General features: G+C 46.1%; 4 protein-coding genes and 1 long non-coding RNA gene across 12 annotated transcripts; all 5 read left to right on the top strand.

The window, feature by feature from the left end:
• The first annotated feature begins 14,807 nt into the window (after positions 1-14,807).
• Positions 14,808-177,968, top strand: TNIK (TRAF2 and NCK interacting kinase). Of its 6 annotated transcripts, XM_062603143.1 has the most exons (34): positions 14,808-15,106; positions 43,059-43,124; positions 99,861-99,917; positions 103,577-103,702; positions 111,905-112,015; positions 114,274-114,364; positions 115,691-115,821; positions 121,053-121,107; positions 121,912-121,990; positions 126,019-126,194; positions 126,618-126,662; positions 127,742-127,808; positions 128,631-128,835; positions 138,642-138,752; positions 139,220-139,306; positions 140,499-140,699; positions 145,745-145,909; positions 147,740-147,979; positions 149,861-149,967; positions 152,688-152,851; positions 154,154-154,251; positions 154,953-154,976; positions 158,516-158,700; positions 161,942-162,068; positions 163,823-163,987; positions 167,455-167,569; positions 168,155-168,325; positions 168,613-168,756; positions 170,209-170,343; positions 170,561-170,661; positions 172,119-172,268; positions 173,413-173,572; positions 174,168-174,307; positions 176,415-177,968. In XM_062603143.1, the coding sequence occupies exons 1-34, from the start codon at positions 15,050-15,052 to the stop codon at positions 176,496-176,498; spliced, it is 4,140 nt and encodes a 1,379-aa protein (XP_062459127.1). In that variant the 5' UTR covers positions 14,808-15,049; the 3' UTR covers positions 176,499-177,968. The 6 variants fall into 6 exon arrangements, with proteins under 6 accessions (XP_062459127.1, XP_062459130.1, XP_062459129.1 ...); XM_062603146.1 differs by lacking the exon at positions 126,618-126,662; XM_062603145.1 differs by lacking the exon at positions 154,953-154,976 and having other exon boundaries at positions 14,809-15,106.
• Positions 177,969-183,479: 5,511 nt separating this feature from the next.
• Positions 183,480-195,493, top strand: SLC2A2 (solute carrier family 2 member 2). The gene is made up of 11 exons (XM_062603502.1): positions 183,480-183,636; positions 184,264-184,359; positions 184,884-185,152; positions 185,676-185,800; positions 186,579-186,694; positions 187,834-187,996; positions 188,835-189,022; positions 189,988-190,092; positions 191,901-192,002; positions 192,860-193,063; positions 193,266-195,493. Exons 1-11 carry the CDS (start codon positions 183,604-183,606, stop codon positions 193,455-193,457), a joined length of 1,593 nt encoding a protein of 530 aa, XP_062459486.1. The 5' UTR covers positions 183,480-183,603; the 3' UTR covers positions 193,458-195,493.
• Positions 195,494-200,887: 5,394 nt separating this feature from the next.
• Positions 200,888-209,455, top strand: EIF5A2 (eukaryotic translation initiation factor 5A2). Of its 3 annotated transcripts, XM_062603306.1 has the most exons (5): positions 200,895-201,045; positions 201,400-201,592; positions 203,038-203,142; positions 204,710-204,841; positions 205,501-209,455. In XM_062603306.1, exons 2-5 carry the CDS (start codon positions 201,428-201,430, stop codon positions 205,558-205,560), a joined length of 462 nt encoding a protein of 153 aa, XP_062459290.1. In that variant the 5' UTR covers positions 200,895-201,045; positions 201,400-201,427; the 3' UTR covers positions 205,561-209,455. The 3 variants fall into 3 exon arrangements, with proteins under 3 accessions (XP_062459289.1, XP_062459290.1, XP_062459288.1); XM_062603305.1 differs by having other exon boundaries at positions 200,888-201,045; positions 201,403-201,592; positions 204,710-209,455; XM_062603304.1 differs by having other exon boundaries at positions 204,710-209,455.
• A 241-nt stretch (positions 209,456-209,696) lies between these two features.
• On the top strand, positions 209,697-211,934 carry RPL22L1 (ribosomal protein L22 like 1). Its single transcript, XM_062603308.1, has 4 exons — positions 209,697-209,839; positions 210,252-210,344; positions 210,733-210,854; positions 211,623-211,934. The coding sequence occupies exons 1-4, from the start codon at positions 209,747-209,749 to the stop codon at positions 211,765-211,767; spliced, it is 453 nt and encodes a 150-aa protein (XP_062459292.1). The 5' UTR covers positions 209,697-209,746; the 3' UTR covers positions 211,768-211,934.
• Positions 211,935-213,865: 1,931 nt separating this feature from the next.
• LOC134155717 (uncharacterized) lies at positions 213,866-214,451 on the top strand. Its single transcript, XR_009961695.1, has 2 exons — positions 213,866-214,129; positions 214,179-214,451. It is a non-coding gene; the product is annotated as an uncharacterized LOC134155717 (long non-coding RNA).
• The last annotated feature ends 5,031 nt before the right edge of the window (positions 214,452-219,482 follow it).

The raw sequence follows: 219,482 nt of genomic DNA, 5'->3' as shown, positions 1-219,482 counted from the left end.
TGATGGCCTGGCCATATAGTATGTTTAGAATCACAGAATGGTCTGGGTCAGAAAGGACCTTAAAACTCATCTAGTTCCATCCCCCTGCCATGGGCAGGGACACCTTCCACTAGACCAGGTTGCTCAAAGCCCTGTCCAATCTGGCCTTGAACAATGCCAGGAAAGGGCAGCCACAGCTTCTCTGGACAACCTGTGCCAGTGCTTCATCATCCTCACAGTAAAGAGCTTTTTCCTAATATCTGATCTAAATCTATGCTCTTTCAACCTGCCCTGGGCCAAAGGTTGTGCATTTAATGAGGTAGAAGAGCACTGGAGTCTTGCTGGGGCAGATGTGCTGGAAGTCACCCATTGGGGATGGAAGGTGAAGGATGCTGAGACACTGAAGATAGTGTGGGCACAAGAGAATTTCAGAGCTGGACCCATCTCTTCAGCTGGAGAAACCACCAGTCCAAGCTATACAGTGGTTACACCTGGGCTTTGATGCCCCTGGGTGCACCACTCTGTCCAGGCAGATGCCATCCCACCACCTTGGTCTGCACTTTCTTTTACCCTTGCCAGGTCTTTGTACACTCCCTTAAATTCCTGCAAAGGCACAGCTTAAAAGCAGACATATCATACGGATGAACCAGTGTCTCCAGACGGACAGCTGCTCTCTCACCCCAGGCTCTTCCTGTGATGGGAGAACCAGGACCAGCAGGGAAAGAGGGGACAGGCAGGCTAGGCTGTAACTCAGGGAGACATCGACTTTCCCGGCTCCCTCCTGCCCACAGCTTTGGAGGTCTGTCCTGCTCCTGGTGTGCTGCAATTGGCATTTATATGATTCCTCCAGCTTATCCCACAAAACAGGCAGAAAAGCATATTCTGTTCTCTTGGTTGCTTCCTTATTTCACTCTTTACCAACCAAACCTACAGTGAAGAACCCCCCAACCAAGTCCTTGCAAACTCACAGGCTGGAAAGGTCACATTGCACGTGCAAGACAGAAACAGAAAATGTGTCTTTCTGGAGAGGACTTGGGGTCTATTTGCCCAGCAGTTCTAGATTTTGACTCGACAGATGGGTTTGAGACTTCAGATTTGGGGCTTTTTTTTACATTTTAGGTTTTCATGTTTCAGATGTGCTTTCTCTTAAAATGGATACATGGTTTAGGAAATAAAACATAAAACACTGTAACTTCACAAATATAAACTAGATTCTGTATACGGACTTAATTTTAGGCATGTTTGAGGCTTTCTTTATACAGAAAAGACCCTTTTTGGCCAGTAGCAGATGTGGACCTGAGAAACTCCAGAAAGGAAGGCAGCTGTAGCCACAAGGTACAGACCAACACAGTACAGCCGTTGGAGGGTGTTTGTCCTCAGGTGTCTCATCTTCTATATAGCAAATCCCAGATGGACCCCATATATCTGTTGACTGTGTGTTGACCAGCACATACTGACTGGAAAGAGTATAGCAGATACTGGTAATAGAATTATGTTGCCTGAATGTAACCTGTGAATTTAATTACAGAAAGGAATTTAAGCTATGTTTCCTTGGGGCAACACTAAAGAGTGATTTCAATGATGGGTCACTTTTAGGTAACATTCAGCCTGATTCCTCTTGAGTCTGCCACAGCCAGAGGGAAAGTTGTTGCCCTGCCATGGTGAATCTAAGGATGTTGTGCCCAGGTGAGTGGAGGGATGTTGTGCCAGGGGCTGAGTGGTGTTAGGCTAAACTGAACTGCAGCCTATAGCCCACTAGGGACTGCGTGATGGGAGCGAAGTGTCCATCTCCACACATGCTAGGACTCCACTTCCAATTTGGGCTGAACCTGCCATCGTGACAACGTTGGCTGCAGCTGGAGATCCACTGGGGCCACGGAACCCTGCAAGGCAGGAGCTTGGAGGCCTTTTCGCTGGGCGCTGCTCCCTGGCTTTGTGGGAAGTCCCTGCTCCGCTTCTCTCTCCATCCAGCCTTTGCCTTCAGCACTGCCCATCTCCATCCCCTCCAGCACCAGGAGGGACAAGCTGGACGCCTGATGCCATTCGGCAGAGATGCACAAGGCTCAGCAGTGACACATCGCCAAGACGAGCTGGTGCACAGAGGTGGATTAAACTCCCCTGGGAAATCACTGCCGACGAGGTGCCTTTCACCTCACCCAAATCCTCCCTGAAACGAGGCAGGGCGGCTGTGGTCCTCTAGAGGGTGCTGCGGGCTCGACGTGCTCCCACACTGGCGATGAGTGCCCTCTTTATCGGGTGGCTACGAGCCTCACCCTGAGGTGCCGGGTTCTGCTGGGACCCGACGGCCACAGCACGTAGGGGCAGCACGTAATCCCATAGGGCTCCCTCCTCCACGGTGCTCCGACTCCAGCGGGAGCCTGGCCCATCCTGTCTCCGTGGGATGTAACCCCCGTGGGTTGCACCCCGAATTTCCCCTTGCTGGCTGCATCAAAGATGGGCTGCTGTGGGTGCTTGCAGGTCAGCACCTTCCCGTTTCCTCTGAACATGGTCATGCTGAGCCGTTTTAAAAATAAATACTATGTGTACCTTTCCTGTTTAGGCTTAAACACATTCACTGCCTAAATTGTTACTCCTAGAAGGCTGTATTAGCTCTCAATTGACTTGCTGCAATATATATCTCCACTTTGTTTCCTTGCAGACCATATCTGTATGACATCAATTGTACTGGCTAAGAATGCTTACAAACCTATTTCCTGCTGCAGGATGATCACATTATACACAGTTACACACTCTAGGAATTTCTCCTGAGATCCAGCTGGGTGCAGGCTAGAGTGGCGGAGGAACCGGAGCGTGTGTGGAATAGTGAATCATTCATTCAAACCTCCGCACTGACTTCAAGCTCTTGGGTTGTGCGAGCATGTGGTGAGCTGCACCAGCTTCTTATTATCCTAAAAAAAAAAAAAAGAAAGCCTGAATCATCTAAATCGTTCCAAATTCAGTTTCCACTGGGTCTACACGCTTTCTGTGTCTTGCCTTTTCATTACTATTATTTTTACCGTATCAGAAAGGCTTATGCAGAATTTATTCAAAATGTCTCAGCAGGAGAAGTCTTCCTGAGCAGTTTCAAACAGACTTTCTCAGCAGGAGCAAAATCCAGTTGTCTCTGTCCACCAGGTTACTGTCCTCAGAACAGACCAGTATTGCTTGTCCTGCATTACTGGTGGTGATGGCAGCAGTGGCAGCACTATTATGCATTTGCATTGCAGCACTGTGGTTCACCTTCCCAGGATCCTGTGATGCAAAGGGACCTAAAACCACAGCATCTCCCTGCCCTGGAAATCTAACAGCCTGATATAGAACAGAGCTGACTGGAAAGATGCAGATGCTATTTGTTCTTGTGATAGGTAGGGGCCTCACACGCAGGTTATTTTGCTCCAAATACATAAAATAATGCTTTTCTTTGACCCACTATTGGATTGTGCTAGCAAAAACATGTGTTGTAGCGTCATGGGAGGGACACGGGGACAAGGCACATTGAAACCTCCCTGGTGAACAGCACAAAGCCCATCTGGCCATGCTGACGGTCCCAGAGTGCAGGATGCTGGCGCAGCTGTGGTGCCAGGGCTGCAGTGTGGCACATTGCAACACTCCATGAAACAACCACCATCTTCCTCTTCCACTTCCTGACCAACTCACACCAGAAGCAGCTGTCCTGCTCCACACCACTCACTGTGGCTTGGTGGACCAGCCCCCTGCATGGCACCATGTCAACTGCTTCCCTGAAGTCCAGCTACGTTTTATTCACTGTTTCATCATTATCTGCCAGTGCAAAAAGGCTGGAGCATATTTGTTAGCTAAAGATTTCCTTTTAGGGAGCTTGCAGCAGATTATCCTGGCTGTTTCCAACTATGTGTAATCTAAGCTGTCACCCACGTTTCCAATGCTTTACTCCTGGTAAGGCTACAGCAAAGCAGGAATGGAGCTGAGGTGCCGGAGAGTCCTCCTCACACAGAATGGGATGGTGTCAGACCCGAGACCTCACAGATCACATCACCTCCACCCTCACGTCATCTGGACTTACCTTTATTTGCTTTAACCCTCTCTAGGATCATACTGCATTCCTAAAGGTACAACTTTCAGTTGTTACTACTTTTTAAATAAGACTAAAAGTCACTTGTGGACATGCGGTTCCATCAACTGCAAAAGTGCTGAATATGGTGAGAGTTGGGACAAAAATCAAGCAAATCCATCCCTTCCCCATGGTAACACCCAGACCAGCCACTTGGAAAACCCACCCTTTCTGAACAGACTTGTGCACTCCCCTTTTGTTCATTATATGTTCATTATACAAAATGAACATATATTATACAAAAAAGAATTTAATGGGGGGATTCACTGATGCACAGGCTATTAGCCAGTTTGCTGATTTTGCACATTTCACCATCCGGGTGTGCTTAGCTGGTGCCCAGCGTCTTCTCTTGTTGATAAAACTGATGTGAACATTTTCCAATGCTACACGAGATAATGTAATTTTGACCCCATATGCTTCTTTCTTTCTGATTAAACAGCTACGGCTGTTGGTGGTTTTACAGTGTTTAATCTGAACTCAGTATTAGGCTGACGTGCTCATTACTTGCCCAAATTGCTCAATCCACAACGCCAGGGCTTGAAACAAAACACAGGCAATCCTGGGAAGGGCAAACACGGCTGTTCTGCATACCTGGGAGACACTGTTGCCTTACAATTGTCTTGCAAGTTTTTTCAGTATTTTTAATGGGTAATTTCAGGTCAGCTGCATCCCAGCTCTTGCACTAGCTCAAGTTAGCAACAGAAAAGAAAGGAAAAACTGGGCTGAAAATGTGCCTGAACAATTCCGGAGCTGAAATCCTATTTTCCAAAAGCAATGTAGGCTTTCCAAATGGCAATGTAGCAGCCTAATTACCATTTACTAGCAGTCAGACTAGCTCTTAATGCCCAGTTTTGCAGAGGAAAAAGCTAATTCTCTTTCAGCACACAGCCTGTGTCAGCTGTGACACTTTCAAACCTCATACTTTGCTGTATGTGTCATTTGGTGCTTCTGAAAGCGTGATTGCTCATAAAGTGCTAAATCCACCACCTGCCTGTATGGACGATAGTGGATTTTCTGTTAGGATATGGCTAACTTGCTTCTTAAGATATTGTGTAAAGCACTGAAATCTTCTTTAACAACTAAATAATCCAGATAAATTTTGCAGAGAGGTCTCTTGCAGGCCTATCAGCACCTACCCTCCATCCACTTTGGTGAGATGCTGTGGTACAGAGGAGGTTTATCCTGCTGGAGATAAGTCTGCAGCCTGCTGTTGTCTTAAGGCTTGAGGATATCACTAATGAGCTTCAGCAATGAGTGTCTTTGGTTAGGTCCCTGATGACCAGCTGAAATCAGTGCAAGCACTGCTTGTAAGAAATAAGCTTTAGTATTTAATCCTGTGAGTATTTCTTTCCAGATGACACTCAGCTCCTATTGATGTCTCTCCCAGCGGAAATCTTGAGATGAATACCTATTTATTCACCTCCATTTGGGATCTGGAGGTGGTGGAGGGTATGCAGGGTATGTGAGACAGGGAGCAAGGCATGGGATGGATGTGGCAGGATAGTCAGGTCTTGCAAAGGGAGAGGGCTGGGCAGCACTGACCCATCATGTGTTAAACGACCTTCTCAGTGAAGAGTACAGCTCAGTATCTTCAAAATACCTCCACTTGCACATCACTCCAGTTTATTATCCTTGCCTGGCTTGTCTCACTGCATCAGCCATATCTGTGTCCCGTTTACCTCTCATTGCTGTGACAGCCCAAAACTACGCCTTCGCAGTCATTCTGCACTTCTTCGGAGCAGACTCAGGGCATTCCCTCCCTCCAGTCAAGGCATATATGCAGATTGTTCCCTCTATTTTAACAATGCATTGGCTATTTTACAGAAACAACTTGTGACTTTACTTCAGGCCATTACTGGGCTGTCATTTATCCCAGGTGACAGAAATTGCATGTTTTCAGCACCTGGGACTCTTTCTCTTCCTTTTATTCTCTCCTGTGCTCAGTGCATGGTGCATATGTTATTAAAGTCAAGGGGCCTAGAATGGATGGCAATAAATGAATCAGTTTGGGAAGTATTTTCAGTTTCCTTCAAGCTGCGGCTGGACCCTTCTCAACAGCCTTTCTTTCATGCCATAAAACCATGGATGTCTCCCACTGAGATGTGCAGAAGATAGCCAGGGCAGGAGAACATGGGACAGCACCAGTAGGTGAAGTGTCAAGTGCAGGACAGACTTCCCACCACTGTGGCACTGCAAAGCCCATCTTGCAGCCCAGTTGTGCCTCCCCTCCATCCACACAGACGGCAGAATGTGACAACAGAACACAGCTCAGTGCAATTTGCACCAGGGATGAGGACACATATGGTCAGAACAGGTTTGAGCTCATCCAGTAGACAAGGGCACAAAAGTATCTTCTGCATGTGCCACTGCCTCTTCTTTCAGCTGGCTTGTCGGCAGAGGCTGCTTTAGAAAGTATCAGAAACAGTGACATGTATGGACAAACATTGTGTTGCTACAATAGCATCAAAGAAGTGGTTCTACCTCCAAACTAAACTATAAGACAGAAATGTCGGTGCCAGGAGCCACAAACTGAGAATCACAAACTTCTGAAACCCCGAGATAAATTAAATATATAATGTCACTTTTGGAAGTCTCTCTAACACACTGGCTGCTTTGAGACTCTAGGGGCCAGAATTTCAAAGGAAATTTTCCAGTTCATCCTTCCCACTCAGCACCGGTGCTCAGGGGAAGTGGGGCTGTGGTCACATCTTTGTCACTTGGGGTTGATCTACCTTTCTTGCCAAGGTTTTTCTGAGTATCCAATTTAGTTCCCAGCTGATGGCTTCCTTGTGAGAAGCTACTCATGAGAGCCCAGACTGAAGTCTCAGATGTGGGCAGGGTTTCCTCCTGCACGGAGGATCAGCCCACTCTTTTCTGCTTTCTTAACTAAAGATGGAGTCATTCAACACGCAGCATGCTTTTCATAGATATTTTCAAAACCACCTAGTTTCCTGCCTACTGTTTTGGTAGTTTCTCAGAAACCACGTGTTAACATTAAATTCATCAACTTGCTTAAACATACCCATTGTTTGGTTGCGGGTTTGGGTTTTTTTTTGTCCTGTATATACTTGAGTTGAACGAAGTGTTGGCCGTGCTTTTCCCATCCTGGGTCTCACTTCATTTCCGCATGTCTACTGAACAGTGGCATGCTGCACAGCTAGGTGAATCCTTGTGCCTTCTTCACAGACTTTCTTCCTAGTACTTCCTGACACTTGTGTTTCAAGGACTTTTCCCCTGCTATAATTTCTCAGAGTCTGCTTATCTGTCTTTGTGGGTTTCTGGAGGTATTTCTTGGTGTCATGGTATAATCTTGAGAGGTTAGCCATCCTTTTGTGCTACGTTTGCAGTTGCACCAACAGCATTAGATATTAGGCCAAATGGCAATGGCAGGGACGTGGCTGTATAAGCCAGGGTTCTTCTCTGGCTCCTCACTCTTTTGGAGGCTTTTCCACCTGTATGTGATGTTAATGACTTTAGCTGGGATTTGTAGCAATGAAGGTTCTTCTATATTGCAGGCTGAAAAACACCTTCTGAGGGTTGCAAAACCAATGTTGAAGGAAGTCTGATGTTCTGCAGAGTTTTCTCATATGATCTGTAAATCAGAGTATGCAAACACTACAGGACTTCCTGGGCCTGATGCCAGCCTCCATCCACATCCCTGCCATGCAGCAGCATGCTGCAGAAGGCCTTCCATACATAAAATCCAGACTCAAGTGGCTCCTTTCTGAGATAGTGAAGTGATATTTTGAGGTACTCTGGTGATGAGATGATGAGTTTCTCTTTCAGCTAGTCTGAAAGTCCTATGCCTTTGAAATTTTCCATCCATTTCATGAAAGTACAGCATGTCTTGCCTTCATTGAACATCTGGGTTAGCTTTTTTAAGCTTTCCCCTGTTATGACAGGACCTAGAACCTTCCCATCTTCTACACCCTCCCCCCAGTTTTGGGGTTTTTCCAAACCATTTTCATCTAATTCCAGGAGGAATACTTTCATAGACTGCCACATTTCCATGAAAGCATGAGGAAGTAAAACACCTCTGAGTGAAGCCTCCACAGAAAGGCAACAGCAGTTGGCTCAAACCCTGTTTCCCTCTTCATACACCAACGCTTTAAGCACTACTCAGTGACTTTAAGTTGCTTTAAGTACCTTCAGTTGTTTTCTGACTCTCTTCTGCTTTGGTCATTGGTGATGAGAGCAAAGCTTGAAATATCAGACTTGGAAAGCATGTTCTGTGGTTTAACCTTTCTTTTTGTTTTCCACATTAAAGACTTTTGCCTTTTGCAGGATGAAATGGTAAGTATTCAACATGCTTCCGAGAAGGTGGAAGCATACTGGCCTTTGTGGCTCTATCTTCTTTGCAGAACAACACATCTCACAAGCTATGGCGAAGACATCAGTCGTTAAACTAAAATCTGGAAAAATACATATGCCAAGGAGGTGCTGGACTGGGATTGCCTCCAGTCGCACAGGTCTCTGAACACCCTGTATGCCTGGCCACTGCTAAAGCCCTGCGGGACCCTCTTTATCAGCACCTTTGCTAACTACAGTGCGCAGTTCCAGTTTTGTAACCTCTTTCCCGAGGAAAGATGTCGAACCCTACCCACACCTCAGGACAGATGATAATTTAAAACAACCACCTCACTGCTCCTGAAATGTGTCTTAATTAACTCTCAGCAATTTGCATTTGACAAAAGACGGAGCCTGTTTCTCTTGTTCTACTGACCTGCGCTTAATGCCGGATGGGGGTGGCTTCAGGTCAGGTGTTTCCCAGGCCTGGGGCTGTCTTTTGTTTACAAGGCAAGCCAAGAAAGACGAGGGAGAGAAAGAGTATAAATACTGGTTGTCTTTGGGTAGCTCAGCTCCAGACTGATCAGCATAAAAAACATCTTGGGATGCTAAATAATTCTGATAAAAGGCACTTGAAAAACAGAGCAGCTATTCCACCCCATGGACAGGGCTGTAAAGCAGGTATTTATGGGTAGAGGCCTCCAGAGGACTTTCCTGCTGTGGCAGGTGGGTTCTGGAGAACGTCCCTGATCCAGCAGCTCCAGCGTTCTGGACACTACATATAATGATGTTATCCTGGGGATCTCAGCAAAGAAAGCAGAAATTAGTATTCTTCTGCAGCGCTGTGGAACACAGTTTGCTGGGGGAAAGGCTGCATTAGGTTTTCTGCAAGCAGTGCAAAAATGGGATTTTGATTGGTTTCTAAACAGTCACAATTGGCACATTTTAAATTACTATAAAAGACTTGACACCCTCCTGAAGAGCAGGGTTGCCCTCTGATGATGTTTTTTTCTTTGCAGAATAAGCACAAAGAAAAGAGGTTAATTGGCAACAGAAAATCCTACATCACTAGTGTGGCATGTTCCCAAATAGCAACATGGATACATATCATCCAAACCATCAATATTTTAGGCCTCAGATGTTATAGCCGGGCTGATGGGAAACCAACAAAGGCACCAGTGCCTGCTTGCATCTGCTGGGGAGACCAGTGCATTATTACACGCAATTCTGCTTTACCTAAAAATTATACTCAAATTTTGGTTTTACGGTAAATAATACATCGGCATTTCAAAGGGTGCGAGTGCTTGCTACCCTGGAAAAGCCTCCTTTAACTCATGCAAGGCAGATAGCGAGCCTGATCTACATAAACCAGGGGAGGGCACAGCAAGCAGTTCTGCTTCTTTTAGCACCTCGCTGGCCTTGCTGGGGAAGGCTTTGAGGCTGTTATCTCCTGGGTGACTTTGGTCCATGGTGGCAGCCCTCAAGTGCAGTGCAACTGCAGTGGAACGGACATAAAGGAAACTGTGCTGGGCCTCGGTGCCAAATATTTTGGGGAAGAACACAGCTTGGAGGGGTGCTGTGGGCAAGTTAAGTGCCTGGAAGTGTATCATCTACCATCTCTTTCCCTGCAGTGCCCCAGGACTTTGCTATTTAAATGCACTGTGCTGTTCCCTGGGTATGAATCTGTGGTGGTAGGTTGTTTTCCAAAGAGCCCTTGCTGATTTTCCATTTACTCCCCCATTGCAGTGATTACAGGGTTTTGTAGTTGAACAATGCTCAAGCGATGGAGCAATTAACTATTTATAGACTCATAGAATCATAGAATAGTTAGGGTTGGAAAGGACCTTAAGATCATCTAATTCCAACCCCCCTGACATGGGCAGGGACACCTCACACTAAACCATGTCACCCAAGGCTCTGTCCAACCTGGCGCTGAACACCACCAGGGATTGAGCATTCACAGCTTCCCTGGGCAACCCATTCCAGTGCCTCAGCACCCTCACAGTAAAGAACTTCTTCCTTATATCCAATCTAAACTTCCCCTGTCTAAGTTTTAACCCGTTACCCCTTGTCCTATCACTACAGTCCCTAATGAAGAGTCCCTCTCCAGCATCCTTGTAGGCCCCTTTCAGATACTGGAAGGCTGCTATGAGGTCTCCATGTAGCCTTCTCTTCTCCAGGCTGAACAGCCCCAACTTCCTCAGCCTGTCTTCATACGGGAGGTGCTCCAGTCCCCTGATCACCTTCATGGCCCTCCTATGGACTTGTTCCAACAGTTCCATGTCCTTTTTATGTTGAGGACACCAAAACTGCACACAATACTCCAGGTGAGGTCTCACAAGAGCAGAGTAGAGGGGCAGGATCACCTCCTTCGACCTGCTGGTCACACTCCTTTTGATGCAGCCCAGGATACGGTTGGCTTTCTGGGCTGTGAGCGCACACTGAAGCCGGCCCATGTTCATTTTCTCATCGACCAACACCCCCAAGTCCTTCTCCGCAGGGCTGCTCTGAATCTCTTCTCTGCCCAACCTGTAGCTGTGCCTGGGATTGCTCCGTCCCACGTGTAGGACCTTGCACTTGGCATGATTAAACCTCATGAGGTTGGCATCATCCCACCTCAGAAGCATGTCAAGGTCCCTCTGGGTGGCATTCCTTCTCTCCAGCATATCAACCAAACCACACAGCTTGGTGTCATTGGCAAACTTGCTGAGGGCGCACTCAATCCCACTGTCCATGTCGCCGACAAAGATGTTGATTTACAATGATTTACAGGTTTATTTTTTTATATATAGCTATAGGAAAAATCCTGGCAACTGGGTTCACACCTGTAGTCTTGCTCAGCTCCAAGGATGCAATGGAAAAACACTTCTTTCCTTGGAGAGGAAGCTGTATATGCAGAAGGCTGAGCAATCAGTAAGGGATAATGAATCAGTTAAAGTGCATTTGAGAAGATCAATAGATACAGGTTAGGACACATGTAGCCATTCATTTCCAAGTGTTTTTTAACAAAGCTGCATGTTGTCATGCTAGCCTGAACCCCAATTATTATGCATTTAACAAGAGTATTCATTTCTAGAGTCCTTTAAGTACTGCATTACATGGGCAAACCTGGGGTACAGAAAAATTATGCTGATGCCAGCCATGGGGTTGAATGATCACAGAATTACTGGGAAACAGTGAATCAAATGTACTGGTAAAATAAATCAAGAGTCCCAAAATCGGGCCCAAATGTGCTCTCTTGTTTGCTTCATTCCTTTTCTTGCTAATCTTCTGGAGAATGATCCAGAGCCTGAAGCACCTAGATAGGTACTTCCTGGCTAATCGGTGCACCTTGCTAATCGGACAAGGTCTTATGTGTCATTTAGATTTACTCATTCTACATATACTCCCTCATGATATAATTAACAGCGGTGGCACTGTTAGATAATTAAATTTAATTTTATTCAGAGGTCAAATTACCTGTATAGTTTATATGTGAACTGATGAGCTTCTAGGAATAAATCAAAAATACTGACCCCTACATTAGTCCCCCACTGCCAGCAGCAGAGCTTTGGCTCATTAAGGTGCTTGCTGCTCATTGGGGCTGATCAAGGCGGGGGACTGACACTCTGTGAGAAAAAACTGATTTTCACATTTCCCCACTTTCTGAATGGTGATGAAATGACAAAACTGACTGGCCACAAAATGGTCCCAGCTTCCACAGCAGCAGAAATGCAAGGTATGGAGCTACTGAGAGACGTGGGAAGCAGAGCTAGGAGGGGCTGTACTCCTCTTCCATGGCTCTTGCTTCATGAAGGATGGGATTTGGCAGCTTCATACCTTCGTTTGGCTCGGCAGCACTCGCCCTTGCTGTGGCTCACGTATAGCCATGCCAGTGCTGCATTGCAGCCAGGCTGGCTGGAGCACAGGAACCACACAGCAAGAGAGACCACGATGAGACACAACAGGGTCCAGAGCCATTCCCAGCAGGGGCCCACTAGGTGGAAACACAATTTCATGCTGGACTGACTCACAGCAAAATATTTCGGGCCAATTCAGCAGCGTACTCTGTTTTGAGTCACAGTGACTCCCACTGCAAGATTGTGTTTAGATGCTCCTGGAAGAAAAAAAAGTATACAGAGACACACACACAAAAAACCAACCCAAAACAAAACACAAAGAAAAAAAGCAATGTCTCAGAAAACTCATTTTCCACAGAAAAAGCTTCCTGCAGAAAAGGACTGACTAGCTCTTCCTGCAGCCTGGCCAGACACTGGTACAGCCCATGCAGCAGCCCTGGCATCTCAGGTCACAGGGGGCACACCTCCACATTAAGGCCAGTCCTTTCCCCCAGCAGCCTGGAAACAGCAGCCCTCACCAGGATCTTACTTTCACCTCCTGCTATCCCTTTGTGCATTTCTGATGTCAGTAATAACAGAAAGGTCCTCTACATTTTTACCATCTTGATAGACAGCAGGAAGATTATAATTAAATCACAGCTTAGCTTGGGTTTTTGCATTCATGCTGAGGAGCAGGGCAATCTGTTTATTTGCAAGACTAGGCATGTATATATATCATAAGGGTCATAAATATATATATGTATATAGTTAATCCTTATGAGTTTCACAAATAATCCCATATATTCCTGGATGGAAAACACATTAGAGCAAGCCAGCATCCTCTCTCATCCTTTTTGTTCCTCCCTTCTCTCCCTGAGAACAATGAAAGCAGGAGGAAGTCATGCATTGGTTTGTTGCTAGTTTCCAGGCAGTTTTGCCTCCAGCTTCACAACTATAAGCAAAACATCGCAATACCTAGGTTTGAACAAACAGGCAACATCTGGTTTGAAAAAAACACCCCATCAAAGATTCAGGAGAGTGCTCAGACGGTCCCTGGTGTTTATTTCATTGAGTTTAGCATTTTGATCAAATTTGCCTCCTTAAATGCAAGTGAGGACTAATGACTGTGCAAGGTATCAAGGAGTGATGATTTGTAGCTTGGAAAAGGGGATCTATCCAGGCAGGCTGCTGCTGCTGTGCAGCCCTGTGTGCCTCACCACAGTAGGCAGCTTCCGCTACCTGCCACTTCAGCAGTTCATTACCAAAAAAAATCACATTTCTGCTGCACCCGAGCAACCCTGCAAGCTGGAACACTGGCGCCGCCATCCTCAGCCCCTGCGAGCCCTGCTGCCATCAGGACTAATAACGCTAATAAGCCGCTGATGCAGTCCCTCCGCTGCGGGCTATCCAGCAAGCGGAAGGCAGAGGCACTGGTGGCACCCACTTCTTCTGCAGCTCCCTCGGCAGATCCTGTCGCTCCTGGGGAGGTTTCGTCAGCCCCTTCTGGCCTTTTATCCGCCTGTCCCTCCTGGCCCAGCCCAGAGGCTGCACCCCTGGCATCCGCTGCAGCACGCAGCCTCCTTGCAACTGCACCACTGCTTGTAATGCAATTGATTGTTTTTGAAGCACATCTCCAATCAGAAAGTGTAAGAAAATCCCATCCGCCTGCCAATTGACTCATGTGTAGGGTTTCCGCTTCCCAGATCTGCATATTGTAAGCTCCTGACACAAGTTGATATTGTAAGTACAGCTTCCTCTCAAAGGCAACAGATTTATATATATATATATATATATATATATATATGGCACCTGGTTTGGCAGAAACCACATCTGAAAAAGGGAAATAGGGAAAATAGTAAAAGCTTGATCTACCTAGCTATTGCTGGCTTTGGAGGGGTTTGGGGCAATTGCAAAGATAGTATAAATATTTCATTCTGACTCAGAAACAGCATGAGAGTCGATAGGGCTAGGCTGACTCCCGAGCATAGGGGCGACAGGTCATAAACCTGGGTCCGACACCTGGATTCACCCGGAGAAGGGGCATTTCCTGACCGGAGCATCCCGAGGTGCGTTAAGGGGCCGTTCTTTTCACACCAAGCAGGCCAGGCCCTGGCACTGACACTCCAGCCTGGTAGGGTTCGGGTTCAGCACCTGAGATTTGGCAGCTTTTCCCACCAGATTTGGCAGGCACAACTGCTCTGGTATGGGGCAGGGGTCCGGCTGTTTCTGCCCGCAATCTGTCAGGGGAGCCTGCACGCAGAACAAACCCCGCTGTGGGGCCCTGCGAAGCGGCGCGCCGGGGCTGGAAGCCTGCAGGACGCGCAGGACGGCTCTCGCAGGCGTTGTCCTCGGCGCACCCGCGCATCACCCCGGCGGCTGCGGCGGCCGCTCTCCCCCGGCCCAGACCCTCCTCACCCGGCGGGCGCAGGTGGGGCCGGGCCCGGTGCCCCTCGCCCACCCGCAGGGAGGGAGCCAGGACGGGGCTGGGGGGGGCGGCGATCGCTCACCGCGGGGCTCTGCCCGCCCCCTGCCCGCCCCCGCCCCCTGCCGGCGGGGCCCGGCACCGCCCCCACCCCGTGCCACCGCCCCCTCCCCGCGCCGTGACAGACAGCTCCGGCGGCGCGCTCGGCCGGGGAGGCGGCGAGGCGATGCGCCGCCGCCGCCGCCGCCATCCCGGCGCAGCCCGCGGCGTGCCCTGCCTGCCGGTAGCCCGCGGCCGCCCCTAGCCGCGCTGCAGGCGGAAGGGCAGGGGCGGTGGCTTCTCCTTCCCGGCGCCCCGCATGAGGAGAGGCGTTAAATAGCGCCAGCGCCGCGGCGGCCGCCACCACTGCCCGCTCAGTGGCGGCGGGGCCGCCTGGCCGGCGGCGGCGGAAACATGGCGAGTGACTCTCCGGCGCGGAGCCTGGACGAGATCGACCTCTCGGCACTGCGGGTGAGGGGCCGGTCTGGGCCCGGGAGGATGCGGGAGTCGTGTCGTCCCCGTCCCCCCCCCCCAATCCATCCATCCATCCATCCGTCCGTCTGTTCATTCCCCGGTGGGGGGAAGCTGAGGCTAAAGCGGGGGGGGGGGAGAGGCGCGGGGCTGTGCATGTCAGTGCACCGGCACGTATGTACATACCGAGGTACATAGGTTGCGCGCGTGCCTGTGCGCGCGGGCAGCCGCGTGTACGCATGTGTGTGCATGGGCACAGGTACATGTGTGTGTGCGCCCGCGTGCGTGAACCGGCACGCGCACCCGTGCGGGGCGGGCGGGGGTGCGCAGGTGCGTGTGTGCGCACACACATGCACATACACGCACACACATGCACATACACGCACACACATGCACATACACGCACACACATGCACATACACGCACACACATGCACATGCACGCACATGCACATACACGCACACACACGCGCGCGGAGGAGAGGGTGCACGCGCGTGTGTGTGTGCGGGCGCGCTGCTGCGACAGTCCCCCTCCCCCCTCCCGCCCCGCCCGTGCTCTCTGCGGGGCCGCCGGGCACGGGCCCCGGGAGGGGCGACGTCGTCCCCGCAGGCTGGGCAGTGCCTGCGCGCTGCTCCTGCGCGCCGCAGCATGCACGGGCACACGGGCTGTGGAGACCTTAACCTCCGGTGTGCGGGGCTGCCCCCCAGACCCGGCTTTCCCGCACCGGCGCGGTCCCCGCAGCCTCCCCATCCATCTCCCGGTGTGCCCCTTCGCGCTGTCTCCTCCTCACCCCCCTCTGAAAATGAAGCTCGTCGTGTACCCTTGAAATGTCGGGCTCGAATGTCGGGCTCGTCAGACGTGTCAGCCTCTGCGTGGGCTGTGGCCTGATGTTCTCCCCCCCCCCCCCCGGTCTATTTTTCCTGTAACTTTCTTCCTTTTCGCCCGTTCTTCATCTTTCTGGTTGTAAGAAGAGCAGGTTGATAGCGAGCATGGGGAGTCATTTAGAGAAGCAGCGTTTATTCGGGAGGTGACTGCAAGGCTGCTTCGTTCAACCTGCAGGCACAGATAAATAAAATTGAGCAGAATCCCCTGAAGACCTGCACAAGTGTTTTTTTAGAAATATTATTTGCTTCAGTGCAAGAAGGAAAAAAATGTGTATTCACTTGCCCTACTTTCGTCCTGGTGAGTGTCTGGTTGATTAATGGTGTAAATGATTGCTTAGCAATACATGGTGTAGATGGGAATGGAAGGGGGAAAACATCACCTTAAAAACAGACCCGGAGCTTGTTTCTCCAGTAGGTGCCTTGGGAGTAAGGTTGCTGAGGCTGGTGGAGTTAATCCAGGAAAACATTATCATAGGGTTTGGGGGGGGGAAGGGAGAAAGGGAGAGGGGCAGGAAGGGCCCCTCTCCTTCTCCCTTGCCCTCTGAAACCTGAAAATCAGATTTTTGTATTTCTTTTTAACATCTGTGTTGGGAAGTTTATTTGAAGTAGGGCACCATTTCTTCTTAAAACTGTATCCATACATCCTTAGTGGTTTGGGTTTTTTTTTTTCTGTGTATTTGCGGCTTTTTAAATAGCAGTCTGCTCCAGATACAGTCAGGAGTTTATTTTCACTGTAGGAGGAAATGTATATTCCTTCCCCCCCTCCCCCTGAGACCCACTGGCAGCTCCTGGTCTGCAATCAGAGCAGTGTTGGTGTTGCAGGGTAACCAGAGACGGGGGGGACCTGAAATCCCGACTGACGTCGGGGTGGGAGTGCAAAGCCGTGTCCCCTGCCCAGCTGTGTCTGCCCTGGTAGGACCCTGGGGATACCACGGTGCCTCTGCCACTTGGACCTCAGCCCCTCTCAACGGGAGAGACCTGCTACAGCGCTTTCCTGTAAATGATGAGAGATGTGTTGGTTTGTAAGCGAGACAAGAATAGGAGCTTAATTTGCCAAAGAGTAGATCTTCTTCTGAACTGAGCTCTTTTAGCACTTAGAATAATTGTTAAAGGTCATAAATTCAGCAGATAGGGCAAGAAGCGTGAATCATTCTGTGGGGTCTGAATCAGAAATCAATAGTAAATTTGCTGCCTGAGCGTAAAACATGGCAGGGAGGAGTAATTCCCCAAGCCGTGCAAAATTCCATTTATTTAGAAGTGTCACGGCTGCAGGTTTGTAGATGGGTCTGGATGGAGGAGATGCTGCTCTTGTGCCTATGTCTTTGGAGGGGTGAGGGATGGCTAAGTGAAATGCTGGGAGCCAGGTGATGACTCAAAATCTGGCTGAGGAGATGATTTGTTCTCAGCAGCAGGGAAAGGAAACGCTTGGGCCACTTATCTCCAAGTTTGAGTCACTGAAATGTTCCAGGAGGCTGGGTTTTATGAACAACAAGCAAATGCGTATAAAAAAGGTGGACCTTTGACTGCCAGTTCGCCCTGTCCTTTGCTTTGGCTTCCCTGCTCCTCTTACAAGGGGAGAAGGTGGGTTTGCAGGACCAGACTGTGCTCTGCTTTTCAAGGCTGAGTGTGGCTTGGCACAAGTACAGCCCTGCACACCATCATTCGTCTGGCTTGCCTCTACCCACTAGTTTACAGGGTAGGGTTTGTAGAGCTGGGATTAAAGGTAACATAGGAGGTAGTAGAAGCTTCTGTTCTTCCCACCCCAGAGTTTATCTTGACCACACAGTCAGGCTCCACCATAGCAGTGCATCTATTTGACATGCTGGTGGCTGGGACAGGAACAAAGCACTGAATTCTGATTAAAATGCACGGCCTGGTGCATCGAGTAAGCGCACTTGGGGCTGGTTCCTGCCTTCTTTGCGACATGTTTCTATCCATCATTGTTCACCGTGCGTGCTGCCATGGTACCCAAATGTCCCTGTGTCAGTGCAGAGGGCTAAGAGGAAGGGATAGGGTGAAACCTTCGACATCAGAGGATTCTTGAAATGGAGATCTGCTGGTGGTGGTGCTGGTAATGAGTACTGTTAATGTTGCAGAAAACTGTAATTTAAAATGATGAGGCCATTGAACAGGTAGTGCTGCATATTATACTGACAAGGGGATAAGATAAACTACATTGTAATGTTCTTTTGTGTGGGCAAGGACATATTTTTCCTAGTCCACTCAGCACGTTTAATAGCCGGGTGACCTGGCAGTGCTATTAGTAGAATAGTGATTAACAGGGGGATTCACACAGGCTGTTGACAGCCGTGTTTGAGGAGCAGATTTTTGCAATAAAATAAGAGCAAGCGAATGTGAGGAGGGATGCAGTGGGCCGTGCTCTCTGGTAAATGCACAGCTGATCTCTGTAGGAGAATAAACAGAAAGATGGGGCTGGGTTTGGGATGGGTTTTTTTTTTGTCTCGATAAATGCAAGAGCCTGTCAGCTCTTGCTGAAGGCAGTGGCCTTGATCCTTGATTCTAAAATATTCAGGTCAATAGCTTTTCCTCTGCTGTATCCATCTGCAGGGCTGGGCCTCTGGCTGATGTTCCAGCAGTGGCAGCAGGCTCTTCTGCAGTAACTAGTACAGCTGGGTGCTTTGGGGTGCTTTGCAAGGTGTATGTAGGGTGACGAAAGCTCTCTGGGAGGAAAGCCTTTCTCAAGGGAATGATAGCCCCTGGGGTGGGGCCAGTGTGGGGCAAGCAACTCCCCCTGCTCACAAGCCTGGCAAGGCTTGTGTTAGTTGTATGGCTTGACTGAGGGTTTCCTGCAAGCCTGGGAGTTTAAAAGCAGCCTTTTTTAGGGAAGGAGCAATTGTTTTCGTGTACCTGAATGTTGCTTTTGTTTTGAGCTCATTAACAAAACCCAAGCTTTTGTTATTTACTTTAGGAAAGTGCTGACCTTGCACTCTGTGGGACCTGAATCCTAAAATTGTTAGTTGTTTTGGAGTCTTTAACGCTCAGGCTTGGAGAGGAGACAGCACAGAATTAAGGAGCCGGTGGGTATTAGCTGTTGCTGGGAAGAACTGGATGAAACCCAAAAATGTCACTACTCTTCCTTTAGCTTTGCTTTGTATAGAAGTGAAGTTTCAGTGGCCATTTGTTTGCATTCGTTGATCACTGTCAATGAAGATAAAAGCTCTCCTATTAAAAAACCCCACAAAACTCAAACATGCTGGCATTGTCTTGTTTCCAGAACTTCATCAGTTTATGGCATATTTCAGCATCATTAAAGATTTAGGAGAAGTTCTAATGGGGGGATAAGCACTGAAAGCCTCCACTCAGGAGCATTATCCTGATAGCATTATGTCAGATTTCTTCTTCCAGCACCTTTTAAAAAACTCTTTAGCCCAACATAAATTGGGCAGCTTTTGCAAAGGTCGCCTTCTTCCTAGATAGAAAGAGGAACTAGAGATAACTTCTGAAGATTAAAAAAAGGCATTAAAAGGTTATTTATGCTGTGTTTTACATGATCTGCTACCGTGCAACATTTGGGACATATCTTCAACATATATAGCCATAATTCCTGAGGATAGAGACTCTTGGGGGTTTCCATCAGGGAATTCATCTGCCCTTTTCCAGTGTGATTCAGTGCATGTGTAAACTATGGACCATGACTTTGTCCGTGTATATTTTTGAGCCTTTTTTTTCACTGTAAAACCTTGGCAGCACAAATCTGTCTCTGAATCATCCCAAAGGGATAACACTGCTCCACTCTAACCCTCTTTGTTTTTTTTCCCAGCATTTCACTTCCATTCCTTGAGTGGGGAGTGCTGGTACCGGTGCATACATTTACCTTTTACATGTGTGTGTATTCTGTGTGTGTGCTCATGAAAGGAAACAAGGCTGTCTTCTGTCTAAGCCTTTTGCATGGTTGATTTTAATTGTTGTTTTTTTTTTTTCCCACCTTTTGGAGGCATGCAGTCTAGATGCTGCTCTTCTGCAGTTTTCTATGTGTCCTTCAGCACTGGTGCTGTGGTTACTCTTCCTCATCTTTGGAGATCTTCCACAACATGGAAGCATAGGGTGTTTTTAAATCCACAGAATGTTCTTACTGGTGTTCCTGTGCTGGGCAGCCATAAAAATTAGTAATTTGGGGTGAATTTGTACAAACCATGTTCTTGAGCAGGCTGAAGTTTTAGCATGAGCGTTTCACTGAGGTTTGAAGCAAAAGAGTATTTCATTGGTGTGCATATTTAAAATAAAGCGGCTGATTTCTAAGCTATGCAAGAAGGAGTAGTTAGAGGAAGCTTTTATCCTTGCTACATACTTTTTATCTGCCAGGCTCTAGTAGAGGTACTGGTACTGTTTGTATGGGGTGAGGGGGAAAAGTTTCCATTTGATCTGCATGTAAATCTTCACAAATGAATCTCCAGCTAAGGAATAGGTGTCCTTGGAAGTCATCATTCATGTAGGGCCAGATCACGTGAAAGCAGGTATCACCTCCTGGGCTCAGGCTCTGAGCTGCTCTCTGCAAACCCGTGCCTGGCTCCTAATGCACCCCCAGTCACTTTGTAAGAGTACTTAGAGGCATCAGCGGGAGTTCTCTGCCTCTGACCTGCAGACCAAGCACAGAGTATTGATCCCTGTCTCCTTTCTTCATGCCTCAAATATAAATGGGGAAAATCCTGTTAGATTTCTCATGCTTCCCCTCAGTAAAAAGCTACCCACAGGCAAAAGGATGGACTGCACGGAGGAGCAGCATTGCTAAAAGCTATTGTGTCTTGGGGTGGGGAGGATGGAGCTGGGATGGGTTCAGGACCTACCTCCTGAAGGCAGCTTCTCATCCAAGGGTATCTGGGGAGCGTATGTGCCCTGTTCCACATGTTAGCTGCAGAAGAGACAAGGAGCATTGTGGGGTGAAGGACAGACACACGGCAGAGCTGTGCTGGGAGGGGCTTTGGCTGACTCTTCCCACCAGCGACTGTTTCGGCTCTGGCTGCTCTGCAGGTGTCCTGCTCTCCTGTGGGAAGCATAGAGCCTCTATCACATGAGATTTTCATTTACTGATGCTCAGGCATCTTCTTCGTTAACCTTTCACGCAGCCATTAGAGCAGGCTGTGGGTTTAAAACCACTAGTCTAAGTCATTGATAGCTCCATTAAATGGGAGGTTGTATTTCCCACTAATAAAGCCAATAGCTTTGATTTCCTTCCCCACCATGTCCTCTCCTTCTGTTCCCTTTTGTCACTTTGAACTGTGGCTGCACATTGAGATCGATGGGCTGTCTGCTCTGGACTCAGGAAAACAATTTATATAAGTGACGTGTGATGTTCTTTGTGTAAATTGCTTTAGATTTCTAAGGAGGGTTGTCTAAGAAACATGGTCCTTGGGAACCAGAGACTCACCTTCTCTGTTCCCCCTCCATAGTGGTTTCCCTGCGAGGGGCCAATCATCCCTTTCCCACAGAGGGACGAGGATGCTCAGCATGTAGGGCCTCAGCCCTTGGTTGCTCCTGCAATGGCATGCTAGTGGAAAGAGAGGAAAACCCACCAAGGTTGGAAAACACTGATAAGAAGTTGGAACTTGGTTATGTCTCTCTGCACGCCTGATTTTGTTTTGTAATGGCAAACCAGAGAACCTTCCTCCCCTTTGATCAAGAATGTTGCTTTTCCGTGTTAATTTTCTGCAGTGCTTGCCAGAAGGTCAAGGTTGTGTGTTCATGGTAAATAATGGATGACTGTAATCAGGCAGGCAGCACTGAAGTATCCAAATGCACCTTGCGTGGCTGAGAACTGACATTTCCTCCTTCCATACTAAGTGAGCGAACTGTGCGTACTGCCCTGTGCTCAGCTGCAGAGTTACCCCAAGTGCAGCAGAAGGCATGCACTTTGCTCTGCTGCAGATAAACAACCCTCCTCTGCTACAGAAACCCCATTAGATGATAATGGCTTCGTGCAAACACCACTCTCTTGCGAGTAAGTGAGACCTGAGCGGTTGGTGTGCTCCCATCCTTCCTATGTACATGCTCAGGCTGAAAACAGCTGTGGCCTCTGGCAAGCGCAGTAGCTGCTTAGTTTGTGCAGTGGGCTGTGAACAGTGAGTTGTGCTTCTGAGTAAAGCTTTTGCAGTAAGAGTTTAATATCCTCTTGGTTTTAAGCACTGTTGCTGCAGCGAGGGTGGGTGGATGGGTTTCTGTTCACGTGAGTGAATGTGTGGTTTTCAGCTTCAGAGTGCATGAAGCCTTTTGTTACAGTTTTTGCTTGCTTCCTCCAGCAATGGCATTTTGCAGTGTAAAAAAGAAGTTAATTGTTCTGAAAGCAACGCTTCTTAGAAGCCAGGGATGTTGCCTAGGATGTATATTCCTCCATAAAGTAACAGGGAATCAAATTTAATTTAGGTGGCTGACACTTCTTCCCCCCTTCCTTATAAATATTCTCTTTGCTCCTAATTTTGTAACTCAGCAGGAAAAAGCCTACTGCCAGCTGAGTCATGTGTTTGGTCCATGGCAGAAGTGACTGTTTGGGACCATGACCTTAATCTGCAGGATGGTTACTTTAGGATGCATTGGAGGTGGCAGTGTCTTTCCCGAGGAAGAGATTGCACAGCTTGAATCTAACAAAATGTGCCTAATAATTGCTGTAGCATGCTACAGAAAGACAAGAGATCAAAGCTTTGGAGGCTTTTATTTTCGTAATTTGTGGGTCACATCCTTGCAGGACTAATTGGGTACTGTTTGATGTCCAGGCAACAATAGAAATCTCCCTGTAAATCAGCATATATTTGCCTCTTCCTTCTTGTCTCGTGCACAAGCATAAAAGCTTAGTGTGATTTTGAGATAAACTAGCAGAAGTGGAGGCACAGATTTCCTCCCTACCTCACTGCAGTCTTTCTTAGGTGTATTTCTCTTTGGGCCATATAGATGATACAGTACCCACAACAACTGCATTTACCTGGTAGCTGGTGGTCCTTCTAATGCTGGTGGTCCAGGAGCACTAGGCCTGCTGATTATTGCCTGCCATGCTTCTGCTCCCCAAAGCATGAACTGAGATGAGACTGGAGAACAAACTTTGGTGCAGTCTGTAGGATCTCCTCAGTTGTGGCTCACTAGTCATGATACCCAAGTGGTGTCTCAGCTTTGCAGGTGGTCACCCCCAAAACGCAGCAAGTCAGATACGCTGTGTTTTGTGAAGGCACTTAAAAAGTTCTTTTATTATATATATATATAAAATATACATAACACATATATAAAAATGTATATTAAAAATAAGTGTGGATCTAACCATTCCCTCTTGAGTGGAGTAGGACAGCATGTGGGCTGAACGTGTGCCCATGAAAGGCACAGCCTGTATTGCTATACCTGGCACGCAGACCTTCAAAACACAGGACAAAATTTTCTGAGCTCCTTACTTATGTGGGAGATGCTGAATTACCTATAGACCTTTTAATGTACATGAAATTTGGCTGAAAAGAAAGGGGCATTGCCCTTAAACTTGTGGGTTTTGTGTTAAATCCTCCCACTGAATATTTGTGGTAGGTATTTGTGGGGATCTTCTCTCTCATGTCTGCAGATACCACCATTTAGGGGGGAAAGAAAGATGGGTGAAAGAAAGATGGGTGTGCAAGGAAACGGTGTTTTTGGAGCAAAACCAGAGGCCAGGCAATAAAATTAAACAGGATTTAAATATATTTTCTGGCGATGCAGACAGGCTGTCTTCATTGCAATAAATCTCCAGGCTTTATGTATTGATTGGCTTCAGTAAATAGTGCAGTGACTCTCTTCTTCCTATTGCTAATCTGTGGGGATCAGTGTGTTAGTATGGCTGAAGAGTCTGTAATGGCTAAATGGGATTCCAGTAGTGAGAGCAGTTCACTGATGCTCTCCAAAGTGAACCTTACAGCCAGCATGACTGTGCTTGACTGCTATAAATACAAACACAGAGTGCTCCACTGTGATCAGGCTGGTAATGCCTGTGTTTTCTAATGGGCAGAACTGTGTTCCGTGAGCCAGGTGCCCTGCAGTGACAGTGCTGGGCCCTGACAGGGATGCTGTCTTCTCCTGGGTCACTGGGTAGGAGCTGTGGTGGGTACATTGTGTGTGGGGGTTGGTGAAGGGAGCAGGAATCAGGGGACCTGATCAGGAACCTGGAGTCCTCTTAAAATGTAGGACTGCTTGGCTAGAAAATGGCTGGAAAAGCCTCTTCTTTTAGCTGCCTTGCTCATGGTTTGTAATAGTTTCTTTAATGTCCATGTGTCGCTGGGCATAGTTTGAATGGATTTCGTTTGTTAGGCGTTGTACCTGCTCTTGGAGGTGATGGTGTGGTTTGGCAGACTGAAGGTGGTTGTGTTTGATCACTGGGCAGGCTCCAGATCCTTGGAAGGTTGTTATGATAAAGTGTGAAGAGAGCAGGCAGGTGGCAGGGAAAGCTTTTTGTTGTCCCTGTGGAGCAGCGCTGGGAGGACAGGTGGAGAGGTGCTTTACCTATTAGATGCCATAGCTGAAAACCAGTTCAGAAGGCTTCCCATTGCCATCCCCATGTTTTGAGACAACCTGTAACTACACCACAGTGGAAGAGTTCTTTCCAGAGGTAGTTTGGGCCATAAGGTGAAATGCCAGGTTGCTCTGGAGACAGTGGATGGAAAGATAAGATGGAGCAGATGTAGAATTAGCATAACAATATACCTTTAATTCAACTTGAAGGAAATAATTGAAGACTAATTGTCACTTATGATGGTGACCTCTGCCAAGATGACTCATGCTGCAGTATAATATGAGTTACTTGTTAATGATGACCTGTTACGGAGAAAGTGCCGAACCCTTGTAACTTCTTCATTGTGTGATATAAAAGCGAGGATGAAGAAGGGTGTTCAGGGTATTGTTGCCTAAAAATAGGTGATACATAAGAGTGCTGAAGCACCTTTACTTGGCTCCAGCATGAAAAGGCAAGGGCCCTGAACAGAAGTACTACTTCTTCTTTGGCCTTGATTTAAAGCTGCCACATGACGCACCTTGTACCTCTCCTTTCCAGCCTTCTGCACTGATGTGGTGCTGCCGGAGCATGGGGACATTGGTACCTCTTCTTCCTGCCAGACGACACAGCTGCCTGCAGAGTGCTGGTGGGAGGGAGGTGGGTAGGTGTGAAGTTGAGTGTGGAAAGCCATGGCCATCTTTGCAAAGGCTGCCTGGCAAGGGCGTAGCGTGGGGAGGGAGGTCTTGGGGATCAGCCTTGCTGATGGGAGAACCCAGAGGTAGCAACAAGATCCTCGTTGGGAAGGTCCCTACATGCCACTGATGGGGAGACCTGGGCTGGAGACCTGCAGTTAGGGGTCTGTGGCTGTGTCTTCTGCAATGATGGCTCTGCCAGGCACAATCTCTCCATGAACTCCTCACCTCTGATATCTGCAGGTGAGGTGCAGGATGAGGTTTTTATGGCTATAAGGAACCTGTGGTGCTCCTGTAGCAACTGACTTGAGCACTCACTTGTTAATCATCTACTTGCTGTCTTAAATGCTTCCGTATATTGAACTAGTGTTTTTCCTTAATAAATGAGGTTTCGCAATCCGCAGAAAGCAAGAATCTGGTGTGAAGGTGCTTGTGACCAGGGGCAGGAGCTCACCAAGAAGGGATAGGTAGACTAGCTCCTGGGGTCAGCCTGGGTGTTGGTGCCCTAGGCATGCTCTTCTCTGCCCTTTCGCGCAGCAGAGAGATAAGAGGAAGGTACGGCAGAGGGACATCTTGCTCCTGGGAAAGGGTTTCTAACTTGTCAAAAGCCTGATGATTTTGTCTGTGATCGTGAATTCCTGTGAAGTTCAGAAGTTGAGTGGGGAATATTTTGTTCCTAGATCTCATCACTGTAGAGAAGTAGGGGAGAGGAAAAGAAAAAATGCCTTTCTGAAAAATTATAATCCAAAGGGCAAGTAGACTCCAAGTATCTTACTGAAATTTCAGAAGAAAAAGTGGTGATAAATCACGCAGAATCATAGAATGGGTTAGGTTGGAAGGGGCCTTAAAGCTCATCCAGTTCCAATCCCCTGCCGTAGGCAGGGACAGCTTCCCCTAGAGCAGGTTGCTCAAAGCCCTGTCCAGCCTGGCCTTGAACACTGCCAGGGATGGGGCAGCCGCAGCTTCTCTGGGCAACCTGTGCCAGGGCCTCACCACCCTCACAGGGAAGAACTTAGTATCTAATCCAAACCTGCCCTCTTCCAGCTTAAAGCCATTCCCCCTTGTCCTGTCACTACAGGCCCTTGTAGAAAGTCCCTCTCCAGATTTCTTGTTGGCCCCCTTAGGCACTGGAAGGCTGTCCTAAGGTCTCTCCAGAGCCTTCACTTCTCCAGGCTGAGCAATATGTGAGGCCTCACCTTCTTTCTTCCCCAAGTGATGCAGCACAGCAGCTGGAGATACCCAGGCTGCTTCTGCCACACTTTCATTTTTTGGGCAAGAAGCTGTCTACCTCCACTGTTGCTCACTTCTGCCATCTGCTTGTACAAGGTGTGTTTTGCCCTCTGGACCTTGCCTGTTTGTAGTCCAGACTGAACTACCAGATCCTGCTGCCTTGTGCAGCACTGGGAAGGTCCTCAAGGAAATAGGAAGGTGGTGATGAAGGACTATGGAGGGTTGGGGCTTGAAGGAGTGGAACTGAAGGAGGAAAGCTTTGCACACAGATGTTGCTGTCAAGGCGATCTGAAGCAGCTAGAGGACAATGAACGTTCAAGTGGTTGCATTGCAGGAAATTGATGTGTAGAACCTTAGGAGTAGATCTCTGAGGGGTGGAGGAGCATCTCTTCCTGAAAAGAAACTGCCAGCATGGTGGAACCCCAATCTTCTATGCTTCCTCGGTGCCATCTGCTCCTGGGGTGGTCTCCTGACTGGCCCTTAGACCTGGCAGTGCCCTGAGAGGACCGTAGTCTCTTTGCCATGAGTGAAGTTGTGGTTTTTGTGCTGGGGTAGAGTACTACAAAGATGGCTGGGCTGCCCCTCCATCACGTCTTCCACACGTTCAGACCTGGGAAGGCCAAATGTTCTTTCCATGGGGACCTGTGTTTCCAAGGTGTACCAGCTGACATCCTTTGATGTGGATGCTTTTACATCAGTGGATGGAGTAAAAGCATTACACTAGATAGATCATTACACTAGGTAGATCATGTGGTTCAAAGGGAGGGATGCCCTGTAGGGCGACAGACCATCCTCCCCCAGAACCCCCGAACCAGTGTGATTGACAAGGGAGATGAGGCATAAGTTCAAAGCTGGAGTTGCTTTCTCTGAATACCCTTTCACAACAAGTTGTGGTTTTGCTTTTGCCGGTTGATGTGACCTCTTCCATGCTGCTGGCGTAAAGCAAAGTGCCTGCGCAGAGGAAATGTCCTCGAGAGAAGATGCAAGAGCCCTGCTCATTATCAGAAATGAATAAAACTGCTCCAAGCTAATCTGGCTGCCTAAAAATAGAAGTGGTGGTAGGGGGAGGGGAGGGACGGTCTTCTATGTTCGTTTGCCCTTGATTTTCATGACATTTTGCTGCTCTGTATTATGTGTGTTGTAGGGAGACTGGGTGTCCTGGTCACACTGGAGCAGTTCAGAAGAGCACGTGCTTGTATCAAAAACCACTGGGAGGAAGGCTCAGAAGTTTGTTCAGGGGTTAGGAGTTAATTTGCAAAGTGCAGTTATTCAGGTTTATTCCCTCATTCCCTGCTCCTCGCAGGTTCAGAGCCTCTCCCTTGATGTGATCTTGAAGCCTCCTTAGGGTAGGTCTGAAGAAGCGATGTGACTCGTGATGAGGCTGTGGGATGGGATGGATCCTTGGTGCTGTGAGGCGGTGGGAGCAGGGTCATCTGCCAGTGTGCACCTTGCCAGAGTCACACCTTAGTGGAAGGTTGCAGCACCTACTCTGCAGCTGTGGGGGGGGATAATTTATGAGGGTTAATTACTGTGTTACTGTTATTCAGCATTTAAAACCCAAGTTTCATAACTGCCTTGTGATATCAGCATTTATGTTCTTTGTCAGTATTATGCAAGCAGCTTACCTTGTGATCATGAAATGCTGAAATGTGCTTTCTAATTCTCACCCTCTGTTTCTCAATGAGTCCATAAAACCTCTTTTGCTTTCCATTAATTACAGAACAACAGGACATTTTTCTCTTCTCTTTTTAAAAGAAGTGAGCTTTTCTTCTCTCCTTTTTTTCAAGTTCTTGAGCCAGCTGCTCCTCTGAGACCTTTCTGTTCCATGTGGCCGGACTAGGGTGGATATGTCTTCTGTCTTTCTCTGCGCTGGGAGGAAGCAGGAGGTTTATGGACCCATCTTGGGAGCAAAGGTCTTGCTGCCATACTGGTACAGTAACTGCTGCTGGAACTGGTACAGTTGATGTGACCTACTTACAGGGCTAGCTGAGGCAACTGAGAAAGATGGGGAACAGGTCCAGATGGGGTGAGTTTCCTTCCTTCTCGAAAGAGCTAAAATATTACCTTGGTTGTTTATATTCAGTTGTTTTCCAACAGGAAGTTTCTGTTTAACACCAGAAGCAGCCCTTTCTGCACCCCTGCTTAGAGTGCCGCCCCTGTCAAAGGACGCATTGCCAGGGCAGAGCCAAGCAGGAATCATGTTGTAAGCAAGGCTCCATGAGCTGGGATCTGGTCTTATCTGTGGGAGCATCTGTGCTGGGTCTGGATTTTCCCCACCTCCAAAATCCAGTTTTTGCAGGACAGTAAGAGTAGACTTCTAGTTTTCTTTCTGATTGGTCTGGTTCTGCCACTCAGTGACATCCAGAGCAAGGGGGGGAAAGGAAGGTTGTTTGGTTTTGTGGTGGTGTTGCCTGTGGGGTAATCCTGCAGGTGACTAGCTAGAGGTGGTGGGGTCTCTTGGTACTTGTTAGAAGAATCTTGCATGATTTTTCTTGACTTAAAGGCCTGGAATTTGATCTTTGCTCTGAGCCGTCTCAAGAATAAATTGTTGGATTTCTTTCTTCCCTGCACAGTGAAAGTATTAAAATGTTTCTTCAAGCACAGATGTGGAGTGTGATGCAGTTCAGTTTGCCTGAATACACTGAAGAGGATGTGTCTTCAAGCTCCCTGGCCAGTGCTGCTTCCCCACTCTTTCATGCTTTCCTTTACATACACATCCGGAGATGCGTAACTCTCTTCAGATGCTAATGAAGAGTTTATAGATAAGATCCCCTGTGAGGAATGGAATGCTAGGGTAGTCTCATAGCAGGGGAAATTAAGGTGAGGAGGGGTCAAGCATCTTCCCTAGATTCACTTACAAGTGATGCAGTCCTGGCAGAGTTGAGAGTAGAAGTCAGACCTGCTGGCCTCTCATCCTGTGCTGTAGCCATTAAACTGTGCTCCTCTAAGATTAGATAACCTGTGGTTTTGGTGTCTGCAAGACTTGATGAGTAAATTCCTTTGAGTAAATGCTTTTCGTGTATACTTGCCAACGTAGAGTGAGGTTTGGGACATGAAGGAAGGGAAATAACTTGCAGGTGTCAATTTTAGGAGGTAAATCAGATGTCAAGATAATAATAACAATACCCAATGGGTTAGAGTTCTTAGAAGGACTCAGGGGTGAGGATCACATCTTGTATCTCTGTTTTAGAGTAAGTAATATAGGGAATGCAGCCTGAAACTGTGCATCCTGCTGTGGGTTTCAATATGGAGTATGAACAGTCTAGATTTCTGGCAACGGTGAGACATGGCACTAGAGTGTTTGGGCCCTGGAATAGATGCTGAAGGTAACAAGGTTAACTTTAGGCCTGAATGTTGGAATTCTTGGTGGATCCAATTGCAGAATTCTGAATTTTCTCACAGTGTGAATTGTAGTAGCATAGTATTTTATGTCACCTCAACCGAAAAGTCTGTCCTGGCTTTTAGAGTGTTTGCAGATCTGTTTTCCCAGGGTAATGAGAGATTCCTTCCCAATGCATTAGGTCTTCAGAGGAGGAAAGGATTACAAAAGCATCTTGGTCTCATAGTAATTTGTCTTCCTTGCTGTAGCCTGGGGCTGTAAGGAGCTCAGCTGAGCACACACCACAGTTGGCTTACAATAAAACTGCTGCAGCTGCCCTCCTTTCTGAGCAGAAGAGGTCCAGTCAGGTCTGCTGGGTGGAACGAGGTGATGCTGCATGCTGCACACAGCTCTCTGAGGATTTAGGGTGTCTTGGCAGTTTGTTGTGCTATGTATTTTACTTTCTGAGACAGCGTGTTGTTGCTGAAACTCTTGCATGGATTTGATTTCTGGTTATGAGCACCCTTATCTGCTTCTGTAGCCATTAGCTCTTTGTCTTTCCCACACTGGAAGCTGTAGGTTACTTCATCTGATAAGGTTTTTCTTATCAGGTCTGACATTTGTGTAGAATTCAGATTATTCTGGGAACTTTAAAAAAGGGGATGAAGTCTGGGAATTATGGCTGAAAAGTTGAGTTCCTCTTCCCTGTACAGGCCAGCAAGATGTCAATGTAAAGTATGCATCTCTTCTTGTGTCAAGCCGGGGCTGAGTTCTTGGTTGTGTATTGTGTCTAGAAAGAAGCACATATCCTGAGATTTCTTTTTCTTTCCTTCCTTACTTTATGCAGCATCATCAGAACTCTCCTTTTGGCCTTTTAAACTTATCAGCTTGCTTGTGAAATATTCAGGAAAGCTTGGGCTGAGTTTGCATTGCTGCCAGTGGGTTGCATCCTTTTGGAGAGGCTTTGATGTTGCTTACTCCACGCTGAGTAATATACACTCCTCCCACATGAGCAGCAGCTCAGTGGATATGCTTTCCTCTGAGAGTGTGGCCCTTGCAAGCTCTCTCAGTTTCTCCTAATGGTAAGCATTTAAATGGCATTAAAGCTGCTTATCTGAGTCTTGTGCTTTGGAGTCATTAACACCTCTGCAAAGACAGTGTAGAACTGGTGTCAGCTGGTGGCACTTCACAGTGGTTTGAATGGTTACCCGGGGTGCTGGGAACGGAGGGCTGGGCTTCCTGTGCTGGTGAGGGTGTTTAGGAAGGGTGCTGGTGGTGGCTGCAGTGCCCATGGGTGGGGAGCTGATGCTCCCATGCGTGGCAGGGATCACCCGGGGAGGTGACATTCTCCTTCAGCCGGGGGTCAGGGCTCCCTTCTGCCATCAGGCACCTCAGGTTTTTGTTGTTCTTCCCCTGTCATTCCCCAGGGGTCATAAATGTCCATCTCTTCATCTCTGATGGATCTAGTTTAATGGCACATTTCATAGGATGTTAGCAATTTTCTTTTAAGGGATCTGTGCTAATCTATTACCTTTACAAGGTGATACGGATGTTCAGAGGTGATCCTGCCATGAAGTCGTCCAAAAAAGTGAAGCTGGCTTTGTTGAACATCGTCCCGTGCAGCAACAGTGCCACAGTGGTTTGATCTTCCTCATGGCCACTGACAGATCCCACTCTTGCTCTTGTTGCTTCGTCTGTTGAGCCAGTTGTGCTCTGCACTAAATAACAGGAAACTATCATTATTAATGTTAGAAAAAATAATAGGGGTAAATAATAGCACAAGATACATGGAAATCAGTGTTTTTCTCCTTTGAGGCTGTGGATGTAATCCACTTAATATTCTGTGGAACACAAGATTAATTTTCTTTAGTATAATATATGCAAGGGCTTTTCTTTTTAGTTTGCTGGCAGAGGCATTGCTGTGTTGCTGAAGCTGAGGGAAGGGTGTTAGGAGGGAAGAAGGATGCTGACCCAAATTCCAGAGGATTCAAAACCAGTGAAAACTGGCTAGAGATGAAATTTCTCCCTTGCTTGCAGGACTTTTCTGCAAGCATTGTGGCTGGGACTAGGTGTCTTGCACTGGAGTGGCCCCTGTTGTTTGCTCATCAGGCTTTGCTGTGTGGTAGGGTATCTTTCAACTCTCTGGATGTCTGAGATGTCGGGGAATAGATCTAATTTGCTTGGACTGTGTGATGAGACTTGGTGGGCTCCCAGCACAGAGCCGGTGTCTGCAGCACGTGGAAATGAGCTCCAGCCTTGTACTTGTCCTCCTTTACAGCATACCTTTGCCATGATTTCACCTTGCACTACTCATAAGCTTTGTAGAGATTCCTTTAAAATAACAATAAAGCAAAACCCCAGTTCTTTTTCTTTCACAGGATGGAAAGAATGCAGTGACTTGCCAGGCTTAAAGAGGAGTAGATACAGCAAAAATAAATAAATCAAGCCCATTTATTTTAAGTTGATTAATTTGATATGTTCATAGTTTTCTAAAATAAAACCTAGCCCCAGAGACTTTAGAAATCATGTAACAATAACAGCAATTAATTTAGAAGTAGTTATGAATGTTTCCCATCCCCTTTTCACATCCTTACACCCACATGATTGATCTCAGCACTTATGACTGCGGGCCAAATCCTGCCTGGGGATGTGCAGTTGTCTCTCTTGGGTTGGAGAAAGTGCACCTGAAGAGCTGCCCCGTGCCTGAGATGGGGAAGGACCACGGGAAGGGGTGAGATGGACAAGCAATGGATGCTGGGTTCCTGGGGCACTTTGTGCCTGCTGGAGAGCTTGGTCTGCTGCTGGGTGGAATATCTCTGTTGAAAATATAGGTATTATGGATTTCACTGCCTGTTTTGTTTTCCTGTTTCGTAATGGCCCCCAGCAGTCTGGTACCTGTGGTCTCACAGGGCTTGGTTTGCTGCTGCATTCATGCTGTGTTGATGTTTCCATCCTGCTTGTGTGAGCTAATGAAAAAATGGAGCTCTAGCTAGGCAGAGGCCACAGTCTGTCACGGCTGGCTGCAGGGACCAGAGCCAGCAGAGAGCTCCCAAGGCAGGGAGGTGTCACGGGGCTGTAATTTGACAGGGAGCTCGAGTGATCCCATAAAGCAAAAGGTGGTGGTTGGATTTATGGGGCATCACAGTGACGTGCAAAGCAAAAGCAGCTTTGCATCTTGCTAGGATGCCTGTGTGAGAGAGGTGCCTCCCCTTTGTCTTAGCTGTAGTGCTGTTGTAATGCATGTGTCAAATGAACTAAACTAAATAATCTGTGCCATATCGCTTCACTGTTTGTAATTTGGGACATTGGGATTTGAAATAAAAAGCATCTCCCTGAATTTACAGGAGTGATTCACAGTGTAAGAAGCCACCAAGAAATGCTGAAGTCTGGCTATGGGAAATACTTTATGATCTGGCAAAAAAATCTTGCAAATCCTTCCAGCAACTTTGGATTGTCCCTGACTTTCAGGCCTTTTGAAATTTATTTTTGGCACACATTAGGCAGGAGCTTGCTTTCTGCTGTGGGACCGTGTTTTGTGGGACCAGCTTAAGTGAGTGTCTGTCAAGACCAAACTTTCAGACTCCCCGCAGTTTGTCATTAATGGAAGCAGCCTGTGAAATGTAGGAAAAAGGTGAGAAGCCTTCCCTCCCCCTTCCCTGGAACTTGTTAACTCTTGGGTGAGAAAGGTCCAGATGTGAAACACACAAATCAACATAGTTGATATTATTTTAAATATTTTTGCTACTTTGTCAAGGCAATTCTATGTAAAAATGTGTTTTTAATGCATGGTTTTGGGAGCTTATTGAGTATAGTTGTGTTTTGGTTTTGTTACAGTCTGTCTTTCAGAGTTCTCAAAGTAGTTCAATGCTCAATAATTTGATGTGATTTTCTCCCCATTTTGTCTTGAAACTATTGGTACCAGAGAGTTGTGATTCTCTTCTGCTAACCAACCCCTACAGAGCCAAGCGTAAGAAGCTGATGGCAAGTGACGGGCTGTGGGTAAACTCTTTGAGAAGCACTAAACCATCAGATAATTCCATCTCCAGGTGATCTGTGAAAATTGGATTGGTGTGAGAAACTCACCTGACTCCAGCATGGAGGTGATGTTTCTCCAGGCATGTTTGTAGGGATTGTGCCTTGTTTTCCTCAAAACATTAAAAAGTAGTGTCAATCACTTTAAACCAGGATGTACTGATTCCTGATGGGCAAAAGCTCTCCACCCATATTGTCTCTCTTAAGACCTGTTAACTCCTGCTGTGTTCAGATGTCATGAAGGGTTCCTGGCTGCTCCACAAGACAAAACCCTCCCAGTATCTTTGGCCATGATGCTCATCTGGTGCTGTTGGGTGAATGTGAGTGGTCACAGCTTTGGCCCAGATGACTTCTCATCTCTCCCTTGACTTTAAGTCTCCTTGGCATGCATGCATGCATACCTGCTGAACCTGCATGATGGTTGTTGCACAGGTCTCTGCAGTTGTTGCACATATCTTTGCTGTCGAAGGCTGTAGACTATAGGTTGCTGGTGCCACAATGACACTAGGTTTTTATCCCTGTCAACTTTTCCCTGGTTGTCTCAGCCCATGTCCTCAACCGTGAGTTAAAAGCATAGAGGTGCAAAGCCACCCTGCTTTTAAAAAGCGAAGGGTGTTAAAATAGATTTGCTTTTTCTTGCTCTTAAATTCATGTGGAAGTACGGCGTTCTCCCATTTTAAGGCATTGCTCTGGTCACAGCTCTCGCTACAAGTTTGGAGCAAGGCTTTATTTTCTTGACAAAAGCAATCTCAGATGGCAGACCTTAGCGTCTCCGGAGAGGGCTTCAGAAGCAGAGGTCCAGTCTGCAGTGACATGTAAAGGTGCAAACTGGCTTGTGAGCTGTCACCCCTACACACATCCATAGATGAAACCACAAATGTGACCTGCTGTTGGGAGGCTGGTTTTTGTTTTCTCCTGGATGCGAGGGAAGGCTCTCTCCTTTTGGTGTGAGCTTGGCAGCAACCTTGCTTTTCAGAGTGTAACTCTAGGAGTGGTATGTTAAGAAGCTGTAGCTCCTGAAACAGCTGCTTTGGTAAGTAATTAAACCAGCTCCTCTGAGACCCCATAACCCTTAGACAGCATTTGCTAGTAGATAGCAGTTTCAGCTTGATGCAAACATTTGCTGGCCAAGGTGAAACTCTTAATTTCTCAGAGGGATGAGATCGAAACATTTAGGAATAATACCTTATTGGTCTGAAACTGCAGATAACTGACTTCAGTGAGGAGAGTGTCCAGCTGCTGTGCTCTAATTGATGCCTGCATCCGAAGAAGTGTGGTACAATACTAGTAGTGGCTTTAGATCTTCTGGGACTATAGGTATGATTTATAATTGGCACTGTTGCTTTTTAGAGACACTGAACTTTACCAGGCCTTTTATATATTGTCCTGTTGAAGTTGTGTGCTTGAATTAGGCATATGTTGAAGTGGCTGATTGTACTGAGGCTGCATTCATCTAACGCTGCATGGAAAACCTCAGAGTTCACTTAGCAGTAGTGCTTTTGCTGGTGCTTCTGGGCTGATTGACTTCCAGCTCTTCTAGAGGAACAGTCTTCTGTGAACTGGAAAGAGGGCTTATCATACAACTGCAAACAATTAGTGGAGTCTGTCCTGGGGATCTACAGGATGTGCTGTAGAGCTTTAGAAATGAGAGGATTGTCTGATTTGGAGGAAGTCCAACTTCAGATGACGAATAAGTAGAATTGTATTGTCTTAAGGGTTATTGAATATTTCAGTCAGCATCATTTTACCATGGTGAGACTCATGGGCGCCAGATGTTGATCTCCATTAGCTTCAAGTTAAAGCTCATTGCTTGGGTGACATCGGAATGAGATGGAGTCACCTTGTTGCTAACAATGCTTAGGTCAGGCTTTTGAAGCATGTAGGGGTGGCTTGGACCCTTGTTTTGATTAGTGTATGTGGCTGGTGGATGGCTTTTCCTTAGACTGGACTGCTCCAGTGGGCCCTGTTAGGCGAAGGTTAGCTTTGTATATGTCTGTGTAAGTCATTGTTACCCTGCATCAGTGCTGCATCTTGGGCTTTGGGACCCACTGTTTGCAGTGTACAAATATATCACCTTGTTTTGGAAAAAATCTTTGTTCCAAGCCTGTATGTGTTCCTTACTGTCTTGGAGCTCCTGTGTTTTTTATTTGTGGATGATGTACAGAATGTCTGCTTTTTCCATTGACATGATAGGAAGGAGAAACTAGGTCAGATGAACTCTAATTCAGTGTGTGCAAATGCTAATCCATGAGCAGGAAATTTGGAATGGTCAGTATATTGTAGTGTTAGTGGTTTGGCCTCAGCAGGACCAAGTGGGACTAGACTGCATATGTACATGGGGAATTTCTTGCTTCCTTCAGTGGTGGTGTTGGTTATACCTTTGCTGGCTGATGGCTACAAATCCACACTTAGTTCTTAAATTGAACTGGTAATGGTAGAAGAAGTAATCCAGCTTTATTGACTGAAAAGCCCAGCATGGTGATTAGTTCTCATTTAATTTTGCTGCTGCCAACTATTGGCAGGTCTTAACATTTTGGGAAGAAAAGAGGTGCACATGTGGTAATTGAAGTTTTACTGCCGTGCAAAGCTAGAGAGACCCGGGAGAGCTGATGTATGGTTTCGGAAAAGGAGATGGCTCTCAGCAGGGGCTGGAGGGGCGGCTCCTCAAGAGCTGCTGAAGAGGATTGGTTCAAATAGATTTGTAAACAGGCTTCTCTCAGCTGTCAAGTGGAGAATTTTTTCTCCTGTTAATAACTTAGTCTTGACAACAGTTTCTCTTATGCTATCTAGGAGTGTTGTTTCTTGACTAACATCTTCGTTTCAGATACAGAGCTGGGTGTTTGGGGGTGAGGGAGGACAAACTGCTTCTTCAAAATGAAAACAAAACCCTTGGCAAGTTCCTTATTACTCTTCCAAGTAGAGCAGCTTGTATTGCTTGAGTAGGCAGGAGGTGCAGTGGTAGATGGCATTGATGATAGCTTGTCTTGTGAGTCTCTGGATGGGTGGGCGAAGGAGGGGAAGAGTACAAAGCTAGGAGGAGAAGACATGAAATGAAGCAATCTCTGTGAGGACTGAATAACACCTAGTAGTCCAGCATGGTTCTGCGTCATTTCTTGGCTGAAGCAAAATATATCAAAAATACCTGTGCAGCCTGTTGAGTGTTATTCTGCACTGCTTTAATTAATGGGCAGGCTTAGGGTGATGTCTGTGTGATGGGAAGGCGGTGTTTGAAGCAAAAAAAGTAATGTCCCCATTCTCTTTCTGGAAGTTTCTGGTAACTGGATCAATATTTTATTGCTTTAGCCTCTGCTTTCCTGCTTTGCATCTATATTAGCAATCCTTTCTTGGTCTGTGCAGTCCATCTTCATGTTACAGGACTGTTAATCAGAAGTACCTTGAAGATGGAGACAACTAGTTGATAACTAAAAAGCAACTACATCATCAAGTACCCTTCAAACCCCTCAGATTTTCTCTGAACTACATCCTGTTATTGGATAGCTATTGGAGATCTGGACTTCATTTTTTCAAATCATACAAATGCTTAAATTCCTGCTGTAGAAACCACTGTAAAAAGTATGGCAGAATGAGTGAGTTGATGTGTCTTCAAAAAGAACAGCAGTTGAATTGATAGGGCTTGAGGTTGCTTGGGTCCTGATACTTGGGAGATACACATGGCTGTGAGGTTTTTGACTTTGCCTACATGAAGGATGGCTTCCTAGAGCATGGCCTAGCTTGGGCATTTGGCCTTGGGAGACAGAACCTGGACAAGTATGTAGTATGAGAACGAAAGGCTTGATCATTATACTTGGTCTCAGAATGATGTTTTGCATAATTAGAAATACATTGCCCCAATGACAGTTTTATGTATCGAACTGTACTGCTGAAGGGCTTTTGTCTCCTCTGCATTTCTTGCAAAGCCTTTCTCACATTCCTGTGATCTTCCTCTCCTGTGTGGAGCTTGGGGGGTTAGAAGACTTGACTTCTCCAGGCAGTTGTGTACGTACACCTGATCTCAAGACACTGCTTGTATGGAGGGTGCTGCCCATTGCCGTCCTGCCAAGCTCTGTGATGCTGGGTGGGATTTCAGCTCTCCTGCGCTGTCATTAATTTACAAGAGCCAGCTCTTTGGGTAGAATGACCCCTCGGTGCTTCCCAATGCCAGAATCTCTCCTTTTGACCACCAGGACTTGTCTAAGCAGAGGCACCTGCACACAGATGGAGCTAACTGGGTCTAGTATTGAGGGTCACAAGTTAAATGGCTTTGTAAGCCTGCTTTGGTTCTTGAGGATGCCTGATCAGTTTAATGGGGTCTCCTGTTGAGGCTGCTTTATTACAGAGCTGTAAGGCAGAGGCTTGTAAAATCCTTATGTTTGGGAACATTAGTTCACAGGCTTTATTCTTAGTGAAGATTAAAAAAACCTTTCTAGTGCCATGGAGTTGCTTCAGCTAACTAGTGCCTAGGGATGCTACTCTGTTACTGACCCATAACTGCGTGCTTCCTCCAGTTAACAGTGCATTTTCCTTCTCTAGGGTTATAACATTTGCTTAATGACTGGTTATCTCCATGATTTTTGGCTGGAAGTTGTCATTAGCTGCTCAGAATTGGGGGACTAAGTGCACAATGATTATAGAGCCTCTGATCTCTCATTTCCCCTCCAATGCATTCACAGCAATCGTGGTTTAATTGGTGTGCCCCTCAGTTCCCTCCGAGCATCTCTCTGCTGTCCCCTCATGTAACCCTTTCTGTTACATACGTTTTGTGTGGGCTAGAAGGGCGAAAAATGAGGCTTCTTCAAGGAAAACAAGCAAATTTGATGTACAGACTGTGTATAAATGCACCTTTTGTTTGTGGACATCTGCATGGCTATATTTAAGAACTATTTAAGGACATCCAACTGGTGGTCTGTGAACTGGTGATCGACTAACTCAGTGGTCACCATAGCCAACACTGGTAAGACACCTGCAGCCCTCAAACCTCAGCTGACTTAGCCCTGGATATGGCTATTACTCTCTAAATGGTCTCCTCAAGCAAAGTGTTGGCTTTTTTGTGCCTTGGACTTGTTGAGATGTCACAGTGTAGGCAAGGAAGTCCTTCAGCTGTAGTTCTGCTGGGGTCTGGGTTAGACAGAGAGAGTGGTTTTAACCGGGAGCGTCCTACTGCTAGGAGCCCCGCTGCTGTGTGCTCCATGCCGATAAGCCCTTCAAAAAGGATGTGTGTTTTGTTGCTGAAATTTGGATGCATCCTGCTTTATCATCCACGTACAGAAGTCCCTTTTCTGATAATGCAGCGGTTTTAAATATACTGTTTATTGAAATAAAGTGGACTCCCTCTTTCCCTTTCCCCAAGATATTGCTGGAAAAGATGACGCTCTTGCCTTGTTCTGCATCTCAGACTGGTTGTAGCTACCAAGACTTTAGTACCACTGATTTTCCTGGGAGGTGGGTGAGGAGCATAACAATTTCCTTCTTGAATTTGAGCCTCTTCTAGCTGCAGCTGGTCAGATCCCAGCATGGGAGAGCTTGGGTGCCAGCCTGTTCCTGGTTGCAGGACCACTGGGTCTGCGCAGCCCTTTCCTTGGGTGCCACTATAAAACATTTCCCATCCCATGAGCAACTGAAAGATGCTCTTGTTGACTGTTCTGTTGCTTTGTGAAGAGCCCCATGCCTCAGTTTGCTCTTATGTCTTCTGGCACAAATCCTGAGTAACTCCTTCTCAATGGGCCTTTGTGTGCCAGGGTGGGCAAGTGGCTGTGCTGGGGCCAGTGGCACCTTCCTATGGAGAAAGCTGCAGCTGGGCTCTTCTGGGATCAGGGTGCTGAGCCTGCAAAGCTTACTTTTTAAACTAAAAATAAACTCCTTTCCTTAGCAGGAAATGGCCTAGCTGTGCATTGCTGGAGGTCTAAAACAGGAGTAGCTGGTAGCGGGTGATGTGCAAATGTCCCTTGGCATCCCTGCGGCTCTACAGCCCCTTCCTGGGTTTGGGGGCTGCCCCTCCTGAACCTGTCATGGGGGCAAATGGTGCTGCTGGCCCCTATGGACCCAGGATGAGGTTTCAGTTTCTAGTGCTTGGAGCTAATGTGTTCTGAAGTCAGCCCTGCCTTGCTGAGGTGAATGGAGGTCAGGGTCTCCTGAACACAGCCCCAGCTGGTGCTGAATTTTACCTGTGTTCTCACTCCTGCCTGCTTTTCTGGTCACCTCCTTTGTTTGGGCAGGGAGGAGGGAAGGACCGTACCTTGGTATAAGGGCTCTTCACAGAGCCCTGTGCTACTACAACTGTACAAATCCTTTTCTGTGTGAAGCTAATAGACAGCTGAAAATCATTGTGGGTTTGTCTTAAATACTGGTTCTTTCACCCTGTTTTAAACAGTGCGTCTTCTTTTCCTCATTTTTTCCTTTTATTTATGCCCTTCCTATTTAGTTCAGATGTTTTCATTAAAAAAATTGAAATCAGTAGTATTTCTGAAGGCAGTCTGGGTGTGGAAAGAGGAGCCTGCTGTGGCAGGAGGGTTGCAGCCTCACCGACTGTGTGTCCTTCTTTGATGGGGAACAGGGCATCAGCAGAAGTTGATAGCACTAGGCTGGAAGCAGCTGTGTTTAATGAACTTTGAGGCCACCCCCAGCCAAGTGCAATGCAGTACGCTGCTGTGAGCCCTGATCTGCAGCACAGGCTATATTTGGTCTGAGATTACTCCCTGCTTGGCCTGGATTGGTCCCTGGTCAGAGCTGTGCAGGGTGGGTTTCTTTTTCCCTGGCTAACAGAAGAGCTTCCATGCAGCGTGCCTCCATGTTTTCCGCTCTTGCTGCTCACTCCAGCCTGCTCAAGCTGCTGTCACTTCTCTCTGGTACCCTCCTGAAGCACCTGAGCTGGGGCTTTGAGGGGCACAAGGTACCAGGGACAGCTTGTTCCCTACTCCCCATCAGCTATTGAAATGCAAAGCTCTTATCTGTAGGAACTGGTCCAAGGGAGACTAGTGGAAAGAGGGTTATCCCCCGCTTCCCGCCCACCCCATCCTCTGCTGTGTATCTTCTGGAAGAGCCATTAATGACACATTACTCCTGGGCACTAACAGTAGCTGTTGGGAACAAGCATTGTCCCTTCAGCTGCCTGCTGCATGGGAAGGAGCAAGGCCGAGGAGGGCAGTATGGCTTTGCTCGCTGACAGCGTGTTGCTGGCATTCCCAGTGTGTTGCCATGGCTGTGGTGAGATTGGGCTGCTCGTGCCAACAGTCAAGGGAGAAGTGTCACTCAGCACTGTGCCGATGCCCAGTTACCTTGGCGATGCTTCTGGAAAAATGTGCAGCAGAGAAATTGCTCCACAGGTGGGAGCTGGAGCAGGAGCTGTGGATGGTGGGAGCCATGGGGAAAGCTTTCCTTGTGCGTGAGCTGCCCTTGGCCAGCACAGAGCTGCCCTGGCCAAAGCGAGATGGTGGCAGGGGAGACAGGCATGAGGCTGGCAGGTGATGGATGAACTCAGATAAACCTAATAGAGCCACACCACATCTGACGCATGTTAGAGGAGTGAGAAGTGGCCTGGAATGGTGGGAGGGTGTTCTCTTTGGTTTGAGGATTTGTGGAAGGAGGTTGGAAACACATTGCAAAGAGGAGTTCTTTTTATCAAAAATGGCCAGCTGCATCCCTGGATGTTTCTCCAAACCCGCTGATCATCTGCCCTAGGCACAGCTTTCTTCTCCCTTAATCTCCTAATAAATATTCAAAAATAGATATACTTGTAGCACTGGAAAAGCCTCTTTCAGAGTTGTTTCAGCACTGCAGAGAACAACCCTTAAGAAAGAAGCTCAAGGAATATACAGCAGCTGCTGCCATGTTCTCCCTTCCTACCATTCTCGCCCAGCATGGAAGCCCAGTGTACCACCAGTTCTCTTTCCCATCCATTCACGGCATTTTGCTGCCTGGTACCAAATCAGTAAAGCCACCACATGGATGTTGCATGCTAGAAACCTGTTGTGCCCCAGCTTCACCTGTGGTGCCAAGTGCCTGCCTGAAGGTTAGTTGGGGAATTGCATCCCACTGCACCAGGGCAGATGTGTCCTTAGTGGTTTCCAAACCTTTTTCAGCACCGCTTTCCTGCCCTCTGCTACAGTTGGTCCCACCAGAGACTGAGCTGATGCTCTTACCCTTGGAGCTCTCTGGGGGTTCCCACATGGCAGCCTGGGGAAGCTGCTCAAGTGATGGAGGAACAGGCAGAAATGGGATGTGGCATTTCTAAACACAGGATGATCAGAGGGGTTGCAGTGACCCTGCTGTGGAGGTGTGCTGAACCCAGGCAGGTATGTGGCAGTACGTGTTCTGGGCTGGGCAGAAAGCTGCCTCAGTCGCGTCAAGACTTGGATTAATTTACGTGCGATCTTATTAGTACGTTGAAGCTTGCTCCTCAGCTGCTCACAAAGAGCCAGTGTTTGACTTTTGACCCCAGAAGCCCTCTTAAGCTGATGTGGGCTCTGTAATGAATGATGCCTCTATGTCATGTGGTGATGGGTGTCCCTCTCCTGTCTTCTAAGGGGTGCTGTTGGCTGATCCTCCTTTGCCTGTTGGAGCCATTACTTGATCCTCCTGCACTCTCTCGAATTGCAGCTGGCAGTCTTTTGCTCATGGCATGCCAAGTCATTCAACAGCTCAAGGGACTAAAACTCCACTAGGGATGATGGGTGGATGGTGGGAGCCAGGTTCACCAGTGCTGTGGGTGGTGGGTGCACAGACCCCCGAGTGCTGTCATGCCTCTGTATCTGCCAGCTTCCAGGGGGATTGCGCTATCTGAAATTGGAGTGATGAATATAGGAGGAGGAACAGAAGAGTATAAATAAGCTTTTGGAAGGGGAAACCCACCTAGAGGAGAAAATAGCAGCACTGGTTTATTCTGTCCCCACCCTTCCTTGTGCCTCTCTGCTTGTACCGTCATTTTAACTGTGCTGGTGGCTGTGCTCCAGCTTTCACACGTGTATGCACTTGTGTGCGACTGCCCTTCCCCAGCAGGACACACACTGGGTGGAGGGAGGTCTGGGGATAGGTTTTGGTGCTTCAGTGCTACCTTCCAAATCACTGTGCACTCATGTAGTGCTGCCCTAAATCTGCTTGTCTCAGTTGATAAACCAGAATGTCAAAGGCCAGAATGCACCAAACCAAAAATGATGCTTAGGCCAAATAACTCTAATGCTGCTGACCTCAGGAATATACCTGGAAAACACTGTTTTGAAGTCAGAAATTGCATCCTGCCTGTTAGCTTGTTTTATTCCAAGCATAAGAAAACATAAGTTTTAATAGCAGATAATTCCTATTACATTTAAAACATACTGATCATTTATTTTCTTTTCCCTTCCTTTTCCTTTAGGATCCTGCAGGAATCTTTGAACTGGTGGAGCTTGTTGGCAATGGTACCTACGGGCAGGTATATAAGGTAAGGGCTTCACCTGAAGTCATCCCATTTGCCTTAGTTACATGTTGAATGTGGAGCATCCTAACACATCGTCTTGGCTGGGTTTGACCTGTTTCAGGCCTGACAAGAAGCTTTGCTGAACTCCAGCTTTTTGGTCTTCTGTGCAAGCACCGTGTAGCACACAGAGCTCTTTTAGAATAAGCAATTCATAATAGTTCTGAAACTGTCACAAAAAATAAATAGCTTTTTCTTTTTTCTCCCTCCCCCCTTCCCCCATGCTTTTTATTGATTGCATGATGAGGAGGGAGTGAAAAGTCTGTGCTTTAATAGATAAATCTTGATCTCTTCTAAAAGCTGAGTTTTACAGCTGCAATAGGCTGCCAAATGAATTTGCTACAGTCTGGTGCTCTGCTCACACGTGGGCTGGCTGCCACCCTTTCCACCCGCAGAAACCTGCTGCAGGATTAAATACACAATAGTCAGTAGGCTTGCTTTAAATTTCTATAAACACCTGGAAGCAGATCTCCCAATGAGAACAGCGAGGACACCATGGATAGCAGAATTTCAAACCCATGAACTTCTTTACAAGAATATTTAAAATGTCCAGACTTTAAGGATCTGTTTTCTTGGTGGGGTCTTTTTGTGGATGACTCCTGTCGAGCTGGGGAGGGATTGAATTATTTCAAAGTCTGGGTTTATTTACACTTAATATATGGTGAGGAAATGGTTCTCAGCACAGCTGCATGAGGAATTTGCCAAATATTTGAGTCTGCTGGGAGACAGTAGCTCCCCAAAAACTTCTGTACACATGGGCACAAGTTCTGTGTATATGTGTATGCATGCACACAGAGAGCCTGTTTATCTGTCGTGCCTTTATTATCATTTGACTATAGAGAAGAGTATATTCACATGCTCTTACTGTTGCTTTGGAGCCACAGCTCTTCCCTGTCATGTAGCAAAAGGCAGTGAGCTGCCCCTCTGAAGAGGAGAAGGGTGCTTAGAAAGCTACTTGTCAGTAAATATTTATTCTGGATTCTGGTTTCCTCATCCTCCTGCTGTGGTAGGCCAATCCCGTCAGTATGAGGACAGAGGGACTGAAGTGAACTGAAGATGAACTGGAACTTCTGGAGTTTTAAATATGTGAATATTTGAACTGGAATATGTTTAAAAAACAAGAAACAAACCCAACTGAAAACAAAAGAGAAAAACCCCAACCAACCAACCAAAAAACTCCAAGCAAACAAACAAAAACCAGACCAAGCCCTGGAAAACCAAACCACCTAAAACTGTTCTTATCAAGCTTATATTCCAGGGAACTTCCCCCTCGGGTACTTGTTTTTCCATGGTATGCTCCCTGCCATGAGAGCTCCCTTCTGAACTGCTTCTTTTCTCAGCTGCTAGAATAATGGTAGAGGGTGACCTAATTTTAACTGGTGCATATTTCTAACAATCCGTGGAAACTATGCGCCTTTAACAGCCTTTTGAAAGCATCATGTTTTTGTGGAGAGCAGAAAAGGGAAATAAGCTAGCTGGTGCTGGCACTAGTGGTCGCATGGCTCTGCTGATCGGGTTTCATCTTGCCCTGTTTGATTCTTCTGGTGTGTCTGTGTGTTACCTCAAAGTGGGGAAAAACCACCCAGAAATACCCCAAGTACAGGCATTCTGGGAGGTGAGCACTTCTGTGTTCCACTTTTCTCCTGCTGTATAGGAAAAAAATGTTTCTCTTAACTGTTTTTAACTTGCTGGAGCAATCAGATTGTCTTTGATGTGATTCACTTGGTCCTGGTGCCAGACGGGATGGTGATGGGGGTGGAGGGGGAAATGCTTCTGTCCAAACCAAATTAGTAAGTACTGAGGTATGAGTTCAGGCTAAGACTGACTTCAGAGCTCCCTTAAGTTGAATTCTTGAAGTAGCACCCGCTCTATAAACAAAAGGAGACTTTGATATAAAGCATACATAACTGTTTATGGTGTCCCACCCTAAACCCAGGGTGAAAATAAGATCTCTGTGATTCTTTTCTTCCAGATACCATCACTGTATTTATCTCTTGCAGTAAAACAAATGGATCAGCTTTCAGGACACACAAACCTGCTTCTACAACAGCCTTTAAAAGTGGTCCATACCTAGGGACAGTGTCCTCTATAGTTAGATGATTGTTCCACTGCTGTTTCAAGCCCATCTCAGTTGGGGCTGGGGTATTCATAGAATTGTTTAGGTTGGAAAAGGCCTTTAAGATCATCAAGTCCATCATGAGCCTTTAATCCAGCACTGCCAAGTCCACCACTAAACCATGTCCCTAAGTGCCACATCTACACGTCTTTTAAATACCTTCAGGAATGGTGACCCACTCCTCTGTGCTTGTGCTATCTGAGGTGCACTGTTGCTGTCCTCTTAGAACCTGTGTGTGCCTCTAGTTGTATTTTCAGATGTGGGAAGCATAATTTGTTGTGGTGCGTGTTCTGGTGCTGGCTTCTTAGCCCAAGCTTTGAAGGTCCAACCTCTGCCCTCTCTGCCAGGTCTGGTCACTGGATGAGCATCACCACCCCTTTGCATGGCTGGTGCTTCTCTGAAGCAAGAGGATCGACTCTTCTGTTGGAAAGAGGCAGAAGTGAGATGCTTATTCCAGGCAGAGGAGAGCATCCTGTTTGTGTGCTGCAAGACTGCCAAAACAGGGCTGCAGCCCTGATTTTTCCCTCAGAAAACCTGACTTAGCAGCCAGCTCTGTTACTGCTGCATGGTCATATTTGTGTTAGAGACTACAGGTTTTCTTGGTGGTAACCTGGCCTGCCCAGAACCTGGAGGGACGTGTGAAGCACAAACCTCCCATTGATCCCATGGGATAAAGTCTTGATGATTGAATGATACCGCAGCCCAGCAGCGTGGGAAGCCTGGAAAATGTCTGATAGTACTGCAGTAATAGAAGCAATCAGAGAGCAGTGGTTCGTGGAGTCAGCCTTAGGACCCACTGTGTTGGAGAGGGTTGAAGCCCTGCCACAGCACGTGCCTGCTCCTTGCTTGCAGGTGGAAAGACATTGGCCAAGTCTGGGGCACATTAAGAGCTCCCAAAGGGAGCACCATCTTCTGCTGAAGCACAGACGCTGGGATGAAGCTTGTTGCACAAGTTTCTTTGATCCTGCTTTCTGGGCCATGATTTGAAGATCCCTTTCAAGGTGGTGCAGAGTGCTTCTGTAAATCAAAGCTTTGTTCTCTGAGGCTTGTGCTCCAGAGGCAGAGGTAGCTTGCTCAGCTTGATCTCTGTATTTTCAAGTAAAGGCTTTTCTTTGCTCAGGACAGCAGGTTAAAATGTAACTTTGGTGCTTCCAGCTCTGGCCATACCTCAGTGACACCTGAACACTGCAGGAGCCCTCAGCAGTGACCTGCTCTGCTGTCCCTCCTGTAACCCCAGACTCAAGCTCTTCACTGCAGATAAATGCAGAGAGAAATAACGTTCCTTGTTAGATGCCTAACACTCTCTTGTGAATAGCTTGATTTTTATTTTAATCAGGGCTGCACTGGTGATGGTTTGTCTCTCTAATTGAATCGGAAGCTTTTCTTTATTTTCTAATAATCCTGCGTCTCACGTTACAGATTGTAAACTGGTTTTGATAAAAGGCTGAGAGCTTGCTAGCTCCTGTGCCAGACGTTGCTGCAGTAGTGGATTTTTGTGTCCTTGGAAAAAAGTGTTTAAAGAAATGACTAACAGGAAGACAGTGAGTTGGACCTGGGGAATTGAGCCATTGCCTCTTTGATTTTTTGGCAGGTAGCTGATGGCTGAAAGCAAAACTGTAAACACAAAAATCCCTAAGACCTTTTAGAGCATTGTCTGTGAGGAAATGCTGGTTTATGTTACAGAACATTATTGTTGCCGCTTATCTCTACTTTGCATTAGAAAGCAAGCAAGAAGTCCTTAAAATACTGTGTATGCTTAGGTTGCCTGGGTAAATCAGGGCCACGACTGCCAGTGTGTCAAACACCAGTAAATACAGGGGTAGAAAGTAAAAGGACATTAGGTTACTCAGAAATACCTTTCCAGCGGATAGTTACCAAGGTGGGGAAAGACATGCAGCATGCTGCTTATTGTGCGTTGAATATGTTAAAAACCAAAGCAGTCCCTTGGTGGTTTCGGACCTGCTTAGCCGTGGGCATTCACATGCCTGCCTGTGCACAGTGTCACCAAAGCAGAATGTTACTGCAAGACTTTATTTCACAGGTTACAAGATAGAGTACTGTGGGCTAACTCCATAACTGCACAATAACTATTGATTGTTTAATTAGCTGGTAAATGCCATATAATCGCTAAGTCATTACGCAGCAGCACTCTGCACTCTAAATTAGAGCGTGTGGGATCTTCAAACCGCAGGTCTCTCAGCTATCACTCCCCAGGGAGCCCGTCCACCATCATCGCAGAGCAGGGGGCACTTCCTATGAGACTCCTCTAAGCAGGCCACTGGTCACAAGCAGTCCCTGTCCCCTGCCGGCCATTGTTCTTTGCTGCACTGTGTCATGTTTGTCTGGGGTACAATACATGGGACATCCCAAGGTATTTTGTCAGGTTTTATTTAGTGATTACCCAGCCAATGTTTTCCAGAAGCCAGGATCAGTCCACCTGGAGGTAAGCCCCACCAGCTCCCCATCTCCAGGTCTGACCCAGTAGATGAAGATAATGAGGTGTGTGGATATGAGAAAGTGAATAAAACATTTGAAATCCAAGGTCGCCTGTTGCTGGGGAGCTGGGAGCATTAGGGCTGTTGGGACACTTTGATCCCTAAATCAAACCCCTGAGAACATCCCAGGCACAAGTCTATTCTCACTAATATTGTCCTGGAGTTTGCAGGTGTCAAATGAGGATGGTAATGCATGTCCTGCCCTCCTGGGTGCTGTTTGTGCACTGCCCTGCACAGTGGCATCCTTCCTCATGGCACCCTTGGGCATTCCACCACTATAGGCTGGTGAGGTAGCAGATGAATATGCTAAAGAAAGGCCTTTAGGAGATTTTTTTTGTTTTCTTTTACCTTTTTTTTTTTTTGAGGGAAGGAATGAGAAAATAAATAATACACAGTCTGTGCCGTGCTTAGCCTGCCTGAGGTCTGGCTCAGCCCCATTGCCGCTTATCAAGGGCTGGGCCCTTGCATTAGCCCTGGTGAGAACAGAGACTCTGCAGGTTCCTGGGTCATTATTAGCAGTTCAGATAATTAGCCTGAGTCAAGAATGACATTAATAATCACTTGTTTTATTGTCTCCCTTTCTGAAAGGCTGATGGTCAATGGTTTGATAATTAATGACTGTTGCTTTTAGCTGTGTGGAAGAAGTTACCACACTGCACACAATATTTCCTGGGGATTGTTGCTGTAAAGAATTAATTTTGGTTTACATACACAGCTTTTATAGCTAAGGACTGACTGCTGAGCCTTGCTTGAGAGACCAGGCTGAATGCACACAAACCGTGTATGCAGACTGCAGACGGGGCCATTCTGCTGCCCACCCATCTTCCAAACACCATCCTGCGGTGGTGGCTGCTGTGTAGTGGTCCTGACCATACTGAAGGCACCTGAAGCTCACTTTCATGAGCCACTAAAGGAATTCAGAGCTCCATCATCTTGCAGTCTAAACAAACACCTCTAATACTAGACAGTCAGCTATTGCATTTGAAGATGTATTGTAAGCATTTCTCTTTTCCCACCCCCTTGTTGTTTATAAAATGAAATGTGGTGTAGTGGGGTTGGGTCTGACTTGAGCTAGATAGGTTTTTTTTTTTCAGTGTTGTGTCGTTGGCTTTGGGTACTTAATCTTGTTTTCAGCCTCTTCAGAGATTGCTTTTGCTGCATGGTAGGGCAGACTGAGTGTAACTGAATGTGCGGGTATGCATCCATCCATCCTCGTTGTGGTTTGATGGTCACTGCAGACTAAGGCAAGCACGTGAGGGTATGGTCCCCTCTGATTTGGTAGCTCCTGGGCTTTTCCCCTGGTTTGGTGCTGCACAAAGAGCCTGTTTCATGGGGCTGGGACAAGAAAGAACCCCGGGCAGCAGAGCAGTTAGCTAGAGCTGAGCTGGCATGCCTCATCCAGGGCTTTTCTTTCTGCTGGAATGTTTTTTATGATAGCTGGGCCCGCTCACATCCATATCCAGGTACAGCCCCGCGTGGGCAGGCAGTGACCATTTGGCATCTTCAAGGTCACATAAGGGCCATGCCAGTGTGAATGGATTTGCAAGATTTACAAGCTGCCTTATAATCCTTCCTTATTACAAGATCAATATTAAATATTAAGCTGTTGTTTCTGGTGGGTTGGCTCCCTATGCCAGCAGGGAGGATATAGTGGTGCTGCTGTGTGTGGATGCTCACTGGGGCTGGGGAGGTCTTTGCTGCTCCCATACACACCAGCTTGTGCATGGTGCTGGGATTTTATCAGCTCTTACTGGGTCATGGGAAGTGGCTGGGCTAGCCTGGCATGCTGGTGTGTGATAACGTGTGCCAGCGTTATCAGAAGGAAAATGGGCAAATTTAATTTATCAGCTTCCCTACAATGTTAAAATACCTCTAGAAGGGAAGGTCCTTTCTTTGCTGACTGCAATGGGGTGTGTGTATTTCTGAAACGGGAAGCTGTTTTTGCCATGCGGGCAGGGAAGTCTGAACTGGAAAATGCTTAAAATGATGAAATGATGTTGCACTCTTCCTTTCTTTTTTCTTTTTTCTTTTTTCTTTTTTTTTCTCTTTGAAAAAAAGAGAAAGCTTTGTTACCAGAGCAACTGGTACATCTTGTGCTGCTTCATTTCTCTGAAACACAGAGAGCCCTCAGCATTCCCTCCCTCCCCCCAAGAAACCAGCCCACACACACCTACACACCAATATGTCACATTAGCTTCGCTGTTAAAGGTGCTTTTTACATTTCAATCCTATAGAACACGGGTTATAAAAGGTGATTAAAAATGTTCCTGTATTGCCTTCCTTTTAATCTCTATTCCCTTCTGCCTGCCTCCAAAGTTTGTGATGGGGAAGGGCAGGGTGAAGGTCAGGAGCAGGCCAATGCATCTGTGAAGTGACATGTGTCTGCTGTCCCTTGCATTACTGGATGCTCTGCTTCTGTAAATACTGCACAATTTTGCAGGACAAAAAATATCTACAATGACATAGGGTTGGGGGGGGAAAGCGAACTTCAGAGGTGCTAAGTGAAGTCAACAGTTCACTGTAAAGCATGGGGAACACGGTGGTGGGTCTTACAATGCTGTTTGTGTGTGTGCCAGACATGGATGGGGTTGGAGGGAGAGCCCTCTCCTTCCATTCTGGGCATTGGAAGATGATCCGTACAAGCACCTGCTGTGCAGAGGATGTGAGGAAGTGCAGTGTCCAGTACCAACTTTTCCTATCCCGTAAGAGTGACTGGACTGGGAACTCAGACCTGTCTTTTCTCTTGTATTCTATGAGGACACCTAAAGTGGGCCAATTCACAGGTTGGCTGTAGAATCCCAGTATCCGGTTGAGGACCAGTACTGCTGGATGAGGGTCCTGTTTTATGCAAGCAGAGGTGCAGCAGAACAGTCTGGGAAGGCGAGGATGTGGATGCACATAGGTATATTTAATACTAAGGTGTCGTGGTTTAAACCCAGTCAGGTAACTTGTTCACTCACTCCCCCCCTTCTTGCCCTCCCCCTACTCCCGGAGGGACGGAGAGGAGAATCAAAAAGAATGCAACTCCCACAGGTTGAGATAAGAACAGTTTAGTAACTAAGGTATAACACAAATCACTACTGCTACCACCAATGATAATAATGATAAAGGAAATAACAAGGGAAGAGAATACATCATCTCACCACCAGCCGACCGATAACTCGCCCCCCCCAGCCCGACCAAGCTCTGACCGATACCTCCTCCAACCCTGCAGTCTCCCGGCCCTTCCGGCTAACTCCCAGTTGCATCCTCGGCATGACGTGCTGTGGTATGGAATACTTCTTTGGTCAGTTTGGGTCAGGTGTCCTGTCTCTACTTCCTCCTGGCTTCCCCTCCTCCCTGGCAGAGCATGAGGCTCACAAAGTCCTTGGCCAAACCAAAACATCGCTTGTTATCAGCTCTGTTCCCGAGCTGAAAGTCAAAACATTGCACTGCACCAGCTACCAAGAAGGGGAAAAATGACTGCTATTGCTGAACCCAGGACATAAGGTCTGAGAAGACTCACTGTCTAGAGGTCTTCAACCTCTCTAGGAGAAATTGGTTCATGTGACTTGGCAGGCTGCTCTGTGCTTGTGTGGCTGCTCTTGAGGCTGCTCAAAGTCGCTTGACTTGGTCAGGCTGTTTGGGTCTGCTCATGGTGATGCACTTGGGTACCCAGCTACCCTCTGCATTGCTGAACCCTGGGGGATAGGGGTTTGTGGAGAGCTGTTTAGAAGATAGCCAACTTTCAGAGCTGGAGTTACTACATGTGAAAGCATCACTCTCCCTTTCAGGAGGTGCAGGTTTCATTGTTTTGCTCACTAATATCTTACAGTGATGGTATGTAGTAGCTTATAAGGCCAAACTCATAGCCAGTAGGTAAAGTATGGATGCTGTAAGGCTCAGGTGGATTAAAAAAAGCATTTGCTGTCGGGATAGATTGATTTAATGGTAGCCCTGGGCAGCAGATGAGGAGCATCTTGCTCTAAGTGGAAGCTGGTACCTGCTGATTTTTGTTGTTGTTAACTCGTTCATTGTGTCGAACAATTACCAGGTTAGTCAAGTGAGTTGGAGCCTAGAGCAATGTATAGGAAACCTAGGGCCAAGTCCCTGGTGCTGCAGACCTCTCCACTAACCTTTGCTAAATGACTTCTTTTCCCGTCCCTGTCCTCTGCCCTCTTCCTGTAAAATCAGAAACAGGGCCATGCCAGGGTGGTCTGGGAGAGCAGAGCTGGGAGCTGCTTCGTGGTACCAGCGCTGGAAAGCCATCTGTGAGGAAGTGTTGTGCTAGGAGCCCCTTATTTTGTTTGAAGACAAAAGGTGAGGAGAGGCTGGAAGGTGCTCCCAAATGAGCGAAGTACAGTAGCTCCTAGCCATGAGTAGGCCAGCTGAGAGGAGCAGTCTAAAGAAGCACTGAAAAGTAGGTTTTGGAGCTGGGAGGTGTTTTGTCCTTTCTACCTCTGAAGGTGCCACTCTCAACTAAGAAGGCAGGAGAGGACTTTTTGGAAGGTTTACAGAAGGTAATGGGGGAAGCGGTGCCTGTAAATGTTGGTCCAAGCTGTGTATTTGAGGTGTTCACAGATGCTGGAGTGTTTGTCTTCAGAGGCTTTTCTTGCTTGTCATTTTTTATATATCTTTTCAAATTCTGATGCAGCTTGACTTGCGGCTGACCCTCAAGACTTGAAGGCATGTAGTGCCGACAGGGAGCCAGTTGGAGCTATGCTTTTTCTCCTGGTTATGCTTTGAAGCCTTGCTGTGGAGAGAAGTGTGTTTCTCTTGAAATCTGCAGTTTATTCTTAGGTTTACCTGGGAAGCCCTTTACACTAATTACCTAAAGATGGAAAGTGCCAAGCAAACACAGCCTGCTTCCAAATGTTGTGGTTTTTTTTCTTTCCCTAAGAATGGCAGATTGGTCTAACGTTTTTTTCTTTTTCTTGTTTAAGTCTTTATTTGTGTGTGTGTGTGTTTAGGTCTCAAAATTCTTGTGTTTGAATGTGCTCATGGAAATGTGTGGCTGGGAGCCCAACTCCATCCCCACGTCCTCACTGTGCTGCACTTTTCCCCAGCATGTGCTTCCCTTGACTCCCTGCATAGGTGGCCGAGAAGGAGGTCATTTAGGCCTTCAGACAGCACTGAAATCAGCTGGTGATGGATGTGGGGCTCCTGTGGTACCTGAAGCAAGGTGAGGTGCCATGGCCACCCCTCTTCCTGTGCCCCGGTGGGGATGTGGAGCTTAGTGTTTGTCCGTAGGTACAGAGCATTCCTGTCTGTGTGCTCAGTGCTGCCCCAAGGCTCAGTGGTCCCTGCCGCTGATCATCTCGCTGGGGCTACGCTGTGCTACAGACCTGTGTGTTGATGTCCCAGGGCTTACTTGTATTCTCAAACCTCCCCTCCCCCCCCCCCCATTCCCCAAATTTTCTGCTCTTCATTGAGGCAGAGCAGTGCTGTTAAAGAAGTGTTGGTACCTGTTCCTTTTTCATGCATCACCTTAGTTTTCCCAGCAGAGAGGGTGTGAAGTATGGGGTTCATCCAGTGGACTCAGCTATGGCCCACAGGTCTGCAAGAGGATGAGAAATCTAGGTGCTGGACAGGCTTTCTCTTGGTGTGAATCTCTGCTTAAAAGTGTGGCAATTGGACTTGGGTAGGAACCTCTGGGGTCATTAGGTTAAACTAGTTGCATGGCTGAGGTTGCTCACCAAGGGCAGCAGCAGTATCGACAGCAGGAGCTCCTGGAGTGGAGGGATGCAGCTGTGCCTCAGTTTCTTCTGTTCTATAGGGGTTCTTGCAACCTGTGGCAGTGAGGTCCCACAATTAATAGCATTCTGCAGGCCTTTTTTTTTAATCCACTGTAAATCTGAACCTGACAGCAAATGATACTTGAAACAACCTGGGTGTGTAGGGGCAAAGAGGGGCAGGGAGTTAATCGAGCCCAGTGTGTTTAAAAATGGGAGCCATAGAGGGGAGAGAGCTGCATAAAGGACAGGATTTGATTTCAGATGTCCATAATTAATATTGCAGAGCAGCCCACAGGGCCAGTCTGGAAGCTGTGCTGGCTTTGTTAGCTCTCCATGGGCACTAAAGAACAAGAGGCAGAAGCACCTTAGCTGGGCGAGACCCATCAGCGCTAAATGCCTCTTGTGCTGGAGGTGATGCTGCACCTCGGCTGCAGGGAACGGGCAATGCACTGCTCTCCTGTCTGATCACATTTCAGTGGCTGTTATCTTAGCTTGATGCAACTTTTATATATATATTTATATGTATGTATCATATATATATATAGGTTTTTTTCCCAGTTAGTGCTGGGTGGGGATATGTTTTCAATAAGTCTAGCTATTGAGTTCCAAATAAATAAACAGTGTCAGCTCGTTGGAGGTGTTCTACTGCCTTGAGAAATAGTTATTAACAGGGTCAGCCTGAAGAAATGTATTTTATGTTTGTCTGCATGGGATGTACATCAGATGAGATCAGGCTTATGCAGTAAAACAGCTACATTTAAAAAAAAAATTAACTTGTGGATGCCTCCTTGTGTCGCTCATTCCTCACAGGTTGGCATTGTGCTTTCCTTGCAATAGCTGTTGGTGTGTGAACTTCAGAGTGATTCCTTCATCCGGGCAAGCAACCCTGGGGTGTCTGCAGGGATTTCTGGTAGGGGTCTCAATATGATGGAATGGGAGCTCCTTCTCCAGAAATCCCGCTGTGTAAGAAGTGGAAAGTGTGCCAGGCACAGGGTTGGAAAGGAAAACTTGACCTTGTTCCAAGGCCTCTCCTTCGCCTTGTCCATTTATCCTTGATTTCCCCAGTGAGGGTGTAATGGGCAGGGTGCAGGGCTGGTGGGGGTCTGTGCCTGCAGCAGGATCAGCATCTTGTGTGGCAGTGCTGGTTTTCATTTAAAACAAGATAAAACTTGTAGGTGACTTGCTGGGGAAGGGTTGAACATGTTAACCTCGGTGACATTAAACAGACTGAAGCAGACTTTTCTTTCAAAATTTTTCTCCTTTTAAATGATGGATCTTTCCTGGGAGAGCCAGAGCTGAGATATGGCTGTGGAGAGCAATCCCGCATGTATCTCTGCTGTGAATTAAGCTGCGTTGCTTCACGCCAAGGAGCAGAAAGAAAAGCAAGTCATTGCAGTGAGATGTTCATGGTGGCAGTCCCATTTTTCATTAATTGCTCAGGTCTCTGCCCACATTTCCCAACACCATTGTATCCACATTCAGACCTACTAGGTTTAATACTAATATTTCACTGTTTTTTACATGACAAAGAAAAGAATCCCTACAAAATGCTTTGCGTTGAGACTTCAGTTTGTGGTGTGGTTCCAAGTGCTGAGCAGCTGGTGGCATCCGTGGGAGTCAGCAACACAGTGTGCCATCCCCGGGCTGCGGCACCAGCATCCCTGGGCTCCTGCCTGGTGTTGGTGCTGAGGTCCATTGAGCGGAGGGGATGTGCTGGGAGAGACCATCATCTCTTCTGCTAGGGTCTCTGATGCCAGCCCCGTGTTGGCAGCGGTGAGATGCAGATAGAGACACATTTCATCCTTCCAACTCTGACTTTTTTCTTGCTTTGCATTCTCTTTTGAAAAGATGGGATGTTTCTGCTTCAGCACATCTTGCAGTCAATAAATGTTTATGATAATACTTTCTTTGGTGTTGAAGTTTGTCCCTGAGCAAAGCCATTAATTGGGAATATGATGCCTTATTAAGTGTCTAACTTGAGCATTCAGAAGTCTCCATCCAACCTCCCTCTTCCCTGTTCACTACGTAAAAACCTCTTTAGAGTTTGAAGCTCTTGGGGACAACATGAAAGCCTGGAAATGCGTCTTTATGTTTTACAGTGATAGAAATACATATGTAAATAGTGATCAGGGCTTAGGAAAAATTGCAGATACCACTGGACTGGCCATTAGTCTCTTGTTTTCTTAGCACTATTACGGTTATAGCTGAAGTGGGCAGCACTGGTGGTGTGCGGTGGAAATTCCTTCATGTTCCTGTGCTGCTGAGATTTTTCTCTTTCATGCTTTAATTAAACAGGTCCAGGATCGAGGCCAAAGCTTATCTTCTCTATATAACTAATAGAAAGACAGCCAATTCAGCAGAATTTCTGTAAATAGACTGTTCCAGATGAATTGCCAATTGTTTATCTGAGTGCCAGTAGGGCTAAAACGAGGGGTAGATTGCAAAAGAAAATGGAAATCTCGTGTTGGAAGAGCAAGCTTCTGAAATACAGTGTAAAACTGCGCTTTTGGACTCTGTGAAAATAGTGTTCGCTGTAGTCATGAAACTGCCCAAAATGCAGGAAAGTCTCGATCCCTGGTGCTGAAGAGCAGCATCCAGTGGGTGAGTCCTCCTGACCACACAGAACATTCTCAGCATCTGCTTAAAATCTGTGGCCTCTCAAAGGTTTACTGAAAGAGCTCCTCCAGTACTTTATGTTATTTTCTTTTTAATTGACCAAGATCAGCATCTGTTGGGGTAGAAGAGTCACAGCGGTTGTGGCAGGTTTTGGGTACTCTACCTTCAGCATCTCGCAGAATCGGGTGCAGTGAGTGCTGCAGGGCAGCGGCTTGCCTGGGGCATGGCCCCCCTGCAGCGGTATCCGCTGCTCGCGGGGTTCAGCCCCCATGGGAGCAGTTGGATGTGAGGCCCGTCGCTGCCTCGGCTTTAAAAGCCAGCACGGACAGGGAGGGTTCTGTCACTGGCTGCCGTGTAACTCCTCAGGCTGTAGATGGATTTTGCTCACAAGCTGCTGTGTTGGCATGCTGGGTTGTGCAGGGCACAGAGATTCAGGTTACAGCCTTCTGCTTGAGGAAGGGCACTGGGGGCAGGGAGAGGCTTGCTCTGGAGCTGTCTTCAGCCTGGGTTGACTTGGGCTCTGTGAATCATTTGCATGTAGCTTTGCTGCAGAGCATGCCCAGTGTATTTGTTTGCCCAGGTTAATCACTACAGCGCTGCTCCAGGGCTGCACTTCTATCTTGCAGCCTTTTTCTCACACCTAACTTGGGTTTTTGGTTCGTGGGATTCTTGGGTGGTTTGGAGGGAGGGTGGTGGTATGGTTGCTTTTGGTTCATGTATTTATTTATTGTTATTTTTTATCTTTTGTGCTTTCATCTTTCTGTATTGGCTAAAACTTGGCATGGCCAAAGAAAATTGCTGCTTTTCCCATGCTGCTCTACTGCAGATACAGTTTTGCATGCAGGGCAGTGCCAGCAGCCAGTGAGGGCATGTAGCACGGGACATGGATTAGCTCAAGGGCTGATGCAAGAGTACAATTTTGGGCTAGCCCATGTGACAAAGACAAGCCTTCTTCCTCCAAATCTCTCACCTTTCTTCTCAGAAAAGCCCTAAGTCTGTGATACAGTGCCTGGGGTTGCGTTTAGCCAGGACTAAACGTGTCACCGATAGGATTTAAATCAAGGGGAAGAGGCTGGCACAAGGGCAGCGTGTGAGCCTCATTCCTCTGCTGGCTGAGCCCCCCAGCGTGGGGAAGAGGGTCTGGGAAGCCCCATGTGGGCTGCAAGGGCAGCCCACATCCCTGGGGAGGAGATGTGGCTCCTGGCATAACTACTACAGCATGTGCATCAGCTTCTGCTAGTCACTACCTTCAGCCCCATTCCAGTACCAGGGAATATTGCTTGTGTAGATGAGTTAGCCTGTAGATGAATTTGCATGGGGAGAAATCCAAAGATGGACAAGGGTACATGCTTTTGAGAGCTCCAGCATGCACTCTAAGCATTTGGGGTTTTTTGTTCTCTCATTGGTGACTATTTGGGAAAGCACTTGAGGAGAAATAAGTTAATTACATAATTTAATAAAAGATGTGAGAGCACCAATCTAAGCACACCAGCATTGTGGAGGAGCAGAATGTGACTCTTCTTGCACGGGAGAGATTAATCGTGTTGACTCCCTGGAGACAGGTCTGCTAGAAGGGTGCTTGTGTTGGATCCACTGTTCGTATTATTAAAACGAGGCTGCGTACAAAAACTAATGAAAAAAGAAGAAAAGGTTTCTAGCAGAAGGGATTGATAACTTTGAAGCATTTTAATTCAAAATTAAAAAAAAATGAGAACAGTTATGGGCAAGGAGAGTGTATTAATAAAAGAAAATGAGTATTTGTTACTGCTGATGTGAAAATGAGGTAATTTAAGAGAAATGCTCTAAGTGCCTTTTGTCACAGTTAATGCCTTTTGTTAGGTTTCCAAACAAAATGGAGCCTGTGACTTTCAATTTCAGGGTTCTCAGATGATCAAAATACCGTGGGGCAGTCTGATCATCTCATACTTTACTGGAATGAGGTCATCAATAACTTTTGCTGGCGTATGATTTACACAGTTGTCAGTGCCTGAATTGCCGTAATATGTCTCTGCCTGGGAAAAATGCTGCATTCAGAGGGGAAATAAAACCCAGCCTCAAACTAAAGCAGGATTTCTCTGGGTAGATGGTTCACTGCTAATAATGGATACAGAAAAGTGATTACTTGTGATCCATTCAAATAGAAAGGCTCAGCCTCTAAAGCTGGAGGCATGGAAGCTGTTACAAGGTCAAGCAGTGTCCTTTAAGGAGAGATAGGTTGCGGGTACTGTCAGCTGTAGATAACACACCTGCAACATCATGAAAAGTACATCTGAAATTAAGATTAAAGGTGCCTTGCACTCATACGGGGGAGAGAAGACAGAGGTGAAATCAGAAAAAAGAGGATTAGGTTTTGGTGGTGACAAGTGATAGCCTTGGCCAGGGAGAGATTTAAGCAGCAAAGTACTCAGTAACAGGAGGAATTACTAGAGGTTTCTACAGCTGCTTCCTACTGATGGTCTTCAACAGCCTGAAATTCTTTGTGTTTTAACCTCTCTGTCACCCCATGCCCATGTGTGTATATGCAAAATCTCACCTGCAGCCTCGTATGTCAGGCTGCGAATCGAAAACCAGAGGCCTTAGTCATCTGCACTTGCAGAAGTTGGCTTTAAGTTTAGGTGCCTTAGTTTCCATTGAGGCAAAAAGGGACTTAACCTTCAGCTATGCTGATAGATCTCTTCCTCATGTTGACACACACTACGGGTCAGGGCACCCATAGCTTCTGAAAGTGAAGTCCTCATGTCTTAGCAGATGTTTTCAAGTTTCTGCTTTGGTAAATGGGGCCAGGAAGCTTTGCTGAAAGACCTGCAAGAGCAACTGGGCCTCTTTACTAATGGCTGTGAGCCACAATTAGCATTTCCTAATATGTTCAAGAGGTCGATACTGTAAGATTGATCAGTTCCACCATGCTGAGAAACACCAGTTTGTGAAAATAGGTTTTGGCTACAACCTCTCCAAGGAGCAGAAGGAATGAACCCTTTATAATCATGGCAGTGACTTCACAGGTAGGAAACTTGGGTTTGTGTTCCCAGCTTAGGGTGATCCCAAAGGAAAAGAGCTCCCCTGAAGCAGAAAAAGCAAGTAAGCAGGCTTCAAGGGGTCTAATGTGCTTTTTCCCCACCTTAGGAAAACAGCACAGCCAAGCAAAACCTATGGGCTTGCATTCAAACTGGACCCTTAGATGCATATCTCAATCTTGTAAAAACTTCAGAAAGGTTTGGGGTTTATTCCATAGTAGAAGAAAAGTGCATTTGCAAATTTGATGCATTTTTTTGGGAGCCAGCGTTGTGGTGTCTTGGGGTCAGCAGTACCCAGGACCACACATCTGCTTGGTTCCTCTGTGGCAGGATGTTTGCTGACACCCAACTCATTGGGTCCATAAATACCTGGGTCCATAAATACCTGTGTCCATAAATACCTTTTGTCTTACTGGTGCCTGGTCCATAGCTGTTGTATTTTACTAGCAGAAAACAAAGATTAACCTTGACAGCAGCAGAGTAGGGTGAAGATTGCACACCTGTTATATAGACAGACACAAAAAAAAGACACAGAAACTGGAAAGGGCAAATACTGTATTTGCTAAGATCATCTATGTGCCAGTGACCAGGCCTCATTCTGAGCTTGTAGAAGCTTTACCTGCATAAGAAAAATTAAGTTTGAAATATAACAACTTCACAGGTATGTGCTGCCCTTGTACATATGTGGACCTTGCCTTCTCCGTTTTCTCGTCTGCTGAAACTAGTCTCATCAAAGGAGCATAGTATTTCATGAAGCAAGCATCAGCAGAATAAACTACTATGTTTTTTAGTAGTCTGGTACAAAATTTTTTCTGCATTTCTTGGTGCTTAGTTATTAATGAGGCATTCGTTCTGTTTGCTTAAAAACCTTCCAGCAGCTAGCACGTGTGCCCTATGCAAATTATTTGTGGTCTGGTTAAATGCTGTTTTTCTAGAAAGGGGAATGACTGAATTTAGTAGAGGAAAAATAAGTAACATTAACCCTCTGAAGGTTGTTCTCTTGTTAAATTATTTTGGTTATTTGGCTCTTGTGGTAGAACTGAGCATGCTACTGTCATTAACAACTGTTTGGTACTTCAGCTTGAGTAGTCACGTACCTCTAAGTGCTTACTTTGGGTAGCAGCTGTCCAGAAAACTGCCAGCATCCTAACTGACACACTTTTTCAGTGGACAATATTAATATTCATACTATTATACTGTAAAATGAGTAATTTGAATAGACAGAATGTCTTGCACTCTCTTGATCTCTTGTGGATTAACCTACAAAAGGCCACTGGCACTCATTCTTTCAGGCCTTAATGGGTACAAAGGCTTCTAATAAAACTGCAGAGCAGAGGTACCTCAGAATGTGTAACAAATATAATGCATCTGATAGGGATATTAATATTTTTTGTTAGAGCAGTGAAGGAAAATGTGAAGGGAAATGTTTGTAATAGATGAACAGCTCCAAATGATGAAAGAGGAAGGCAGCTCTTTGGGGGTGACTGGTCCCACAACATCCATCTAAGTAATGTCAGCCCAGCAGTGGTGATGCAGAAGTCCCCCAGCTGAGCTAGAGAAAAATAGTACTCAAAGGGCGAAAGCAGATATATGTTTGACTGGAAAACAAAAGACTTGGGAGGCTAGTCATGTTTTATTGATGCCCATCATTAGGGGCTACCACAAGATATACTACCAATCTTAGCAGTAGGAATGGAAGTGTGGAAAATACTGTGAAAAAGAGAATTACCTAAAGCAAAGGTGCAACTGAAGTGGAAAACACTGGATTTAGTAAATAGGTTAAGAGGCATGAGGTTAGAGGATATGTTCAGGTAAGCACCAATTCATTTAATAAAGCACCCACATTACTCCATTCACCTGAGAGATGTGCCCTGTATATGCACAAGCCATTCTGTAGCAAATACCCTCGGCAGCTGCCAAGGTCTGAGTGACCTTGAGTCCTCAAGGAAGGAGAAAGCAGCTTTGGGATCATTATTGAGGGGAAACTGCTGCTGGAAAACAGTGAGTCTCAGCACATCTTCAGTTCAACATGCAGCATAGAGTAGGCTGTTAGCTGGAGGGCATGAGCTTTCTAGTTGCTTCATCCTCTAAAGAGCCTTTGCTGGTGCAAATAGTGCAAAGGAAGGAGGCCTTTTCTGTAGCTGCAGATTTCGTTGTGGTCCCTGCAGGACTTTGGATCCTGCAGAGATGTTGCTCTGTCTTCAGCAGCAGAGGAGAAAGCTTACAGAATTAATGCTAACGAATTGTATTTTGACTGGTTTGGCATAGGAGATCACACTTAACAGAATCAGGCAATGCTTTGAAGAATTGACAAAAGGGAGCTGAGTGAGAGGGCAGCTGTGGACACAGATTACCTGGACCCAGGATGGTTTCTGGTGGTGTCGCACACCATCTGTGCATTCACAGGGCCTGGCACTGGCTGTGGTCTCTTACAGAGGATCAAGCATGTCTTAGATCTCAACAAGCAGAAGGCATCTGTGAAGAGCAGCGTTTTTCTAAAGAGGAGGGTGACTGTGCAGTGCTTTGGGCTCACTTTAAACTGATTTAGTTCACTTTGTGTATGGGTAGCTTTGACTTCTGGATGAAAGCTTAACCATGGAAACTAGCTGCCAGGGGGAGCAGACCTCTTTCTGCAGAGCCTGGCCTGTCTGCTCTGCTGGTGGCATCTTTGTCTCCTTGGCGGTGGCCTGTATAAACTGTTGGAATGGGACAAATCTCTTTTTGAAAGTAGCTGGCCAACTCCTGTGCCAGTAGCTGAGATGGGGAGATGAGACTTCAGGTGCTGCCTTTCAGCTAGCAGGAGACCTAGAGCACTTGTGTGTCTGCCTAGGCAGCATCTGTCAGATGTTCAAAGGTGGGTGGCATCTGCTCTTTTCAAATAGCTTCAAATGCCTTTTTTTATGGTGTGTTCACAATGAACCCTTACCTTTGGTATCACCCATGAGCTCTTTCCATAAGCTGGGGCACGGTGGGTCCCATGCAGATACTGAACATGGATGATTTCCCTGCCTTTGCCCTTTCAAACCTCCCACATCCTTCTCCACTGTGGCTGTGGGGGGGCTGGCTGGGGCTAGGCCTGGCAGGTTCCCTCATCAGCCCTCACATTCACTCTCTGCAGCTTCCTCCTTTGAGCAGAAGATGCTTTAACTGGCAGTGAAACAGCCAGTGAGTCAAGGGGGGGGGGGAGGAGGATAAAGGAGAGAAGAATAATAATAATGAAAACAATACTCAAGGCAGTTGGTGGGGAGGGAAGCGGGCAGCGAGTGGTGCAGAGCTGTGACTCAGAGGCAGCTCCGCTCCCGACGTGTGCCGAGCCAAGTGAACGCAATACTGCAGCATCTCTGCTGACGGGCTTGGCAGCTCCCAGCAGCCGGGGAAGCAGCGAGGCCAGGGGGCTGTGCCGCTCTCCCTGTCCCCTTCATCTCTTCTCCTCTCGCTTCCAGCCCAGTGTCTCCGGCCTGTGGATGGTGCCTGGAGCAGCTCCTGCCTCCATGCGGAGGTTGCCCTTTGCTCTGGCCACAGAGAGTGGTGAGCTCGAGGAACAGTAATTGCAGTGCCGAAGCGAGATGCCTGGATCTGGGTGGCACGGATCCCCTCCTGCTGGGTTCATGCACATGATAAGTTGAACTGAGCTCCCTCGCTGCTGCTTCCATCTGCCTGTGTCTTTGCTGCCAGAGTTCATAGAAGTACTGAAATCTATTTCCCTGCAGACACTTGCTGTCCTTATGTGTCCTCCTTTGGTGAAGCACTTTATTTAATTATTTCTTGGAACTTTTGGGAAAAGTCCCAAAGAAGTCCTTAAAATAGAGAAATCCTGTAGGTTTAAACATTTCTGAGGAAGGCTGGAAGATGTTCTGCAGCCTGCTCCACAACCTTTTCATGTCTCCTAGGAGGCTGATAGCAACTAGTTTTTGAATAATCTCCCAATTGCACTCAGACTATGAAAAATACTCATTTGTATAGCTGTGTAGTTTGCTTCAAGGTGGCAGAAGTAAGTTCAGTCATAAATGAACAGGGCCGATGGCAGGCGGGTATTGGTGTCCATCAGAGCACCAAGGCACAGGGCATGATTTTTTCTTTAATCTCCTTTATGAACGGCTGGGGTTAGCCATGTCAGGCTTGAAGGTCAGTCTCAGCTCCACCTAAAAGCTCGCATGGTATTTTATTTGGCTGAGTTTTAGAGAGTTTATTGCTTCATTCTCTAGGCTCAACCCAGAAATTGCTTCCCCCTTTTTGCAGGAAGGCCATTTTCTCCCAGATGCTTTGCTTTGGTCATAGGGGAAGGAAACTTCTGAAAAAAAATATTCAAGTGGTGGTTTCTTGGTAGAAAAATGACTTTTTTTCTTATTTTTTTTCTTTTGGTCCCAAAATCTGTGTATAATGCAATACCTGTCTGGGAAACGTGCACCAGTTTTGAGCTTTGGTTCCCATTCTGGGGTTTTCCTTTGTTTTTAGTGTGCCTCTGCAGTGAAAGCTGCTGCTGTTCCAGCTGTCACTCCTCGCTCAACATGGAGACAGTTAATGAGAGGTCTTCCAAGGCTCCCCATTCTCAGCCACATGCCTTTTCCTGTCTGCGCCTTGGCCCGAGGTTAAGCATTTCTGCTCCTGGAGGAATGTGGGAGCGCCCTTTGCAGGAGCAGCTAATTGGCAGCGGCTGCGGAGGTGATGTGCTAACCTTCATGTGCTAGCTGGACCGAAGCTGTTAGCCGACAGCCCGAGAGCATGGAAATGAGCCCTTTATTTTCTAATTACTATTATTTGGGCAGCTTCTTCTGAAGGGTCTGTAACCGATCTCTGCTGCAGTGACTTGGGAGAGCGCAGCCTCGGTTGCAGAGCCACGTTCTCCCAGTACAGCATTCACAGCCGTTGTCAGGATAGTGTTTCTTGCTAGTTTTTTTGTAATGCTGTTGGAGGTGCTTGAAGCTGGGTCTGAGCAGCTGGTGAAAACTGCAGTGGAGGGATCCCAAGTGTTCATCCACTCTTCCATGCCCTGTGGGATCCCCAGCTGCCCTCGGCAGCACAGGGAATAGGGATGCTGTCCTGGAATAGCTACCTTGATGACAGGATTGGCCTGTGAAAAATGTCAAAACATGTATTACCTCGAACAGAATGAGGTATCTGCTTGCAAATCAAGCAACTTCTGTTGGTTCTTGACATGTTTACAAATTTTGGGCTGCATAGAGGTAAGGCACCTGGCTTGCTTGGTGTTACAGTAAGGAAAAGAGATCACCTCTCTGGTTATTTAACAACTGGATCGGTCTTGTCCGTATGAGTTCCTAATGTAGTTATTTAGATGCTCAGGACAGCATGTGAAAAGCCCTTTAGAAATCAAATGGGGCTGCATGGTTATCTAAAGGTGAATGTTTTGGGAGTGTTTTGTACCTATGAGCCTGATCTGTGTTAACCATGCTTCCCTTGATGTTACTGGTCAGGAGTTAAAATTGTGTTACACTTTTTTCCCTGGACTGTATGGGTATACAGACTAGGGACAGACAGGTGTAGATGTACCACAAAGGAGAAAGCATCCCTGCTCAGCAGAGGCCGTGGCAGAGGAGACCCTGCAAACACTCCAGCTGCAGCGCAGAGGTGAGAGGATGCTTGTGTCAAAATGGGCAATTACTTTCTGCAGCATTTTACCTAAGCTGCAGTCCTAGTTACTGCCCCAGGACTGGTGTAAGTGTGATGAAGAACCAGCGGATTATTTCAAATTCCCTTTTCAAATCAGGAGATGGGGGTGAGGGAAGTAACTTTTTAAGCTGTCAGGGCTGTGTCAATCATGAAAGAGTAAGGGGGCTGGAGGCAGCACTGCATGGAAGCCCAAGGGGGTTTGCTACTGCCAGGTGGTGTTGCAGGGAACCCAGCCCCATGCCCAGGATCACATCCTTGCCTGTCAGAACAAATGGGCACCGATGTTGTTGTCCCTTCTTAGGGCTGGCAGGGATCCACAGTGGCAGGGTGCCTTGCAAGGCAGGCAGCTGAGTCACAGCTGCAGCGAGGGGATGTGCAGGGAGCATGGACTGTCATCCTGCCCCCCCCCCGGGCATCCCTGCCCACCCTTCAGGCCTTCAGGTGGGACCCAGCAGGTGTTTGAGGATAGTGGAGGGGACATTATCTCCAGCAATAATTTTCTTCATTCCCGCATCTTTCAGTTCTGAAGCAGCATTTACATTCATACCTATTTTTAACCTGGGTGCTGCAAGATATGTGCTGAGGGGACCTTTTTGGTGAATGCCTCTGACAGAAATGTGTTTTGTTATCCCTTGAAAGCCATAAAGAAGAGAATGACATTAATGAACAGACCTTGCCGAATCACCACCTTGAAGCTCTAGCCAGTCATGTGAATCAAAACCTGCTGAAAGTAGGTCGTATAGTAAAAATGAATTAGGTTTACTTCACATTTTATTGACTCTCCCAGTTTTTCATTCATAGAGGCTTATAGTTAGGAATTTATCTTGTCTTTTTAAAGCTAGGCTGAGGTAAAAGGAGGAAATACTGTCCTTTATTCCTTCCCTTCTATCTTGCATGTTTGGGATGGTCGAGTATATATGATGGATGCACTTTCTCTTTTCCATGTTTGTTTATTCCTTTATTCTCCTGAACTGAAGAACTACTTAAGTGATGATCAAACTCCTGTGGTAATGTTCACAAGTAGGAATTCAGCCTGGTCCCAAAAGTTCAGGCAACACCTGAATTACCCTTAAAACTTCTATGAAGGGTGGTGTAGTGCTTGTCTGCAGGTGCATGGATTACACTGCATCTCCTCCTTAGTGCTCTACTGAACCAGGGAAGCACGCTTGGACCAAGGGTGTTTGGGGTCTCCAATACTATTTGTCTTGTAATATTGAGAACACCCTGGGTGGCTGCACTGAGGTGGGCTGCAGGGAACATTTGCAGGTCCAGAGGGTGCCAAGTTTTGTTCAAAAGGAAGTTTTGTTGTTGCCCCTCATTTATATGATTCACTTTAACTATCGCAGAAGAAGCACAGATGAAAATCACCATAGATGCTTGTTGTATAGAGCTGTGGTAGATGGTGCTGCGTACAAGGGAGGAAGAGGGACGCAGCTGTGTGGCCATGTTTATGAAGGTTTTATCACGAAGGCAATCCTGGGAGTTAACCTGGATTTTTTAATTCATATTTGGATTGCATTTATTATGCTATCACTAATTTAGCCTGCTTGTTTTGGCAGTGTGGGACTGCAGCAGCAGCATGCCACTTCCCAGAAGTCTCTGTGGACGGGGTTGGAGGGAGTTGGTGGTTTTGGGTACTGAATAGCGGAGCATTTGGGAATGTGAGGAACAACACTGTATTAATTTTGCTAAAATGTGGGACTTACAAGGCAGGTCTGTCTGGGCTTTGGGCTGAATGCCATCACTGTCCCCATGCTATTGGTAGGACAGACGTGGCCAGTGCAGGCTTGGTGTGGGAGGTGTGTGCCTGGTGGGTTTCAGGTAACCTCCATGCCCTCTGTGTCATAACCATGTCATCAGATGAACTGTCTTTTTTGTGTAATGTTAAATATCAGTCAGTGGCTGCCTTATAGCAGAGCAGTCCAAGGCCAGTGGGTAAAGTGGATGGGATAACCCAAAAGCGTGACTGGGACCAAGAAGTGAGTTACTGTACATCAGACCCCATTTAGATGAATTTGTAAGGACTTTCTACAAGGCCAGCTGGCAGGATATGTATATAAAATAATGACCCAACCGGCATAAAAATCCTTGAAACATCCAGATCTGTCATTTCTAAATGATCCAGCACCAATCTTTGGATTCCCAGATTCTGGAAACTTTGAACCTCATTCCCACAGCAGTGCACAGAGAAGGGAGGGATGGGAGTCAGAGAAACGGGGAATGCACTGGAGAGGATTTTCAGCATCCAGGCACTACAGCCGTGAATATTGGGCTTTGTTAGCATACTGCAGCTCAGGTGACTTATATTTGGGATGAACTGGTCAGATTCCTTCCCAGACAGCCCAGCTGGTTGCCATGGGGCTATTGTTCCTCAGGTGTGACTGGGTGGGAACATTCATAGACAGAGGCAGGATGTCTGGTGAGCCTCTTCAGGAGTGAATTGGGGTGTCTCTGGTATGTGCTGGGGGGTGGGGGGAAGTGAAAACCGCAGCGCAGTAACGTTCTCAAGGGACTCAGCCAGCAATCAAGGTGACATGCAATGCACCTTGGAGGACATGAGGGATAGATCTGAACAACCAAGGCTGTTTCTGAACAAAGGGCAGCAAGGGCAACTCAGTTCTTGATACCTGTTGCTGGCAGGGTTTGGGGCTGGTTATGTTGATTATTTCTGTCTCTCTATAGAAGGTTGGAATTAATTTCCATGTTTTAAGAATGATGATGCAGGGCTTTAATGAAGTGGTGGATGTTGTAGCCCTGAGATGTTGCAATGAAGATGAGGTTGGTCTCAGTCTTCAGTGCCTGTGTGGTGACAGAGTTAAAAAGCCCTCCTGGTCTTTTTAACTTTCCAATGCACTAACTAGGATTCAGGAATATAAACAAGGAGGTGCAGCTCCGTAAGTCTGACTGCTAGGTAACAGCTTGCAGCAGCTTCTTTCATCAGCACTTACTGCATGCAGGGAGGATGTTTTCCTGGTGAGAAACAAATAAAAGGCAACCGTAGGCTGGATGCTTACCTGTCATAAGCAAGGGCAGTTGTGATGTCTGCCATCCTGCATCAGGGGAGGGAGCTTGCTGCTTAAAACACGAAGACATGAGAGCTCGCTTAGATGCTTGTCCACCCTGGGCCAGGCAGCAGTGTGGCACTGTGTGGGCTGGCACAGGGAGGGGATGGTCCTCTGCTCCTGGCCTCTCCCCAGTGGAGCTTCTCCCTTTGAGACAGCTTTCTGGCTTTGAGAAATCCTGGATTTGAGGGCAATCAGACCTACCTTATCAGCTGGTAGGGACTCCACCTGTTAATTTCTGTACCATGGGCACAGCTGTAGGTTGGGTACCCTGTTCAGATCCAACTTTCAATTTTGGTGTAAAGCTCTCAAGCATCAGTGGTTCTGCTGCTCCTTCATCAATCTCTGCTGGTGATTAACTGCTCTCACTTAAAAATTACATGCTTTATTTCCCATTAGTCTTTGTCCTCCTTCAGTTTGTAGTCATTGAATCTTGTCGTTGCCATTTTCTGCCCATGTTTGGCACTGTGATTTCTCCTGAAGTTTCTGCTGGAGTTAAGCAATCTGGTCTTAGCTTTAGCAAGAATCTGAGAGGAAGAGGATGGAAAGAAGGCAGAAACATTGCAGCAGTGGTATCCTATGGTGTTCTATATGTAATGGTTTTCATTTAGAAGGTTTTTTTTTAAGGGAAACATAACACAGCACTGAAATTTTATGTTGTAGTTAGGATTTCTGTTGTAGCTAATGGCAAAACTGTGAATGAGGGCAGCTTCTCGTAATGATTGATGATTTTTTTTTTTTTCCTCTTACTTACTACCATTTCTGCCTTCTGTAGATGGTACATACTTTCAAGGGGATGAAAAATCTCTACTGATAAATCAGGGTTTGTTTTACAGCCTTCTCTCCGCAGTTATAGCCAACTGCTTTGATCTCAGCTGAAGACCTTTATTCAAGATACAAATCTTCTCTACCTGTGGTTTCATAACAAGAAGAAATACAGCCAGAAACCATCTTGAGCGGGAAGAGAGAGTCCCCACTGGTATCCCTGTACCAGGCTGCCTGGGGAGGGCACAGCAGAGAGTACAAGTGGCCTCTGTCCTTTTAATTATTGCTGGACAACCCACACATTACCTAAAATCACAGCTTGAAAAAGAATAAGCTATTTAATCCTGCGTAATACAATGTGACACACAGATGAAGGCCTGTAAGTAAACCGCTATTTGACTCCAGAAAAGACCTTCATTGACTATTATGTGAATAATAAATCTTTCATTTTCTCTTAAGAAACAGTAATTACAGAATTCTCAGCTGTGATGGGTATCTGCTTCGGCACATCATCAGCATCTTGGTGAGGGATGCTAGTGTGGACTACACTGTAGAGATAATATAAAATACTGTCTGTAGTACGTACTGTCAGCCTTTTTTTCCTTTAAGCCTTGCAAGTACAGATTGGGATGGTGCTCTGTGTATCCAGGAACACATCTTGTTTGTCACGCTTTCCTTTTTTAACAGTTCCAAGATATTTTTGCTGTCTGGCTCTTGGTTACTAGCAAGGAGCTCCAAGGAGATAAGCTCCACTCTTTGGTAGGAAGGAAGCTGCCTCAGCAGTCACAGCAGAGAGGGGTGACCTCTTTTGCTGCTTCACCAGCAAAATCAAAGCAGAAAACCAAGTGGATCAATGGCAGCTGTAATCCAGTTTTGCCACATGGAAGTGGGTCTCAGTGAAGCTCAGGCAGGCAGATTGGAGGCTTCACTGCTCCCTGCTACATAGAGTTGCCTGTGAGTTCAGCTCCAGCGTCTGGAGCCAGCTCAAGGTCATGTTTGACTGCTGTTTCCTGATGGGCACCAATTGTCCTACCACCAGGATTGGCATCTGTAGCGGATGAGGAGGTTAGAAAGGAATTGTCTTCAATTTATGACTTCATTAGGGCTAATGTGAATGTTGCTGGGATGCAAATGTGAAGTCTGTCTGGGATAGAACCTATAGCTGGAGGCTTCAACTCTGCTGCCCAGGCCATCCCAGGGAGGATGGCTCTGTTGTATGCTGGCATGTATTCAGTTGTTAGTTTCAGGAGCTCTTGACTCTAGGTGTCATGGACCTAGCAGGACAACTGAGTGTACCTGGAAGCAGCCAAGTGTCAGGGAATCATCCCAGTGTGACTGTTTCTCTATAGTCACAGGCAAGAGCTGAACTTGTGCATACACCTTAGAAGCGCTTCTGCTGCCGGGTGTCTGCAGTTTTAATACATGTTGGATGGGTTGTTTTAAAATCATTTATTCATGCAGGAGGTGTCCATGTGGTGAGCTGTGCTGAGCGATTCCCTCTCTCCTTGAGAGACAGCAGTTCTCCCATTGCACTGCTTGAGACTTCCAAAAGTAGTCTTCAGGGTTAGTTCCTGATAAGAGACTGCTGTGATGAGCTGCTCTTGAACAGAAATGGAAGAATAATTGTCACAAGGTCCAGACCAAAAAGGAAATGTTACCAAAACCTTGCAAAGTGCAGGTTTTAAAAACACTGCTCAGTGATACCTTTTTGACCACCAGGCTTCAGCCCTGATTCCAAACCATTCCAAACATACAACTCTCTGGCTCTAAACTGGATTCAATCTTTTGGAAGGAGAAAAAGAAAATAATATTTCTGGCCATAGAATGCACCTGATCTTTAACTCCTGAATGAACGTGCCTTTGAGACAAACATAAAACTGGAAAGGATTGGTGGAGAACCTCACTTCTCAAATATCCTTCTTAGGAAGCAGCAGCGAGTCCCTCTTGGGTGCTCAGCTGGGTGCCTTGAAATGCCTCTGTGGTGGGGTTGTTTCGGCTGGGTAGATGGGGCCAGCCTCAGTGACTGTTTGCCTTAGCTGGATTCTGGATTTAATGTTGAGAAGGATAAAAGAGTAAAGGGCTAGATGGAGCTGGAAGGACTCTGAATCTATATTTAACTCTCAGACTGGCTCTTGAGAAAATACTTCCAGAAAAGAATTGCAGCCATATTAAACGGCTGCAGATGTGAATTTACTGACAATTCTGGGATCCTTACTCCACCCCGGCTTAATGTTTTATAATCCCTTGAGGTTTGGTAACAGGAGAGAGGCTTGGCCCCTGTTTTGGAGAACACTCAGGTAGATCTGATTTTCTTGTCTCATCTTGAATCACCTAGAAATCAGAGCGAATTGGGGTCAGCGTATCAGGTTGTTGCCTGCTTTGGCTGTCACATCACAGCACATATTTTTTCGGTGTTCATGCGTTTGAGGCTTGAAACCATCTCAGTAAATACTGGGAGGTATTTGTCAGCCTCCATCAGTGCTGCTGGGGACTTTCGCCAAGTCCTGCCTGTGGTTCTGTAACTTTTAAAAAGATTGCAATGGGGCAAGCAGATGCTGTGCTTTGACCCTGGGATTTTCTCTCTTCACTTGCCTCTCTTCCAGGCTGCTTTTATACAGCTGTGCAGAGGGCACGTGAGGAACATGATACTGGTTTGAAGAGAGCCTCAAAATAGGCAAATAGCCAACTCTTGTCCTTAGTAGTAGCTGCATTTCTTGTTTCCCTTTCCTCTTGTAATGCATAGTTTCTCTGTTTTTTCTTTGTTTTTTCCTTTTTTTTAAAAAAAAAAGACTTTCCCTAACTGAAATTGCCCTAGTTACAGCTGTCAGATTCTAGCTTTGCAGTGGTCTGATGTGGCAGCCCTGTTCCCTCTTAAAACTTGCAGACAAATGATGTTTTGCTTGCAGCATCCTCTGGTTGCTCTAGACTGTCACAACAAGATTAGAGTAATTCACATGAAAGTAGAAAACCCAGCTGTCTTCTAAGAGCAAAGCCATACAGAATATGAAGATGGAGCAGGTTTTGCTGGAGAGATAGAGCTCTTCTAGTTGCATGCCTGTGTTCAAGCCATGTCAACGTGCATCCTCCAGTGTTAGTGGTGATTTCATGATGTGCTGTGTCTGTCCTATGCTGGTCTTCTGAAGGTGGAGCCAAGTGGGCACCATTTCATTGCTGCTGGTTTAAATCCTGGGTTGAGCTGTATTGTCCCTCAGAAATGAGTGGAAATAACTTGGTGAGATGACTGCCTAAGTAATTTACTCTCGGAGGAGCATTCTTTGTGCGCTCTCTGAAGCGGTGATGAGGAAGAAAGTAGGACACTTCTCCTACACAGCAGCACATTGAAAAACATCACTTCTTTCTCAGTGATACAAACAAATTTTGCATGCCATCATAATGTTCTGATACCTCATGTCCAGTGACTGATGTGGTCCGTTTCATATTATCCAGTGTTTTTCTTCCTGTCTGGAGCAAGAACTGGCCTTGCCTTCGTGGCTGGTGACAGAGGAGCTCCTGGCATTTCCTGAGGTGACTCATCTCTTGCCATGTTGATGCAGTTAGGATGACTTTGGGCTCTGCGGCGGTTTAGTAATTAACTAGGCATCTTTCTGAAAGGGCTTTCAGTAGTGATTCCTTGTGACTTTTTTGGCTGCTGAAGTCATTAAACTGTGCTGATATGAAACTTTTGTGGAAAAGGGCACTTTTGGGTTTTCCTTCCTGCAGGATTAGTCTGGTAATGCCCAGTGGTTTGCAGCTTGAAAAGGGGCAGAGGTATATGATTAAAGCACAGGACTAAGGCTGAAGAGCTCAATGTCTCTGCAGTGCCACGTGATTTTGGTATGATCTGGACTGTTGACTTTTCTGTGCCTCCCTTGGCTCATCAGTACTATCAGCCCAGTGGGGACATTGCTCACTTTATTACATTTCTTGTGTAATTGATGCCAAAACCGCACTTTCTAGTCTGTCCTCCTGTCTTCCTAGGAAGTTACTGAGCAGGCTTGTCAGCCTTGTGAAGTTCTAGGTGGGTCCTCGGTGTGGTATTTAGGGTCTACTTATGAAAGGGGACCTGAGAGACCCGGGTCCTCAGCTGCAGGAGGACTCCCCTGGCATCAGTCCCTGCCGATGTGCTTTGGTGCAGAGCAAAGTTCCTGCACCTGAGAGGGAGCCTCACAGCCTTTGCAGGGCTGTTGACAAATCTGAGCACTGGTGCTGGCTCTGCTTTCAGTAGCATTCAAGGGAGATCACATCCCTTATGGAGGAGACTATCGTGATCCATTTTTGGCTGTGCATGTGGAAGGGTCAGATCTAGTGAGTGTGTGTACTTGTTCTTGGGAGGAGGTTTCAAAACATGGGAGACATGACAGTTTGTTGTTTGGGGATACACTTGGTTACAGGAGCAGCCTTGTGCTTTTCTGTGGACCATCCCATAAAGGAAAGGGTAGGTGTCTGTGATAAAACACCTTGATCCGGGTACTGGTATTGCAGTAATTACAGTATGTAATACTCTATTTGGGACCATGTTACTCAGGCTCCCTGGTCCTGCAGGGGGAGCGCAGGAGAGGGTGAGCAGGTAAGAGATGACTGAGGTAGGAGTACAGTGAATTCAGCTGGAGGTGATCTGGAAAGCACCCTTTAAAACATACTGGTATGGCTAGAAAACCTTTGTGCTGGTTTTAAATGAAGTGGAGCAAGTGGAGTCTGAGTTATCCCTGTGCCTTCTAGAGTTTGTAGCACGTTTGTGTCTCCAGGCTGGATCCTGCTCTGTACCTGTTTGTGTCACGGGCTTCTTACTGTAAGAAAAACAAAGTTCTTTTCACGGCTTTGAAAGATGCTGTTTTTGTGACTGAATACCCAGGACTTAGCTGTGATCTTCGCAGACTGACTTCTGCGTGGATAGTTTGAGGTGAACCTTGGTTGTGCCACTATAAAAAAGGTATGATTTTTACAAAGGCTGGGCTTCATGGAGGTAATACAAAATTTCTATTTATTGTTAATACATGAAAACCCACGCTGCAGATGAAAACTCATCTTGCAAACTGCTCTTTAAATTACACCCATGTGGTGTTCCAAACATTCTGCTCAGCCCTCTTAATTAAAGACTACACTGTACAAAGCAACTGTGTTGCACTCCTCCTCTCATTCCCCCTTTTCTTCTTTGGCTGTTTGCTTAAGACACATTCCCTCTGTTGGGAGGAATGGCTGAATTCTGCTGCTTCTTCATCTCCCAAATGTCCCGGGCTATGTTAATTTCTGGAGAGAGCATATGTGGTAATATGGATTTGCTGTAGAAGCAGCAGGACTTCTGTTCCCTTTTCACCAGTGAGCAATGAAATCCAGTGGGGACCATGCCCTGACCCTGCACCATGTGTGGATGCAACTGTGGCCAGGTAAGGTGTCACCCAAAAAGCTTTGGTTATTACAGGCCCTGCTCTCCTGATTTTGCTGGCAAACTCGTTGCTTTGGGGCAAGGAAGTGACCTCAGGGAAGACCATCACAGCTTTGTAGTGCTCTTGTTGTACCAAAAGCATTCTTCCCTTTGGTAAGCATCACTCTGTGGGTTTTTTCCTTCTCATCTGTAACTGTAGGGTTGTTAGTAGCGTTGTACGTCATGGCGCTTCTCCAAGTGCTGTCAGCATCGCTGCGGCGGGGTCCTTGCTGTCAGTGCTTGGAAAGCAATCAAAGGCTTTCATGTGTCAAGTCAGCTGAGCTCAGCATAGCAAGAGGATTAGTTTGTGCCACCTAAATAAACGGCATTTTACCCAGTCAGCTTTGTTTTTCCTGCCTGCTTTGAGAACAGCTAGGGACGGTGTCTCTGAGAACAAAAAGGCAGCAATGATGTGAAGAGATGAATGAGTGACTTCTCTGATAGACAGGTGACCATCACAGAAGGACCTGGTGGTGGACCCTGCACATTGCTGATGCCTGTGCCCTTTGCAAGTAGCAAAACCCTGTCTATGGTGGCTTTTTGTCCTTAATCCATTAATGTCCATTTTCTTCTTAATACCTTGGGAAGGAATGGCATCAGTCCCAGGATCAAGGTTCAAACAAGAACCTCTTGCCAGATTGAGCCTATTTTCTTGTGCAGTCATTGGCTGTAAACAGTAATGGCTGTAGGAGTTGGGAAGCAAATGACACTTAATAAAAAATCACTCTGATGAACCACTCTGTTCTCACACACGCAGTTACAAGAAAATCCCAGGGTGTGTTCAATTGTGTATTTGCAAGTAATAGGTGGGCAGAAGGGACCGTAAGTGGGATGGGTGCTCTTATATCATGCCAAAGGAGACAGCAATCTCATGCCTGCTTTTCAGAGAGGCAGGGTGCACCTATATTACAGCAGCAATTTGAAAAGTTGTGGATAGAAGATTAGGTTTACTAGCCTGGAGAATGCCTCTTGGAACTCAGATACAGTTGTGCTGGTAATAGAGCATTAAAATTTGATAGCCCTTGGTTTTATTGGAAGTCTGAATTTACAGCTAGTTCCCAGAGTGTGCTGTTGACCTGGCTGAGGTGACAGAGGGTCACTGTAGTGGCTGGTGGAACATCCGCTGGCATCTCTATGCTGCAGCTCCCTCCCATGGGTCTGCTCCAGCACCCAGGCGGTCATGATCCATGATGTCTCTGCCTCAGGTGGGGATTGGACCTTCCAACCTGCACCCTTACATGTTAAAAAAGGAAGAAAGTGAGGGCACTGGTTTTGTCCATGAAGTCAGCGAGTGTGAGTTATTCTGAGTAGAGAAAGTCTTGTTTTAACTCTACTGCTTTCTGACCATCCCCATATCTGAGATGGGTTACCAGGTGACATCCCCACCAGCAGGCTCAGGGAGATGGTGAATCGGATGACCAGGTGAATGTCCCATTTCTGCACCATCAGTACCACTGTGTGGGGTGCATGTTCTCCTCATCACCCCTTCACCTGTGGACAGTTGCCAGCCACTGGGAAGCAAAGAGAAGATCTCCTTGTCACACTGAGCACCGTGACCTTTTTCTGGTAGCACTGGCCCCAGTTCAAGCTGCTGATGTTTCGCAGGCCAGGCTCGAGGTAGGAGCAGCAGAGCTGACCAGGCATGCTGCATGCCTGTGCTCAGCACAGATCAACCCAACCGCTCACTTCGGAGGGTTTATTATTTTTAGACGAAGCAGGAGATGGGAATGTGCTGAGCCAGCTCCTAAGACCTGCCAAAAAAAGAACATATTTCAGGACATGGTTTAACTTCCAACCTTGTCTTGACACAAGAGCAATCTACCTGGAATTGGTAAGTGATGTTATGTAGGGTTAATAAGGCTTTTGTTAACACATCCGTAAGGTATGAAATCTATTACGTGACTATTAGAGGAAATCTGTCAGGGCTTAAAAAAATAAAGCAGGCAGTTTACACCCAGAAGAATCCAAGTACTAGATACCTAAGCACTCTAAGGTGTTTCTCATCATTTAGGGGGAAATTATGGCAGCTGTATTTGCATTGAGATTGTCAGTGCTGACTGCATGGCTAGAAGACACACAGCCCTCCGGGTGGGAAGAGCAGTGGAAAAGCCAGAGTACAGGTGTTGCTGCTGGCTCTTATGTTCATGGGGTTGATTTCTTTTTTTCTCATCTGTGCTTCCCTCTCTTTCATGGGTTAAACTCATGAGCTGTTCAGTGACAGCCCTCAGCCTTCCGAGACCTGGCGATGCTTTGGAGTGGTCTCAGGTACCACCGAGTGGTGGGAGCTCTGGGGGAATGCACCAGCAGTGGGTGTTTGCTGCCTGTCCTGCCGTGTGCTACAGCCCAGCAGCAACTGCAGAGCAGTTTGTGTGACACAAGGAATGCAAGGCTTCCCCAGCAAGCAGGGCTGGGCATGACGTGCATCTTCAAATATGCCCTTTTATTCTTGGCCCTTGCAGCCAGAAAATAACCTTGTGACTTATAGGGTAAAGACAAACACCAGAAGCACACCCTTGAGTTATCTTGTGTGACATTACTGCTATGATGAAGTACCTTGCAAGGACATTATCACATCATTTTCCTCCATTATAAGGACAGAAGTAGAGGGCTTAGGAGCAATGTGGTATTACACAGTGAGCTTTATAGGGGTAGCTCATTTTTTTTACAAGCTGATAAGTTGCATTTAAAGTTTTGAAGGCTTATAAAATTAGAAGTAAGTTTTAAATGTCTGGAGTGGAGGTAGCTTTACTCTTATGTAAAACCTTTTGTGTACTTAATAAGCAAAGCATTCGTTGTAGCCATGTTGAACCAGGGACAGAAGAAAAACCAGGTTTATTAGAACAGCTGGTGGAGCTGGAGAAGGTGCCTGACCTTTAGGGCATGCTCAGTGCTTTACTCAGCCTGGAAAAGATGATGAAAATGTTTTAAGCAGACTGCTGATCATGTTAGGCAGGATCTAAATCAAGTGTCCCACAGCGGGGATTTAGCTGGGGTGGGAAAAGCCGGTCCATCTCCACACAGGATGGATGGGATTTATCTACCTCCATAAGGAGATCCTTCGGTCAGTGGCTGTTGTGAAACCCACGGAGATCAATTGGCAGGCACTCATATGATGGCCTGTGTTTGGGGACGCAGTGCAGGCAGCCTTATTTATGTCCCTGTCTGGCTGCTCCCACAGAAGACAGCTTGCAGGTGTCCCTGGGAGGGGGAGAGCTGGCTCAGTGAGCTTAGCATTTTCTCCTTGGCTATCAGTGCTTTGCTTCCATGACTGAATGTTTTCTGCCAGAGAAATGTTCCCAGCTATATTTTTTTTTCCACTGGCTTTATGGAAACACTGTGCCTTTCTTCTCCTGGCATCCCAGCTGGTGCCTGCCCTTCCTGCGCATACCAAGTCCTCCCTTGGCACTGATAGGGGCTGCTCCGCTCAGACGCTCACGGTCAGGATGGGTTTGCATTAGATAAAAATAATGAATACACTTTTATGCAAATCAAAAGTTGGTTTTTCAGGGAGAGACTTGGCTTTGACTTGGAAGGGAGGGTGGGAAGTGAGTATGCAGCTGAAGCCGAGAGCCCATAGGTGCTGTCCCGGTGGGACATGGCCCTCAGCTGCTCTGCCCGTGCCTCCATATTCAGAATATTCAGAATATCATTTAGTGCAATGTTCCAGGAGTTAAATTTTCTTGGGAAGTGACTCTGCAGGAATGTTTGGGGGAGGTTTGGGGTTTCTTTTTAATGTTTGGATCTTCTTTGAGTTGTTGGTTTTTTTTTTAGCTCTCTTTACTTGGTGCCAGGCTGGAGTTGAGCATGACAGCAATGATAGGCTTTTTAGCTGAATTTCCCAAAGAAATGAAGCTGCTGCAACTTGCATGGCTGTCAGTGAGACTCCTTTTCTGTCTCCGAGTCAGGGACTGACAAAGTGTAGAGGTCTCTGAGATGGACTGTTCCAGCAGCTTTCCCAAGGACGGGTAATCGGAATAAGCGAGACTCTTCATGCTGCTGAGGGAACAGCTGTGAACACTAAACTCAGATTATCAAACATGAAAGAATTTATGAGTGGCAGAAAATGGGTTTCATAAACTGTGGTGCTTGTTTCCCTTTACCTTTTTAATGAAAAGAATCACTCGTTTAGAAACGATGCTTAAAGGGCCCCGTGTGCACCACTTATTTAACGGCTTATAGTGAGCCTTGATGGGAAAGTGACCTAGTTCAAGTCCCCGGAGGCTACTGCAATAAAAATGATTATGAATAAAACTACTTTTATCACCATATGGCAGTTTCAGGCATTGCACACATACGTAGTCTGCAACTGTTTTGTCCAGAAATGGTGAGCTTTCTCTTAAATAAATCTATCTAGCAAAGGCAGAAGAGGAGGGGTTGCCATTATTAGTATTCTTCCCTGTGAACCAGCTGCAAAATCCTGGGTTGCTGGAAAGGGGAGGAGGGGTTTTGTTCTGCAGGCTGCCCTGGATAATGTGCTTTGGGGAGCTGAAATCCTCCGACGGAACAGAATCCGTTTTGCAGGTGCAGAGCACTTTACTTTTTCCTTATAAGCCCAAGCAGAGATTTAATTGCTGCTCTTCAGAAGTGCAAAACAAGAGAATGTAATAATTAGAGCTGTCAGGGTGTCCTTTCTTTTATGCTGATGCTGACATTAGCTGGTTTAAAGCCTATTTTTAACCTTTGCAGCATTGAAGAATTACTGTGTATTTTCAGTCTGGCTTTATTTGTTTCAAACTTTGTAAATTTTAAGTAATGTAAACTGGAGGGGGGGTAAGAGAAAGAGGAAAAACTGGATGGAAATAGAAATGAGGAAAAATGAATGAAATTAAATGAAAAATGTCAGTAAATTTTTTTGTTTTTTTTTTTTCCCTTTTTATGAGCCTGAAAAATTCCCTCTAATTGGAAACTAAAAGAAAAAAATCACGAAACTTAAAGTACCAAGTGCCTGGTAAGATAAATACTGTGTTTAACCTACCTTCAGACAGTGCCCTGGATACTGCACGCAGCAAGAGGACTGTTTTTCTGCTTAAATAGTCATGATTTTGTCAAACTTCACCCCTGACCCCTCTGGGGGTTATCCTGATGAGCCAGCAGCAATGATACAACTGATGGAAACCAGGCAGGACATGCTCTGCCCATTTAGCACTTTTTATATATTATATATTATATATACACACATAAATATACATTATATATTTATAAAAATATATATATTATATATATTTATATATATTATATACACATATATGTATGTGTATACGTAGGTGGATATGTATGTGTGTATATGCATGGTAAGTGTTGAGAGTGATCTGCTGCTCTCCTCCAGCTTTACTAGGCTAATGGGGAACCACTGTTTTCTGTGGGAGACTAGAGAAGGCCAAGCTGGTGAAGATGCACACATGCAGGACACTGAGGACTTTGCCATGATGCAGTGAAGGGTTCCTCCTTATCCTGGTTAGACAAACGTGAAGGGCACACTGAAGCTGGGACTTCTTGGGATGTTGGAAAAGTCAGTCCTTTGAGGCTGGTTAAGCACCTCATTTAAACTGAGGCAGGGATGGAAGAAAAACACTGCAGTTGTGTGGGCTTGGTCTTGCTAAATTAGTGACAGAATGGGATGCTCAGATAGTCTCACCGCATGAGACTCTGTTTGCATATATTGTTTTTTTCTCTATCTGGCATTTAAATATATTTTGGGGGTACCTTTGAGTGCAGTACCTGGAGGCTGCAGGGAGAGGTGGGGATGGATGGTTGGTGGAGGACTCCTCTTGAACACACCTGAAGATAGGGTGGATCCTGCCACATTGCTGAGTGGGCGCTCAGATCCTGTGTAGCTGCAGAATCCTGGTGAAGGCAGTGGGAGTGTTCACGGAGGTGTGTGTTAGCCCACCCATTCTTACAGGAGAGCACAGAAGGTGGTGTTTGCAGCAGATTTGTTTTATTTTCTTAGTTTCTTGGCATGGATGGCTCATTCTCTGCTTGCCCTGTCAGTTCCTCACAGATAGATTAGAACATCGTCATGCCACTGCTCCTGGCGCTTTTCTCACGCAAGGTATTGACATCCAAAATACAGATTTCTAATCCTAAAATTACAGCCTGCCCTTTCATAACACAAAATTGGTTAGTTAATCTCCAAAGAGTTCCCCAGCCCCTCGTTAGTCACTTTGTACTATTACGTTCTCAGCAAAACCTTCATCTGGCCATTAAAGCATGAATGTTAAATACATCCACTGCTTTGCTAAGCCGGCTTTGAACCTGCAAGACCCCAAGCGAGGATGAGATAGCCAAGGATGTAGTCTTCTGCAGGCGAAGTGAGCCCCAGAGGGCTCAGGGCTGCAGTGGGGAGTTGGTGGCTTCACCGCCTTCTTCTTGTTGTGTGTGTTTACACCTGGTGATCCTGACTTTCCTCTTACACGTGAGAAAGCGAGATACTGGGGTCACTGAGAAGCACTGATGTAAATCTGACCCGAGGACCGGGGTCAAAAGCTCCTTCCCATGACACTGGCCCAGCTGTAGTTTGTATTTTGTAACCATAGTTAAGCTAGAACCAGGCTTCCCCTATAATGGGCTCTGTTGCTTACCCATTGTGAGTGCTGTGTTTCTAGAATCTCTTGAGTTTTGGTTGGTTTCATTATTAACTTTTTTCTGAAAGAGCAAACTAGGCCTGTGCTATTAAGATTACTGATATTTATATCCCTCCCCCAGTAATCAGGAACGAATCAGTGGCATGGGCATTTCTGCAAGCACCAGAACTAATAAACCTGGTTTCCTTTGTATTTATGTCTCTTGGTTGATTGAGTACGTCCCTAATTAAATTAGGAGTCTATTATGTCTGCTTATACCTATAGTCTCTCCCTTCCATTACTTTTCTGGCAACATAGAGGCTGCTGTAATTGATTGGAGGAAAGGGGCTGATGGGATTAAAATCTGTTGGAGATAAACCTCGTGAATGGCTGCATCCAGCATCCTTCACCACCCAGCTGCCTGTTTCTATGAAGCTGGTAGAAAATGAGTATCTTTGATGTCTTTGAAGTTAGCTAATAGTGTTAAAACTCACAAGCGCACGCATGCATGCACCAGCCTGAGTCAGATCTCTGGGTCAGCTTGTTCCTGAGGAAGGTAGAGGGATGATATCTTTTTAGACCAAGCCATGCATTGAGGATTTTGGGTTGCATGCCTTGCTTCAGAAGGTAAAGAATGTGTGCAGTCAGCATGCTAGTGTGGTTTGGCAGTCGTAAAATGGCATGGTGCTTTATACACTTGTGCTGTAGTCATACTGTATGTAGGAGAAATCAACTTACAAATGACTGTGGGGGGATGTTTGTGTAAGCACCTGTTTTTCCAAGTGTGGTCAGTACCCAGAAAAATCAGGCTGTGACTTCATAATCAAGTGCCTGAGCACTGGGGTGTCTCTGTGCTCAACACTGTGAGGTCCTGATGTGCATTTCTGGAGCCCTTACTGTGAGGCGCAGTGCAGTAGCTTTCAGTAGAAGTGTGCCCAATATGAGACTACGGGAGCTCTGTCCTGTAATAGGGCTGAGAAAGTAAGTTGTTATGTTGAAGGGTGGCATGAGATCTCCCTTCATACGTTACGTAAATCCTGGCATATCTGCAGTTCTTGCTGGAGATCAACCTTCAGTCTGAAATGCTGGGTCAGGCTTGGTGGTTTAGAAAAGACAGGAAGTAAGACCTTGCATAGCAGATCTCCATGTGGGTATCTAGCTTAAGAGATGGCAGCAATGCTCAATTACAAATAAACAAACAAACCAACCTACAAGGGTGCAGAGACAACCTCAGGACTGCAGGAAAAAGTGAGTTACCTGGGAAATGTGACTCTTCATATTTGCATGTAGGTCAAGAGGGGGGAATTGCTTAGTTACCGGTGTGCTAGCACAGCCAGGTCCTACAAAAATAATTGCTTAAATGGAAAATGTTTTCAGCCCACATTTTTGCCCTTTGTTGAAAGAAAGTGTATATGTTCTTCCACAGGATGGAATAATTCTGCAGCCTCGAAATTGCCACTTGTTCATTTCTCATTGCCTATATTAGATATAATGTTGTTTGTCTGAATTGCTCAGTTTGATTCTGCATGCTTTTAAGTGCTTTTAGTTTTAATTTGTGTTGTGTCCCAATGCCACATTCAGAGAAGTATGGGTGGGGAAAGGAGAAATCCTCCCGTTAGTCCCATCCCCGCACCTAGCTTGAGACAAAACCATGGGGTGAATGCCTTTGACCAAGTCCTCCAGCATCCTTACTGGATGGATACTTGGTACTGGATGGATACCTTGCCATTCTTACCAGGACTGCAGTGGAAAATGAAATGGGGAAAAGTAGGATGTGAGAAAGAGAGGAAAATGGAAAGGATGAAAATAAAGGGGAGAGAGGAGGAAGGTGGTGAGGAGGCAGCAGGGGCTCGTGGGGCTTCGAAAGCCGGAGACAAGCAGCTGTCAGACAATGCTGCAGGAAGCCTGAACTTGTATTTTTAGGGATGCTTGGGTTTATACTTTACTGTAAATAATGGGTTTGGGGGAGGAGGATAGAAGTGACTGCTCTTCCTGCTGCCTGTTGCACTAGGCTTTGTTTCGCTTCTGTTTTCCTTCCTCCCAACCTCAGCATTTGCAGAGTGAGCTGTGTTAGCATCCTCCTGCCCCAGCACTCTGACACTTGTCCCCAGCATGGCAGAGTGTTTCCAGGTGGCACACAAGCCAGGAAGCCAGCATGTACTACATGGGGTGGGCAAAGACCCAGCCTGTCTCCTGGAAATCTAGTTTCAGACAGGTGTTTAATAGTGATCTACTGAATCGACAATCTCTTGACACCCAGGAGCAGGTTTGGTTTATGACAGAAAACTTTCCTTTACTTGTCTAGGTAAGTGTTTGCATTTCAAGAGTCTCTCAGCTCAGAGCAGAAGAGCAAGGGCTGGTTAATCCAATTTGTGTGAAATGGTTCAGGAAAACAGGGTTCTTGTGTTTGGAAGGGCAGCTGTATTTTTGACCTGTTCACTAAGCTTTCTGAACAAGAAACTACTTCAGATTTCCTCAAAGTGATTTGAAATTGCCCAGGAGATTCAGGGGAGACCAAAATCATCTTTTCTGTTGTCACATTGGGTGTTCCTCACTTCTTCTTTCTGACTTTTTTCTCTTTAGCGGAACGGGAATACATCTACATTATATCACAACATTGTGTGTTACTGGTACTTTTGCTAAGGCAGGTTTTAAGCGTAGTTGTAAAAGACTCATTCCCAATAAGCATGTAAGAAGGGCTACGAGGATGACTTTCATTTATCATCAGCATAAGCCTTCTCAGGAGGAAGAGGACCATTGTGTTGGAGCACATGAGGGGGCTGCTACAGGTGGATGTCCTGAACACGTATAAGGAGCTTTTCCCAGTCTCAAGTGCTGCTGAAATCTCTTGATCTTAACAACTATCTCTCACCACCACAAAATCCAGCTCTCTGTCAGCCTTTCCTGCAGGGGACAGCCTGGCTTGGCCATCAGGTCAACTCGATGGTGACTGATCTCTTCAGGTAACTACATCTGCACCAAGGCAGTTTTTCCCCTTGGTGTTGCCATTTATCTTCAGGGTAGGTTTTATTTGATGAGTCCCATTTCTTTCTGCTCCAGCACATGAATGCTTTGATAACCCAAGGAGGCAAGGAAAGCTATCGCAACAGAAATTTTAGGGGAGGAAACAGGGACTAGATACATTAAAATCTCTGGCACTTCTTGATCTGAAAGGTACTGGGAGCAGCAGCCTTCAGGGAATATTTGAGCACCTGTCTTTCAGAGATGGGTAGGAGTTTGGAAATCTCGATGAAGGAGACATAATGTAAAAAGCTTAAAAAAGGAAGAAACAAAAAGAGAGACTTGTAGCACAGGTACTAATCCAGCCCAGAGATTCGTGTTTCAGAAGTTCTGATGGAGGCTCATTCTTTTGTCTGAAATTACTCATCTTCCTTCTTTGTTTAAAGCGCTGGAGGCTCACAGCTTGTAGGCAGCGGTGATGAGTTGTGGCTTCTGCAGTCATCTCCCGTGCCGTTGCTGGTGCTTCTTGTGTTGCCAGTGACTTCAGTCTTGGTTTGCATCATGGCTGTGAGCGTTAACCACAATTATTCACTTGTAATGAAGTAGCCAGGATGGATTTGTAACGGTGTTGTGGGCTCTCTGGAGTGAGCTTGGTTGGAGGCAACATCTAGAGAAGTTATGCTGGGTCAGCAAGCCTTCCCAAGTGAAAGACAGGAGCAGGGAGCTGCAAAGGAGGGCCTGAATTAGGGGACATGTTTATACTAGGTGTGCTTTTTCCCAGCTAAAAGATTTCTCTCCACACTTTAATGTCTCATTTGCGAGGATTAATGTAAGCAAATTCTAAACCACCAAATAGTGGAAAGGGGAGGTAGGAGGTCACAAGCAAGTGTTAGGGAGTGCTCACATCTGTCTTGGAGGAGACTTTGAAAGCCATTTTGTTTAGGGACGTTGATGATGATACCAAAAACATCTGCAGGTTAGGAGACCACTACCTCACCCATGCAGAAAGTGGTCTAAAACTTTGTAGTGGTCTTAATCTAATCTGTACTGACCTGAGAGCTGTGTAGTATGAGGAACTGTTGTGAAAACCCAGTGCTCAGTAGGTAGCTGGACCCTGCATTCCATGTGCTTCCCATTTACTGTTACCTCCATTTCCATCAAGAATCACTTGCTTGAGAAGTCTTCTTCGTGATATCTTGCCTCTTGAAGGTGATGACCTAAATGCAGACAAGTTGGGCACCAGGAACAAAAATGATATTTCACGTGTATTGTCCACTGTCTAATTTTCATTTTTGCATGGTTGAGTGAATGGCAAACAGAATTCAGGGGTACCTGGGTGTTCTCTAGTCTGAACATGGGTTCTCTCTTGGAACTGATACTTGAATTGAAGTCAGACTATTTGAGCACAGCTTTGCAGTACTCTTAACGTGACAGAAATCTACCCGGTTTGCCTGTGCTGCACTTTGCATGTTAAAAACATGTATTCCTGTTGAGCATGGATTCATCTTTGTGATACAAAATAAGCCTTTCTTGGAGGAGCTGTTTCGTTCAAAGGGATCTGCATGCTCTTTTGTGAGGTAAGGGAAGGAACATCTTTCATTTCTCATGAGGACCCAGGTTGTACAAGTGCACCCTGGAGAAGGGGAGAATGACCTGATACAGAGACACACCCAGAGGTTTATGTTCACAGCCTCCCGGTGCCTGTGCTGTAAACATCCTCTGCTTCTCACAGCACTGCTGCTGTCTGAGCAAGTGCAGCCCTGGCATTTTATCCTCTTGAGTCTCTCAGGTGCCTGTGCCTGCACAGGAGTCCCTGTCTGAGGTTCACCTCTTGCAGCAGCCATCGCTGTGAGGAGCGCCAGGACACACCATCTCAAACAAAAACAGGAAAAAGGGACAGGCACATCTTGTAGCTCCCTCTGGGAAATGTGGTGACCGTGGAAATGCTGGAAATTAAATCTCAGGATGATATTTCTGTGTCCTGCTGAGCTGCAGCAGTGGGAGGGGTGAGAAGTACCAGGTGGTCTGACAAGTCAGTTTTCTGAAGGCAAGGGGACAGGTTACATTTATGATGGTATTTATACAGAAAAACATATGTGTCAATGGGCTGTGTGAATTTTATGGGCATTTTAATGCTGGTGTTAAAGGCTAACAGCACAGTTCAGATTCTGGTTGTTTTTAAGGGTGAGCTAGTCTGGTTACTGCTGAGAGGGTGCTTTAATGCCTTAAGACCAAGGAGAGCATGTGGAAAATAATCTGCCGCCTTTGGTTTAGAGGTGGACTTGTCAGTACTAAGGTAACGATTAGACTTGATCTTAAAAGTCTTTTCCAGCCTAAACTATTCTGTGATTCTGAGAGGTAACATGCAGTGCACAGCAGTAAAAACTTCTGTCTGCAGAGGACTTTATTGCAGGGATGTGGAGTGGTTCATCACTGCCTTGGGGTGCTGCTGTCTCCTGCCCTCCCCCATTTTGGTGCAGTGTACCCCCTGCCTCCTGACTTCCCCTGGGGCAGAACAGTAGTAAATGAATACCTTGGTTATCGGTTGGGTTGTGAGGAGGTAGCTCAGAGGAGGGGGGCTTTCCTTGGTCTCCATACGGCAGTGCTGCATTTGGTATGGTAGACAATCTCCTGTCATTTCCTGAGCCCTCTCTGCATCTCTGCCTGGGCTTGCTGCTGCACACCATGGTGCAGAGCATGGGGTGAATGGTGCAGCCCTCATATCTTCCTCAGCACCGGTGCCAGCACCAGACATCTCTGTTCATGTGGTAATGGTCAGGTGGAGGGTGAGGCCATCGAGATTCCTACAAGGCAGCATTTGTGCTGCTGTAAAGGATATGGAGAATTGGAGAGGAGAACCAGGTCCTCAGCAGAGGTTTGCTGATGGGTTGTAGGGTGGTTCCCATCTCTTCACACTTCTTGGAATTCGCTTGAGTTGATCCTGGGATTCCCTTGGATTTGGGAAAGGACCCTGGAAATTAAGGTGCACTGGATTACCCCTCCCCATGCTCCTGTCTGCCTCCAGCTCGGTGTTTCTGATCCCTTCCACCAGCAGGGGCCCTTTCTCAGTGGTTTCTTTGGAGATGCTGAAGCCAGCGGGTCCTTGTGTGTAAAGGGGGGAGAGCCAAGCCTCCTTCATTCAGCCAGCTCTGGCACCCTCACTGGGCTCGCTGGCTGTTTGCATTGAGGATTTTACTCTGACCCCTATCAGGTCCTGTGGGAAGATCCTTTCACCCTGTGAAAAAGCTTCTCTGATTAGCAAAAACTGCTTGCCTGTTTGCAGAGCCACCTCTTCCAACACTCAAGAGGGGTTTGGTCCTTTGCTCTCATGGGCTGCTCGTTTTCCCTCCAATACCACCCAGAAATTAGGTGATAATAGCTTCATTTTATCTTCTGCCCATCATATTTAAGCAAACATTCCCCTAATCTTCAATAAATTCTGTCAGTTCACAGTGTACCCTTAGGAAACCGTGCTCTCTGAGGCCAGCGCTGAAGCCTGCAGAAGCCTGAGTCATCTCGTAAAGAAGATCAGCTTTTAATTACAATCTCCAGCGCACACTTTAAGCAGTCTTGTGGAAATGCTGTGTAGGAGCATTTGAATTACAAATGTAAAGAATTTGTGCCTCCTTTTTTTAATTGTAAGTCTGCTGGGGAAACGCAAGCCCTCTGCTATAGAAAAAATAATTAAACATTTATACAATGCTGTTGTTTGAAGATGCAAATTGGGGCCCTAATGGAGAGTATGGCTGCATGAGAAACAACTTACATTGTCATACGTGTTTCTACATTTAGGCAATGCTTTGGAGGCTCTTCCACAGTATAGGATAGAGCATTGCATCATCTTTATGGAGTACCTGTGGTATCATTTTACCCCTCTTACTGCGGGACAAAGTTGAGTGGTGAAAAGCTTTGTCTATTGCCCAAGGTCAAGTGCAGTTAGTGGAGATCCAGGAATAGCACCCATCTGCTCAGCTTGGCTTTGGCCCTGCTTCCCAGCCCATGCCACGCATCACCTGTAACATCTCAGCATCTTTTAATGCTTAGCCAGCCTTGATCCTGCTGGGAAAGCGTTAAAAGCCTGCAGTGGCCCCAGAGAGGTGGAATGTTGCCCTGGCTGTAGGGGATGGGGAGAGTGGGTGGCTTGAGCTGCCTTTAGGTTGGAGCAGGAAGCAGCTGGTTCAGAGGGATGCTTATAAAGCAGTATCTTACTATTTTCTTTCTCTTAGTACAGCTGAAATTGCAGGTTCGTGGTGTGATTTGATGCAGTGCCTGGCCTTGGTTACTTCCTGATGTGCCTGCAGCATGGTAGGGTCTGTGTGGATTAGCTCTGGATGAGGCTTCATGCCGAGCCTTTCAGATTTCCACTAAGATCTTTATCCAGTGGAAAAAAGGCCATCACCCCCTGCCCATATGTGTTCTCCTTGCAAAGCTGCAGGCAGCCTCCGTGAGCTGCCCACATTCAGGCAGGCGCCCTGCTGCAGGCAGCTTTTTGGGCTGCTTTGAGAGCTTTTTTGTCTGCTTTGTTTCACTTTGTAAATAACAGTGAGTAAAATCCATAGCCTTCAGACAGTTTCTTTAAACTGTACAGCATCGATTTGTGTCTATACATGTTATTGCCCTGTAAATAGGAGACTTAATGGCTAGATAGCCCTCCTGCATAGATAACCACATCAGGTAGTGGCTCCAGTGGCTGGAGTCCCTTAATTACCAAATAGTGATGTGCTGTGAAGGTGCTGGGCTTGTCTCTTGTGTCCCCAGGTGCCAAACACAGTAGGGACACTTGGTCCTTTCTGCCCTCTTCCTCCTCATTCCTGAGCTGTATTGTTCCTGTGCAGTCCCTGGTACTGGTTTAACCTTCCCCTGCTAATCCCAAATCCTCCTCTCCTCGCTTTCAAATCTCTGTCCATAGCCCCCTCTCAGCTGTGCTGCCTGCTGTGAGGCTGAATGTGCAAGGGCTTGGGGGCTGTCTTTTGTTTTGTAGGGTCTTTTAGGGCTCCCTATTTCCTGGAGGAGACCTTGCACTCCTGTTTCTCTTATTTTGCAGGTAAATAACCGCTGAGCACTGGGTGTCCCAGGAGGAGGGTACTGTGCCATAAAGGGCAGCATAACATTGCTGTTGAGTGCGGTGGGGTCCACTTTGCAGGTCTGTCAGGAAAGGCAGTGATCTGGCTGCCTTACTTCTTAATAGAAGCTTTGTCTAGGCAGTACAAGGGTGGTAAATTCCTGCTTCAGAGAGGAGGCTTGGAAGTTCAGAAGATATAAAAGCAAAGTGGTTTTATTTGCTGATCAGCTCTGTTGATCCTAACCTGCAAGGCTGACTTAGGTGAGCCACAGTGGGGATATTCGGCAGCAGAGTCAGAAAACCCACGTTTATCCCAGACAGTAGTGAATGCACGTATGACATACGTAAAGCAAACATCAGGGTAAAGGGTCTAAGTGTCACTTCTTGGGCTCCCTTTTCCAGTAAGTGTTTCTAAAACGTTGCTATCCAATGCCTGTCTTATTTAAAGCAGCAGATGATGTGAAATCTTGATGTAGCCGTGTATAGATGAATTAGTATGTATATCACATGGTATTGCTCTAGGCATGGCTGGGTCTTCTAAATCAGTAGAACATAGGCACTGCAAAACATTTATTGACTACTGACAGTAAGTGACTTGTAGTAGGATAGGACGGACAGTAAGTTGTCAAGGCTGCTCAGGGCAGACAAAAGCCCTGGAGTCAACTCTGGATAAAAGAGTGTGATGCCCATCTGCCTTTAAGTATGTGGGGTCTAAAATTGGTATTTGAGCTGACACAGAAACGTGCAAAGTGGGATCTGCAGTATCTTGAGTTACAAAGTCATTGGGCTTATGGGAGCACCTCAGTCCTCAAGAGCACTAGATCTGGGGTTACTTACACTATTTTTAAATTTATTTTCTTTATGCTAAGACCTAAGTCACATCCTAAGCCCCATGAATGTAAGTACCTTTATCAGCTTGCTCTTGTTATTTCTACCACTCTGAGACAGGGACTTGGAGTCTTGCTTATGATTGGTGACTGTGTGAAGCCTGAATGTATGAATTAGCTCAGATGCCAGACAGTCTTGCCACATGGTCAGGAATCAAGTATGGCTCCAACTGTTAGCAGGACAGGAAAGGATCAAAGAGTGAGGCAGTGGAAGAATTGTAAGGATGCCTTGCTTAGAAATAGGTTCAAGGTAACTGGATAAATGTCCTGGCAGATTCAGCCATTGCTAGCAATAGGACTGGACCTCAGAAGTTCAGCTTGAATTCCTCTTGGATTTGAGGCGTTAGGGTTGGTGCAGAAACCTGGTGGGTTTGTGTTCAGGCTCCTTTCTGCAAACTGAGAGACATGGGGCAGGTGGAGGTGAAAAAGGTGAGAGCTCCATTTAACTGTCCTGATAACAACTGCTGAAGTGTCTGGTTATCAGATGTGGAGAGATCCAGTGCTGGACCCTAGCAGCTCATCCTGGGTCATCCTGTCTGCAGAGAAGCATAGGGCCATGGAGGGGATATGGAGCAGCATTCACAGCCTTACCATGCTGTGAGCTGAGATGAAAGAAATACAGCCTGCAGTTACATGGAGAGGCACAGAATGGGAAAAACTTGGGCTGGGAAAGAAGACTGGGCTGCTCAGTCAGGCTGGGTGACTCACCTGGACATGGACACGGCTGTTTTATGCCATTGGTAATTCAGTGGAATGCAATGGAAATCCTTCGTAAAAAAACATCAACAGCCATAGCATTAAATTTCCTAGTTTATATGGTACATGGTCAAGAAATCACAGAGAACAGTTTTGGACTTACCTCCATACTCAGTTTTACCTATACAGGGACAAAACAACCCCAAAACAAATCAAAACCCTCAGTCATCTCTGTGTTACCTGGCTCCCCATGGTTGTCCCCTGACACCAGTGCTCTCCGTCCCAGTTGCCAGAGAGGATGCTGAGCACTCAGATTCGCAGGAGATGGTTCTCTCTGTTTGTTGGTTGAACAACCACCTTGCACTTTACATGCCACCTCCAAAATTGGATCTTGCTACTATGAAGCTAGAGCAGGAGTCAAGCAGATGGCACTGAAGAGGTGTTCCAGGAAACTACATTTCCATCAGCATGTGCAGTGTTTTTTCTGCAAGGGCCATTTTTATTACTCGGCTGCAGTTTGCAAGGCAGTTGCTGATTTGGGGCATGGATTAAATAGCAGGTGAAGCTTTGCATGTTGAAATGCACCTGGTTTATGCATGGCACAGATAAATGGGGTACCAAAAGCCAGTGGAGACTGAGGAGTACCTACATCTCTTTGGTGTTCTGGGATGAATTACCATGGGTGGCAGCAGCACTCACTTGCAGGGAGCTCTGCAGCAGGGAGCATGTTAGGAGCAATCTGTTTTGAAGGGGTCATTTTTAATACAAACACAGAATCAGCAGCAGCCCTGCCAAAGCACAATACAAGGTAGAGACCTTGCTGGTGCCTCTGACACAGTGGCTTGTTCTCATCCTGAAGCATACAGTCTGAGGTCATGAGCAGTCCCAGGGATTACAGGGAAGGATTTAGAGAGCTCCCTGTTGCCCTGGGACATCTGTTCCTGTATCCCACACAGAGCTGGTTTCACCTATGGTGATGCCCTGAAGCTGGTAGGCTTATCCTGGAGTTTGGGTTTGAACATCAAAACCAGTGTGGCTGTGGCCGCGATAAAGCCAAGGTGCCCTGGGACCATGCAGAAATAGTGGGCTGCAGGGCAAACTGGGTTGCATACAGCAAAAACATAAGGAAGTCAGGGTCTGCCTGGTGCTTGCAGATGCAAAAGCTACCTGCTGCAGTCCAGACCTGAGCAGGTTTGTGGTGGTCCAGTGCCACATGTCAGCCAGAAGGGGCCTGGAGAAAGGTGTCAGATGATGGGATATCCTGGCCCATCAGAGGAGTCTGTGTCCTTCTTGAGCCATGCTCAAGAGCCAAGTCCTTTAGAAGACTGGGCAGCACTGTTCCCTGCACAGCCCTGCTTGCCACTGGAAGGAGCAACCTGGTGCTGCTATCAGAGACATGGCCTGTGTGAAAGGGTGCCTTGTGGGTCTCTGAAAGAGCGATGTAATTTTAGTTATGAATACTGCAGTGTTGAATAGGCAGTAGTGTGAAACAGAAGCACAGTGGGGGTGTTAAAGGGTGGTAATAACATGGCTGTCATGAACTAATGTTACTGGGAACAGACTGTACTGCCTTCTTTTAGCTGCAAAAATGTGCACTGACAGGGAGGCTGAGGGCAAATGGGCTGTGCAGGAGGGGAAGGAGCACCCTTGGGGACCAGACGCTGCCCTCCCTGCCCTGAGGGGCTGCAGATGATGGGCTGCTCCCCTTGGCAGACCTGCCATGTTGGACCTATGTGGGCTGGAGCAAAGAGCAAAGCTTGCAGAGGGCCTGGGAAGCTTCCAAGCAGTCCAGGAGTAACCAGCAGCATCCTTTTGCTTCTCCATCCCACTGGTCCTCTTTTGAATCCTGCTGCTTTCAGTGTGGGACCAGCTCCAGGAGTATTTTCCTAAGGCACTGTTCCTTCTCTTTTTTTATACAGTGCTCTTTGTCAGGAGCATCTCTCCTTATTCCTTTGGTGCCTCAGGTTTCTTTAAACTCACTTTTAGCGTGTTTGCTGTCTGTTCTTGATCTCAATCTCTGTCTGCTCCATGTTGTTATGCTCAGTCCACTCATCTTCCGGCCTAGACCTTCTCTTGTTGAGTTTTGACCTCCTTTTAGGAGAGCGATGCTGGTTCCTGTGTCCTGGGAAAGACCTGCTGAATGCAGAAACATCTTGAAATCTGGTGTGCCGCAAGGTTTCCTGTGACTGTAAAGTGCAGCTCTTCAAAACCCACATCTTCAAACACTTCTGGACAAAATCTGTGCACAATTCTTTGTGTGAGTGTGAAGCAGATCCACAACAGTTCTTTGGTGGTAAATGGTAGCAATGCCATAGAGAGGGGGAGGCGCTTTCTAACCAGTGATTTTCCCTGGATGGGAATTAGAAGGGGTGCAAACCACGTCTAGAGGATCTGTATACAGAAACTTCTTGAAGGATTTAGGTTTTCTGGTGCTGTTTTAGGACTTCTTACGCTGATGGTTTTATACATGGAAGAAGGAAACCTCTCAGTTCTTCCTGAGCTGGAGGAGGGCTGGTGTCTTCAGGCTCCTTTGAACTTCAGGAGGGATAGGGAATGGCATAAATGCAAGCATTGGTGTAGTGGATGTGTGTCCCTTTTATATATAAGGGAATATAAGATTATAGTCTTGCTCACCTGTATGCTATAGTGCATGTTATTTCTGGAGATGAATAGTATGCTAATTTAACAATTTAGCTTGTTAATCTGATAATCCTGCCTTCTTTACTTAACATCAGACCTGTTGTGGAGCTGCATTAATGGAATTGCAGCTCTTCCAGCTGCAGGGCCCCGATCAGAGCTTGGATTGATACAGAGGATTAGAAATACTTCAGTCCAAAGGTCAGCTTTGTTCAGTCAACACAGAACATTAGCTTGTCCCTGTGCAATTAGAGACGTCTGTGCTGGGAGAGGATTTATGCCTTTCTGAGGGGAAGCTTTGGTTGTTAATCCAAACTGAAGTATTAATAAAAATGCCCAGCTGAGGAGATCTGGGTGAAAAAAAAAATCCACATTATTTTTATTTCTCTTAGAGGTTTTTTTTTTATGTTTTCCAGGATTTTACAATTTAAAATGCCAGAAAAGATGACAAATGTAAGGGAGGATCAGCTATGGATGAAGTTTGTGCTTGGCCTCTCAGTGAAAGTCTTTTGTTCTCCATAAGCAGCCCAAGGGGTGGCAGCAAGTTGGCCAGAGATAAAGAGCACTGCCTTGAGCAAGCAAGCAGCTTTCTGCAGGAAAGCTCAGAAGGACAGAGGAGCAACTCTGGAAGCATCAGCTGGACAGCAAATGAGATGATGAGCATTGGATACACCTTTTTATCTGTTTCATAGATTTTTCCATTTCTGATGTCAAAGCATTGGCATTTCAGGCATGTTGTGTGTATGAGAGGATGTTGTTTGCAGAGTGTGTTGAAGCCTATGAGGACAGAGGGTGTTTTAGGTAGCTCTGTAAGCACGTGGAGTTTGCTCCGAGTAGAAGGGAACTGCATCAAGTCAGTCATGCCCTTTAGTGTCTTGGAGGAGTGGGGTTGCTCTGAAACTCTCACAAAGCTTTTTGTGAACCCAAGAAAAGATGGAGAGGTGGAGGTGTGTGCTGTAGAGGGAAACACACTGCTGTCATGGTCACACCATTTCTCTCAAAGGGGTAACACAGGCTGCTACTGCAAAGGGCAGGGGTTTTACTGCAATGTTTGGCTGAAAGGCAGTGAGATGGGGCCGAGTCCCTGTCCAGAGTGAGGACCTGGCCCCTAGTCTGCAGGATTGTCACAAGGCCCCACTGGTTTGAAATTCCCCTGCTAGTGGCTGGGGTTAAGCATAGGCAGGAACAATAAGGTTTGGCTCATGATCGCTCTGTTTTAATCAAACAGATATTTTACTTTCTGTTAAAATAAACATTTTTCCCATCCTGTTATATGACTCACTTTTTCTTACACTGACCTGATATTTAGAGTATCTGATGTTTTAATTGCCTTCTCAGAGACATGGGTTCATTTCAGATGTTTGAAGAGGTGTGTAAACCACAAGTGCAAAGCTGGAGTACATCATTTATAAAACAGCTTCTTTTGGAGATGTCTGAGTTTTCACACTAGGATAAGCCATTTTTCCCCCCCCATCAATAAGTATTTTAGTCCCTTAAACTAGTTGGGGGGGGGGGGGGGGATGATGTTTGCACCCTGAAGATTGTTTTCGGTGGAAATGAAATACAGAAATGTGCCTATATTCAGTAGAAGCGAAGAACAAATCACACCAGGTGCTATAAAATGGTCTAATTTACTGCAGGGTAGCAGTTTAGATGCATAGCCTCTGTTGGAAGGCTAAGTTCCTTCTCCCAGGAGAAATTGAACGCAGTTTTCAGTGCATTAGTGATAAAGTGCCTTCATGCTAAAAATCTTGGACTGAGTCCCTGACTTGCCTTGAACAACAGAAAAACAAGGAATTGACAGGACCTGGACCAGGGATCTGCATGAAGTTCTGGCCTATGCCAGGGGAGCTCTGCTGCAGAAGGTCTTGGATGCCGAAGCAGTTTGGAAGAGATGAGACTTATGAGTGAATACCTTGATGGTGCATCTGCAGAAGTATGGCTTGGCAAAGAGTTTGTCATAGCGAGCACTTGTAAAAAATGATACATTAACATAGAAAAATGATGTGGTGACTTCTCACCTGGCAAAATCTCCAGTGTTCCATGCCATTCCTATTGTAGGAAGATGATGGGTGTTGATAGTGTTGAGGATGTGCTGTCTGATGTCACAGTTTAGAAGCAGGAGCTGGCCAGTAGAAAGGGCAGTTGTTGGGTTGCTGGCAGGCTCCTGTCCTGCCCAAGTGGTAATATTCAGACTTTTATGAGACAGTTTGTTATTTGTCTCCATGTACAGAGGTTTCTGTATGAAACGGGCTGTTCCTTGGGTTGTATTTCTCAGCGATGAAATCTCTCAGCATTGTGGTCTGGTCCCAGCAAGGCTGTTGGTCTTGAAATTTCTGCAGTGCCTTGCAAGAGCACTCCACTTCTTTTAACACTTACATGTTACATGACTAAGGGCATTGCAAAATGTCTGGATCACAAATGTTTTGCTTTAAAGTATCAGACATGCAAGAGGATTACTCCTCTAAATGCCTGCTATGGGCATTATGTATGTATGGGGGCCTGGAGGCTGGGTGCCCTGGCTGGGTGGTTCAGGAGATGATGCTCTACCCAGCTGAAGGAAGCGGGAGCTCTGCTTTTCTCAAAATAGTGACAATTCTGGTTATGTGCCACTGTTTGCAGCAGGTGGTGGGTCATGTATTTTGTTGAAATAGGAGGAGACAGCAGAGGTTAATATGGTGGGATACATTTCTGTGTACAGAAATTGCAGTGTTTGCTGAAAGGTGAAATCCGTGCTTGTACAAGCAAACTTTTAAAAAGCAACAGTCAATCACCTTTCTTTCTTTGAAATGTGGACTTGAATTTTGGGCCAGGATATGCAGGTTTTGTGTACAAAAGCTGATACTGAGACCACAGTTTATTTATTTAGTAAATAAAATGCCTGAATGTATCAGCTGATATTTAAAAGTGTTTAGCCATTTTCCCGTTATGTGCCAGTCCATTACACTTTATGGAGCATGAGGACCACAACTTTTGAAGAAAAAGAATTGTGGTGTCTGCTTCATTTGCAGAAATTAGTCTTAATACTTAAAATTATCAGGTTAGTGATAGCTGATGTAACAGTTTGAGAGTAATTAGGAGCATGAATTTATGCTCAGATGGATGCTTAATTAAAAACCGGCAGCTTTGAAGTTCACGCTTGCATAATCTTGATGCTGAAATGTGGGTTTATACCCAAGTGAACCTTGGCAGCAAATCTGGAGAGGGGGGAAAAATGATTTAGTAGCCCTGTTTTCCTCCTGTTTGTTTTACACCATTGCAGCCATCATGGTGTCTGTAACAGTGGTGAATTTATGAAGATGAAGCAGATCAAGCAGTTCAGCCAGAACATCACATAGCCAGAACCTGCTTTAGGGAAAGGAGCAGGGAGATATTGGAAGATGCTTGTGTATTTGAGACCTCCAGGAGCTGTACTCCAGGTGATGCTGGCAATGGTCCTTCAAACCTTGCAGTGCTTACTGTGAACAGCCAACATGGGGTGGTGAAAGTGCTGCACTGTGTTGAGCGGAGAGAGAGGTGGATAAAACGTGCTTATGTCCAAAGCGAGGGTGAAGCCATGCGGGAGTTTGAGCCCTGAGGCAGGATGGGGCTGGTGGTGGGATGGTGGCATTTTGTGGCAGGTTGGGCTTTGGGAGGATGCCAGTCCTCTTGCATATCTCGCTCTCATATACAAGCAGCTGGAAGCAGCTCACCCACCACCACAAGCGGAAGAATTCAACAATGCCAGGAGACAAGGCAAGAAGACAAAATGTTACAGATTGCTAAAGAGCAGATCAGCTCATTTTCTGCAGGCAGACAGGGGGCAAGACAGGAGGCGAGGAGGGTGCAGGGAGCAAGGATGGCTGCGGTGATTGCTGCTCCCCTCCATCTTCTTTCTCTCTTGTCACTGAAAATGGTGGTGGCTGTGTGGTCTGAAGGCTCAGAAGTGACTGCCTGACCCTGGAAGGGTCCCATCCTCCTGAAGGCTGTGCCTAGGGGCAGCTGCATCCTCTCCAGCATCTCCAGGGTAAGCTCCCAAGCTCCAGACTCCAGTGAAGGCACCTGCAGTTTTGACCCACATCTATGCTGTGGGAACAGAGGCAACCCAGGTGCAGGAGTTGGGCTCAGTCATTGTGTGGTTTTCTAATGGAGGCTTCTGCTGACAGTTTAAAGGGAAAAGCCAACAAGTTTTGATGGGTGGAGGACATACAGGAGGTAAAAGCATTGCAACAGGGGCTTTATGGTACTTTTGTTGGTCTTGATACCCCAGTCCACATTTGTAGCTTCCTTCACAGCAGTGCCATATTCACACTGGACAGTGTAGCACTTGCCACTCATTAATTAGCAATTTCAGCTTGCCTTGGTTGGCTTGGGCAGAAATGGCTCCACTGCCTAGTCCAGCTGGATACTTTGAGAGACAGCAGGGACACAGATGCTTCTGGTCTTGCTTCCAGCCTTTGGGCACAGGCACTTGCTTCTGCGTGGCCAGCATGCAGGAGGTGGTTGGAGGCTGATGCTGTTGAAAGGGTTTATTGCTGCATTGCATCTGTCACTTTCGGTTCTCAGTATTTCTGCAAAACCAGGAATGTCTACGGTAGGGTGAAAATCAACTGGCTTTTCTCAACTATTATGGTGGTTTCACTGCAGATACTGATTTTGAGCACAAAGTTACACTGAATTAAAAAGGACAGCTAACTGGTGAGGAGATGCCTGGTTTCTCTGGACAGAGGTGGAAATCTGCCAGGATTAAGCTCAACAATGCATTGCTGTGAAAATCTGTACAAAAAGCAGATCTTTGTTAAAAGATCCTAGGCTAAATATTTATTGGTTAAACTTCATCAGATTTTTGCATGACTAAGTGTCCCTCACGGCTTACATTAACATGTCTATCAAAGCAGTTTGTTTTGTTTTGATAAATGCTTACACAATATGGAGGTCTTACTTTCACCTGTAGATATCTGGGAGGTGTATGAGGTGGTGGCACATCACTAGGAGAAGGATGTTGTGGGCATCTAGGGCTTCTTTTATCCTTGGCTGGTCCCAGAGGTAGGCAACAGCACTCCGCAGCAAGGCTAAGGCATATCCTTGAAATACAAAATGCAGTGGTGAATATCAGATGAAGGCGGGTATAACTAGCCAGATACATGGCTTGAAATGCCCCAGCTTGCTTCCCCATTTTCCTCCTCCATTCCATGGAAGATGCTGTGTGTTGTGGTTGTGTCTGAGCATATCCCCTGCTGATGTGCTCTTGGCTTTAACTAAAGAGCTGGAACATGTGGGTGCTTCCTGACCAAGCAAACAAGGATGAATTTAGGAAGGGGAGGATTTGTTTTTGCAGATCATGCAGTGTAGATAGCTGGTGCCTAGAGGTGCACCCCTCGTTCCTGGTGGCCTCATCCAGGCGATGCTTCAGCCGCAGCTGAGTGCTGCAGGGCTGCACTTTGTTTTTGTTATTTTTTATGTAGCACTTTTTAAAGTAAAGCTCTTTTTCTGCTGTTGGAATGTGTGATTGCTCTGGACATATAAATTGTGTGAATAAATGAGCATGGAGCCCTGGTGGGTGAATTGGCTTCCCGATAAAGCCATAAATTTGGAGGATGCTGCTTTACCCTGCAACCACAGTGTGGGGTTGCTCCTCAGTGCCATGCCTGAAAACACAAGGGGCCAGGGAGAGGTCCCTGTATCTGGTAGTTTGGGGTTCTTGCTGGAGGTGAGATAATGTGAAAGACCATCTGCAGCCTGCAGGAGGAAACCCAGGCACAAACCCCAGCTCATCAACAAGCACAATGGTGGAAAGGGTGGAGGAGCCTTCAATTTAGGGAAAAGCTCATATTTTTCCCGCTTTCTGCTATGCTGCAGTTTGACCCTGGTCAGCCTCTGCTCCTCATTGTGTCCTTGGTGCATTAATTACCAATGCTGCAGGGCAGGAGCTGCCATTCCTCTGTGTCCTCCATGCCCTGTCTCATGTGATAAGGCCTTTGGGGGCTCCTGTAGTAAGAAGTGTCTGGGAAATAGGGGTGCTTCCTTTTGCCTCCCACTTCTCCTGCTGGAATCAGTGTTCACTGGTTTTCCAAGAGAAATCAGCTTCTTTTCCTCTGACTCTGTCCTTTTTGTAAGCAGAGCACGTGCCCTGCACAAATGGAGGAAGGGGGGGAGTGATTTAATATGAGCAATTTTGATATGATGTTGCGTGATCTGTTTCTTTGGAGAGGAGGAAAGGCTGGGAATTGGCTTGCTTGGTAGCAGTTTTGTTGGTTTTAACACCCCATCAACAATTTGGGCTCTTCCGTAGTTTCCCTATCACTTCCAGGCATTTTTCCATTAGGATTGATAATAGTTGATCAACTATGCAACAAGCAGTTCATTGCAGTGACTTGCTCACTTTTTGGGTGCTGAAAACCGAGGGGGCTGTATGTGCTTCTCTTTCCATGCTGGCTCTTGAGCATCTCCTCTAGATGCATGCTCCCTGCTTATGCCAGCACTGAAGATGGAGTCACTTCCACAGCCAAGAAGTAAATCTGGTTTTAAAAACCTCTCCAGCTTGCTAACCAAGGCTTTTGCACAATAACTGAATTTGTGGATAGAAGAGTGTATAATGGTGCCCTGAAGGCTAGGATCCCTGTGGGTCCAAGGTCTGCGAGAGCTGGAGCTCACACATAAGCAGCCTGGAGCCAGTGCCATGTGGGTACCCCAGACAGCAGATTTCCATCATCACAGCTCCAGTAGACCACTTTCAGCCGAGTTGTGTTCTGTGCTCAGGAGAACCCCAGAGCTGTTTTTGTTTGTTTGTGGTTTTGCTTTTTTGGAGGTTTTTTGGTTTTATTGCTTTGCATGGCTGAGCTTTAAAGGATATTTCCAGCCCTTGTTTGCCAGGAAAATACAGCATTGAAGGCCCTTTACTAATTAATTGTAATGGCAGGAGGGAATTGCTTTCCCATCATGGCTGCTGTGAAGATGCTCTTGAAAAAGAAAAAAAACCCCAAACTGCAGATGCTGCCAGGACCAGGAGATTGTTTAAAGATACTGTGCACTGTGAGTAAAACATTGACAACAAGCAAAACAAAACTTTTCCTTTTTCTTTTGCAGGGTCGTCATGTTAAAACAGGCCAGCTTGCTGCTATTAAGGTTATGGACGTCACCGGGGTAATGTATCCTCTTGCATCCTTAAATTATAGAAAAGAGGGGAAATGGGATGGGGTTGTGATAATGTGAGTGTTGGTGGAAGGCTTCTGTTCCTGGGATGCAAATCCCCTGTGCCTTAGTGTGAAATGTGCCATTAAGAGGTTTTGGTTTTAATAAATGTGTGAGAGAAAAATAAATCTGGAAGAGCTTGGGAGATTAAGTAATTTTATGCTGAAACAAAGCAGCATCGAGTTCCAGCAGTGGCTCTTTTGAATGTGTTAATAAAATCTGACGAAAATCGTAGGAACAGGATCATGTATTCATAACACATTTCAGTTTCTTCAAATCCATATTTTTCACTGAGAAGCTTTTGTTCACCAAAATTACGTGCAGGTATTGTTATGAATAACTTTACCAGTCAAGTTAAATTACCCCTGTGCATCCTGCTGATAAAGAGGAAAAAACACACTACTCTGGCCTCAGAAGTGTGGCTCTTTTAAAACTTGTATCAGAATAAGGCAACCAAGATTTTACAAGTTACTAAGGTGTGTAACAAGATTTAGAGGAAAGAATAGTTTCACCGTTTCCCAGTGGCCACAAAATAAAACCAAAAAAAAGAGTGGAATTGCTATAATCCCTAAAAACCTAAACAGATACATGTAAGAGGGTGACATGAAAGTGCTTTTTCATGCATAATTGTAAGTGCAGTATTATACATCCCAAAGTTCCTGCCTACATAAATAATGCCATTAAAATCTGGGAGTAAGAATGTGTTTTGTTATGTGGGGTTTTTCTTTCTTTGTTCTTTTGCGGTTTTGGGTTTTTTTTTAGTGGAATAAGACAAAATTCAAGGCTCAATCACATCTACCCACTTTATTTTTCACAATTAGTGATTTTTCTTAATTGGCTTTCAGGATGTTCAGCATATGCAGAATTGACTTGCTGTGAAAGGCAGTCACCTGTCCTCAGGAGTGTGTTTTGAAATACTCTAGATGTTGTGTTTGGTGTTAATATCTGTAGGACCTTGAGGTTCTTTTTTGTGCTAATAGGTGACAAGATGTGTTGAACTAAATCTGTAAATGTGAATGAGATCTGTTTCTGTTTACTTGCAATAGTTGCAAGTGCCATTTATCTAGTTCTCATGGAAGCAGGCTCTAACGGAATGGGCAGACAGTGTGTCTTGGAATCCCGCAGAGAATAGAATTAGTGTGGTTATCACAGCCATAGCCATCTGCAGTTTCATGGAGGAAGTTTTTGGAATGTAAAGCCCCCATGTTTTAAGTGCGCTCCCAAGCCAGTGTCTCATTCCAACTACGTGCCTTGCACTAAGCCCCCAAAGGCTTCTGACAATCATGCTTTGTTTAACTCATCTGCGCTCTTGCTAATTATCTGTTAGGGAAGATTGCAGCATAGAGGCCCTCAAATTACACCACATGATTGTTTAGGGCAGGCACTATCTCTGAATTAAGAATTTGGATTCATTTTCCAGGGGCTGGTCCTGCTGTATGCCGCATGACCTACTTCCAGCAACAGATGTAACAGAATTGATTGGTGAAGGCAAAGTGTGGCAGCAAAACCTCGTCTGTGGGTTTTGTCAGTTTTGGGGTTGGAGTAGTACAGCAGTTCACTATGATAATTCCTTTTTCTTCCCTCCTTCACTGGATTTACTGGTGGTGATTGCTGGCAGTAGGCCCTCTTGGAGCAGGAGGTTGAGCTGGAGACCCTTAAGCCTGGCTGTACAGATGTGTCCTTGGGTGCCATCCACAGCTCTGATGCTTTGGAGGTTACATTTCCTCATTGTGAATACTTCAGCCTGAAGAAGGATTCAAGATAAAGCCTTAGATCAAGTGTCCCTTAAGTGCCTTATCTCCATTTTTCCTAGAGAGCCAGGAATGAGGTGGGGGATGACTGAAGAGCTGGCCAGTGGTACTCGGGGAGCTGGTGAGGTTTTGTGCTGACCACCCCTCCTTGCTCCCAGCATTGTTGAGCATCCACCTGTTTTTTTTTGTTGCAGAGGGCATGGGGCCTGATAACTTGTTCTTTTCCCTGGTTTCCTGGGCAAATGAAAGCAAGCAAAGTTGTGTTGACTGCTTGAAGGAAAGAGGTGCTAAAGGTCTTTTAGAATAATTCCCGGGTTTTCCTTGTAATGTTTGGGCCTGTTCCTTATCCTCTTTGGTGCTTACACTCTCCATGTTTTTGCCAAAGATGAAATTGGAGTTTGTTTATACAAGCTCCACCTAGCTACTACTTCTGTTTGTTCCTTCTGTCATCATCTTCACTGTTCTTTCCTGAATTCTCTCTGGAAGACTGTAGTCATCAAACCACTTTCTGTGGTAGTTTGGGAAGAAAGCCGTGTGTCTGTCTGTATTGCATGACACCCTGTCAGGAAGCACCGCTGTTTGCCAGGGTGTCTTGTCCTTTGTTTGTAAAACTGAAGTCTGGATGAAGCAGGTGAGGGACACAAAGGTAATAAAGAAGTAACAGTCCTTCTGGTCCTTTTATGATAAAGCTTATTGACATCAAGGCGCTAACTGCTGCTCCACAGCTTGCAAAATTAAAGTGGGCTGGAATTCAGTCAGCTTAAAATAAAACCAGGGCATGTTTGGTGGTCATGAAAGCAAAGAGCTAGGACATCAAAACAGGTATCAGTGCAGTTCCCCTGCCTTGACTGCTTCAACTCTTGCCGCGTTGAAGACAGGACAGAGAGAGGCTGTGGCAAACCACAAGAATAATGCTTGTCACCAGAGCCAAGTTAGTCTGGTGAAGAGTTTGTGCACAGGCAGCATCAGCCTCCTACCCGCATGGTGCCACCAACAGCACCTGGTGTCCTCAAACGTCTTGTGCTGCTTCCAGAGCAGGGTATTGGATGGCCAAGATACAAAGTGCAGAGCACTTCTGCCATGCAGTGGTTTCAGGAAAGCCATCTTCTTGGGCCTCTGGTGGATTCAGGACTGTGTATATCTGATGCATTATTTGGGTAACACAAGTATGGTTGAGCTTACGAGCAGCACAAGACTGATGTAAGTTGTGGTATGAATCATAAAGGAATTAGTGTAAAAAGATGGAGGAATGTCTAACCTGCTGAAAACATGCAAGTCTGGCATTGGTGCACCTCTGAATGGAGAACATGTCTCCATGTGAGAGCTCAGTTCCTGGCCAAACTTCCCTTTGCGTGGCCAGCTCCTCCTGGCATATACTTACAATTGCAGACATTCAGCTGCTCAGGAGCTTCCCAGGGCACTCTGCTCTGGCCTGTGCTGCAGTGTTTGAAGCAGCACACAGGGATGGTGGGTCATTAACCCATGTGTGAGGACTGCTGCCCCCTTAAGCTCTGCCAGCACCTTTGGGATCCTGCTCTGGAGGAAACGGAGGACCTGAGCCATTTGGAAACTACCTGATTTCCATGCTGCCTGAAGATCTGTCCAGTTCAGTGCTCAGAAATGAAGCAGATGCTTCAAAGCCTGTGTTTTCTCCTTATCTTTTTACTCAAGGAGCAGCCCATTAGTCTCCAGTCTGAGGGTTTGGCTGCAAAAAGTGGCTGTAAAAAGCAGTTCAAGAAAATTTGGGAGAGTTCGGTCGGAAATGGGGGGCTTGGAATTTCACCAACGTACACAGAGAACTGGGAGCCTGTGAAGTGCAGTCTTTTAGAGCCTCTGGTTTTTCTTTTTGCCTCATCCCAGGATGAAGAGGAAGAGATCAAACAAGAAATTAACATGCTGAAGAAGTATTCTCACCACCGAAATATTGCTACTTATTATGGTGCTTTTATTAAGAAGAACCCACCAGGAATGGATGATCAGCTCTGGGTAAGTTGCTTTCTTTTCTTTAAAACAACTGTTTTTTTTGATACAAATTATTTACTCCACGTTGTCCTCTTACCACCACCCATATTGCACAAAAATATCTTATTTTGCACGTCTTTGTCAGAGCCATGGCTTTGAAAAGGCTCTTCCTGCACTGCAAAATGCCATGAAATCTTTGCAAACTGATGATAAAACCATTTCTATTCTGAATCGTCACTGACATCTTTGTTACAATTTTCAACTGAAAATTATTCCATCCCATGAAAATAAATGCATCCAAAAAAAAAAACCCAAAGCAGTTGGAGGGAGCCGGGAGCATTGCTGGGAAGGTGGAGGCTGGAAGGAGGATACTGGGCAAGTGTGATTTGTGCTAGCTCTCAGCACTGCTTCTCATGCTTAATCTTGCATGGAGCCAGTGCATACGAATAAAGAGGAGAGGGACGGCAAAGGTTGAGCAGGAAGGTCTGTGGCTGTTCAGCTAATTCAGTGAGGATGCCTCATTTGCTGAAGGGCTGCAAGCTGCTTTGCCTGTCTGTAAATCCTTGGGTGCTTCCTCCACTTCTCCCCTTGTCGGTGGCTTGCTGGTTGTTGTTGGAGCATTGGAGCTCACCTCCTTGTGGGCAGCTGCCTGGTGCTCACCTTGGCTGGGCAGGGTGGCAGGCACCACAGGTTAGGGCTCTGGACACTGCCATAAGGGCATGGAGAATTATTTAAAGTTACTGTGCTGATCTGAGTCTGTGGAGCAACAGCCTGCAGCCCCCATAGGTGTCTGACCAGCAGTCTGAGACCCTACTTGCATTAGTACAGCATTAAAGAGAAAGCTGTGTTTGAGTTATCTTGAATATAATAACCTGGATGTTGTCATGTAGTCTAAATGGAGTTTATTTCCTCACAGTCTTTTAAATCCAGTCAGTTCTGACCTAACTGCAGGTGGTTTCCAAAGTTTTATGTACCTGAACAAGATTGCTAGAGTCTAATTTTTCAGGGGTAGCAAATATCCATGGTTCATCCACAAGACCATGGAGACGCTGAAGAGCAGCAGCATGCTCCTCCCTGGAGTTTCTGTGTAATCTAGGCTTTATTCTAGCTAAAGGTTCAGTGGCTTCAGCAGTTTTCCCCTGCATCCGCATGCCAGAGCATCAGGGACAGTGGCAGCTGGGGGGTTTTGGTGAACACTCGTTCTGGGACAGAAATGGAGCTGATGGGCTTCTGCATCATTTTGCTACCAGGACTTTCTGCTACACTGAATTATTGGAAGACTTGGGGTCTTGGACTCCAGGGACTTTTCTTACTTGGGTGTTGGGGTTATTTTTGGTGGGAACTCTTAAAAAACATGTTCTTTTCAGCTTGGCTGGGATTCAGTGAGGAGAAAGCTGTCAAGCTGAGAAATGCCTTTTCATCCTGTGAAATTCCATTTGGCTTTAGCGGGTTATAATCTCCTTTAAAAAAAGAGTAAAATAGAAAACCAACCCACAACATTTCCCCTGGTGCTGCTGAAGTGCCTGGGGGAAGAAAGAGCCCACCAACTGTGTGCCAGAGTCCTCAATAGCAACAGAAGCCCTCCCTCAAGCTGGGCTTTGCTCAGTGCCTTTATGCTGCTTGGGTTTAGGGTTAGCATGGTCTGAAGAGGATTTGTTGTGTTTGTTTTTTCTTCAGCTCTGGTGCAAAAAACTCTTGACATGTAAAAGTGATAATAAAATAATGGCTTTTTTTAAATGATTGTCCCATCCAGAGCACCCCAGACCTCCAAAAAGAAAAGCTCTGTAGAAAACTTCCGATTAAGAGAGGTACTTTCATCAATCCCCATCATCATGAAAGAGCAGAAGATGCTGTATGTGCTGTAACACCTTCAGATGCCCAAAGTCAGGAGGAGAACCTTGGTCTTCCCTGGTGGGTCACCCAGCCATGCAAGGGGAGAAGGTGTTCACCCAGCTGTGCTGCTTCTCTTACCGCTGGAAAAGGTGGACTATATAATCTGGATTCCCTTTCAGACAGCTAACTCTGCTCTCAATTCTGGGGCCTCTCTCATGGGCTTGCGATACAAGTTCTTGCAAAAACTGCTTTTCTTGCACTGAAGAGTGCTGGGGGGTGAGGTTTTTGTAAGTCCATGCCCAGTGCTGAGGCTGTTTGAGGTATTCACAGGAAAGCTCCCTGGCTGTGGAGGAGACCTGTGCTGGTGGCGTTGTGTTAAATAGCTGTTGTTGCAGGATCTGATTGAATTAGGACTTGCATGAACTCTATCAGTCTTGTTGCACAGATAAAGGCTTGTTTATTTTTCATTGTCCCTTTGTTGAAATAAAGCGGTTTCTGATAATGCCCAAGTAATTCTTTTTATCGACATTCAGGAGACTGATACGGAAATAAAAAACAGGGAGCTCTTTCAGTGGAGATTAAGATCTCTCGGAAAAGCAGCAAGCTTCTGATATGAAGTATTGTCATCGCTTCTGCCGCTGTGATGAGCAGGTGTTTTGGTGCTGCTGCTCCATTTGCCAGCAGCCACTTGCCTGAAAGACGAGTCTACGGAACAGCCGACTGTTCCTCAAATCAAAGAGGTGCACGGAGGATACCTTAGCAGATGACAATGGCGATGTACATCACAAATCCGATATGTTGAGAAAAAAAAGGAAGTAAAAGTCACAGTGGCAACCTTTTTGAAAAAAGAGGCAGGCTTATTCCTGTGTTGGATAAAGTGTTACTTTCTGGGGGGACTGTGGACCTTTAGGGGAGATTGTGCCTGTCTCTGACTGGGACAGAGGGGTCCTGTCCAGGGGGATCTGTGGTGCAAGGGGCGAAGAGAGGGAAGGCTGCAGAAGTTGGGGAAGTGACCCAGGGACTGGTGAGGACCCAGTTAATCAGTTAACTGCTGTTTCTTGGAGTTAAACTCATTAAATTCCCCGTGCTCATCTCAGATTTAAAGTATGGGTTACTAGGCTGCATGTAACCCAGGGGGGTTGTGTTGAGATATTTGGAGGGGGCGGGGGGAGGTTGGTAGTAGGAGATGGGGCATTCATTTGTGTGAACTTGCTGGGGTAGGTGACCCCTTCCCAAAGGACCTTCTCAGCATATCACCCACCCTCACAAGCTGCTGGAAGCTGCAGGCTCTCTACATCATTCCCATAATTTTAACACAGTGTATACATCTGCAGGTCAATAGAGGTGACATTTCAGCTGGATGTTTGTCATCTGCCCTTGCCACCCATGGTGCACTGAAACCATCAATGGAGAAGCCCTGGCATGCGTGGGCAGCAGGCAGAGCGTGGGGGCTGGCGGCATCCCAGGGCATAGCCTACCCTGTGTAGTCCCCAGGGACCAGCGGTGCTGGCTGCAGATGGATGGCTGCCGTGGCAACTCTGCCTGCACCTGGAGCCACATCTGTCACAAAAAGGGGGAAAATTGCTAATATTCAGGTTGCCAAATACCTGCTCATGAGGAGCATGTTGGTGTGGCCTCTGATGTGTCATCTGGGGCGATTCTGGGCAAGAAGGAATTAGAGTGATTTAGGACCAGTGGCTAAGTCAGGATGGCACTGCTGCAGCCATGCAGCACTCAGGGCTGTCACCGTGTAGTTGCAGTGGGTTTTTTCACTGTGTTGAGCTGTAGAGGCCTATTGAATCATGGCAGGGTGGTATGAACAGTCACAGTGAGGACCTGGAGAGCAAAAATGGGGGCAGGGAGGCTCCACTGAAAACGTTGCACAAGCCATCGAAGCACTGGGTGACACCTGTGCAGCTCGGAGCAGGATTGCTGTTAATCTGCTTATAGACACTGAAAAATATTTTTGGACAGTTGCTGATAACCTTACATCACAGGAATTAGATCATTAAACATTTGAGAGGGAATGTTTTTTGGCTGAGCTGTAATTCTCCCTAGTCCCTCCAAGCTTTGCAGTCCCAGGGGAGTGGGGCTGCTCCTCCAGCCCCTGACCGAGAGCCTGGGGTAAGCAGGAAAGGCTTTCGGCTGCTGTCTGGCTGAGTAAGCCAATGCTATTTCATTCTCACTCCACTTCAAAGCGGTGTCAGTTCTGTAAACATTGCAAGACTGGTAGCATGGCTCCTTTCACTGCCATCCCTACGCCCAAAGCTTTCAGCCTGCTCTGGACCTGTGGTGGCAGCTGCCCGCCAGCTCCCCAAGGGGCAGGAATTGCTTGGCTGGCCTCAAAGTGTGGGGAGGTACAGGCAGGGCACAGCCAGGCAAGTAATTTATTTATGAGAATATGCAAGAGCAGTTTGCTGCTGGTTTTGGAGAGGAGAACTCAGAGCAGCATTGGCCCCCACCCATGTGTGCTGCTGCAGCAGCATCGCAGCCTGCTCCCGCTGTAACACCAACACAGGCAATTAAAACCTGTGCTTATCTTCCTACAGAGCATTGCTGCATAATAGCAACTCCATGGCTATTTTTCTGTTTCTGAAATGGGCATCAGCTTTTCTGCTGATCCACCAAGTGAAAGTCTCTGCGTTGTTTTTTTTCAATGCTCTATCGCTGGCTCCATGTGCCACGATGTGTGTGATGAGGGAGTCTGTTGCGAGGGAGCCGGGCTGTGGGGTGAGATGGGAGGCTTGAGTGGCCTGGGTGTATGGGACTGCATCGCTCCTGTGTTCTGTTTACACACACAGCAGGACAAAGTATTTCCAGCATCATTCAATCATGGCATGTTGCATGTTTGTTTTCTGTAACTTAGAGAAGCCACTTTGTTCCTGGGGTGAGGAATAGAAACATGGAAGGATTTGGCTTACAGAACAGGGATTTGAATTATTTTGGGGGGTTTCTCTGAACAAGCTGGAGCAGTTCACCAGTTGCTGGACTGGGATTTCTATCCTGGAGATACTCAGGTTTGAGCCCTTCCATGGGGAAGGGATGGGAGCAGAGGTCTTACTGGCCATTCCCAAACTGGGGAAAGTGGTGGTTGATTTGAAAACTGCAAAGCCTCTTTAAACAAAAAAATCGTGAGACAACAGGGCACAGAATTTACAGCTGCTGCTTCTGAATTTGCCTTGCTTATGAAGTTTGCTGTCACTCTGATATGAAGAGCTAAGTAAATGCTAAATGAACTGTATTTAAAAATACTTCCTAGACAAATAGCCTTGCAAATTAAATTTCAGAAGATGATCTTACCTTTAGCCTATCTTGATAATTTTAATTATGGTTAATAAAAATTCAATCTGCATTTCAAGTTTGTTGTCCTACCACATCATGAGTTCATCCTTTAACTAAAGGTTGGTAATGCTACATGTGTGTGCAGGGCAAAGCACTCACCTAAAGCCTTGGGACTGGAAAGAAGGTGTCTTAGTATAAGTACCATTTGAAATCTTGCGTGAATATGCTAAGCTCTGCCCTAAAATCAGCTGAAACTTTTGTTCCCTTTTCTCCTATAAGACAGTTTGTTGGTTTCCAGCCTAAATATATCCATCAAGTGTTGATATTATGCCAGTACTTTGTTCTTCTCTCTCTCTGGTGCTTAATTGTCCACACTGTTGACAGTATACGCTCATACCGTGTAGTCATCCATTCCCTGGCTGCCTGAACAAGTCCTCAGGTCCTCTGAGAAGAGCTGATCATCCTCCTGCACCTGCTCCAGTATGCATTTATGGTTCATAAGCTCCATCATGCAGCAGGACACAGTGCTGTGGGTGAGAGCTCACCTGGCCTGTTGGCATGACTCCTTAGCCATCACCTGTGTTGCTGTTCTTTGGAGTGCCTTTCTGTTAGTAGCACATGCAAAATGCTGAGCCCCCTTGGCCCCTGCCCAGCTGGATCTGGAGCCTGCTGGTACTGCCAGAGATCTGCTGGTACTGGGTATTTTCCTATGGATGTCCCTGCCCATGGCAGGGGGGTTGGAACTAGATGATCTTAAGGTCCTTTCCAACCCTAACTGTCCTATGATTCTGTGATGTTACAGGACTGTGGAGCTCTTAAAAACCCGAGTTGTAAACACATCCCATGGAGGTTTCTCTTTCCCTCTCCCTCTCCCTTCCCTTCCCTTCCCTTCCCTTCCCCCTCCCCTTCCTCCTCTCCTCTCCTCTCCTCTCCTCTCCTCTCCTCTCCTCTCCTCTCCTCTCCTCTCCTCTCCTCTCCTCTCCTCTCCTCTCCTCTCCTCTCCTCTCCTCTCCTCTCCTCTCCTCTCCTCTCCTCTCCTCTCCATTTCTATTTCCCCTCCCATTCCCTTCCCTTCCCTTCTCCTTTCTTGATTTCTCTGTCCTCTTCTCCTCTCCTCTCCATCTCCTCAAGATTTCACAATTACAGATTAGGAATATATCAGCAGTTGGCCATATTCACTTCCTGGTGCAAAATTAATCTTTGCTGTGTGGAAATCAAGGACAGGGCAGAGGACTGCATGAACTGCCAGCTCCATAAAGATAATCTGGCAAGTTAACAGATACACTGTGTACTTTTAGTGGGATTTCTTCCACCTTCTTTTAAGCATTGTGATTGCTGTATACACAGCATAGCGTGCCCTTCCTCTTCATCCTGCTCCAAACCTTAGTGAGAGCCTGTGAATGAATTTCCATGGAAGGGGACTGGAGAGGGCAGCCTTTTGGGTTGGAAAGTGTTTGTGGCTAGCTCAGCTATCCAGGGTTTTCCTTTCAGAGCTTGCTGCCATGGTATCCCAAATGTTCATTTAATCAGAAACATGTGCAGACACTGATATTCCCCATGCGTCAATCATTCAAAGGGAAGAAAAAAAGGAAGAGTGGCTTTGGAACTGGCTGTTCCATTATTCCCTGTTGGTGAGCAGTAAGTAACCTGTGACTTAGGCTGTGTCCCAGTGACCCAGCTGGGTTGCTTGTCTCCTCTTGGGGTGGGAGAGCTGCAAGTTCTGAAGCAGCATCCCTTGTTCTTGCATAGGGCAGGCTTTGGCTAGTGACACATCTATTTTTGAAGCCAGTTTTCTGACACAACAGGGACATACAAATAATTTTTCAGCTGTCAGTTTAGGAAAGGAAGACAGACTTGATATCAAAACTGAAGATAGGAGCATTGTCAAACCCAGCTAAGGTATAGTCTGCTCAAGTATGGTGTTTAATGTGAAGGTTTATAGCAGTACTATATCTGTATTTTATGGTTGTTTATGATAGTCTTTTGAATTACTGCATTTGAGCCATTTGGTTAGCAGTAACTCTTTCACAGTTTATTTCTCTGCTCTTGGCCTATGCTTTTAATACAGTGATGTTACTTGCTTGTAGAACATCAAATGCCATGTAAGCTTCTCATGATAAGAAACTAAACGCACACATAGAAGAATATGGCAGGGCACAACTCATAAGGGAATATCTTTTAGTAGCAAGCTGATCTAATTAGAAAATGTGGTTTAACATCTGAGAGAAACACTTGCACAGGTTTTAGAGGATGCTTGTTGCATGCATGGGCTGTGCTCCCTTTCTGGAGCACACTGATGGCTCCTGTGTGCCTTAGGGTCCATGATGTCCCTGGGAGGCAGACACACCCTGTGTTGTTTTTATAACATTTATTTCACAGTTGCTGTATGATATTAAGTCTGGGCCTGGGTTAGATCACTGTACTTCTATATTTAATTTTGTGAAACTTTGAAAGTGGTACAACCGGTGATGCCCAGTCTTGTTTGTACCAACCTGAGCAGCAGGATGCCAGCTTTGTCCTGGACAGGCTGAAGCTACTTGGCAAGCTTTCCCTCAAAGAAGGTTTCCTGCCCAAAAAGGTGATAAAACCCAAAGACCTTCTGGTTAAAAAAATACAAAATAAAAATTGAAAAGTGTACCTGTTTTGTAAGGTTGTAGGAAGCTTTCAAATGTCTGTCTTGTTGCCTTCACACTTTCAGAGTTGAAGAACTTACATGCTAGAGTTTTGCTTGTATTACTGTTTATGCTAAAGATTGATTATAAGTATAAAGTAGGGTATGTAGTGGTGGGGTCTTTCAAGGTGGGGAGATTTCAAGGTTTCCACTTTCCTCTGATGATTTTCTGCATTGGACTGATCACTGTTTCTTGTTCCAAATCTTCTGGAGAGCAACAAGCCTTTCAAGCCTTCCAGCCTTCTACTGTTTCACTTTTACAACAGAACCTATGTGGTTTACAAGCTGATAGGCTCAAGATTATGTCCCAGTGGCTCTGCATAGCAGTGTGGTCGCCCCACAGTTGCATTGCCAGTGTCAGGGTCCTACCCTGAGGTCAGGCAGCCTGGAGGATCCTGTCACTGTAATTACAATAATTGCATTTTTGTTCCATTTGGCAGCTGGTGATGGAGTTCTGCGGTGCAGGCTCTGTCACTGACCTCATCAAGAACACGAAGGGGAACACCTTGAAGGAGGAGTGGATTGCGTACATCTGCAGAGAGATCTTACGGGTATGTGCTCAGAGGGAGCTGAATATTGGGTGTTGCTGGAGTGTTGCAGCTGGTGCTCAGGAGACATGGAATGACTGCCACGCTGCCATGGGCTGGAGCCTTTAGCTAAGAGAGCCCTTTAGCTCTCTTAGTTCCCTGACTTCTAATCCTCTTTATTCCTTCAACAAAAAAAATAATAATAAATCCTTAGTATTAATAAGGCAAAGATTTATTTACATTAGAATTATATTTTCAATTGACAGAAAGGTGAGCACTAATAAAGTCTGTGGGTAGAATCTTCTTTATTCAAACGCACCCTATGTTTTATTAAATCCACATATCTCTGTCTTTAATGAGGATGCTGCAACTGTTATACCCACAAGATAAATGTTTGACTGGAATGTCTTAAAATGGGCTGTGCCAGAGTCTTGTACTAGGAGACATCAGCTTCAGCAAAGGCTTGCTTGCATTTTGCACAGCTGAGGTTTTATGATGTGATAGGAATGGTTGCCCAAAATTAAAGCCTGTCATTCCATGAACAGAGGTTTTGTTCAAGAAGAAACAGAAATATTGAGCATGTGAAGAAAACCCTGAAGAAGAGCATTCTTCAAGTGATAGGATGAGAAAAAACAGCCTCAAGTTGTGCCTAGGAAGGTTTAGATTGGGTTCTAGGAAAAACTGCCTCACCGAAAGGGTTGTCAGCCATTAGAACAGGTTGCTCAGGGAAGTGGTGGAGTCACCATTCCTGGAGGTATTTAAAAGACATGTGGATGTGGTGCCTGGGGACATGGTTTAGTGGTGGATTTGACTTGGCACTGTTAGGTTTATGGTTGCACTTGATGATCTTTTCCCATCTAAACAAGTATGATTCTGTGGAAGAAAGTAAGGCAAGATGACTGCTCCAGAAGGAGGTGTCCAACACTGCCACTGAGGCTGCTGCTTGTGTCTAGAGGTGACACAGCACTTCCCTGTTGACCAATATGATGGGCAGATGTGGTGCTGTAGCTAATCATCTGTTGTGTGGACACTGCTTTCAGTGCCAGAAAGCCAGTTATGCAGGCTTATTTAAATGTATGAGCAATGTGAGCCTACTTTTTAAAATAGTTCCTGGCAGTGAGTCAGAACCCAGCCACTGAATCAGGTCCCAGGGCCACTGTTGAGTGTCATCACTATTATTTTGGCCATGCATTGGGCATTGGTTGGCAACCTCCATAGGGTTTCAGGTGATGAAAGGTTCCCAGTTTCCTGATGGAGAAGGTGGCTCGGACTTTGTTCAGACGTTGGCAGCCAATTGTAATTCTGACACAAAGCTCAATCTCATGTTGTTCAAGCATTTATTGAAATTCAGTGAGATTTTTGTTTTGTCTCCGATGCACAGAGGTGCCTCTAACATGACTAAAAAAGGGCTCCCCTACAGATTCCACAGTTGTATCCCAGGGTAACAAGCATAAAATGACTACTGACTACCAGTGGTGATAGCAGAAATTACTTTCTTCCTCAAATATGAATGTTTAATGTGAAATATAAACCTAATGCAAAATTAGGTTTTGAAGTAATCCATACTTTTCCTATGCTCGCGGTATAGATGGATGTTACTTTGAAATAATAAATTAATGAAATAAAAATGTAGGTTGCAAAAAGAAATTAATGAGTTAATAAAAAGAAGCAGAACAGAAAATCTAGTTTACTTTTGGCCTTTGCAGCAGGCTTTTATTTTGACCTATATCTCTATTACAAGGATGTGCAAGTTATAACATTTGCATTTGCATGGTAGCTTTTTTCATATAAGCTTTTCAGTGTATTAAAGACCAGTTTATTGAACCAATATAACAAGCAAATTGTTTTCTTCAGTTTCTGGATGATGGGAATACAGAAAGGAGACAAAAGCATTCTGTTATTTTTGTCACTGAAATGGCTCCCTAAGGCAAGGGACACATGGGGGAAAATACGTCTAGACTACAGAGGAATTTGGGTTAATATGAGTTACTGCAGAAACTGAAAGGTTGGGTTTAATCCCTATAGAATTGACGCTTCTCCTGCAATGGGGATCACCCACTGCAGCGCATATAGTCTATCGGTGGGCCTTTTGCTTGCTGGGCATGTCCTCCCAGTGTGTGACATAGGGTAAAATTTTGAACACACACTAAACAAAAGCATTCTGAAGTGGTTAGCTCCAACTGTGAATCTTTCGTTTCCGGAGTGTAATTGCTTAAGGAGGAATGTCCAGAAATGACATGCTTTGAACTTGGATTCCTCTAACCTTTCTCTGAATTCTCTAGGGCTTGAGTCATCTACACCAGCACAAAGTAATTCATCGAGACATCAAGGGACAGAATGTGTTGCTGACAGAAAATGCAGAAGTTAAACTAGGTAAGAGTGGGTTAGAGCTCTTGGAAACTGTAAGTGAGCTGGCTGGAAAGAAGCATCAAAACTAACTTGTATACAGCTTGGAGAAAGGGGATGGATACTGAGATCTACTCTTATGTTTTTTCTCATGCCAGTCTCAATAACATGACCTTGGGTGTTGACCAAGTGCTGTGTTATAAACTGCTAGGGGTTGATGGCCGAGTTCTGCCTGCAAAGATGTACTTGTAGTTGTGTTTCTGTTCAGAAAGGTAGTTTGGGCAGTTCTTTCATCAGATACAGGTTAAGCAAGTGACCATTTTTTCATGCCTCAGACTGAAAGTTGCCCTGTGTGCATTGCCAGACATTATCAAAGTCTGTTCCCCCACAGCTTCATAGAAGTGTCCTACAGATCACAATTCATTCAATCCAGACTTATTTTTCAAGCCAACTTGTTAGAGACAGCTTAATTTTCAAGAACTACTCAGGCTTTCATAGGTGGGTGTTAGTCACCCTGGGGAAGACCAGGCATTCATGTAAAGATCACGTGGAAGACAGCAGTTCAGCATAGATGATGTGCTGATATTCTCAGTTGTCCAGCACCAATGTTAAAGCTGGTTTGCATGTTTTAATTTTCTGCTAGTGATGGAAGATCATTTACACTGGTAAAGTGAGGTACAAGCCTTGTTTTCCCATCTCTCTCTTTACAGCAGAATAAATCCCTATCTTAACAGATGGTACCACCAGCTCATTTGGCTGTATGCTGGCGAAGATTCCCCTCCAAGGGGAAATTCTCCAGGGCAAATCTCCAGCCATTGTGCTGCACAAAGTGAACTTAGTGGACCATAGAGTATTCTGTCACTGGTTTGATTTCATCAGGTTTTGCAGCTCTCTGCTTGACATTTCCCTATGGGCCTTTGTCCTTGGCCCTTAGTTCCTGAAGTCTTTTGCATTTCTACCATTTCCAGTAAGAATTTAGGTAGAAAAATGAGGCTTCTACCAATACTTGACAGGCTTTAATTCAAATGAGAAAGCATAGAATAAAGGCAGTGGCTTATTCATGTCGATAACCCTGTTTCTTATTAGTATGAGGAGCTGTGATTTCTTTTTATTGCCTCCTGGCAAGGAGGAAAAGGCACAGGGTTTCATACGAAACCTGGACATCAGGGTTTGTCCTTGAATGACCTCTGTTGATCCCGGCAAAGATCAAAGAGGAATATCTGTGGCTACATATTTCTTTCCTGACCACACAGAGGAGTTGATCTGAATGAACTCAATGTTTTACATTCAACAGAAGGGTGATTCTTAGGTTTGTTTCTGACCTTACAATGCCCTATTCTGTCTGATCCACAGTGGATTTTGGTGTCAGTGCTCAGCTGGACAGAACAGTGGGCAGGAGAAACACCTTCATTGGAACGCCTTACTGGATGGCCCCTGAGGTCATTGCCTGCGATGAAAATCCTGATGCCACTTACGACTTCAAGGTACCTAAACAAGCATCCTCCTACTCATTTATATGTCATTACAGATGTAATCTTTGCAAAGTCTAGCAAGTCTACTAGTAAGACAGGGAAGAAATTAAAAGCAGCACTTATCGGAGCTTGCAATGAGAGTTGTGATCATAAACACCTGAAATAAGTGCTTGGTATAATCTCAGATTTTATGCCCCAGTAACATTAACTTGAGCACTTAGGGATTTCGTGTATTTTGCAGCTTGGAAAAACATGTTGACAAGCAGCATAGTCTCCTCCTGCTTTCTGTGTGTTGGATTTTGAGGTGCCAGTTCAGGTCCAATGTGAATCTGTGTTGTGCCACTCATGTATCCAAATTTACTGTGAAGAAGTCTTTCCCCATGTTAAGAAAGGCGTCAGACTGAGGCTTCCTATCTCCCAGCCTGCTTTTCAGTGCTGCATGTTTAAATACTACAGTCAAACATGCTGTATTTGCTCCATTTCGTGAGGGGAAAGGAGGGGCGTCCATGAGGGGAGATCGTGAGAAGAGAGACAAGCAGTGGTAATGAGGGGAAAGGAGGGTGGCCATGAGGGGAGATCATGAGGGGAGACGAGTGGTGGCCATGAGGGAAGATCGTGAGGGGAGAGAAAGGGTGGCCATGAAGGAATATTGTGAGGGCAAAGGAGGGGAAGCCACGAGGGAAGATTGTGAGGGGAGTAGAAGGATGGCCATGGTGGGAGATCGTGAGGGAGAGCAGGGGCAACCATGAGGGGAGATCATGAGGGGAGAGGAGAGGTGGCCATGAGAGGAGATCGTGACAGACAAGGAAGGGCGGCCATGAGGGGAGATTGTGAGGGAAGAGGAGGGATGGCCATGAGGGAAGATCATGAGGGGAGAGGAAGGGCAGCCATGAGGGGAGATCATGAGGGAAGAGGAAGGGTGGCCGTGAAGGGAGATCATGAGGGGGGAGGAAGGGTGGCCGTGAAGGGAGATTGTGCGTTGAGATGAGCGGTGGCCAGGCTGAGCAGGGGCAGCCATGGGATATGAGGGGATCACCATGAGGAGCAGTTGTGAGGGGAGATTGTGAAGGGAGATCATAGGGTAGAGGAGGGATGGCCATGAGGGGAAGGGTCAGCAGCTCTACAGTGTGGGCCACTGTGGGTGGCAGATGAGGGGTGGCTGCAAGTGGAGATTGTGAGGGGCAGCCATGCAGTGAGATCAGTTTGCCCTTAGTGACATGGTTTAGTGGTGGTCTTGGCAGTCCTGGGGTAATGGTTGGACTTGATGATCTTAATGGCCTTTTTCAACCTGTTGATTCTGTGGTTCTGTTTGCTCTGGAGGGAAGTCAGGTCAGGTTTAGAAAGGGCAAAATCATGTCTCCTGGCCTGCAGGCTGGTATTCGCAGAGAGATCTGAAGGCTACCACACAATCCGAGGTTCAGGGACCTGACCTACTTTTCAGGTGTCTAGCCTGTTTGAAGTTTATTTTTGGATTGGTGTCAACAGAGCAGTGCTGCTGAGTTACAGTGTGGCACAGAGCAGGTCCGCTGGAGGGTTAGGAATCCCACCTCCCCTTTCACACAAGAGCAAGTTGTGAGGATTAAAACAGGAAGAGCTTAATGTACTTTATCCTGTTTCTGCCTTACTGCAAGTTTCTGAACACACATCTATAGAAATGTCCCTTGGAGGTTTTTTTGTCCCTTTGTTTTTTGAAGCATCCAGAACTTGAATTTCTAGCTCAAAACCCCCTAAGGTGCACTGAGGATGTCCAGAGAGGAGAGTAAGACACTGCCACATAAGCTTTGGGAAAAGAAGCTCAGACACATAAAAGCTCACTGTAGCTCTGATCATGTGCATGCTGAGAGCTCACTTTGCAAGGTAATGTTTAATAAGGGCTTTGAGCCCCTCTAGTGTGGAGCAAGGTGGCTGCTTTCTAACAGTAGGACATGGCAATGTAGTAGTGCAACAGCCCACCATCGTGGCACAATTTGGACTGCCATTACAAATCACTCAGAGAAGTTTTTGAGAGGTGAAGGATTTTAAAGTAACCAAGCTATGACTTGGTATTGCAGCTATTTGAGTGCATCAGTCAACTTTTGAACCGATGGTTTTTCCAGGGAGCAGCTCTCCATTCTGAGTTCAGACTCTGGGTTACATAAATCATTAATGATAAGGACATGTAGAAATAGTTTAATCCGCAATTACTTAATGCTCTTTGATTAACCAATTACAACAGGCATTTCCTCAGCTCTGCTGATGGCAGTGCTTCTTAGCAGGGCTACGGCCTGCGCTAGCTGCTCTTGGTGCTTCTCCACTGGCAGCTGCCTGGTGCAACACTCTATTCACAGCTTTTTTTCTCTTCACATTGTTTTTCTCTTTAAAAGGACTGATATCTTCGTAGGCTACGTTCTCCCCTCAGAAATCCCTGAGGTTTTTCCTCTTTCCAAAATAACTAGGGCACTTAATATGCCAATGCGCAAGTGCCGGGACCAGAATCCCTCTATTGTCCCTGAGGATCAAATGCTCATAGCGAGCTGAGATGCGTGTGCCTCTGTAGTTGGCATTGACTGTTTTCCCTTGGCTGAGGGTATGAAACAGAAGGTTGGTTGTTGCCGACACACCCACTGTGGGGTGTTTCTGGAGCTCGTGGTGATGTGGGGTCCACCAGACATTAGTTCGTACTCTGAATCACATCCCTGCACCTGATGTTCTTGCTTTACAGGGGGGAGGGGAGGCATGTGAATGACAATTATTACTTTTTAAAGGGATGCAAATCAGATGCTCTCAGGTTTAGCTGACCAGCTTAAAACAGTGAGTACAAAAAATGAGATTTATAGGGTGAAAAAAGGAATCCTCGCAGGCTTAATCTGTTGGACAAAAAGCCTCTGATCTCACTGCTTTCTTAGCCAGAAAGAGATGCCTGTGTAATCTATGGAAGAAGTCACTAAATACCGCCTCACAAAAATAAAGCACTTTAAAAAATAACAAATAGAAACCCCACATTGTTGAGGTTATTTGTTGTTTTTTCCCCACAGTCTTCCTTTTTTCTTTAGAAATATCTTGTCAATAAGCTTAGACTCAAAAGGAGGGGGAGGGGAGAAGCTTACTTCCCTTCCCAACTCAAGGCAATGGAAATACATTAGCACAGCATCTTTTTTGCTGGGTGGACTGAAAAGCTTTTCAGTCTCAAAAATAAAAACCCCACAGAAAAAGAATAAATCTGAATTCCAGATCATTATAAAATGTGTGCTTCCCGCTGAGTTTCTGCTTTCTCTGGGAGACAGAGAGGTGATAATCCCTTTCTATATTGCTCCAGTTTTAAGATCATTTGGCATCTTGAATATAATACTGGGCACCTTGATATGGAAAGACACACTAGGAATTTGGCAACCTAAAGGGAAGGGGGTCATGTGTGCTGAATCATATGGAAAGACTGCAATAAGTAAGTATGCAGCAGAAATCCTGGCTGACCAGAAACAAAGAATGGATGAGACTGTCCTGTAAAAGGGCTGGAAATAGTATTTGAGAGAGACTTTTTAATCAGGTACAAAGATGTGTACAAGGATAGCATTTGTAAGGTGAGAACTTCAGTTAAAAATGAGGAAAAGTGCCTTGAGATTGAAAATCAGAGTTGTCTTTCCTAGAGGGTGTATGTGAGAAGGTGCTTGTGGTCCCTAGAGGCTTTTTTTAGCTCTGGCTGAGCTTCTGGGGCTCTGTGCTGGGAAGAGCGACTTTTCTGTTATTTGCTTGCTCAGTTGCAGGTTTAGGGACTTGAGGAGGTTTGGAAAGGGCAGCTGTTGAGTCAGAGAGAGAAAACTGAAGTAGGACTGTGGGGATGTGACAGAGAGCAGGGTGAAGGGAGAGCAAGATGTGAGAACTGGAGGTTCAGGAGGGAAGGTGGAAGGCAACGTCCGTCCCTTACACCCCGAGATGTACATTTACAACATTTACTGGTTTTGATATGCTAACTGGAATTTATCTGGTCTCTGTCCAACATCAGCTGGAGCTGTGTTGCATCAGGCTTGTTCTGGTGCCCTGTGCACCTCCAGCTTCTGCCCTTGCCGTTGCCAGCTTCCCATCACAGTCAGGTGTCTCCACCCCCCTGGGCATGTGTTGGAGGCTGTGCTTGAGATGAAAGCACAAAAATTAAACTGGGTCCTATTCCCAATGCGCAGTGGGTGCTGGGTTGTGAATCATTAGCAGTCCTATACATGATGTCCAGAATAACAAATTAGCTGCCTTCTGCCAAGGCAGTGCCACCAGGGAAGGTGCTCATTTTCTCTTACCGGGCACGTACTGTGTCTGGCTCGCTGCTGCCAGGAGAGCCAGGCCATCCTTTGGGGCTTGTTACCAGATCTAGAGGAGAGCTGCAGCTCATTAGTGATGGTGGGGTGGGAGGGAGGCACTGCCGGGGAGCTCACCACTGCTCTCAGTCAGGGAGTTAAGTGTCCCTGTTTGCAAGGGAGGAAGTGGAAGGAGGAGGGAAATGAAATCAAGTATGAAATCAAAGAGATTTCTAGACAGGTGTGTTCTCTCTGCTCTGATCATTCGGGAGATTCAACCAACCTTGTGGGCTGAAGAGGACTTGGGAACAGGGTAGATAAGTGTCCATTTATTTGCACTTGTCCGTAAGTGTCACACTGGCGAAACACCGCTTTTCAGGCTTCCATTTAATGAGTCCGTGATTCAACAGCCCCTGAGGTATCTCGAGGTTCTTCATGTTTTGTCTGTTCCAGGAAGCCTGTTTTCTTTGGAGCTGTATCAAATCCATGGATGAGCATCACCTAGCTTTAAACAGGGAGCCACCAGCTGGGGGTACTGCTTACCCTGGCTGTGAAACTGAGGAGTATTTTGTCACCAGCTTGCCCAGGAGCTGGGAGTTTGTTCTTTGGTGCACAGGGCTTAGTAGAATACCCCCACCAGGGGACTTTCAGGTCATCAGCATCTCCTTAGGCAGTGCCCTCAGTCAGCTGCTGGGAGCAGTGCCACAGTAAGGTCACCATGGCCTACTTTGGAAATTCCTTGAGCATTTTAAAATAAATCTTTGTGATAAAGAGAGGGGTTGGGAGCATCTTCTAAAGCTCTAGCACATGGCAAGATGATGAGAAAAGGTGTGGGTGTGGGGGCTTGCAGAGGACACACAGATACGGCTCACAGGACTGAGCCCCCTGGGCTGGGGAGAGCCACGCTGCCCCCCTCACCTGGTGGCCACTGCTATGACGATGCTCCCTGCATCACACATGTCCTTCTGCTTTCTCTTACAGAGTGACTTGTGGTCTTTGGGGATAACAGCCATTGAAATGGCGGAAGGCGCTCCCCGTAAGTAGATGCGTTGATCTGCTTTAATTAACCCTCGGCTGTAATGTGCTGGGGTTGTGAACACCAGCCATCACTTGATTCTGTGCAAGAAACTACGTGCAGAGGTTTTCCCAAGCAACCTGGGCTCCCTGAGGTGGGGCTTGCAGGGTCCATGGGAACAAAGTATGGCCCTGGGGATAGGATGAGCAGTGAGCAAAGTGTATGACCCCTGATACATCACTTGAGCGCTATGGGACTCAGTTTCCTCAAATAAAATACAGCTGAAGAAGGGATTGAGGACTGTAGGTAGAAGAGGAAGTAGGTAAAAGACTGCTCCTCAGAGCTGATGTTCTACCACCCTCCATGGTGATACAGGTAGTGGCATGCTGGGTTCATATGGTGCATCTGCACAGGTCATACTGGTGCAGCTTTTCAGTGTTACCCTGGGACTGCCCTCGTGTGCCAGTAAATGCAAGTCAATAAAGCAGAGCACAGTGGCACATGGTGCAGCTGTACCATGCTCTGGGCCCGTTGCTGTCAGTACCTGGCAGGGTACTGAGGACACGCAACTGCAGGAGCGCAGGCATCCCCAGCCAGCCCTGCTGCTGAAACAAGTGGTGCTGGGGATACACATCAGCTCTCACCTGAGCTGCAGGCTGCTGGGGGGACAGGGGGTTGTCACTGTAAATCCTCCTGCCATGCGGGTCTTGTAGCTTCAGAGGAAACCTGGGGTCTTTCCAGCTGAGTGTGTAGCCTTTCTTTGGAAAACCTGGGGGGTCTGTGAGATGCTGTGCCATGTTTAATTCCTCTTCTTGCAAATTGCAGCTCTCTGTGACATGCATCCCATGAGAGCTCTCTTCCTCATCCCTCGCAACCCGGCCCCGAGGTTGAAATCAAAAAAGTGGTGAGTCTCTCTCTCAATCTCCAATGACTGTACAGACTTTTCTGGAGCAACTTGTTTCTGCAACCCAGGCATGCTGGAGACTTGGTGTTTGCATTTATATAGCTTCAGGGGTTCACAGTCTCCAGCATCACTCCCATGAGTACAGGTTTGGGTCTTGATCTCCTAAGGAGAGGCAATTTTGTCTGAAGGAGTCACTAACCATGGGATGGAGGGCTTCCTAAGTAGGAAGAGCGGAATGATCTCTTAACACTGCAGTTTCACAGCACAGAGTTGGCTTTTCCAAGGGAATTCATGCAGCCTGAAACTAGATGACACTTTGCTTGGCTCCTGTTTCTTTCCAGGCAGGTTCCGTTTTCAAGTGGAAACATGATTCCAGGCCAAAAAAAAGGATAGTTTATCTTGAAAAACCCAGGAATGCAGTGATTTGTACTTAGTTTGGGCCTTATTTTAAAATTCTGCAGGAAAAAATACAGGGAGCATGCCAGCAGAAACCTGTAGGAAGAATATTCCTGAAGCCCAGCAGATGTTGTTTTGTTACTATATGTTCTGTACCAATGGAGCTGGAGTCCTTAAAAACACTCATCTTTGGTTTGTGCTGTTTGCCTGCTCAGATTCAACAGTGATTTGTTGATGTACCAGATGTTAGAGAGACAGCACTGCCCCTTGCTCCCAGATAGGCTGAGCTGACAGAGGGAAGTTTTACCTTATTCTTTAAAATTATAAGCTTATTATCTTACTGAAACAACACAAAAAGACTAGCAATGGGTAGGTGTTTAATACACTTGGTGCCACAGCAACAGGTATTTTGCTGGGAGGGGAGTGAGAGGGGCTTGGAGTCCTTTGCATCAGGTGCATGGTGTTGGGGTTTTAGGACCAACCCCTAAAATCTGACCCAGGCTTTGGCAGGGAGCATCTTAATTTTGTCAGCCTGATCATCAGCTGCTGCACTACCAAACCAGGAGTAGAGGAACCTTTCCCAGCTGGCTCTGCAGAGGGTGTCACTCTCCTTGCACAGCCTTTTGAGGTTACCATTGTTCAGCTGAGAAAATAGTTTATATGGGGTTTTTTTTGCCACATCACGAGTCTCCTACTTAATTATCCTCACTGCTAAAGCACAAAATAGATTGTAAGACTTCAGTTTATTTTTCATACAAAAGTGGTGTTTATGCAGCAAAGGCTTCCTCGTCCTCCAGACCGAGGGGAGCTGAAGATAGTGGTTTTTAAGCAGAACGTTTCCCCACCTTCTTAAGGTGAAAACAGAGCTGAGGTTGAAGTTGTATTTTAGTCCCTCCTGAGATACGAGGATGTGCTTTGTGCAAGTCAAGGCGTTTCTTGGCAACTACCTTCCCCTTGCATGTCTGATGGCTGTCTCAGGTGCACATCTCGTGGTGGTGAACAGTGGTGGTGTCTGCCCAGGGTCAGCTGGTCTATCCAGTGCTGTATTCTGTACTTGCCAGGGTTGAGCTTTGAGAGCAGGATCACCTGGGAAGTGCAGTGTTCACCTGGTCCCTCCATGAGCAAGCAGGGATCCCTGGTCTCCAGCATAGCTCAAACCTGTATGCATCTTCCAAGCTTTTATTGCAGTGGGAAGCTCCAAAGGATCCAGACAAAGCTCCACCAACTCCACCTTTTCCTTAAAAGAATTTTTGTCAGCATTTTTAGTGGGACACTCATTTCTCACCTGGAGATTCTGGGAACAGCCAGGATGGGTCCTGGCATTGTACAAGCCCAACCCAAGAAGATGAGATGTTTGAGTAGGCTTTCACAGTGGCTCTCTGGCAGTCAGTGGGCTGGTTTGCACAAGCACAGATCACAAGAGGAAAGCAAAACGAAGAAAGGTTCAACTTGAACCTTGAATTTCTCCTTGCTTTAGTGCACGGCAACACATAAAAGTACACCAGGTGGTGAAATTAAAGTCTTCAGTATAATTTTCTTTCCCAATTAAAGCCAGCCAGCAACGAAGCTTTATTTTCTTCTTCCTGCGCTTATCAAGTGAAAATGAACTTAGGCTTCAGCGATGTCGTTCCCATAAACACTCCGTAGCCCTGCCTTACAAGAGATGACAAGCCCTCTTTGTTAATGAGGTGATATTTGCACTGTGATAGCGCTTCTCATCCAAGCAGTCACAAAGACTTTGCAAACATTGATTTAAGCTTTACAAACCCCAAGAGCTGGAGAAGCACGTGTTTCATGAAGGTGGGCTGACCTATGCCTGGGGAGGAGATGAGACGTGGTATGATGTCCTCTTGGATCAGAGCCAGGGGAGAAGCCCTTGTCTTCTGCTCCAGTGAGGGCTGAGCTGTGCCACTGGACAGGGTCACTTTTTTTAAGAGGAAGATTGCAGGAAAACCAGAGGCCTGAGCTGGTGCCTGTCCATAGCTGCTGAGCCAGCTCAAGAATACAAAAGTGTCTTAGGGCACTGGGACCCCCATCCCAAAGAGATGGGAAGACCAGTCACTGGAGGATAACTTTTTAGTTACTTCACCTCGACGATGTTCGTGAGTGCTGTGGACCGCGCATCCAGGACTGCAGTCCCTCCTGTTTCACACAAACAGGGGAGAATCGTATTTTGGAAGCAGATATTTTTTTGAGCATCACATGGATTGTCCCTTCTGGATTCACCAAGACATGCAGTTTTTTGAGGCAAGGTGCAGAAAGAAGATTTGCTCATTAATAAAGCTGGAGGGAGGATTTAATTGGATCAAGTAGTGTATTTTATTTTTGCATCTCAATTTGTATGGATTAGCACTTAAAAGAGAATCACTTTTAGTCTGACAGCTTAAAAATAAAATCCCCAAAATCTTATTGTTTTACTTCTAAAGCAGTTCTGTAGTATCTGTTGGCTTCTGACATCAATTTACACTCATTTACACTATTTGCTAAAGCAACATAAGGTATAGACCAGGTTGGACGAGGCCTTGGGTGATATAATTTAGTGTAAGGTGTCCCTGCCCATGGCAGGGGGGTTGGAACTATATGATCTTAAGGTCCTTTCCAACCCTAACTATTCTATGATTCTATAGTGGCCTGTCAACATCTTTCCTCCTTGTAAATCCCCGTTCTTTTGGGTTTATAATGTGGTGAGATTAGTTCCAGGAAAACTTTGGGTATGCAACACTTGAGACTAAGAGAAACCTGTTTATTAAAGGTGTAGCTGAGATTGTTTTAGCTGAGGTTCAATGTAACTGTTTGTGGGAGGGCAGACTGTGAGCTGGTGCTGGGCTCTATCACCCACAGCTACATTCCCACCTCTGCCCAAACCGTGCTGCTCAAAGAGCATGTCCATTTGCATGGATCATGATCAGGTAGACCAGGTCATGGTGCTCCCCAGGACCTGGTGGATTAATAAAACTGCTGAGTCTCCCTGAGAGTGCAGGGAAGAGCTGCAGGCAGTGAGCATTGTCCAGAGGTCATCTGAGCTTTAACAAGCCATGTAATGTTAGGTGGTTAAATCTGGCAATACAAAAAAAAAAAAACAAAAAACAACCTAGCTAGTCCCACTCAGCTTCAGAAAGATACATCTCTTGAAACACCACCCGGGGCCTTAAAATATGGGAAACAATCCATTAAGGAATTGCATTTATATCTTTATGTGTCGTGTCTTGTTTCTACCTGCAGTTTCACAGATGAGAGGGAAGGGAGGAGGAATGCTTCCTTGCATTTTCTTGGTCACCACTGGTGACATCTGGCTTTGATAATTCACTGGTCATACTAATCATTCCTAACTTTCTCCAAACTCAGCAGAATGGTGGGTTCTCCTGTCTGCAGCAGGAAGGCAAAGACAGGAGCATACATGGGAAGAATAGGAGAGGATGAAGCGAAAGAGGGCACATGTGATGGTGCAGCTTTGAGACAGTGCTAAGCATCAAGAGAAGTCATGGGAATCCTTTTGGATTGCTGTATCTGAGCCAGAACTGTGTAACAGCCAAACATTCTTCTCAAATAACCTGCAGGTTTCTCACTTTCTAATACAAGAATCAGTATATGTACCTGCTTTTTCCGTACCTTCCTTTTCTGTACTTGTCCAGGTCTAAAAAGTTTCAGTCCTTCATTGAGAGCTGCCTAGTGAAGAATCATAGCCAGAGACCAACCACAGAGCAGCTGATGAAGCACCCTTTCATCCGAGACCAGCCCAATGAAAGGCAGGTCCGCATCCAGCTCAAGGACCACATTGACAGGACTAAGAAGAAGCGAGGCGAGAAAGGTTAGTGAAGAAGGGAGAAGGGTAAGTGGAGAAGCAGTACTCTGGGCAGTCCTTGACCTCTGCCATGGGTTTGGAGATCCCTAGCATAGACCAAACCATATCCAGGCAGGCAAAGTGTTTCAGTAGAAGAAGAATGGCAAAGAGGACTGAGTTTTTCATGGTCTCAGTACCTGTTTCCCTTATGCAGATGGCTAAGTTTGTTTGCAGATTGGTTAAGTAGGTGTGGTCCTTCTGTGTGACCATGCTTCTGATTGCTTTGAGGTCACATTATTTTGTTTGATTTGATTTCTCTCAGTCATTGAAAATACCCTTGTCAAAACCCGTCAGTGTTCATACAAAACCTACAGGTGACTCATTAGAACTAATCAGTGGTTTTAAATATTTTTTTTTCCTCTGATGAAAAATTGTATCATTTTTGTCCAGGTGATAATTTGCACATGGAACATTTAAGCTTTGATTCTTTAAAATGTGTGTATAAAATTTACATCTGCATATTTATGTACTGGCACATGGGAGGGAGAAGCTGCTAAGCAGCTCACATATTTCATGCCAAGTGATTCCGTTGATTAGGAATAACCTAGTAAACTGAATATTTCCAGTGAACTCTCCTGGCCCTATCAAAGTCTTCTGGAATGAAGATCAGGTAGCCAAAGGAACGTGTTGAAGTATTCAGCTGCCTGTGAACTGAGTTTTAATTTGAAAGCTCATATGTAGAATCCAACAAATTAATAATGTCGCTATTTCTCTTCTTGTTGGTAGTGGTATTAATTTTTCATGCATACCTTGCAGCCCCTTGTAATAAATGTCACTACAATCGAAACAATAAAATGGGATCCCAGTGAAGTATTTTAAATGTGTTTAGTCTGGCAAATGAAGGTTGGACCCTAGAGATGGAGAGTAATTGGATAAATGCAAGCCTTTCTTTTACTATAATTCTCTTCATGTGATAAAGGTGGTATCCCAATAGAAATCACAGTATGTAGCACAACATTGAAGTTGAGCTTTTACATAGATGTCTTCATTGCTTGGAAAATACATGGATTTGCATAGGAAGAGCTTATGTTTAGGGAGAGAGGAGTTGGTGCCTTCAGAGACATAGTTAAATCCCACCTTCCAGTGCCTGTGGCTTCAGTAGCTTGTGGTGCTCCTCCCTTTGAAGAACCTTCCTGAAGAACTGGGTCCATCACTGTCATATGGAGATAAATTCTTATTTTATGCACACCCGTGTCTTTACACTGAGTGTCTGTGGTTGCTGGGGCCGTTGCCCACTGTGCTGGTGCTGCCTGCGGCACTCCAGCCAAGACTGCAGCCCTCTTCCCCTGGTTGCAGCACAGGCATTCAAGGTGCCAGTACCCAGGGAAACTGCCTCTGCTTCCCTGGCCTTGCAGCCTTCCGTAAAAACAGAAGATGCAGAGAAATGATCCTGCCTATTCTTTGCCATGTGAGAAGAAGAGTTGTCTGTTCTGCCTATAGAGCTCTGGGGTTTTCGACCACTGGAAAAACAAGTGAGTCCAGCAAAAGACACTGATGAGCAATTCTGTTCCTAGATGAGACAGAGTACGAGTACAGTGGAAGTGAGGAGGAGGAGGAGGAAAATGACTCTGGAGAGCCCAGGTAAGAATCAGCATTTCATTTATGCCCTTACGTGTCTGTAACTCTATAAAATCAGATTGGATTACAGGCTGACGGGAACTAGAAATGGAAAAAGGACAGTTTGAATACTGAGTCCTGTTTCCTGGCAGAACAGAGTATGTTCCCTTTGCTGGATGGCATGTGGATATAAACTGATGCTCTAGGTCACCCTATCCAAAAACTGGGGAAAAAGACCCAGGTACCCTATCACTTGTGGGATCTGCAGCAGAATGTGGTGCTGTCATGGAAATGTGAGTATTCAGATATATAAAAAAAGTGAGTTGAAATTAAAGAAGACTCTTTTAAAATGCAGTTCTTACATGCAAGTGTAACTCCCTATTTCAGCATAACTTTTCACCATGAAACTTTTCTAGAGCTGCTGCAGGCATGGTAGGGCTGGAACTTTCTTTGGTGAAAATTTTCAGGTCGTTGTAAATGAGTATCAAGTTATTCCATTATTGCACTGAGATAATGTAATATTTTAACAGCTGGCAATGATTCATGCTAAATGTGCTTTGTGAATGGCTTCAGTGTGTGTCACTGAAGCAGAAGCAGCTTTGGTTAGAAACTTAATGTAAAGGAAGCCTTTAGGAAATGAATTATTGGTGAGCCATGCTGCTCTGCCCCCAACATGTGTGGTCCACCCATCCCTCCATTCATTGCTGCCCAAGTTCTGTCAGGTGTTCAGATGCTGTTAGAATGAAGGGGAGAGGGGGCACATTGGAAAATCATGCAGAACTCCCTCTGGCAAGAGGTTTAAGGGTGCAGGAAAGGGTTCTTCTCTGATGCTTCTCTCCTATGTAGCTCCATCCTAAACCTGCCTGGGGAGTCGACACTGAGACGGGATTTCTTGAGGCTACAGCTGGCTAACAAGGAGCGGTCAGAGGCGCTGCGTCGGCAGCAGCTGGAACAGCAGCAGCGAGAGAATGAGGAGCACAAGCGGCAGTTGCTGGCCGAGCGGCAGAAGCGGATTGAGGAGCAGAAGGAGCAGAGGCGAAGGCTGGAGGAGGTAACTGGCCAGAGCCAAGCAATGGGCTGGCAAAGGATGTTTTCAGGTGGAACAGCATGATTTCTGGTAGCAGGTCCCAAGTGACTGTTCTCAGCCTGGTTTAAGATGACCATGCCCTAACCTTTCTAGCTCATAACCCCAAATGTTTTGTTAGACTGGTCAAAGCCCCCTGCTCATCTTTTTTGCATACCCACCTCCAGCCACTCCTCACCACGGGAAGTGTTACCAGTTCTTGCAAAGGTAATAATGATGGTTTGCTATAAATAAACCCCAGAAATACCAAACTTAAAGGGATCCGTGGAACTACTGAGTAGAGTTAGCTCATTATTGAGGTGACAGCTGTATTCAATTGAAGTGGGCAAAACTGGTCCAGGCATCTGTCAAGTTCATTATGGTTATTTGTTACTGAGGACTGTTACAGTTGAGAAGCTGAAAAGCTCCCTTTTACCACATCCATGTGCCACTCGTGTCCCCTTTAGTCCCTAATTTCAACTTCAGTCCTTCCAGTCCCTGCTAATTACAATTTCTCTTGCAGGGGAGGGGCAGATGCCTGCCTGACTTGTGCAATGATCCATATGTGCCCCGAAGGATAAGATTTCACTACCCTTGTCTTAACATACCAGCTACAAATGTGATCAGTCAGAAAATTTAAAATCCCATTTAAAATCCAGCTGCAGGATTTGACTTGGGGTGTCCGTGGGCTGCTCAGCCTTGCTGTGTACTCTGTAGAAAGCACTTGCTTCTGGTTTAGCTCCTGTTTCTTGGATTGGGGAAGTCCACCAAAAAAAAAAAAAAAAAAAGGGAGCTTTTCCCCTGCTTATGGGGTTTTGATGAGGTTTCACATAAAGACACCTGTTGCCTTGCACTGAACTCATCCCAAGTGTCCGATCGAAGGATTCATATGTTAATGGTAATTAAATTAGCTTTCCAAAGGGGTCACCACTGTGTCTGAAAAAAGGACTTGCAGTAAATGAACTATTAGAGCAGCCACTCCCTTTATTTGCAGGAGTCAGAGTATCTGTTACGTATAACCTGACTCTCTCTGCACTGGGTAATGCCCCCAGGCCAGGAGCACACACAGGAAAGAATTTCAGGCAGCTGATGGTGATGATGATGGTAATGGTGTGGCCCCTCTTCAGGGTGGTCCTCTAAGTCCCTCCAGGGTGAAAAACAGCACAGGAAAGTCCGGGCAAAGCATTTTTTCAGTCTGGTAAACATGTAGGTCTGTCATGTCAGGGCGCAGAGCATCGTATGCTCAGTACATTGTAGGTCAGTCTTTGTTTGCGTCCTGCACCCTTTCCAAAGCTGGTGAGCTGCTTTGAGAGAGGTCAGGATCTGCACAGAGACATATCCAAAATCCTCTGCCCCAGTGGATGTTTATCTGAGGACTGTGGCAAGGAAGCCTTTGTCCCAGTCTGCTTGCTGCAAGTGGTACAGTATCAGAACAACAGCAGAATAAAAGCAGACACCAGATTAGCTGCAATCCTGTAATGAATACAATGCTTGATGCTGAATCAATACATTCTCTTCACATGAAGAAGATTGTTCTATCTCTTTCCTGCTTCTCAGGCAGGTTTTGAATGGAGGACTAATCTTGCTAAGCTGGTGAGCTGTGCTCTGAGCTACAGAGGTGCTGCTTTGCAGGCCAGGCTGTGCACAGCTCCCCTGGGATCTGCCCCTTTCCCCTCTTCTTTCCCCCATGTCATTAAAAGCTAATGCCATCATAGCCAGGATTTAAAATCAATGCCTCTGTTTCTGGTGGCTCTAACAGCCCCCCATGGTTCTTCAACCATTGCCTGCTTCCCAGCTGCCTTACAGTTTTCAGTCCTAAATTAAAAAGGAGATACCTCTGGAGTAAAGCTGGAAAAGAGGAGTTTTCATGCTCCTGCCATGTTGGAGAAGTGGGGAAAGACAGTGGGTCTGTAACCAAGGGGCATCCTCTGGTTTCCCCAGCATGGGCCACCAGTGTGATCATAGAATCATAGAATAGTTAGGGTTGGAAAGGACCTTAAGATCATTAAGTTCCAACTCCCCTGATGGGCAGGGACACCTCACACTAAACCATGTCACCCAAGGCTCTGTCCAACCTGGCACAGAACCCTGCCAGGGATGGAGCATTCACAACCTCCCTGGGCAACCCATTCCAGAGCCTCACCACCCTCACAGTAAAGAACTTCTTCCTTATATCCAATCTAAACTTCCCCTGTTTAAGTTTTAACCCGTTACCCCTTGTCCTATCACTACAGTCCCTAATGAAGAGTCCCTCTCCAGCACCCTTGTAGGCCCCCTTCAGATACTGGAAGGCTTCTATGAGGTCTCCACGCAGCCTTCTCTTCTCCAGGCTGAACAGCCCCAAATTCCTCAGCCTGTCTTCATATGGGAGGTGCTCCAGTCCCCTGATCATCCTTGTGGCCCTCCTCTGGACTTGTTCCAACAGTTCCATGTCCTTTTTATGTTGAGGACACCAGAACTGCACACAATACTCCAGGTGAGGTCTCACAAGAGCAGAGTAGAGGGGCAGGATCACCTCCTTTGACCTGCTGGTCGCGCTCCTTTTGATGCAGCCCAGGATGCAGTTGGCTTTCTGAGCTGCAAGTGCACACTGAAGCCGGCTCATGTTCATTTTCTCATCAACCAACACCCCCAAGTCCTTCTCCGCAGGGCTGCTCTGAATCTCTTCTCTGCCCAACCTGCAGCTGTGCCTGGGATTGCTCCAACCCAGGTGTAGGACCTTGCACTTGGCATGGTTAAACTTCATGAGGTTGGCATCAGCCCACCTCACAAGCATGTCAAGGTCCCTCTGGATGGCATTCCTTCCCTCCAGCATATCAACCGAACCACACGGCTTGGTGTCATCGGCAAACTTGCTGAGGGCGCACTCAATCCCACTGTCCATGTCAGTGAGAAAGATGTTGAACAAGACTGGTCCCAACACCGATCCCTGAGGGACGCCACTCGTTACTGGTCTCCAGCTGGACACTGAGCCATTGACCACAACTGTTTGTGTGCGGCCATCCAGCCAGTTCTTTATCCACCAAGTGGTCCATCCATCAAATTGATGTCTGTCCAATTTAGAGACGAGGATGTCATGTGGGACGGTGTCAAACGCTTTGCACAAGTCCAGGTAGATAATGTCAACTGCTCTGCCCCTTTCCATCAGTTCTGTAGCCATGTGATCATCCCCATGGGCTCAGCCAGGATTAGGGCAGAGTGGGCAGCCATATGCTGGCGGCTGCAATGGCCCCAGTGTCTTCTCAGGTGTCCATCTGTCTAGCTGGGTGTAGCTTCACCTGCGTCTCCGGCTACGGAGTGAAATGAGCTCTCCTCCCTATTGGACACTGTTTACATGGTGAGCAAGAAACTGCCAAGTTGCTATGGTGAGGATTAAAGCAGCAGACCTTGAAGAGGTGCGGACCTTCTGTTGCAGATGTAGTGGGTTGTGGCAGAGGTTCGATGGATACTCCCCAGTGCAGCCAGCTGTGGCTTTGCCAGCTGCAGGGTGTCATGTATCTGCCGTGGGCTGCTGTAGGAAAACCAGAAAACTAGTAGAGGCGGAGATTAGCAAACAGAGTTTCATCACTGCTGCAGGGAGTGAGCTGGAGGAGCTGCACAAGCAGCTTTGAGCATCAGGACACTGACTCCCAGTGTCTGCCCTGGGAAGGGATGCTGCCTCTGCCTGGGGACACAGAAAGGGTGTTGTACCCCTAGGCTGCCCCACTATTTCTAGCACAGCCAGCCAGCGGTGGATATAGTTTGGTCTGTTCTTCCTAGATCTTTGGGGCAGGAAGCATCTGGAAGCCAGACAGGGTACTGAACAGTAACCATCACAGCTGCTCCGAGTTTGATGTTGCTGCCTGGAGGCACCCAGCACACTCCCGTCTATGTCACAAGTTTTGCTTCAGAGAACAGCACTGCTTACGCTCTTGTACCCATCATAGTGGCACCTAAAGGCGTCAGCAGCAGCCAGTGTTGTCTTTTGGCTTCCACTTTTTCTTACGCTAGCTTTTCACTGACTTCAGTTGTTGACTCTTGGCTCTGGATTTATTTTGGTTAGTGAAACAAAGTTTCTTCCATGCTACTTTATGGTCTGACTAAGATGGGGTGTGCCTCCAGTAGGCAGCACTATACCAACAGATCTCTGGGAGAAGATATGAGTGGAAGACTCAAGTTAGTCTATTTTCAAAATATAGTTGACCTTTAAAACCCATTAGAGCATCCAGGATAAATAGACATTTGGAGCTGGTGGCTTCTGGGGCTCCTAATTCAACCTGTTCAGTACTGCCAGGCATATTACTGTGCTTATAGAAAGAGCTCTAACTTGTTATAAGATACTGTGAAGGTGGCTAGGCTGAGTGAGTGCATTTACTGGACCCAAGTGCAGCACCAAAAGGATTGACGTAGGAAGATGCCAAGCTCAAAAATGCCTGGAGTTAGTTTGTACTGGAGGTGCACAGTAAAAGAGCTGGAGAAAAGCCTGTTACTGGGGTGATTCGTCCATTCCTCTGTCAGTGCAGACCTTCAGTAGATGTTTTTTTGTTATTTTCCAATCTTTTTTTTAAATACTGCCGAGAATAGAGCTCTTGCCATGTCTGTTCCTTGCCTAGTAGAGCTCAAAATGAATGAATCCTATTTTTTCTGTCATCTTGATATTTCTGAAACTCTTACAAAGTACCTCTCATTTTAGGGCCTTTCTAGGCAAATCCAGCAATAACATCAAACATATATATAAAACAGTCAAATGGGGAAGTCTTCTGGTGGTCTCTTGAAGCACTTTATGCTGTCCCCAAGACATGCTGCCATCCTTAGCTTGCTTCCTTGCTTCTGTCTGACACTTGGGTCTGCTTTTTCAGCAGCTGACCAGTTTCCTTCTTTAAGGCTGCATCTTCTTCCAGGCACTCGGAGAGGTGTAGATTTGTAGCTGTCTTTAATTGCGGTGGAAGTGAAAATCCCCAATCTGGCTGAAAACCAGGATCTTTGTGAGCTAGAGTTGCAGCTTTTTTTCACCTCATGCAGAAAGTTAGTCTCGTGAATTCAAAATGTGTGCCAGAACTAACTGCCAGAGCCCCCCAAATTAGAGAATTAAATATCACTAAATCAAATCGCACTAAGGAAAACAATTTTGTAATGCAGAAGTGTGAATAGGCTTAAATATATTTTAATTTTTCCCTGTTTATACATATGTTAGACGTATATATAGTTACCTATTAAGCCCTCCATTTGTTGCTGGCACAGAGAATGAGCCTTGCTGCACCAGTTCACCAACTTCAGCTGAGCTGTAGGAATAACACATCTCCTAGTCAGAAGCATTAGGGATCCTGGGAGACAAATCTCTGTGTAGACCCCTTGGCAGCAGTGGGCAGATGTAGTCAGGGAAGGCATTATATAACCTCATTTTTCTGCCATGTTGTGGATTTTTTTCCTTTCTAGGTATAAAATGAAGGTCACAGCTTTACAGGGAAGGTACAAGGCAAATCTAAGCATCTTGCTGTTAGCATGTGAGTTTTTATTCAGTGCAGTTATAGAGTCAGATGTTCAGGGGATAAAAAATTGCTGCAGCTCCTTTATACGTTAACCAGCAGCAGACAGTCTACTGGAAGCTCTTATAAAGCAATAACAAAATTAAATAAAATCCAGCAATTAATTATAGATAAACTTACATTAGCTGAAATGGTGGTTATTATTTTCTTCTGCATATGCAGTTGTTGTATAGCTTGTAGGAGCATTTTCATTAAGGTGATAGCCTCCTCAGTAATATGGTACATGGGAGCACTGTAGCAGTGCTGCACCCATTTCCAAGAACTGCATTACAGCAGCTCCTGTAGTACAGGTGTGTGCTAAGCTTACATTTCTCTAGTTTTAATTTGGTTAGAAAGCATGTAGAAGTCATAGTTTCTGAAGCATGAGCCTTTTCCTGCTTGGAGCATCCCTTCATGATGATCCCAGCTAAAATTAGCTCCTGTGATCGTTCACGGTAGGAAGTTCTGACCCAGTTAATCTACCAGTGGGAAACACTTCTCCGTGCTCCAGTGCTTGGTGTGTCAGGAAAGATGATGTTCCAGCCACAGTCATTCTTTCCCTGGTGGCTCAGATAAATAAGCCTGTCACAGCAATGCAGCTACCTAGAATATTTGTTTTCATTTGTCACTTGGAATTCCCCTTCCACTTCTTTACTGGCTCATACCCATGGCTGGGAGCAGCAGCCAAGGTTTCCATGAGCCTCCTCTTGTAAGAGTCAGTGCCTCTCCGAGTTCACCAGGTTCATGGGGTGGCTGCAGCTCTCTGGTTGCTTGTAGTCTTGAATGTGTCTGATCTAGCAATGTGAGCTTGGTCCTTTGAAGTCCTTGTTTTATGCCAGGCCTCCAAGGGCCTTCTCACCAGAGGTTTTGCCTTCATGTGTCTTCTTTCCCTCATCAATATTTAAAACCTGTCATTTCTAGTGCAGTGCAAATAAGATCCCATTCTGGCTTTGAAACAGCTACATATGGCTTTACCTGCAGAGTTATATAAATGCAGTCCTAATTAATTGGCAGTCTTGCTTTGCATGGATAATAAATCTGAGTAGTGTAAATACAGTAGTTTCAGGCTTGGAGAAACGTGAAAAGTGTGCACTCACAGTGAGAGAGGGAGAGCAAAGAACAGGCAGAAAAAGAGGCAAACAAAGAGAGATCTTTGAATCTTCCCCTGCCCTTTTTGTTTTTTTTTTTGTTTGTTTCTGTATGCACTTTCACATGCAGTTTCCAGCTGCGTCTTACTGAGCTCAGTCCCTATTTTAAACAGGGTCCCCATCATCCTATCACTGCTCAGCACTGGCATGAGCAGAGGTAGAGGGGACATGGGGGCACTGCTAGAGGCTTTGCCCACTGCAGTGCCAGGTCCTCTTCAGATGTTTGCCAGCTGCTGAAGTGGGTCCATACAGGGGAGGCAGATGTGCCGCTGCCAATTGAGCCCCCGCTCTGCTGAGATGATGGTGCAGTGCTCAGCTGAAGGTGCTCATAATGAGACCATGATAAATGACTTGCCTATAATGTGACCTGACAAAAGCACAGTTGAGCTGCAGGGAAGTGCTGTACTCCTGGCCTCCATAAATGTGTATATTGCATCCCGCTCACATACTCAACCTGAAGAGCCCACCTGTGACAGGGCACAGAGATCCTTCAGATATCCAAAAGAGCATCAGGCCTTGCTTTGAAAGAAATTTGTGCCTGGGAGGCTCAAATCCCAGCATCTGGGATTAAATAGGCTTTTAGGTGTGCAAGAGAGGAGGCTGGTGGTTTGATGCTGCCATGCAGGAGAGAGACCAGAAGTGGGACAAGCTCACCAGGGCCACTGGGCACATGGTATGCTGGAAGGATAGTGTTAACAATGTTCCCTCTCTGGGAAAAATGCTTTTGTCTCCTTTGTGCAGGGGGTTGGCTTTGTTCACCTGCAGGATTGGAAATAAAGACCAATCAGATGATCTTTATTTAAGAAATAGCTGTGACATTCAGGGCCTTGCCTCCTGCCAGCCAAGCCCAGCCTACACAAGCATTATGTGCTTTATTCGGCAGCATGCTATTTTAACTAAAAAAACTCCAACATTAAAACCCAACCCAAAACCAGTGTAATACACACTGTGATTGGAAGCTCAGGGTAACATGTATTCAACCCGTTCGTCAAAAGCCCTGTGCTTTTGAGGGCATGCAGCAGCGACTGTCACCAGCAGCACTCATCCAAGGAGGTCAGGGAGTGCTGGCAAAGCCAAGAAATCACACATTACTTCTTCAGAGTTACCATGTCCCGGTGTCCTGGTGGCATCTCCTCTAGAGTTTGTAGTATAGAGTTCAAAAACCTACAAAAGCTGTACATTCACGTTGTACTCAGCAAGGACAGGCGTACGCGTGGAGTAACACATGCATACGCAGCTTACGTGGGCAGTGCGAGTGACTGCGCCTGGCGTAGGACATGCCGGAGTCTGGAGCTGGCAGGTTATTTCAGGTTTGATGAGATTTTCCTTCCCTGAGGCAAGTGGAATAGCAATGATAAATATGGCTATAGGTGGTAGTGAAGCTGTGCTGCAGCTTGAGCGTTAAGCTAGAGGAAATCAGTGTCCTTGGGCATGGATGTTACCTGTTACCTATGGATGTTCCCTGAGGGTGAGATAGCAGCAAGGCAGGCAATGGCTCTTCCCTATATGAAATGTGGGGCTGTCTTTAAATATTTGTTAAAGTACCTATATGTCTATCTATAGATGTATCTATTTTTATAGGTGTCAGTCTATAAAGTTAGCTGTTGATATCTATCTCTAGAGAGACAGATACAGAATAGAACATAGAATAGAATATAGAGTAGGTATAGAATAGAATTATAGTCTTGTGATAGAGTATATATATAGTATATATTATATGTAACAGAGATAAAGTAGATCTGTTAGACATCTACTGTATAGAGATTTATCTGTTGTATTAGATAACTATTACAGACAGATCTGTATAACAGCTATAATAGCTATATAGTATCTATAGCTAGATACCTATAACAGGGAGAGGTATCTATATAGGTAGCTATCTATAGATAGATACAGATTTCAGATCTGCCTGAATATACAGTGCAGATTATTGCAGAGCAGCAGTTTAAAGATACATCTTTGTCTTTGGATAGCACAGCCAGCTTCTTGGGCAGAGCTGCTATAGTCAGCTGCCATCTCCAGCCCTCCACGTGATTTAGCGAATGTATGGTGTTGCCAATCCCTCCAGTGCCTGCCTTTCCACTGCAGTCTGCTCAGCTGCTGTGTCGGCAACGGGGGGAAAAAAGGGGGGAAAAAAAGGGAGGAAGAAGGCCCAGATTTATGCTTCAGCGGGTTGTCTGCCCGTTAGCCCTGCAGTGTTGCTGCACCCTGCACACGAGGGAGTTATGGCAGGCTGCAGATCCCCAGTAGCCAATACTGGCATTTGAGTGCCCTCTGCTGATGTGCCGGCTGAGGTGTGGAGAAGCCTGCAGCCCTTCTGCTTCATGGCAGTGTTGCAGCGGTTTGCTGCGAGCCCCTGCCCCAGGACCAGAGTGCAGGGTGGTTTGGGGAGCTGAAGGAGTTACGCTAGGTTAAAAGCAGAGGGGGAGGGGCTGCAGGTGTCACCTGGGTGCCCAGGGCACTCTGGATGGCTCACAGCAGGCTCTAGGTCATCATCCTCCCCCCCAAAAAAGCACTCTGGATTGCTGTCAGCAAAGATGCTACAGCACAGAGCAAGCAGGGATGTGACCCAGGAGGCAGGAGTGGAAAGGGAAGCCCTCAAATCCTGATCATTTTGTGTTACAGAAAAGAAAAACCCTAGGATCTTGGGTCTTCTTGTCTTAGCTTGTGGTCTTTGCAAACATTAAGAGGGATGTGTTCTCTTCTTGGCAGGCAGTAGCTCCCCCAGCACCCTCCCTCATGGGTCTGGGGACGAGTTTCCCATAAGCGATGGGTTTGTCCAGTTCCTGGGTGTCTGAGACCTGATGAGTCCACTAGTCGGGCATGTGGGCAAATGAGGACCACACACTGCCCACATAGCTTCATCTGCAGGTGGAAGAAGAAATGGGGTTGTGTGTATGGTCTGGTGCTGGCCAGGAGGATGTTGTGGGCTCTTCATAGCTGATGCTAGGTACCAGAGCACATGAGGTTGGAGTAGGATCAGCAAGCCCCTCTACTGCCCCAAACAGACCTGCTGGCTAGCAAGGCATCTTATCAGGTGAACAGGAGTGTTGCGGGTTGCTGGACCAGGGCTCCCTGAAAATTGTGCGAAACTCTCAGGGAGAGGAGTGGGGATGCTGACCTGTGCATTCTGCCCCCACAGCAGCAGAGGCGGGAGAAGGAGTTGCGGAAGCAGCAGGAGCGGGAGCAGCGGCGACACTATGAGGAGCAGATACGGCGAGAGGAGGAACGGCGACGTGCAGAGCATGAGCAGGTAACACGGTGGGAGCGAGGCAATAGTCTTCAGCACAGATCTCTTCTTGTAATCAGGGTTTTTCTTGTAAACACTCGTAATTTATGCTACTTGAGAGCAAATCACTTAATTGTTAACACTGTGTGTGTTGCTTTCCACTGCTGTCACATATTTCTGTGTAGGTCCACTTGCAGGCCTGCAGGTGTGGGGACACTTGATGCAAGCTCTTCCCACCCGCTTGTTCCTGGGGTGGGGTTTTATGGTATTCCCAGTTAATGTTCACTATTTCCCAGTGATTTTCACTGTTTACCCTCAGAGGTCCCTTGTAGGGTGGTGGACACCCTGGACTCTTTGGGCAGGGACAGAGAGTACTGGCTCTCAGGCTGGGTGGATGTAGGTGCCCACCTCATTTTTCTTCCTGTTGGGAAATACTGTCTCTTTTACCTTCTCTCTCTTTTTCCTTTGATCCTTGCTGCCCATGCCTCCAGGAGTACATCAGGCGACAGTTAGAGGAGGAGCAGAGACAGTTAGAGATCCTGCAGCAGCAGTTGTTGCAGGAGCAAGCACTACTTCTGGTAAATGGGAGGACATGGCCACGCTTGCTGCTTTCTGCCCATGTCGTGTCCGCATGAGCCTGCGTGCACCCAAGCTACCTAAGTGATCCCTGCCATGCCGAGACATGGGGGATGCCACTGTCACTGCCAGACCCGGAGCCTCCTGTCCCGCTCTGTGGCCACAAGCATGCCTCAAAATCCCCACCACTGCTTCAGCTGGGTCCCCTTGTGGTGTACAGCGCTCTCATTGCATCCCTTCCTGGCATCAGCATGCTTGTGCCTTCATGAGAGGAGCAGCTCTGTTAGTTGCTGTGTAGTTTTGAAGGCTGTTTGCAGCATGTTGGAGTGTGGTTGAGCTGTCGCATGCCTGCCCCCAGAGAACCCACCCTGTCGTGCGGATTTTCATATTCCAAGTGGAGGCCTTTGTTTTCATTTCCTTGCAGGAACACTGTATATTCCTTCTTGTGCTGTTTTTGTTCTAGATATCCTCTTTTTTTATTTGATTTCATTTTGAGTTTTCCTTTTAATGCTGGTAGCTGTTATTCTCACTGCATTTTCTTTTAATCTGCAGAGATTATTCTTTTTGATCTTGCTATTAATTTTATTTAGGGAAAAGAAAAACCCTCAGACAAGCCCTTGCCTTTTAAAATGCCTCTTTCAAAATTACTTACTCGTTAAACCTCATAGAGCCATAGGGATTCAGAAAGATCACACAGTTAGCTGTGCTGCGCAGCCCTTCCCACAAAGAATAAATTGGCCCTACAGAGGAGTTGACTTCACTTGAGCTTTGTCTGACCTGGTGATGTTTGGCACCTTATCAGGTTGATCCTTTGTTCTTCCCATCCAGAAAAATCAGGGCAAAATCAATGGCAACTCCTAAGCAGATGTCAGCCCTCAGGGTCTTTGCAGGGCTTCCCTGGTGAGGCGGGGCTAGCACCTCCAGTTCCCAGTAGACAGGGCAGTTCACTGGCTGCAAAGTATCGATTTTGGGGTCACAACTCTGAATTTGTTGGCCCTGTCCTCCCAGCTACCTCTCCTCTGGGATGCTTTACAGCTCAGTCCCCAAAGTCTTTCACATCAATGAGCTTTGCCAGGAAACAGTCTTTCAGATACTCAGGCCCCATTTTCCACCCAAACAGATAAATCTGTAGTTTGCAGCCCTATGTTTACAGGCTGGCCAGGCATCCATTTCACTGTGTTTTCTTCTGGGTAGGAGTATAAGCGCAAACAGCTGGAGGAGCAGCGGCAAGCAGAGAGGCTGCAGAGGCAGCTCCAGCAGGAGCGAGACTATCTGGTCTCCCTGCAGCAGCAGCAGCAGCAGCAGCGGCAGGACCAGAGGCCAGCAGAGAAGAAACCTCTCTACCATTATAAAGAAGGGATAAATGCCAGCGAGAAGCCAGCGTGGGCCAAGGAGGTAGGCAAGAGTAAGGAGCAAGAGGGTGCCTGCCTACATCTGCAGGGCTGGGCACACAGTTTGGTCTAAAATACGTACAGCAGATTGCACTCTGCTGGGTCAGCCTCCAGCAGATGCCATTAGCAGTGCTGGAAGCACTCTCAGTTCAATGCAGTGTGTGTGCGCATCTGTGTGTACCTTTGTGCAAGCAAAGAGAGTGAAGGAAGGAGGCTTTTCCATGAGAGCATGCAAGGAGGAAAATGAGTCGCTCCTGGAGGGGTTCAGCCATAGCTGGAGGTATGTGAATATACTGGGAGCTCCTGGTGTTCATACCTGGCACGTCCACAAGCCTACTGAGGGTCAGGGGTGGATGTAGAGGGTGGTTGTAGCAGGGTTCCTTGCTGAGCACTAATTCAGTTCACCATAGGCAAACAGAGATCAGCCAGCCTTTCCTCCCGTGCTCAGGGCTGTATCTTTTGGGATTGCTCTGCTTTCATGATTTTCAGGAAGGCAAGCCACATCAAGAGTTTTCTTTTTCTCTCCAGCTAAAAGAGGTAATTGTTGTAATAGTTGCAAGATCCTGAATATTAATTATTGCCTGGCTGAATAGTATTGAAAAGATGAAGATATGCATTGTCTGCAGTGCAGTTTCAGGATCGTGTGCAAACTCCGTCTCCTTAGTCTCTTTGTGGTGGCTCCAGTAAGACTGGTGCCCACTCCTGCATTAATTTTTCCAAAGTTCTTTGTGTTTAGTTGGTTTCATTTTGCAGCCATGGGCAGGAAGATCTTTTCTTTTAATAACTCGCCTATTCCTACTAAGCAGGATCACAGCTCTGCTGCCAAACGCCTGGCACCCTTTAGTCCTGGCAGAGATGGGACCTGCATCCAGCACATAGTTCTCTCCTGGTCTTTCCTCTTGACAGCCCTCGGCTGCATCCACAATACCTGCAAGCATCAAATGCTCAAGAAATTCAATCAGATCTCCATTGCTAAGCAAAGGTTAATAATATGAACAGTTCTTAACCTTTCTAAACCATCACAGATGGAGATGTGGATGTCTTTTCACTTCTTTATACTCCCTTGGGTTTCTCCTTTGTTCCCTTCTAATTTAGTCTTCAGAGTCTTTTGGTGGTGATGCACCAGAAGGCATATTTTCATGGAGTTGCAGCATCATTCTCCAGCCCTTCCAGTGGAAGAAGAGGTTTGGTAAGTGGGTCTGCAGATAAGATGCTCCAGATGTGCTGAGCCACCTCTAACGTGAGAGGTTTCCACCTGGATGGTGCCTCTGTAGCTTTGTGCAGAATAGGGTCTCTCTTGAACATCTGCAGAAGTGCTGAGAGCTGGTAGCAGGCAGGGAAAGGGGAATAAACTGTCTTTCATTGCCTGGTTTAAATAAATCCTCTGGAACCTTGCAAAAGTACCTCTGGCACTGTCTTCAAAGCCATAGCAAAGATATATAAAAAGGAGCCTTATTCTTTATCTGGTGTGAAGGAGAGAAGTGCTGGATTTAGTGTTCTGTTTCAAACACAAAGTTCCATTTCTTCTGTTCCATGGGGGAGGCATCTTTTTATTTGTTGCCATCACTTGAAGCACAATGTTGGGAACTGTACAATATGAACGAGAGCAGCAGAATGTCACCTCATACCCTTTGCTGAAGTCACAGGGAAGATGAGGTTTCCTGTTGTTGGGGAATATCTCCAGCTTCCACTAATTAGCTCTCTGAACCCTTTACCTGTGTCACTCTGTCTGATTTCTAATGAAATGCTCAAAGCAGCTGGTGTGGCATCTTTCTGCTCTTGGGAGCAGTAGTTTGATGTACTGCCTTGACAAAATACCTTTGGGAACTTCCCTAAACTACTCCTCTTGCCTTGATCCCCTGTTTTACCTGCTGCATAGTTACACTTCTAGAACAATGCAGCTACTCTGCAGCATAGATTAAAGTGCCATCCTTGCTGGCTATACAGGTAGACTTGTGCTGATACTTAAATCATCCTACCATGGTTCTTGTTACAATTTAGCAATTTCCATACCCAGCCCATGCATGCTAATTTAACGGAAATATTGAGACTTTGTTTTCCTTTGAGAACAATGAAAAGACAAGTCTAGTGTTCAGCCTACAATTTCTGGAGGCTCTGCAGAGCTTATTAGGATATTTTCTGAAGATTTTGCGTGATATTCCATACCATCCTTGTATTTATATTCCTTGGTCTCAAGTCTTCTCCCTCAGGAGCTTGATCACCATAGCTGAATTCTCCTTGCACTGTGCCCCTCTCTGCTTTTCAGAGCTCTCCTTTATGGACTTATTTTCCCACCTCACTCTTCTTCACATGGTAACTCCAAGACCCTGCAGACAGAGGGTAAAGTATAAAGTGGCTATAGCCACTTGTGTTGTGTCCTTGCATCCCCTTGTTAAAGGGACTGGTCTGTCAGTGAAGACAAAGCTCTGGTTTAGGAACCAGGCTGTACTGCATTTTTCATAGCTTCCCTGGTCAAGGATTTATCTTCTTTTGTGCTAAACAAAACAGTCTGATCAGATAGTCTTATCAATACACATGGATGCACATCTCCATCTGCTGCCTCTTCTAATCGTCTTGTGAATGAAGGGTTATCCACTGGAAATTAACTTGGGATACAGCCAGGGTGCTGTCCCAGACCTGCCATTTAGCCAGGTTCATTATCAAGGACTCGCTGGGCCTTTTGGACGTCATGTTGTAACCCTCTGATGATCCAGCCAGGGATGTGGCTTTAGCACTCTAAGCAGTAGTACTGTAATGAGCAGCTTTCTCCATTACTGGCTTGTCTGTTATAGACCAGTATTTGCCAAACAAAGCGGTGCAGGTAGTCAGGTGTCCTGGGTTCAGCTGCATTCTCTCCCCTTGTTATTTCCTTTATCACTAATATTATTGGTGGTAGTAGTAGTAGTTTTGTATTAAACCTTAGTTACTGGACTGTTCTTATCTCAACCTGTGGGAATTACATTCTTTAGATTCTCCTCCCCATCCCCCCAGGAGCAGGGGGAGGAAGAAGCAAGGGGAGTGAGCAAGCAGCTTCATGGTTCTGAGTTACCGGCTGGCCTTAAAGCATGACACCGAGTCTAACATCTCAGTGACAAAGAAGCTTGGTCAGCTGAAGGATAGGTTTGGGCAGGTGTATGCCATACATGACCATGCATAAAGGAGGGGACAAGTTTAATCGGATGTTTTCCATGCAGTGGCCGGGCTCTGCAGTGCTTTCCCACAGCTCAGACCTTCCTGGGAGCTCAGGGCTTGACTGTGCGTTGCAAGCTCTGCTGTTCTCTGCAGCAGCCAACATGTGTGTCAGCTCCTCCTGCAGTCCCCATGGCTTAATTCTTCTCTTGCTTTGAAGTGATGTATTGAAACATTAGCATCCTTCCACTGGGTCCTGCACAGAAGCTGCTAAGAATGTTTCCTGTTTGAGGGGAATCTCGAGTTCAATTAGAAATGGCTTGAACCAGAGCAATGATGAATTCCTGCAGGATTTTACTGCTTTTTCCCTCACTCTGCCTAATGGTGGAGTCAGTAAGGCTTCATGAAGTGCAGCTGGAGAGTTCCAAGAGCATCCTCTGCTGTGCTGGTGCAGCAAAGTCCTAGTGAGGACATGCTGGCAGTGGGAAACCAAGTGTCCTTCTCCTTCCCAGTACACAGACATCCCCATTTCATCATTCCCCTGCCTTCTAGTCTACACAAGCTTTGACGTCCTCCATGATTAGCTGCACATTACAGCTTGGCAGTGTGCCGGAGAGCACCTGCAAACAGGTGGAGGACTCGGCAGCAGCACTGTCTTTGCCTGCTGTCGTTCATGACAAAGTTTGGTTGATAAGGAGATGTACTGGGCCATGCCTGCAACCCAGTGCTCATGCTGCTGTTCCCTTGTTCAGAAGAAATTCTCCTTCCTGCCCTTCTTGCCTTCCCATCCTTGTGTCTACTCCCATAGGCATCACCAAACCTAGTTCTGTACAGCCTCTGCTAGCCAGTGGGCAGCATCTGGGGAAGTTGCGACAACCTCTTAAGGCACAGCAGTGTCCTGGATGGTCCCTCATGAACTAGAAAGAAAAGAATCCATAACACAAATCTCTTACCTAAATTTTACCTAAATCTGGTGCCTGCTCAATATCTGAAAATGGAAAAGATGCATTTTTATTAATATAATGGCTTTTACTACTTAAAAAGCAGCTGTGGTTCTTTCCAAGCAAACCTATTTTAAAGTTTGCCTTTTAACATGACATTGTAGATGGTGGAATCAAGACATGCTAAGGGTATTTAACATGTTAATGATACATGAATGAAAATACCCGTCAGATCTCGAGGTATCAGAAATTCTGCATAGCATATGCAGTATGAATACCAATGCATACAGTCTCTAACTGCAGGAGCAGATTGCACGTATGTCTGGGTTGGCTGAAACCATTGCACTTTGATCAAAGGGAATCGAAAGCAGTGGGCTTTGGGTTTATTTCTCTACTGGTAATGGAATCTTTTCCTCTTCCATACATGACAAGGTGCGAGGCTTACTAAATCTAGATCAAAGCCAGCCATTTTCTGGCTGCCATGTTTATTCTTTCATTCAGATCAAATAAAAGCACTCCTCATGTTTATAATAGTGAAGGAAAAGGGTCCCCTTGCTTAAAGATACATTTGAGAAGAAGCACGAGCTTCTCAGGAGTCATCTTCTAGAAATACCTCTGAGAGTCATGTTTCCTTTTCTTTATTTCTTCATTTCATATTCAGAAATGAATTATGTGCATAAATACAAGTAGTTCTTTCAGTGTCTTTAAAATGCATTTATTGCAAAATCTGCAGAGTGACTTGGATTCCATGATGATACGGTTTAGTGTGAGGTGTCCCTGCCCATGGCAGAGGGGTTGGAACTTGATGATGATCTTAAGATCCTTTCCAACCCTAACTATTCTATGATTCTGTGATACGATATATGTGATATGCCAAAGGAGAAAAGAACTTCATATGTATTTAGATATGCATACCTTGGTTTTCTGTCGGAGACAAGTTTTTATGGAGTGTTCACCCACTCTCCCTGTCTCACCGCAGGTGGAGGAACGCTCCCGGCTCAATCGCCAGAGCTCACCGGCCATGCCCCATAAGGTGGCCAACAGGATTTCTGACCCCAACCTGCCTCCTCGGTCGGAGTCTTTCAGCATTAGTGGTGTGCAGCCAGCCCGGACCCCACCCCTGCTTCGACCTGTGGACCCACAGGTAACAGCGCTTTCCCTGGCAGGCTCACATGCCAGAGCCAGGATGCTGGGGGTGCTGGTAAGGTAACAAGAAAAAGCTGATTTAAGGGAAATTGTGTCTCAGCCTGAAGCATATTCATAAGAGCAGCATCTACATGCATGAGTATATTCCTCTTGTCACCTTCCATGTGTTAGCTACATCATGCTGGTTTATACCTTCCTTTGAAGCATCACGTACTAGTTACTGCCAGAAACAAGCTGGAGGAGAAAGAGGAACTGCTGGCCTGGTCCAGTGTGGCAGTTGCTCTGTTCCTCTTTGCATCTGGTTTATGTAGACGACTAAGACCACAGTGCCTGGTACAAAAGAGCCAAGATGCTTTTTGCTTTCTTTACTGCTTTAATTCAAGGTTTTGTTTTGGTTTTCCATTGAGTTGACATCAGTCACAAACACATCTGGAGAGGGCATAGATCACCATGACTGTCATGCAGGAGGGCCATCATTATTTTAAGAGTTCCTCCCAGCCATGAGGTCTGTAAGTACTCTGCCACCAAAAGCTGTAGAAGTGTTGATGCTGGCTCTAGTCCAGCCCCTGGAATTACTGCCACAGATCCACAGACTTCAGTAGGTGTTTCAGAGGGAAGTACAAAGCCTTTGCTCCAAGTCCAGCTGGGCTTTCTGTGGGAAAATGTGCCAGCTAAGTGCCATCTACGTGTGGTATGCGCACTTGTAGGACAGCAGTATGATGCTATCTTTAAACAGAATACATATAGGAAAGTCCTTAAACGTACTGACCCAGTGTACATGGTCTGTATACATTGGGAGGTAGGTAAAACCTCCACTGTAATCTTTCTGATTGACCAAATACTTTTCAGTGACCTTTTTGGTAACATATATTGTCAACAGTTACAAAGACTTCTGTTTGGCAATAAAATCTTAATGAAAAAGTTACCTGACACCCAAAGACCCACGTAAACGTATGCATGCATACACATATACATATGATACATGTATATGTGTACGTAGACATGTATGTAGAAATGTCAAATAAAAATTACAACCCCCCTGTATCAAAAAAGTGCAGCTTCACAGGGTCCTGGGAGGAAGCTTTGATTTCACAAACTAACTTTGTGAATTTCTCAGATTTCCCAAAACAGATGTTGGTATTCCTTTCACTTGTAACCTTTAGATCTGTAGGGCTGATTCATGGGATAGTGGCTACCTAGACCTATAGGAACTCATGCTGCAAGATTTTTTTTAAGTCATCTATGCCTCAGAATTCCTGACAATTTTTTTTTATTATTATTTATTATCCTTTTTTTTTCCCTCCATTTTAACAGGGAAAATCCATGCCAAACTCATTAGTACAACTTTAGAGGTGCAAGCATAGGAGCTGTAAATTCATCCAGTAGCAGGCAGAGCCTGGGGCAGGCACAGTGTGCGCGGGAGCTGGCAGGAGGGAACAGCCTGCCCCTGCTCCTGGGGTGGTACCCATGGATTGGCCCCAGGCTGTCATCACGAGCCTGTCTCTGGCTGCACACAGGAGCGGTCAGGGCTGGAGCATGACATTGCCTGATTTTAAAAGGCTGAGCTGTACAGGCGTGATTTTTAATAGGTATTGTATTGAAGCCATATAAATCAGGCATTCCTGAAACCAAGGGAGTGCTGGTCTCAAACTGAGGGGGCTTTTTAATGCATCTGAAGTGCTAAATCAAATATTTTAATCAACTTTTTTTTAATCAATTTTTAAAATATTTTTTATCCCTTCTTTTTTCTTTTTTTTTTCTTCTTTTTTCCCTCCCCCCCTCCCCCCCCCATTTTGTACTGATAGTTCTGTTTTGACTTGGTGCTTAGATTCCACATCTGGTCACTGTGAAATCCCAAGGAAGCTCCTTGTCTGGGTCTCAGTCACTGCATGAACAGCCTGCAAAGGGACTGGCTGGGTTTCAGGAGGCTTTGACGGTGACCTCTCACCGCACTGAGATGCCAAGGCAGAACTCGGACCCCACCTCAGAAAACCCTCCTCTGCCCCCTCGCATTGAAAAGTTTGACCGAAGTTCTTGGTTACGGCAGGAGGAAGACATTCCACCAAAGGTAACACTACCGCTCCTCACTTCCAGCACGTCAAAGAGGCAATCCCAGAGCTAAGTCCCCATGGGATAGTCCTGCACTCAGCACCTCTGGCAAAGCAGATTGGGCAGAATTGAGCCCATCCCCATGGCTCCACGGCGAATACCTACAGCCCCAGGTCTGCATTTCCCAAGGCAGTTTCTGCACAAGATGCTGGTAGCTGCTCTTGGGCACACACACAGTGCTGCAAAATAGTGTTCACCTCCAACAAAGAAAGTTCTGCAGCCTGGATAGAGGCCATAATAAATTACTGTCTTCTTCCCCTAGGATAAAAATCAACCTTCTGTTTAAATAGAATTATAGGAACATAAAATTTGTCATACTCAATAAGATGGGTCCTTTTTAATCTGGTACCCTGCCTCCAGTTGCAATCAATATTTGATGGAAGACTTGTAAGGGCTCCAGCAGCTTTTTACATTCACTGGCATTTTGGCAGTGTCTGGCAGTACCTCTTTAATTAAGACTCTTCTGGACCAGTATTTCAATCACATTGTTTATACACCTTCGTTTTGGAAGAATTATAACGTGGCTATTGAAATTTGCCTTACAGTGAATCAGTGCTCAGCAATGGAGGATTTTTACAGAGGAAAAAATATTACAAATTCATTAGTGACAGCAAGGCAGTATTTGTCCCTGGCTAAGAGGCAGTTTTTCTTTGTATTCATAAAGTAAGTGGCTTAAGAGCAAAATACCAGCTGCCAGGTAAGCCTGCCTGTGCAAGAGATCTATGGTGGCCTGTCACATGTGTTAATAACATTCACATTTTTGCTACCAGCAAGTGAGAGGAGACATTAGTGCTCACCTAAGAGGAAAAACAAGTCAACAGCTCCTGGAGCTGTTTGTGTGCTTCAGTTCTCAGTAGTGCAGGAGGGTGGGTGCCTGGTTTTAACCTCATTTTGAAAAAACCCTTGCAATTTAAAGTTGTTTTTTGCCTTGAGTCCTTGAGAAGGGTGTCTCTTAACTGCAGTGATGCACTTCATGGCGAAACCACAGCACTAGCTCCTTGGAAAAAAAGCTGTTTTCCAACACTATGGAGTATTTTCCCCATTGGCTGAGAGAATGTGAACTCTGTAAGGTGTCCCCATGAAATCACATTTAAGGCTGTTGTGTCAGCAGTAATAGCTGTGAGGAGTCTGACTTCACGTTTTACTGCCCAAAATGGGTTTGATATGTTTGTAAATGGGAATGAAAGGACTGCCCCATGAGGCAGGGCTGGCTGTCTCTGTGGTCCAGGGTCTTGTTTCTGCCTGTGCTTATAGCTGGATGCTTCAGAGGAAGGTAAAATAGTCCCCAGGTCACAACTGCAGGGTACCCTACCCAGAAGGGAGATTTCCTTTTAATGAGACAAGCTGTAGCTAATGATACTGCAGAATATGAAGCTTGCTTGCTCTCTAAATTTTCTCTTACCTAACATAACTGTGTGTTTATTCACAAGAAAAAAAACAAAACTTCCATCATGTCTCTGAAATGCACTTCAGTTAGAATTTTACCTTAAAAAGTAATTTTCTGGGTTTTGTTAGATTTAAATTATATATGTGTGTGTATATGCATACATTCACTTTTGAAAAAGTAAACACCCTGTTTGATGATAGCGGGGATGCTCAGGGCCTCCCCTGCCAGGAGCATCCCTCACCACACCCTTTGCAGCTCATTTCTGTCTCACACTTGGGTGATACCTTCTATAAGCTGAGAGCTTTGTGGTTTATAATTGCCTATCCCTCAGTGGGAAATCAATTATAAATCAAGTAATAAGGCAGTGCTGGGAGGTGATCTCTCAGGTGTGCAAACAGCAGCCTGAATGGTGGGGCAGACTGGGTGACAGCAAATGTGTCTGTTCTTTTCCAGGTGCCTCAACGAACCACTTCCATATCCCCTGCTCTGGCGAGGAAGAACTCCCCAGGCAATGGCAGTGCCCTGGGGCCCCGACTGGGCTCCCAGCCTATTCGAGCAAGGTATGGGCATGGGCAAGATATGGACATGGGCAGGGTACGGACACAGAGGGCAATGGGCAGGAGTGATCCCAGCATGCTCTCCTTTGCCTGGCTGGGGAGCCCAGACACGGGCTGGGTTTAGCCCTGCTTTTACTGATTGGTAACAACACAAGATATGCAATGCTTCTCTTATCGTTGCAGTGAACTTTTGCATTCATTAGTATTTTGTACTGGCACCAAAGGCTGTGAATGCTTAGACCCCTGGAGGTTTTGCTCCCTGGGCTGAATATGTTCCTGGGCATTGCAGGGTTTGGAAGTGGATGCTACATCTGCATCTGGGGGTAAAAAAGGAATTTGGGCATTCCCTTTAGCAGAACCAGGCTCTGTTTCTCCCAGTGTCATCTCTTACCTATAAGGGGATCCACAAAAGCCAATGGGGAGATCTCAGTGATACATACAATAGTTTTTCTATGCATCAGAGCAGCTTTTCACAGATAATGGCTGAGGAATGTACTGATACAGCTTGGGGAGATTTTCATTAGATGTAGACCAAAGGTAAAATTACTTTCAGTTTCCTAGGACTAGGGCCTTTAGTTTAGCCTCATGCAGCTCTTGGGCATGGAGGTGTTCCGGGAGCCCTTGTAGCACCCTGAGGCAGGATGCTGCACCACAGCTGCAGTCTGATCTGCCATGTCAGAGCTATCCCTGGGCATGTTTAAACCAAGCAGGAAATTTGACAGGCTCTGCTCACAGCTGGATGGAAAAAACTTGGCTTAGTCATGTGAGAGCTTGTCTCTGGTTTGCACAGCATCACTGACAGCTATAGACCTCAGACCGGCAAATCTCAAGGTAATATGTGTTCCACATAGCATTGTGTGAAGGAGCTCCTTGGTTTCTTCTTTCTGCCTTGTCCTTTCAGGGTGAGGTCAAAAAGAGAATGCTGGGATGTCTGTAGCCGTGTGCTGTCACCAGTTTCAGTATGCACCTTTCTTTCCAGCTCAGTGCCCCAACCATGCATCAGCAGACTCACATACAGTGGGCAGCAGCTTAGAGTAGCTGACAGGGGTAGCAGAAGTCAGAAGAATTTTGCTGGGTTGTTGTTTTTTTTTTAATAGAAAAAAAAACATTCATATTGTGGTTTGTTTCCCTTTATTGCTGAAGGCTGAAGCATTTTGAATTCTTTAAAAATGTTCTTTTAATTAGCGCCTGCTTGAAGGACAATTTAACATGCAGAGGGATATTGGACTGCGTTGTCCTAGGAAGTGATGATATTGGAAATAAAAACAATAAGGGGATCTGAGGTTCAAGTTGAAGGCTGCCCACTGTTTCCTGGACATTGCAGTCCCAGTCCTGGTTGGTACAGGTATATACATTAGTTGCCAAAGTTTTCAAATACGTTTCATGAGTTAATTTAGCTAAGGACACATCAGCCATACAACATGAGCTGGAGGCCTTCAGTTGGATGAAAACTGGAAATTATTAGGATGCTATCGTATTCATTAAACTTAATATTCAGTGAAAGTATTTCATATTTCATTTCTCTCACAGCAGTGTAACATTTCTCCAGCTTTCCTTTTGAACTCCCTCTCCTATTGGTTCTTGATTTCCCCCATGCATAAATGTAAATATTACAAAAAATGCTTTCCTTTATTTGTCACCCTGTTGTAGCAAATGAGGGGATTTTCCTTGCACACAGAAAGCTGCTGTCTTGCTGTCATAATTTTAATACCCACCTGTTTCAATGTGAAATAACAATAGACAGGGATTTTATACATGTTAGGCTCTGTCCAAACAGTTCTGCCAGCAACCCCATTATGGTAGTGGGCCTTAGCACAATTTGCACCAACATGTTTGAGGGAGACCCCACAGACCTTGCACCTCACACGCGTGGCTTCCAATTGTAATTGTATTATTCATGTGGCACTATTACCACATTCTTTTTATGTATGCAAAGTTCTAATTGGACTTGACAGAGAAAGCTTTTCATACATTTTTTAACAGGACTTTGAATAAGAGAATTTAACAGAAATATTGTATGGAAGCAAATTGCATAACTCTGTGTGAACATGTCTTCTGATTTCATTTCAGTGGCAAATAAGAATTAATTTCCTGAAGGCGTCTGATACCCAGAAAGATATTAGTCACTCTTTGTGTATCCAGGATGCTTTTTATTCTAAATGTGTGCATGTTCACAAGGCAAGAGAAATCAAGGAATAAAAGGGGATCTCTGATGCAAGTTTAAAGTGAAGCCATGAAAATTGGGAAGTATGAGTAAGTGGTAAAAGTGACATGCAGCCTTGTTGCAAACTTGAGATCCTTTCTTCAATTAAATACTTCTTTCTCTGTCTAACAAACACTGATGTGCAAATTCCTGCTTTTGTGATGAATATTGATAGTTAAGTAGGTAACTTCAGCGTTGCACATTACAGACTGAAAGGGAGTCCTGAACACAGAATCTTAATTTTTGATGAATTTGGCAAAATAAGAGCAGAACGCTTCTCTAGCCAGTTCTTCATTGTGGTTGTGGTGCAGCTCCATAAAGATGGTCAGTGCCTAATTCTACGTAGTCCCTCAAATGCAGGCTTAATAGCTTCAGAAAAGAAGACCTCAGCCCTGTCTTGTCCAGCAGAGGAGGTGTCCCCTCACCTTCGCAGCTCTCCCTGTCAGTGTGGGAAGCATCTGAAGGCCAGAGGAGCATGTGACACTGGCTGATGGTGTCCTTCTGGTTTGTGCTCCTGCAGCAACCCAGACCTGAGGAGGACGGAGCCCATCGTGGAGAGCCCACTGCAGAGGACCAGCAGCGGCAGCTCCTCCAGCTCCAGCACTCCCAGCTCCCAGCCCAGCTCCCAGGGTGGATCCCAGCCTGGCTCCCAGGCTGGCTCGAGTGAGCGCAACAGAGTCAGAGGTGAGGTTCTTGCGAACATCCCTTAGCATCGGGCATGCTTTCTGCGGCTTGTTTAGTAAGCAAGAAGGGCAAGAGGTCTGTGATCTCATGTATGGTTTTTAACAAATTAAAAAATCAAAGAATTTATCATTCCTGATGCACTTCTGTGACCAGCTGACCTAGCAAACAGAGATGCCAACACTCCCTTTTGCCTGGATGCTGATGTACGATGCCCACAACAACTTGCGCTGCTTCTGCATTTGCGGTGCCAAGTAGCTTGTACAAAAGGAGATGGGGGTTATAGAATCATAGAATAGTTAGGATTGGAAAGGACCTTAAGATCATCTAGTTCCACCCCCCCCCCCCCCGCCATGGGCAGGGACACCTCTCACTAAAATAAGAACCTCACACTAAAATAAGTTATGCTTTAGGGGAAACAAAATGATAAAAAAAAATACCGGTGTGCTTCCTGTCTTCATCAGCCCAAGCACAGTTCTTCTGTGATGGTTTCTTTGGGAGTCTGTTTCACTTTTAGAAGTATATTTAATTTTTATTTTTTTTCGGAGCTTCATCTTTGTGCAAAGCCTGAGATGGGAGCAGAGGAGTGAATTAGACCATAAGAAGCTTTCTCTAAAATGCTTTTGCCAGGCAGCCATGCTGACACTGGGTTTATGTTCCTAGTCAAATAGTTCCTTATGTTCCTAGAGCCACTCTTAAAGATATTCCATTCCCCCATTTAATCACAGTAGCAGTTGCTAAAGCACATACAACACATACATCTGCATTTCTGGCACAGCCCCGCAGTATAAATCCCTAGGGCTGAAGCGCATTAAAACAAATGCTTTCTCCATGCTTTGAATTTTTTATGACTTTGCTGTAAAATGACATGTCTGTTGTTGAAATCATTACTCCTCTAGGTAGTCAGTAAAAGGAGTTTATCACCAGTTGTCCTTTTAAGTTTGATTTTGGTTTTAGTAATGAGGAATCCTGTGACAAATAATGTCCCAGCAATGTCAGATGCTGCAGAGTTTTTTATTTATCACATGCTCTGCTCTTTTGCAAAGTGAATTTGTTTTTTTAGTAGAAAGAAGGGCAGTAACACTGCAAGAGGGCTGTCAGTGGAGGCAGGCTTGGGACATGGCTTTTGTTGCTATGTTGATGGAGACTTGTTGCAATGACAGTCAGAGAGGAGCAGGAGGGTTTCTCGAGACAACAGAAACAAAACGATGATGAAGCCCTCAATCCCACTTGTTCCAGGTGACAGGATGCAGTGACAGGTTTGAGCATTTAAATTCCCACTCTCTCTGCTTGCCTTTCACCCAGGGAACACCAAGCCTGAAGGGTCCCCTGTGCTCTCCCACGAGCCTGCTAAGGTCAAGCAGGAAGACAACAGAGATGTGACACGACCAAGCCGACCTGCTGTGAGTCTTAAATTATTTCCCATGGGAATGTTGCCAGCTGGCTTAGCCACTTTTCCCTTCAGTGTGGCAGCACAACTGCAGGGCCCCCAAAAAAGAGGCTAGTACTGTTGCTTCTCCAGTAGAGACTGGAAAGCAGTGGTACAGCAAGAGCCCACGGGAGATACGAATGCTTAAGAGAGTGCATGAGTTTTAATCAGGAGCCCAAGTCTAAGGGAAAGCACTTAAGCCTGTGTTTTCAAGTGAAGCAGATGCTTAAGGGCTTTGTTAGCTTGGGTGTGGTGGTTGCCTATGGTACATTGTTGTGTTCCGTGCTGCATGTCCCCCAGCAGCAGCCCAGCGGAGGGATGCTCTGCTCTGGAAACCAGCCCCCGAGAGCCTTCACTGCTTAAAACCAAACCTGGTAGTGGTCTCTGTACAATCTCATTTGATTATTCTGAGCAAAATCTCATCCGAAGTGTTTCCTCCTGGTTTAATGCTGTTGACATTTGTATTTTAAAACTGCAGACTCGGCCTAATGAAATGAATTTCCACTGCTTTCTTTTTTAATGTGTAATAATGTTTTGTTGATGTTTTTTTTCTCTACACTCCACAGCGTTGAGCTAACAATTCTAATTTTATTTCTAACCTGCTTGCCCTTCCTCTGGCTTTTTCCTGTCCCGATCTGTTTCCTCTGATGCTGATTATTCTTCCTTTACCCACAGAGCTATAAGAAAGCTATAGATGAGGTTAGTGATATCTTTTCTCAGTGGGTCATGCCTGTGCAAGGTTGACTTGTTAGTGCTCAATACCGAACCGGGTTTTCTTGGTGCTGACATTGAAGAGGTGGCAATGTAGTCTTGGGGCAGGCAAGAGACCAAACGATTGTGTCTCGGTGTAGGGAGCCTTCGTGTGGGGAGGGGAGTGACACGGCCGCTGTGTGTGCTGCTCAGCCAAGGGCTGCCTGAAACCCACTGGCCAGACCACTTGCATGGAAGTCGTGGCAAGAAGCACACGAACGTTCACACACAGAGCAAACAGTGCTGCCGTTTTGGTGTATTTGAAAGAGAAAGAGCAAGAGCGGAGGTTTCTGGTGCCAGTGGAGGTGGTCTGGGCAGCCTGTGCCATTCACTGCATTCTGCTCTCAGCTACAGCCCTCAGCCACCCCCTGATTTCAGTGGGGCCATCGAGCACTATTTGAAGTGCATTTTAAACCTAATTCAAATGAAGGTGCTTGGCAAATAATGGAAAACAAAGCGTGGGATACATTGGGGTAATTAATTCTCATGGACCAGACCATCAGACGTAAAGCCAGAATCAGCAGAGACGTCTTGGATCTTGATGGCCAATGCTAGTCTTCCTCCATCCTCTTAAAAAATAAAAGTCTTGAATTACACCTTTTTTTTTTACCATATGATAATATTTTGAATATGTATGCATCTGGTGATGCTGAATGTTTTAGTGTTCATGGGGAAAGACCAGACATTCCTGATGTAGCATTTAACTTGCCTCACACACATCACTATGTGCTGATACTGGTAATTGCAGGGCTGTAATGGCAAGCACCTGTACCAGCAGCCTCTCCTACAGCCTCATTCCTCTAAAACTGGAAGATACAGAAGAAGGAAGATGTGCTGGTTAGTTAACTTGCTCTCTTGGGTGAAACATTAGCAATGCGTTTTGTGTAGTGAGGTGCTTTCTTAAGGAAAAAGCACATAAATCAGCATCTAAATAAAGGCAGTGTGTGCACTAAATTTAAGTTCAGTGAGCTGTGTGATTTTGGAAACCAGTCTGACTTGGTTCCAGCAAATACTAAATCTAAAGAAGCCTTTGTAATTAAAAGTAATTAGAAAGCACTGATACTATTAACTTATGTATTATGTCATCCTCAGTAATAACATTTCAAACACATGTGGAACTACAGAGCACTTTCTAGTTGTCAGATTTTTTTTGGTCCAAGAGCAACTCAGTGAAGCCGTTTAATCCTACATAGTGCTCATTACTTAGACAAAATGATAGCATCGAAAAATTAATCATCCTGAGGCAAAGCTTTAACTAGGAAATACAAGTTATCTGATTATATTGTCTAGAGTATTATTGCTGTTATAACTTCCAAATTAGTTGTTAAAAACTGATCAAACTGATTTTTAAAATACTTAATTATCTTCTGGTGATGACCAAAGGAAGCTGATAGGGTGCCTTGAAACATGTTAGAAATGAAAGGTGCAAAAAAAAAAAAAAAAGGCAATTTTCACAGTTTATCACTGTGAGAGGGAAGGGTTCAGTCCTAGTCCTTCGTTCACTGTAGGAAGTCCGGCTGCAATTTTAAGAGGCTGTTATGCAGTCCTAAACCCCTTTTTAAAGTTGAGAAGGCTCTAAACCAGTTCAAAGGCAAGTGCTTAATAAAGAGCATATTTTATACTATAAATGGAAAGCATTGTTAAGCTGTTGAAATTGTCATTAATTCTTATTTAGGAAAAGAAACAATCATATCATTTGAGCTGCTACAGCACTAATTAAAATAATTAGTTGTCGTGACTGCAGATTTGACTGCATTTCTATCCCAAACGTCTTGGCATCAAAAATAAACTCTTGAAATATCACATTCTCTCTTTAATCTTGATACCTGTAATATACTGTAATATGCTTCAATCTTGATAATTTGTACCTTTCTTTAAAGGTACAGAGAGCATTTGGAGAGGGATGTATAATACCCATCACAGGTACCTGATGTGAAGCAGGGATTCATCTTTTGGTTATTTTGAAAATGGTGGGGTTTGGTCGACTAATATTTACGGGTCTGATACAAAGATCTCTGACATCCATGGGAGTCCTTCCTCTCTACATTAGAGGCTGGGCAGGGCAGACCTGGGAGCAGAATGTGCGGCTGTCGACAGTGGGAGCCTGCTGGGAGGTGTGGGTCATCAGTAACCAAAGTACAGATTGCTTGCAAAATATTCCTGCTTCACAGTTAGGACATAAACTGGGTTTGCATCTCAGCATAGAGGTTTTCCATCGTTTTCTTCACATGTCGACGGGATAGATTTTTTGCAACCATAATTAATATTGCTGTAGTCATCCTGCTGGAACGGTAAACTGGAAATGCAGTAAATGAGAGTATGGCCATAAGACAGTTGTGGAATTTAGTCTTTTTCAATGAGTTTCTTTCTCCCTAATCCTTTATCTCTGACCGAATGCACTGATGCCTACCTCGGTCACTAATATAGGGAGAAATGGTAAGACTGACAATTGCGATGCTTTGTTCGTCGTGTGCATGTCTTGTGCAACAGAGTTCTCTAACCCATTCTAATTCAAGCTCTCATGCTTTTCTGCCCTACTGCTTCCCCCTGCATTGCTATAAAAGCATGTAAGATAACAAAAAGTCTCTTTTCTACACGGTGCCTGCCATGTTCCTTGTTTTGAAATAGCAATGTCTATTTTATATGACTGTTGGGTCTGAGACCTCATCAAAGTCATGGTAAACTGAAAAATTTATTACTAGGCTTTGGGACTGCTCCTATTTTATTTTTTTCTTGTTTAAAAGCTTTTTTGTTTTGTTTTGCCCTTAGCTTGTAGGCTGCCACATTTCACATGAAGTGCTTAATGGGTCCCACTGACAGACTGATTTGTTTCATTTATTTATCCATTTTTTTGATCGTGTGGCTGACTCAGAGCTGTGACTCCAAAGTCTGGCTGAGCTGGGCTCTTCTCCTCGTGCTCCTCACCACCTCTCGGCAGCTGCCCAGCAGCGGAGAGTCACCACGGAAGCAGCTCTTGACGTGGGGATTGCACAACCCATGGGAGATGCTGTCATTGCTTCCTTCCCAAATGCATTTATTACAGAATAAATATAATTGCGGGGTCTCTTTGAGAAGTTTGAAAGAAGAGAAAACCCTGCAGGAGAAATTCTCCAAGCCAATCTTTGAAATGACGTTGTTTTCCAGTTTACTATGATGGTGACTGAACTTCACCTTTCCAACAAATATAATTTTGTCGTGTATATACATATAAGTGTGTGTATATATATGCACATACACGTTCCAAACAGAAAAAGAAGAGGTTGGCTATTGACTTTTCAGTGAGCATAAATCAGTTTTGTTTTGTTTAATAAATGCTACATGCTACAAACATTGTCTTACGTTCGTCTCATGTTTGTAACAACTCTGTAAAGCTATTTCTTGTTGCTCGTGCTGTTAGCATTGGCTTTTGAAGATATGCTTGTGACTTTCTCCTCACTTTAAATATAATAGCCTTTGCTTGCTTGTTTTCTTGCCCCCATCCCCTTTAGGATCTGACGGCCTTAGCCAAAGAGTTGAGGGAGCTGCGCATCGAAGAAACCAATCGCCCCCTGAAGAAGGTGACGGACTACTCCTCCTCCAGTGAGGAGTCAGAAAGCAGCGAGGAGGAGGAGGAGGATGGGGAAAACGAGACGCATGATGGGACTGTGCCTGTCAGTGATATTCCACGGCTTATGTAAGAAGTGCTTTCTTTGGGGGGAGAAGGGAAACTGTGAAGCCCTGTTGTGTCTTGGTCTTGAGGAGCAGTTGCTGTGTTATGGGGCATGTCCAAAGCATGTCAGTATTTGGTGGGAATGGCTCTGGGAATGGTGTCATGGTTGCAAGGGATAAACCTTTCTCCTGGTCAAAACTAGAGATATTTAAAACTAGAGATATTAATGGTAAAAACTGAGTTATTTCCACTACACTTTGAATGAACTTGGGCTCCAAGAGGATGGAGCTGTTCCTGTTCATGAGCAAGGTGGGTTCTTGGACAGAGTGGACATACCTGACTTCATCCGTCCCTTGAGTGTCCTGCTCATGGGGTTGATGAGTTAAAACTCTGCTGACTTTTGAGCCTGGTCTTGCCCCAAATCAAGCCATGCTGAAGTGCAGTACTTTGTGGCCTGCCCAGTGCCAACTGGTAGATCCAGGATTATAGCAATCTGCATCTTCATCTTTGTTTTTTGTCTTTGGCTCAGTCACTGCGCAGGCAGCAAAATGTGGTAGGTTAAAGCACTGAAATGAAAAAGTCAGCAGACTGTACTATTGAGTTACCATTGTAGGCCATGGGACACTTGTGCTTTTAGATGCCTCTAGATGAGGAAGGAGGGCTGCATAGTTTCGACACACACTAAACAGCTGTCACTACACAGAGCGAGCTCATGGAGCATCCCTGTTCAGGCTCCCTACCTGGTGCTTTGCAGCATTAGTGTGGCAGGGACGTTTCTGGGGCTCACTGCCTGGCATGAAGTCTGACTCTTACCCCTGTGGATTCACAGAGGAGTTGTGGGAAGGCTTTAGGGGATTATTTGCATTTTAGTCAGTTAATTTCCATTCTTCCTGGTAAACGAATTATTAGTTGACATAGATGTTATTAGGCTTCGTAGTGGTGGGGTGTGGAGCAGCAGGGAAGCCCTCCAGGTGGCAAGGAGACCTAGAGGGTCCATGTTATGCACAGTGCCAAGCTCCTGTGTTGGAGCTTCCTTCCAGCAGGACAAGAAAAATCAGAGCTCTTGGAATTCATTGGAGAAAGTCAGGAGACAGAAGGATGGCTATGAATATACAGGAGTTGGATGGGCAGTCACGTGTGCAAGAAGCAACCTCAGGCTGCTCATAGAAGAGGAGTTTAATCAGGAATGGTTAATCTGTACTGGCATGCGTCCACCAAACACCTTGGGTTTTGACACAGTGCTTTTCAGTGGATGAAAGTATCTCACTGAGTGCTTTACCAGATGTCAGAGGACAGGTATGTGGTGAGATGGATGCCCCTAACCCACTGCCAGCTGAGCACCACTTGTCCTGTAATGTCCTGTTGATGGACGTGCCCCAGAGACTGAAGATGAAGATGCAAACCATTGATGTCACAGTGAGGTGGCAGGAGCTCTGTCTGTATTTAAGCCTTCCCTGCTATCTGCAGGCATAGTTGTGAAGGCTTACACACACTGCTCTGTGTCTGGGAAAAAAAGAAAGCACATGCTTGGCTTTACACTTCTATTTCACAAAAGAAACCTTAACTCAAGTCCCAACTAGATGTAGTTGGGCATTTTTCTATCAAAGCTTCATCTTTCCCATGTTCAGTGTTTTTCCATTAGCATCTGGGCCCAAGAGAGATCATCTCATCTTCTCCTGCACCTTCCAAGTGATCTTTGTATAACCCATTTTTAAACTTCCCTGGGCATCCTCCCTGAGCACTGGGCTGCTGTTCACCCCAGCTCTGTCCAGGTCTCTCCTGCTGTGGGATAAGTCCGTCCATCACTGTGTCGCAATGGGCAGGAGGGACTGTTTACTCCTTCTGCCTCTGCAGATACCTTTTCTTCATCTGAAGACTATGATGACTCCTTTTGGCTCTCTCTCCTCTGAGCTGCGCAAGCCAGCTCTTGCCTACGTACAGAGATTTCTTGTAGGGTGACATGGAAACGACATGCCAATGAAATCTGGGACCTCATGGCTACCACGGGCATTCATTCACTCACTGTATGGTCTCAAAATTAACATAACCTCCTTTGTTACTGCTTTTTTATTTCTGAAACTGGAATAATTGTGTTATTTTCTCATCCTCTGGTGGTGTTGAAAAGCTAGTGGTAGAAAGGTATGAGCTTCTCAGGTGAAAGGTGCTGCAGGAGTATGGCACGCTCTTCTTTGGAGTACTTTGGTGATGCCTGTCCAGTTATACATTTGATATGATACAGGCGAGGATCCATTATCACACCAGTTACACCTTGGGATCCCTGGAACTCATGTCTTGCATTGGACCAGTAACGCCTTGATTAATGCAGGCTTGCTTTGGCTTTTCACATTACCAGGCTCCCTCATGAGCCTTTGAGTTCTGGCAAGCAGGTGTGCAAGACATGTTAAAGAGTGAATTACTTCAATACTGATGAAAAGCAACCGGTCTGTATAGCTTTTAAATGCAAAGTAATGGGTCTCATCAGCAACATCTTCATAACCACCATCATCATTTTCCAGCGCACACACAGGGCTGGGTAATCCAGAGGCACTTTGACATTTGCTTTTGGTTTTGTTTGAATTATATTTAGGCAGCTGGTCTGCTAGGAAGGTAATAATAAAGTAGCAGTGGCTGCTCACCACCTGCAATATCCACTCTCTGGCAGTCCTAAAATTTAATGGGAGTGAGAATAAATTCCAGCCTCTCTCTTGAGATAGGAGCACAGAAATAAACTCAAGGCGAATCATGGGTCAGGGCTACATCTTCACCTAGAAAACAGCAAAGAGCTGGAGGACACAACTTGTGCTCCTTCCCACACCTCCTCCAAACCCCATCCCCTCTCTTGTTGTCATTTGTCATCAGTTGCTCTCATGCACTGTTCCCTTTCCATGGGTGGACATGGGGAATAAAGAGAGCAATTTTTTTTTTTTTTTTTTTTTTTTTAAATTCAATAGAAAAACTAAGGCAGAGGAGGACTGCAGCAACTTGTTACCTGTTCACCAGTGCTCCTCTTGGGGCACCTTGGGATGAGAAAGGCCCTTCTGTTTGGTCTCTGTGCTGTATCTGTAGTGTATCAACCTGACCCTGGTCCCGTATTTCTGACAAGAGAAATAATCTCGCTATATGTTTAAATGGATATATTTTCTAATTTTGCTTCTTGTGAGATACAAAACCTTACCCTTATTAAATTAATAGTATATTAGAGGATTTGTCGTCTAGTCTAGCAAAGGAAATATTCATCATTAATGCTTTTCCATTCTGTCCACAGCCCAACGGGAATTTCTGGCAGCAATGAGCCGTACAACCTGGGAATGGTGACATCCCATGGGATAGAGACTTCCCACGCAGATACGTTTAGCAATATTTCAAGGGAAGGGACTTTAATGGTGAGGGAGGTAAGTTACAGAACAAATATTCCCATGGAGCATCTTCAGGAGGTTTTGCCCATGTAAGCACAAAAACTAACAGTGCTGTGTGTCCGGAACACAAAATGACTAAGTAAATTGTGCTCGTTAGCGCTCTTGTTAATGCAATTTACAGCAAATGTGACAAGTGCAAATGTTTCTCAGAACTACAAACAGCAGTGAATAGTAATGCCAGGGTGTATGGGGACAATGCTCATACAAATGACTCTGCTGTAATCCCACTATAGCTCCAGGCAACTGAAGTTATCTTAACTTTACAGCATTTAGTTAATACACTTGGTACCTGGACCAGAGTTTCCTCTCTTCTTCTCAGCCTATGCGTTGTGTAACCATTAGAGGTGTGCAGTGTTGTAGAGCATTTGGAGAGTTTTACCAAAGGCTCGTCATGCCTGGGGAAGGCCAAGTTCCCTTCGCCACCAGCCAGCCCAGTGAGCCAGTGGTGGGGGCACTGGGCATCCCACACAGATGAGAGCCCCTGTTCCTAGCTCTGGTGTTGCAGAGGTAAGGCTGCCATGGGAGCAAACCTGATGTATGGTACTGCAGGAGAGAGGCAGAAGAGGCACGTTTGGTTGGCTGCGGAAGATCTCCCCCAGTGTTTCAGATTCCCAGTTGCTGGAACATGCTGGCGGTGCTGCTGGAAACACAGATGGGTAGCAGGTCTCCTAGTGAGGGGACAGGCAGTGAATATGGGAATCACTCTCCTGCTAGTATGTAAAGGAGGAGTATGGATGAGAAGGAAGGGGAGGGGAGTTTGGAGTCAGCAATCATAAAGAAGGAATGTTTAGATCAGATGCAAACTAGACTTGAGCAGCATTTTGATTATTAATTCAATTTATATAAAATATTCATATATGAAGGAAAAAAACAATGCAACTTTGAAAGAGAGGAAGGAATCAGCAAAAGAAGTCACAGCATCTTTGCTGCTTTTCACCATGAGTTTTGGAGGTGGGCAGCAATGCTCAGCCCACCTCATCCCCCACTGGTGTGGATCTGTTCAGAGCAGGGATCCCTGCAGCCTGGACAGCTATCTGTGCATCCTTGTAACAGGGAAGGTGATGCAGTTGAGCAGGAGAACTAGTCGCTGCTATAACATGCTATAACAGACAGCCGTTTGCAAAATGAGCTTGGTGTTTAGCATCACAACTGTAAAACACATGCCATGCCAACAGAGCTATATAAGAAAACTGGAGCCTTGTGGCAGAGTGAAATGCCAGTTGTTCTGCTGATGCTACTGCTGTTCACTGCTGTTTTGGGTTACAGAAACATGCAACGGGGGCTGTGTTGTCATTTGCAGTCAGGCTACTCGCTGCCATAGCTGTGCAAAGCCGTTAAGGCTAACACTGATCGAGGGGTCAGATTCTGCTGTCAGCGATGGCTGTGTGGGAGGAGAGCTGGCCATGGGGTTTTCAGCCATGGTGGCAAGAGCAGAATCTGCCCTGCGTCCCTTGTCTCAAAATGACAGTGATCAGGCTTCTCTTGCTGTAATGTGGCTAATTACTCTGTATTGACTTTGTGATTAATCCTGTCTTTATTTCTCCTGGGGCGGGGGGTTGGTTAGCTGCTTGCCAGATTGCATGGGGATAGAAGCAGAGAGGGTCCTTCTCCTGAGCTTGCCCTAGGAACTGAGGGACGTCCAACGACTTAGTTTTGTTTGTTTTTTTCTTCTTCTTTTTCTCTTTTTTCTTCCCCCTTCTCTTTCTTCCTCATGCCTTGTGTTTCTGCAGACCTCTGGTGAAAAAAAGCGTTCTGGCCATGCAGCCAGCAATGGCTTTGCAGGTCACATCAATCTCCCTGACCTGGTGCAGCAAAGCCACTCGCCTGCGGGCACGCCGACTGAGGCCCTGGGGCGAGTCTCCACGCATGCGCAGGACATGGACTCGGTGCCTGAAGTAGGTGGTGGGGGGCTCCTCTTTCTCCTTTGCATCGCTTTACACAAGTATTAACATCTCTTCTTCATAAATGGGCTTCTCTGCTTTCCTCCATGACTTTCTTGGCTCTTCCCTCTCTATGTTTCTGGTCCATAGGGGTGAGTGTAGTGGAAATATGGGCATATCTGATGGGTTGTTGCTATATGGGTCTAAGGTTGATGGTAGAAATGTGTATTAGATCTTGTCTGAAGCCCACCAGTTGGAGTTTTTATGGTGATGTTTTGAATGCTGCCAGCTGATGAGAAAGCCCCCCACTGAGGTTTTGGTTTGTTTGGTTTTTTTTTTCTAACACTTGGAAATAAAAGAAATAATGAGAGCCAGCGATGCCATTAACTTCAACTGGGCCCAGTTTCCACCTGTGCAATCTCTGATACTTAATGTTGACTCAAAAGGTTAGCAAAAACCAAAGCCAGCAAAATTCTAAATAATTCTTCAGTCTAGAAAAAATCTGCACACCTTTAAAATTGAGTGTTTCCTGTTATGGCAAAGTATTTTCCCCTGGTAGCTGTTTTACAGGTACACGATTGAACATTAACATTGCGTAAGGTGTAAAAAGATTTGGAAAGTACAAGATGTGACACATAAGGGAATTGATATGTCCTGGTTTACTATTACCAGCTGTGAGAACCAGGCACAGTTCTGTGTTCTGTCATGAGAAATAAACCCCTTTGGTGCTAAATGAAATCATAGAATATGATAAATGCTAAATAAGCTACTGCATTTAAATTTTCTTTTCATTTTGTTGGATATATGTCAGAAGTTCTGTCATCGTATTCTCTTTCTTAGAAATGATGTCCTCATTTTATAGTGTACTTTTACTAGCAGTATAAAAATAAAAAATGCTTGGAACTGGGCATTGCTAGAACGTAAGAACAGATGGTACCTGACTTCACCTCAAGGTTTTAGCTGTTTTGTCATTGCCTTGAAAGCAGGTGATGAGAGAGCTGATGCTGAAAATGACACCTTCCACAGTCATCCTGGGACTGCTTAAACGTGGGCAAGCACTGGTTTAAATATATTCACTTATAGAATACCAACCAAGAAGATCTTTTCCATTTCTAAAACTGCATTATCAGGGCTGAATGAACCAGGAGACTTGGGGATTTAATTCACAGGTATCTCATGGTGCTGTGAGAAAAAGAAGGGAGCAAGCACAACTACACCTTGCAGCTTGTTGCTGTCTCTGTAAGCCACCACAGTTGAACAGGAAGATGTCTTGACATTTAAATAGCAGACTCGGAAGTCATTAAGTAATGCCAGCTTCTTAGGAGAATGGCTGAACCTGAGCAAAGAAAAGAAATGCTCAGTGCATTGGGATGAGGGGCTTCTTCATAACTCATTTGTCAGAAAGCACCTGCCTCTCAGCTGGAAAGCATCCCTGTAGATACTGATTTTTTTCTCATCCTTGAACTGTTGGTGGTTTATGGAAAAGGCATCCAGCACTGGGAAAAAATGTGTATTTCTTGGATAGGAGAGAAGCACAAAGTAGGGAGTATATCTCACATGCGCACACAAATTTGGCCATACTGTGTATGTAAATGTGGTATCTGTTCCTGCAGCCTTCCCTGCCACAGGCTGTTAACTCCTTGCATGGGTCTTGGTTACCATGTGCATTTTGGAAATCCATCCCGTTGCTATGGAAACAGGCGGGCTGTCAGGGGAATAAAGACGAAAGGGAAGCAGGATGCACAGCGTGGTTTTGGCATGCATGGGGGATGGAAGCCAGCTCACCCATGGATGCCAGTCCCAAAATGCTTGCAAAGACCAAGCCGCAGGGGTGCTCCCACTGTTCTTTTGCCCCTAAATCTTTCTGTGGCCCACTGGAGGACAGGTGTGAGGCCAGCCCAGTGTGGGTACAGATGTGCCAGGATGGCAGTGTTTCCGTGGCACACCAGTTGTCAGCACAGGGGCTGCAGCAGTGGCGTTGGCGTGGGCTCTGGTGTCTCAGTGATGTGAAAGCTGAGGAAGATTTATTCCTTCCAGGGAAAGAAAATGTCCAGTGGAAGAATAATGTGAGCAGTAGTACTGCTGCAGAGTGACGTGGGGTTTGCTGCTGTTGCAGCTCTTAACGGAGCTCATAAATAAAGCATATCCTGGGTAAATGCTGGAGTAGGAAAAATAAGCTGCTCAACAAGGGGGAAAATCATGTCACTTTGACTCCCAAGGCAAAGATTTCTTGTTGCTTAAGAGAAGGTCTTAGCCTCGTTTTCTGCCTTAACAAAGCAATGGCTTTAAGAAGAAAGCAGTGTGATGTTGCAGTCTGTTCCTCCCTGAATTCCCTTGGAAAAGTATTGGCTCTGACATTCCCTACAATACCTTCAGGTTAAGTTTTGTTAGCTTAGAAATAACCATTTCTGCAGTCCTGCCTGAAATGCTGCAGACAGTTTAAAACATGTCATCCCCGTGAGGTGTGCTGAAAACCAGAGTTTGCGGGGGATGCCATTTTCTGATGAGCCCGAGTATCTAGGGCATTTTCTAACACAACCTGTTACAAAGCTTTCCCTAAAGAGAGAGCTTTAGAACAGTGCACAGCTCACCCCAGGCCTTCCCCAGCTCCAGCGCTTCAGATTCTCCCAAACAGAGCAGGCAGGTGCTGCTGAGGGGCACTGCTGGGGCCTGCCTGTGCAATAGGTGTGAGGACCAGCAATAACAGCCCAGCAGAATGATAAATAGGTGTTTTGCTGGGAGCTGACTTTTCCGACTTTCCCACAGGCATGAATATTTTGGGCTTAGCTTAGCGAATCCCTAGATACCAAGTGGTGAAAGTAGAGTGGTATTATAGCGTATGAACATTCCTGCCTAAGTTCTACAGGTCCCAGAATAGATTTCCACAACCTGTTGAAATTAAATCTTTACTCAGACTGTGCTAGTTAGTGTTTGGCTTTGGCACAAGGGAAGCAACAGTCCCATCTTTTCCATCTCTCTTGAATTACTCCAGTGGTCACTGGTCCACGTCAGCTGCCCCATGCCAGGGCTTTCCGAGGGCTCCCAGTGCTGTCCTGCCGACCTTGGCTGCACACTGAGAGAGTGGGAAAAGCAAATTCTCTGGCATCCCAGAATGGGCTTTTGAAGGCAGGTGTCTAACATGCAGACAAGTTGGGGTTTACCTGCATTGACTTTTGACTCTGGCCTTGTGGCTTCTCCGCTAACTGGTCTCATGGCTGTGCTGTGCTTCTGCCTGTGAGAAGAGAGTGGAGCTGGGCCCTGCTCTTCTTGTTTTCTGTTGCTCATGGACACTCACAAATCCAGTTTAATGTTTTTCCTGACTAGTGATGGGGGAGGAGGAGCAGATGTTGACAGAGGGCTTGAAAAGGGCACTGCAGGTGTAAACATTGTGTCTGCTGATTAGAAAGTCTTACCTATACACACATACACAAAATTATTGTTATTTCTGTGCTCTGAGCAGTTTCTTTGCTCTTACTTTCCAGTATGGTATGGGAAGTAGCACCAAAGCCTCTTTCACCCCCTTTGTGGACACCAGAGTATACCAGACCTCACCTACTGATGAAGATGAAGATGAGGACGAAGAGTCATCTGCTACTGGTAGGAGGCAGTGTGGCCAGTTTGAGAGGGGAGGGCCTCATGGAAACTGGATTATGGAAGCTGTATAACCCCACTTAACCTGTTTCATATTTCACTCACTCTTGTCCAAACATTGCTCATGTCTGCATCCTTGTGGTCTCCTGTTGCCATACAACTTCTTCTCCCTCACCAGCAAAATGCCACCAGAAGGGTCTGGGAGAAGACAGGGAGCAGCAGAAATCCACCCATCTGCCTGGGCAGTCGGGAGAAATGTTCCTGGCAGAACTGGGAGGTGGTAATCTCTCAAAAATACTGGCAGTTGCTCTGAAGTCACTGGAAGTGGCTGGATGTGAGCAGGCAGGCAACAAATAGAGCTGGTCAGCTCAGCAGGCAGGGCTGGAGGCCGGGGACATCACCTGCTGACGGGTTTGGTGTTGGTTCTAATCCATGAGAAGATCCTAATGATCCTTCTCCAGTCTAGTAGCTTGCAACATAGTGATGGCTCCCCCATCAGGAGGTAACTCAAGTATTTTCTTCCTGTCCCAAAAAAAGAGGTGACAGGAGAATTAATCCATCACATCTCACTGTCTTGTGTTTCCTTGCAAGCCCTGTTCACCAGCGAGCTGCTAAGACAGGAGCAGGCCAAGCTGAACGAAGCTCGAAAGATCTCAGTGGTGAATGTCAACCCCACCAACATCCGTCCCCACAGCGACACCCCGGAGATCAGGAAATACAAGAAGCGCTTCAACTCAGAAATACTCTGTGCTGCTTTATGGGGTGAGCGCTGAGCACGCCATGCCCTTGGCAAAGCTCCCTGGAGCAAATGGCTGGTGGTGAAACACAAATGTGTCATCACAGAACCAGGACCCTGCTTCTGGTTGTCCCTTTCTCCATCCTGGGCAAAGCTGATACCCCCGAGTCCCTGCACTGTAAATGTGACCCTTTGTGTTCATGGAAAGATCACAGTCTTAGCTGGGATCTCGTGGTGGTAGCAGAGATGAGCTCAGAGTGTTGTCCCTGGGAGCAGCCATGGCTCCTGGTGCCCATTACCATATCCTCTTCAGGTGTGAATCTGCTGGTGGGCACAGAAAATGGCCTGATGCTGCTGGATCGAAGTGGGCAAGGGAAGGTCTACAACCTCATCAACAGACGGCGATTTCAACAAATGGACGTACTTGAGGGCCTTAATGTCCTCGTGACAATATCAGGTATGTCTCTCATGCTCCCACCCCATCATTCACCTTCTTGGCTGTATGCCATGAGCAGTTCCAGCTCAGAAAAAACCTGCCCACCCATACCAGTGGGAAGCTCCCATGGCAGCTTGAGGTGGTTTATTCCAGAATCAAAGGTTTTGAAGTTTTCTCCCATTGCCTGCTGGCTCTGTTTCAAGGCAGGTAGTCACAGTTTGAGGGGGCAGTGAGCTCTGCTCTTGGGTCTGTTTGCCTCTAGCCAAGGGAGCTGTGAGCCGTGGCTTCAGGGATCCAGCTCATACCATGGCTCAGGGTACCCCTAGCATTGTGAGGACTACAGGCTTGTCACTGTCCCAGGTTCAGCCAGGAGCTTTGGAGCTCTCAAATCAGGCTCATGAGTGATTCCTGGCAAAAAAGCAAAAACTCTCTAGTCCAGTCTCCCAGGAGAGCACCCAGCATCCCCCTGCACAGCAGCCCCATGAAGCACATGGAGCTGGGGCACAGCCTTCTGCTATACCTGCCCCACAAAGCTCACAGAGAACAGCAGGAGAAATGTTTGTTAGGAAAACTGCTTGATACCATCCTTCTGTTCACTTTTGCATTGTTCAACACCTCCCTGGGATCACTCTGCATTCATCTGCAAATTCCTGCTCCCTCCATTCAGACAGAGCTCTTCAAAACCACTGCTTCATCATTTCCCTTGGTCTGCAGCTCCACTGTGGTTTGGGGGATACAGATGTAGGAATAACAGGTTTGGTAGAGTTGGAAGATGAATGGGGAGGGAGCCCTGTCCCCCAAGACAGCATCGAGAATGAGCCCTGGGCATTTGTGGAAACCCGTGAGCAGATGGAGATCCTGGTTTATGGTTTGGACCCTGCCCCTCCAGGCTCAGTGTGAGCTGTGTCCTGTCCCTGTAGTGGGGGCTTTGCAGCAACAGAGAGGTTTGTAGCCTGATCGCAGCCATCCGAAAGCAGGCTGGCAGACATGCAGAAGTTTGGCAGCCCCTCAACATTGCAGAGTCCAGCACCAGGCTTGCTGGCAAATAGCAGTGCCTGTTGCAGACCATGGAGCTTGTGTTTCAGCTCCAGGGTGGAATTAATGTTGTATGAAGGGGAAGAGAGAAAAGAAACCAGGTAGTTGAATAGTTGGGTAAGCCCTGAGCCATAAGAGAACCGGGGGCATGTCCCCACTGTGCCTGACCATCTCTCCATGAACACTGATTTACAGGAAAAGGAACATTTCCAGGTTGCAGGAAGCAAAAGCCCAGCTCTTCCACTATTCACCTGCTGTCTGGGCTCTGCTTTCCATATGGTCTTTTCCCAAGAAAAAAAAAAAGCCCAGCTGAATTACTGTTTTCAGCTTCATCATGAAATGAACTTTATCATCTTGTGAGTGGAAATAAGCACTGAAATCTCAAAATTTCTCGTGCCTGCATGTTGTGCTCTGACAGGGAAGTTTCTTTTGTTACAGGAAAGAAGAACAAGCTGCGTGTGTACTATCTCTCCTGGCTGAGAAACAGGATTTTACACAACGACCCTGAAGTGGAGAAGAAGCAGGGCTGGATCACGGTTGGGGACCTGGAGGGATGCATCCATTACAAAGTTGGTGAGTGGCCTCTCTGGAAAAAAAAATGTCTGAAGAGATGCAGGTCTTAGAGCTGACCTGACAACTTCTCTTAAAAGTATGGATAGACCATAGCCACAAGTAAACTTGGAATTCATCTATATGTATTAGGTGGACACTGCCCGAGAAGCTGTTCCTGGAGATGAGTTGTTCAACCTTGTTAGAAAGAAAGTTTAAATTGGTTTTATTTTCATTTTAGTGAAATATGAAAGAATCAAATTCTTGGTGATTGCCTTAAAGAATGCTGTAGAGATCTATGCTTGGGCTCCCAAACCATATCACAAGTTCATGGCATTTAAGGTATGTTTATCTTTTAACCAAAATACACTCTGTAATTGTAAATACACATCATTTCTGTAGTATGCAGAGCAGAAAAAGCATCTTGCTTATGTAGATGAGCTCTTTGGGACGCCTGGCAGGCTTGGGAGACAGGATACGATCTGGCTTAAGAGACTGGATACCTCCTGCTTATGGCTAACAATGAAGTCTTAATATTAGCTTTTATGCTGGCAGGCTTTACTTGGGACATTTGCAGAAAGCTGACCAAATGCCCACAAGTAAAACTGCATTGGGTTTTTTTGGGGAAGGGGAGTTGTGGTGTTTGTTTTTTTTTAACCTCTGACTGGTTTTTCACATATAGTAGAAAATAGGTGGCAGTGCTTTACAGTTTATTTTGCAAAATCCTCTCCCTTTCTGCAGTGTGGATTTTGTTTGAAGACAGGAAGTCAAAGAGAATGACCCACTCTTTCTCTCCCTTTTCATTTACCTCAGTTTTCCTTCAGTGAGACCTTTCTCCTCTATAACCTGCCAGTGGGTATTTTGTACTTAGTCCTTTAAAGCAGTTTTCATCCTACACTGTGCAGAAACAAGTCACAAGGGGCAATGCCTTCTGGAGACATCCATGCTGAGTAATCTCATTTTGCATCGCTCCAGCACAAATGGGCTTATTCAGTATCGGGTCACATTTGCTTTTTCTGAACAAAAGCCAGAATAAATGGGCTCAGTGACATGGAGAGCTCAGCAGCATTAGAATGGCCTGGCACCCAGCCTCTGCGGGCCCTGTTGAGGACACTGGTTAGTGCTCCTGGTGCTGCTTCTCCCGTCTGAGGGGGCTGAGTGCCCTTGCCTTGCCCTGTAGGCGGGCATCTGTTGGGAGAGTGGGAAACACCACCTCCTGATTTTCTCTGTCAGGAGTCACAGAATGCCAGGAGCCTTTTATTCTCCGCTTGTGGATGCTTCATCATCCCAAGCTACAGAGAGATATTTTGTCCTGGATCAGTCTATGCTGGGAAGCAGGTTATATTAAACAAAGAAAAATAGGTCTTCGCAAATCTGACTCATTTCAGCTGCCCAAACTGGAGCGGTGATCTGTGCCGAGAGGAAAGGTTTCTGTGGACTTTGCTCTTGCTACCCAGAGCAGCACCAGCATCGGGGGTTCCTGTGTGCTGGCTGTACACATGCCAATACAGAACTGAGCTGTTGCCTTCCTTTAGAGACCAAATCTTTGGGGTGACCTCAGGCTTCTGGGATAAAAAGAGCTGTGCTTGGCAAGGGTGAGCGCTTCTCTGCTGGGATGGCTGGAGCAAGTGTGTAATAGCCTCTGAGGCATCTGACATAGTAACAAAGAGACAGGAATATAGATGACCATATCTAGTAGGAAACACAGTCAAGCAAATACGATTTCAGAAACGTATCAGGCTGCTGCTATGTGGGGATTTGTTGGCTTTCTGTGATACTCACTGAAGGGATTATAAAAGTCTTTTGCAGATCTCCAGCACAAGCCGTTGCTCGTGGATCTCACTGTAGAAGAGGGTCAAAGACTGAAGGTTATCTTTGGATCCCACACTGGTTTCCATGTGATTGATGTAGATTCTGGGAACTCTTATGATATCTATATACCATCTCATGTGAGTACATGGGGAGTGCTGCTGCATGACCAAAACAGGTCACCAGCAAGGTTTGGACAGGCTCTTGGTCGCTCAGAAATGGTGACCAGTCAGGGGATATCTTGTCATGGGTTTGACATCCTCTGGTGCCATCATTATTTAAAGAAGGCTTAGAGGTATCACATACTTCATGTTCATTATTCTCACAGGCTATTTCTGTCCTTGTGCCCGGCAGTCAGGTTTAACGTTCCTATGTGCCACAGAAAGGAGAATCTGCACACTGCATGAAGCAGTACTGTAGCTCTTTGTAGGGCAGGATACCATGAAAACAGGTTCTTGTTTGTTGGAAAACGTAGACTCCCCTAAGAGCTGGATGCCCACTGCGCTGTCCTAATGCACGGTGTCCAGATGTGCTGCCAACACTTGTTCCTGCTGAGGCAGCACAGTTTGCCTAAGTGAAAGTTGCAGGATTAGGGTAGCCCAAATCTCAGTCAGACTGCTGCTCAAAACTCCTGGCCCCCCTGACAACAGGGACTCACCACAGGACCTCTCTCAAGTCCATCAGCGGTTTCAAGAGAGAACCAGCTACAAAACAATACTGTCAGTGAGGATTTTCTTGTTGGCTTGTTTAAGTTCTGTCCATGCTGTTGGCCCAGGCAGCATAAGAAGTACTGTGGCAGTTTGGGATGGTTTTGTGTTGTCTTAGCTATGGAAGGGCAGACATGGGTGGAAAGTTACCATAATTGCCCTTGGAGCTAGAGACTGATTACTAAAATATGGTAATAATTGCTTCCAAGCTACCTGTAAAATTCTGGATTTATTTCCCTTGATTTGCACAGAAGATGGATTCATCAAGTCAGCAGTCACTTCCTTGTGTTACAGCTAAGTGTCAGCCATCAGTCTTGGGGGGTGCGTGTTGTGATCCCTCTGTACTTGCTGAACCTGTTTATCCGTGATGTGTAAGCCAGCTTTGATGGCAGTGTAAACATGACAGTTTACTTCCCTTCAAGCTTAACTCTGAAAGCCAGTATCTGTTTGGTGAATGAACGGAGGGGTTGTTCTCGGGTTGGTTTGAGGTTTTGGTTTTGTAATGCTCTGCTCCCTTCCCCTTACCCCTTCCTGTGTTCAATGTAATTCTGACCTTTAGGGTTTATTTTAACTGCAGATTCAGGGCAATATTACTCCTCATGCCATTGTCATCCTGCCTAAAACAGACGGGATGGAGATGCTTGTGTGCTATGAGGATGAAGGCGTATATGTGAACACCTATGGACGGATAACTAAAGATGTGGTGCTCCAGTGGGGAGAAATGCCTACTTCCGTGGGTAGGTCAGCCCTTCTTCTTCACTTGCATAGGATACAAGTGACAAGCAAAATGAGGAGTCAAGAATGTTGAGATGGAGTCATTTGGGGTTTTGTTTGTCAAAGGAGATTTCTCTCAGTTAAAGAAGAGATACAGTTACTGAATTTCTACAATCTGGTCCTCCATAATAAAAGCAAGTGATTTCCTAAATATTTAAGCTCTGGTTTATCTTAAGTATAAGATAATATAAGCTGTTGCGCTGATGGGATACTGTGTTGAGTGGAAGAGGGGCTGGGTACGGAGCTGGGAACACATGGGTTGCTCTTCTGGCTCTGCTGTTGCTCAGCTCCACGGCCCATGGAGGCAAGCTACTGCCCAGCTCCTCACCCACAGAAATCAGAAGTGATACTTGTTGTTTAAATTACTCAGCACTTTGTAGATGAAAATTAAAGGCTACTGTCCCCGCAGGCACACTCCTGGCTGCTTGTGCCTCTGGCAGAGCTCTGCCATTTATCTTTGTAGGCTTTGAGTAACAGTTGGTGAGGGTTTTTCTGCCTGTTGTGTAATATTTAGCTCAACACACATTGTAACACCTACCAAATGCTTCCTTTTGACAGCCTACATTCATTCCAATCAAATAATGGGCTGGGGAGAGAAAGCTATTGAAATCCGGTCAGTGGAGACAGGACATTTGGATGGAGTATTTATGCACAAGCGAGCTCAAAGGTTAAAGTTTCTATGTGAAAGAAATGATAAGGTAAGTCCACTTCAAAGCTTGTATTCCATGCTTTAAACTACAAGCTACTTTCAGACTTCAAATCTGGTTTATCTTGGGGTTAGTAATTAATCTGAAGGTCCTGTTTAATAAGCAGTGCCCATAAACCACTCCAGTTAATTCTCTAAAGTGGATGCAGACCTCAACCTGTGGTGGGAAGATCTCTTCCACCTCTTGCTGAGATCTGCATTGACTTGGCTTGACTCTCCCAAGTCTTGCATCTGAACATTAACTATTGAGGCTGCTGAGTAAACCCTGCAGAAGTTGAGAAATGGTGGCAGTAAGGATGTGTGAGTGACCCTGATTTGAGCTCTTGTGCAGAAACATTTTGATGCATTTTTAGATGCATTTTGATGCATCTTAGAAACTGTTTTCTCCATGGAGCCCCACTTTTTCTGTGTACAGCACTGAGAAATTCTGCCCTGGAGAGTAACCAAGGTTGCATGGGGAATGCAGCTGTCATGTACATGACCCCTGTCATGGATATTGCTGATGCGCAAAGGGTGCAGGGAATGAGGGAATGAGAAATTGCCAAAGGAAAGGAATGTTTGCATGGAAAAAATGGTTGAATGCCAAGGTCTGTTTCTGCTCTTGATATTTGCTCATCTCACGAGGTTTCACCAAGATGAAATAGGACCATGCAGCAGACTTCCTTTGTAATGAGCACAGTCACAAAACATGCGAGGAAGGTGATTGCTCTGTCCCCAGAGCAGGGTTTAATATTGTGCAATAAAGAAGGTTTGAGGCCACGTTGAGTTATTGCACTTATTGCTCATTAGTTGAACATTGCCCTACCCCTTGCATGGAGTTAGACTGGAGCTCTGCAGGAAAAATAGATCCTAACTTTGCAATTGAGTTTACCACAGGAAGCTGCCTCAAGAAGATGAATTTTAGCTGCCGAAATATCCCTAATTTGCTTTTTTCCTGATTTTGGAGTACTTGGCTCTGCAGGCTTTATACTGCTGGGTTTTTTTGGAAGAGTTATTTTTCTCGTTTGCTCCTGTTGATTTTTTTTTTTTTTTTTTTGGTCCTTTTTCTAAGAAAACTGGGGAAAAAAGCCCGCCTCAATCTTTCTAAAATACTGGGACCAGCTGATCACTGGTGGGTCTGAATTACTAAAACCAGGGGGCCTACAAGAAATCTGGAGAGGGACTTTTTACAAGGGACTGTAATGACAGTACAAGGGGGGATGGCTTTAAACTGACAGAGGGGAGATGTAGACAAGATACTAGGAAGTCGTACTTCCCTGTGAGGGTGGTGAGACACCGGCACAGGCTGCCCAGAGAAGCTGTGGCTGCCCCATCCCTGGCAGTGTTCAAGGCCAGGTTTGACAGGGCTTTGAGCAACCTGGTGTAGTGGACGGTGTCCCTGCCCATGGCAGGGGGTTGGAACTGGATGAGCTTTAAGGTCTCCTCCAACCCAAACCACTCTGTGATACTATGAAAGTCGTGCGAAGATTGAGTAATTTTTGGTTTTAAAAAGGACAGAGGCTTCAGATAGTCCCTTGCAATATTTGCAAGTTATAATTTTTATTTTTTAAGTCTTCCATTAGGGTCAAATGTTAGGTGAATCCTAACAGAAGCACCAAAACCTGTATTCTTCATACAGAGTCTAGTCTGTGGTTTGAGCATATTGAAGGAAAGTAGTTTTCCCAAGCTTTACTTTCAGGAACAGCTGAAATACCAGGACTGACTTTTCTGAAGAAAACCATTTCACACCGATGCAGATGTTTACCCAAATGGTTAATATTTAGCAAGCTACAAACCACTAACAGCAGCCTTCTTAATATTGCATAATAAATGGTGCTGTGTAAAATGTGATAAACTCAGTGTTTTTATTACTGTGTTTACTAATAAGTGGTTTGATTTGATCTGAGTCTGGCATGGGTTAGCTCCAGTCCCCGAGCTCTGTGGAGAAACAAGAACCTGGCAGTGGGTCCACATACAATTTTTGCTGTCAGCTGGAGAGCAGGGAGGGAAGTTTAGGCAGAGTACACCACAGGGTGTGGGGCAGCTCCTGCTTTCTTTGCTCATCAAGACAATTAACAGATAAAAACCACTAATAAGGGGGGTTTTGTGCTTCCAAACAGGTATTTTTTGCATCAGTGCGATCTGGAGGAAGCAGCCAAGTGTTTTTCATGACCCTCAACAGAAACTCCATGATGAACTGGTAACAGAGGAGCACTTGGCAGTCACCGCCATGGCATTATTTCTAATTTAAAGGACATAAAACACGTGGACTAACACTGTAGAGGCAGATGCGGAGGGCGCCAAGGAACATCGCTCCCCACGCTCGCCCAGCGCCATCAGCCCTGGGGCAAGGGCTGCTGGCAGGGATGGACTTTCGCGCTTGGACCCCCCCAAGGTCTCCTGATTACGCTGTGTTATAGTGGGTTATGAGTTCTCCCTTATTTTATTTCAATTTTTTTTATTTTACTTTTTCTTTGTCCCCTACTTTGTAAGAACGGGGAAAGAAACAGTGTCCAAAAGTCTGTTTTTAATTCTGTCTGCCTGCTAGCATCAAATATATAGTATGTTGTAAAGTTACCAATTAAATCTGGTGAGAGACAGCACAATAAATGTACCTTTTATCTTTGTGATGAAGGCCATAACCATATAGCTGGGTAATTTTAGAAATCTTTTGCCTTCACCAACATTTACATGTTGCTTTTGGCAGCAACGGCTTAATGGATTTTTAAAGACGAGAAAAAATAATAGGTTTTTTTCCCCTCTTTTGGGAAATGGATTTTAAATGGCTAAACTACTAGCCTTAGACTAATAAAAATCAGCTACCATTTTTGTCAAGTTTGTCAATCCATATTTCTATATGGATATTCACATAATGGTGTGTCTTGATAGGGACAGAGGTGCCATTTGTTGTTGCTCCAGCGGTGCCCATCTGCCCTGGGGCTCAGCCGCAGGTGCCAGGATGGGGGGATCGGAGGAGAGGACAAGTGGAGCGGTTGGAGGAGCCCCGCGCTTGCCCCCCAGTTGCGATTTGCAGCCACAGACAGCTCCCAGGTTGCTGCGGGAGCTGGACCCTGATGCCGCAGCTGGTGAGAGCTGTGGGCGCTTGTCCCCTCCTGATCCCAGAGCTGGGTGCTGGTGTGCAGAGGCAGCCAGTGTGGGGATGGGGACCACACCACGAGCTGCCTGTCCCCCGTGTTGCTGGATTGGGCTTGTAAAGAGCTTAAAAATATATATATATGTGTGGTTTCTTCGGACGAGGGTCTGAATCTACTCGTTTTCCACCCCCTCCGCTCCCTAGGAATTACCCAACATACAGTGAAAGACAACATCTGTGCCGAACCGTGTGTGTGTGTGTGTTTAGTTCAGGTTGAATCGTGTCCTTATAAACTCTGCTCAGTTGATTTCCATTTTCGGTGCGTATCTGGGGTTTTCTTTCTCAGTAGCTGCAAGCATGGCCGCCTGTGGTGTTGGGGTGTCGCATAACAAGGTCTGTGTTGCTGGTTTTAACCTACCTCGTTTCGGTTGGGGTTTGTTTTTTGGTTTGGTTTCTTTTATCTTTTTTTCCGTTCCGCTGTCGATCACAGCGCTGTTACCTCCAGCGACATATAGAGAGCTTAACTGGCAATCTTGGTGTACTCAGTAACGATGGCTTTATTAAAAAATGATTAAATCAACAGGACTTGGTCACACTCGAATCTTTATCAAGGGTAGGAGATGATGTGGGGTGGCGGGTATGGGATGGGCCACCCTCGCCCAAAGCATCCCATGGGCAGGGCATCACAGTTTGGTGCCGGCAGGGATCGCTGCAATGGGACTCATGGTGGGATGCAGTGTTCAGAGGAGCACAGGCAGGAAGGACCTTTGGGTGCCTTCTTCACCCACCAGGCAACCTCCCAGTGTGCCAAGCGCAACCTGCCTAGCGCCCAGATAAGTGCCCAGCAAAGCACAGGGACGGCCATGAGACCACAACACTCAAACCACTTAAGACCCCATCCGAGCCCCATCACAGACACTGATTGCCAACAGCTCTTTATGTTTCTACTGTGGTTAGCATATAAAAGCATATAAAATTATGTTGCAAACTGGTGACTGGTTTTGGGTGTTTTGTCCCTCTTGAAGTGACAAATACACAGCTTTGGAAGATGATTCTTTTATCGTAGAGTTTTGGGTACAGTGACAAACAGAAGGGGATCGTTCTGTTTACACATAAGGTAGTTTGTGATTTTTTAAAATCTTAGCATCACTTGAAACAAAAATAACAAAAACTAGTATTAAAGGAGGCTTGTCTATGGAGTGTGTATCTGAGCGTATCACAGCAAACACATTTCTGGTGCCGACCACAATAAAACACAAAACTTACACATTCAGCCATGCCTTTTCTGTTTTGGTAAATAAAACCTGGGGTGTTCAGCAGGTGATGGAGGTCAAATGGCTTTTCAAGGCTCCGAGTAACAATTCCCTTTGCCTGGAGGTCTTGGTAAAGCAGTGGTTTTGGGCAGGATGAGTGCGGGTGTACAAGTATGTCCCCAGTGATGCTGCCTGGCAGCGAGCAGTGGCCAAGGGATGTCTCGATGAACCATCACCACCTGGAAACTTGTGCTCTTCTACAAATTCAACCCAGGACTATTACAAAGATGTGCTTTAATTTGTTTGTCTTTTGTTGTAAGTAAAATATGCTTGTGGGTGATCAGTGGTATTGGAAACTACTTAGGCTTAGTGTTTAAAGAAATAAAACATTGGGCTCCTTGTAAAACCCTGCTTCTGGGAGTTTTCAACTGGGAAAGGAAACTTACTTGTTTAGTGGAGCAGCACTGCAGGAGGAAAAGGACTTCTGTGCATGCAGGAGTCACTTGAGCCTGTTGCAGATTCAATTATTTACAGAGTTGCTGTCAAGTACTGCATGAACTGCAGGGGTGAGTCATACCCTCTGTGGTAAATGAAAGAAAAGCCCTGAAAGCTGGTGCGGGGCTGTGCGCGGTTGCTGGTTACCTCCAGCACACTGCAGACACTGGGGAGATGCTGGGTACCATTTCCAAAGTAAAGGATGCGCAGAGGTAAGGCTGTAGCAGCTACTCCTGGGATTTGCCAACTTGTTCCAGTGATTATCGAATGGCATTTCTCTTGTTGCGAGATGGTTTGGGGGATGATCATACTGTGTATTTTGGGGCAGAAAGGTGACTGGCCCTGGCCCCAGAGTTGGGCTGGTTGCTGGAAATGGTTGAAGCTGTTGTGCTACAATTCCTTGTCTCAACATGAGCCCACGCAGGTCTGTTGATGCTCATGTAGCAATTCACACGTTGCTGCTGTGTAATTGGGGCTAACATGATCATTGTTTATGCTGGCCATGAGCAGCAGTGGGGGCTGACCTGCCTGTTCCTGAGCGTGTGTGCTGCGTGTCCAGACCATACCATGCCAGGGCCCAGGATGATAAGCCACCTGCCTGAGACACAGCTCTTCTAAGGAGACCCAGCAGAGATATTCTTAGCAATAAGGATGTAGTTCAAGGCATCACAACCACTGCGTCCCTGTGACATCTATTTACTGCCCTGTGTACATGTGCAGAGCTGCCGCATCCTGTCCTGGCTGTCACCACCTACTGCAGAAGAGGTTTGCTGGGTTTGCTTCCCAATTTTTCCTTTCTGGGAGATGCTGCACCACCCAGAGCTGGGGATGGGAGGGGGCCCATTAAACCCCTGGTTTAGAGCCACTAGCTTTTGCCGGAAGGGTACAAGGCCGACACACCGGTATCTTTACAACAGTGCTGTAAATGCACAAAATTCTCGCTCTTGAATGTGTTTTGTCAGCCTGAAGCCCACACCCTGCAGGTGGCCCCAGCACTGCTGCCTGCTCCGGCTACTATGCACATAGAGAGGAAAACTGAACATCTATCGTGTTCTTTTCATGCCAGCCTCTGATGTGCCACGAGCTTGCTCTTGCAAGGCCACAGCCTTATGGTCTGGCTTTTCCTTTTAGTTTTGGTTTCTGTTTGTTTTCTTTTTTCCTTTTCCCTTTTTTTTTGTTTAACATCAAAGCTCCCTCTGACTGACCCAGAGGCAGTAAAAGGGGTGTGCAAATTACATTGGCCACTGAGAAAGCCTCACTGTGCTTCTGGAATCTTCAAATTCCTTCCACTGATGTGACAGCATGTTCTGTTGTTCAGAAGCAAAGCCCAACTATAACATTTTAACATGTTGCTTTTATCACATAGCATTAGATTTAGCAACACCACCAATTATAGCAGACACAACATATAGTATGCAATAAGCATGGCATTTCATCATCATAGAATCACAGAATGGTTTGGGTTGGAAGGGACCTTAAATCTCATCCAGTTCCATGTTCCACTAGAGCAAGTTGCTCCAAGCCACATCCAGCCTGGCCTTGAACACTGCCAGGAACAGGGCAGCCACAACTTCTATGGGCAACCTCTGTCAGGGCCTCATCACCCTCACAGGGAAGAACTTCTTCCTTATATCTAACCTAAATCTCCTCTCTTGTCAGTTTTAAAGCCCTTCCTCCTTGTCCTGTCCCTTGTAAAAAAAAAAACCTCTCCAGCTTTCTTGTAGCCCCTTTAGGCACAGGAAGCTGCTTTATCCCCAGAGCCTTCTCTTCTCCAGGCTGAGCAACCCCATCTCTCTCAGCCTGTCTCTGTGTGCTCAGCCACTTGCATAGAGACCCATGTTTGCCAGTGGCATGTTTCACCTCTGCATCACGCCACATTACCAGAATAACTGTGTGATCAATCTATGCAGCTGGGCTGCTCCATTTGCCCTGGCAAGGAAAGTCCCGTGTGTACAAGGGAATAGTCTCTTGTGCAAGGCAGTGTCTGAGCTGACCAAATGCTCCTAACACCTTCAAACACTCTTCTTCTTTTTATCTTTTTTCTCCCTTCTTTTCTTTTTTCCTTTTCCCTTTTCTTCCTTTTTCCCATTTTTTTTTCTTTTTTCATTTTCTTCCTTTTTTCCCTTTTTTATTTTTTCATTTTCTTTTTCCCCTTTTTCTTCTTTTTTTCCTTTTTTAATTTTTTAATTTTTCCCATTTTTTCCTTTATTTCCTTTTCTCTTTTTTCTCTTTTCGCTTCTTTTCTTTCCCTTTTTTTCTTTTTTCATTTTCTCCTTTTTTCCTTTTTACCTTTTTTTTAATTTCTATTTTCTTTTTCCTTTTTCCTTTCCATCACTCCAAGGCCTCCTGCTGGTTTGTATATCATTTTTTTCCAGCACTGACAGGATTCTGGTGACAAGCTAAGCAGCTCAGCTGGCACAGCCTGCTGAGCCCTCGCAGGGCTGCTGCAGCTGGGACTCAGGCAGCTCCCACCAGCGCCTAAGTGTGTCTGGACTGCTGTAAATTGGGTGCTGAGGGTCCCCTGCAGCCACATGGAGCACACATGCTCTTGCCACCCTGGCCAAGGGAGGCCATGGGGCTTCCTGCCCCATTGAAGTCACCAGGCCACTCCTGGGGAGGTGAGTGATGGTCAGCCATGCCTCCCCACTGCTGCCTCAGCTGCTCTGCACCCCCTCCCCAGGAAGCCAAATTAAGGGTTGTGCTCTGTAAGCAGCAGCAGAGAGGACATGAGAAACCACAAGCCACAGACATTGCCCCCCCCCCAGCTTTCTCCCATCCATATGTTGATGGCCTTTAACCCCTCAAACTGCCTCCAGTAGGACGGGAAGAGTAGGGGGTAAAGCATCATTCTCCCTTGGCCAGGAACCCTTGACAGGATGGGGATCTCAGAGGGGGACATCAGTTCTGGCCAGGAGTTTCACAATACCCAAGACTTTCAGTCTGGGATATCAAATCAGGACCCTTTCTTGTTTCCCAATTCAAACTTGAGGAGCCTGTTAATTGTCTAATCCTGCCAGGCCCCAGCATGGAGGCATTTAACCACAGTGCAAAGAAATGGTGCTTGTAAATGCCTGGGTATCCAGACACAGCAAGCAAACAAACACGATGGGCAAAGATCTCAGCTGGAAGGACAAATAGTGAGGAAGACTTCAAAAAGCTCAGCTGGAATGCAGGTGCTGCGCCTGGAATTGATGCCTCTATTAATGCAATGAACTTACCTCCAGTAATGTAAAACTTTAACTGGCAGAGACCAGTGCAAAGATTAGTGGTCTTGCGCTCATCTTCTTTTTGTTTTTTTTCTCTTCCGCTTCCTCTGTAGAAAGTACAATTTGTGCCCATGTGAAGTCTGGCTGACTGACAGCATCATCCAATGAGTCTGTAGCTTGTGTAGCTTGGCAGCCGGACCCATCAGGAGTTTATCTGGAAGGCAATGGCATTAATCAGCATTAATCACCTTCTCGCATGATTCAGACTTTGGCATGTCTCCTACGGATGTCACCATCCCCCCTCCTCCTGCAGCTCTTCTCATCTATGACATCAAGGACAGCAAAGCCTGAGCCAGAGTGAGACCAGCTCAGACCAGCTTTTGCAGATGTGCAAAGTTCATGACTACCGAGTAACGCAAGCCAAAGGGCTGCGATGTTTGGCAGCATCAGTAGTATTTGCTAGCATCAGCAGTATTTCACAGCGCAGCATTTGGCTGGTGGTGCTGAAAGGCTTAGCACTTGTGTCTTTTAGGGCTTTTTAACAAAACCATGAAATGCTATTGTAATATTCTGGATAATTTTGCTATGTGATATCTCTAAATCCACATAGAACTGTCTCTTCTCAATGCTCAGGATGCATTACAGCTCTGTGTTGAAGGGGCTGTGTGTATGCAGGTATGGAGAGACCTGTACACATCTGCGTTTATATATGTTTGGCTGTGTATGTTATATACACAAATAAACATATTTTAAAACAGTGCTAAGTGCTATCTAAATAAAATGATCTTAGTCATTTTCTAGCTTCTTTGCTACATATGCTGGAAAGGTTTCTTCTTGTTAATTTAGCAAGAGGTTTGTAACGTAGCATATAAATCAGGCACAGAAGCCATGGAAAGTGTTGAACACCTCAAAATAGGTTCCCAAGTCAGCTGAAGGGCAGCTCCAAACCAACCTTTCAGCTGGATCATCTGAATTTCCCAGGTCCACTCTATCACTCTTCGCAGGTCTCCCATTGTTCCATTTGTCCCCAAAACTGGGATTGGTAGCTGCTGCTCTGAGTCAACCAGTAGCCAAATAACGCATGGAAGGCTTGGGTTTCTCATTAACTCCAGAGCTTATATAGTCCCATCTCACAGAGCACCAGCCACTTCTACTGCCTTCATCCCAGTCCTGCTGTCCCTCCTTCCCTGCCCAAGCTCTCAAATTGCTTGGCAGCCCAGGCCAGTGACCGCTCTCAGGAGGACAGCAGAGGAGCTGCGGGATGGACGAGAAAAGCAAACTCCAAGCAGAGAAGGTAACCATGACTTGGTGATATTTTCGTGCTAGAATTTCTTCAGGACCCAACACTGAGCAATGGTATTCAGTACTTGCCAAGATCAAAACCAATTACAAAATCCCCTCCCCTAATTAATTGCTCTTTGATGTCTGTATACTGAGCACAGGGGTAGAGGGGTCAAGGGGTTATTATTTGTTTTTAAGAGCTCTGTTGTCTCTGTGATGGAAGGAAATAATACTTGGCACAGCACTGCCGAAAACCACCATTTTTGGTCATTTTTCGCTCACTGATCTGCTTCAGGGGTGGTTCTGGAGACGGGGCAGGGCACATTCCTGCTGCTCCTGTGCTGCTGTACTGGGCAGAGCTCCTGCTCACTGTGAGCACTGGCGTGAACACCGGCAGCACAGCAGACACCGCCTCGGCACAAATTGCTCTTTGTGGGGCAACTCTGCTCTGTCCTAGCGACCTGATCCTGCCCACTTCCAGGGACTTTCCCTTCTCCTTTGGAGCCAGCCAAAGTGCCTGGATGCCGCTACCCCAGCCAGCTGGGCAGCAGCATCCCTCGGGACAGAACGGGGGCAGCCCCCCCAAGTTTGGGCAGGGCTGGGACAGTGGGATGAGGCTGTTCTCTGCTCCCTTCCCCAGCACCTCACAGGAACACTAGTTCTCTCTGTCTTCACCGCGGTGTTGGGCTTCTTCCAGTACGGCTACAGCCTGGGTGTCATTAACGCCCCCCAGAAGGTAAGATGAGCCCCTAAGCTGTGCATAGGCAAGGGATGAGGGCTTCAGGGCAGCCAGGGCTGGTCTGTCATGTGTAAAAGCCCTCAGGGAGAGCTCTGTCCCTTCCCCAGGCACTATCTCCCGCAGTACAAAGCACCCGTGATAAGGCAACGGACGGGAAAACAGTGAGGACCCCTGCTGCCACCCCTCAGCAAAAGGAGCAGGGCTCTGCCTGTCAGGCTGCTATCCGCACTGCAACGCGGTCTCTGTGCCCAGACCAAGGACTGCACCTCTCCACAGGTGCTGAATCCGGACACTCCCCGTCCCCGGGGAGTGGTGTGGGAGGAGGGGGATACTCCATTTCTGCCGTTGTGGTCCCTCCCCACTGGGGGTCTGAGTGATGGGGAGCTGTGGGGGACCCCAAGATTTCAACCCTCCAGAGCCTGTTATGAAAAGCTTTTTCCTAGGGCAGCAAAAGAAACAAAACAGGGGCTGGGGTGGTTACAGATTTGAGCTGATGGCGTTTTCTTCTTTGCCCACCACAGGTGATAGAAGCCCACTACAGCCGTGTGCTGGGCATTGCTCCCCTCGAAAGACATGCCGCCAATGCCTCTGCGGAGGATGGCATTGTCCCTAGCACGCAGCCCTGGGCTGGCACCACGGGCACACTCACACCCGTGGCTGACACCGGCGAGGACCCCACCACCTCCTCACACATCCTCACCATGTACTGGTCCCTCTCCGTCTCCATGTTTGCCATTGGCGGTATGATCTCCTCGTTCACCGTGGGGTGGATCGGTGACCGGCTGGGGAGGTGAGAGCACATTGTGTGCTGTGACTCCTCTGCCTCAGCCAAATCCTTTTTGTTTGACTTTTCCCCTAGAAACATTTCTTCCCCATAGAAATACCATTTATGTTCTTTCCCCAATTTAATTATAAACACACACACACACCAAAACCCAAACCTCTAAAATACTGCTCCAGCCATCACAGAGGTCTGGTTTACAGAAATCCTCACTTATAAATCAAACATTTGGTTGCAACCTTTAGCAATTCAGACAAGCAGCTGCTGAGCAGCCTTGATTAACTTCCCAATTCCTCCTCCATTTTATTCTATGGCAAAGGGGAGAGGAAAGCCTCTGACTGGTGTTGGCACAGGATGTATAATATACTTTTAGCTACTTTGACTGCACCTCTGCCTGGTATTTTTCAGGCCTACAACCATTATTTTTAACCCTGTTGTGCTGATTAAGCCACTTCATAGCTCTGATTGTATGCCATGATGCCGGATTTGTCTGAGAGGTGCCAGAAGGAGCTGTGCTGGTGCTGCCTTGCAGGGTGAAAGCCATGCTGGTGGTGAATGTCCTCTCCATTGCTGGGAACCTCCTCATGGGGCTGGCGAAATTTGGGCCGTCTCACTTACTCATCATCACCGGGAGAGCAGTCACAGGGCTGTACTGCGGTAAGTCCAGGCAGGTCAAGTACTGCAGACCAGCCCCCTGGTAGGGTGCTGGGTGCTCCCAGGCTGCAGTTAAGAGTTTCCTATATCTTTTAATCTTTTTTCTTTATTCAGAAAGGGTTTCACAGCGTTTTCACAAAGGAGTTTCCCTCTTTTTCCTATGTCCTTACTTCTCAATCCAGGATCTTTCCCAGAAGTATCTGAGTTGGCTTTATCATGAAATTGGTTTATTTTACATCCCAGAAAGCAGCAAGTCCCTCCTCTGTATACCTTGGTCTTGATGGTGGCTGTTGTAACAGTATGATATTAACCATGCTGTTTAATGGGTTCCCTAGACAACAGTACTATCTAGCAGATAGTACAGGAGCACTGTACATACAGAGGATAAGATAGTAGGCAAATAACATGGAATTACATTAGAATTAGCTTAGAAACATCAGCTTATCATTACTGTTACTGATATGCAAATACAATACTCTGAAGTTTCAAGGCAAGTTTTCAGAAAGCTCTTTGCTCTGTGATAACTGCCCAGTGGATGATCTCTGCTTCATGCTCATATGTGTATGTTCAAGTGTAAAGGCTTCTCGGCTTGGGGCTCTGAATCCAGGGATATCCAAGCACCTTTGCAAGAGGCAGGTGGTTCCCATCCAGGCACAGGGGGCTTGGTGGGATGTGGGAGGCAGCACACAGGCTCCATCTTCCCTTCCTGCTTGGGAAGCGGTTTCTGCTGGTTGCTGACTTGCAGTCTAGAAGAGGTGATACCTGCGTGTGCTTCGTGCAGGGCTCTCCTCAGGACTTGTGCCCATGTACGTCAGCGAGGTCTCTCCCACGGCCCTCCGAGGAGCACTGGGGACGCTGCACCAGCTTGCTATCGTCACGGGTATCCTCATCAGCCAGGTAAGCAGGAAAGTGCACAAGTCCAGAGATGGTATTTTAAGAGATTAGGGATACCCCACTGATACACAGGGATGTCACTCACCAATCCACCCCAAACTGGAAAACAGTGCCAAGCAATCTGTGAGGTTAAACTCCTACCTTGAGTGAGAGCTGCCTTAACAAAGATAACTTCTCATGAAATAAGAAGTACTTCTGCAAACAGTTTCTCCCTTCCTCTAGGAAGTTTTTGTAAGAATCTCATCAGGGTCAGGCTGGATCCTGAACCAAGATCTCTAATATTCAGGTAATCAAAAATTACTTCATCAGAGAATTAGGGAGCTCAATGTTCCCCTCAGCATTGTCCACCATGGCAGGAGTCCCAGCTATGTGACAGATGGGCACATAAATGTACCACAGACCAACACATCCAGAAAAACTTAACCTCAAAGTTCATCTAATGTGATTTAGCCAAAGACCATGGACAGACCATGTGTTAAAAAAAAACTCACAAGGTAGGTCCTGCAGCTCCACTACCTGGGGAATACAATGCTTTTCAAATTACAGAAGGAAAAATGTTACAAGGGCACACAAACTACCTGGATCACCTTTTTCAATGGTCAATAATCACACACTAAAGCAAAGCTCAAGTCAGTTGCAGCCCCAATGCTCAGACTGTGCTGGTCACCACCCAGGTATCTGGGGTACCCCATGCTGCATGGACCTCTACCCATGCCCTGCCCCTTTGTGGAGTTGCTTAGGACACATATGCCCATAAAACCTCATACCCTAAAACCCCCAAGATAGCAAGGTCTGAGGAGAAAACATTTCACCAGCATGCTTGTATTTGCTGAGCTGTTTACACAGTGGTTCTGTCCAGCCACAGGTCTCCTGCTGGTGGCATGTCCCAAGGAGGACCGAGTCACTGCAGGGTGTCCCACAGCACCTGTAAGCCAAAGTCTCGCTCATGACATTTTATGCCATCTGTTCATTCCCTCCTTGTAAGTGTGTATCGTAACGAAAGAAATCAAACTGTTAGGACTGAGAATTGTATTTGCTTCTAGTCTTCTTCCAGGTTGTCACTTCCAAATGCCATAGTGGTCAATCACTTTCATTTTCTAGGGTGCAAAATAAGCTATTCAAACATGCCTCAATCATTCCAGGTCCTTGGACTAGACTTTCTCCTGGGCAACGATGAGTTGTGGCCCCTGCTCCTCAGTCTGTCTGGTGTGGCTGCCCTCCTGCAGTTCTTCTTGCTCTTACTGTGCCCTGAGAGTCCCCGTTACCTTTACATCAAACTGGGGAAGGTGGAGGAAGCTAAAAGAAGTAAGACACATTCTGGGCTTGTCTAAAGTTGTTTTTATACTATATATAGCATTAAACATAGAAGGAAAAGCACAGCTGAGGGCTCACACATGTAACTAGTTATAGCTGCTGTGTCCCACACAGCACATTTGCAGGAGGGATTTCGGACACCTGCAAATAGCCACTGCCTAATGCATGCTTGCTTCTTCATCACTGTGGGTGGTGTGAGCCTTAGCACGTTACACCTTTCCATCAGAGAGATGGATGATGGCAAGAGAGCAGATGCCACCCCAAAAAAAAACATTCAGTTTGAAGGGATTTCTACCACGTGTAAAAATAAGAATGACAGCTTCTAGCGGACAGCTGATCTCTCTGTCCGTGGTGCTATTTGCAGCTACGCAGTAAATCCACAGCTGAACCTGCTTATGCATCTTCCACTGTGGCCCTCCTTAGCTGGTTTCAGCCATGTCTACAAGGATTAAAAGCTGTCAGTGGTTAGGACACAGCTGAAACTGAGGTGAGAGCCCAGGACAGGGTAAAACAGAGCATAACCACATTCTTGGATGCAGAGTTCCTTGCTCATGCTCTGAGCTGCTGAATTACAGATTAGCTCTGAACCAAAAACTATTGAGATACGTTTGAATGGGACTAATAAGCATTGCTGAGGGACAAGGCTTGACCGCAGTGTCTCAGAACTAATGTGCTGCTGGCCCTTGATGTGCCATAAGAGTCCTCAGGGCAAGACGACACTACTGTTCATCTGGCTGGATTACCCTGAGTTTTGGTTAGAGAGATTCTTGTCCTTACTCTAATTCTTATCTACCACTGAAAATAAAATGTCCATCTTTTTCTTCTTAAGATTTGAGAAGACTCAGAGGAAACTGTGACCTGATGAAAGAGACTGCTGAGATGGAAAAGGAAAAGCAAGAAGCTGCTAGTGAAAAGAAAGTCTCAATAAGACAGCTTTTCACCTCTTCAAAGTACAAGCAGGCTGTCATCGTGGCGCTGATGGTGCAAATAGCTCAGCAGTTCTCAGGAATCAATGCAGTGAGTCTCCCAAAAATGTCTGTCTTTAAAGAAATCCACACTGAGCATAAAAAGACAGCACTGGCTCCATCCAAGCCATGTCAGGGTGAAGAGAAGGCTTTCCTCTGAGTGCAGTAGGCTCCTTGGCCACCACCATCAGCGCTGAAGGTGGATCTCACTGCCAAGCCTTGCTGCATCAGGGTAGGAGGGGAGAAGAGTGCAAGGGCATTCAGCACAAAACCAACTGGCTTGGTGCATCCGTGCTGAGCTCTCCTGTGATCCTTCACCTGAGTTCAAGAGTTTGCTCTCTTTAATAACTACCTGCTCACCCCAGGAACCACAGAATCACTATCTCCTAGCTATTTTTAGCTAGTGTTTGCATCATCAAAAATCACCATTTTACACCTAGGAGCACGGAGCCTCCTTTTCAAAACTTTCTCAAACCTTTGAAAGTCTGGTCGCAACTTTACAAAGGTTGAGGCTTCTGTCCTACCCGCTTTCAAAACCCACCTGCCCTGCCTTGAGGCCATGCACAGCTTCATCCACCAATCACAGGGTCAGCCACCTGTTTACCTCCTGCCAGAGGTTATTCACCTCCTTATTCTCAGACAGAAGGGAGAGATTTGAGTCATTCCAATGTAGTGAGGCTATTTAAAATTAATGTAAAACTTGATCATATTAAGTTATTTGTCTCCAGTGCTCAGTGCTGGTGATCTGGCTTTCAAGATTAAACTATATGGAAGAAAACAGTTTTAAATATGCAAATGCAGTAGCTCAGGAGGAGAATTTCAACAGGATTTTTAACTTCCTCAGGCTTCTTTGAAAGTTTCAGCTTTAATTATTATAACAACCCATTAAAAGTTGAAAAATCTATTCATAATTAAATTACTTCACATCTCAGCCAAGCAAGTGAGACACTTCCCTCACAAGAACAAAAAGTTCCACCAGCCCTGTTGCCTAATCCTTCATCCTAATTATTTTGATAGATCTTTTACTACTCTACAAACATTTTTGAGAGAGCTGGAGTTGACCAACCAGTTTATGCAACCATCGGTGTTGGAGTTGTGAACACAGTCTTCACTGTTATCTCTGTAAGTAAATATTTTTACCCCCGACACTGCAAAAACATGTAGGCTACAGTGTGGTTTTGAAATATGATTTTATCCTGGAGCTAGGATTTGCAGTCTTGCAGGACTGACCCTGCACACCTTTCAGGAAAATCATTCCCTGGCAAGCCTTGATTGAAAAATCAAGTCTTAAAGTACAGCCCATTGCCATCAAACAGCACTGCTTTTCACAGTGTGTGAAAACTGCATCACCATGCTCAGGGAAGCTCTGGTAGCTCAGCATTCCCCCCACAACAGAAGTTGCCTTTGAGACAGAAACTCTGCAGGTGCTACTCCCCTCAGGGAGCAGGCAGGGGATTGGCATTGCGATGGGGAAGCCAGCAGCACACAATCTCCCTCTTACATGTTATCTTTCAAATTGTTTTCTATATGTACATAGCACCTGCATGAGTGATATCCAAAGGCTATTCCACAGTAATAAAAGTAATCTAACACCTATCCTCATTGTATCTATGCAGTATTCTGCAGCAATAAAAGGATGGTTCTGTTTTCACAGCCTTCCCCTTTGTTTGTCTCTCTCCTGAGAGTATTAACACAATTCCTATCAGCAGGCAATTATTTTTGTAATGTGGGCATTAACATAAGATCAGGAAATGCCAAGCCCATTTCCCTCACATCACTAGAGAGACTTAGGGAACCCACCATGAAGCAGGACTAGCTGCAAGGTAGAAATATACAACTTTAAGAGATCTTAGTCCAGCATGTATGAGATAGGAGGTCTTGGGGTGAAACTGCTTTAGAGAAAGTCCATCACAGGTCCTATACAGAGGAGAAAACATTATTGTGAAATGAGGCACAGAAGTGGGCAGATGGAAGAGATCTTTCTCTATCTCAGAGTATCTCCTGCACTTTAATCTCCACCCCAGGGCTGTGGTACTTGCAGCTCTTTGCTGCTTTTGGCCATGAGCACTTAAAAATTACCTACATTTGTAAATTAATGACAGACCCCGATCAAAAGGCAGAAACACTAAGAGCGGGGGTGGACCTTGGCAAGGGAGAAGGAAGCGCAATGTCTTGCCCTCTGCAACTTCACAAGTTAGCAAGATGAACAGCCTCTGGCAAAAGGGATTGTCTCTTGGAAGCATAAATCACTTGCTGTAATTGCCAGGAAAGGTTTTGCTGATGGCCAAAGGTGTTCTTTAAAGAAAGGGGAAGGAGCAGACAGCCTCAGAGGCTAGTACATGGTATCTTAGGGCAGGCCAGATGTACTGTCCCTCTGGAGTTACCTGTACCTCCTCACTGGGTGAAGTTATTGGTACAGACTTAGCTGTCAGAATTTGGGTGAGATGACAGGAGTCCACCAGAGGAGTTGAAAATGAGCAAGCTAAACCCTGTGGCTGCTAGGGAAGCAAAAGGAGTCTGGGAGCAACTGAAGAATAAATCCTGACTCCAGCTGCTACAGGACTATCCCTGTCCTAGTGGAGGCAAGATGAATGGCCCATGATGTGACTCAAATTATCCTGCTTTCAAACTAACACAGACCTGGGAAGTTTATTCTTCCTGCAAAGTGGACCAAAAAAAAGAAAAAAAGGATCTTGTAAATGCTTAAGTTCTGAGTCTATGTGGTTACACCTTGCCCTTGGCAGGGTGGCAGCTCACTCTGGCTCCCTAACAGCCACCACAGAGTTTCTGACACTTGGAAACCAGCATGTAAATCTCTACCACGAGAGCTAAAAGAGCAGGATACAATGTGTTGGTAAGTAAGAGGTTGCTTATTGCTAAAGGACCTCATTGAACCTCCTAAGTATGAGCTGCTGCACTTGTTTCTACAGGTCTTTTTGGTGGAGAAGGCAGGCAGGCGGTCCCTGTTCCTGGCTGGTTTGATGGGCATGCTATTAAGTGCTGTGGCCATGACAGTTGGACTTGTGCTCCTGGTAAGGATTTCTCTCCATTTTTTAATCCATGATTTGCAAATAAGAGAAGAAAAACTGCCCTTTAAAGTGAATGTTTTGCATTTTTATCTCATAGGAGTTCAGAAAACTTTCGTCCTAAGAAGGGGCAATTCAAAGTGGCCATAGCTAGAGCTACCTCTGGTTACAGGAGTGCCTGAGGACACTGCATTTTTGGCCCTGTTAGAAAGGACCTATGTTCCCTGTCCCCTCCCTGAGCTAGCTGACAACCTCAGCTCCTTACACAGCAGCTGCACAATTCCTAAAGCATAATCCCATGCCTGCTAAGAAAACCAGGACATGTGCAAACAGTGTGTGTCCTAAACCCTCAACTTGCATCTCCCTGGCTTGGTGCAAGGATGCTACACCAGCATCTTGTCTTAGTTAAAAAAGGGACAAATTATTCCTTCTTACATCCAGGAGAGTGGTCAGGGTGTGAGATATGGGCAGAACAGGCAGAGGATGGAGCCAGCCTGCAATCAAAGTCAGTCCAAACCTGTCAAGATGTAAAACCAAATAAGGGGTGGCCTCCTCTACAGATCACCCTGGTCATTGAAGACACCACCATTTTGCCTCTTTACAGCCATCCTGCAGGCAAGGGGAGGGCTTGAAGGTACAGCTGAGGTGACAGCTGTGAGCTCCAACATCCCTCTGCAAGAGGCAATGCTGGCACCACACGGCCAGCCAGTACCCAACACAAGAGTTTAGAGCTTTAATTATGCATGTCCAGTATCCACTTGTCTGAATAGAAAGAAATTTCTGAAAAAGAAGCCTAATTAAAGCAATTAGTGATAATTAATGAAAGTCATGTTAGAACTAACACTGAGCACACCCTCTTGCAGAGCCAGTTTGCTTGGATGAGCTACATCAGCATGGTTGCGATCTTCCTCTTCGTCATCTTCTTTGAAGTTGGGCCTGGCCCCATCCCTTGGTTTATTGTGGCTGAACTGTTCAGCCAAGGCCCGCGCCCCGCTGCCATTGCCGTCGCTGGCTTCTGCAACTGGGCCTGTAACTTCATTGTGGGAATGTGTTTCCAGTACATAGCGGTAAGAAATCCCTCTACAACCACACAAATAAATGACTAGCACGACCCCACTGCTGGGCTCCCAAAATAGCCCAGCAGGATGTGGATATGCCTCCTAGATCTCTACCCCCAAGCCCTGCTGGGTACCTCAGCCAGTCAGGGTAGGATGGGGAAGCCATCCCTGTGGTACTGATGGTGATGTCTCCTCACTTCACCTGCTGCAGGATCTGTGTGGACCATACGTGTTTGTGATCTTCGCAGCTCTGCTTCTAGTCTTCTTTCTATTTGCATACTTCAAAGTACCAGAGACGAAAGGAAAGTCCTTTGAGGAGATTGCAGCTGTGTTCCGCCGCAAGAAGCTCATGGCCAAAACAATGACTGAGTTGGAAGACCTGCGACGCAGCGAAGAGGCATAGACATGGCCACACACCCAGAAAGGACTGAGCATGGACCTCCTTCAGGTGCTGCAGAAAGAACACTGGGCAAAAGTTTTATTTCACAGAAACTTTGGAGCTGGCAGACCAAGAGGACCCATCCATTGGATGCCTTCTGGCTGCTGCAGCTCACACCTCCAAGCCACAGGTGCCAACCTGGCATTTTCCTCTGAAACACTCGGTACAACTAGGCTGCAGAAAGAGCCAGGGAAAGGGCACAAAGATTATGTTACATGTGTGCCTTCATGACACACTGGGACAATGATATTATTAGCTGGCAAAGCATTACATTGAGCAGGATCATCACTCAGCTGGAATGAAGGAAAGAGAGCTCAGCTGATGCTGCAGCCTCATGTTTTCACCTCTTTGTCCCACGCTTACTGCTTCCTTCTTCTGAGTGATCTGATGCACTCAGAAAACAATAGCTGGTGAAGGTTGTGGCACAGCGACAGCACTGACTGCCTCAGGTGCTATGGAAAACAGGCTAAGCAAACTCCTCCTTACTCCTGCCTGTGCAGGGGAAGAAGGTGAATTGGTTGGGATGCATCTTGCTTGCTTCGCTATCCATGCATTATAGAAATGCTGTCCAATCTCATAAGAATTTATCAAGTCACAAGATTTTTTAGGAAAATCTTAGAAACTCTGAAACTCTGGCTGGGGCTGATGTGTTTTTTTTTTTCTTTTGTTTTAGCCAGGCTATTTACCTCCTCTTTCCTCCTAGGAATCATTTCTTGCCTCCTTTATCCTTGCTGCGGCACAAGACAGCACATCACTGACTACACAACAGCCTGGGCTCTCCTTTCCCCTAGGTCAGGAGACTCATGTCCTGCTGCCACCCCTCCCATGGTGTGACCATCTCTAGGTCACCTCCGCTTGCTGCTCCTCCTTCTTCACCCTGTGAATCTGCCTTCCCTTCCTTTTGTACAACACTTAGATCCGCAGGCTCCAGCTTCAGCCAAGGCCTTGGGCTGCCCATATTGTAACAATAAATGATGACTCAAAGAGGAAATGGGTACTGCAGCATAAACTGGAAGGTGCCCCACTGCTCTGACCCCCACTTTGCACCCACTTATGGTTTTGCTGACTGTATTTGCTTCAGCCAAGACAGTGTGTAAGCAGGAGGTTGTGTTGTTTCTATAGCCTTATTTGTGATTGTCTTGCTTCTGTATGAGATACCTTCATATGGCAAAATCAAGCTAGAAGGATTTTTCTTCCTTTTTGGCAGGATGTGTATGAAACACTGTAAAAGCCTGCTCTCTGTTTGCTTGACTTTTAAGATTTGCATGCTCCTTGTTGTGATACCAGGTTACTTTCTAGCAACTTTATCAGGATAGAAACCCATTATTTATTTAGAGATAAACACCAGCGTTGCTCAGTCACTGTGAGCTCATCACAGCTACCAGTGAAACAGTGGCCATAAAGTAACAGAGGATCAAGCAGAATGAAAAGCACGAGAATAGTCAGGCCAAGTTGGATCATAGGCTGCAGCTACGGATTTGGTTTTAGGGAAGGTTCATGCTCCTTTCTATGGGTCCAAACTTCTTTCCTCTGTAGACCTTACTCTCTTGGTATTAAGGTACCAGAGCAAATTTTGGTCCCTTCCAAGTAACTAGCAGTGTAGCCACACAAGGTCCACTGGGGTATTGTCTGGCTCTGGCCTGGCAGTAAGTTTGCACCAAAGGCTTTTCTGGAGTAACTGCTGGGATTTAACCAGAGGAGAACTGGGTCAATGCTGTCATGTGCTATAGCAGTGAGAACCTGGGACTGACACAGGGCATGCAGGGCATGTAGGAACTAGGGCCCAAGCTGTGGTGCATAGAAGAGAGCAGCAGAGCTGGGGTGCAGTCTGAGTCAAACTGTCAGTCTGTGTGCTGCAAACAGGTCTCCCCAGGTGAGACTAGCTGAGACGATAGGCTCAGAAGCTCTCCACGATGTCTGCTGCAGTTAGTTAAATATTATAATGAGTTGCCTGAATGTAAAAGAAGGGAAAAAAATAAAAGAGATGGGTTCTTGCTTTCGGCAGTGTTGTCTACACCTGCAACAATGAACAACATCTACACATGTTGGCTTGCGCTTTTGAGTTGTTTGGGTTTTTTTCTTCTCTGTATATCTCAGACATATGTCCAACTCCAGATGGGAGGCATTTTCCTAGCAGGATATATTTGCTCCATGGGTGTTAATTGCTGTGCAAACCCTCAGCTAAATGCCTTTGAAATGGATGGTCCAGAGGTGAGACTGGGGAGTTGGAAGGCAGCTCTGGAGCTGGTGGAAGCTGGCTCTGCATTGGGATGAATACTCACTGGAGGTGTGCCAGCATCTAACCCCAGCTGTCTTCACTGTCCACCTATATAACACCACAATAAATGACACCTCTGCTTGCATGGGCACTGGTGCAACTTAAAACTTGGTGCTGGAGCCTCTCTAGGCATGATAGGCATTTGGGAAGAGATGGGGCTGAGGCAGGTTTGATCCTGCTCTGTGGGCAGAGCCTGGCTGGTTCCCTCCAGGAGTGGAAGGCTGGGACAGCAGAGGCAGGGTGGCAGGGAAGGTGCTGGCACTGGACTCCTAGATGTCCCCTGCTAGGTCCTTGTGAGCCAGCCAGTCCATACAAACAGAACGGCTTGAGTTACAGCCACACAGGGCTCACATGGGTATTTTAACATGAGAAAGGCTGTCCAAAACCACTTCACTAAACTTCTGCTGAGCTTTGTCCTAATGCCTGAGGGGCACCAGCCAGTGACACTGTCAGTAACTCAGCAGTGAGGGGTCACTTAGCAACACTCTGAGCAGCCAGTCTTTGTTTTCCTGTGTGTTACTAGGTGAATGATAACAGAAAGCCTGGTCCAATTACTGTAGAACAGCACATAAACTAGTTTAACAAAGCCCACAACATTAACATTACCCATAGCTATAGCCCTGAACTTCGCAGAAGGTCTGCCTGCGTGTTCAGAGGCCCTTAAGGAAAACTGGTCCCCGAGTTTCAGGATGTGCTTCCTTACAGCAGCTGCTGTGTGGAAGAGAAGCAAGTCTCCTTCCAGGCTGGGACCTCCCCCGGCAACCCTCTCCAACCTTCTTGGGCCCCAACTGGACAACGTACCTTCATGCATTTAACTATTACCATTTGATTTATTTGTATATTCCCCTGGAGATGATGCTTTGCTCACCCCAGCATGTTTCAAATCAGTTCTGTTTGTGGTTGCAGTGGGGCAGGCTGCAGCCTGGGACAGGATGTGCAGAGCTCAGCACTGCTGAAGGCTACAGCAATCCCTGTCCTCACCAAGGCTGATATGCTGGGCTGAACTATCATAAGTGCACTTTTACCATGCATGACAATGCAAAAAGAGGTCATACAAGTCGGTGAAACCTGCCAACGTTTACTTTTTTCTTGTCCCATCAGGCTGGTAATTTCGACTGTACACTTTATCTGTCCTTGTTACATTCAAGTTCCAGTTAAAACTTGTTCTTGAAACACAGCTTGTTGAATCATTATTTTTATCTCTTGGTGTTACAGTTTTACCAAGTTGCTAATCATTAAGAAAATTTAAAAGACCAGGTCATACTTATTAGCTAAATGGCTGTTGCTTTTTAGTTAACATGTGAAATATATCCTCATACTGTGGTTAGCTAATAATGAAATATAATTAATAATCTCTTGAGAAAGCATCTTGTCAGCAAGGGGTTTGACAGTGTTTTCCTAATGTGCTGACGTGACAGCCATTAAGACTCTTCTTTCGGGTCAGAGAAATGGCTAATGATATCTAGCTTCCCATTCTGTAGGCATAATCTTAAAATTAGTTTGACTTTCCTAATCCAATAAACTGAGGACATTTGGCCCCATTAACACTTTCCACACTAATTTATCACAGATTTTCTGCCTCACTTCAACTTGTTTTTCATCCCTGGGAAGCACTCCCCTCCACCTCCCCAGTCACACAGCTGATGAGGATGAAGCTAACCTCAGTGCTACATATGCAGGGACCCAGTGTTTGAGGTACAATGCATTTTCTGAGGTGCTTGATGTCCTTTTTTTTTTCCACTGAGAGCTGAAGAATTACAAAGCAGGACATCAGGTCTGGATCCAGCAGCACCTGTAAGCATGAGACTTAATTTAAGGTAACTGTGTCTGTGCTCAAGTGTTTCATTAAATCCTGAAGCAACACTGGCAAATTTTATCTGGAGGCACGGCCTATATAGCTGTGCTGAGAGGGAAGGAATCTCCTCCCCAGCAGAGTGGCAATAAATTTGGCTGTAGATCCGCAGTTGTTAAATTTTACAGGCTGTAGAAATAACTGTGGACCTGAAGCTTGGGCAGTGCCTTGTGGCTTTGCCTCCATTTATTCTGTTCATGAGAGTGAGTGGCTCTTGTGGCTATGAAAAGCATCATGGCCTCCAGGTCATAGGTGGGACATCCCTGTATTAGCACTGCTGCAGCCCCAGGAGGAGGGAACATCTGGAGTTACTAAATCTTTTCCCTCTTCTTAGTGGGAGTTACAGGTGGTTCTCACCAGCTTGGTGTCCCTGCACTGCCACTGCTTGCCTCTGATCTCCAGGGTGTGCCCAGGGTGAATTTCATGGGGAATTCAGGCATTGTGGCTGTGTGTGCACACCTCATCTGATGTTTCTCTGGCTGGATGCTTGTGTGGAGCACAGAAAGGTAAGAGTGGTCACGAAGCAGCTAGAGGCAGTGCTCCAGCAATCTCTAAGGATCGTCCCAGGGCACACAGCACCTAATAATTGTAGGAACCATCCAGCACCTCAGAATCCCTTTCTCAACGCTGAAGCAAATGCACAATGAGTCACTGGCACTGCACAGAAAGCAGAAGGTGAGCGGCAGGATTAAAGCAGTGCCTGGAGCAGTATGGGGTGCGTGCGGCAAGGTCACTGCAGAGGCTCTTTAATGCAGTTCATACTATATAGAGAGACTGTATGTAGGAACTCAGAGGGTCTGCTGAGCATGATGATGTCCTCTGGATCATCAGTCCCCAGCCTCTCTCATGTTCTCCTGCTTGAGGCTGCGCCAGAAGCCAGAGTGAACCCTCACACCCAACAGGCAGGACACATCAATGGGACACCAGGTAAGACAGCTGAGCAGCTGAAACGGAGACACTTTTCAGGCTAGGTCAGGGTTGTTTACACTGCTTTGCTCATGACCAGTTATTTCTAATCTTGTGACCTGAACCAAATCCTGATGAATGAGCCTCCCTCTACTTTCCCAGTGCACACCCAGCGCTGAGGGCACCACGAAGACTGAGTAAACTGCTCACGGCCACTCTAAGTGACCCCCTCTCAGCTAGCAAGCACGGCTCTCCTCTGTCACCCTCCTCTGTCCTCCATGCACCCAGGCCACCACCCCTGGGTGTTGCAGGACATGGCTGCCCTCCTTGTTGCTCCCCCCCGAGATGTATCACAGTATTTACAAATAAATACACTTTGAAATCATAAAATCATGGAATGGTTAGGGTTGAAAAGGACCTTAAAGCTCATCCAATTCCAACCCCCTGCCATGGACAGGGACACCTTCCACTAGACCAGGTTATTCAAAGCACTATCCAACCTGGCCTTGTACACTGGCAGGGATGAGGCAGTCACACCTTCTCTGGGCAACCTCTGCCAATGCCTCAACACTCTCACAGTAAAGAGCTTCTTCCTTTTATCTAACCTAAATCTCGTGTTTAAGGGGAGATTAAATCAAACTGCTGCTGTTGTATAGAGAAGTGAGATAATCACATTAGTACTGTCAAGAAACACACTTTAGAAAATAGATGTTGATCCAGACAAAGGAATGATGCCTACAAGCAATAACTGATGGAGCTGATTTCCTTTTTTTTTTTTAATTGAATCTTGAATAAAAGCTGTCTTGAATACATTTTGTGTCTTGAAAATAAATAGAATTTACAGCTGCATTTCAGTAAAAAGACTTGATTTACTCCAGAAGATCTCTCAAGTAATCCAAAGTAAATCTGTTGTGGAAAATCAGCCAAATGTAATTAGTTCACTTATTTGTAGGTAAACAAACACACTGCACATGTAAAAACACTTAATGCCAAAGTCTCTGATTATCAGCTGACATGGAATTAAAACGGGCAGTTCCCCAGAGTGAAGTGTATCATCTCTAGAGCGGGCTGGGTGAGGGACCATACACTGAAAACCCTGGTAACGGAAGAGAGCCACCATCTCGACCTGCTGGAGCATTATAAAGGGGCCCCACGTAAATGAAAGCCAAACTTATCTCCTTGGGTACATGCTGTTCAATTCGGAGTGGCATTTGTGTAACCCAGAGTGGGACCACAGGCAAACAGATCACACAGGTTAAAATGAATTAAATAAAAAGATCCCATGAAGAACCATTTAAAAATGTATGCAACTTACGTAGCAATCCCATTACAACACAGACAAGAAGTTAGGCATCTCAGAGCAGGCACCCCAGGACAGCACACTGCAGCCTGTGTGGCTGATGGCAGAGGCCAGCTCTGACAGCGCTGCCACACGCACCCTGGATTTGGGTGTTTTTCTGTTTCTCTGCAGTTGATAGGTGCTCTCTATGGCATCCCTCAGGGCTGGGCCCATTCACCAGCAGCTTCACAGGAGTGTCTTCTGGTGAATTCGGTTTAACAGCTAAAGTACTGAAGCATCTGACTTGGAGGGTTTTAATAAAATTGGTTATTGTTTGGCCTCGTTTTGCTCAGGATCCGTGTCTGGCTCTGTGGCTGCGTTCATCACCACAGACCTCTCCTCAGGCAGAGCACGGAGTGGAAGTCAGAGGCTAACGATGGCTGTGCTGTTAGCACTGCGGATAAACTGTCAGGAATGGAGTCACCCGAGTCTCACATCCATTAATGGAAACCGGCTTTCGCCACAGCTTCTGAGCAGTTTCAGACCCCTACGGCTGACTGCTATGCGTTTGCAGAAAGCTCTCCTGATTATTCTGAGAGGGGAAACAACAGCCACACAAACCCGCTGTGTGTGGACAGTTAAACACAACTCATGAGGAAGCCTTATCCCGCCAGGCTCTGGAAACACACATTTCTTTTCGAGTGCGTTTAAAACCTAGTTTTGTCGCCCGGAAGCCGCCTGACCACCCTTCACAGAAACCGACCGCCGGAGCCGCCCAGGACACAAGATGGCGGGGGCTGTGTGTGGTAGGAGGCGCACAGCGCCGCCTAGCGGCTCAGAGCGGCCACACGCCGGCGGCGCGTGGCGGAGCTCGCCTCGGCGCAATGGCGGCGGCGCCGCGCGGCTGGAGAGAAGGCGCGCTGAGCCCAACGGCTCTCCGTAGGCGAGGGGCGGGGTGAGGGCACGCGAGAGGCACCCCCAGCACGTGGTCAGCCGGCGGGCCGAGGGGGCAGGGCCGGACCCCGCTCCGTGGGAGGGGGGAGGGTACGGGCCAATGAGCGCGCCCGCCGGCGGAAGCGGGAGGGTGGGGCTGGGCGGTGCGCCGTGCCTGCGCTCCTCGCCGCCTCTTCCCGCCGCCCGCCGCAGTGGTCGGGCGCGTGTGCGCGGCGCCGTGACCCGCCCCGCCGCCGCCCCACCCGGCACCGGCCCTACCGGCACCCCCGAACGGGCTCGCAAGGTAAGAAAGGGCGCGCAGCCGCTGGGGGGCCAGCCCCCGGGGCTGCGCGCTGGTGGCGGCTGGGCCGCGGCGCCTAGGCGACGGGGAAGGAGGGGTGAGGCGAGCCTATTGGCGGGCGCCGTCGCTACCGGGGCGGGGAAGGCGCGGGTGGGGGGCTCGCAAGGGGCTCCGGCCTGTGGCGTGCGGCGGCTCCCCGCCCGCAGGCACGTGTGTCAGAGCTAGGCGGGCCCATCCCACCCCGGGGCGCCGCCATCGCGCTGCTCTTCCCCGGAGGAGGTGGTTGGGGTCCGTCTTCCCCTCGGCCAGGCTCTTCCCGCCGCCCGGGCTCCGAGCCGACGTGTTCTCTCTCGTTAGCAGCCCCTGTCTCCAGCCCCCCGCCGCCATGGCCGACGAGCTCGACTTCACCACGGGCGATGCCGGCGCCTCGTTCACGTACCCTATGCAGTGCTCGGCGCTGCGGAAGAACGGCTTTGTGGTGCTCAAGGGCCGCCCCTGTAAGATCGTAGAGATGTCCACTTCCAAGACGGGCAAGCACGGCCACGCCAAGGTGAGCGGCCTCGGGTAGGCTCGGCAAGCCTCAGTCTGTTTCACAGCCCTGCGGCTCCCAGCCCTCGCAACGGCATCGCGCTCTCCTGCGTGGCTAACCTAGACGGGAGGGTGTAGCGTTTCATTTCGCAGCGTTCTGTATCCCGCCTTTGCCTTTCTCGCAGCAGTGTCACGTGTGTGTCTGCACTCTAGAGCTGGCTCGGGGATGTTCGTTAATGTAAAGTGTGAAGGGTCGAGGAAAGGGGGTGGGTTGTTTTTTTCACCCAACTTGTTAAAAAGCTTTAAGGATGATAGTGCTAAAGCCTGTTTTTGTAGTGGGGGTAGAGCAAGTTCTGGAAGGGGGCTGATGAAATCACTAGGGTGTGGTTGGGTTGTGCTGTCGCTACCCACCAAAACACTTTGCTGTCTGCCTGGGCTAGCAGACTTTCACTATTGTAGCGCTCAACTTAAGCACTTGTACTCAATTCAAGCACTTACTCGAGGAGCCGTGTTTCTGTTACGTAATCCAGAGGAGCTCAGCAAACACTCATTGCCTCTGTGGGCCTGCTCTAGCCCTACTTTGCTGTCTTGCCTTGCTGTTGCTTTGCTTTTTTCAGCACTGAGTGAGGAGTATCTTGCCCCTCCTGTGTCTCAGAAGGGACATTCTTACCTGCTGGCTGGGGCTACAGTCCTGCCTAAGCAGTTGACTTATGTATGTAGCTGTCTGGAGCTCAGACCAAGGCTAGACTCTCCCTTCAGTAATTCAGCAACACTTTATAGTGGGTATAGTAGAGTTTAGAGACAGATCTGCTACAAGCACCAACTAGTGGTATTTATAAGTTTCTGGACCTTGTATGATACATGTAGGTGGGCAAAACATTTAGGATTTATCAAAGCTAGAGTATACTAAGCCCTTGCCAGTATTTTCCTTTCTCCCACCTCTTGCTTTTTTTATGGATTATTTTAGATCCAGTTCTCTTAAGAAGTGGTTGTGAAAGGGTTTGAGAAGGCTTGTAATCCAAGCACTAGCTGTAGGGAGCAGCTACTGCTAGCACCAAGGCAGGTGGGAGCTGCTTTAATCTCTGTGCATGACCACCTCTTCTCTTCCCCTTAACCCTCATGTTGTCACCAACACTGTTGTGTTTCTGGGTACTGGAAGTTCTGAGTTTTCTTAAACACTGTGTACTCTGAGCTCTAGCTTGCTGCTGTAACACTACAAACAGCTATGGACGGTAACAATGGCTGATTCTCATGTAGTGTTCCTATAGTATGCTGTGAAAAGGCGTGAAAGACCCTCTCTTGGTGCTTGGGCTGCTTTCATACCACAAGTAAAGGCTCTAGGCAAAAGCTGGTATTACCCACAATCTCTTAGAAAACTGTGTGGAACCAGCAATACTGATGGCAGTGGCATCTTCTAGGCATTCTCTAGGACCAGCAGTAACTGATGGTAATTTTCTTCCCTTGTAGGTGCATTTGGTTGGTATTGATATCTTCACTGGTAAAAAATATGAAGATATTTGCCCATCAACTCATAACATGGATGTTCCAAATATCAAGAGGAATGATTACCAGGTGAGTTAACAATCACTGTGTCCTCCCACACATTAAGAGGCTTTATACTCCTAATACCACACATAAACTCTCTTCATCCCAAAATCTGCCTCAATTAATTAAGTACTGTTGTCAGAATTAAGGGAACTTGCCTGTATAGACGTGACGTTGCTGAACTCCGCATTTACTAAATTCTTAAAACTCTCAGGCTTACTGATGGAGAGCTCCTTACTGTACTAATCTCATGTTACAGTAGCATTCTTTAGAAATGACAGGTAATAGACAATTCAGAACTGTGATTTTTCTCTAGTTCGTGTTGTAAGGTCACTTCTTTATTCTTTGTGGTACTGGCATCCTTTAGAATTTAGAGTTTATCTCTGCTACAACTTAATATTAGTTAAAGGATAATCAGGATCTTGCTTCAAGTAAATTTGAATCTAAGCATATATTTATATGCTTAGATTCATTTATAATTCTGCCCTTAAACAGAGTAGATGAAATAACAAGACAGTTTAAATTGCATCTGATGCCAATTCTAACTTGCTACAGTGCTTTCTACTCCTTGTGTGGAATAGTTGTTCTCAATTAATTTTGGTGCTCCCAGCTCTGTACTGAAATACATGTATGCAGGGAACTTGGCAGACTTCTGTAATGCATTCTGTGATACAGACAGTTTGCTCTTAAAAGCAGCATGGTTCAGGTTCTCAGTTGTAACATATCTGCTATCTTCCCATTGTCCTGGGACTAGTTCTGGCCAGGAACTGATACATCAGCCTCAGCTGGGACACTGCAATTCCTCGACAAAGCCAAAAATCGCTGTGTTAGCAACTCAGAGCTAGTGCTGTTTGAATAAAGTGTGACCAGCCTTGTGCTGGAGTTCAGACCTTCCAGGAGATTCTTAATGTTGGTGATCTTTCATTGTTCTTGAGTCGTCACTGCTTCTGAAATTCTTGCTGTTTATCAGACTTGTCAGGGTTGCCTTTTGGGTTGACAGTTGTGTCTTCCAAGTTCCCTAACCTGCTCTGTTGAAATAGCTGCTACCCTTAGCCCAGCCTTCCAGTTAGGCTGGAAACAGCATTGTAAAAGTGGCCCAGAACTTGGTGGATGTTCCCTAATTTATTCATTAGCCTTTAATGTAAATGATGGTATCCTGTTGTACAAATGAAGGTATAGAAGTGTACATACAGGTCAACTATTGTGTACTTTGTGTGCTTTATAAAAGCAATGCTGTTCAGTGAACAGCATTTCAGGTACTGTTTCTAATTCATAGATGTAAAAAGCTGAACTCATGATCTGGAAGCAGGACCTTTTTTAAATCACAAGGATGGGTTTTGCAGTGCCCTGTGTACTAAGAAGTAACCAGCAGGGTTCTGGTGGTTTTTGATAGCAGACTAGCTTTTGCTACAGTTGCTCTAGATCAGCTCTCTGAGTTGTTGTTAAACATTGACTTAAATTAGGTCCTTAACTGTTACACAGTACTAAAGAATTAATGTAACAGGTGGAGTTGACTGCTTTCTGCTTATCTTCAGCTACTGTCTACTGGTGGCTACTGATGTTAAACTTACTAAAAGTGAAATTCTCTTCACAGCTGATAGGTATTCAGGATGGGTATCTCTCCCTGCTGACAGAAAGTGGTGAAGTTCGTGAAGATCTAAAGTTGCCAGAAGGGGATCTTGGCAAAGAAATAGAAGGAAAATTCAATGCCAATGAAGATGTGCAGGCAAGTATAGATGGCAGACAGGACACGTTATGGTTAATTCTGCCTGAGAAGTCATACTTTGATATTGACCACTTGTATCTCTGTGAAGGGTGGGTAGAGAAGCAGGGAAATTGGTTCTTCGAGATGCAGAAGGACTTTTTTGTACTGGTGCACTCAGTATGGCACTGAAGCCTGGCCCAGTTGTCAGTAAGACAATAGGTGTAGCTCTGAAATATCTAGATAAATCCTAACAGTCCTGACCACACAGTGTGGATTGGAGCCTCCAGGCTTTCTTAATTGCTGACAGGTATAGAGTTTTGTGACATAGTCTGGGTAGTCTAATTTGCTGTTAGCAAACCTGTCTGCAGGTAGCTCTGCAGACTACAGTCTGTGCTGGACCACACCTAGTCACTGTCTAGGCTCTGTTGCAGGAGCTTGTTTCTCTTCCTCTGTGGTATGAACCTCAAGCTGCTGGCCAAGGCAACATGGCAAAGGGAAGGCAGTAGAAGAGCAAATTGGTAGGAAGGGCAGGTACTGTGGATATCTTTCTAATGGCTGAATTTTTACCAGCTTCAGCTTCTGTTTTTCTTGAGAGATGGGACAGATGTTAAAATATGAAAATCTGTAACTTCCTCTGGCAGAGGTTGGAGCTTACTTACTTACCTTGTCTTTTCTTTCAGATATCTGTCATAAGTGCAATGAATGAAGAATGTGCTGTAGCCATAAAGCCTTGCAAATAAAGAGGATCACCAGGCTCGGGCAGCTGCTCAGGTCTGGACAAACCACAGATCTATAAATTTGGTTCCTATTGTCACCAAAGCTCTGGCCTTCACAAGCAACCTCATTTCTTTTTTGAATTGTTAAAAAGCAGTGCTGGATTCTGGATTAGTGTTGCAGGCTAACTGGCAGTTTTCAAAATCACTGAGATTTTAATTCCTTAATCGTAACTATTTTAACATTCCTGTGGGTTTCAGCTATGGATCTGAGAAACCAATCAGGTGTTACTAGTGAATATATTTTTATTTGCTTGAGCAAAACAGTGTTTGTCTGTATGAACAGACAAAATACAGTATTCAGGGGCTTTTAGATAAGCTGGTAGGTATCTAGGATTATAAAGTGACCTAGAGCACAAATAGTATTTTTCTTGACATGTTTAGGTAGAACTGACAATAAAACAATAAAAGTAGCTTTTTTTTTTTTTTTTTAATGCTTAAGTATTTTGTGGATTGGGACTCTTGCAGAACTGTAGGTGCCAATCGCAACTTTTAGACCAAGAAACTCAAGTGATCAAAAATGCCAGCTGGCTTGACCAAGCCCCAGTGGCCATGTGCAACTTAACTGTATTACCTCTGTTTTCTTCTTTGCCAACTTGTTGGCTTATTTTGATGATAAAATGGTGTCAAAAGCCTACCTGTGGTTTAGGCAGGCAGTTGGAATATTGGGTAGATGAGACATAGATAGGTCAAGGGGACACAAAGGTGAGAACGGATGTTAAAGCTATAGACTTTCACTCGAGGCCTTTGTCAGACTTGAAAAAAATAGTTCAATTGCTTTCCTTTATTTTATTTATCTTAAACTATGAAAGGGTGACAAGCTCCACGGAAATCTGTTGCAGTGCTTCCAGCTTTAGATTTTAATCTTCAGGTGTAGACCATATTTTTGTAGCACAGGGACCACGGGTTTTCTCAAAAAGTGGGACAAACTGTAGCATCGAGCCTAAACTAAATGCATGTGATTCTTTTTAAAAAATAAAACTATGGTATTTTCAAACTATAGACTTGACAGACAATACTGAACAACCATGGCTTAACTATAAAAGTAAGTAAATTGCTACATAGTTATGAAAGCTAGCTCCCATCCAGGGGCGTTATGAGTCACTGAAACATGCATGCATGCCTCTAGTTAGTAGCTTAATGGGCAAACACAAGGCTTCATAGCAATAGTTAATGGAAGGATAACTAGTGTTCCTGTTTAAGGCGTTCAACTTGAATTCTAAAACTTGGTGACTCTTCATGAGTGGGAAACTCTTAGCCTGTGGTTCAGACCTCTCTTCACAGTTGATAAAATTGCTTCATGAGCTTGCCTTAAGCTTCAGTGGCTGTTGGCTGATTGAGGATAACTTTTAAGCATGTAGCATTCTGCCCTGGATACATGCTCCATTCACAGTGGGCCGTGAAAGTCAGAGGTCATACTCCTGTGAACTGTTTAAAATGTTTTCAGCTTAATAGTATATACTCCTTAATCCCCAGAGGGCTCATGGCAACTGTCCTGAACTGCCCTTGTACATACTATGGCAGGGCTTAGCAAATCTTGGGGGCCTAATGTATATGGTGAAAACATGTGTTTTCTACAGGCTTCTTGTGACAGGGAGAGCAGTACCAGTGAAGGTAAAGACAGCAATAAATATACTCTGGTAATAAAGCACAGTTACCTGGAACACCTGACAGAAGTAAGAGACTGCCACATGCTCTTGCCTAGCACAATGCACATTGCAGGTGAACTTTATAAAAACGCCTGGATTGAAATGGCAAAACTGCTTTAAAAAAACACCTGTAGACACAAGAGATTGAGATGCATTCAGAATAGTTTTGACATGCATGCTGAATAGTTCAAGCTAGTCTGCACTGTGCTCCTTTGTTTCTCCATTGAAAAGGTACCTGAAAGACAGGCTCTGTGGGCTTTGGAGGTGATGGTGAAACCATTGATGGTATTGACAGCAAGGTGAGCTGTGTGGGAAGTCATAGGTTGCTATGGCAAACTAATGCAAGTTCTAATGCTATCACTGTATTACAAGTACTTACAATATGCTTGAAAACTGCAAGACTCTGATTTGTCCGTGTTCTGGTAGTGCTTTAGTTTACTTTCAGGTGCCTGTCTGTCCTCTAAAACCTTGTTGGAAGACAGGTATTTGATGCCACTGGCCCACAGTCTGAGCATTTACTTAACTTGCGAGCTCTCCAGGACAAAGGCTGGATTTTGTCCTGTTCCTACAAGTGGGGTTCTGGTCTCACTGGAGTTTACAGGTACTACAGCTATCTAAAGATAAAGGTTTTATGACCTCCAGCTTGCTGGAAGAGCCTTCCTTGGGACTTACAGATGTCCTTCTATTGCAACCTTCAGTTCTGCAAGATTTAAATGATTAAGTACTTCATTATAGGTTTGTTCTTATATACTTAGTTGTCTTTTGTGAAGCACTTCGAACACTATGGAAGTGCAGAGCATTTGCTTGTCATGCATGAAGTTTCCCATAGTTAATAATACATAAGCATGAGTTAAGCATAATCGCAAAGTTTCAGTAAGGTTAAAAGTTGCTTCTAAATTAGAACATGTATTTGAGGCATTTTTTTCCAGAGTAAGATGTTTCAGTTTACTGTCAGAATTGTTTGCAACAAACTTTGTGATCAGTAGTTCATATAGATGCGTATTTTTAAGATCCCTAACCAAATGCTTAGGGAAGTTCTCCTTTCATAGCTTTACTTTAAAACAAATCTTACTGATGTACTTGTTCTGTAGTACTGTCTTAACACTTAAATTGTGTCAAAACTGAAAACTATAATCTTCTAAAACCTGATGGCAATTGCTTAGAGTAAAGACTGTGAAACCTAGGAGGTAAAGAAAACTATTCCCAGTTCAAATAATGCATTTTTTTAATGGCTCCAATTCACTGAGTTTCTCCTACTAATTTACAGAATTGGGAAAACCACAGTGTTTCCTGCCTCAAGTGTTGGCAAGTAATACATTAAGATTTCAATAGATCCTTCTAATTTTTGCTTATAATGGTGGTTTTTCAACTAGGCTCTTGCTAGTTGAGCCATGTTCTCAGGGCTGTTCTTTTTTTTAAGAAGTTAGCTGAATTTTGTTTTGACGTAACTGCTTTCAAGCCTCTTGCAGGTTTTTCTAATCCACAGTGTATACAGAAATGGTGCACGATCTGTAGTTTCAAAATACAGGTGATTTTGCATAATCTGTAAAGAATTCAAACTTGTTGACAGTTCAGACTCTTATGGTTACTGCAGGTCAGTCTCACAGAATTCAGAATTCAATAAATCCCACTTTTTTTTTGGTTGAGTAATTAGAATGTAGTTTGTTACAGTAGAACTAAACTTCAGGAGAAAAGGACCTTGTTAAGGATATTTCAAGTATCTCGCTTATACACAGAGAATGTTAACGAAGGTGTTGATCCTGGAGGTGTTGTAGTGGGAGCATGGTGGAGCATTCTGCAGTCTGGTGTGGGCATGCCAAGATGGGCAGAGGCCTCTCCAGCACCTACAGTCTGGCCCTACAGTATTTGGCATCTGAGAGTAACTTGGTTTGTGAGTTGAAACCCGAATGTTTGCTGTGTATTGCTGTATCGCAGAAAACCCCTGCTGTCCTGTGCTGTATATTTAAGCGTTATTGTTTGGTGTGGCTTTCAGAACTCTGGGGAAAGAGGAATGATGGTGATGACTGCTTTTCCTGGTGATGGTGAAAACCAAGCCCTGTAACTGGTGTGAGCCGGGAGCAGCAGCCCTGGTGGTTCAAATGTGTGTGTGTTTTGGAAGCTGTATTGTTTTCAACACCATGCCAATGATCAGGGGAAAGATGTATGTACACTGTTTTGCTCCAGAACTAATAAAGATGTCAGTGCTGCGGGGATCTGGGTTGCTTCAAGGCTGAGTGCATCTGCAGGCTCCTGCGCTGACCTGGCTGCAGTGAGAACACTGTTGTCAGCCCACGCGCCCGGAGGAGAGCGGCGCGGCCAGCGGGTTGTTACGAGAGCAAGAGAACCGCTTGCGTTCCTGTCCTACAGAAATAAAATCAGAACTCAAACACACGGCTGCCTTCCTCATTCGATATTGCCGCCCCGCCGCGAGCGTAACATGGCTGCCGGGGGCGGGCTCCCCCTCCCAGCTGCCTCTGGTAGCGCAGGCGCTCTGCGCCGCTTGCATGCGTGGTGACGTCACCTCCGGGACTATAAAAGCGAGGCGAGCGATTCGCTTCTTCCTTTCTGCGGGAGCGTGGCGCGGTAGCATGGCGCCGGTGAGTGCGGGCCCAGACACAGGGGGCGGGTGGGCCGGGCCGCGGTAGCATGGGACCGGTGAGTGCGGGCCCAAACACAGGGGGCGGCTGGGCCGGGCCGCGGTAGCATGGGACCGGTGAGTGCGGGCCCAGACACAGGGGGCGGGTGGGCCGGGCCGCGGTAGCATGGGACCGGTGAGTGCGGGCCCAAACACAGGGGGCGGCTGGGCCGGGCCCGGCCAGGCGGTTTGATGACCTCGCCGTCGGGGGCGAGGGGGCCTGGGATGAGTGGTGGCCGGCGGGTCCCGGGCCGGGTGAGCCGGCTGCGGCTAGTCCAGCTGCCCAGGCGAAGGCCCTCTGCCGTGTCCCGCGCTGATAAAAGCTGCTGGTGTGGGTGTTATGGATAATGATGGGTGTTCTTCCGGTGTTTTAGCAAAAGGACAGAAAATCAAAAAAATCCATCTGGAAGTTTTACCTTGACTTGACCCATCCTGTGGAAGATGGAATCTTCGATTCTGGGAATTTTGTAAGTCGTGGTTTGCTCATACTCCTGGTGCGCAGTTTTTATTATAATCTTAGTACGATATCTGGATCCCAGCTCAAAAGTTACATTCTAAATTAGTAAAATCAACAGCTGTTCTTTAAAGTATTGGTGCTTTTGAAAGCTTAGTTGTATTTATAGTTAAGATGGCTTATACTTGTCCATGAATAGAACTGTTTTAAATTAAATACTGGTTTAGCCCAGGCGTGACTTCTTTAATTGCACTCTGTAGACTATTACTGCATTGTAAATACTTGATATCGGGACATCAGTAAATGGTGATTTTTAATATTGCTATATGGCTAGGGTCCCTTCCCTAGTTCACATCTAGGGTGCCATTCCCTAGTGTTCTATTCCTTTAATGTTGAAACAGGAACAGTTCCTAAAGGAGAAGGTTAAGGTCAATGGAAAAACTGGAAACTTGGGCAACACTGTTCATATTGAACGCCTGAAGAACAAGATCACGGTGACATCCGAGAAGCAGTTTTCTAAAAGGTTGGCATATGTTTCCTTTTGTTGTGGTTGTGATATTGAACATGATGTGCTTCAGATACATACAGAGGAGGTGTTGGCTCAGACCTTCATAGTGCTTGTAAATGTTTGTGGAAGACATAATTCAAACAGATCTCTAGCATTAGATACCAAAAAAACCTCTGCTTTTTAAAACTTAGGGCTTGAGTGCAAATTAATACTCTCTAATATAAGCATAATAATACAGAGATGCTTTGTATATGTTGTTAGAAGTGTATCAAGGAAAGATAGGCTTTTAAAAGCCATGCTGTATTCATATAATGGGTGGCTGTTTCATTACTTGCTTGGTTGTATTAAAACGTATGTGTATGCAGTACATGCTGTTGCAGAAGAACCTGTTGAGTCAGATGAAGCGTTAAACTGCTCAGTGTGTTAGGGTGTGCAGTGGATGTGTGTGCTGATGAGAGGTTCCTTCCTAATGAGCCATTCCTTCCCTGCAACCCCCCTTCATTTGTTGGTACAGATACACAAGTATCTGTCCTGTTAGACCAAGGTTTAGAACCACTTCTCAGTGCTTTTGAGTTACTGGCATTGTGCTGTGTAGTCAGAAAGCATCAAATAGCAAATTCATAGGTACCTGGAATGAAAGTACCCTGTTATATATGGTGATTTTTAATGAATGGATATAATCAGTGTGTTGGTCCCCTCCTGGAGCCATGTCTTGAATGGAGCGCAGACAGCAGTAAGGGTTGTTAAACAAGAGAGTTGTAACATATAATTACTGTTTTTAAGGTACCTAAAATATCTCACCAAGAAGTACCTCAAGAAGAATAACCTGCGTGACTGGCTTCGTGTTGTTGCATCTGACAAGGAGACCTATGAACTACGCTACTTCCAAATCAGCCAAGATGAAGAAGGATCGGAGTCTGAGGAATAATTGAAGCTTAGCTTTGTACTACATGCAGTGTACAAAAGACAAGAACATCTATTTATAAGAATACTTAACTTATTGGTGAATAAAGACTTTGTACCCTGTTTGACAGATCATGGGTATAGTTTTCTAGCCTTTTTTCTAAGTTCTAATTAAAAACCAGCATGGAGAATTTTTTGATTTGCAGTTTTCCTTCCACTGTTAGAAATCAGAGCTGCTCAGTGTGGTGTCAAGAGTCCAAGTAGAAAAGGACTGAGCCCTTCAGCCAGTATGAATGTAGGAGGACAGTGACATCAGTGTTTAACCGTTTTGGTAAAAATAACACTAGAGCTTCCTGTGACTGGAAGTACCAGCTTGTTCTGCTAATATATGTGAAGCTAATGATACAATATTTAGTAAAAGTTTAATTCTGTTTGTTTAAAAACAGGGTTATGAATTTTTATAATAGTTTTTTATTCTGTGTGATTTATTCAAGTCTTGAATTGGTTGTAGCACAGTGTTGAAGTCTGGTGTTAGTAATGCTTTATTAATATCATAAAGCGAGGATCCATGTAGGCTCTGATACTGAACTTTGAGCTTGAACAAATCTGCTAGTTAAGGCTGAATTGTGCCAACTAAATTGTTTCATTTTCTGGTGATTTTTTAGTAATTATTTCAGCATTGTTTTTGCTGGCAAATCTCTGAGACAGACTATTTAGAGAGTTACAAAGCACAAAGCAATGCATTGACAGTCGCATGACACCCACTTGCTGTACCTAAATCTAAAAACTACAGAAGGGGAGATGAATGTTAGCAGCAGCCTTAGATTTTCTACTTGTCAATGTCTGTTCCTGAAGGGTGGCCCAGGGAGAGGAGAGGAGACAGTAGCGACTTGTGTAATCCTTGCCATATTGATGTGTGTCATTTTGCTGTTTCAGAGCTAGCTAAAAGCAGTGAGTCTCACTGGCAGCAAGGCTAAGGATTATTTCCAAGGTCCTATGTACTGAGCTTTATATGCTTCAGTGGAAATAAAACACCTGAAGTCCTGGCCTGTGATCTGGAGCACTGGATAATGCCAGAGCACTGCCGTGAGTATCCCTATTTGAGAAAAATCAATCAAAGCAGAAAATAAAGGTGGTTATGTTCTTCCTGTTCTGGAAGAACAGAAGATTGCTAATGCTTTTAGAAAGTAGTTATGTAATACAATATATATAATATATATAACTGTATAGTTATATAATGCTGCCTGTATTGAGCAGACAGCATTGTTTTCCACAGTAAAGCTACAAATAGTTGAAAACTATCTGGTCTGGTTTTGCTGCACTAAGTTAAGCAAAGGGCATGACTGACAGTTGTATTTCAGAATCCATTCCCACCTGTTTTTTCCATAGTTGAGCTTTTATGTGACAATATATCCTGAATGCTAGACTGACACAGCAAAGCTGCTCTGATTAAATGGAGCCAGCACAAACAAAATTGGAGCTAATGGAATCATGTTGCATAGTTGTTCTTCCTCCTAAAGCAGGCTGGCATCTACCCATGTAGTTGTATGGCCCAGCAGATACAGATTGTCTGTAGTCAAAAGACATGAAAACAAGGCCTGGGATTTCAAGCAAAGCTACTCATTTCATAGCTGGGGTTGGAGGAAAACTGCCAAGGCAGTCATGTGTGTTGTATTACTCACTGAGCTTCACTGCAGTGACGATGGAGTCTAGGAATTCCTTTTCTGATGCTTGACAACATGGAAAACTTGAAAAACCAAATTCCAAGTTTCTTGTAAGTGTGGATCCAGCGTGTTTTCATAAATTTAGAAACCTTTTCCTTCCTGCCTCTTCAGATACCAGTCAAGCATCTTTGTTTTATTGCTGTGTTGTCCAAGCTGTGATAGCTGTATCCTGAGGCCTGTCTGGCTCTATGCTTCTGAGCGTGCAGGCTGTTAGAGCTTTCTCAGGCAGTTAGGGATATTGAGTCATGGAAAATCAGACAAGCTCTGGAAAACACAGTGATTCTTTCCTAACTTCATATATTTCACAGCTGAAGGGGGCAGATGCAATGCAGGTGGCAGGCAGGAAACAGACCTTGTTTGCATAAAGTAATTAATACTATAAAATTAATGCTATAAAATAACCAGTTTTGTTCATCTTTGTTTAGAAAGTTAAAAGATCCTGAACAGCTTGAAAACCGACAGAATTGACAGAATTTTCCATATTTAGTGCTGGACAAGAGCCCAGAAAAGCCCTGCTCGGAGGACTGGGCTGTCCTCATAGCTGCAGAGACACGCTCCTGTGTCAGCCAGGCAATGAAGCTGAGGGAAATACAATGCACCCACAGCATGAAGGCTTCACAGAGAACCAGGGCTGCTGCAGAGTTCGGTCCCCAGGGCTACATAGTAACATGCTGTCGTGGTTTAAACCCAGTTCAGCTACTGCTGAACCCAGGACACATGCTCTGGGTGCTTTAGGATTTCCAAAAAGGGATAAGCACAAAATGAAGCAGGAAGGAGTGAGTTACGGAACACCACTCTGATGCACCTCCACCCAGCTGAGACCCCTGGTCCACCAAGCCAGCACTTCAATTTGCAGAGGAATAATCATTGCAAAGCACCAATTGAACCGGTAGCACAGCAGGTGGGCCAAGGCCAACACGTGCAAGCTCAGGGCTCAGGAGAACAGTGTCACTCTAACTTTTACATGGCTTTAATACAGCAAATTTTTTCAAAAATATGTTAAAATATATTAAAAATATGTCTATATTCTCACCCATTTTTCATTTAAAGTTTCTCCATTTCATGTAAAATACTTTCACTGCTCTCCTCCAAACAAAACAAGTTTATGAGAGACCTCCCACACATGGAAAATTTCAATGTCTGGCAAATAAAAAAAAAAGCAAACAAATTTCTAAGCCTAAGAGCTACACGGCTGTTGCCAGAGCAGCAGCACCACCACATAAGCTGCTTATTATGAGCATACAGAGATGTTTTCTTCACCATCAGTCTCCATCACCCTTCCTGCAGCAAAACTATCACTGATTTCCAGTAAAGAAAGAGCAACAAAACCCACCAATGTCACCAATCGTAACACCACTAATAAAAGGTACTTCTACATGTTCTTGTATACCCATATGCTTTCTGTCCGTCTACCCTTCTCACCTATAGACCCAATGAAAAACAGCTTTAACATGTACCCAAAAGCAGCAGGATCAGAAATAAAGAGGTAAATAATAGCAGGAAATACGTGAAAAATGTTTTGGGGTACTATGTCTACAACAGACCCAGCATGTGTCGGATATTGAAGGAGGCACAGACTCAACATATTCACATAACATCAGCTCAAAGTAATTAGAGACAGAGAGGCCTGTGGAAAAATAAATAATAATGGCTTCAATGTACCCAACAGCAGGAAGCAAGCTTCAGTGGTGGGAGTGATCCAATTACACCAAATAAAGACAAAAACACATAACAATTATTTATTTTTAAAGATAAAAAGAAAACCCTGAGATCAGAAATGTGCAGATCTAAAAGGCCTTACGATATTGAAAGTAGTCTTTGTCCCATGAGCTTTAATAGCTATGTCAGATGAAGTGTCTTGTCCTGATCCCAGTCCCATGAGCAAGGGGCTGTGATTGCCATTAGCAGGTAAAGACTGATACCTGTCACAAGGACCACTCTGAGCAGTTAGATTCATAGGCACAAAAGCCGTAACACAGTGCTGCGAAAGCCAGGAGAAGGAGAAACAGTAAGTCAGAGGCACCAAGGAAGCTCCTGGGGACACATGGAAAGACCCTGAGGTGGAAGAAGGTGGCATCAAGACAAACTGGAGCAGATGTGCGCCCCCAGACAAGGCTGGCTGGGAAACACTTCAGCCCTCAGCATGTTACTGCCTGTGATGGCAGGTCTTCCAGGGAGAGCTCATGTGAGCCAGTGCTGCACAGTGTGGTCACCCACCCTTGCGGGCAGCACAGAGCTGCAGGGCTTGGCAGGGATTTCTGTAAGCAACATCCTATTCCAGCATCTAAATCCAGCAGGCATCTCCTGCTGCTAGCCTCCGGATTGCTGCCCAGCTGTCCCACCGACACACGAATGCCTAATTCCTGTGGCGCGTACATTCTCGGCAGGATGCTGCCATAAAACCACTTCCAGGCTTGCCTTGGCACCTCAGCTGCTATTTGAGCCCTAACTCGTGCTAAAGCTGCTGCTTGAGGGAAATGCTGTTGCAGAGCACAGACCATAGGTGGGAGGAGCAGCCAGGGCCAAGCTGCTACCAAATGGCCCAAACACCCTTCAGGCATCTGTAACATGACCCAAACACCCTTCAGGAGTCTACATCATGACCCAAACACCCTTCAGGCAGGATGCTGTGAGGCCCTCATGGAGGCAGTTGGGGGGGGAGGGGGGGGGAGTCGAAGGGAGGTGTTTTCATGACCCCTTCAAGTCTGGAAACTGCCCACAGCAGCTTTTGCCCCTCTATCCCTTTGCTCTGGGGGCTAATAGACTCACGAAGTGCCAAAGAGCCACCAGCTGGGAAAGATTTTCCATTGCTGTCCATCCATGCTGAATTTAAACAAGCACTTAAGAGAGAAATGTTTTAAAAGCCTATTAACAGATCTTTTTTGTTGTTGTTTTTTTTAACTAGGTAGTTTAACTTGGCAAGACAGTTCAAACATCCCATCCCACAACAGTGAGCACTAAGCATGATTTAAGTCTTACCTTTGTTACAATGTTCTTGCCATCAGGTTAGGAGTTTGGTTGGGATTTTAAATGGGAACGTGGGTCAAGGAGCATTTTTTTTACACAGTGGCCTGATCACTGTGCCAATGTTCCCCATGCACTGACGGGATGCTTTGAGCCAAACCTGCAGGTGCCAGAGCTGACAGCATCAGGATCTTCTTAATTGCTGGCAGTAGGTCAGGAAGATGGAAGATGGCACTAAATAATAAGTACAGTAAGGTGCACAAATAGCAGAATCGAAAGCAAATGACTAAAATGCATTAGTTTGATGCAGAAGGGCAAGATGCTTCAGGGTGCAGCGCTGCTGCCAGCTCTGGTGGGAGCCACCCCAGCTGCCCCTCTGCTCCTCAGCAAGGACAGATAAGGGGTGTTCAAACATCCTTCTTCCTAACTCAGTAACGTTTCCCAGCAAAGCTGCATTCATCAGTCTTCACCCTTTCAGCTCATTTAGAAAATATTTACACTGCTGGAAGATAACAGCCCTGAGACACAGCAGGCTGGGAGCTTCCAAGCTTCCAAGCTTCTCCCCAGCAGCTGTTTTGGGACCCCTTCTCCTGCCCCAGCCTGGGATGCTGAGACCCCTACAAGGGGTAAATACCCTCACCTGGAACTCAGCCGCAGCAGGGCACTGTGAGGCTGGTGGAAATAACTTGCAGAGCCCGGGGGTGGTCAGCAAGGGGCAGCTGAACTGGGGTGATTAGTCTGAAGCCCAAAGCTGGAGGGTTATGCCATTGCTCCTGGCTGCACATCACCCACCTCATAGTCCAGGGACCTGTTTTCTTCCTCATGCAGGTTTTGGGGCAGATGGTAATATGCTGGAAGCAGGGATCAAATCTTTTCTCTGGACAGCCTCAGGAGCAAAGGAGCAGGGATGCTGCCGTAGAGCATCACAGGGAACATCAACCCTCTGGAGGTGATGGGTGTGCTGCTGCATCTTCCACACAGTTATGATATAAGTGTGTTCCATGAGAAACTATACTGAAGCTGAAAAATACTAATGAAAAACACTAATGAAAGCCAACCACAGGAGCCCCCTCATTACACTATCTTTGCTGTTAAATTTAAATTGCTCCAGTGTTTGCTTTCAGGCCTGCCAGACCCCACTGACTTGGCTGACAGGTTACAACTCCATCTCAAGAGGTCTTTGCTAGCAGCGCTGCAGTGAAGAAACCTAGAAGGGCGCTAAAACTTGTGGTATTGGCTCAAAGTCATGAAGTTGAATAATTAATTATATCTTACTCTGGCATTTAAAGGAGTGGTATTTCTCAGCTCTTCTTGGCAGAAGAGTTAGACATTAATTCATTTCTTAAATTAAAGTTTCAGGAAATCATGTGATGGCAAGGGCTGAAATTTTAAGCTAATACATGGTAAAAGTTGTAGTGGATCTGACCGAAGGTCCTGGACCTCAGTGCCCTCACTTCAGAGGGGGTCAGGAATAGGAGGCAGCATCAGCAGTACCCACCAGACTGCAGCAGCTCATGGTTAGGGACCTTTCAAGCCAGAGCTGGCATCTATATGTTCAATAACCCTCGCTAGATTCCTTTCCTACTGTAAATTTGTTCAATTATTTCTCCAAACACCAGTTATTGCCAGGCTTGCAGTTACACAAAACCAATGTATCTGTGAACTCAGCAGAAGATGCAGCCAAATAAAGCAGGCATGGTCTGAAGATGATATGAGCGCTGCTCAGCAGGGAAAGGAGGAATGAACAGGGAGGAGCATTATCTGCCTGAACACTCCTGGCTCTGGCTGCAACCCTCTCGCCTCCTCCATAAGCAAAAGCACATCCATTCATTAAAGTACGGTTGAGTGCCCCATTTCAGGCACAGAATGGGTGGGTTTTCCTGCCTTTGCCCTTCTGCAGACCACTTGGCCCTTTGGAGGAAAAAAGTCCTTAATTAATTTTTGCACAGGATTAATCTGATCCTAAGTGCATGTGCAGAGCCCGGGGCTGGGCACAGGGAGTGAACATGACAACGGACGAGGCCTTGGGTGATATGGTTTAGTGTGAGGTGTCCCTGCCGACGCAGGGCGGTTGGAACTCAATGATCTTAAGGTCTTTTCCAACCCTAACTGTTCTATGGTTCTATATTAAAACCGTACATGTATTTATATAATTATTATATGTAATACCTATTATTTATAACAACACATATAGATAACGTATAAATAAAATATATAGATATGTAGATTACAGGTATATATTATACATAGATATGCACATAAAATATTTTATATTATACATATTTTTTATATACATGTGTGTGTATACATGTATAATTACTAGGGAAAGTGACTTTCAGGGGATAGGAATGATGGCAGCAGTGTGTTGAAAGGACTGTACCGCATCTGAGTGCTGAGCCACCGCAGGGCTCCAGACTCCATCAGGGAATGTAATCACACTCTGTAATTGCACACTGCGGCCACAGAGGTATAACCATGTGTTTGGTGGCAATCCTGAGCACCACACTTTCGGTCTTGGATGAGCTTTATAGCACTTGGAGGTTACAGGAAATCTGCTTTTTCTCAGTGACTTCTGACCTTCAAACCCACCCTGGGAAGCTCAGGAGAGCTCTTTTCCTCTCCCCTCCAAACACAATAAAGAAGCATCAAGCAACCAATGTTTTTGCAGGTGCAGAATTATCTGTTGGGAGAGCAGACTGCAGAGATCATGATATAAAGCTGCAACTTTTCTGCTCACCTTTAGCAGGAAGCCTGTGATCCAAAAATCAGTAAGGCCCCTGAATTCAGAAACTGGGCAAAACCCATAGCTTTTGTTTCAGTGAATTCTGGGGGCCTTTCTGAATCTCCTTACAACGCAATGGCATCAGCAAGGGTGCCCTGGGAGGGGTGTGCAGCATGGTCTGCCTACCTGCACGCGTCTGGGACACTCTTTGTCAGAGTGGGATTGCTGGGACCCAGTGTAGAAGGGGCATTTGGCTGCTGTACACAAAACCTTTGGGGAGAGCTCTGCTTGCTAGTCAAGAAATTACTGATGTCACCTGCCTAATCCCTT

The sequence above is a fragment of the Pezoporus occidentalis genome, unplaced genomic scaffold (genome assembly GCF_034315485.1).
Source record: "Pezoporus occidentalis ecotype Australia unplaced genomic scaffold, CSIRO_AGI_Poc_V1 ctg8, whole genome shotgun sequence".
NCBI lineage: Eukaryota > Metazoa > Chordata > Aves > Psittaciformes > Psittacidae > Pezoporus > Pezoporus occidentalis.
The sequence above is the reverse complement of the archived record's forward strand: the minus strand, read 5'-3'. Positions and strand labels throughout refer to the sequence as shown.

Excerpts from the sequence above, each read along its gene's own strand:
- EIF5A2 (XM_062603305.1), top strand. The coding sequence starts at position 201,428 with ATGGCCGACGAGCTCGACTTCACCACGGGCGATGCCGGCGCCTCGTTC. Across the intron at positions 201,593-203,037 it reads GCAAGCACGGCCACGCCAAG|GTGCATTTGGTTGGTATTGA; the intron begins GTGAGCGGCCTC and ends CTTCCCTTGTAG. Across the intron at positions 203,143-204,709 it reads TCAAGAGGAATGATTACCAG|CTGATAGGTATTCAGGATGG; the intron begins GTGAGTTAACAA and ends TTCTCTTCACAG.
- RPL22L1 (XM_062603308.1), top strand. The coding sequence starts at position 209,747 with ATGCGTGGTGACGTCACCTCCGGGACTATAAAAGCGAGGCGAGCGATT. Across the intron at positions 210,345-210,732 it reads TCTTCGATTCTGGGAATTTT|GAACAGTTCCTAAAGGAGAA; the intron begins GTAAGTCGTGGT and ends ATGTTGAAACAG. Across the intron at positions 210,855-211,622 it reads GAGAAGCAGTTTTCTAAAAG|GTACCTAAAATATCTCACCA; the intron begins GTTGGCATATGT and ends ACTGTTTTTAAG.
- TNIK (XM_062603143.1), top strand. The coding sequence starts at position 15,050 with ATGGCGAGTGACTCTCCGGCGCGGAGCCTGGACGAGATCGACCTCTCG. Across the intron at positions 168,326-168,612 it reads ACTCTGTGCTGCTTTATGGG|GTGTGAATCTGCTGGTGGGC; the intron begins GTGAGCGCTGAG and ends TATCCTCTTCAG. Across the intron at positions 170,344-170,560 it reads ATGCATCCATTACAAAGTTG|TGAAATATGAAAGAATCAAA; the intron begins GTGAGTGGCCTC and ends TTTTCATTTTAG.
- SLC2A2 (XM_062603502.1), top strand. The coding sequence starts at position 183,604 with ATGGACGAGAAAAGCAAACTCCAAGCAGAGAAG. Across the intron at positions 183,637-184,263 it reads GCAAACTCCAAGCAGAGAAG|CACCTCACAGGAACACTAGT; the intron begins GTAACCATGACT and ends TCCCTTCCCCAG. Across the intron at positions 186,695-187,833 it reads CGGGTATCCTCATCAGCCAG|GTCCTTGGACTAGACTTTCT; the intron begins GTAAGCAGGAAA and ends CAATCATTCCAG.